The sequence below is a fragment of the Trachurus trachurus genome (genome assembly GCF_905171665.1).
Source record: "Trachurus trachurus genome assembly, chromosome: 18".
NCBI classification, from domain to species: Eukaryota; Metazoa; Chordata; class Actinopteri; order Carangiformes; family Carangidae; genus Trachurus; species Trachurus trachurus.
The window spans coordinates 11,199,712-11,472,627 of NC_139909.1; the positions used below are offsets into that span (position 1 = coordinate 11,199,712).

The following is a 272,916-nucleotide window of genomic DNA, read 5'->3' on the forward strand; positions in this document are numbered from 1 at the left end:
CCCCCTCCAGGTGAGGAAGAAGATGATGAAGGAGGAGGAGGAGGAAGATGAAGAGGGAGGACGTTTTCTGAGATTGTGGTGTTCACTGTGTTTTACAGGATGTGTTCATCAAAAAGAAACAATAGCTATATCAACAATTTTCTCAATATTTTCTTCTCTGTGTCCCTAAAAAAAAGTGGTCAAATGTGAGAATATTTGAAGAAGCTCATTCGAGGCGTCTCTGAGATATTGAGCGAGGCCTCCTATTGGCTCCTTGACAGTGTAGGTGATTGATCCGACAACAAGAAGTTCATCTGGATCGATGCACTGTTTGATGACTCTGTGATGACTTTGAACACTTCCCATCAATAACCCTGTAAACTGGGGCAGAATCACACACAGCAGCTCCGAGCTGGAGGCATCAACAGAAACCATCTCCTCCACTGGTCCTGAGCTATAACAGAATACAGCCGTTAGCATTATTATGCAATATGATAACACCATATTTAAAGGGATAATTCAACGTTTTGGCAAATTGGCCCATTGCCATAATCCCTATAGTCATAGCAGTATACGTTACCTACGTTACCTTTAATTGTCGGTGCAAGCTATTTTTAGAACGGCGGAGCAGAGCCGCGAGCTGCTCAGAGCTACGCTATGGAGGCTAATGGGATTTCTTGGTTTCCCTCATCAAACTCATCAAATACACAATCCAACAACTCCAAAACGCTCTGGTGGACAAGTTGTGACCAGCACATTCACCACGCTATGAGATAATAACAGAACGTTACCTGACAGAGTTGTTTTAGAGGCAAATTCATGCAAAACCGCTGAGGCGCGTTGCCATTGGGGGCAGTTTTTCATCAAGCAGTCTCTATATTTACCTCTAAAACCACTCTGTCTGGTAACATTCTGTTATTATCTCATAGCGTGGTGAATGTGCAGGTCACAACTTGTCCACCAGAGCGTTTTGGAGTTGTTGGATTGTGTATTTGATGAGTTTGATGAGGGAAACCAAGAAATCCCATGAGCCTCCGTAGCGTAGCTCTGAGCAGCTCGCGGCTCTGCTCCACCGTTCTAAAAACAGCTTGCACCGACAATTAAAGGTAACGTAGGTAACGTATACTGCTATGACTATAGGGATTATGGCAATGGGCCAATTTGCCAAAACGTTGAACTATCCCTTTAAATATGGTGTTATCATATTGCATAATAATGCTAACGGCTGTATTCTGTTATAGCTCAGGACCAGTGGAGGAGATGGTTTCTGTTGATGCCTCCAGCTCGGAGCTGCTGTGTGTGATTCTGCCCCAGTTTACAGGGTTATTGATGGGAAGTGTTCAAAGTCATCACAGAGTCATCAAACAGTGCATCGATCCAGATGAACTTCTTGTTGTCGGATCAATCACCCACACTGTCAAGGAGCCAATAGGAGAAAATAATCAATCATAATCTGTGTGTTTGTATTGATCATCTCCCGTCTGAGTTTCATTATTTCCTCCCTTTGCAAACACACTGTATGAATACTCACTCCAACCGCGTTACATGTACCTTTAAAGTCCATTTTAACAGTGATCGTGTAAATCCACAAGTATCATTCATTTAGTGCTGGTTGTTTATGTCTGAGCTACTTGGTTCCAGTTAGTCCTTGCACTATAATTCAGTGACATGCTGGTTTAACTCTATTGATTATGCAGCAGCAGGTGTGTTTGAAGAGAAAGATCTGACCCTGCAGTAACACCAGAGGGCGCCTGGAACTTAATTTAGAGCGAGGACACAGTTTGGGGGACCAGATGCTTGAGCTGGTAGTTTTCTTCGTTAGTTGAATATCTTCATTACATTCATCTCATTTATTCAAGTAGCATAGGTATTTGTCTGCAGAGTCTTGATCTGGAGAAGGTAAACCCTTTAGATACACTGAACTTACTTTCCAAAGAGCCTCATACAGCCAAATTCATAGTGAGATGTGCATAAAAAACCTATAAAGACATTATTTTCATTCTCTTTAATGAGATTTTTCATTTTAACGTGTTTGTTGTTGTAATTCTGAGACGTCTGTAAACTTTAGCATCCAGTGAAAATGTGGACAAAACCCTGGCGTTAACCAATATTGAATGTACTTTGTATCCCTCAGTGTAAACCAGCTCTGCTCATTGATCCTCTCTCTGTTAATAGAAAAATACTCTAATGCTCAACAACGGCCATCTGCATCTTGAAACGAGAAGCTCTGTCTCATCGCACTGCTGTTGTTGGTAAACACAGAGAAGCTGTGTGCAGAGTCTCTGATGGCTTATGAGTGATCTTTTCTGACATCTCTATTACGGCGAAGCCCCTCCACCCCCCCATACGCTGAGATCGATTGGTTTGGTCAGACCAATTGAACCTCGGCGAGCCTGAGTGCCGCGCTTTACTCCTCAGCATTAACATTTACATGAGACACGATATGGAGCAAGCTTTTACGTCAATTTTAGTTAGATTGTCTTCACTGGAAGAGGTAATTGAGGAGAAAGCCACACAGTGTGTACGTGTATATGTGTGTGTGTGTGTGTGTGTCTGAAGAAGCAGATAGTGAGCCAGAACAGCTTCTGTCCTCCCTCTTCTCCATACTAATGTGTTTGCTCTGCTAATACCAATGAAAGTTCAAGGCTCTCTATATGCTGATTTTTTCATAATAAAACCTGTCCTCCAGCCAAGAGAGGTAAATCTGGGAACAATGTACACACACACACATGCACACACACACTCAGAGGTAATTAATATATTTGAACCACATTTCAATAGGCTATATTTCTTTAGAGTCAGAGTGTAGGTGTTGAATGTGCACATGGTGAAGTGTCATATTTGCAAGTAAAACCTGTTAATTACATTACCCTGTTATTTAGATTATTGATATTATATGTGCTTCAACAGTTTTTATTTCGTTTTTAAGTGCTGACCCTGAGCGACTGCAAAGTTTGTTGTATTTACATTTCAATAAATCTTCTATTGGCTATTGTATTGTATAAATAAAGTTAACGGTAGTTGATATTGACAGAAATAAGGTATATTGACTAGGTTTCAACTGTTTTTATTTCGTTTTTAAGCACTGACCATGAGCGACTGCAAAGTTTGTTGTATTTAATACATTGTATACGAGTAAAATTTAAATAAATCTTCTATTGTAACGTAGTCTATTGTATAAATAAAGTAGTTGATATTTTCAGATAGCTATGTGTTGTTTGCACAGAAATAAGGTATACTGACTGTATCAGCTACTTCAAGCATCTCATTATGACTCGTAGTCACGTTTTGTTTCTAGGTGACATCTAGTGGTCGTTATCATTATGACAGGGGCAAAGGGAAAAGACGTAAAGATAGATAGATGGATAGATAGATAGATAGATAGATAGATAGATAGATAGATAGATAGATAGATAGATAGATAGATAGATAGATAGATAGATAGATAGATAGATAGATAGATAGATAGATAGATAGATACTTTATTGTCCCCCTGGGGGAAATTTGGCTTGGGCACAATGCCGCCAGACCCATCATCCACATACAAAAATACACATAAAAACATAAAAAATGCCAGAGAGCGCACAATAAGATTTACAAGGAACACAATGGATCATAAAAAATCCTAAAAAAATGTAGCTATTTTAAGTTTTAAGTAAGTTAAAGGGACAGTATGTGAGATTTACCCCCATCTAGCGGTGCGGTTGTATGTCGGCACGTATTCTTGCTGTTGCGTTTACGTAAACTCGGGCAGAAGTCAGAAAAACAACACACGCTGCATGTATCAGGATAAACAAGCCTCTATGTAAACAAACGGTCCGCCAGCACGAGGCAAAACAATACAGGCGTGACAATATGTTGTCATGGTGATGTCGTATTGTTTACCTGACCCACGTTTTACCGGCTTTCTCTCGTCGAGTAAAATAACATCCAGTTGGTTTGCCGACGGCGTCACTCACGGCGTCATTCAGGTGTCTGACTGCACCTGAAGGCAACACCAGTGCCTCCGTCCTTCCTCACACTAGCTACGCGGTGGTGACAGTTTTAACAGGCGCTGTCTGGAAAACTTTCTCCCCGAGCCGAGAAGCTCCGGCGGCCCGAGTTTGAGGTTACTTACAGCCACGGTGACACTGAACGTAAAACATGGCGATTCAACATGGCAGAGAAGGTTCGGTGAACCCCCCCCCTGTATGTTTGTAACGACTTGTAACATCTCATTCTAAGGTACGAGAAAGCGCTCGTTTGTATGCGGGCGCGATTCCACTTCAGTGAAATACGTATTTATGAAAGCGATATTTGATTTTTGTCAATAAAAAGCCAATAAAGTCCCATACTGTCCCTTTAAGTAAGTTTTAAGTATTTAAGTTGTTAAAGAGGGCGAGATTGCTGCTGGTTGTTGGACGAATGTGACACAGGAGAGCCGCGTTTGATTCCCGTGTACATTTTCTTTACGTCGTCAACCACGTTTTTTATTGTAACAACACAAATCTCCAATCACCGAGCTGTGACTGGGTATTATATTGTAGCTAACCATCAAAATGCAAAAGGTAGATCCGCCACTTGCTCACCAACCATTCACCCAGTCCAGAAGAGCCCCAGTGTTTGCAATTGTAACCATGGCGACTGCCTGCGACACATGTTGCCCTCGGGCGGCTATTTCAAGAGACTCTCTTTTGTGTGCGCTGCAAAACCATCAACTCTGTCCTTTAAGCCTGGAAACTGTAACATTTGCAGGCAGGAGGGTCGTTTATCGCTCTGATTCATTTCTCCACCAAAGTCATGAAGTGCAGGTCTGTTCCTCTGCAGGTTTTTAATGGTAAAAACATGAAGCTGAGCATCATAATAACCTCACAAATTTATAATATAGAGCCACTTACATGTTCCTGGATCAGCCGGGCAGTGAAAGCACCATGACCTGCAGTGAAGGGCACTCACCTGTTGTTACAGAGCTCCAGAGAGGAGATGTAAGGCCCAATTCCCTTAAATTTTGCGTGTTCATGTGAGGGGTAGTGGTGTCCCAATTCTACTTCTGGTCAAGAGCTAGGGCTAAGGGGAAGGGCCGCATAGCCCTAGAAATCAAGATTATCTGGGAGCTCACTTAAAACAAAGGGGTACAACGGATTTCCCATAATATGCCTCGTTCACCAGCAAGATGACGGAACAGAAGGAGTTGTAAAACTAATGTGGCATTATTGATTTTAGAGTCACGACACTCTTGTTTTTTTCCTCTAGATATTAATATTAGCCTAGTAATGTCCGTTTTCTTCTTAAAAGTGCAAGTGGTTATCATACCGTAACAATGTTAACTTAAAGCAGAAGTGAGTGATATATTTGTGTTAATATAAGTCTTAAATAGTTATATCTTCCGACAGCAATCACTTACATAGAGTGTTTGGACTGAAACACGGGTCTCTCAGTCCCTCTGCTCTGCTCTGAGCCGAGGAGAAAACATTTATCGTATCCTACAGTTTTTATCCAATGAGGAGAGAGAACGGCATGCAGGGCTGTGTGTGCAGCCAAGGAACGCCGTGAATGTGGTGACGTAGCGACGAGGACTGTTATGGTGCGTTCAAGGAAACTCGTATTTTTCCGACCGTGAAGTGGTACCAGTTCGATCTGGTACGATTTCACGGGTCAGAAGTTACGAGTGGCCGTTATAGTGACTTTCACCGGTAAAACAGGTCGGAAAAACACGAGTGGGTTGCCTGGAACGCTACAAAGTCGTAAGTTGTGACTTGAAGCTGTAATTTACGATTTCAAAAGCCTGCCTGGAACGCAGCATTAGCGAAAACGACCGGATCGCTTACTTCTGCTTTAACAAAACTGATCGGTTCATTGTAAATCGTTGATTTATTTATGTAAATGTGGTGATATCTGTAAATACGTAGCCCGAGGCAGCGCTGCTCTTCTGTCCAGCAATATGCACCTGAAGCTTCACTTTTCATTCAAACAAACTAATGTGACTGCCACAGTTGTTAGATTTCATCAATGAGATAATCTCCTAAAATGAGTTTAACCAGCATCTCGTTTCCTAGGGGAATGTTTTCACCCCTTCCCCTTGTCACTAAAAACCGAGGGCCAAGGAGAAGGGGTAGATGAAGGGGTAGGGCTAAGGGGGAGAATTGGGATTGGGCCTAAGACTACACTGGGATGATTGTTTGGTTCTCAAAAACCACGAATAGATGGGTCAACACTTCAAATAAAACACAGGGCAGAAGAAGAACAAAGTCAAGAAGTAGAAAAATGCTTCAAATGACATTTCATCAACAACTCAATGACTGTTTTCCCCCCCAAAAATCGAAACAAACACTTGTAGCCAGTGCGAGTCTGATTCTATTTCATACCGACAGATTTTTAATATCTATTAGTTTTTCTGATTTCATTTCCTTCAAAGACGATAGCACTCACATATCTAATAATTACACCGACTGAGCCCATCTGCTTCAGAGGCGGAGGCATTTCAGAGGTTTTGTACAGTCGGTTGGCTCCGTTCCACCGCGGCCTCGTACGATAATGAGGTGTTTTTATCTTGGTGGAGTGCGGCTCTCCAACACACAATGACCCCCTGCCACAAATACCGAGCATGAAATGCAATTATTGTACAGCAGGAGCAGAATACAAGGTGGTTATCATCCCTTCACTGTTCTTAATTAACTTATCCACTCTGCAAAAGAATTCTGGCCCATGGGGAAATTTCTAAATTGGCTGAGGGAGGCTCGCCTCCTCTCGAGATGTGATAATCCAAATAAACATCTCTCTCACCAGGATACCTCAGAATAACTCTGCCTTTTCCCGTGCTCCGCGGCGGAGAAAAGAGCGAGCAGGGGGAGCTTTGTTCTCCTGTTTTAGCAGAGGAGGGGTAAACTTTTAGGCAGAGTTTTCTGTCATTTGGGGATCCAGCTAAGCCCTGATTGATAAAACTGGGCCTGTGTTGTGAGAAGTGTGTCACGCTCCCCAGACAGGTCTGCTAATAACATTAGCGGAGACGGAAGGAAACGTTTGACTCTGACTCTTCAGAGGCAACAAAGCAAACACACATAACACTGAAAACCATATGGCACGTATGAATAAGTTATCTGCCGGAGAGACGGCGGCGCCTTGTTTTTTTTTCTCCGGGGCTACGTTCAGCTATAACAGCCTCGTGTTTGCGGTTTTGAACTCGCAACCCCCCGTGACGAGATGGTGAGGACAGATTAACACCCAGTGTTCGGATGTTTTCCATCTGCTGTCAGAAACACTCTCCTTGTAAACAACAACAAACAACAACACTGTTGTCCCGATTGCTGATTCACTGATAGCGGTACGATATGAATCCTCTTGTTTTATTAAAGGAACAGCTCAATATTTGGGGAAAATGTGATTTGTCTGTAAGAATAAGGCTGGGGTCATGCTGCAGTTAGCCTAGCCTAGCTTAGCTTAGCTTAGCCTAAAGACTGGAAACGAGAAAACTGCGGTAACACTTTATTTGACGCCTATCTCTATACCGCATTATAACCATACTTATAATGAGTTATAATGCAGTTATAGCACTGCAACTATAGTTATAAACACTCATAGATGATCAATGGTTTATAACAACAATCATAACACACTACAAAGCATTTTATCTTGACTTATAAGGTCACGTATAATAATACATTATAATTGTTAGTAACTCGCTGACAATGCCCACATCAATAATGCATTATAAATATAGTTATAATGTGTTATAATTGGCTTATAAACGTGTATAATTATCATTGTAAACACTCATAAATTACCATCAGGCTTTCTAACAATACGCATAACACATTATAGAGCATTATAACTCTATTATAATACTTGACCGTATAAGCCATTATAAAATGCTCTATGATGTGTTTTGCTTATTGTTATAAAGCCTGATGATAATTTATGAGTGTTTATAATGATAGTTATACACATTTATAATGTATTATTGATGTGGGCATTGCCAGCAAGTTGCTAACAATTATAATACCTGACCTTATAAGTCATGATACAGTGATTTATAGTTATGATTGTTGCTATAAAGCATTATGATCATTTATGAGTGTTTATAACTATAGTTATACAGTGCTATAACTGCATTATACCTTATTATAAGTGTGGTTATAATGTTTTATAGAGATAGGCGTCAAATAAAGTGTTACCCAAACGGCTAACTTCAAGCCTTAAAGGGGTAGTTTTGTTGGGGTTGTGTGAGGTAGATAAGGTACATTTAAGAACGTTTTAAACATTCAAAAACAGCACCAAAATAATCCGATGTGTACTAGCCTACATTGTTTACAACACTTTCCTTTAGCAAACTGAACCACTGTATTCCTACGCACCTATTTACTGCACAAACCTGAGGCTGTGGTATAATACAGTGTTTTCTCTGGGTTGGCTTGTATGTTAATTACTGTGCACAGCAACACCTGGTTGTGCCACTCTGCTGGCGCTCTCTCTCTCTCTGTTGGCTTCCCTCATTATAATCTACTGCAGGTAACGAACCGTCTATATTTGACGCCCATAAAAACACAAACCACCCTTAAATAAGATATAAACAGGTGAGTTGTATAAACAGGAGGAAATTAGACGTAGAGAACAAAACTGTCTTTGCACCAGGCTGTAAACATGTTAATTCCTGCTCTATTGGAGTCTATTGGGATTAACTTCCTGTTTGAGACACACTCTAGTGGCCGTGAGAGGAACTGCAGCATTGTGTCACTTCAGTGCAGTCTTCATGGTCGATGCCTGGCTGCTGCTAAATGTAGAACGAGTCATGATTAATAGTTAATAGAAGCATTTGGAGGCTTTTCCTAGAGCATTTCGAGCTGACCTTGTTGGACAAGGTTTGGAAAAAAAACAGGAAACCAAACCCCGAGCTATGCCATTAGCTTCTCGGACAAACAACTGAGTGAACTCTAAAACTCTACAGTATATTTTAGAATAAGATAGAGGAGAATGAACGAACTGGTGGTGAACTGAATGACCCCACTGTCTTTCAGTTTCAGCCCAAACACTAAACACTTACTCATTATAAAGTATTGTAGTTCTGGAGGCCGCTCGTTGCTAATGGTATCTGTTCTTTGGCTTGACCTCTTACCCTCGCAGCTTCAACAGGCTTTGTCTGCAAAATATTGTTAGAAAAGTAAAAAATTACAATCTTTTCTCTCCATAGGTTTTTTTTTTTTTTCAACTTTAAAGCCCATTTTACTCTTAAAAAGAACAAACTGCAAAGGAAAGCCCGAAGCTCTTCATCAAACTGAATATAACACAAGAAGTCCACAGAAACATAACGAACACAACGGCCGCAGTAACACAAAGGAAACAAAAGCACTGTGAAGAAGAAGAAGAAAAAAACAAAACAGGCCCAGCTATTTATTTGCTCTTGAGAAAAAAATGTGCATATATTTTATGAAGCCAAATACTCGTCGTCTTCAAAAGGGGACAGGAATGGATGGAATAGAGCCAGTTTCATTAGAAGGTTGTGGTACAGCACGGTGAGGAGGATGAAGCTGTCAGGAGGCCTGTGGGGTAAATAAACACCCTGTCATTACAGACGCTGCTGCTCTGAGCCGGGCTTGTTTGACACAAGATAAGTAGCATCTGTTTCACTGGGAATCCTGGAGCTGTTTACCACAGGGCTCCACCGAACTGCATTCACACCCAGTTATAGCAGCAGACTGGTGGGAAAACAGTTAGAGACGGTCCGGGGTGCTGACTTCACATGCTGGGGATGCGATGTCTTGTCCACCAGCGGCCAACACAACTGTAGACCAGCCAAACTGAAGGTACACATCCTTTAGTTTCCTTTAGTTTCAGTGTCAGTACATGTAATTATAACACCCAACTATTATTATTAGCATCAAATCAGATGAATCCAATCCAATCCAATCCAATCCAATCCAATTTATTTATAGAGCACATTTAAAAACAACCAAGTTGACCAAAGTGCTTTACACAAAAAACAGTGAACAAATCAACATTCAGTAAGAAAGCACAACAGATAAAAAACAGCAAAACCAATAAATAATAAGAATCAAAGTCTTCATAAGCTCTGAATGCTGACCATGTATTACACATTAAATGTTCATACTTGTTTCAGAGCTTGAGGTGTTTTTACATCACTGAGACTTATAAAACTTCAAAATTTGACTGTTGCTGTCTTGTTTTACATTTGCTGCTGTGGGTGAGATTCGAATGTTTTTGCTTTCGTGTCAAGTCTTCAGGGGGTGAAGTGTCACAGCAGAGTCACACCCTCATTTTTCAGACTTTTCAGACTCTCTCCAGTCTTACTGTTTCTCACAATCTCACAATACTTGTCATATTTGAACAAAAATAAAATAAAAAAATGATCTTTGAAGATCATGAAGCTATTTTACTTGTTTAAAGGGACAACAAGGAGTTTGTATTTGGTTATAAAAAAGTCTCATTAATGTGGATGAATCTACGTTACCAACACTTGTTAATGGCTCCATTTTCGATAAATATATCGTTTTGTCTCTATCGTTATTTTGTTATTTTAATTAATGGTGGAAATGCTGGGCGAGCCGACCAGCTTTCTTTACTTTCGGTTTTGTGGACGCTGTGTATGAAAACACTACTACAACGAGGAAGCTCAGACACACAGTCAGCTGTCCAATGGTGTAACTCCGTCACTAAGTCAGCCTCAGGGATGCCCCGCCCCCACCCATCCATATTGGTGCATTTTAAACTCTCTTACCTCCAGTGAAGACACGTGGCAGTGCATTGCTGTTACAAATGCATTTAAAGAATGGCCCCCCTGCTTGTGATGTGTTCAAAGCACATCTGTAAATTGCAGTGTCAATCTGTGGTATGCACATGGTGGTGGAGGGAGGGTCTGTCCCTGATAGACCTCTTTGCCTGGGGGCCACAGCTGAGTCACTCCCACATGGATATTTTCATTCATAGGGCCCCACTGCTATGGTTCAGTCAATAAAGACGTAGTCGGCAGAATGATGAAGCCTTCAAGTTCATATCTGACAATAGCAGCATAAAAGACTCCTGGAGCAACTGAAATATGAAAGGTAACTCAAGGTGAATCACATTTCTTCTTGCCAGTGTTGAAACACAAAGATGGCCACGAACTGTTCCATCACAAATTGGTGAAACATATTCAGTTCTCATAAATGTCGCTGCAGGGGAAAAACACTTTAGCCACATAGCCTATATATATATAATAAAAAAGAAAACATTGCTGTGATCTTCCAAGCAGCAGGATGCTCTCAAAGACAAATACATGCAAAAACTGCAGGAGTGGGGGCTTTCTTTTAATCCTCTGACTCTCACCACCTGTGCAACCAAAAGCCAAGTGAAGCGTGACACGAGGAAGACAGAGTGCCTCCTTCTGCATGTCCTCATTATCCACATGGGGAAAGCAGAGGAGGAAACTCCTCATCTCCAGTAATCCCCCTGTGAACGATCAATTCAACAGGCTTCATAATATTACTGCAACAATTATCTGTGTACAGAAACAAACACCTGAGGAGAGCAGAGGTAATGAAAGCACCACGGCGCTATAAACACGAGAGGACCTGGTGGCCGAGGAACGAAGAGGTGACTAAGTGATTAGTGATTAGAGCGTCTGCTCAAGTGGATTTGAGCAAAAACACTGATCAAGAGGTGGCATGACTGATCTGCAAGGTTTTTTATCCAACGCTTCATTAAGTCGTTATGTTAATCACATTGTGACCCAAACAAGCCCAGCACTGTGAAGCTTGACAGCCTCTTCATCACCAGGTTCAAGCACACACTATTGAAGATATAGCCAAAGCCTTGGAGCTCATTAAAGACGGATTCTGGACGATTTTGTCAAGAATTTGGACGATACAAGAAATACGAAAACATCTTTGTCTTCTTGTATACCAAATCTATGTGTACCAAAACAAATCAAAGACCAAAGATATCCGATCTTTTGTGTCACCATCTTATAGCTTCCCCTGTCTGTACCATAGCATCACAAACTAGCTCACCAGAGGCCTGTGCACCTCTCTAGGGCTGGTTCAGGTAGCTCTGAACCATTTTATAGCTACGCTGCTATAGACTTAGACTGCTGGGGGACACATCTGGTTACATGGAGCCCTCTCCATTCCTCTCCTCTCCTCTCCTCTCCTCTCCTCTCCTCTCCTCTCCTCTCCTCTCCTCTCTGCACATTTTGAACTGTCATTATCCTTTTCTGTTGTTTCCACAGATCCACCGGAGCTCCATCTCTCTGCACCAACCGCCGCCTGCATCGCCCCCCCTCCCACCCTTTCCCCTGCTGTTAGACCATCCTCCCCTCCCTTCCCATGGACCGGTCTGCCACCCAGTCCTCCCATCGAGCTGGCCACCTCTCCCTGCCTCCCCTTGCCTACCAGAAGCTTCCTCCTTCAGCTGCTGTTAACATTTCCATGTTTCTCACATTCTCTGTTGTAAACTGTTTTCTTGTCTGTAACAACATCTATTGCACGTCTGTCCGTCCTGGGTGAGGGATCCCTCCTCTGTTGCTCACCCTGAGGTTTCTCCGATTTTTCCCTGTTAAAAGGGTTTTCTATGGAGTTTTTCCTCAGTCGATGTGAGGGTCTAAGGACAGAGGATGTTGTTATGATGTCATGTGAAGCCCTTTGAGACAAACTGTTTGTAAAAACGGGCTATACAAATAAAATTGCCTTGCCTTGCCTTGGGTAGCCTCACAACGCAACACAAAACTTCAGTTTTTACGATCCTTTGACTTTTACCAAATTTTACGGCCTCATTCTGGCGTGCAATGAATCTTGGCCGTTAAGGATCCAACAGATGGGTGCTGATCACCTCCACACCTGCAAGTCGGCAGCTCATCAAGCCACCTACTCTGTCACCAGCTTTAAAGGGATAGTTCAACATTTTTGAAAATTGGCCCATCGCCATGATCCCCCTAGTAATAGCAGTAGGTTCGTTACCTTTAATTGTTGGTCCAAGCTGCTTTTAGATCGGGGGAGAAGAATACCGAGCGGCGCAGCTACACTACGGAGGCTAATGGAATTTCTTGGTTTTGCTCATCAAACTCAGCAAATACACAACCAAAAAACTCAAAAACGCTGTGGTGGACAAGTTGTGACCTGCACATTTACCACGCTATGAGATAATAGCGGAAAGTTAAGAGAAGTGAAGCAAATACTCGGAACTACTTTCTTCAGTGAACCACTGGTCGGAGGGACACAGTGTGCGCACCTCAGCCAGTGCCGTAGTATACGGACGTATCTGCAGTAAACAGGCGCTTTTGAAATCACTCCGCCGAGCAGCCGTCTAGAGTGTAAAGTCCGACTTTGCCTCTAAAACAACTCCATCTCGCAACTTTCCGCTATTATCTCATAGCGTGGTGAATGTGCAGGTCACAACTTGTCCACCACAGCGTTTTTGAGTTTTTTGGTTGTGTATTTGCTGAGTTTGATGAGCAAAACCAAGAAATTCCATTAGCCTCCATAGTGTAGCTGCGCCGCTCGGTATTCTTCTCCCCCGATCTAAAAGCAGCTTGGACCAACAATTAAAGGTAATGAACCTACTGCTATTACTAGGGGGATCATGGCGATGGGCCAATTTTCAAAAATGTTGAACTATCCCTTTAAGCAGCAGCAGCTCTTCCAGATCGTCCGTTACCAGATCGTCCGTTACCGACCCGTGGTGGTAAACCGTCAGACTCGCTGTGGTTCTTGTGTTAATGCTTCATCGGTTTGGTACTAATCCTCTCTCTCCATGTGCAGATCGTTGGGAAAAGATTACCTTCCAGCCAAGAATCCCCAGACCTACTGAGTTACTTACCTGAAAAACTGTCCCCCAAACGCTCTGCTCTGGAAACCTCAGATCCCCATAACTCTGATCCATCAGAACCCCGACTAAAGACTCTCAAAGAAAGACACACATCCAGTTTTTTTTCAGTAAACCTCTTGTTTCAACTAACCTTACCTAGCCCCTGTAGGATTGAGACATAGGTCATATCTGGGGTGCCATTAAGGACTCACATGACCCAGTAGGTCAATGACTCCTCAACAACCCTTAGGGTGCTCAAGAATCCACAAGGGGTTTAATTCCTTGAACTCCTTTTTGTTTCGCAGGGTGATATTTTTCACTGCAGTGGAGGGCAGGTTATCTTACCTAACAGATAATATGCTGGTGCAAATCTACTTAATGTTCACATTTTTTAAAATGTCTTGAGAAAACATCATCACTTGTCATCTAAATTGTTTTCAAGCCCCTCTGCGTTTCAGACAATAACCAAGGTTGTTGGGAATAGATAGACCTTACTCAATGACCTCCATTTTTTATGTTGAGACAATGAAGTAGCTTTATTATTTATCATTATGGTGACAAATTCCTCAGACATATAATACCGGTATTGATCTTTCTTTCCTATGGAAAACCTCTGAAACTGCCCAGGGTTTCCTCCACTTTGAGTTCCACAGCGTCTTTATCTCTGGGTGACCTGGTGGTCTGAGACCGGCTTTGTCGGACGTCTTTCCCTTCCTGTCCGTCTCTGCTGTCGTCTTTCCAACAAAATGCCAAAATAATGAAAAGCTGCCGTATCTGTGTAAATTCTAAATGCCTAATTCTCTCAACTACATTTATGACTCCGTGTTAATCAATAAAAGTCATCATATTATACGGACAGTAATGCCTTCTGCCAACAACGGTCAGGCCAGAATAAATGAGGATGTGTCTCAAGTCAATAGCCCCTCTGTAAAGCCCCCGAGGCAGAATCATAACAAATATTTAAAGCTGCACTAATCAATATTTTCTGATATTAGCAATGGATCAAATGACTCTGTGTAATGAGAAAGGTGACAAACGGACTCTGCAGCTCCCTCCCCAGATCTTATATGTTTGCCTCCTGCCCTGTTTTCATACAGTAGTATTGCTTTTTCTGTGTTTGTGACAGAGTGAGTACAGTTTTTAGCTGCCCGACCTTTAGTGTCCCCGCTGGATTCACGGACCGGACCGAGGAGGAGCTGCTGCTTGGTTTTCCTGCATTTCAAACGCCTGCTTCTCCTGTGCTCCCGGGGCAGATCTTGCAGGATCATCTCGGTTCAGTCTCCGGCCTCCAAACAGCATGTGCTTTGTACATATCACTGAAGCTGTGGTGAACAGCTGTTTTCTTTTTCTAACTGTTTTCTCCTGTTTTGCTGTATCTCAGGGAACCAGGCTTATAAACTCTGTCTGTTCTTTCATTTCTGTTCACCATGGGTTAGGCAGCAGATTCTTTCTTTTGTTTATTATTTTGGCCTCGATTCAACCTGAACATACAGTTTTTAATACTTGGTTAATTTTTCGATAATAAAAAAGTTCCTAACTAAATTAAATTCAATCTTGCACTTATGCACTCGTCACTTTATCAAACAGCACTTTAGCACATAGCACTTTAAAGGTGTACAGAAAAGAAAATTGAATTTGAGCCCACTCTGAATCATAAAATTAATGTGATAACTCATCTTTCAGACGATGTAGGTCAAACTTTGTGCAAAATTCTATTTTTGAGTAAATCCGGGATGAAAGTGTGTATTTTTTTTTTCGCATTGGATAATGCAGGCGCACGGATTATACGTCAGCCTGTACACGATTCACCAGCCACTGATATTGGATCCGTCATCCGTCATTCAAACGTCTGAGACACGCACACACACACACGGAGCTCGGGCTCGCCCCAAGCTTTGAATATCCCGCCCGCTCGATAACGACCAATCAAATTAAATTCGTTTTCCTTACTCGGGTAAACTCGTGTTGCAGCTCGTGACAACTCGGCGCGACAAACAGGACAAACGGCCATTTCTGTACACCTTTAACTAGCACTGTAGCACTTTATCTTTTGGTCCCCTTACCCACTCTTTTAACCGTCTTTGGTCAGTTAAAGCAGAAGTGAGTGATATATTTGTGTTAATATAAGTCTTAAATAGTTATATCTTCCGACAGCAATCACTTACATAGAGTGTTTGGACTGAAACACGGGTCTGTCAGTCCCTCTGCTCTGCTCTGAGCCGAGGAGAAAACATTTATCGTATCCTACAGTTTTTATCCAATGAGGAGAGAGAACGGCATGAAGGGCTGTGTGTGCAGCCAAGGGACGCCGTGAATGTGGTGACGTAGGGACGAGGACTGTTATGGTGCGTTCAAGGAAACTCGTAACTCGTGTTTTTCCGACCTGTGAAGTCGTACCAGTTCAATCTGGTACGAGTTCACCGGTCGGAAGTTACGAGTGGCCGTTATAGCGACTTTCACCGGTAAAACAGGTCGGAAAAACACGAGTGGGTTGCCTGAAACGCTACAAAGTCGTAAGTTGTGACTTGAAGCTGTAATTTACGGTTTCAAAAGCCTGCCTGGAACGCAGCATTAGCGAAAACGACCGGACCACTTACTTCTGCTTTAACTGGTGGTTTATGTATGTTGTTCATATATGTTTCGTGTAAGATGTCAAGGTGTTTTATTAGATTAATTATGTTCATTTTGTCTTCTCAAATATATTAGTTATATTTTTCTTGTGTTCAGACAATTGAAATCAAGAGTGATGTTACCTGCTTGACAGTTTCGACTGTGACTCCAGTCTTCCTCAGAAGCGTCATCCGACGTGTTACTGACGTGTCATTTATCAGCTGGTCGGTACGGCGGACCTGTCAGAGTCCGCCGTACCGACCGGATGACGCTTCTGAGGAAGACTGGAGTCACAGTCGAAACTGTCAAGCAGGTAACATCACTCTTGATTTCAATTGTCTGAACACAAGAAAAATATAACTAATATAAGGTGTTTTATTGTCCTAGTCCTGCCTCTTGTACTTTTTATCGTCATTGTTTTTTTTATGTCTAACATCAACCTGCCAATGGGACTGGGGATGGAAATTAGCCACTTGGCTACAATCCCACATATTTACATGTCAATGTCCATCAATATGTACTGTTCCCATTTGTAAAAAAAAAAAAAAAATCTGAAATCTGACATCTGCATTTCAGTGTTTTGAATGTGTTGCTTTTATACTAACCTCCCAAAGGCATGAACCATAACAATCACATCAGTGGTCCACCAATCAGAAGAAGGTCAGTGGATCTGGGTTACATGAGTGTCCTTGGGTAACAACGTGATGTCTCTTCCATCACTGTCAGCGTGTGTATACAAATGTGTGTGTGAATGGGTGAATGCTTTACAAATTGAGTGTTCAATACATCAAGGAAAGTGCTACGTAAGCCCATTAACCATTTACCAGCCTCTGTTCCTCTAAATAAAGGAAGTCTACTACGAGGATAATGACCCTTAACACCTTAAAATCCATACCGGACCACCTTAAGAGGCGGAAGCGGCATGTTTTTACCGAGGCCTTCACATGAACATCATCATAAATTAGCCGAAGTGCACAGTATGCAGGATTCCTGGACTACTAAAAGCATTTAGTAAGGACGAACGGGTTAGAGGTTGACTGCTACAAGAAGTCTTTACAAGCTGTGATACGAGCCAAAGGAGTGGCCACGCAGGAGGTCAACACTTTTACTTACGTTTCCTTTCATTTTGTCTAAAAAGCAAAGTTGTTTTGAATATATATGGGACTTGTTAGCCAATTATAGACCTCAGTGTTTGCTTAGAACGGTGGGTGGTACACTCTGCTTTTCTTTCTCTAAACCACTTTGTAGCTTTGAAAAGAAAAGTTAATCATTCAGTATCATTACTATCATTATTGCTGTTAGAAATCTTAAAGAAATGTCTTCGACTCACTCAATAGGAGTTCCTGAAACAGTCCCAAACTTTGATTTAAAATTAAGATTAAGATACTAAAGTTTACCTCTTCCTCATATTTCTCTGTGTTATTTGCCTGCTGCTGTAACAGTCATTTCCCAGCCTGAGATCAATGAAGTAGAAACACAATTGTGAATAGCCTAACAAATACAATGTAAAGAAATTGTATGGAAAAGAATAGGGAGCAGTATGTACAATAAAGGGGCAGTACTGTATGTGCCGTGAATGAAAATGAAGCGAATCATATACTGTGACCTTCACAGTCACAAGATCTCATCTTATGAACGTCAATGGGAGATGTTCATACATAAGGGAGTATCTGTATCTGTAGGATGCAGCAGCGATGTTCATGCTCCAGTAGAGTTTGGAGCGTCGGTGACAAGCAGCAGTGAGGCTGAATCCTCCTCAGACACTTCATATTGTTTTGTGTGTGTTTATACTGTATAGAAGGAACACAAAACAATACAAGTAGGAGGAGTGTATAGTCTAAAAGGCTGATGGCCGTTAAAGGGATAGTTCAACATTTTGGCAAATTGGCCCATTGCCATAATCCCTATAGTCATAGCAGTAGGTTCGTTACCTTTAATTGTCGGTGCAAGCTATTTTTAGAATGGCGGAGCAGAGTCGTGAGCTGCTCAGAGCTACGCTACGGAGGCTCATGGGATTTCTTGGTTTCCCTCATCAAACTCATCAAATACACAATCCAAAAACTCCAAAACGCTCTGGTGGACAAGTTGTGACCTGCACATTCACCACGCTATGAGAGAATAACAGAACGTTACCAGACAGAGTTGTTTTAGAGGGAAATTCATGCAAAACCGCTGATGCGCGTTGCGTTCAGGGACAGTTTTTCTGCAAGCAGACTCTGTATTTACCTCTAAAACAACTCTGTCTGGTAACGTTCTGTTATTATCTCATAGCGTGGTGAATGTGCAGGTCACAACTGGTCCACCAGAGCGTTTTGGAGTTGTTGGATTGTGTATTTGATGAGTTTGATGAGGGAAACCAAGAAATCCCATTCGTAGCTCTGAGCAGCTCGCGGCTCTGCTCCGCCGTTCTAAAAATAGCTTGCACCGACAATTAAAGGTAACAAATCTACTCCTAAAACTATAGGGATTATGGCAATGGGCCAATTTGCCAAAATGTTGAACTATCCCTTTAAAGGCCTGATGCCTTTGGCTGGCACCACGCTTCCTCTCTCTGGGCCGTGTGAATGGGATGATCGATTTGAACATGTCAAGATCTAAAATGTTGACCTTTCAGTTTAAGTGGTGGAGACAGTTCCCTCCCTAACGAAAAAAAAACAAAAATCCAAAGCTGAGCAGCAACAACAACTACAACTACACCAAAAAAACAAGTGATTTTGTGGCATGGCTCAGCGAATGAGCACAGCGTCCACTCACTCTCCCACGGGCGGGATAAAGAGTCAGTGAAGTGGTCAAACGGCAGAGGAGACATTTTCCAGATGAGGTGAAATAAATCCGTCTCATCCCACAGCCCCTCACCCCCCCTCCCCTCCTCTCCTCTCCTGCCGGCTGAGTCTAAATCCTCCCTATAATTCCAAAGTCAAAGAGAGCGAGCATGACACCGGCACGCCGCTGCATGTAGCAGAGGAGAGGGGGGAGAGGAGGAGAGGATAGAGACAATGACTTTGTGGCTTCATCCCGGGCCCCTGCCAGCAGCACGCTCCGAGTGTCGCACGTCCACACGCGCTACAGAGCAGAGCAGCTCGCCAGCACATGATCTGAGTCCTCTGGAGGACGCAGATACTAGCTCCCCTCTCTCTGTCTGTCTCTCTCTGTGTCTCTCTGTCTCTCTGCAGCAGACCGGGGCCGGATGTCATTTTGTCCAGGGCCAGATAGAGCAGAGCAGAGCAGAGCAGAGGGCGCCGCGCAGGAGTGAAGCTGCTCAGATTGTTTGATTTCAAGCACAAAGCTGAGGGAAGGAGAGGGCAGAGGGGATAAAAAAAAAAAACAACAAAAAAAAAACATATACCACCAGGAGAAGGAAGATAAAACTGAAGTGGCAAGAAAATGTTTATATTCAGTGTGGCTACAGGCGTAAAGCTCCTTCTCTTTGAATTAATATTGAATAGATGATCGAAAACAGGCAAAACATAACTGAGAGGTAGTCGCACACCTTCCAACAAAGAAGCTCATAAACAGACAAAAGTGTCCAAATATGAAGCTGCAGAGAAGAAATGAGTTTGAAGCCTCAAATTAAATGTTGTGCCAAACTATTATCTTGTCCGTGAGAGCGACTTTTTTCCTTGTTTGCACAAATTACTCGCACAAGTTATCACCTTTTTCAAAGAAGTCATTATTTTGCTTGTTAGTTTAACACGAAAAAAAAACTGATTTATTTGTTTTCGGGGGAACAGAAGAAATGAATACGTTGGACGTCAAAGTGACTGATTTTAAACATGCAAAGCGTCTTTTTTTCTCTTTACACAGAGCTGTTCCTGTTTCAATAAAGTTCCCTCGGTCCTATAACCTAAATATTTAATGGGATCTTTGAATGAGAGTAAATGGCGTCTGAATTGAAGACGGAGATGGAAGCGGTTCCCAGAGATGCATTATTCATCCCGTCTCATTTTCCTAACTTTATGCAAACTGATAAGCAATAATTTATAGACATTAGAGCAGAGGGAGGCAGCGTATACCACCATCATCATCATCATCATCATCGTCGTGGTGATCGTTATCGTACCGTCTCTCCCCAACGCGCCGACCACGGGAGTCCTGATGACGGGTTTGAGATTTGTATGATTGGAATCACAGCAAAGCTGCAGCTGCTTTTGTGAATCAAGCTACAGACTGAGATGTGGTCGTCGGGCTGTTTGGTAGCTAGTCAAGGTTTTTGGAGGATGATTGTGAAACATCTGAGCTGCAGCTGAAAATACACTTTATATTTCAAATGCATCAATGTGAAGAAGCTTTTCTCTGCAGAATCATTGAGAACAGATTCTGGTTTGGTCCCTCAACAAAAAAAAAACCTACATGCTAAATCCACAAATTGGCGCTTCAACACATCTGTTTATATAAATCTAAGTCCTGCTGCAAAAAAAACGTTTTTATTTCCTCCTCTTTCTTCTTCTTCTTCTGTCCAACCATAGCTACATGGTGTAATATCAGGCCAGCAGGGGGCGCCTCTATCAAATGATTGTACAATGTATGAACATTATCTCTGCAGTGGTTGATTCTGATAAAGTGAAGCAGTACAAAATTATTGAGATTTTACTACAAAATATTCAGGCAAGCTCTCCAAAATGTCCATTTTTGGCACAGCTTAGAACCACCTGCCACTATAAACCATTGTTTAATCTTTATTTCCACACAATTTGCATAAACTAACTGAAAAAGAATCAACTGGGACTAAATAACAACTAGGCCTACAACTTCTACTAACTTCTAGGCCCTCTGTGTCCTTCTGCGTAAAGCTGCCCTTACGCCTGGCTCTATCTCTGCATTGCGTGAGTTTAGAATTATAAGGTTCTATCTCCGTTTTGGGTAGTTCCGAGATATTGAGCATCAAAGTTCCAACTCGGCTTGTGTTTTGGTTGATAGAACCTTTTTATTTTATGAATAACTAATTAAAAAATGTTGAAAATTTAAAAATAACCACACAGGCATTAACAGACCACTAATGGATGATATTATGCAAAAAACTTTTTGAAAAAAATGGAGATAGAACCTTATAATTCTAAGCTCACGATTGGTTGATTCGAGTGATTGACAGCTCATTCGAACCGTCAGAGCCAATAGAATGAGGCTATACCCACGTTGATGTGATTGCACACTAAAAAATGTTGGGTTATCTCTGTAACCCAATTTCTGAGTTATTGGTGTTAAGTTAAATTTTTGGGTTATTTTTCCAGAGTGTAACCCATTTTCAGGGTTATAGGGCTATGAATTGAACCCAATTCCTGGGTTGTTCAAGTTATTGGGTTATTTTTCAGTGAGTAACCCATTCATTGTGTAAAGGGTTTGATAATTCTGTGACTTAACCGGCCGATTAATTTGAAAAATGCTGTCCGCGCACTGTCTGTCTCCGCCCGCCACCACAGCTACCTGTGAATATCCGTTATTTACTCTTTTTTTTATCTATCACAACCGGAAAGCTGCTCTGTTGTTGGAGACAGACCCTCACGCTCTGTCATATCGCCCCCAGCCGGAGAGGACATCAGAGCAAGGTGGATTAATTAATCGAGCAAGCGCTTTATACATGACCCAATAGTTGGGTTAAAATTAACCCAACGTTGTAGTTAGTATAACCCAACTCTGAATATTCAACCCAAAGGTTGGGTCAAAAAAAAAACAAACCCAAAAAAGGGGTTCGTCCTTATTTGAACCAGCAGTTGGGTTAAAATTGGGTTATTTTTTAACCCAACTGTTTTTAGTGTGTGACAGAAGGCTACTGGCAGCCAATCAGAATCAGCAGAATCCTGAAATGTGTGACGCGCAGGGCGCATGCAGGCTGTTGTGTGCGGCGCTCCTAAAGCCCGTCCGGACCGATTTAGATGTAACACCGGTCAAAGTTCAAACTGGAAATATTGTGGATTAACCGGGATTTACCCATAAAACTAACTTTTCACGGGAAAACAGCAAAGGTAAGAGGAAATTTACAACCCAACCATGTTTTGGCCAAGCAGTGTGTTTGCTCGACTTTGCTCGTTGTTGGCTTCTCTCTCTGCCGTGCTACTGCTAGCTTCTGTGTTAGCTGCGGTTGCTACGTAACGTCCATAGTAACGTCCCAATGTTTGTAGCTCTTTCAGATGAGTGGTAGCTGATGTGTTTTTGCATAATGTAAAGTAGTATACAAGCCAGAAATGTGGCGACTGGGTCCACACAGAGGTGCTTCATGAAGTTTGATGTTTAGTTGTTTATTTGAGTAGTGTTTGGGCTGTGTTTGGGTCATATAAACATGGTTTTTACACGTTGTAGGTCAGCTGCTGTTTAATTTGATGTAAAATATGACTATAGGCTATTCTTTCCTAATTAGTGCTGTAGAGGCTCTGTGGTTGTTCTGTATGTCTGCCAGTCCCCCATTTGGGGTATAGCAGGTTGCGATAACAGCGTTGCTTTGAAGAACCAAGATAATGTAAAGTGTTCATCAGTGAACCATGCTATCTGTTTCCCCCTACTTCCAGTCTTTAAGCTAAGCTAGGCTAACAGCACCCTGTCTCCAACACAAATCTTATCACCTTGAGGCCATATTATCCAACAAAATGATTTGGCAAACAAATTATTTCCAGCAGTATTACCTTCATCAGTTTAAAACTAAATCTACATAATGAACAGTTTCAGGTCACAGTTTATGCTGCTTATGAAAATGTAATGCTTTTTAAATTTGACTAATCATCAATCATTATTAAACATAAAAAAGCCATCCTTTTCGAATGAATTGTTAAAGCTCACACTTTCTGAGACTTTATCGTCTCTAAAATGAACATAACTGTGAGGACAGTGCTTGTGCAGAAGGAATTGTGAAGCATCATCAGCCAAATCCATGAAATCCATGCCTGGATTTATGGAGCGCAAAACTGTGTCAAGTTAAACCCAGTCACAAAATGACCCGACGGCAATTGTTTTAGATTTCAGAGTAAAAGTCCAAACTGTCCTCCACACAATTTAGATTGCTCAGAGAAATCTTGTGTGTGTGAATAAAACATTAGTGTGAAAGCAGAAATTGAAGCATTTAGTTGGCAGTGATGCAAAATTAAGTTATTTAGGACAAATTACATGTTTCTACAATATTTGGCTTTTGAGAAAGGAGTAAACCATGTTCACGTCACTCAGTCTAGTGGTCTTAATGTGTGTGAACATCTCAGGGTTTATTTTAATAATACCACAGGGTAACTTATCAAAGTTTTAAATGGCAACTTGAACTAAAGAGGTGAAGTTGAAGGCGACTGGACTTCCTTTCAGTGAAGACATTTCACCTCTGATCCTAAAGACATGTGTGTATCAGGTATTAACCTTTGATGGGGTCAATCATAGTAACTGATCCTAATGACTCACATGAGGGCAGTGTGGGACGACGACGGCTCAGTGACCCTGACGATCCACAGTATGATGGGTAGGTTATATTCAATTCAGTTCAGCTTTATTTTATAGTGACTCTCGGGACCAAACCTATGTCAACCCTCTACCAATAGCCTATAGGTTAAATACCTGGGACTCAGAACTGGAGAAAACTTTAGGGTCAGAGCTGAAACGTCTAATGGCCTTTGATTTTGATTTTTTCCCTTCTATTTCTATTTATTTATTGTATGATTAATTGTGTTTTAACTGTTCCCTTATTTAACTGTGTTTTTAATGAAATATGTATTCATACATATGGATGTATGAAAAGACAATTTTCCACGATGGTGGACAATGAAGTTTTATTGTAATGTATTGTATTTTGGCACTTGATGACGACTATTTCCTTGATGACTGACCTACATAGATGAAGAAATAACATTGTATGATCCCCAATAACCCAATGAAAAGACAAGGAGAACATGCAAACTCCACACAGTAAAGACCCCCCCCAATGCTGACCACCCCTGAGGTGCTTTTATTTTGGTGGTGCAGACAGGAAGTGTGGGTTTCTGCTGCCTGTGGTTTGACGCTCGGAGGAGACGGAGAGGGAGGCAGAGTTGAACAACGGCGAGGAAAGGGAGGACGGTCGGCGGTAACCGAGGGTCACAGGGATGTACAGTAAACACAGGCAGAAAAATGCCCAAATATCACCGGCAAAATGTGGACGTCTGCTCCTTTTTCTGTATTTTCTCTTGCTGAACGAGACTCTGGAAAGAGCCAGCGGAGACACCGGAGAAGAAGGTAGGAAAAAAGAAAAAAAAGAGAGACAGAGAGACACACAGAGAGAGAGAGACAGACCAACACGATGTTCAACTTCTTTTTTAGTATCTACCAGTTGCGTGTAGAAAACCCTGCAGCTCGGCAGATAAAGCGGTGTGCCGGACGGATTAAAGAGTGTCAGTCGGTGTGGTTTGGTTCAGGTCGAGAGGGAAATGCGGTGCTGTGATAGAAAGCAAACTTTTTTCTCAGAGTAATGATCCATTAGTCCATCTGAGCCGAACTCTCTGGTCCAGAAACCAGGCTAAACACTACACGCGCCCTAACGAACCGGTCGTTTGGTGCAAAAGGTAAAATTATTACCCAGAATACCTGTGGAGATGAGCCCGAGTTTATCCTAAATGATCCAACATCACATCCACACATGGTTATTGAGAAAAACCCGAAATTTCCACGGCGTGTCAACCCCTCTCCTCCACATCTGGACTCTCATCACATTGAGGGTCGGTCGGTTTGAAATAAGGCGAAAACTCTCCTAAAAGTCGACGTTATTGAGTTGTTTTAATGACGCCGAAATCAAAAGCAGGTGTTATAGTTTCTATAACAACAAAGGTTTTTTTGTGTTTCTATAGTTTTATTCCGCTGTGTGAACGGAAACAGTGAATATTTGTGTTTTTCTAACGTGGTTCAGGGAGCGCCTCTTTTCATGTTCTCTTCACTGTTTGTTTTCTAATTGAAGTTTGTAGGCTACACTTTGATAAAGCGTTTAAAATGTATCCAGGCTAATTATCTGCTGTAATTACACATGTTATAGGTTCATTCTTCCACAGGAAAGCTCAGTGTGAGAGTGTGAGCCTCTGCTCTCTTTGTGCTCCTTCCATAAAAGGCAGACTCCAGAAAAAATGCTGGAAAGTACAGTAACAGTGGAGTGGCCCAGATTTCAGCCAATTATGTCACAAAGTGTGTTTTTATGGACTTTTTTTCTTTTCTTTTCTTTTCTTTTCCTTTTTCCTTTTTTTTTTTTTTGGGTGAAACCGCTGCAATGTAAATCCCAGACTGGGTTTCACTCTTCTTGGCTCTCAGGGGAGGACGGTGTTGGCTCGGAGCCTCTGGCATCAGCGAGCGTATAGGCTATGAAATCAAACTCTGCAAAGCAAACTTTATTTGAATGTTCAGCACCTTGGGTCAGAGTGAGAGGAGCTGCAGCTCTGTGGTATGAAGAAGATGCATCAGCCCCCGTCCGTCCCTCCGTCCGGTCATGTGGCCTCAGATGCTCCAGGGCGAATCGACACACAGACAATGAGCCCTATTCAAAAAGCATGTTTCAGGTTAATGTAGTTAACCAGCCAATATGTGTGTGTGTGTCTCTCTGTGTGTGTGTGTGGGTGTGTGTGTGTGAGGCTTCAGCACAGCCTTCCTCACACTGCTGAGTGTTGAGTGAGTGAACACACGTGTCATTAAAATCTCCAGCAATGTGAACAGTTGTGTTGACAGCTGGAGGCCGACACAGCAGCAGCTCTGCAGAGTCAGTCCCACCTTATTGTGTGCAGTATTTTAAGGTGGAATTAGCAGTTCCTTAGTTTTTATTATGAAATGGCTTTTTTTTTAAGCTTCTGGGTTCGATTCTAGCTGGAGTTTGTATGTTCTCCCTGTGTCGACTCTTGGTTTTAGAGACTCTGGCGATGTGTTTCAGGGTGTACCCCGCCCTCACCTCTCTTATGTTGGTCCAGATTGGCTCCAGTCCTGCCATCCTGCTTGGTTTAAGGATCTTGAACGGTCTCAACCCAGGATATCATACCAGAATACAGATACATGAGCAATAACACGGTCAGCAGCGTTTCTTAAACTCAGTTTTTCTGTGCTTGAAAACAGTGATTAGTGTGGACGACTGTTCATCACCAGACTCTGTAAAGCCAGTGTTGTATACCGTCCGTGTGACGTCAGTGTTGTTATCGAAGAAGCTCTGGAGCAGACGTCCATGCACCAACCGATTCGTTATGTCAGCGTGAAAACTATTGGACAAAGACATCGACTGTACATGAGCAGGAAAACAAACATGGAGGCTGACTGAGGTTGAGGAGAAGCTGAGTGAGGACGACCACTGATCAACTACAACTTCTTCTTGTAGACATTTTGGATTTGATTGATAGTGTTGAGGTAAATATTGCTGAAGCAGAACGAACCTTAGATTATAATATAAAACATACACCAAACATGAACACGCTTTTAAAGGGATAGTTCAACATTTTGGCAAATTAGCCCATTGCCATAATCCCTATAGTTTTAGCAGTAGGTTCGTTGTTTTCGAGGTAAATTCATGCAAAACCGCTGATGTGCGTTCCCGTCGGGGGCAGTTTTTCATCAAGCAGTATATGCATTTACCTCTAAAACAACTCTGTCTCTTAACCTTACGTTATTATCTCGTAGCGTGGTGAATGTGCAGGTCACAACTTGTCCACCAGAGCGTTTTGGAGTTGTTGGATTGTGTATTTGATGAGTTTGATGAGGGAAACCAAGAAATCCCATTAGCCTCCGTAGCGTAGCTCTGACCAGCTCACGGCTCTGCTCCACCGTTCTAAAAACAGCTTGCACCGACAATTAAAAGTAACGAACCTACTGATAAAACTATAGGGATTATGGCAATGGGCCAATTTGCCAAGATGTTGAACTATCCCTTTAACACACTCCAACATGTTCAGGTAAATCAACAGCCAATGGGCAGCATTGAGATTTAGTATTAAACCAGTTTATTTGCCCGTTGTACAGACAGTATCAGGCCTTAGTCGTGTCTAATACATGATAAGACACCCAACACTTACTGGTCCATTTTTCTCTCTCAGCTTCCCAACCACTCCTCCTCCTCCTCCTCCTCTTCCTCTTCCTCCTCTTTTTCCTCTATTATTGTTATTATTGCTTCATTTTTTTTTTTCCTCTCCGTCACTTTGAGTCAGCGTTGTACAGTGTCAGCCAGTGATGCAGCAGTTAATTGGCTGCAGATCATCATGTTCTGGTGATATCGCGTTCCAACTATCCAAGCGCTTCACAAAGAAAAAAAGAAAAAGAAAAACCCCACAAAAATAACAAAAAAGACAATGGAGGCGTGAGGAAAGTGGTGATTTAGTGCCATTAAGACTGGGGGATAATCTGCAGCAGTCAGCAGAAGCACAGTCACCAACCATCACATCATCCATCACATCATCCATCTGCCGTCAACAGCGGGTTTGTCAGTGCACACTCAGATCGTCTGAAGACACTGAGGAAACTGTCACTATTAATAGTGAACTGTTGTGAACTAGATAAAATAAGAACTTCCTGCGAGTCGACTGCAGCTTCGTTTGACATAAACTGACAACACATCAGCTACTCCCGCTCCTCGGCAGTGTTACCTGATCAATAGTGACCTTTGTCTTGTCAGAACTGTACCCGAACACATCAATATTTGTTTATTAATCACATAATGAACAGTGTTATACTGAATATCCGTCCGATAAACAGTTTACTTCAGGGTTCTCTCAGAAAATCTGATATTTAAACACTTTAAATCACCTCTTTCAAACACACTGTGGTTGGTATTTGTCTGCAGAGCCCCACAGCGTGAGCGCGTGCAACTAAAAATAGACGTGTGCTAACTTTGTAATGTATGTAGGAGCAGCGTGTGTGAAGAAAAAAAGTGCAGAGTTGCCGACACACACACACAACTCCATTGAGCTTCATTGTTGGTGTGGAAAACATCCAGCTGCAGACAGCTGTTACAACAGCTTAAATCCTCATAATTGTCCATAATTAATGTAAACCCCCGTCGAGACTTGACGACAGGTCTAAATTGAGCTCGGCTGTTGTCGGTTTTGCGCTCGCTACATGTCGCTGTTAGCGGTAACCAGAGATAGTTGGTGAAGGAAGACGCTCCACGGTGCGACCGCAAACGACGTCCTCTTTGCCCTCAGCTGTCAGATCACATCAACATCACTGTGTCTGTCATGATTATTTAATGAATACAGGAAGAAATGATTAAAATGAAACTCTAATTAGGAGAAAAAAAAGTTTGTATCTCTAAATTCCTGCTGCTTATAGATCACCAATTAATTAGTTCACCGGTTTATTGGTTGGGCTCTAGAGCCTAATCTTTCTATGTAGTAGAAATAGTCAGGGGGCAGGGGCCCAGAATTCTTAGCAACGGCCCTGGTGACAACATCCAAAGGTTTCAGGATTGAAGTTAACAGGATACTTATACGATCTCAGATAAATGTTACATTTAAGATGTAGTCTTCAAAGGAAAAGTTCAACATTTTGGCAAATTGGCCCATTGCCATAATCCTTATAGTCATAGCAGTAGGTTCGTTACCTTTAATTGTCGGTGCAAGCTATTTTTAGAACGGCGGAGCAGAGCCGCGAGCTACTCAGAGCTACGCTACGGAGGCTAATGGGATTTCTTGGTTTCCTTAATCAAACTCATCAAATACACAATCCAACAACTCCAAAACGCTCTGGTGGACAAGTTGTGAGCTGCACATTCACCACGCTATGAGATAATAACAGAACGTTACCAGACAGAGTTGTTTTAGAGGGAAATTCATGCAAAACCGCTGGTGCGCGTTCCCGTCGGGGGCAGTTTTTCAGCAATTAGTCTCTGAATTTGCCTCGAAAACACCTACTGCTATGACTATAGGGATTATGGCAATGGGTCAATTTGCCAAAATGTTGAACTATCCCTTTAACTCTTCTACATTATAATGTCTAGAAACAACTGGACCTTTTGTATATGAGCTCTACCTACATACAGGAAATGAAAGAAAAACGACAGTGAATACAGATGTTGCCCTGCAGCAGTCCAGTCATGTTTAATAAGGACTTCCTTCAGCTCTGGTATTCTTTACCATGAGTCCGCGCCGGGAGCGGAGAGGAAGAGCGACTCAAGGACTCTTCTCTCACACATCATGATTCAGTTTTGTTCCTCTCTCTCTCTTTAGGCTTCGGCTAATGCATTTTAAAACCTCTAACTTCATGATATTATCACCAGGCAGCTCAGAGTGAGACTCTCTCCAGAAACTGAACCCAAGACAAAGTCCCACTGATCCACTTCACTGTCGTCAGTCGCCGCACATCTTCTCTGTGTTTCTGTTTCTGTGATCGGCTGCTGCCCGTGCCCCCGCCCACACACACACACACACACACACATACAAAGTGACTGATACGCTCTCCTGAAAAAATATGTTTTACAGCGGTGTTGTTTTGCTTTGCCGTGATGTAAACACAGCGTGTTTTATACCGTGTCGGAGCCGAGTCTTAATTCGCTTTAAAGTGTTTGTCTTGGCCCAGTTAGACGGATGTGGGGGCAGTTTGCACGGCAACATGATGAGTTTCATTCAGGTTCAGTTTGAGTTCTGCTCTCGGTCTGTCACAGAGGCAGCTCGGAGCGGTTCACACCTTTCTCCCTTCCTTCTTTCCACAATCCCTTTTCCTTTCCTTTCCATCCTTCCTTCCTTCGTCCGTACTTCTTCCTAACTTTTTGACCCAATGGACTCTGTTCCCTCCCTCCATCTTTCTTTTCTTCCTTTTCCCCTAACTTCCTTCCTTCCTTCCCTTCTTCTTTCCCTTCTTCCTTCCTTGAATGAATCTGTTCCCTCCCTCCATCTTTCTTTACTTCCCTTTTCCCTTTCTTCTTTCCACCATCCTTCTTTCCTTCTTTCCTTCCTTCCTTCCTTCCTTCCTTCCTTCCTTCCTTCCTTCCTTCCTTCCTTCCTTCCTTCCTTCCTTCCTTCCTTCGTCCTTACTTCTTCCTTCCTTCCTTCCTTCGTCCTTACTTCTTCCTTCCTTTTTGACCCAATTGACTCTGTTCCCTCCCTCCATCTATCTTTCCTTCCCTTTTCCCTTCCTTCTTTCCACAATCCTTTTCCCCTTCCTTCCTTCCTTCCTTCCTTCCTTCCTTCCTTCCTTCCTTCTTCTTTCCTTCTTCCTTCCTTGAATGAATCTGTTACCTCCCTCCATCTTTCTTTTCTTCCTTTTCCCCTTCCTTCTTTCCACCATCCTTTTCCCTTCCTTCCTTCCTTCCTTCCTTCCTTCCTTCCTTCCTTCCTTCCTTCCTTCCTTCCTTCCTTCCTTCCTTCCTTCCTTCCCTTCGTCCTTACTTCTTCCTTCCTTTTTGACCCAATTGACTCTGTTCCCTCCCTCCATCTATCTTTCTTTCCTTTTCCCCTTCCTTCTTTCCTCCCATCTTTCCCTTTGTCCTTCCTTCCTTCTTTCCCTTCGTCCTTCCTTCCTGCCTTCCTTCCTTCCTACCTTTCTTCCTTCTTTCCACAATCCCTTTTCCCTTCCTTCCTTCCTTCCTTCCTTCCTTCCTTCCTTCCTTCCTTCCTTCCTTCCTTCCTTCCTTCCTTCCTTCCTTCCTTCCTTCCTTTCATCCTTCCTTCTTTGACCCAGCAGGACAACAGGAGGGTTTTAACAACCTCATCATCCTGTCGTCCACATGTTTGCACATCAGTCTGATAAACTCCCAATGTTTCCTCCCGTCGTCATCGACATGCTCTTCACGCCTCCTGGTCGCTCTCCTCTCCTCTCCTCTCCTCTCCTCTCCTCTCCTCTCCTCTCCTCTCCTCTCCTCTCACCCTCTCATCTGCTACGTGTCATCAGGAGGTTAAAAAGCCTCCAAACTTCTAATGTGCTTCTTCTGCTGCGCCAGGATTCAAATAAACTCTCTGCTCAGCACTTTTCCTCTACAATATCTTCTCTTCTCGCTGCACGGCCCATTTACCATGCGCAGAGCGACGCCCGCCCCGCCGCCCGCCCTGGGCCTCGCGCTGCCGCTCGCTCCACATGCTTTTGCAATGTAAGTCCTGTTGTCGGAGCCCAGAGGAATCTGTGCGGGAAGATTTCGAGAGCTCTTGAAAGCGTGGGCTGTTATTTCCAGGGGGGGCAGGAGCAGGGAAGTGGCTGCTCACTCTGCAGAGCTGCCGTGGCTCGTTTTTAGTTAGTTTATATTTATTAGTTTATTTAAATTAGTTTATTTCTTTATTTCATTCATTTATCGAGCATAAAAACAAAACAAAAAACTCATAAAAAAATGACAATACAGTAACTCTTGAATGAAAGGGGGCAGAAAGAAGCGAACTTATATTGTCTACCTCTTGTTACAAAGAATTAATTCACATATTAGATAATATACATCCAAGCAAAGAAGAAATGGAAGTAGAGGAGAAAAAAAAACATCAACAAACTACAACGTCTACAACAAAAAGTGGCATAAAATAAGTTGAAGTAACGGCTGCAGCCCAGCCATCTACTCATCATCTTAGTAAATTTCTAGGTATGAAGCGTTGACATGCTAAATGCAGTATACACTAGAGCTGCAAGAATTAATCAATTAATCGAACAATAATCGATTATTAAATTAATCGTCAACTATTTTGATAATCGAATAATCGGTTTAAGTAGTTTTTTTTAGAAGAAAAAAAGTCAAAATTCTCTGATTTCAGCTTCTTAAATGTGAATATTTCTGGTTTCTTTGTTCCTTTATGACAATAAATTGAGTCTCTCTTTGGTTTGTGGACAAAACAAGACATTTGAGGACGTCGTCTGGTGGTTTGGGAAACACTGATTGATATTTTTCAACATTTTTCAACATTTTATTGATCAAACAACTAATCGATTAATCGTTTAAATAATCGACAGATTAATCGATAATGAAAATAATCGTTAGTTGCAGCCCTTGTATACACACAGTCACATATATAAATTTACCATAACATGCGCACATATACACATATAAATACATAAACACCTGTATCTGTATCTAAACCCATACAAACAGACACATTTTTAACAGTTTTTTGTTTGATCTTGCTGCTTTGGTTTCATTTCAGCAGGCAACACGTTTTCCTTCCCAGACATCGCTCGCCTCACGTTTCCGCGCCGCCTCGCTCTCCCTCCACCCGTCCGGCGTGACGGAGAGGTCGCAACCCTGAAGAATATTTTGTTTGAAACCTAACAGGCGTGCGCGGGGCTTGTTATCTGTAACGCCCACAGACACAGCGTGCGAGGTCCTCTCTGGTCTGCTGTGTGTGGGCTTCTTGTTTTCATTATTCATTTTCCAAGTGTTATGTTTTTGTGCGTTTGCGGGGGTCTGCGGTGTGTAGGTGACGGGTGCCGCCGGAGCACGCCGAGCCGCGGAGAAGAGCTTCCCTGTTCCAGTCTAATTCCATCAGTGTCGGTGCCAGGGTGAGGTGTAATGTAGCTCTTCAACAACATGTGAAGTTTGTAACCCCTTTTATGAAGCGCCGAGGAAAGAGCCTCTCTTATACAACAGATAACTGAGCTGCCTCTTCTCTCAGAGCGAGTGGCAGACGCCGTTTAAACGATTACGCAACACGAAGGAGGAAATAAAAACCGTCCAGTTTTATCTAAACGTATCTGGAAATGTTTCAGCGGTGGATGTAACACATGATGCAGCGTGGTTGTGGAGAATTTCATCCTCTTTCTTTAGGTCTGGGTTGAATTTACTCTAGTCTCTTAGGGCCTGTCACCACGGAGACTGGTTTAGGAAAAGTTTTTGTTATTGTTTCGGCGTTTCATTCACCTTGAAACGAGCCCTACAAGTATTTTTTGAAAACGTGTCCCAGAGAGAATACATCTCAAAAGCGCTGCCCCAGTGTTTTTGTGTCAACAACCAAAACGCGTCTTTTGTGAAACGATGAAGTCATAGCCCGTCCTCTCTAAACCTGTAACCTGAGCCACGCAGCTAAATGTAACGTAATGTAACGACAACTGTTGGGGCCCTCGGATACTACACCTGAAAAACGTCTGTTAAATAGGCTTATCTGAACTGACATGACTCCTAGTCGTTAACATCCCTGTGTTTAGTCGACTTATAATGTTTGAAGTTTTTTTTTTCCATATTTCCTTCTCCATTTTTAGTGTGGCAGTGTTATAGCGCCACATGCAGGCCTGGCATATGTACTACAGCATTTAGAGTCGTCCAGTGGTTTCGTCTGTACCCAGACATTTCTTGAAACAATGCCGTGTTTATGGAAAACTTTTTAAAGGGATAGTTCAACATTTTGGCAAATTGGCCCATTGCCATAATCACTATAGTCTTAGCAGTAGGTTCGTTACCTTTAATTGTCGGTGCAAGCTATTTTTAGAACGGCAGAGCAGAGCCGTGAGCTGCTTTGGAGTTGTTGGATTGTGTATTTGATGAGTTTGATGAGAGAAACCAAGAAATCCCATTAGCCTCCGTAGCGTAGCTCTGAGCAGCTAGCGGCTCTGCTCCGCCGTTCTAAAAACAGCTTGCACCAACAATTAAAGGTAACGAACCTACTGCTATGACTATAGGGATTATGGTAATGGGCCAATTTGAAAAAGACAGTTTAGGGAAAGCTCTGTTTCTGTGTGGATAAGACACATTAAATTACAAGGCTGCAGCCACAATACTCTTGTAACTCTTGGACATCTTGAACATGTCGAATTGAAATCACTTCAAGCGTCAGATGAGGCCTCGACCTTCTGTCCTGATGTTTGGTCTGACAGTCAGGGCTGTAGAACAGACCGGGACCTCGGGCTCCGCTGGCGCTCGGTGCTGGAAACCAAACGTTCATTTGCCTGAGGGTGGAAACTGTCAGCTGCGAACAGGAACTGAGGGGAGTCGGGGTCATGTGCAGGTACATGTGGTTTTATCCCGGTAGAGACTTTGATTCCTCTCGTCACTGTCAGGATCAGTCAGCAATCAGGATCAACTCTTGACTTTTACGCTTGATGATGGAAGCTCCAGGGATCTGAACTGAACAGGATGTTCATTAAAGACTGAAACAAAGGCAGGAGATGTTAAACTCATATTCCACCAACAAGCTGCTTCCAGACCTTTTGATAAATGGACTGTATTTATACATAACCTTTCTAGCTTTGAAAGCCCTTTTCGCTACTGTTTTACTCTGTTTCCCTGAAGACTGAGCTATATTCTTGACAGTCCATTGATGAGGTTGGTTCAAAGGTCTGCAAAACAAGCTAGTAAGAGAAGCTTGAGTCCCTTGCAAAGTAATATCTAGTGTTTTATTGAGCTAGTCTTTGAAAATAGTCAGAAAAAGACACGTTTCTGAAGACTAACACTGACGGGGTACACTCTGGACACAGTGTGAACGGTTTAATACAATTTATTTTGGGGGTGATGAAAACAAAAGTAGACATTTAAGATGTTTTTCATACTTTATTCACCGCACGCACCCCCATTCACTTCCATTTAGACGATCTGACCCGTAGTATTTGCTTTTTGCTTTATCCGTCTTGTATATCCGCTCCTGATTTGTTCATTGTTATGCAGCAAAACACCGAGGTAAATCACTTACTTGTAAAAATCCTACTCGGTAATAAACCTTGTTCTCATTCCAATTCTGATGATGTTTTGTTTTTGCGGGCTGATGGAGAGATGATGAATATTAAAGATGTTCAGTTAGAGAACTGGAGGCCTCGAAGATTTGACGTGTTTGCTCATTTCGGATTCTAGACTTTTAATATATCACAGAAATCATTGGTGGAGTTGGGTTTGGTTAACAGATACTGGCACTTGTTTGGTAAAAGGCTCTGATGTTGTTTTTTTTTATTATTAGCATAGAGGAGTGGGGCAAATTACTTTTCAGCACTGCTGCCTGATGTGAAGTCTGTAACATCTGGAGTAAAACCTCATCTCTGCTGCTGTTCACTTCATCTTTATGTTGTTGCTGCTCAGACGTACACAAACCACTAAAATGTGTTTATTATTGTTTCCCTCCTTTTCAATGAAAACGTAATGAACAGGAGAAACTTCATTTTAAGGAAAACACCCTCTTTTTTTTTTGCCCCCCAGCACCAGGAAGCAGCTTGTCTACAATAGGTGTTTAGGATGTCGGCTGCATCGCATCGCTCAGGCAAAGATGAGCAGAACCTGGAGTTATTTATATGTAAATGTTGCTGCTTTTCAGGACTTGCAAGGAATAATGCCCCGACGTCTCATTTGATCTGGTTATTATTCTGTTTCACACACGTCGTAAAGGTGGCTCTCATTCTGCCAGGTGTGAGGGGAAACGTGAGCGGAGCATCCCATATTCCCATAATCATCAGTACAGAGATAGATAGGGAAGCACTTTCCTCCCCCCCTTTTGGAGAAGCTCTCCGAAGGCCGATACATCCCCGTGATTTCAGTCCTGTGGAAAACTGAGAATGAAACGAGGGGAAGAGAAGTTTTTCCGCTGAGACTCTCATCATTCAGACGAGCTCAGGGATTCTCCGAACTGGGAGAAGTGATAAAGACTGAGGTTAGGAGATGAAGTCTGTGGGGATTTAGTCTATAGGAAATATACGAGTAAGCTGTTTATAGGACGAATGGGCTGAGCTGTGGAGTCATGGAAACTGCCCCACATCTGCCACACAGACTCTTGGGAGTTCTCATACCTGATGTCCTTTAAATGAGGCCGTAGAAGTAGGGCAGGGTATCGCCTCTGATCTGAAAATGAATTGAATATCGATTCGGTATATGAGACATTTCAGGTACAGTACCCATTTTCCTCGGATCTCAATGAGACTGTTGGAGATCTATTGCTGTAAATTCTTCCTCTAACCTTCGTGGTGCATTATTAAAACGGTGTTTACGTCAAGAAATCCACCCTAAAGCGGTCTCTGTTCAACATGATGCACATAAATGCTCAATAAATAATACGAGTGCAACCTAACTGCATTGTTAATGCACCTCTCACTCTTTGGCTCGTTTTTCTGTCAGCTTGTTGTTCCATATCTTGCATACAGCTTCATGTTTCTTTGTGTTTTTAAAATCTGAAATGCAACCACACATCATGTAGAGATGGCCCTAAGGAGGTCACCTCCAGATGAAGAGGGTAGCAGCTTCGCATGTCAACAGGTAAAGAATCACTGACTGCTAAATATTGATACTGGAATGTTATTAGATCATTCAAACGAATATTAGTTTAAATCAAGGAATCAATTTCAATTTCAATTTTTCAATCAATTTTTTCCTCCCCAAATATCTTTATTTGAGTTTTAAGCAACATAAAGAAATAGGCTACAGTCTTTGACATTCCTGCAACATATCATACACCATGTGTTAGCTGCCTTATTATGTTCAGAACACAACATAGAACAAAAAATCACATAGAGAACACAAAACTACATGCTTCTTTTGTTATTTAAACAGATGATATATGCCACTTAATGGAGTCCTATTGAATAATACAATGAAAACCTATGGGTATCTGATAGAAAAACAGAAAAGAAAAAGGACAATAATGAAAATAAAAGATATTAATAATCACAATCTTGGAAACTGCTTTATCCACAGCAATTAGTCATTGACTTGATTGTCTGATTAAGTCTGATTCCTTGACATATTCAATGAAGGGCCTCCATATACATTCAAATATGTGTTGTTTAGCCTAGGAATCCAATTTTTGCAGTTTTGCAATTCTCACATTGACACATTGACATAGTTAAATGACCTTCTTGGATCAAACCCCCTGTGTCCTTAATTCTTAAAAGGTATATGTCCTCTACTTGTCCTTTATGTAGGAGATGCTTCCCATTTAAAAGCAGCAATGGACCAGTATTTGTAGGTAGTCTCATCTTTGCGTGGCCTGTATTGATTGGTCTGGTTGGCGAACCTTCTGACCAATGTGCTCCAGTTGTTTTTAGTTCGGTACTTTGTAGGGGTGAGACCATACAGTTCAGTCTAAAGTAATTAAGAATCATCATATCAATCCTTAACACTTTCAAGTCGGTACTTCAGGTAGCCAGACTTTGGACAGCTCATTTGGTTAATCAAGATGTCTACAAGGGCGTCTCATTACTTCCTGGCATCGTCATTGACTGCTGCATCATAGATCCACACCTTTAACCTTCAAGTTTTGACTTGTTTCTCTACATTCTCTTAACAGTGGAGCTCCCGATGAATTTCCACAGATGTAGGTGTGATGATACATCCGTGGTACAATGAGACTGCCAACAAAAATGAATGTATTGCTTAATTGAATGTGCATTATTGGCATTTTCCAAAATAACAAAAACAAAAAAGCATGATTTTGACAGCAGTATTTGCAGATTTAGTAGAACTCAGTGGTAGCCTTTAGTGGGTGGATGAAGGGTACTAATTTTCTCTCTTAAAACATTTCAAATTAAATTATATATTAGAAGCTTTTTGCAAACCCGTCTTACCAACTGTGTCATCCCACCACCATCGACCTGTTATAAATGTGTCTAAATGTCTCTTCAATACAAGTTTCTCATTGTACTGACACGCCCCCTCTAAAGTACATTTGTAAATTGTTTTGTTTGTTCCCTTACACAGAGAACATTGTACTCTTTATCATGAATTTTTTATGATGAAATCACACAGACACAGACAGAGTGCATATTTACTTACGTGCCCAGCAAAGTGAATGAAAGTGCATCACTCTATGGAATAGTTAAACAGCCATCTTGCTTTTTAAATGATAAATGGTGCTTTGGGAAACAGCCATAAGAGCAGCAACAGCAGCATATTCCTGAGATATTACTTACATATGTTGAAAGCTTAAGTGATGTATTAAGAAAACCATTGATTTGTATGGTGCTTTGATAGTTTCATGCCGGCTCTACTGGCCTGAAGAGGTGGATATAATGTCATTGTATGTCCTACCCCAGTCCATACAAAGAGTAAAACCATAAAATAATGGACCCAATTATGTAAATGAGCTGGCATGTGCAAAGTAGAGATTATGGAAAACCTGGATCAAAGTTGGGACAGGTTTTATGTCCTCCAGAAGTTTGAAGCACCGTAGTTGGATTAGGAAACAGAGACATTGATAATAACAGTTGCAAATGTATTCAAGCATCTATTTTCTTTAAGAGGGGTCGCCAGTTGGTCTCCCTAAAGACAGGACTGGCATGAATAAAACCTCTACGGGGAAACTCTGGTGTTATACAACAGTGTTATAAAAGACTTGGACAGCGTCTGACTCAATAGGACAACAGAGTTGGACGGCCGGTTCTCAGTGTGACAGCCCATCGACTCGTGCTTCATAAGACAAAACTGAGTTCCTACTTTGTGTTAGATCTTTGCTGTGACCGTGACAGTGAGGACAGCCCTATCATCATGGATCTGACTGACGGACTGACTGATTGATGGAGTGATTGAGTGACTTCCACCGACTTCTACGCAGTCGACTCTACATATCAAACAGAGGGAGTTAGACATAATAATCTAATAAAAGGCTCTTACCGTCTGGAGTTGCAGTAGATAAAAGGTAAAGTGTTGTTAGGTGACCTTGTAGAAGGCACTTAGGGCAAGGGGGGAGTTGTAGGTTCTACAAGTGAAGACCACTTCCGCGTCCGGCCTCTGGGGGCTGGTGCCAGAAGTGAGCAACTCTCCATTGACCGCCATGTTAAAATAGCCGACTTTACAGCTTAAAAAAACATATTTACAGCCTAGTGCCTTTTATTTTTTTGGTCTCTACCGATAGTTTCCACCTCCGTGAACACTGTGGGGGGCGGTGAATTTTTTTGTACCACAACCGTTTTAGTGTTGTTTAGGCTTCGTAAATGGGGGGATGGTTATGTTGAGTGACAGGTTTGCAGACAGTTTACCGGCCGTTAATTGGTTGCTTCAAGTTCAGTGGGCGGGTTCTTGGCCGGCAAACCGCCGCACCTCTCCAAATATGGAAAGTAGACTCCCACTAAAATCCAAGATGGCGCAGTTCAAATGCCCGCGGTAGAGGCACAAAACAGACTCCCCCAAACCAATGGGTGATGTCACGGGTGCTACGTCCATTCTTTTTACAGTCTATGGCTTAGGGTTTAGTCTTTGGTCTGGGTTTGAGTCTGGCTCTCTAAGTCCCTTTCCAAGTTTTCTGTCCCTTTCTCGGTGTAACTAAAAAAAAGGCTCAAAGCCTGAAAAAGAACAATAAAGAAACACAGTCCATCTGTCTAGTAGATCACAGCTCAGTCTTTAATCAGTTTGGTAATCACAGTTATGAAGTCCAGGTTTGACAATAAGCGGTTCAGCTACAAACCGGGGTTTTACCAGTTGTCCTCAATTTGCACTTTGGTTGTTGACATGAAAATACCACTTTAGGGCTCCCAACCCAAAATGCCAGTTCCATGTGGACGAAATGCGATACGATACAAAACTTTTGCGGATTCTCTTAAACCCGTTTCCGTGTGGGCGGGCCCTAATGTGTCCTCAGTCACTGCTGGGCCACGCTACCGCCCACTTTAAGTGCTTTATGTCTGTACTCCAGGACTTGAAAGGGTTTGTCAATGTACCGTCTCCGTCTGGCTTTTTCTTTGTGTTGCTGCCTTACAAACTTTCCACCATCACACCCAGACCCACAAAAAGTCCTCAAAGTGGGTTAAAGAAAAAGAAAAAGAAGAAAAAGAAGAAGAATAAAAAACAACAAACAAAAGAAACATTATCCATCCACATTCGGTCTGGATGGCAGGGAAAGCGTATGCTGAGCCATTTCATTTCTCTGTAGCTCAACACTGACTGGGCATTAACCCCAAGGGAGAGAGGAAGAAGAAGAAAAAGAAAAAGAAAGAGGGGATTCAGCTCTGGAGTAGGATTGGGCATGCATGATATGGAGCAGCAGCAGTGTAAACAGACCAGCGCTGTCATTCAGCACGAGGATAGATGGTAACGGGCCAGAGAGAGGTCGGTTTGAGCCCGATAACATAACGCAGCTGATTGCCCTCTCGCCATTGAAATTACCCACTTTATCTCTTCCCTTTTTTGTCTCTCTGGAGAACCCTCTCTACTTCCTTTACAAAGTGAATCCACACAGTCATTCCTCCAGAAGATAAATTATTTGCTGTGTATTATTCCTTCTCTCTCTCCCTGCCCACCCCTCTTCCCCGTCCTCCCTCCCTCTCTCCGTCTCTCCTTCTATCTTGGAGCCGCTGGAGTAGCTGTCAGATATAGATCACACCTCTCATTGTTTTTCCCCAGCACCCTGCAGCGATAGCGCGGCAGGCGAACGCGGGTGTGAGCGCGGATCCTCTGGCTTCCTCTCTTGATGTCGGCTGAAAGTCCCTCAGGGTCGGCAGAGTAAAACAGAAAGTAAATAAAGAAATGTGTAAGATGAATACAAGAGGTGTGTGTATGCTGAATGACTAAACAAAAGAGTGAGTGCTTGGACACGATGAGCTGTTTCCCACAGAACGAGATGCCGTTAGTCATGCTAGCTCACTGTGGGGGTGGGTTTCTAAACGATTAGATAATACCATATCTGCTTTTGAGTTTTCCACCGAGCTACATTCCCCAAAGTGCATTTTGAAAGTACTTTGTTTTCCTAGCGTAGCCTGTTAGCATGTGCCCTGACTTCTGCCTACACTGATTGGATCTTAATGCAGAAGGATAATAGAGTACTTGAAGTGACAATACAATTCAGCATGAATTAAAATTATTAAAGGGATAGTTCAACATTTTAGCAAATTGGCCCATTGCCATAATCTGAGGTAAATTCATGCAAAACCGCTAATGCGCATTCACGTCGGGGGCAGTTTTTCGGCAATCAGTCTCTGCATTTACCTCGAAAACAACTCCGTCTCGTAACGTTACATTATTATCTCATATCGTGGTGAATGTGCAGGTCACAACTTGCCCCCGGGGCGTTTTGGAGTTGTTGGATTGTGTATTTGATGAGTTTGATGAGGGAAACCAAGAAATCCCATTAGCCTCCCTAGCATAGCTCTGAGCAGCTCACGGCTCTGCTCCGCCGTTCTAAAAATAGCTTGCACCGACAATTAAAGGTAACGAACCTACTGCTATGACTATAGGGATTATGGCAATGGGCCAATTTAAATGAAATAATAGGACCGAGAACTTTATCTTTGATAAAACAGATGTTGAGAAAGTTTTTCTCACAGAACATACGTTGCAGCTGCAGTAAGGTATTTACAGTATGTCATTGCGGTACTCTGGATTTCACAAAATGTTTACAATCTCAATATTATCGTGTTGTGATTTATGTATATTGTGAGTCCCACTCTTGAAGGAACATGGACTTAGTTTTGAAAACACATGTTTCTGTGTCTGTGTGTGTGTGTGTGTGTGTTCTTTTCTTATTTTTCAATAGTATATAATTGATATTTATGTCATGTTGCTTAGGCAGAAATCTCATGGCTGGATACCGGTAGAAGTTTTACTGCCAGACTGATACATCCGTGGACTTCCAGCGTGAGAGAGAAGTTTTAAGAGGGGCTGTCAGAGCCGAGCGGTCCAGGCGGCAGCAGCTGCTCTGTCAGCCCATTTCATGCTTCCTGAAACTAGACGTTACACGGAACAGTTGGCAGCTGGCACCCACAGCCAGGTCCATTCAGTCAGTACGAGGCGATGATGGGGAGCGTTTTCCTCCGGGAGAGATGTCTGCTTCCAATGAAGGCTGTTCACTACAACCCAAATTATTTATGCCATTTATGGTCATTTTGTTTACTCGCCTTTCTAGCTCTAGTGCTGCAGGAAATTGCTTTTTTACTAACTCAAACTGTGAGTACTCTGACTACAGCTTGTGTATTTGGTGGATTTATCGCAAATCTATGGCTACTCTTAGTCTACTGGTGAACATGAAAGGCCTAGAAGCAGCTGTTTTTAGTTTCTTATGCATCTAAATATAATCACAGGGAAGAAGCACCAAGGCTAAAAAATGACAAACATGACAGTGGGTTGATTTTTTTCTATAACTATTAAAGGTCCAGTGTGTAAAATGTGGGTAAAACCGTGATATCTGTAGCGTTCAGATTCTAGTTTGCAATTGTATATATAAAACAAGAATTATAAGGCTACGAAAACCAAACAAATTTTATTTTGTAGCGATAATACACTTATAGAAATATATTCATGGGTAGTATATTCAAATTTTGCCTATAAACCTTGCCAATTATTACACACTGGACCTTTAAGGTTTGATTTAAGAATAATTGAAGTGTGTAGCATCTGTGGATTTACAGAGTGTCCTTGCAACAGGCATGTTTTGTCCCTCCTCTTTGAGTTCTGGCGATGGCAGATCATCTCACTCTGAAATTCAAAACCACTCTTCAGAAACCTGGATTTGACGTCCGTCTTTATTTCCAGTCTATGGGGCTAAATATGAGGCAGAAAAACCAGCTCCAGAGAATGTGAAACCTTCAGTAAAGAAACAAAGGCAGAGAACTGTAGCCTAAAGAAAGCCGGGCTTTGTCTGCACAGCATTAAAAGCACATTTCTCACCTGTCCTGGCCCTTCATTTTATCTGTGCTGTGCACTTGCTGGTGTTCCTATATGTTCTATTATAATTACCTGTCTTCACTTATCTACATGCTATTCTTTCCCTGCAGCAACAACCCACTTTGCTCATGGGGATCATTAGTGTTTAAAAAATGCTTAAGCAGACAAAAGGCAAAACGCATTACACCCAGGTGATACATAGTTCCACTTTTTTTCTTTTGGGTTCATTTATTAAAATAAGCAGATTTTTTCCCTTGGCGACAAATGACTGTACAAAAGAGTTTGTGTTATCTCACCTTGCTGGCGGCAGCCATTGTATGATGAGGTAGGTTTCTTCTAAATTGTCACAAATGTGCACATGAACATCACAAAATACATTTTTCACCATAACTTTAACTATCTTTGGTCTGCAAAACACTTTTTTAACAATGTAAATCAGGAAATCCAGACAAGTTAGTGGAGGACATGACCCTGAGCTGCCGAATGTAGTTGTCCTTGTTTTGCCTTTGGATGTCGTTGCAAGACACATTGAACAAACTATCCTGTTTCGGTCCACAGCCTCATCTTAAGGCCTTTTTTATTGTCCAGTCTGTATCATCGGCTTCCCGGGCTGAGATGACCCCGGTCCACGATGACATCTTCTGATCCGTGGCCACATCACAGCAGGAGTCTTGGTGCTAGTTGTGACCAGTGATCTCTGGGAAGTGTAGAAGCGGTTCCTAACGACAGTTTACCTCTTAGAGGAGCCGTAACATAGCAGAGTTTCTGCCCAATTACTGACACACTTTCCTTAATTACTCCCTAAAGTCAACATAAATTAAATCATGTAGTACAGTCTCTCTGAGCCCTCTGGCTCTCTGGTTCTGTCAATGTTTTGACTTTAAACTAGAGTTGTGCTCCATTGAAATGAGGATCTTGTGTAGGGGAGCTGCTGTTTCTTTGGGGGAAACTCTTAACCCTTTTTCCACCCAGAGATTGTCATGAAGCCACCAACTTACAGAGAAGCTAAAAAAAACCATAATATGCAGTGTAGCACCTTCTTAGACATAAATCGATTTGCTTTGGCCCCAGGGGACGTGTTGAACCACTTCTCTCAAACTTTTCTCCAAGTCGTCGCTCTCCTTCAGAGTGGTGGTGGTGGAGGTCGGACTGAGGACAGCCAGATGTTGGATCTATCCAGTGGTGTTAACGGAGCTGTAATGGGAGACTAGACAGAGGGGAGGGTGAGGAACACGACTCGAGAAGACATAAAAAGAAGCATTTAAAGGATCATTTACCATAGAGAGGTCTATCTCTGCCTCTTGACTGTGAACGGATGCCCTGAGGTTTGCGTTTGAGCGGGCGGATAAGATGGTGTATCCAAAGAGCTCGCTGCTAAACTGGGGGATGATGTTCACGATCTTGGTTTAGAGGAGCGGCCCCTCTCATCCTTTTTTTTTTTTGGTCTTTCTTCATCCTCTTCCATCCATGCAGTCATCAATCTGTCCATCCACCTCGTTGGGGTGGAGAGATTGGCTTCCCCAGCACCACACTGCGGTTTTTGTAATTGAAAAGCTTCACCACAGACTTTGTGAGCGTCGCTGCCAGAGGAATTGATCGGATCAACCTGTTGTTCATTAAACACCCACAGCCCTGTCCAGCTCCAGTTGTGTAGTTGGACCGATCCTTTCCAAACTCTCTAATGCTTCTGCTGAAGCTATCAGCCGGTCCTACTGTACTAAAGAGAAGATGCCATGAAGCCAGACTCTAGAGCAGTTTGTCATTGTTTGATTTAGCGCTGAATCAATACAGATGTTGAAGGTTTCCGAGCCACCTTTTAGCCTCATGACTCGATTTAAAAAACAGAACTAGAGACAAAATGAGATGTTCTGAAGCTTGGAAAGTCTCTAAAGATGTGTTTGGACTATTTCCACGACCAGGCACTGAATCCTTCCCATTACATCTATGCCTCCCCTTTTTTTTTTTAGCTGTAGATCAATACTATGTCAACCATTAAAGGACTTGTATAAGTGCGTAGTGAACACTGCAATAACCATCATTTCCCCTGTAATCTGGAGTGGTCGTTGAGCCGTATGCAGAGGTGGGGAGCTTGGAGGAGGATTGCATTGTGGGAGAAGAGTGGGACTCTGCTAGAGATAAGTACGTTTACAAATGTTAAATTTCCATGGTGTTGTTATATCTGCGTGGTGCTGCGCTGTCAGCAACCAGGAGATCAGAGCTTATCCATGTGTGGAGAACTCACAGTGTTTCCATACGGCGAGAAAACAGCAGGAAAGGAGCTTCTTCTTACCATGAAGATATGTTGATGTTGTAAAAAAGTTTTTCCTCTAGTTCCTGCAAGGGTTTAATTTCCCATTGCACTGCAGAGTAATGATGAACTTGTAGTGCAAATCTTGTTTAAACTTGAGCCAGAGATTTCTTTTGTGAGCTTTTATTCTATAAGTTGTGACGGGAAGTTCCAGGATCTGATTGACGGAGCTGAAATGGCAAATATGCAAGGTGTGGTATGGAAAACATACCAAGTTCAATCAATCAGTCAAACCTAGAACATGTGGACCTGAGCTCCAATCACAACAAGGCTGTCACTTAATGGACAGAAATGTAAGTTTGGCTTGAGGCCAGACTAACGTGCCGAGGCCTGACCAAGACCATCCAGAGTTCAGCAGAAATGAGGAGCTCAGACTTGTTTTGCTTTTCAAACATGTGGATGTCGGGTCGACACATCCAGCAAAGTACCTACCCTTAAGTTCAGTTCAGTTCAGTTCAGTTCAGTTCAAATGACTTTATTTGTCCCAGAGGGCTATTCAAAAGTAAATTGCACAATGTTACACCAGTCATTTTGGTTAAGAAATAAAAAAGACAGTGATTTAAAAGGACATTCATTACAACACATGCTCTTATTTAAAACGGCTACAGTCAGCATTTAGCAGCTTGATAGAAGAAGGAATAAAAAGAACAAGAGTAGATTTGTTTTCCTCGAAGGTGCTTTGTAGCGCCGTCCTGAGGGCGTTAAAGTGAACTCGTACTTCTTCCTGCTTTGAACATCATCATCATATCGACCTTTAAAAACCCACCATCAGTCGACCTGTAGTTAAAACCGTCCCCTTGTGTGTTGATCTGTGGCGATCGGCTTCCTCCTGCCTCAAATAGATAGTAGTTTAATGAGTTTTAGATTGATTTCCTTCTTAAGGCTGCCGGAGGTTCCGGTCCACTTTAATCCCTGTTAGTAATATAATGCATCAGTGGGATCCAAAGATCTTCAATGATATATTAGTCTAAATTGATCAAACTGATTACTCAGCGTTTTCTTTTCTTTTTTTTTGTTTGGTTAAATGATTTTATTATGAATGTAAAACAGAGTACAGCTCAGGACGGGAGACAGATTTCAGAAAACGCTTTGACAAGGCTGTCAAATCAAATCAAAGCCATTCAAATCAAAACAAAAGACAAAATCTCTCCTTTCAATCAACTGAGGGATTAAACGGCCGATGGCTTCAGCTCCTGATTTGACAACAAGTTCAGGGTTTCCCGCAGCGCTTTCCTGTTAAGGCGGCCGCCTTAACAACAAAGAGCTGCCGCCTAAACTAACATCTTAAAAAAAAAAAAAAAAGTAGCGATATTCGCCGCCGCCGCCGCCCACCCCCCCCCCCCGTGGCCGCATCCTCCCACACACATACACAGCACAGAGAAGCGCGCATGCGTAACAGCAGCGCGTGTTGAAAGCGAAACTTAATACGGCGCGGTGCGTCCCCCCCCCCCCCGCGACGATCGATCCGCTCCACACCCCCCCCCCCCCCCCCGTCGACAGGTCAGACACCACCTTAACTGACAAATTTTCTGGGGGAAACACTGAAGTTTCATTAGAAAGATGTAGAAACTGATTATTGTACCAAAGTTGGACGAAATCCTAGAACCGAAAAAGCTACCGAGGCTCTGGTACGCCTGTAGAATCTGTAGGTATGCTCTCTGATGTTTGCTGATAAAATAAGTATTTTTTATTGATGAGCCAATAGTCAAGACCTTCGGCTTCATGACAGATCTTCTCAAGATGATTGTGAAGCAGTAAAAGGGAGTTGTTGGGTTTGTAGAGTGGTGCTGTTGCTGTTGTTGAAGTGGTCGTAGAGATGCCACTGGAAGCACAGTTGGTTGGTTGGTTGGTTGTTTTCAAACACAGCGTGGTTGAAGTTGTATCAGAGCTGGAGTTTGGCCTCACACTGACCCATGATGAGGTGCACAGCACGTCACACCATGGCCATCGTGTGCAACACCAGGCCGCAGGGGTAAAATAGGATGGAGAAAACAGGACCTAAATCTCAGGCAACCGCAGACATTCACGTATTTCCATCCCACTCTGCTCAGCTCATTATTTCTCCTTCCCCCCCTTTTTTTCTGAAATCCTCAAATGTCACAGAAATGTTTCCCCCTCCCCGTCTGTAGCAATTCCAGGCCAAGTGCTGCTGACATTTTATGGATTCCTTTCAGTGTTATCAGCGATTAATGGTGACCTTTGCTTCGGGGGATAAAGCATTTGATCTTCCCCAAGTTGAGGAATCGAGGCTGCAAGCGTTTGATTTCAGAAGAGGAATCCACCTCGGGTTACTGTTTTTGATATCGAGCACAGACCACAGCAGATTGGGAGGCTTACCCCGCTCCCAGCGCCGAGCCTTTGTGGAGGTGTTATTTAGCTATGCAGATTGCACAATACACAAAGCGTGCTCGACAATGACACAGCTTAATGGATTACTGTACAGACAGAGAGAGTGACGAGCGCCTTTCAGGGCCTCTGTGGGATCCCCGGCGCTCTATAGGACCCTAGGTGACGGAGACATGGCGGAGACGTGGCAGAGGCCTGTGGTGACTTGTTACGGCAGTGTGATGGACTTTCCCAGTGGGCTCTTCGCCCGGTTAGACGCTCGCTGAAAGGGTAAATGGCTGCAGAGCGCTTTCACTCAGCAGGGAGTTGGGTTGCATGTTCTCAGATTCGCCAACATCGACGTTCAGAGCCACTTAATCCCGTCCGTTATGGACAGATTCACCCGACACTGTTTCTGAGCATTTGTGGAAGACTTGTCTGGAACTAATGTATCGTACCGTCGAAAGTCTGGAAGTCGGAAGTGAAAGTCGGCCTTTACTGTCGATTTCTGCTATGTGTAAGACATACAGAGGGTCCAACTGTGTTTCTGTCCAACCCCAAGGTGCAACAGCATTGTAGTTTGGTTTTCTAACTGCTTGTTTAATCCTCCTGTTGTTCTCCTGGGTCAAAGAAGGAAGGACGAAGGGAAAGAAGGAAGGAAGGAAGGAAGGACGAAGGGAAAAAAGGAAGGAAGGAAGGAAGGCAGGCAGGAAGGATGAAGGGAAAGAAGAAAGGAAGGAAGGAAGGCAGGAAGCACGAAGGAAGGAAGGGAAAAAGGATTGTGGAAGAAGGAAGGGAAAAGGAAGGAGAGAAAGATGGAGGGAGGCAACAGATTGGGCCAATTAGATCAAAATAGGAAGGAAGAAGAAGTAAAGACGAAGGGAACGAAGGAAGGAAGGACGGAAGGAAGGGAAAAAGGAAGAAAAGAAAAATGGAGGGAAGGAACAGATTAGGTGAAGGAAGGAAGCAGAAGGATGGGCGAAGGGAAGGAAGGAAGGAAGGAATGGAAAGATGATTGTGGAAAGAAGGAAGGGAGAAAGGAAGGAAAGAAGGTAGGATGGAGGAAGGGAACATATTGGGTCAATTTGACCCAGAAGGACAACAGGAGGGTTAACTTTATTTCCACTAACATATGAAGGTGGTGTCATAATCACTTATTGACTTACTGATACATCAAGACTGGATGTCATTACCAGTCAATTTTCCCCAAAAAATGTCTAGAAAAATGATCGCAGTATAAATAAAACAAAATGTTGTACGCACAAATAAATACAGTTTATTTTGATGCATTCAAACCCAGAACAGTTGCACATGTACATCTTTAACATGATAGTACCAGTTTTTTTTATGCAAACAAAGGAATTGCTATTGGATTGATACAGTATCATGTTATTAAATATCTCAATATTTTAGTGTATTGATATTTTCATACACCCCCGATGTGATCACTACAGTCCAGTATGTAAACACATGGCACTACACCTCAACATACAGGCTGCAAACGCCTGGCTGAAGGATTTAATTGTCATAAAAATATACTATTTATCTAATGAAATCAGTTTTTGGTGGCTCCACCTACGACATCAGTTCCTGTGTGATGCTGTCGGCCCCTCCCAACGGCCGAGACTTCACAGCTAAATTTACCCTTGGTGTGATGAGGGTGGAGGTGGTTTCCATGGCTCTGTGTGTGGCTCCTGCTGTGGATGGGAGGATCCCATGTTCCAGGGAGGAATAATAAAGACAGATCATACGGAGCACATGTTAGCACTGCAGCTGTCCGCCTGACGACTGACTGCTTAATAACCATGTTATGTGTGCTTCCTGGCTGATTACTGGAACTCAGTTTGTTTCTACTTTTCCTGTTGGCTGCTTCTTTAGAAAACCTCCTCCATTATTCACTTTGTAAAGATGAAAAGACTGTTTCACTCTCTTTCTTTTCCTTTTTCCCTCCGCTGTGTGTGTTCCTGTGTGTGTGTGTGTTTGATTGAGATGATTGATAAACGGCAGACTGAGGTCTTTATGAGCCCATTACACTCCAGCCTTACATCATGTCTCGTTCTGTCTTCCTGATCATTTCGGGTAAATGTTCCCCAGAGCTGAAATGAAAGTTCAGAGAAACTCCTCTGTCTGTTCGCTTCATCGCTAAAATAAAAACGGTGACACCTTTAGCACAGAGTTATCTGTATAGCGGCTAAGCTGATGTGTAGGGATTCAATTTGAAGTGAACCCATGGCTCATCTGAAATAATCCAATCGCCCTGTTCAGATTCTTGCTCAGTGGAAATAGGAGCCGTTATCAGACTGAGCTGAGCTGGTGCATTGACTCAGAAAGTATGTATGTATGCATGCCATTGTTTTGGTATGAATCATACTGACTGTTCAGACATGTCATGTCATGATACCATGTTTTTACTATAAAACAAAGTTACAACACACATGATGGTGATTCATGCTAACTGTAGCCTGTTCATTGACTACCTACTCATTTATTTTAAAGGTCCCATACAGTATAAAGGTAGATGTTTATAACTCCATACAGTATAAAGGTAAATGTTTGTATTAAAGCTCCATACGGTATAAAGGTAGATGTTTGTGTTAAAGCTCCTTCAAAATAAAGGTAGATGTTTGTGTTAAAGCTCCTTCAAAATAAAGGTAGATGTCTGTATTAAAGGTCCATACAGTATAAAGGTAGATGTTTGTGTTAAAGCTCCATACAGTATAAAGGTAGATGTCCATGTGTAGTGTGATTATAAAGCAGCTCTAGGTTCTATATTAATACTGTGAAAGTATCAAAGCCTCAGTCCTCAGAGAAATGCTCACAGCCTGTATTCAGAAACTGAGCCTTAAAACGAGCCGTCAGGACTTCCTGTCACTTTGTGATGTCACAACAACAGCAGTCACTCAAAGCCCCGCCCCCTCACCAGCTGGACCCACCATCCATCCAACACTTTGCAGGCTTTTGTTTCTTTGAGTCTTTTAACCTGAAATCTGCTCTATTTTTATTGGATCACTCAGAAAACAGTCAGCCAATCATAAGAGAGCCTGAGAGTTTCCTCTCTTCTGATTGGCGGACACCGACCTGTTGTTACTAGAGCTCCCTGTAGGAGATCTAAAATTACACTGAGATGGTTTTTGGCTCTTAAAATCTTCTTCGGGATCAACACCTTAAATAAAACGGACAAAAAGAAAAAATCGTAGCTTTCACGTCTTTCTATTTCAACCTTTTATTGCCTTTTTTTTTTTTTACCAGTGTAGTTGACTCTGTTGACATCCCTGCTCTTGTATCTGCGTTGACCCGCCTCACACGTCTTTGTAAGCCAGTCCAACGTCCCATTAATCTCCCTCTTTCTTTCGTCTCCTCCAGGGCCGAGGACGGGAAGGACGGTGACGGCGCAGTGGCTGTCTCAAGACCGGATCAAGAGGGAGGCCGAGACCCCGACACAGGTCAGATTTCCCATCAACCTTCATCTGACCTCTCTCTCTTTTTTTTTTCTTTTTTTTTTACTCCTTCCACTCACACTGAGCTCATCCAAAGCAGCTAAACACTCCGACCGCTTTGCCTCTGGCCGCTGGGTTAACTGTTATGATTGGAGTGCGATATAAAAGTGTGTGTGTGTTTGTGTGTGTGTGTGTGTGAGGACCTGTGGGCCTGCAGCGCTGATTATAGCTAACAAGATTAAAGTGTTGTACAAACCCAACCACACACAGTCACTTTTCTGTTGCAGCGGTCCGATGGGATGTGAAGGTCACGGGGGCGCGGCGGGAATCACGTGTTTTTCTTCTTATGAGCATATATACACACATTTCTAATTAAACCATCTCTTACACAACCGCGATGGCTCTGCTAGCTTAAATATTTAATCGCTGCACATGACCCCGTGTTGTTGGAGGCTTGTTTTCCACCCGGCTCCTGCCACAGTGTGTGTGTGTGTGTTTATGGTTGGATGGAGGATTGTGTTGCTGTTGTATCCTGAGGGGGCTCTTCACTCTGTGGTTTCAGTTGTTGATACGGAGGCTTTTTTTTTTTTACTGCCTCGTTTTTAAAGTCAACGTTCAGTTACACAACCTCCGCAACCTACACAACACACTGTACATAGTGTACGTACTTGTGCACACTGGTGGGAGGATGAGCACATTTAAAGACTGTGTGTGTGCCCTTTTAGAAAAGGTGTTCTTGATCACTGTAGATAATTCACTTGCAGTTTTAACCTAACGCAGCACATTTAGAAAATATCAAGGATTAGTTTATAGACCCATTGAAACCAGAGTTGACCCAAAATTTATGGCAATGTGTGATATATTTTTTTTAAATATCACAACAATTGGGCAGTAGCCAATTAGAATGACTATCGTTAATTGAAGAAATAATTGCTGATTTGTTTTTTCTGCGTTGCGGATTTTAAAATCTAAAGAACTGTCGCTTTTTGACCACAAGTTGTTCACTATGTATATATGTATCTAAGGAACTGGAAAGCATTGGGCTCTGTCACTGTTTTTAAATCAGATGTTGCACCTCCTTCAATCTATCCCTGATAATTTCATTTTTATTTATTGAACTATTGTTATTTATTTGTATTACTACTTGTAATTGTAATTTTGCTGCCTCTTGGCCAGGTCGCTTTTGAAAAAGAGATTCTACATCTCAATAAGCTTTACCTGGTTAAATAAAGGTTAGAAATATATATTAAAGGCAAGGCAAGGCAAGGCAAGGCATCTTTATTTATATAGCGCACCAAGGCAACTCAATGTGCTTTACATAAAGACAAAACATTAAAAAAAGAAGCATAAGACAGAATAAAAACAAACAAAACACTAAAAACAGAGTTAAAAGCAAGAGCAAATAAAAGTAAAATAAAAGAAAATAGATAAAGTTTTAAGTTCTCAGCTATAAGCACGTGAAAAGAGAAAAAGGGAATATCTGATTAAAGTAATTGTAATTGTACTTTAACTGCATGCCTTATTCCTTCCAAAAAAAAATTGCATTGTGTAAGTGTTGTTGCTGTTCTTATGCCTCACAAGATATTTTCTATATAAAATGTTGTTAGTTGTTAGCTTCTCTATTTGTAGAGAAAAACGACACCATTGTAAATAATTCTTTACACTTTTATTTTGGTAGATGATTGAAACCTCCCTTCCGTGTTTGGCCCTAAAAATAAACTAATTGTAAGCAAAACTGTAGAGAAATGAGTGGTAGCCTATGTCGATGGTCTGCTGAGCTTCATGTGTGTTGTGTTGGAGGCTGAGAGGCGACGAGTGCTGCAGGTGTTCAGGACGCTCTGATCAGTGGGAGTGTGTCTGAGGAGGTGAGCAGGGAGCCACCGCTGTGTTTCCTTTGAGAGCGCTGCCATGTGTGAGGTCAAGGAGAAGACCTCTGTGATCTGCCCACCACCACCACCACCAACACACTCTACCCACTCTACCCACCAGGAGCCGTTCCCAGAGTGCTGCTAACAATGATCAATGGTGTGTGGTCAGCGTGTGTCTCCTCTTCATGTTCACCACACACATCCCAGGAGGGAAGACGCTCCCTGAACTCACCAGAGACAAACTGAGATCTATTGAAGTCCTAATGTGGAAGAGCTGAGTGTTGTTTTGCTCTCTGGCTCCCCCATCAGGTGTGGAGCGGTACTACTTTTTATAGAACTGTCATGAATACGACACATTTGTTGACATGTTGAAGCCAGCGTAACCTTTAAAAGGGATAGTTCTACATTTTGGCAAATTGGCCCATTGCCATACTCCCTATAGTCATAGAAGTTACCTTTGTTCGTTACCTTTAATTGTTCGTTACCTTTAACTGTCGGTGCAAGCTATTTTTAGAACAACAGAGCAGAGTGGCGAGCTGCTCACAGCTACGCTACGGAGGCTAATGGAATTTCTTGGTTTCCCTCATCAAACTCATCAAATACACAATCCAACAACTCCACAACGCTCTGGTGGACAAGTTGTGACCTGCACATTCACCACGCTATGAGATAATAACAGAACGTTACCTGACAGAGTTGTTTTAGGGATAAATGCAGAGACTGATTGCTGAAATACTGTCCCTGAAGGCAACGCGCATCAGCAGTTTTGCATGAATTTACCTCTAAAACAACTCTGTCTGGTAACGTTCTGTTATTATCTCATAGCGTGGTGAATGTGCAGGTCACAACTTGTCCACCAGAGCGTTTTGGAGTTGTTGGATTGTGTGTTTGATGAGTTTGATGAGGGAAACCAAGAAATCCCATTAGCCTCCATAGCGTAGCTCTGAGCAGCTCACGGCTCTGCTCCGCCGTTCTAAAAATAGCTTGCACCGACAATTAAAGGTAACAAACCTGCCCCTATGACTATAGGGATTATGGCAATGGGCCAATTTGCCAAAATTGTTGAACTATCCCTTTAAACACATCACTTCCTGGTCCAGAAACAAGATGGCGTCGGTCTTCCCTCCTGTCTTTTCTCTGAGCTCTCACCAACCAGTAAAATCCAATGAGCCAATGAGACGTGAAATCACATTAGTTTATAGGGAAAGGTTGTTAGCATTGATGTTGAGCAACTGTGGCTTTACATCAGTGACTTCTGTTGTTGTTGTTGTTGGTGTTGACGTGGAGCTGGACGGACCCGTCCTTCTGAACGGGGGGGACCTGTGGCACGATGCCTCGATGTACAGATGTCCCTGCTTGGCCCTAATGGCTGCCTTGGCAGGAGAGGGACACTTTGTAGGGGGTGAGAGGAAAAACAAGATTCTGGCCAAACCTCGAGGCGAGACACTCAGAGAGAGCAGCCGTGAGTTTCAGCCAACAAGAAACACAAGAAATGAAATATTCAGTTCTTCAAAAATTATGATTAATGGATCGTTTTCACCACAGGTCATAGTGAGATCCTTCTGTCAGAAGCTGTTTCATTTGATTTAAGAGACCAAATGTACCAAATCCTTATCTTGTTACGTAACTGTTATTGTTATAAATTCTTATGAGAAGACAAGGAGCAGTGTCTAAATATAACAATTTAGTCACTGTGGTCAGAGCGAACCATGTGCTGTAGAACTGGGAGAACTGGGACTTTTCCCAGTGGCCTGAGGGTTGTTTGGTCCCAATGTTTCAGTTTGAGTTCATCCCTGAAACATCCAATACAAGAGTTTCTTATATTTTTGTTCAACCAAAGATATCAGTAATACTGGTTAATGGGGTAATTTTAAGCATTTTCCAATTATTGGTTGCTCCACCAGTCACAGAAAGTCAAGAAACTGCAGCACATTATTAATGTACCGTCAATGAAAAGACATTTAACTGAAGTATAGTGTTCAAATATTCAAAGTAAGTCAGTAAAAATGCCTGAGTAGATTTAACAAGTTACTTTTTAAAAGGGAAGGGGCAGAACATCTTTTATGGTAATGATGATAATAATAATAATATACGACCAAACTATTAAATAAAAGAGCGTCTTTTAGCTGCAGGTGCATTATTTCCCAGGTGAGAGCAGCGTTAAATTCAACCTATTAAAACCAATAGAGCTGATGATTACTGATACAAACTGAGTGGTCAATACGGCAGCAGTCAAAAACAACAGTCCTGCAGTAAATCCTCCTTTGTCAGTGGTGTTCAATTTGCAATAAAATGGTTTTGGACAGTTGTTGATTAAACTTTATGATCAGTGTGGACTATGTAGACATGGAATATGGTGTATAAACTAATCATTTATTATTATGTCGGTTTTAAATATCAGTTATTGATCTCTTTCATTTCTAATAACTGGTATCAGTACCTTTAAAAACCAATATAGGCCCATCCCTAATGGATAATCAACACAGAACTCAGCTTGGCTCATATTTTACATTGTGAAGCAGATTTGCTGTCTCTCCAGAACACATTTCATAAAGTGAGCCGATGCGAGTTGGTAAAACTAATAAAACTAGATCCGGGTTTTAAAAACTCAAATCGTCCCCGGGGAACGGAAATTAATAAATTCTTCCTTTCTGAAATTAAAGTTTACCTTTCTTTTTTTTTTAATTTCATCATGTAATTTGTTGGGCCTGACTCAGGAAGGACAGTGAAATGACTTGAGGTTTGGGAAGTCAGACCTGAAAGTGTCTAAGTATAGCAGCATGTCAGGCCTTTGTCAGCTTATCCTCATTTTCCCCCGTTGATGATTTGCTGCCAGGCTCAGGCCAGCTCCCCCGACGGGCACCATGTAATTGACAGTGATCACTGGAGGCGTCTGGCTGCCTCTTGTGCATCTTAATGCTTTACAATAATGGGAAAGTGGATCCTTGCTGAGAAACATAACCATGCAGAATAATTCAGGCCCGTATATTCATCTGCATACCGGATTCCTGACGCTAAGCGGCATGCTAACGAGTAGATATTGATGCTTGAATGGCCGGTGGCAGCATTAGAGGAAATGAAGAGGGTTAGTGTGGGAGATCAATGGGATTAAAAAGCAATGAGAAAGCAAGGTTGAGGATTAAAGAGGTTGGTGGCACATTTCTAAGACCTCTCCTTAACACGATGAGAGTGTTGACAACTGCAAAACAGTCGGATGTCTCGCCTTCCCTCTTTTGTCGGAGATCAGTCATGGAGGTCCAGGCTTAAAGCCCTTTCTCAGGTGAGACCACAGGTGTACACACAAAGAAATAAGAGAATGGACAGGCCGTCCAAAAAACAAAAACCCACAAACCTCAGACTTACCTTGGTCCAGTAGGAGAATCCTCGTACTTCAGCTTTGGGACGACCTTGGTCCAGCTCCAGTTGTCCTCGATGACTGTTTTCGGCCGTCGCTTGTCCAATCCTTTACTGGGGTCAGATGGACACTTTATACCCCCTCAGCCTGTGCAAGGACCATGTCCAGTCCACTTCAAGGCTTTCATGCCCTGCAAACACTTCATACCAACAACATAAGTTGCCTTTCCTACTCCTCAAACAAGGAGTTGGAAAGGATTGACAATCCCCAACTATCATTCAGATCTCCACCATGAAGGTTGAAGGATTCATTATAGTCGGAACAAACATGTTCTCTAAAGCCAACAGTGTTTCTGTTTGTTCTGATGGTCCTTAATAAGGTACAACTACACATTGTGAAGTGGATCTGATTGTCTGATGAGTTTAATGATGAGACAAGTCAAACTCCTGGTAGATCATCCAATGTGAATGGTCGTTCTCCAAGAAGATCTTGGTTGTGCAATGCCGAGTCATTATGTTATGACCTCCATTGTTGTAATCAAGCCTTTTATAAATGGATCCATAAGTTAAACCAGTTTTCAATGTTGTATTTAACAGTACCTTGAACAAAACACTGCTGGTCCTGGTCTTAAAGCCATCACAGATATTGGGTCCCAGTCTCTCAGGGTTTGCACAAACCAGGCTTTACCAGGACAACATTTGTTGTAGAAACAGCTGTCAGCAGTATAGATTTAGCCTTTAATCATGCAAATCACAGTCACATGGATGATACATGGATTCATAAGAAGGTTTTAGAACAACTTTGCAAAGCAGCTGGGTTTCTCAGCAGTTTTTTGCTCTGAACAACGTACTTATACTTATCGCTAACAAGATGGTGGCTCCCAGTAGTCCTCAGTGTGGAGTTATATCAGAGCTAGAGAGAGTTTTTCCCCACGGAAGGAAGAGCAGAGAGTGACACTGAGGCTTCTCTCGATGGAGAAGATGTTTTCACTCTTCTCCCACCGGGCTTCAGCAAAGACTTTGATTTACCAACTGGCTCGGCTGGAAGTGAAAACAGAACTTTTTGAAAGTGCCCTCCCTCTTCCAGAGAGTTTCCAACAAAGCCTTCCCAGATGGCGCTTTGTAAGAAACTATTAGGTTAATCATTGAATGTAAAAGGCTGTCCATTCAAAGGCAGCAAAGTAAAACTTATGAAAGAGATGATTTGCTTTGACTCAGTTAAAGCCAAAGGAGTCCATTAGACAACCCGGTTAGTATTGATTGGTTCGTGGCTGAAATATGTCAGCAGTTAGTGTTATTATATTTCCCTGGATTGTAGCTGAGGACTGACACACTGAATGTGCGCGAACACGGCGACTGAATCCACCACAGTGATGCTGGACCATGCCAAGTTTGCTTTTTTTTTTCCTGTTTGATTGTCTCATAAAATAGACCTGAAGACTATTATTGATTTTTTTTTCCTTTTAAATAATGCTTCAGAAAACGTTTTCTCTGCAACTGCGGGTCCAATCCTTCAAGCAGTTATAAGGGAATTTCTAAGACACTTTGAGCTGTCAAATGAAGTCTTCAGTGGAAAAAAGACCCGGGGCCAGAGAAGGAGAGTGTCAAAGGAGGTGGCAGCAGCCGTGTGTGTGTTGCATTTCTGTGTGGTAAATATTAATTTCAGTAAACAAGTCTTGTACAAACACTCTCTCACTGTTGTATTTATGTAGGAAGGTCGACTGACCTTTACTCAACATTTACTGCAGCTTCCCGTCCCTGCAGGAAAACACACATTCATTTTGCTGTTTATGAAGTTGTTTTTAGCCTCAGTCCATCAGAGTAGTAATAGGATTTATTTTTGCCTCATATAGAATAAAATGTATTTTATTCTGTTGTGTTACTGTTCCCTCTGTTGTAGTAAGTTGATTGATTGTGATTGTTGATTGTGAGGGAAAGGTGATGATTTAGGATAATTGTTGATGTTAACTTTGGATGATATTGATTCTTATTCTTCTTAGTAGTGCAAGTGTATTATTACTATTATTTAAAAAGTGAGACCATTTATGATCATGTTAGGTGCTAAAGTTGAAGGCGATTGGACTTCCTTTCTGTTCTTTAAGATGTTTCACCTGTGATCTGAAAGTCTTCTTCAGTTTTTAAAATTGACATTGGAGTCCTAGGTATTTGACCTTTGGTGGAAACGACACTTTTGGGGGTCGTCCTGAGAATTATTAACACCCCCAAGGTGTCATCTTCACCAAAGGTTAAATACCTGACACTCCCACAGTGGTTCTTGAGAACTGAAGAAGTCTTTAGGATCAGAGGTGAAACGTCTTCAGGAAGAGACAGGAAGTCCAATTGCCTTCAACTTTAGCTCTGAACTCCTGAACACCCACTGGCCCGTTAAGTAGAAGCAACATGACCCATCCAGTTGAGTGCAAAGACTTGTTGGACTCAGCAGAACCACAGAAGAACCGGTCCACTCTCAGCTTATCTGTGTTGTTACTCCTCAGAAAGCAGCAGCTGCAGGGATCTCTGCAGATAAAAATTCAATTTAGCCTGTTATCAAGTTACTCCTTGAATTAACATCTATTAATGACTCCTGATATTATCTGTCTTATATAATGATAATTAGAGATTGAGCTCAGTGGATTAATGAGTTGTTGAACTGAAAGTTGAAAATAATTTCTCAGAATTTTGAGTTTGATTTTCCAGTCTGACACAGTAGAGAATAGAAACACCAGATAAAGGAAAGGTTGGATCTTTTAAGCTTTTACATGAACCTTAAAAACGAGTCTTCTGATTGGCCGACTGCTTCCTCTGTGATCTCTTTGTGAATAGAGCAGATTTAGGAATAAAACAGTCAGAGAAACCAAATCCTGCAAAGTTGTTGTTGGTGGGTCCAGGTGGTGGGGGGCGGGGCTCGGTGACTGCTGTTGTTGTGACATCACAAAGTGACAGGAAGTCCTGACGGTGTGCATTTCTCTGTGGACTGAGGCTTTGATACTTTCACAGTATTAATATAGAACCTAGAGCTGCTTTATAATCACACTACACATGGACATCTACCTTTATACTGTACGGAGCTTTAACACAAACATCTACCTTTATACTGTATGGAGCTTTAATAGAGACATCTACCTTTATGCTGTATGGATCGACCTTTAAAACAAATTTGATATTATAAACTTTTTATGACTTGGAATTGCCTGTTTTGAAGATTATCTTCGCTCTTTTGTCGACTTGGCCTCAGAGCTTCAGACAAAACCTGTGAAAACACTTTAATCTTCCCGGCGTGGAAAAACATGCGGGTGTGGAAACGGCAGCAGCCAAACATCAGTATTCAGACAGAAGCAGACGACGTGTTTGCTGCCTGTTCATCGCATTGTCCTGCTCTGTCGCTGACAGGAAAGAGCCAGGCTGTTCATTGTTGCCGCGTCTTCCTTTTGTGTACATCTGGCAGTCGTACGCTCTCCTGCTCTCCTGTGTGTTCATATGTGAGTGTGTTGAGCACAGTCAGCAATAAGCTGCAATCTGTATCTGTATCAACTGCCAAGCCCACCTGCAGCAAGCCGCCGCCGTTTGGGTTCCAGCTCAGAGCAGCGTGCGACTCGATTCTCAGCGCTGATAAATTTAAACACTTGAGATGGACACAAACCTGATTCGGTCCAGAATGTGTGTGTGTGTGTGTGAGAGCGTTTGTGTGTGTGTTGGTGGTGCTGCTGTCTGCTGTCCAAGATCCCCACACCCCCCTACTGCAATTAGATTTCTGCAAGTTTTAATTAAACAAAAGGAAATTCTTCCAGTCTTTTTCAGGATTTCCAACAGATGAAAGAATTCTTTTTAATTAGTCAATTGTTGAAACATGAAACAAATGATTAACACTTTATTTCCCGCTTCAATTTGATAGGAATGTAACTCAGGTGGAGAACATTTAAATCCTTTTTTAAAGGTATATTGTGTAAGAATTACTCCCATCTAGCGTTGCGGTTGTATATCGCAGGCAACTCAATCGTATTTTTCATGCTGCATTCACGTGAAATTGGGCGGACAGCAGCCGCTGCATGTAACGGCATAAACAAGCCTCTATGTAAACAAGTGGCCCGTCAGCACGAGGCAAAACAATACACGTGACAATATGTTGTCATGGCGATGTTGTATTGTTTACCTGACCCACGTTTTACCGGCTTTCTCTGGACTTCTGTGACTAAAATGACATCTGGTTTGTTAGCGACGGCCGTCTGCCCGACTGCAGGTGAATGCAGCATCAGTGTAACGCTCCATTCCTGCTCACTGCGTTACCGCGGTGACTTTTCACAGACGCCACCTCAACCTGAGCCGACAGCTCCGGTGTCTCCGCTGAGTTTCCGTGGTTTCCTACCGTCACGCTGCCACTGAACGTAAAAACATGGAGACACGACAACATGGCAGCCAGCACCGAGCTTACCCGCTCCATGGAGATATGAATGATATGAACGGCTCATTCAGAGCTGAAAGGAACACTTCACTTTGTTGATGGGGGGATTAGGCTACTGATTAATGAAAAAGAGACTTTTGAACCAAATAATCGATTTTCGTGAATAGATAACAGGAGAAGTTACACACTGTTCCTTTAAAGAATCAACATTATATTCATCTGTATGTGTAGGATATGAACTTCCTCAGTGTTAGTGATGTTGGGGAAGTCCCAGGACAAATACTGACCCGACCTCAGTGACCTCGGTCCCTCTGGTGGATGTCGTTCCTCCCAACGTTCACATCTGCACATTCAGCAGAAACGATCCGCTACTTCCTCTTATTTCCTCATAAGCAGCTTCTCCAGTTCTGTTTATATTGTAACACATTAATGAGTCAACTTCACGCAAATGATGTTTTTCTGCCTCCGCTGCAACACAGTGGAGCTGAATTATTAGCTCACTTATGGTATAAAACCAGAGGCTGACTGCAAATATTTGGGCCACACTGAAACACTTTCTACTCCACTTCGTCAGTTTTCACGATGACATTTAGAAACGTGAAATTGCATCATTTCATGGCTCCAGTGTCTCATATGTGAAGATGTGCTGTTTTCTCTGTTTTATACAAGAGTCAAATAATTATTTGTTGGTTTTTGTATTTTTATTTGAGCTAAAAAAAACCTAATGAAAGAGGACGCCGTGGGCTATTTTTCTTTTTTTTTTCTCCCTCCTTCTTCTTTTTAACCATTTTCCTACTGATTGGCTCCATTCATTGATTTTGCTTTGGTTTCTTTTGCTCATGCAGAAAATCCTCTGATCGGCGTACGTCTGGCCCGGTGCCACAGGGACACGATGTGGTTGTAGTGTTGTATGTGATGTGATGTGATGCGGAGGATGTTTTATTTTGAAAATATGCTGAAATGCTCTGTGTTCGGCTGCCCAACAATCAGAGTGTGTAAACCCCAACCTTAACAAACCCATACACATCGGTTAAGCTGCAGTATCAACAGTATATGTGTGTGTGTGTGTCTTACAGTGTGTGTTTGTTTTCCCATAAACCACAGAAATGGTCCCGACCGACACACCAGACCAAACTGCAAATGTCATTTTTATGTGTGTGCGAGTCCCAGCTGTCAGTCTTGATTTGAAACATTGCAGCACAATGATGTCGGCCGTGTGTGTGTGTGTGTGTGTGTGTGTGTGTGGGTGGGTGGGAGAGCTCTGGAAAATATTCAGGGGGAGGAATTACATTTTTTAGACAATAATAATATAAAAAAAAGTCTGCAGCACTTCAAAGCTGCAGATTGTGTTGTACAAATCTAAATTCACTCGCGGCTCAGAGTGGACTGTTGTCTGATTCTCGGCGGCTTCACGCTCTTGAAGAACCTCGGACAACAATGGAGGAGGAGGAGGAGGAGGAGGAGGAGAAAATTTAAAAAGCAGGCAGCAGCCCTGATAGGAAGGACTCAGGCTTCTGGTTGAAAAACCCCCGACAGATAATTGATTAGTGTGTATCTATTCATGCTATATGAAAGTCTCCAACGTAGCTTGAGGAAATGTCAAGATTATATTACCATCTGATTATGGAAACGTGGTGCAGCCACAACTCTGCAATAAAAAAAGGTAAATTAGAATTGTGGATTTATTAAATATTAACTCCCCTGACATATCCAATTTAAAATGCAGCCCTGAAAGTTGCATTTTTTTTTTCATTTTCTATATCGCTGAGCTACACACCCGGGATTATGGTACAGTCTTAGTGGTAGTAATGACCTGGGGGGGGACGGAGGGGGAGTGCAGAGTGCGAGGAGCAAATGCTAATTGTCGACACTGATTCATAGCAGGAGCTGTAATTTAGGCCAAACCCTCCAGATCCGGTTTCAGTGAGAAAACTAGATTAAGTTTTTCACCAGCTGCATCCGAGTGATGTGATGAGCCAACATCCAAACACCAGACCTCGGCAGTTTGGTTTCCAAAGTCGTTTTTCTTCTGCTTGTTGAAGCAGCTTAGTGTCTTTTAAGCGTAAACAGAAACGCAAGACCCGAGTTCAAGACCCTGGTTGAGAATAAGATCTGAAAACCTGAGGGTGGTTCATGGCTGGAGGGCGCGGAGCCTGATTTTTTGTTTGATTCTCATTGGTTGTTAGATTCACATGCAGCGCTTCAATGGAAACAAACTTTTTTATCCCAGAACCAGGCGTTGGGTCAATAATTGATGGTATTGAATGTGTCTATTGTGGTAAAACATTTTCAATACTCAAAACTCGACCCAAGTCGACAAAGAAGCCTTAAATCTTTTAACCTCTCATTGAAATACTTAGAAATTGAAATTGAAATTTTTTTTTTTCTTTTTTCAAAATTTTTCTTTTTTTTGGTTGCAAATCAAGGTCAATGAAGTTACCATATATGTTTCTTAACCCGTTGTAGGTAAAAAGAAAGCCCCTTTATGCCATTCTCTCTCCTCATTGGATAAAGGTTGTAGGATACAAGGAAAGTTTTCTCCTTGGCTTACAGCAGAGCAGCACCAAACACTCTATATAAGTGATTGCTGTCGGAAGATATAACTATTTAAGACTTATATTAACACAAACATTCCGCTTACTACTTTTTCTAAACTTGAGTACTTTGCCTAAATTTAAATAACTCAACATTTAACACAGATACGTAATTGGATTTTGTTACTTGCTCGATAAAGGGTTAAATCAGAGTAGACTGTATCAGACAGACTTTATTAATTATTAGCATTAGCATCACTGCCATGTGCCGTGTTGCTGCTTTTGCTGCCGCCACATGAATCAAACTGTCCTCCGTCAGATCAGAAGGATCTATTTAGGGGACAGATTCAACAAAGCAAAGTGAGTTAGTGACAAAAAACAAGCTCAAAGAGCAGATGAAAGGCAGCAGACTTCACAGCTCCGCTCCGCTCTCTGATTGGCAGCAGATCAAAATACGTTCCTACTTTTTCACCCCAGTCTGATCACAGCGTCGACTGTCACCGGGACTAACACACAAATATTTCTATGGCTGTGTGTGGACACATTGGGCTAAATGAATTGAAATGGACTTGACCTCCAGTGTTTTCCCTCCAGCTGCTGGAGACACAGACGGCGCGATGTTGAGCAATGCCGGGGCGGCTCATCCCTCATGTACATCTGGTTGCTTCCCCCCCCATGTGACCGTTCGTTGTTGTTGAAAAATGAATTGGCAAACTCCATCTCCACTAAAACCTCCATCTGGACCCAAACACATGACACCAGCGGCCAGATGTACAAACCATCCTACGATGATAAAACCTGACAGTTTGCTCTTCAGCTCAGGTCCAGAGTGTTTATGAAGCCCCTCGTGGTGTTTTGTCCTCAGGAAGAAAAGCAGCGGGGTAATTAGACACACAAAGGCTTTTATGGTTCACTCCTTTGGTAGGATGAATGTGATAATGAGTCTATTAGATATTGATATTTCTTTGTAAGAGAAGGGTGTTTTGTTCTGACACTGACACTAAAGAAAAGATGTGTGGAAATCAGTGGATTCGGTCTGTGGGGAGGAATTATTTTCTATACAACTCAACTGCAGCTGCAAATTATAGTTTTTTTCTGGAAGAAACTGAGGAGGACAGTGCAGCACAAGCACTTTCTTTGGTTAAAGGTAGAGAAAGATGGTGGTTAGTTGGATTAAATGGAAGTAAACAGGTAAATGGAAAGCATTTTTTCATTTTTTTTGGGAAAGCCATTGGATTGGATTGGATGTTTCCATAGATTTGTGCAACGCTGATAAAACTTTGTGGAATAATCTGGGTATAATTAACATTTTAGGCGCCCTGTAACTTCCATTGATACCACTTCCTGATCCGGTATGTTAAAAAGGACCTATGCAAGATTTTTACCTTAAAGGTACCATCCCAGGTGGCTCATTTTTGGCAAAATTATAAAAATCTGAGTATATCTGGTAAGTATTATACAGTGATCAATTACATAAGTGATTTGACATATCAATGACGAAATTTGGTCATCTGTGTAAAGAGCAGGGGCCAAAATTTAGCCTACCAATCAAATTAGTCTCAGAAAACTTTGGTTGGGTGGCCCATCTGTCAGTCAAACTGCTAAATCATGCAACCACCATCTAGGTTTACGAGAATGGAAGCTCTCTGCCTTCCACCTAGCGCCTCTTGGACGAAAACCAACCTTGCAAGATCGGCGCCTCCGACCCGGTGCCCTAGCACTTGTCTTGGTGGCACCACGACATAAACACGCCCCGTAATCCGTCATGTCTTGTTTAAGACCGATAATACCACACAAATAAACACATCGTAAACCATATATGATATATATAGGAGAGAGGAGGGTTAGTAAAATAAGAGACCAGACTTACATAGTTCCCTTCAGATGGTACTTTGGATTTTGTAAGTGGAAAAAACCCAACATTGCTTTATTTGACGCCTCCTACTTTTCATCGTCAACCAATGTTCGCACAATGCAACCAACGATGGTTGAACCTGCCACACTCCCTGTTCCGGCGCCAGAATCCAGATGTTATAATCCTCTATTCATGTGATGACCTGGAACTTCTGATCCGACAAACCTTTTATCTCTACACTTGTCTGGATACAGAGTGGTACAGTCTAGTTTGTTGTCGACTTTCGTTGACTTCCCAAATCGCTAAACAGATTTCCACCCCCAAACAACCAAAGGACTGTTTTCACTGTGATCCAGCTTCAAAGATTCCTTATACCACCAGATAAAGCAACAGTGGAAAAAACTTGTTGTCCTCCAACGGCACATAATAAAGATTTAATTCACTCCGATCCCCCTGTGGTCTGGTCATGAGTTGAGGAACAACACAGCTGCTTTTCTTGCAGGGGTCCAATTACAAACCGAGTGTTTGTGTCTGATGTTCTTGTAAACACTCGGATCATATCCTCACGTTCGCCCCGCGGGAGGCTCAGCCGACGGGTTTGATTCTCAGCAGAGATGTTGTCAAAGAGATCAGTGATTTTGAAGAAATTGGGTTCAGAGGGTCCAGAGGAGAGGAAACAATCTGATGAGTGGATTCATTCAGCTCTAAATGAATTCTCCATATGAAGATCCACATCCCTGTAGAGGATTTACACCGTCCTTTGGGGATCGCCCTCTGTTCAATTCAATCTTTTTATCCAACAATCTGCTCCATAAAATAAACGTCCAGGTTTTTGAAACTCTGCTGATAAAAGACGATTGACCTCTTTTCAGTCGAGTTTGTCTTTTTGTTGCACTAACAGAGCAAACACTGAGAGACTCGGGTAAACACGTCTGTCAGGTTTCATCTCCAGGTTAGTGCAGGTGTTGAAAAAAGTAAAAAAAGAAAAAAACCTCAGTGTGAGACGCTTTGATTATTGATTGGAACTGACTGAACCGGCGCTAACACCCCTGGCCACCGCGGAGTCGCTGTGAATGCTGATTAAACCTGTTCTTTTGACAAGAGGAAAAGGTGTTTTTGATCAGATTAGATCATTTTGTGATTTCTTGACACATTGTTGTGATTTAATTTCTCCACATTTGGAGAATATGACTAAAAAGACCAACTCTTTCTCGTGTTCAGTGCCAACAACACACAACAACATTGTGACACATTTTACCTTTGAGTTGTTGTTGTTGACACCATCAGTCCAACTAGTTGTTCTGGCACTAATAGTGTCAAGTACTTAGTTCTAGTTCTGCTCCGATTGAGAAAAAACAAATGTGGAAAACTATAGATATATTAATTTAGTTCAGGTTTTTTAATTCAGGTATTAATGACATGAGGATGATCATGACATCCAAAGGTCAAGGTATAGATGACCTTACACCACACGTTTTTGGCCATAAATTCATACACTAATTGTAACACAATTATTTCCAATGTCAATAGGGATAAAAATTAAGTTATATTCTAGTTTTATTTGGTTCTTGAGATATAAAAAAGATACAACAGCACAAAGTCACCAGTCTTTGAACTTTAAGCTTCCCCATTGTCTTCATCTCACAAATTACTAAGTGGACCTTGAGTAAAGCTTATTCTCAATTATCAAGCATCCTCAAAAGTCCAAAATTGAGCGAAATTGGATTGTTGATTCATCTGGTCTGATCTGATGCGACCACAATGGTTGATGGAAGAAAAAAAAATACTTGAAAGCAGTAAGTAATACAAGTTGTTCCATTACATAACATTAAAGTTGTAGCTAAATATACCTAACAAGCCGTCTGTCGGATCAAACCACAGATATATAATAGAAACATCTAGGTACAATGAAAACCTTCAAACGCGGCCTGAGCTTTTAAGAAAACAAATCTATTTATTTAGATGCTGCTCCTGTTCCTGTCATTCCCATCAGAAATTGAAGCAGCCCGCGCAGAGGATAAAAGGATTTTACAATTTATATAGGCTACATAATGAAGTGTTGGTGGGAGAGAGACATTAACAGATGCAGCGTGGCAGGGAGAGCGAGCATGGACGGATCCGCTGGGAGTGTTGTTTTGATCGCAGCGGGGTCGGTCTACAGCTGCGCCCGTCCAATCGTCTCTTTTGATCAGACTCTACAGAGACGTCGTCGACAATGAGTGGGGATATGTCAGTCTGTCGGGGTTTAGGGATATTTCAAGGAGCACAAATGGGATATGACTTGTTTTCAAAGGAAATTTTTAGTTTGAATAGTGAGCAGTGAGGGGTTTTTTCTCTTTAAGCAGATGCCAACTCACTCAAACACACACATACACACACAACATTGACTCATAAAACACACACACAGAGACATTTGGAGAGTGGCAAACAAAAAAAAGGCGATGTCTTTGTTGTCAGAGTCGACATGACAACCAGCGGAAATCTGATCCTCTTGTGGAGATAAGCACCTTGTGAACAGTGGATCTGGTCGGTGGCAGATGAAGGTTCAGGCGGCTCCTCAACGTTAAAACGCTGTCACATTCATAATGAACGCCCTCTTGTTTCATCCCACCTCTTCATATCCGTCCTCTCTCCCCATGGATCACGTTTCATGTCCTGCTCCCCAACGTGAAACGATGGTTTAGAATAAGACATAAAGCAAAAAATGATATCTACACTTCCTACTTAAAGTGTTTTTAATGCACTTTTACTGTTTTGGTATCAATGATTTAAAGGATAATTTCCGTTTTTTACAACCTGGACCTTATTTCTAGCATAAAATACAATCATTTTACTCACCCAGAAACTTTGGTGTCATTTGGAGTTGTTTTGACGAAATTAGCCCCAGTGGAGCGGCGCGTATATCCGTATAATGCGAGAGCACGGGGCACCCAATGCAGCCTCTAAATATCACATTATCCGCCGCAAAACTCGTTCATTTCGCCAATATTTTGTTATGATACACTAGTGATATTCCCCTCCGAGCCCGTGGTGGCATGTTATCAACATGCTGCGCCTGTAGGTTGACCTACTAACCTCTGACCTGGATGATGTCATCTCCGACCGCTGCCCGGCTCATTCTGATAATAATCATTCTGCTTCGGTATTCGGGTCCATTTTTAGCTCAACTAGCCGGAGCTTTAGTGAGTCCAGGTGGAGGAGAGGAAGCCTGTGGAAGCTGAACTTCATCCAGCTGCTCATTTTGTTCTGACAAGTCAGAAACACGCAGAAACGAACCATAGCATTAGCGGTAGCAAGTTAGCCGCGCCGGGCAGCGGTCGGAGATGACATCATCCAGGTCGGAGGTTAGTAGTCAACCTACAGGCGCAGCATGTTGATAACATGCCACCACGGGCTCGGAGGGGAATATCACTAGTGTATCATAACAAAATATTGGCGAAATGAACGAGTTTTGCAGCGGATAATGTGTTATTTAGAGGCTGCATTGCGTGCCCCGTGTTCTCGCATTATACGGATATACGCGCCGCTCCACTGGGGCTAATTTCGTCAAAACAACTCCAAATGACACCAAAGTTGTCTGGGTGAGTAGAATGATCTTATTTTATGCTAGAAATAAGGTCCAGGTTGTAAAAAACGGAAATTATCCTTTAACTTGCACTTAAGCATTTCTTGAACTAAGAGCTTCATCCTTTGGGACAATTTTAATCGGCGGCTAAAAACGCACCTGTTTTAGCAGGTGTTTCCCAAACACTATTTGACGTAATTGTATTGTATTCAATCTTTATTGTATTTTGCTGTATTTTTCTTTGTTTTAACGATGTTTTACTTGTTTGTGTTAAGTGCTATACAAATAGAATATACTTATTTACCAAGTTAAGTATTTGAATTCCTGACATTTAAGGAGAACTATGCAAGTCAGGTCGCTTTTCCACTGTTTTGCTAACCCTCCTCTCGCCCATGTGCATTTGTTTACAACGAAGCCGGCGAAAAATCAACAAACGGAGCGGTGGATAATGTTATATAACATACGATGTTACGGCGTGTGTTTGTGTAGTCTTAACTGTCATAAACAAAAGATTGCGGGTTACGGAGCACGTTCTACATTATATACAGGTGCTAGGTACGGCTAATGCTAATTGCAAAAAAAAGGAGAAAAAAAAAGGTTCACTCATTGACGTGTGTGCAGCTCTGTACAGAATCAACAACTCCAGTGTATAAACCAATGCATAAAGCTACGACTCAACAGTCTAGCTAAAGTATTTGTTCTTGCTTCCACCTCTGACTTTAACGTATCCTGACAAGTTGTATCAAGACTCGACACCGAGTGCCAGTGTAGTTCATTCTCAGAACAATTGGATTTCCCCCCTGAACACATTAGTATAGGGATTTGATTTGCAGTAGGTGACGAGAGGATCAGCAGTGTGTGTTGTTGACGTCCACAGTTGGAGCGGTGTTAACAGTCTGAGCTGAGCAGAGCGAGTTCCCAGGACCTGAAGGGAGATCTCCCTTTACTCCCTCATCGAGACGTCGGCCAACTTCCACAGAGCCGAGTCTCTACAGTCGCTTTAACATTTGGAGCGCACATGGATGTGAACTTGCAGATCGGTTCCGGCCTGATAATCCTGTCATGTCGCATATGGGCTCGGTTATACTGACCCGACCCGGGGTTGGAGATGTAGAAACACAGATGTAAAATTGAAGTATGTCTTGTTAGCAGTTTTTTTTTCATGCGCTGATTTCCTCCACACCCACACGGTCCGTCCGCTGCTACATCTTAATTTTTTTTTTTCTTTAAGCGCCGCTGTTTGAAAATGAAAGAGGAGCCCAGAGGTCTTTTGTATGATAGGAAATTGATTGCCATTGGTATTGTGTGGCTGGTATTCAGCCTCAGAACGCAGAATTGAAGGAAAAGAGAGAGAAAGGTAAAGGAAGAGTGATGCGGGTGCCGCCTCTTGTAAGAACAAACTAAGGTGGAGGTAATTACAATCTGCCTCTTTCTGCAGAATGGATTAGATAAAGATTGATACTGTAATAGTGCTTTCATTTCAATTTCATTACAGCAGTGTGTGTGTGTGTGTGTGGGGTGTATGAGTTGTTTGATGTGGGGATTGGGCGTATGCATATGGAGGAGCGTGGATCAGTAAATGGCTTCACGGTGAAGCTCGCTGAAAAGGAAGCAACAGAAAAATCCATCATCAACGACGACAACGAGTGGAGTGGAGGTGAGAGGAGAGAGGGAAGCGGCGCATTAGAGCCGAGAGTCTGTGAGAAAAAAGGAATAATGCTGTATTTAATTCTGGGGACGGTGCTCCGTCAAAGTCTGAGTCACTGACAGAAAGTTGGATGCCGGGCGAGCGCTCGCCGTATTCACACGGGGGTGGGGGGTTGGAGGAGGGGGGCTCGTGGAGTTGAGGTCGACCACTGGCCCGTAGTGAGCTATGAAGCTGTAGCTCATCACTGACATGGGCTGTAAATATTCAGACTCGCACTGTGTCTGTTTTTAATATGTGGACATCATGCTCATGCACAATCTACTGACCTCCCAATGCAAGATGCTCAATTTCCAATAGTTCTTTGGCTGTGTGTGTTGGTGTGTTTGCATCCTTGCTGCCAAAAAATGCAAGTTTCAAGGGGATAGTTTTGGGATTGTTGATTGTTTTAAAGAGTGTCTAAATCTTTTTTTTTTTTTCCTGACGTCCTAGTGCACAGTAACACACAGCTCTGGTGCTCCAGGTTGGCTGTACTAACAATATATTTGACTATTTGACACATCGTCTACGTTAATAAACCCAAGCAACCTGTTGAACCATTGGTAACTTGAACGTAGCCTCACAGGTTTAGAGCCTCAGACTGAGCTGCTGCACCATTAGCCTACCAGATGCTAACTCCTAGCTAATCCATAAAATAGACAAAGAAGTGTCTATTTTTATATTTATATTTATTTATAATTCTATTCTATGGTATTCAATTTAAGAGACCTAAACTTTTTTTTTACCAGGTTCTAAGCATGTTTATTTCTGCTGGAAAGATCTAATTTTAACATGGCAGTCTATGGAGATCGACTTCCTGTTGGAGACTCCCTCTAGTGGTCAATAGAGGAACTGCAGGTATTTTCTGCATTAGTGCCGGCTTCATTTATAGGGATGAACTCCTCCCTGTACTTCTTTCTCTTCCATAAAACAAATACCTGAAGCTCCATTTATAGATATCTCCACCCACCAGAACCTCCTCTTCACCTCCTTCACCATTTACACAGTATAAATAGTTCCTCCAGGAGAATTAGTCATGTGGATACTCAAGATAGAAAGGTTTGCTGAGCTTTATGTCCACTACTCATGGAACAGTCAAGTACAAACTTGGTTATACAACTCCCATAAAAGCTACTTTTAGAAGGAATGTGCAAATATTATTTTTAAGATAGATAGATGAAAGATAGATAGATAAATACTTCCATCTATCTTAAAAAATACATGAAAGGCTTAAGGACAGTCAAAACCAATCCCCTGACCTGTTTCAATGTTTTCAAACCAAAACATAGGTTGGACCTAATCAGTCATGGGTCTGGCATTTCTTCCCAGGAGATAGGATGTCATATTTAGCTGCATGCCCTCCCGAAAATGTTCAAATATCAAGCTCCAACATGTTCTGATAGAACTCACATTATTTACCAGTGTAGAAGGGGTCTCAGTTGGAGCTGATATGATCGTCTGTAGCAGAGACGCAGGGTGAAAACATCTCCTATCACTATCAGTCACTGCTCCATATCTTCCTTTATCAACCTGGAGAAGTCCAAACTTATTTTTTATTAGCAAAGTCCATGTGTGGTTGATGACACGGATCTGAACTCCAGGATGTGAAGACGGTCTTTCATTGCCTTCAAGGTCAGCGTTTCAAGGCGAGAGGTGCCACATGAAATTTTTAAAGGGCTGCGAGGTGCTATCTGCCCGGCTCCTCAATATATATATATATACCACCAGAAAAGCTGCTGAATCTGAAAAAGGCTGGAGATGAAAGGATCCTGCAAGGAGACATAAAAAGAAGAAAAAAAAACTCACAAAGTGAAGGAGCTGAGAGATCTTGGATGGGCGAAAAAGGTATGGCCCGACACATCCGTCCCCTCCACCTCCACCTGCCTCGGTTCACAGGAGAACCTTTCCACTTTCATTTCTAAATGACTTGCCACAGGGATGTGAAGAGGGATTGAGAGGAGAGGCTGAAGCCCCCCCTTAGGGATTTGATGTAGCATGAGGTAATGAGCACTGGCGTGGATAAGGAGTCGGCTGGAGCCTTATCGGAAAGTGGCAGGCTCAATTCCCAGGTGCTGACACCGTGGCACGTCGAGGCGAAGGACCCCGGCTCGCTGATTGCTTCTGGGATCAGGAGGAAGTCCATCTCCAGCTCCAGCTCCGGCTCCAGCTCCAGATCCAGCTCCGCCCCGCTTACTTTGTTACCACACGTCCAGATGGATGGCACATAGCTTCACCCGGCGCTCGCTAATTGTGCTCGACGTCCAACAGGCACCGACCAGCAATTATCCACCCTGTGCACCCGGAATAAAACACAGGTGGTGCACGAAGGAAAATGGATTCAGTCTTTCAGTTTAGACACAAACCGTTGGTAATGAAGGAGCTGCTGCATGGCAGCCCTAATGGGGAAAAAGGTAATTATTAGCATTAAAGGAAATCTGTGAAACCAATCAAATTCAACGAGGATTTAAATATAACGTCGCAGAACAAACAAAATCAATTAATCGTTGTGTAGGAGTCACTGTTTGAACACTAGAGGTATGTTCTGCTCTCCACTCTGATGCTTCACGTCCATATTGTCTGAAACAGACACTGAGCGTGTACCAGAATAACTTCTTCAGGCTGCTGTGAGTAATGTCTTCACATCGGGTCCAAAAACTGTCTAAAGGACTTTGGTATTCTTTGCAAGCAAATGTAAGAGCATAATTTTATTTATTCATTTTTTGTAAATGTGCATAACAAATAAGGGCGACTCAGGATTAAATTGAAGCTGAAGATAAAGTGAGCAAGACCGAATGAATGCAAAGTTGGTAAGAGGTCATGATGGGTTCAGAAGAGTCAGAACCATAATCCCATGACAGACCACGAACTGGTTGTTGAGATGTTTTAGTAAGAATTGGAAATCTTAGTAGGTTCTTATGTTCAGGCTATGGTTTCTTGGTCGTACCTTGGTCATACCTAGACAGGTTATACCTTGGTCATACCTTGGGTCGTACCTTGGTCGTACTTTGGTCGTACCTAGACAGGTTATACCTTGGTCATACGTTGATCGTATCTTCTTCGTACCTTGGCCATACCTTGGCTGTACCTTGGTCGTACCTTGACAGATACCTTGACAGATACCTTGACGGATTCGACAGCCAGAACCGTCATGGTATCTGTCAAGGTACGACCAAGAAAACAAAAGCCTGAACATAAAATCCTTCAAAGATAAGTATAAAGACGACTATAAATGTATTTGGACCAAGAACCAGAAATGCCAACCATGTGGTGATGTAAGAGGAAATGTCATGTGACATGTGAGTCAGTGCATCTGACATTATATGTACTGTATGTGTGTTTGCCTTTGTCGTACAGCTGGGAGACTGCAGGCTACACAAATGTTTCACCTCTGTACTGAAGTGGACGTTGATCATTTTTAAACTGAAGCTCAGGGGAAATAAGCAGCAGATTAAATGATAATAATAAAACTTAATCATGAATAATCTGACCTTTGATTAGAAATGATCATTACTCCTCTACGCCGAGCTCCTTCCTCTGCCCGATTCTCACTGTGACTGAGCACAAAGACTTATTCATCTCCACACACACACACACACACACACACACACACACACACACACACACACACACACATAGAGAGAGAGAAAGGGAGGGTAAACACTTAACTTATGGACACCATCTCCGAGGTTCATTACACATGTTGTCAGTGACATCGCTTCGTCTCTGTTCTGGGTTTAATAGACGTTCATGTTTCAGCCTGAAACACCAGAACCAGCGTTTACACTGCGCTCACACACACACACGCACGCACACATGTGCACACACACACATATACAAACAAAAGAGAGGAAAAAAAGACAGAAAGTGTGTTTTTGTGCTTTTGTTGCCCCTCCCCCACCCTGCTCTGTCTGCACACTGCATGCATCACTCTCTAATGTTAATAGCCTGTTTGGTTATTCTGCGTCTGCCAGGACCTTAGAGGACGTCAAGCCGAGCCTCAGATTGTTACAGCCATGTTTTTTTTCATTTTTATTTTTTTATTTTCTTCTTATTATTATGATTATTATTTGCCTGTGCTCCATCTTGCTTTCTGCTTGTCACGTTATTATTCGAGGCGTATGGAGGCGGGAGGGGACCACATTGTTGCCGCTTTCATTATTTCACTGTTTTGTATAGATTTTTTTTTTCTTTTGCAACCGAGGCTGAAAAAGAAAAAAAGAAAAAAAGAAAGTAGGTCAGGGAACTTTATTATTCATGTTAATAGTAAATCCCGTTCTGTAGCCAGCCGGGGATGGCGAGGAGCTGGTACGTCAGCCGGCAGGTGAAAAAAGTTAAAGACTTGAGAAGAGTGATAACATGATGTACAGTGTGTGTGTTTTTTTTGTTTGTTTTTTTCTCATATTCCTGCACTGTAACCTGAACGTCTCACGGCTGTAACTTTTATACATGAACTCCGAAAGAGAGGAGGAGGAGGAGGAGGAGGAGGAAGAAAACTGTAAGGGTGAAAGTGGAGATGTATAGAGAGAGAAAGAGAAAGAGAGGGATAAGAGAAAGCAAGAGAAAGAGAGAGAGAGAGGACATTTCTTGGCTCGCACTCCTCCTCCTCGTGTGCAGGCCATTTTAATGAGAGCCACATTTAGGTCAGCGGTGGTTGGCTTTCCTTTTCTCCCTCGTTTTTTTTCTCTTTCTCCCCGTCTTTCTTTCTTTGCTCCTCCTCCTCCTCTTCTTCTTTTTCTCCCACCTCCCCTCCCCCCTCTTCCCCCCTGAGAGGATGATAAAAACCAGCACTGTGGCACCGGTTTGGCTATGAAATTACAGCGATTTGACACAAGTAACAGATAAAGAATAGAGGAGGAAGAAGAAGGAGTGATGTGTTGAGTGCCGGCTGAAAGTGGGTTTTTTGGTGGTTTTAATGGTGCTGCTGGAGTTTGCGTGTGTTCATGTGTTCGTGTGCGTGTGTATTGAGGGTCAAAATCACTATCATCCCTCTCCATAGAAACCGCACTGTTGTAGTGGTTGTTTCCTCCAAAGCTCAACCTATAGTTAGAGAAGAAAAAGACCAAGAAACCAGAAGAAAGAAAACGATCCTCCTGCATCATCACATTTTTCTTTAATGTTGTGGACTGGTAGTAAAAAAAAAAGAAAAAAAAAAAACTCCAAGAAAACAACATTTTCCACTGTGGAGCCATCTTTCAAAGAGAAGATGCCGTGAGCAGAGGAAATGGGTATTTGCCCATGAATGTACCCTCGGAGGTGAAGGCTGGGCAGAATGGGCACATCCATCCTGCCGCTGGTGCCGTCGCTGTAGCTACTAATAATAGATGAGCAGCGGCGTGGATGGGAAGGGAAACATGTGGAGAGGCTCCTGATTGGAGTATAGTGCGCTGTGTAGAGGTAGTTTTCAGAAGAGAGGTAGAAAGTACAACGAGGAGTTCATACAGAGCAGAGAGGGAGACAAAAAAAAAACGGGGGAGGAATTGAATTCGCAGCATGTTCCTGGAAGTTTGTTGGTTTCTTCTTTTGTTCGGCTACTTCTTTCAGAAATAAACCAGTGTCGGAGCAACTGGCTGCAAAGTACCAGCGGCCACTACACTACAACAGCTGTGTGTTTGTAATAATGGGTTTTTTTCCCCATAGAGCCTCACAGGGAAGCAGAGAGGTCATTATATTAGAGTGAATGGTTATTTCTTACTGCTGATTTTCACAATAAAAGTACATCATTTTTACTCCACTATGTTTTTTTGTTGTTGCGTTATTTGACTGGGCAGTTAGAGCGACAGGAAATGGGGACACAGAAAGAAGGGGAATAACATGCAGCAAAGGGCCGCTGGGGGGTTCGAACCAGGGCCGCTGCAGTGAGGACTATAGTCGCTGTCTAGTGAGCTATATTTATTCTATTTTAAAGTCTGTTTTTTTAATCTAAAAACGAGCCGAAGACCAGCAGGCGGATCAGCACAGTTAGCGTAGTTAGCATCTTTTATTTGTTGACGCTGTTCGTTAGCTAGAAGGCGCCAGGCCCATTTTGTGCGACAATGTTTTCTTTTGTAGTTAGTAAAACTACAAAATGAATTAGGAAAGGAAGAGTAGTGCTCTTTTTTGTATGCTTTTAGTTTGAAGTTTGGTTCTGTTAGCAGTTTTAGACAGCACTTTGTTTTAGCCGGGTCGTTACACTGGCAGTTCCTGACACAGTGTTAGCAGTTGTGCTAATGCTAGCTCTCGCTCTCTGTCCACAAGTTGACAGGATTTGTTCCTCAGATTTGAGACATAAGAAACTCTGCATTTCTGAATCTGTGTTTTAAAAAAGACTCTTTATTGGTCAAGATGGAAAACGTTCAGTCATGATGTTGACGGATGATTTCACTGTCTTGTTATCTCTGGTGTTTGTGTGGAGTCGGTCCAGTATGGCTGTTTGTCAGAACAGTGTCTCATTAGTGGAGAAGATGCAGATGTAACACGACACCGGAGACACGGCGTCCATTTGTACTTGGAAAGAAAAAGAAGAATCATTAAAAACCATCGCTATAACGATTTTAACCACAACATCTCACACATGTTCATCATAAAGAGGACGAAGACAACAACACACCTCTTTCAAGGATTACATGTTGTCAGGGCCTTGCAAGTGTAGTAAATCAACCACACACACACACACTGTCATGACTCATCCCTTTTATCCCTTGTGTTAACACAGTCAGGCCTATTTGACATGTTCAGGGCCAAAGCGCTGCAGCCAAACACCGATTTGAGTTTCCCTCATTTAGCCGCTCGACAAAGGCCGGGCCTGTGTGAGTGTGTACCAGGGACGGTCGTGTGTGTTTAATTAGCACACAACACCTGCCTCCATTACAAGGCAATTAGACTCCACATCACATCCACACACATTACCGGTGAATGTATGTGTGTGTGTGTGTGTGTGTTTGTGTACTCCATGTAGCTGTGTGTGGGCTGTGCTGTATTGATGCCAGTAGTAGGCTACGTTCTGTTTATTTCAGACCTTTTCACTCGTTTCAATATTTCCATTTTCTCCTTTCACTGCCCGTTCACCTTCAGCTTTCTAAGCTTTTCTACATCTTCACGTCTCAGCTTCTGCAGCGTCAAGACCTTGGCTTAAGTTTGGGGGAAAAAGAGGAAGTGATTACACACTGGGCTCAAACACTGAAGGATCTTAAAGACTCCATGAAATGAAAAATGTATTTTTCCAGATTAAATCACTGTATTCTCATGCTAATTATTAATAGCTTTCTGTGAATTTACTGGAAACACGTAAACAGGCCGCTTTAGGACGTTTTAATAGCTACTAATGGTTCTTTTCCTCTTGCGCGACTTTTTTTTTTGCTTTTCCATTCGAGATAATACTTGGTACCAGCCGAACGGCAACCGAGTGCCAGCCATTGGCCAGAGACTGGACGAGTCTGACACAAGAATCAAACCGACTATTTGTAAAAACACACCGGTAACAGCGACGACTGCTTTCTACTGCGACTGTTGTTGTTCTTTCAATGGAGTTAAATGGAAAACCACACCATTGGTCCCTCGTTGAGGTGCAGTCGAGTGTGTTTAGCGACTTTTGAGAGCATTGAAAAAAGAGAGCTAGATGTAGTAGATCTAGAAATAGTGTGACCGATATGTAACTGTGTATTGGAAAGGACCATTATAGTAAAGAGATATACGTCCTTCATTCCTGTAGGATTCAGTTTCTCCGGTACGAGACAGAACATACAGACAAACATTTCTGCTGACGAATCTCCTTGAGAGTGTGTGAGTGGACGTTATAAAAGGTTATGGACAATAAATGACGGTTCATTAGTTGTCGGCTTATTTCATAAACCATTCTCCAACTCACTTGGGATTTTACTGATCCATTGTGCTTTCTGCAGGAGAACTAATCATGGTGGTTATTAAATATGTAAAATCTCATTAACCTTCAGCCAACATGATTGACAAAAACTTGGTGGGGTGGAGGCGATTAGCACAGAAAAACACTCATCGTACACTTTATAAAAGGGCGGACACAGCTGGAAACCGTCTGATTTCAGTTTGGCCTTTGCAGACTACGAATTGGCACATCGCTAGAAGTTGTTTCGTAACCAACCGCCCAATCAAACAAGAGTTTTGTCAGATTGGGTAGGTCCTTATTGGGTAATGTCTTGATTTCCTTTATTCTAGTTTATAAACTGTTGCGCCACATAAACCAAACACCACTTTGGTCCTTAAAACCCTTTAATCCTGTGTACATCTGCCGAACTAATGGCAATTTCACATTAGAATAATGTTTCTGACAATTATTCCCTCTTTGCACCATCAAGAATAAGCTGCCTTGAAGTGAAGCCACACTCCACTGGCAGCTCCACTCATTAATTGATGTGTTGGCTGTGAACAGTGTTTTAGTAATAATTACTCAACAACCCAATAAAAGGAAACAAAAACGCTACAAATGCATGTTGTTGTAATCTTCCATGAACTGAGCTGAATCACTGTTTTTGTACTTTTTCAGCACTCATTTTTTACCCACTATGTCGACCGAGTCCCCTTCAGGCACATTAACGACTGTGAGAAAAAAAAAAAAAAATAGTGTCTCGCACTCCAAAATACAGTTGTGTAGTTTTATTGCCAACCAAAGCAAAGTATTTACAGGCCTGCCTTAGACTGTGGCAGGGCATTAATCACAGAGCAGCACTGGGGCTGCTGGGGGTTACAAAGAGGGGTGTGAAAGATTCAGGTTTCACTGGTCCACATGACAATGCAAGATGGAAATATCTGCAAACGAGTCCAGTGGTCTGCAGGTCCATCTGTAGCCGAGACTACGTGGAGTAAATGTGGCAGCAATTAAACAGTGTAATGTAATTAAGAATAAAAGCAAACAAGACCCTTGGGTTGCATTTGTGTCCTGCCAATTTTTTGCTTGTTAATATAATTACTGCAGCCTGGAGATCCAGATTTTATTCAGGCTATTGACTGTAATGGGGTCACATGTTTTTTGTTTTTTTTGTAAGCGTCAGGTTTCTAAGTGTGTATTAATCACAGTTAATCTCAGGGATGAATAAAAGTGCCAGACACCATCAACTGTGGTGGAAACTTATGATTAATCAAAACACATCATTTCTCTGGGTCGTTCTAAAAAGCAAAAGTGGTTCAAAAGAGAAATTGGATATTGATGGTTATGACTTAAAAGTTACATATGGAGACGTTCCTGATTTATCCTCCAATATAGAAAGTGAAGGTTTGGACCAGGTTGCAAATCTGAACTAGCAATGGTTTTAAACTTGGACGGTCACAATCAATTAAAACATTTAATTGTGATTAAAATTTTCCAAATGATTAAATGCTCAAAATGTACCTGAAAGGAATATCTTTCAATTCATTATTATATATAATAGTCCAATATGCTGTATACTAATCACTATACTAGTCACTTGCCAAGTGGTCATTGACCTCTTGGCGAAACGGTTAGCATCGTCGTCCACGGTGCGGGAGACCCGAGTTCGAAACCCACTCAGGGCAGGCCAGAACAACATCGGACACACTAATGTAACTTTATTGTTCATAAAACAAAAACAAAGACAAAAACCAAAGGTCTTACAGCTCACGGTGCTAACTGTTAGCACACGCTGCTAAGCGACCATAGAGGCCAAGATAACAGAACGTGCATCGATCATACGTAAAAAAAAACAAACATAACTTAACAGTGGTGTTAAACGGAAGTTGTGTTAACATGTTAATTATTGCATCAACTGATGATTTACTGAGAAGATGCTATAAAGCTCCACTATGGCGTCTATGTGATGGTTTAGGAATGCTACAACTTGTTTAGGCGAGTTAGCCAATGAGTTATGGTGAAAGATGACGGCAGGACGACTGGGGTCCATCATGCAGGTCGGTGGTCCTTCAAAGCTTTGCTATGGTTTGCTGCATTTGATTTAGTTGGACGTCTGTGCACCACATGGAAACCAGCTCTTAGTTTTCCAACTTGTGTCGAGTGCAGCGATCTCTGGCTGCTCGCTCTCACCTGCAGGGCTGTTGGGTAAATGTGAAGCTGATCTCTGTTTATGGTCTAGTAGCAGCAGGTTGTGCAGTTCACACTAATGATCAGTGAGTGTGTTCAAGCTATGCAGAATCATTCAGTTGTCAGGATAAAGTAAAGAAGCAGCGGAGATACTTTGATATCATCCCGGCTGCAGAGTGACAATAGCTTACACTTAGCTTCCCCCTACTAGACGCTTTTATTTTGAAATGACTCTGGAAGAGCGCTGTTTACGGCGCCCGGCTCCAGGTGAATATTAAGAAGGTAAACACAGGGGCTTTTTTTTGCAGCAGCAGAGATAAAGTACCAAAGTTGCAAACGAGAGCCCTCGATTCCTCACATCAGCATTCATCCAGCCACCCACATCCTTTTAGAAAGACATTTCATGCTGCTGGAGAGTGAGGCAAGATGCTGAGCACTACGAGCAGGAGAGCAGCTCACTTCTTGACTAATAAATTATCCCTACGGAGTGCATCTAAACTTCTTTTTTTTTTTTTTGCATGGTGCTCAGGTGGATCAAGTTCACAAACACAAGCAAGTCCTTGTATATGAGAGGATGCACCTGAGCAGGATGAATAAATGAAGATTTGTGGCCATGACATGAAAACGAGGAGAGCTGGGCCTTCAGTCTTCAGGCAGCTCTGTCTGGGTGTAGGTGTCACTCTTTTTTTTGAAGGTGGAAGTGTTTCTTCACAGCCATTAGTGGTGAAAAGAGACAATTTCATTTTCCGTAAATGAGGTTTCACACAGTGTGAATTTGCCCGCAACAAAATCCAATGTGCTGAGCCACAGATAGAATGAAGAAGTGTGTGTTTTTGCCTCTTTTTTTTTTTGTTTTGCCTCCAATGGATTTGATTTATATGGAAATGATTTTGTCTGAAATTATCCCCCCGATTGAGGCCTGAACTCGATGGTAAACTGACTTCACAACGAAGCCGCAAAAAGAATCACAGATCCGGTCACAGCGCCAGTCAGTGAATTGTCCTTTTTCTTGTAAACAATGTTAGATAATATGCTAATTACGAGCCGAGATCGGGCTTTCATCTCCGTCCTTTTGTGGAACTCGGGGACAAACAAGCGCCTTGACTTCTAGATTTATGTTTTTTTTTCTTTTCTGTCTTTTGCCGCCGACAAACAACGGCTGAAAGCCCCGAGATCTTCGTGTGATGGAGTTCACACCGATGCCTTGGCAGGGAGAAGCGTCAGAAATGAAGCGTCTGATGGCAGATTAGTTTGGAGAGGAAATCTGTTGGTATTCCATTTGGAAAATCTGATTTGATGTATTGTTGAATATGCAGACGTCAGCCAGGAGCTGCTGCGAAAAAGAAAATGTGGTGAGAATAATCCTGACAGTCACAAGAGAGAGAGAGAAAGAGAAATTATTCAAAAGCCTGATTCTGTTTTTTTTTCTTTTCTTTTTTTGAGAAGTGATAGAGATGGTGAGTTAATTCCCTAAACCAATCAGGGAAGATGACTGTTTTCTTGCAACAGATGAGGACAGGTGAAGAGGTAAACATCATCTGCTTTCATGGTGATGAGTAAATCCTCCATTATGCTCTGAAGGAATAAAGAGACAAAGAATTAACTTTGTACATCTGTTGTAGATGGTTCTGATTGGCCGACTGTTTTTCCTGAGTGATGCTGTAAGAATAGAGCACATTTCAGGTAAAAAAAAAAAAAACTGGTCCATCAAATTGTTGGATGGTGGGAGCAGGTGGTGGGCGGGGCTTGTTTGACTGCTTTGTTGTGACATCACAAAGTGACAGGAAGTGCTGACGGCCGGTTTTAAGGCTCAGTTTCTGAATACAGGCCGTGTGCATTTCTCTGTGGACTGAGGTGGACAGTATTAATATAGAACCTAGAGCTGCTTTATAATCACACTACACATGGACATCTACCTTTATACTGTATGGAGCTTTAATACAAACATCTACCTTTATACTGTATGGAGCTTTAATACAAACATCTACCTTTATACTGTATGGAGCTTTAATACAAACATGTACCGTTATTTTGAAGGAGCTTTAACACAAACATCTACCTTTATACCGTATGGAGCTTTAATACAAACATCTACCTTTATACCGTATGGAGCTTTAATACAAACATCTACCTTTATACAGTATGGAGCTTTAATACAAACATCTACCTTTATACCGTATGGAGCTTTAACACAAACATCTACCTTTATACTGTATGGAGCTTTAATACAAACATCTACCTTTATACTGTATGGAGCTTTAATACAAACATCTACCTTTATACTGTATGGAGCTTTAATAGAAACATCTACCTTTATACTGTATGGAGCTTTAATACAAACATCTACCTTTATACTGTATGGAGCTTTAATAGAAACATCTACCTTTCAACTACCCGCTGCGATAATTAGTAATGATCCCTTTCTCTACTCCTTCCTCGTGGTTCGTCATTAGGGAGGTAAACGACATCGATAAAGGGACGAGTTCGAACCAGTTCTCCACTAGAATCGGATTCAAATTCCTGTCCCTTAGTTGTCTCTGTGACAGAAAGAAGCACAGACTCAGGGCGTTGCATGTTTTTTTTTTTTTTTTTTTTTTACAGCAGTGGCCAAATTAATATTCATTACAAATGTTGTAAAGTTTTCATTGGGAATAATTACGACTGTAAAGCCCAATTCGTGTTGGCAGCACAATCAAACAGAGAATCCTCTGAAGACGCAGCTCTGCCCGCGCTGTAATAAGGAAGACTCTGCTTCCTGGATCTTTGTGTTGGTCCCAAACATCCAACTGTGCAATCACAATAACATACTTTTTCTGGATTCCTCCTCAGACGGCAGCAATTAGGCCGGCCATTAGCTTTTGTTGTTGTTTGTCGCATGGGGAAATTCTTCGATGCGAGTTTCGTCGACGATATCGGGGAGCTGTGATGCATGTGATTAGCGTGGATACCATGGATACCGTGTCTGTCACAGCGGGAGGCAATATCAGAGCCAAACATCGACACCATCACAAACACAAGCTGCAGCCGCTGACTGATGCCTGTTTGATCACTGAGCTCAAATTCTCCTCTGTCTGAGGCCCTTTAAACGACGGCCAGCATCAGCCTACCTGATGTAAACACAGGGGGCCGTTAGTAGCAGTCAAACATGATTCATTTCAACTTAGGTACAACAGTTTTGATTAAACAGTGCGGTTATAGAATATAACTGAAATGCTGTAAATTTCTCAAATTTACTGATTAATCAAAAATGTCTATATAAATGTGAGTGTAATGATACATCCATCTACATCAATACATCAATTCAGTGATAAATGAGTCAATAGCATTGATACAAAATGTAAACATTGATCCGACATTGATACATATCATTATTTGAACAATGCGCCTTTATTTTGAAATCCGCCTGGCAGAGCAGAGTGAATCACTGCTATAATTTCATATTTCATGTTTCAGGGAGTGTAGCTAATCACTATGATTGAAAAAAGTTTAGTTTAGGACTCTAAACAGGAGAAAGTTCCAGGCTTAAGTCCTGATTTAATGTAAACAAACAGGACTTTAATATTTTTTCAATTTTCTTTCATAAAGGGGTGAAAATTATATGGCTCAATAAATCAGAATGGGAACAAGAGGCTGATTTTATATTAAGAATATATTGTTTCTTCTCAGAAAAACATAAAATAATAATAACTTAGTTGCTTTTTGAGTCTTGTGTTCATATCATCAGATAATATCGTCCCATATCGATCACTGATATGTGAATCTAATTTAATCTAAATTGTATCATGACAGACTTTGTGATATCAGCGAAATCTATATAAAATCATATGGTAGTAAAACTTTTGATTTACTAATACACTGATATGTAATGAATACAAATATCACTTTTATGTCCAGAAAAACAAGCGGAGGGACGACACCGTTACATCTTATTATCATTACATGAGTATCTCTATGATACTGCTGTAGTTCAGTTGATTCCTTCCTCTCATCACTTTCCGTCCTGACAGATCAGTCGACGCTCCAATTTGGCTCAGTGGGGGTTTGAAGGGAGCGGTAATAATTACCTCGTCGTACCTCCACCTCTGCCTGCTCCTCTCCTCAGCCCCTCAGCGGGAGGCTTGTTTAATATTAGCACCTTTGACGTACATTTGACACAGATTAATTATAGAGGCTCTTTATGTCGTTTAGCGGAGACGCGCCGCAGAGGAAGAAACGATTACTCAGTGAACCTGCAGCAGCACCTCCTCTTCCTCCGCTCCGCCCGTCGCTCTCCGAACCCTCTAGGGTCGCGAATGTGATTGACCTTCTTCCTGTGAAAAGCTCCATCCACCACCTCACACCTTTTCCCGGGCTGGGCCGCTTCTCTCCACGCTGCTTGACTGATTGGGAGAAATTGCAGCGGCGTCTGCGTCGGCGGCTCTTTCAACGATTTCATGGCCCAGTTTCGCTCAGATAAGAAAAAAAAAAAACAGGCAGCAAGAGGTGAATGGTCCAGTCAGTCAATCAGTTGAGCTCCATCCTGGGACCTTCTTTTCTTATATTTACTTTCCAATTTACGGCTGTTTGCAGATAAGTGATTGAACGTTTGCTTTTCTCAGTAGATGCAGCGGTGAGGAAACCTGAGTGTGTTTCAGGGTCAGGACGACTGACGATGTCTGAGGTTCCCTTTTGACAGACAGAAACTGCACGTGGCTCGGATATGAAAGTGTTGGAACTTAAAGGAAGCTCTGCTTTTATTTTGAAGGTTATTCCAATCAAATTTCACCACTCCAGCTGATTACATGTCACCAGGAGCAGAGGGAAAAGTCACAGGGCTCTATTCTAACAGCATGTGGTACAAGTGTGTTAAGGTGTGAGTCTATAAGATTTATTCCGTTCCCTTTTAAGTTAAAGCAGAGTTTAGGTGTGTCGCATGTCCGGCTATGTAGGTGTAATCTGGATAATGCAGCTTCAAATTAACATGGCACTAACTTTAAACCAGGTTTCTGCAGGTTAAGCGTACAGTCAATTTCAGAAATGCCTCTAATCCTGCTTGAAATCTGGGTGATTCATCTCTGCTGCTCTAAAACAGCAGTTGCATAGTGCAACTTGCAATGACACCAATCGTCCCACATCAGTAACATGGTTTTTCAGTTGCTTGGTAAGGTTTGGAAAGGTAAGTTAAGTTAAAGTAAGGTAAGGTAAGGTTTGGAAAGGTAAAGTAAGGTAAGATTTGGAAAGGTAAGGTAAGGAATAGTAAGGTCAGGTTTGGAAAGGTAAAGTAAGGTAAGGCTTGGAAAGGTAAGGTAACGTAGAGTAAGGTGATTTGGAAAGGTAAGGAAAGGTACAGTAAGGTAAGATTTTGTAAGGTAAGGTAAGGTTTGGAAAGGTAAAGTAAGGTAAGGCTTGGAAAGGTAAGGTAAAGTAAGGTGATATGGAAAGGAAAGGTTAAGTAAGGTAAGATTTGGTAAGGTAAGGAACGATAAAGTAAGGTAAGATTTGGAAAGGTAAGGTAAGGGAAAGTAAGGTTTGGAAAGGTAAAGTAAGGTAAGACTCGGAAAGGTATGGTAAAGTAAGGTAAGATTTGGAAAGGTAAGGTAACGTTAAATAAGGTGGTTTGGAAAGGAAAGAAAAGGTGAGGAAATGAAGGGAAAGGCAAGGAAAGTTAAAGAAAGGTAAGATAAGGTAATCCTTTATTCGTCCCCTGATGGGGAAATTTACAGCGTTGCAGCAGCAGACAACGGTGAAAGAAATGAAGAACACAAGATAATAAATATAAAGAATTGAAAAGAGCAATGTTTGTTAGAAAATATGTAAGAAAAATATGTACATTCTAGCTGTCAGGTTTGGGATCCATACACTGTATTGGCTGATACATGAGCTCAGGTGATGTGCACTGGCCTGCTGGGCTGTGGGCGGACCAATGGGTGTCAAGGGGTTAATAGTAACATTTCAGCTCAATGACCGATTTAGATCTCATATAATCTAGATAAACTGTCCAATAATTTCCTGCCTCATCGTCACCTTGTCTCCAGAGCTAACGACCCAACAAATGAAAATAAAACCCAAGTAATGCAATTAAACAAAATTATCCAAGGTCTCATGGTGCCATTTTTTTTTAAAAAGTGTGTTTTCTCGTGTCATAATATATTATCTGTCACTGCTTTGTGTAATTCATGAGATGGGCTATAATGGAGCGCACTTATTGTCACAGTAGCAGCCCACAGTCACATCAAAGATCTGAGGCGCGTACATCATCACATCTCTGCATGTGTTTACCGTTCATAACCCTGTATGATAATCAGCGCCTCTCAGGAGGAAAGGCAGGATTGTCAGGGCCCTCTCATCATATTCTTAGCATGTAGATTAGACGAGCTTTGATCCGCCTAATAAGCCCTTCGTCAGGCACAGTGTGTGTTAGCGCTGCTTCACTAGAGCACAGACAGGGAGCTCCATCTGATGCATGGACGCCGCCATCCTCATCTTGTCTGTCTCCGAAGCCCCCAGCGAACAACTACCGAGTCCACCACCAGTCCTGCTCTTTTCTTGTTCCCTGTTGTTTCCCCACCATCGATTTGTCTTTTCCTGTTTCTCTGTTGTCTCGCCCCTCTGTGTCTCTTTTCATCAACTCGGGCCTCTCGAACATTTCCAACTTCTTTTCTAAACTTCTTAGCAAGTTAACTTCTCCATCCCCCTCTTAATTTCACTCTCACTCCTCCAGGATGTGTTTGCGCTAAAAGAAATCCAAATTGACTGACGGTGAAACATGATCAAACATGTCACTACGCAGTTTAAGATGCGCGAGAGCTTGATGTGGCTTTACATTATACATTTGCTGTTTAATCCAGTGGAGGTTGCAGTAGTGGTGGTGGTGGGGAGGGTGGGTGAAGATTAAAGCTGTGTAACCTTGAGAGATCAGGAGAGGCAGCTTCGAACTCTGCCATGAACCACCGACGAGCAGGACGGAGGAAGCGCGAGGACGCGGAGGAGCCGTTTGATCAGGGAATGTGCAGATATCCTCCCGACAAACTCAATAAGCTGTAAGAGCCTCTCAGAGGTGACCCGGAGATGATCCCCCCGCAGATATGAAGAAAGGCAGTGGAGTGGAAGAGAAATTGAGATGCCTTTTCACAAGCCAAAGGAAAAAACTGGTCATTTGATATTTTCAGTCCATAAACCTGTTGTTTCTTAACCTTGAAACCTTCCACAATGAGACTGAGTAACTTCTGCAAAGGGGGGTCTCTCAATGAGATGATGAATGGGGTCATGGGTGTTCGTGTCCTCAACACCTTTGCTGTTCATTTGGATTCCCTCAGTGTCTGTGGTGTTTAATAGAGTTGTTTACCTTTCCTCAAAGGAGGTCAGGGCTGGTTTTAGGAGATTAAAACCAGTAGAAACGCTGAATAAAGCAGTTATACTCTGGACGTCTCCAACTGTCCAACATCTACTCACCTTGTTTCTTCGATATCGTCACATCCAGACGTCCGACGGCTAAAATCCTTCATCTGAAAACCAACAAGAGGCTTAAAACTTGATAAGTCAATGTTGAGCTAACACACTGACACATGATCGTACCTGATATGACGTCATTGACGGACGATCAATGAAACGCACACAACCATGTTTAAAATCACAAATGTCTCTGGTTTGAGAGTTGCTGGAAACTTTTGGGAAAACAACCCAACAACAGCTAGAGGTCCAACTTTTCCACATTAAAATGTAACTTTAAATGCTCACTCTGCCTCAACCGGCTGACTCATATGACAGTCGCGCGACCGCCGGGAGCTAAAAGCGATTAAGTGAAGAGCTTATGGCCGACCTTGAAGGCAGGGTGAGGAGCATAGTGCGTCTGAGGACAGGAAGTCAATTGGATTTGAGAGGAGGCTTTGACAGCTGGATTTGAACCCATTTTCAAGGTTGGCTGTATGAACACATCTGCCTACAGATGTGGACAACACACACACATACGTCCCACGTCAGTACTGTGGTTTTTCAGTTGTTTGGTAAGGTTTGGAAAGGTAAGGAAAGGAAAGGCAAGGTAAGGTAAGGTAAGGTTTGGAAAGGTAAGTTAAAGTAAAGTAAGGTAAGGTTTGGTAAGGTAAGGTAACGTAGAGTAAGGTGATTTGGAAAGGTAAGGAAAAGTAAAGTAAGGTAAGATTCTGTAAGGTAAGGTTTGTAAGGTAAGGTAATTTGGAAAGGTAAAGTAAGGTAAGGTTTTAGAAAGGTAAGGTTAGGTAAGGTAAGGTTAGGAAAGGTGAGTACCTGAAGACAAATGAAAAGTCTCTCCTTGGTTGGATGTTGCAAGGGACAGAATTAGATGAAATCTTCAAAATGAATGTTTTAGGAGGCCATTGTTAGATCTTTCCTCTGAGATGTATTGATTGTACTTTGGAAGTTGACAAAAAAAATATTAACAGCTTCCTCTTATTCTGAAAGGACACAGTATTTACTTAGTTTTGAAGCTCACTCAGACCTTTAAGACATCCTCTCGTCCAATTCTTTTCCGTCTTGGCTGTTCACACTTCCTGCTTTTCTTAACTAATTTAACTCTTACTCTCCTACAACAGATCCTACCCTCTTCTCACCTCTCTTTCCTTTTCACACTCCCCTCCCCTCCCCTTCTCTTCACCCACTCAGACCTTACCGTGACCAATTGGGGTCTTTTCAGCCGGAGCTGGGCAAAACTTGGCAACCAAAGCAGCTGAAAATGAAGCAAAAAAGATGTTGAAGTGTGTCCGCGGGGTTAGTCGCACAACTGTCACTCGGAGCTGGAGTAGATACGTTCGACAATGTGGCTTTGAAAAGCGTTGAATGGGTTGATTTTTTGTTGAGACAGAGATTCAGATTCAGATTCAGATGTGATAATAACTAGAAAACTAATTAAAATGAGATTCATAGCCTGGAAGCAGAAGAAATGAGAGAGTTGGAGTGGTGGTTTGGGGAATGGAGTTGCTCTGACCCGAGGGTATTACAGTCAATGAACACGCTCTGATTGGCTTCATTTTGTCTGGTGGGCCACCTGTTGCTGCCACAAGTGTCTTCGCTGGACTCCAATTACCTCTGCACCAACTTTCACAACAACATGGGGCGATAGTTGATTGTTAATTGTGCCCATTAACCCCTTAACCACCCACTGGCCCGCGCAGGTTCAGCATTAATTAAAAACAAACATACTCATGTGGAAGAAGAGTCCTGTTAGAGAAACTGGGACTGAAAAAGCCTCAATGTTGGTCGATCATGAAGGCATCAACAACTCTGATCTCCTGGCATGTTGCAGGGCTGTATGTAGGACTTCAGAACATTGTGTCTGAGACTCAACAGCTGCTGGTTTTCTCCCTCTCAGGTCTTTGGTGAAGGATTTCCTCAGTTTGAGACAAGTGTAATGATTTCGCAGCGCTTGTAAAAGAGTTTACGGTGTTTGAGACTCTTGTCAAGCTGCAGTGCGGTAGTTTTCCTTGAAGCAAAAACTCAGGATGCAACACAGACCGACTGCGGGTTTGCACGGATCTACTTTCACCTGGGGATGTCTAATTTTACTTTTCTTCATGCAAAAACACAAAAGGCTTCTGAGTGCAAAGCCTTCAACCTCTACAACCCCTCGCTCTGCTGCCGGTGGGATTTCACAACAATCTCTGCGATATATTGCAGAAGTGCTGTTCCTCAACCAGAAACAAAAACAAAACTCAGCAGAATTCGCATTGGATTTCATCATTTGAATATGATTTCCTCAACTTTCTGAAGTTTATGTCCATGTTACACAACTTTCACCACTCTGTCCGCAAAAGGATTGTTGTAGTATCGTATTGTATCTTATCAAACTTCTTCATTTTCCTGAAGGAGTTGTTTTCTGCACAGTTAACTGAACAATTCTTTACAACTTGTCTTGTCTATGAATGTCTTCATATCCATGCTGCTGTTTACAACTGACTGATGTCGGCTCGTTGTTTGCAGCTTGATTTGTTTTCACGACCTCACTCCCTCGTTGACTTGTGAGGCCTCAGGTTGTTTCTAGAGAGAGAAAGAACTGAGTTTGTTCATGGAAATGAAAAACAAATGGTCTTAGAAATGTTTCTCATAATTGAAATCATAAGGACAAGTTAAGATGTTTTATTTTCACATCTCAACACATTAAAGACCAAAACCAATATTTTTCTTTTATTAAAGCAGATATCAGCTTCACGGCCGTTTCGGCTAATGCTGCGTTCAAGGCAGGCTTTTGAAACCGTAAGTTACAGCTTCAAGTCACAACTACGACTTGGTAGCGTTCCAGGTAACCCGTAGCTCGTGTTTTTACCATCCTGTTGTCTGTGAAAGTTCCCTATAACGGCCACTCGTAACTTCCGACCCGTGAACTCGTACCAGATCGAACTGGTATGACTTCACAGGAAGGAAAAACACAAAGTACGAGTTTCTTTGAACGCACCATGAGTTAGCAGCCCCCGCCCTTGTCAGGCATCAATTGGTCCTCGTGCTACGTCACCACATTCACGCGCATCCCTTGGCTGCACACACAGCCCTTCATGCCGTTCTCTCTCCTCATTGGATAACACTTGTATCCCACAAGGAAAATTTTCTCCTCGGGTTACAGCAGAGCAGAGTGACGGAGAGACTCGTGTTTAGGCTGAAATACTTCATGTAAGTGATTGCTGACGGAAAATAGGACTATTTAGGACTTATATTAACAAAAACATTCCACTGATATCTGCTTTAAATGAATGTAGCTACTTGGTTGGTGAACTTTGGTTTTGTCAGTGAGTTTTCACGCTCCTCAGAGGATGAATACTAATCATTTTTGATCTCTCATGTTTTCAACTTTTGTAAAATCTTCATGTTCGTCATTTCTAAACAGATTTGTTTGGGGTTCACAAATATATATATGAACACATTCATCCATGCACAACACTTTTCTCTACGTTTTTTCATCTCATTTACTGTGTTTAGAATGTGTCCTTTCTGTTTATATTCCTATACATGTAAACATTTCATTACATATTTGCATCACTGTAATATATTTACATTTTTTCCCACTTTGTTCTATATATCTAATTGTTCTATATGTTTAAACTATCTTTCCTGCAGCACTTACTGTGTTCGCTCTTTATATTTGTCTTCATACTGTGTTTTATTGTAATGAACCAAACCATTGAAGCTAATTTTTGAGTATTGCAAAATTGTACACCGTTGTGCAGCATTATGCATCATTCTGCACCGTGGTGAGTGTGTTACCTTCAGGATGAGGACTGAACTAAATGCACTGTAATGACCGGATGTCTCCTCTCGACCCCACAGGCAGAGCACGCGGTCAGAGGGGAGATCCTGCTTTCATCCACTGACCTCAACCTGGTGCTACAAGTGGAGCGTAATCAGTGAGTACCCCTCCTCCTCCTCCTCCTCCTCCTCCTTCTTCCTTTTCTCTGCTGTCATTACAGCCTCCTCTGTGCTGCCCCTGAGGATTGTGGGATTAACTGTGAGACAGAGGATGTGGAGCGAAGTGATATTAGAGGAAAAAGATTTTGCTCAGTCCACTTCAAGGTTACTAAACGTCCCCACACCTTCAGCATGTATTCATCACCGAAGAGACTGAATGGCCTTGTGAATGGGCTTTTATTTTGAAGAGGTCAGTGTGTTTCAGCTCTATTATGTGATGTTTCACGGACGGACAATGGCATTTGAATCTTTGTCGTATTCACCTGAAGAGAAAGTAAACACGACGCGTTCATGAGTCACAGCGTGAGCTTGTTATTCGCTGCTTCGGGGCCGATCACAGTGAGCGAGCGCCGGGCTCCAGGGAGGGAGTTTAACACGGTTCAAGGCCGGCGGAGGCGCTGGTGGTCCTGTGGCAACACCACGGGCAGTTCCACCCGCGACTCACAGCCGCAGACGTGCACGGACTCACAAGGTGAACCCTCGTTGTTGTTGTTGTTAGTGTGACGTGGAGTGAATAATAGTGAACACCTGCTCATCACTGCAGGTACAAAGATAAATCCCAACTTAGTGTTGACGTGTGAGTTCACAGCTTCATTATCTGAGTCAAAGTCGTTCAGTCGGACGTTCACTTGAGTTATAAAGTCCCAGAGTGTTTTAGATTTTTAAAATACTGAAGTATTCAAGAGTACGTTTGACTCTGAAACAACCTCCTGAATCACAGATCGACCTTCAGTGTCCACTCTGCCTCTGGGCGACTGAAATCCACTTAGTGTGAGGGGAGCAAAACCCATGGGTACGACTTTACTATGAGACTACACCTATGGAGTATTATGGACTGTAATTTATAACCTAATCAATAATAAGGTAAGGGTTAGACAGCTTTAACCAGATTTTATAATTAGGTTTTTTTAACTCATAAATAGGCCCACTATTAGGCCTGGGACGATAATAAATTTTGCTGGACGATATATTGTCCCACAAATTATTGACGATAAACGATATTATTGACACATTTTTTTGAGAACAAATTAACCACTAATATAATAATAATATTTCATAATAATGCAAGTAGACCCTTTTAAATGCGATAAACTTTTATTTCTCATGAGTATTTTTTTTTTAACCATTGTAATTGGAATGACAAGAACTTATATAGCTACTATCCTAAATAAATAAAATAAACAAAAAATAATAAACAGTGCAGTGCAGCTCTTCTGTCCAATAACATTATACACCTGAAGCTCCACTTTTCATTCAAACAAACTAATATGACTTCCACGGATGTAAGATTTCATCAATGAGACTAGCATTTATCTCCTATAAAGTATTAAACCAGCCGGCGGTAAACCTCTAAAAACCTGCTGATAAGTTTTCTTAGTCGTTTTCTCCCCCAATGACGGAGGTTGACCGGCCCGTGAGCTGCTGCAGACGGCTGCAGGCTGTGGGAAGCCCCGCTCCTCCTGCTCGCTGCTACCACATTAGCTCAAAAAACGTTGGAGGAAATCTCCTAACAGGCGATATGTGGATAAACTGACCACAGACTGGGATCTAAACTGTGACTTTCTCACATGAAAAAATATTAAAACTTTAAAAAGTGATGTGTTAACAGCGCCGCAGCAAGAATTACAGTAAAATAGCTTCTAGCTGCTTAGCTTTACAGCTAGCGCTGCCGGTTGCTGCCAAATGCATTCTGGGAAACAAAGATCCTGGATGACTGAAAAGAGGGTTCACTCCGTTCATTCTGCAAAACAAACGGCCCAGGTGCTGAGACCGATGCACAGAGTGAAGCCTCTTGTCATCCAGCCTGGTTGGAGGAAGAGACCAGGAAAACAAATACGTGCATGCACATGGCGATTTATCGAGGCCGGAAAAACTATCGAGTTCATTTTCATTTATCGTGCGATTAATTGATTTATTGATTATCGTCCCAGGCCTACCCACTATCTGGCAGGATCAAAAAATCAAGTGCATACTTACTACTCTTTGAACTTATTGAAGTTACTATCATTTATAACTAGTAAAATGATCCTTATGACAATAATGATAAACCATGATGGGTGTTATATTTTACATTAATCAGGATATTTGATATGTAATTTGACCATTAAGATTCTGATGTTGATTAATTGTAGTAACTCATTTGCATCGAAAACAACTCTATCTCGTAACGGTACATTATTATCTCATAGCGTGGTGAATGTGCAGGTCACAACTTGTCCACCAGAGCGTTTTGGAGTTGTTGGATTGTGTATTTGTTGAGTTTGAAACCAAGAAATCCCATTAGCCTCCGTAGCGTAGCTCTGAGTAGCTCATGGCTCTGCTCCGCCGTTCTAAAAATAGCTTGCACCGACAATTAAAGGTAACGAACCTACTGCTAAAACTATAGGGATTATGGCAGTGGGCCAATTTGCCAAAATGTTGAACTATCCCTTTAATGAATAGGTTTTGTGACGAAGCAAACAGGTAGAAATGCTGGTTGAGAAACAAAGAGATAAATGTGGGATCACTATTTGGCAACAGGTCCACGACCCTTTACCTTTTTCACTAGAGAAAAAAATAAATAATTAATCATAATTTCTATTCAGTTGTGATCTGGGCGCTCAGGTGTGAACTTTCCATCCATCTGAAGGTCGGTGGTTCGATCCCCGGCGCCTTTTGTCTGCATGTGTTGCAGCAGGTGTGTGACTTCAGTGTAGATGAGCACGTTACACGCCGAGTCACGTCTCAGACAGCGTGCACACACACATGCACACACACACACACACACACACAGTGGACACAGAGGACTCCAGTTGCTTGGAAACAGATTGATGACTTGGAGTGAGAAGAGACAGAACAGCAAGACGCCCTGAGACAATGGTGGCAGACAAGACGAAGTGGTGACGCTGCGCCGAGTCTGGGCCGGGGGTTCGGCCTCTTTCAGTGTGTGTGTGTGTGTGTGTGTGTGTGTGTGTGTGTGTGTGTGTGTGTGTGTGTGTGTGTGTGTGTGTGTGTGTGTGTGTGTGTGATGCAGGACAGAGCGCTGGCACCGTCCGTGTGTTTATTTTAAACCAGCAGAGTCCCACAAGTTTGGTCTGGACCGGAGAATGTAGGTCAGAGAAAGAGGGGCACAGTCTGTCGAAGGGAAGGAGGAGTTACTGGGAATGTTACTGGAAACGGAGTTTATTTTATCTAGTGGGCCTCTTCCACTGGGACCGGACTGGAGACGGTCCAGCACTCAGCACATCAGCACTTCTACACTTCGAACACTGATGAAAGAAGAAGAAGGAGGAGGAGGAGGAAACGTTATCTGGTGTAAATGATACAAGGATCAGTTTATGGCAACAAAATACCCACATCGTTCGGAAACTCTCTGTGTGTCTGTTCATCAAGTCTGAGCCCATTTGAGGGTTAAAGGTCAGAGAAATGTCAGGGCAGACAGTTTGAACTCCGTCCAAAGTTTTCACTTCATACACTTGAATCAAGAGATGCACGATAACTATCGGTACAGATAATTATCGGCCCGATATTGGCCAATAATTATCGGCAAAATACACAGATAAGTCAGATAATTACATTTTTTTGCCAATTGCTTATCATAAAGCCAATATTGCCTTGATGTTGCTCATTTTTAGTCTGTTGATTTTTGAAGAGTCATAACTGTTCTTGTTTTTGTTATGATTACAGCAGTGATGCTGGTCATATTATTTTATTAAGTCGGAGGCAGAGCTGTAATGTTAAATTCATCTTGTGCATATGTTATTGGTTATTGGTATCGGTGGGAAAAAAACAGTTATCATGCGTCCCTACTTGAAGTTCAGTTCAGTGGTATTTAAAAGCAGTGACTGTACAAATATTTCACCAGAAAAGGATTATGGAAGTTGAAGTTACTGTGGCCTTTATTTTGTAGTAAAAAGTAATGAAGCTGCACAGGGCAAATGGATGACAGTAAAGGTTCACAGTTTGTTTAGGAAATGTGGCGGAGTGGAAGTGAAAGTCAAATAAATAACAAAATAAAGTACAGATATCTGTAATGAAGTATGTACAAGACCATGTAATTAAACAGCTACTAAATGGATCTTGTGGTTGAGCATTTTCTCAGCTGCTGTTTCCACGGCCAAGAAACAACCTAGAATTTTTTCTCCTCAAAAAACAAAACAAAAAAAAAAACCCTCTTTGTTACCATTTTCATAACTTTCATCCAGATCTCATGGTCTTCATGTGACGCGGTGGTGTGTGTGGAGTTTGCGGTAGGTGCTGAAACTCCCGTGTGCTTGTGTGTTGAGCACTTATCACAAGCAAGTGAGGAGAATGAAGGGAACATGTACCTTATTAAAACGGGCTAATCATCATTCATTAAATATTAAAAGCATCCAAACAATCGTCCGTATCATTCAATTAGTTTTTCCCGTGGCTGCTGGAGCGGCGGCGGTGCCGGCGGCGGTGGTTATCTCCTCGCCTTCAGTGTATCTCACACTCTCGGCTCGGGATGTTGGCATCGCACTTCCAGTAAGACGCCGCGTTTTAATTTAAATTGCAAATTCCCAGTAGGTAGAATAGGGGCTGCTGTGCTGGATGAGGCCTAAGCTCTCGTTATGTTAATGAAAGCCTTGATTACCCTGCCACCCCAGGATCGTAGCGAAACCAAACGGGCAGAACGTGCCACCCATTGTTCACGGACCCCGGGAAACGTGTCTCTAGCCGGGGTAATTGTATTGCGGTACTCAAGACGGGAGGACCTGACGAGGTGTTAATTAGGACTCAAACCCGTGGAGAGTCTCACTCGGGAAGGAGTTTGGAGGCACTTTCTAATCTCTCTCCTCTTATTACCTCGGTTTTCCTCCATCGATTTTTCTTTTTTTTTCTTCTTTTTTTTCTCTTTTTCCCAAGGAACTAGTTTGTTTGAACTTGGCCGCAGCCCCGCGGTGTCTTCCACTTTAACAGTGATTAACATCAATAATGAGCTTTGTTCTGTTAATCTGCTCTAATCCGGCTCGGGATGTCAACTGCAACACGATGAGTGGCAGCTCCAAAGCCAGCTGTGCCTGACGAAGGAAAATCCCAAGAAAACCCACTCCGAGCTGGAGCCGCGTCAGCTGGCAGGATGAAGGGATGAAAGAGCGGAGGAGGAGGAGGAGGAGGGAGTTGTGACGCTGCAGAGGCTCACAGGGAAACAGAGTAAACCCTCAGTGAAAGTTAGTCCAGCTTAGACCGACTCGGAGAACAACAGGTGGTGTTTTTTGTTTTGGTGCGGATGGTGACGTGATCCCGGACTTCTCCGGAGCTGCTGCCCGGCGGACTGGAGCGTTTCCTGTTTGGCCCGAGCAGAGGAAGTCCTGTCAGAGCAGCTGTGCAGCCTTGAAATATTATACATTTACCACACATTTCTGCATGGCTACGTATAGCCATCACACACACACACACGGACAAACGGACACACATGTGGTGGTCTGACATCTGATCTGTGGACGCTATACGTCATTCCCGTTCACCGTTTGTGTTTGTGTCCTTAAAGACGGCGCAGCCTCATCCGTCAGCGGCCGACCTTCTGAGGCCTCGGTCCTGCAGGACTCTGCTGCTGCTGCTTCTCTCATTTCATTTCACACCTGAACTCCACCATGACTGATGGCCGACGCATATCGCTTAACAAACCTCCTTCGCTTTCCTCAAGACAGCAAATCCATAACCACACAACAGAACGCACAGTCGAGGAGTTTTTGATCTTTATCCAAAAATGTTTCAGATGTCTAAAATGTTTTAATTACTCCAAAGCACAAGGTGAAATTAATGATTTTATCCTTCAGTGAGTTTCCCAAGATCAATTTTCTTTATTTAATCCGTTTACTGAGAGGGTTTTAGCTAATACGCACCCAGCATTTTAAGCTAGCTGTTGGCATAAAAAAGACAAAGAGTCTAATTGGAGCTGAAATTCGTTGCACTTCTTTATTAACCTTGTTTTATTTGATATAACCAAGACCTGACCCCTGCACTCAGACTTCAAAGGAAGGGGGTAGTTCTTGGTGGGTTTTTTTTTCTGTTTTCCCATCCCTCTTCTCCTTTTCTGTTATTTCCTCTCCATATCCAGTTAGTAACACATATCTCCAATTCCAACCTGTTGCTGTGCTGCTCAGAATCTCCAACATTTTGGACTCTGTTTTGGAGTCCCCTTTTGGTCAGTGCAAATTGTACAGATGCTGCGAAACTCAACAGATTTCCAATTCAAAGGCTTCATTACAGAAAGTTTTAGAAGAAAATGATGCGATAAGTCATGGCGTTAATGGTGCAGAGCTACAGTAAAAAAAAAAAAAAAACAGATTAAAGATTGTCTCCACCCCTGGCCTTAACATGCACAACATTGGACCAAAATTTGTCCCCGGAAAGGCAAACGATCTTTACTTGAAGCTTCCACTCAGGGGACCGTTTTGTTGAAGGGTCGTTATGTTGAGGCCATTGAAGATGTTCCATACAGTGACATCTGATGTGGACCAAGTGCTCGTCAAGTCAACCAGAACAATCACCATCTTTGAGTGGATACAACAAATAACGAGAGTCGTGAAGTTTAAAAGACCAATGATGTACATTTTTGTAGATGTTACTTAACTCTACTTTGCTTACATCATCATTTGGGATGGGTAAACAAAATTTGAGTTAAACTGATTTGAATTAAGTTAGCTGGCATAAGCTGCAACTGCTATAGCATTAACATTTACGTTAATGTTATGACGTAAATGTTAGGCTAATGTAGCGTAAGATAGGAAAGCAGTAAAACTCTGGATAGTCAACGCACACCCGAGATACATTTCACGTTATTCGAGCCTGGAAGATGCTATCGAGCTTGGATTTGTAGATGATATCAGATGTTGTGGTGAACACCGGAACGTTAAATAGCTCAACGGTGATGACATATGCAAAGATGGCAACGCTGTGAATATGGCTAATACTACGTCACTGCACTTTTCATATCGCCCTTGTCATAATCATCACAACCACTAGATGTCGCCCAGCAACATAATTCATCCAGTGGGCGTGTAGTTTAAGACTTGTTGCAGTCAATCTGGAGCTGCTGTCCTTTAAAGGTCTTATATAATAAAAGTAATCGGACGGAGACTCAGAAATGTCAGGTCTCCTGGGGGCCGGGTTCATCCTCACAACCCCCTCCTCAAGGCGGACTCTCCAGAAGAGGCCAGATGTCACAGGCCAGTGGTGTTTGTTTTATGATAAATTCCCCCAAGGAGACGGAACATCATTTGTTTATCTCTGATGAATTTAGCTGGAAATGAGAGCAAGGACTCCAACAGAAATAAGAACGTGCTGAACAGATGAAAACAACAAGAAGGGTGATAAAGTCTCTGTGAACTTAAAGATCTCATGTTTCTTTAAACAGCCTGTGAATCAGTGGGAGAATCAGTCAGAGGGAGGGGGATAGAGCTATCTAGGGTAAAGTGTCTCTGTTCAGTCTGTCCAACACTGAAGTAAGGTTCCTTCTCCTTATTTTAAAGCCATCCTCCTGATCGTCTTCACCATGTAGGTTCAAAGAGAGTTGTAAAGTTCAACCAGCGTTCAAAGCAGGTTGGTAGCCCCCTCCATAGTGTGGTCCTCCAGGGCCTTCAGCAGCTCTTTGTTAATCTGGCTCTATCTCTACTTCCTCCAGAAGGTCTTTGATTGTGTTTAAATGAGAACACCAGATCCTGTTTGGTAGGAAACCTGCTCCGAGCTTCAGTCGGCCTCACAACTGATCTAACAGCTTCGGGAAAAGTCAGTTAAAGGTGAATGTTTGGGGTCGGATTGGATTGCATTGTTTATATCACATTGACTCAGCATCTTCACCTTGAGTCAATCTCTTGTGGTGATGTGTGAGCATCTGTTGAACCAAACGTTTTCTCATATTGCCTCTTCACATGGTCCTTCACTTAGCATAAAGCGTTCACTTGTGTGGATCAAAGGTTGTGACAATTACATTTACCCTCAGAAAGCTCTCATCTGTATGAATGGCCGCCCTCAGCTGTTTCAAACTGATTACAGGATTTCCGCTAAAAGATGGAGATGAAGTTGAAGCTCAGAACTTCTAGCTTCAAGCTTCTTTACCTCAAGCAGCACATCCAAAGTGCAAAAGTTATACAAGAGTAAAATGTACCAAAATTACCCATAACATCAGATGTATAATGTGCGTATTTACAGTAGACACATTTAGAAGCCTTTATTCTCCAAACAGAAACCAAGAAACCAACAGAAACTTCCCAAATGAACCAAACAATGCAAACAAACAAACACTTTCTCATAGACTTTTAAAAGCTCTTGAGCTTCTCAGGATGTCCCATTTCACATAAGAAATTACAAATATTTTAATAATGATTTTTTATACATTTTCTATATATGTGTGAATAAAATGATTGATTGATTGATTGATTGATTGATTGATTGATTGATTGATTGATTGATTGATTGATTGATTGATTGATTGATTGATTGATTGATTGATTGATTGATTGATTGATTGATTGACTATTACCAGTCGAATGCTAACTCTCACTTTAAACAACTTCAACTCCAACAGTAAACAGCTTAGATATCACAAATAAGAACATTTTATTTAGCTCAGTCTTTACTGTTCTGGTGTCTGTGAAGCTATGGTAGTAGTTGGGGATTAATTTATATACATAATGTGATTGGATAGTCAGGGTAATTTGCAGTCAGATGTGGTACATAACATAACACTCTTTAAAACAGGCCTCATGGAAGTCGGTGCACCAAGTTCCTGCACCACCTTGAATTCAACACAAGCTATGATTAATGTGGAAGTTGGCATCAACATTGAGGGACAAAAAGGTTCAACGGTGCAAACACAGAGTCGCCCTGGTTCCTTTTTGTTTTCCCATTAACCTTGATCCAGCGACAGGGTGCGGGTGGAGGTGACGGCACGCTTCACAGATGGGTGACGGGCCATGAAGTGGCATTGGGGGAGGGGGGGGGGGGCGGCCAATTAGAGCTGGTGTGACAAACACGGAGGCTGCCGACCGTCGTAGCTGAAGAATGTGACCCACGGTGCGTTGTCAGGTGGAGGTTATAGCTGTCAGGTTGTTCCCCTTCAGCCCGTTCGCGAGGAGCTGCAGCGTTGTAGCTCAGTGGATTTCACCCAGCGATGCATGAACAGCTCCGTCCTTAAGGAACCGTTGTTGCATCAAAGTGACGTGTTTTCAAGTATCAAATCCCTCTCGAGGTTTGGGTAAGAACTGGTTATCTAACGTCAAAACTCCTCATTCGATATCTGAGGATAGTCCAGAGCCCAGATCCTTCAGAAAAGTATGAGCTGACCACATTGAGGGACTAAATACTGTATGGACTTTTCTATTAGACTGGGTTGAAACACAGTGTTTATCTGTAGAGACAGAGACACTTTAAAGCTGAACTGACCAGTGTTGTTCCAGTTCACACTTAAAAATGGAACTAGTTCAGGTCATGCAGATGAAAATGAACTAGTTTATGGTCAAAGATGATTAAAAATAATGTTTATAGAAGTTCACAGTTCCAAAAATGAACTAGTTCAGGTTTGTTTGTTCCATTTTCTTTTCTGAATAAACAGACTCTTCTTTTTCAATCGAACCTCATTCTACCTCCATCACCGCTGCCAAACTAAATGAGTTATTGTACCCACTTAAAGTATGTGTCATATTCTGCTGAAAGTGGAAACAAAAAAACAAAAAAAAACGAGATGTAGTGTATATGAAAATACCTGTCGGGCACAATTTGTATAAAGAAATTTGTTTTGTTTTTTTCATCCGTCTTCATTAGCTCGGTCATAAAACTGCTTCAAACAAGATGAGTTGAGTCTGTACCGCAACGACATGCTAATGATGCAAGTGGGGTTTCCATGGAGACGTCATGCACGGTACCAAAAAAATATGCGATTATATTCAATGAATGCTGCTCATTGAGTAGATTCATGCACAACACACAGGACCTGGGGCAGACCACCACCAGTTAATACCAGTTCTGCTGTTTTGCTGGTTGATGATCATATTTTTAGCTCAGTGCTTCAACTTTTTTTTTTTGTTTCCATCCATCAGATCTGAGCCCACGAGAGAAAACAAAACCTGATCAATTTATTTTTCTTTCGCCAAGATCTGACTTTACACACCGTACGTCCAACGGAGCAGTCGATACCTTACGGCTCTTGGATGTTCACCTTTGTTCGCCGGCCGGTCGCCAGCTGTGTCTGCTGTTTGCCGCCTAAACAAGTGTAAATAAAAAGGATTGATTAATGCAGCTATAATGAAAACCAGTGTTTGTGTGTTGTGTCCGTCATGTGCTTCATTGATGATGGACTCGGCTCGTCTGCTGTGGTGTGTAGTCGTCGTGTTTTTCCAGAGGCCTTTGAGAAAAAAAAAAAAAAAAAAATCAGCAGCAGTAATTACATTAACTGCAACTCCGCCATTGATTTCTTTTCCTTCTCTTTCTCCCTCCAGATGCCATTAACTAACTTTAACTCGAGCTCGGGCCGTGGAAACTGTAATTACGGCTCAAGTATTTTATTCTCTGCACACGGTCCCCAGATGAAACGGTCGTGTTTTTCATGTTTGCTGCAGGAAGCGGCACCTGAAACCCCCCCCCGACCGCTACCGCTACCGCTACCTCTACCGTTTCTCTGGTGATGAACGTCCTCTCCCACCCTCACCCTCCCTTTTATCACAAATGCACAAATCTCCAATTGTACACTGCAAAAACCCCAAATCTTTCCAAGAATATTTGTCTTATTTCTTGTCAAAATGTCTCATTTCTACTCAATACTAATCTCTTTCCACTTAAAATAAGACTCATCACTTAAAAATTATCTTGTTTTTAGATAATTTTCACTTGTTTCAAACAAATTTTCACTTAATAAATAAGTAGAAATATCTGCCAGTGAAAGCAAGTTTTTTGTGCAAGTTTTTTGTGCTTGTAATATGAAAGAAAAACTTGCTCCACTATCAGATTTTTCTACTTATTTCAAGTGAAAATCTGCTTGAAAGAAGTAAAAAGTGTCTAAAAAATAAGCTACTTTTAACGTGATGTGTCTTATTTTAAGTATAATGAGATTGTTTTGACTAGAAATAAGACAAATGTTCTTGGTAAGAGTTTGAGTTTTTGCAGTGCAGGTTCCTTTTCTCTGTTTGGTTGGGAGCCAGGTCTCTTTATGATGAGGACGTTCATAGCAGTTAATAGTCGGCCTTAGTTTCATTGAAGTCGTGGGTTGAGTCATCTGTTGTGAGGTCCGTACCCCTGGTTTGGTCCCGGAATGTGTTTGTGCTGAAAAAATGACTAACCAACATATGGCAAGACTTGCCATGTGAGGAAGTGTGTGTGTGTGCTCAACCGTTGTGTGTTTCCTCGTGTCTCTGTCAGTAGGGCAATGGGTCACAGCTCCCCTCCCCCCTCCCCCCTCTCCCTCTTCCTGTCCCTGTCTCTCTGCCAGCTCTTGGCACTGGTTCATTTGTAGACTAACAGCTGTGTGGCTCTCAGGCCTGTTGTGTCGCCTCAGACAGGCAACACACACTCAGACGCGTTGAAGACGGAGACTCTGAACTCTGTCAGAGTTTGGCGTTCAGCATGAAGTTAAAGTGTTGGTTGTTTCTCTCCTTTATTGCCGGAACAGAGCTGCTCTGTTACGTATTTACTAACCCCACTGCAAAAACTCAAAATCTTTTCAAGAATATTTGTGTTATTTCTTGTCAAAATGTCTCATTTTGAGTCAAAACTAATCTCTTTCCACTTAAAAGACTCATCACCTAAAACTTAACTTGTTTTTAGATAATTTTCACTAGTTTCAATTACATTTTCACTTGAAATAAGTAGAAACATCTGCCAGTGAAAGCAGGTTTTTTGTGCTTGTAATAAGAAAGAAAAACTCCACTATCAGATTTTTCTACTTATTTCAAGTGAAAATATGCTTGAAAGAAGTAAAAATTGTCTAAAAACAAGCTACTTTTTATGTAATGAGTCTTATTTTAAGTATAATGAGATTTGTTTTGACTAGAAATGACATTTTGACTTAAAATAAGACAAATATTATTGGTAAGATTTTGAGTGTTGTTTTTGCAGTGCCCATAAAGGAGGAGAAAGCTCTTATTTTTATTCCAACTTCCTGTCTCTGAGGATGTGTCATGTTGTGTAGATTGACATCTGCAAAATATCAAACTGTCAGTAACATCCAGCTTGCCGTAGGGGAGTCTGTTCACCCTCCATCGGTCAGGCTACATCGGATCTCCACACAGAAGTGAAATGCACCTGATGCACCTGAAGTGAACATGGTGTCAGGTCTGTCCGGGCCGTGTGAACCAATCAGAACCCAGATGTGCGATGTATAGTTTTAATGTAGGGCAGTCAGACTAGAGATTTAAAACAAAGATCTGAGCGTTGACATATTTAAACTTCACATTTAAAGATGCGAAAACAGTAAAATGATCTGTGGACAGTGGAAAAGCCTCAGATAGAAACCTCTGTACGTGTATAAACGGTTGTTTACCTCGACTTGTTGACAGCAACGTGCCCCTCTCTCTCTGCTCTTAAACACCATAAATATTAAGATCATGATTTACCGCTTCCTGTTCTCCAAAGTCGAGGTGAGGAAGAGATTTGCAGAAGTGAAGACAGACGACCAAAATAAGTGTCATCGTCAAAGAAGTGGCCCGAGAGCCTCTTCTCATAAGTCAGAGTGAAAAAATACAGAGGAGGAAGCCAGAGGAGAAGTGGTTTGACCGAAGACGCTGTCAGAGCGAAAACCTGCTGCACAGATAAACACATACACACTGCAGAGGCCTGTGCATTAAATATACATATATTAATATACATAATACTCATATATAGGGGTTTAGGTGTCAGGCTCTCACTGTAGGGAACCGCGCAACAAAATCTGTCCTCACTGGAGCAGACTGCAGAGACTGTGAACCCTGAAGAAGAAAGACGGACAAGAAAAAGCTGCGATTTCACCATTGAAGAAAGAAATTGGACAAATTCTACACAAGCTCCTTTTTGTCGGGGTTTTTACAGAGAGACGTTCAAGGCTGAGCATCAGCAGAAGAAAAGATGTTACCTCAGTCGGTTCAATATAGTCGAGATCTTTTCTTGAACTCGTCATAATGAAGACAATGAGGTTTGCATAGTGTAGTGTAACTTTTTAAGGACTTTCTTGAGGTGAATCAAGAGAGAACCTGAGCTAGAAAGGAGTTGAGGGTTCAAAACTGTTGATTGAGAGGATCTGAGCCTTTGATTGGCTGACTGTTTTCTGAGTGAGCCAATAAAAAAACTCTCTGAAACTAAATCTAGAACATGGACATGGACGTCTACACTACCTTCATACCGTATGGAGCTTTGCATTGCGGCCTGAACAGTATCAATGTTTTTACACCAAATCCTCCATATTTTTTTTTGCCTTTTGCAATATTAATATTGCTCATGTTCGTACTTAGATATGGATTTGGTAATGACACATGGTTCAGCTCTACAATTTACCACAAGGAAGATAAAAAGGGAGCCAAATTATCCTGACAAAAAAATCGCTCTCCGAGGCTAATGGGCTATGTCACTGTTGCCAGAAACTCAAGACGCTGCAGGGGCTTAATAATATTGTGTCTGATGTGTTGACCCTAATGGGCTCCAGAATTAGTTTTAGGTTGTAAGGGAGAAACATTTCAGCAAATATGGATTCATCTGAAGAAACCAGAGCGGTACCTTTCCCTTCCCCTGCAATCCCTAAGGCCCAAACAAAGGACACAGCAGGAGAAGACGAACTGTCCTCTCCCCACAACTGTAATCTGCAGCTCCAAAGCTCACCATAAAATCCTGTCAGCCGCCATCACGACTTAAAGTGTTGTGAAACCTCAGCTGCACTGAGAAGTACAGGATCACTTCTAAAACTGAGGAAGAAGGGGGAAAAAAATAAAACACAGACATGAAGAGGAAGAGCTGGAGAAGCTCTTGTCCTTCTCCTCCGTCCCCCCCCTCAGACACGACCTCGGCCGCTTAAACAAGGATCTGTTTTTGTTCCCAGCAAGATATGAATCTATTATTATTACGAGGTCACCCTGGAGTGACAGCCGCAGACATGTTACCTTGACCAGACCTTGATTCGTCCTATTTTCATTGTAAAGGTGGTTTTTGAAAAAATAAAACTGCTGCTTCCCGGACCTGACGGGGCTCCATCTGTTTGCTTTTGCAATTATTAGACTTAAGAAGAGCACATTAACATTTTCAGGGTGATGACTTTAGAGATGCAGATCACAGCCCTGCAGAGAACAGCACAGTCGTTAAACAACCGTTATGAAAAAACACAAAGAAAAGATGATGATTGTTGGTGTTTGTGCTACATTTGCACCAGTACCAGTTGATGTCAATTGAGCAGACTCTTCGGTCCAGACTAAAATATCTCAGTTACCATTGGAAAGACTGTCAACGAAGTCTCTCCTTGTCCCCCAGAGTCTTTAGTAGGTTGCTAACACATTAAATCCCAATCGATCCTGTGAGATATTTCAACATCTACCCAATGGATTAGCATCTGAAGAGACTTTGATGATCAACCACCAAATAACCTATTTGAGAAACTTAATAACCTTTGGCTTCAGTTGCAGTTTGTGTTTAATGCTAATAATATTAGCAAGATATTAGCATGCTAACATGTAGCCTATACCTAATGCATTAACATTCAGTTTCATATTGATATTCATGGTGCCCTGCAGATACATCCTGACGAGACTTTGATGACATTCAACCACCAAACACCTGAGGAGCTAATGACTTTCCCATTGGCTTCGTTTGCATTTAATATATTAGCATGATAGTAAGATATTAGCATGCTAACATCAATGTACATCAATGTATCCTGATCAGACTTTGAGGAAGTTCAACTACCAAATAGCCTACCAGAAAAGCTAATGATGTAATATTAGCATGATTGCAAGATATTAGCATGCAAAAAATGCTAAAGTAAGATATCAAACATTACACCAGTTTGTGATACCAGTTCAGTCCATTGTTGGCAGTGAACATCTAAAACTAATGTAGTCTAATACAAGAATAATCACGTGAAGCCTCTAATGCTGAAACTTTGGTGGCTGCAGAACTGTATTGTGTTGCACTGATGATTGTATCTATGTGAACACACACTGCAGCTTCCAAAAGAAAACACATACACAGTTAGCCATAGGCTACACAGTTGTTGTGTGCACTTCGTTTTGCATTGTAGGCTACAACATTTCACATGAACCCATCAGTTTTGAAACGTTGCTCCGTCTCTGACATTTATGAAAAGCTTTAACTGAATCAATGTAAACGTACACTCCGCCGCTGTTTATTTGCAGGTTATTTCAAATCTAGTTTCCCTTCTTAATGAATCATATTGGTTTTTCATAGCAGAGGTGTTTTCTGCCTTGATGGACTGTATTGAAATCCACTCTGCTCTCCGCTTCTTGCTGTGTGTGCACAAACACAGCGGAGCATTAATAACTGCCTGGGCCTGTGGTTTACAGTCAATTTGATAACAGATAAAACTTGAATAAAGTCTCTACGAGCGAGTCTGTTGTCGCTTGTTATATTAATGAAATTTGAAGTTTGAAGAAAAGAAAGCTCCGTACATGAATACACCGACTCATACGCAGAAATATAAGCGGAGATTTTCTGTTTGAGATGATCGGGAGGTTACATATTAAGTTGGTTTCAGAACGCGTGTCAAGGTTTCTGGTAAAAACCACATCCCTGCTGAGGTGTCACCCAGAGTGACACGGCTGCAGCTTTTTCAGAGAAGTGAGGCCTCACGTTCAGAAAAGAACTGATACTGAGGATGTTGTTTCTTGCAATGCAGCAGGATAGAGAGCGTTGATACTTCAAAGATAACAGAAGCCGTGAAAACGGTGCGAGATTGGGGGGAAACGGGAGCGACGCCCTTTCAGTGCTCGATTCTCACTTTGTGCCTGAGCAGCTCGATTTCATGGTTCACTGGAAACATCAGTTCCCGTTCTAGACTTCTCTTCTGAATCTGAATCTGATCTCAGAAATAAATCTGACGAGACGCACTTCATCACTTCTAATGGACTCAGTTTTTTTTTTTTTTTTTTTGCATTGAATAGGAGCTTAGGGCTAGTAGTCGGTGAAACTCTCTGACTCAGACCGTCGGCGGGTGTTTGAAGTGGTGCAGTGGTCACTGGTTAACCAACTGTGTGGCCTCGACGCCAGTCTGTACTTCCTTATATGAGCTGCCAATATTCTGATTTCTGACTCTGATAACCAATGAAAACACTAAAACTAAAGATGGATGGAGGATTAAAAATAGCTGGAGCACTGATGAATAGCAAAGATAATAGATAGAAGGCGGCAAAATGAAGACTAGTGAGAGAAGTCTTGATCAACATTTGCACATTTTCCTTCTTTATTGTGAAAATATTAAGATCTGTGTGTGAATACAGAGCTGCTGTTAGCTTAGCTTAGCATTAAGACTGTGTATAAAGACTTGCCTTGTTGGATGGAGATGAACAGAACAGCCTATTTAACTGACCGCAGTTGATTAGACTTGAGTCATTAATCAGTAACATTGAATATCGGTGCATTTTGCATAGTATTTGTTATGGTATTATATTCTAAACAGTGCTGGGCCACTGGGTGTTAAGGGGTTAACATGTCACGAATTGAACTGATTTGAACCCACTGGATGCATCACTTACACTTGACACAAAAAATAAAATAGTGTTTTTGCAAACATGACTGACATAAAATTCTGTATAACTTTGTAAAAAATAACCATAATACGAGAATACTGTAGCTACATTAAGCCGGTGCATATTCTCATTTGCCCAGGTCATAGTATTTCAAAGGAGGTTAAATCGAAAGCAAGCTGGACTAAGTCCAGTTGCTTTCGATTTAACCTCCTTTGAAATGTAGCTACATTGTATATTATTTGGGACACACTGTATCAGGATATTAAATTATCCAAACCTACAGTTTATTTCTGCACAACAATATGTCAACACATTGAAAAATGTAAAATATGTTACACTGTCACTCATTTCTACATTTTGATCTATGGATGAAGCCATGCTTGCAGTTTCTAGTCTTTATGCTAAGCTAAGCTAACATAACCACTGCCTGACTGTTGTTTTATCAAATAAAGTGTGGCAGGTGTCAGAAAATAATGAGCATTTAGAAGGATTTATTTATTTATTTTTTACAGTACAGCAGTGATGAAGAGTCGCAGTGACAATAGATGCAGATTTATTTCCTGAAGGTGTCTTTCAGTCGATGCTTCAGTGTGATGTGATTCCTTTTCCTTTACTTTGTGTTGGACTTTGTTTGGCAGTTGTCTCCTCCGATTGTCTGTAACCTTTTCCCTGATTGAGATGAACCGCTCTGCATTGATTAGGCGGAGAGTCAGAGCCCGCTCTGCCCCGCCGGCTCTTTATTAACCTGCAGTTTGCCTTTCCTCAGTTTCCACAGAAAAATCAAATGTCTGTCATTCCACCGAGTGTGTTTGCATCGGTTCATCTAAAAAACGTTAACGCCCGAGGAATGTGAAAGTGCTAACACCTGCATGTTGAGACAAACAAGCCACTTTTTTCTAATGATTTATAACTAACACAAGCACACACATCTCTCATGATACATGTTTGTCTGATTTTACACTAAAAAATGTAAAAAAAAAAAAAAAAAAAAAAACACTAAATAAAGAGGCAGGTGATCAGAAACAGTCATAAGCAGCTTCCTTTATCAAGATCAGAGGTCAGGTGGTTAACAACATGGCAATCTCACGTAGATTTAACCTTCATAACAGGAAGTGCATGAACAAACAAACCTCACATGCACTGTGCACAGAAGTATATGTGCATTAGCTCAAAATAACTACTTACTGGCATTTTCTGAGCCTTTCAGCAACATCTCATGGTCTTCATCAGTGTGTGATGGAGTGACGTGTGATTAAAGCTGAGAAAGAAGCAATTTCCCCCCCCAAAATTTAATAGATATTAAATCATATTATATTGAACATGCATGCATTTTAAACCCTCATTAAACTCCTTCCATCACACACCCACTCTGCAATATATTACACCACTGACATTATTCACTCGGCTTTCAAAAGTCAATAACACCAGGAAAGCTTCATTAGCACCGTTAAATTTAGTTTGGATATGAATTGATTGCCAAACAGCTCTGCTCATAACTGTCGAGACCCCCCGACACCTTTTCATAAGAAAAAAAAAGAGAGCCTTTAAATTTGAAAATCTCCCCTATGCTGCTTTTGCACACTTCCTGTTGCATGAACGAAAAACAAAGAAGAGAAACCCTACGATAAAGAGGAACCAAAGAAGTGGTCATTTATCACTCACGTTTGATGGGTCATTCCATCACTAAAATATCTGTTTGTTTGTTTTTATTATTAATATACTTCTTTTTACTGTTTAAAGACATTGTTCTTCACCTCCTCCATCCTTCTCTTTCTGTTCATCTAAAGTCTTTTCTCCTCTGCTGCCTCCTTCTCCTGTCCTATGTTGACATTCAACAGGAAGTACGTTCCCTCCACAGTAATAGTGCAAATGTCAGGAATGTCGGGTCTGTGTGCTCTTCATGCGATTATTGACCCCGACTCTTTCGGTGTGTGTTGCCACAGAGGTGATCTTTCTAAAGGTCTGGTTGCTCTGCTCCTTCACCTGTTGGTGAGCGTCGGTCCGGCTTTGCTCAGGTGTGTTGCAGATATTCAACAGAGATCGCTGTGGTTTGTACTGCAGATGGACTGAGGACTTTTTTATTTTATGTGCTACAGATTTGATGGGTATCTCAGTTGCCTAGCAATGCATTTTACATCCATCATTATCATGTCTCCATGCCGGCGACACTCAAGGCCAGAGGCGTTGTGTTTTCAGTTTGTCCATTAGTAACACGCTCTTAAAGTTTGAGCTCAGTACAGTAAGTGTGACTGAAAGTTGGGTACGACAAAATAACTTAATACATAATTAAAGCAGGAGAAAACAATCAGTGTAAACGTAACCAGGTTGTTAATGCATTAGACTTCAAGCAGCACCGGTTTGTTTTAAAGGTCCAGTTCACAATGGATCCTGATGCTTCACTAGTGTTTTCATATGTTTCGTGTGAGATAATGTTAGTACTTCTCTGTTTTTTTGAGGATTTTGGAGGCTGTTGATTTTGGATTCTATTATAATGTCAAAGTTCAATCATGAAATAAAAAAATATTCAACAAACCCAGTGATTGTTGGTAGTTGAATTTTCCTTATTTTATGAGGATTGTTTAGAAACCTGATGTGTCACAGAGCTCAACTCTACAACCTGGATATTCTGTATCTGGTTGGTGTTGTTAGGGCTTTTACTAATTAAATCCTCAATTAAAATAATACAAAAACATACTTCTTTAGTAAATTTACACACACAGGGGCTTCATTTCTACTCAAACATGTAAAAAAAACCCAACCTATAATTTCAATAAAGCCAGAAATACTCCCTCATGGAGACAAATCCACATCCACTCTCAGCTCCTGAGCAGCGTCCGTCCAAGAACCAGAAGTTTCTTTTTTCTTTTTACCTGACAGCACTGATAATTGATGCTCCCCAGAGACTGTGATCTCTTTTGTCAGCCGTGAATGTTTAACTTATCTTCGTGTACATTTATCAGTGAACCGGAAAATGCGGCCTGATCCCTCGATATCACCATGGATACTATCAAAGAGATATCCTCCTTCCTCCGGCCTTTAAAATCCATTCTCTATGCAGCTATGAAGAGTGCATCAGTGTGCAGCCGTACAGATAAGGCGGCAAGAAGTTGTGTCTCCGTCCTGGACAAAGGAAGCTTTCAGTCGACGGTAGAAACTGTTACAGCTTTAAAGCGGCGACTCTATTGTTAGTCGCCGTCCAGAAAGCTTCATTTGAGAGCTACTGCACCTCAAGCATTTACTGTATTTCATTTCCAGCTTGTGATTCAGCCGGCTCAGTACAATAATGACAATGGAGTCATTCAATGACTCTGGTATTCCCTGTTTTCGCTATTAGTCCCAGCGGCTGTCTGGCAATGCCTGTTGAGTAAGACCTCCTCAGACAGCAGGATACTCCAGTCACTACTCACTTCCTGTCATTTTCATGTGACGTTTTCATTCGGGCCATTCATTGACTGACTGCATGTGGCCGTGTTTTCTCATGGAGTCATGGAGATTTGGTGGCAATGGCCTGATTGTATCAGGTGACTGTGACTGTGTCTCTGTGGCGTGGTGTTGTTGTTGACATTTTGCATTCCACCCATTATCCTGTCAGTTCCTAATGAGAACACCCACAGGCAATGACTTTTAATAGAGTGAGTCATTCTGGGTCCATGGGAAGTCCGAAAGGTCAAGAGTTTCTGAAGTTTAAAAAACTTTAAACACCTAAGCAAGACATATCTAGAAACACCACCTTCAACTAAACCAATTGAAGACTGAACTTATGGACATCCAAAACAATCAGTATCTCCATGATATCAACATCAAAACTGGCTCTTCCAACTCTTACCCCAACCAAGGTCACAAGAAGCGTCATGTTTGTTGACATCCATCTGCAGGTCTTACTTGACTCAGCTCTTGGTCCAGACTATGGTTATCTCACCTCAATGCTCTTCTTCCTGAGGTTGGGTCACCCTGGCAGCAGCTCAAGCCAAGAATCAAGACATCGCTCTTTCCCCAGAAACCTCATCCAGTTGTTTCTGGACAATCCTTAAGGCCTTACCACAGGAGATGAGATCTGAAATCCCTCCAATGTGTTTTAGCGATGTACCTGGACAACCTTGATTGGGAGTCGCCTCAGGAGGAGGCATCTGAACAAGATACCCGACCCTCCTCAACTAGATCCTTTAAACATAAAGTCACAGCCGCTCTTATCTGAGCTCTCCTCGCCTCTCTCTTCAAGGCTGAGGGTAGATACTCCAGAGAGGAAACTCATTTCAGCTGCTTTTTATCTCCGATCTCGTTCTCTTGGCAATTAACCAGAACTCATGACCGGAGATAAGGATCAGGATCTAGATGGACCTCGACTCTCCTCACCACAACAGTAGTACAGTACACCACGTGCTTTATACCACTGACTCTGCACCGATCCACCTCATTGCTAATGAAGCATCCTTGGATTTGGACATCCGACCTTTACCGCAGACTTCTGTAGTGGTTGTTTTTCCAGGAGAACACACAACATATGATCTTCATGTGTTCCCGCAGCAGCATCTTTGTAGTGTGACAACACAGGAACATCGCTCCTTCCTCTCATCATACCTCTATCGCTTGTATTTCCCATGTGGTTTCTCCTATAGCTTGTTTAAACAGGATATAGGAGTTTTTTTGGCCAACCACAAACAGGAAGGAGAAAAAGATCATGGGTATAGAAAACACCCTACCTCCACACATACATACACACAAAGCTGTGTCCGGCTAGTTATCCTCTCAGCCTGCTCATTAGAGCAAATTATATCAACACAGCAAAGGCGGCTGCCTCGCTGCTTTTTCTTTACTTTTATTCTTGGAAGTGGAGCAGCAGTTTGACCCCAGATAGACTGTGGCTTCGCAGCTGATGCTCTGAGGGAGAGAAAAAAAAGATGGGTGTGTTTCTGCAATTATTCAGTATTAGGGCTGCTGATGAGCTGTTCCACATCCACTGGCACTTTTTTAATGAGTGTTCGCGATAAGACGATCGTGCTCAGTGCAGGAGTGAGGTCTGCCCCTGACAAAGGCTCCGAATCGAGAAGAAAAAACAAAGGAATAGATCGAATCACATTTTCTGGAGCACGCTCACTTCATTTTACACCAACGACAAATGGCCTGTTTGTCATGAGCTGGTGTTGACACTTGTTATCACCTGATGTTTGTCACATTCCTGTTTGTTGACCGGCCTCTAGAGAACATAGAGGACATAGGTTTGTTTGTGTCTTCATGGAGCTTCTTTTCTGCTGGAAGCCACTTGTTTGTTGACATCATTAGCGAACTAGGTGTCTGACATAACTTTTGCCACTTGTGTACAGTGTTCGAAGCAATGAAAAGAGTCGACTCAGGAACAAATGCATAAACCTCACAGTCCTTTTTTACAACTTACACTCTTGTACACTCTCACACTGGTGAGAAATGGTCCCTAAATTGTATACATTTCAGAGACTGGCCATATCTTCTCCATTTACGCCCATTCACAATTTTGCTATGTAAGGAACAGTTATTAGAAACATTTCAAGTTTCATTCATGTCTAAATAAAGTGCCGGTTCCTTTTGATGAATTGATGGTTTGTGATCTTCTGGTACTTTGCTGTATCTCTCTGTAAGTCCACACGGTCACTTTTCTTAATATACATGAATATGTCTTGCCCTTTCCCCAGCATAGGTCATCCTTGACTAGATTTGAACAATACCTTCTAAGTTTATACTTTCCTTATACCAAAAGGACCTTCATACCCTCGCAATGCATCGTAGCAGTGTCTGCATGTAGCCATAAGCTGCAGGTTGTTTACGACCTTAACTCCTGGGGTTCAAGAAAATAAATAGACACTGGTGTGAGTAAAAATCTCTTTCACAGTAAACCCCCAAAAAACTCAACTGAACCACGAAAATAAACTCTAAGCTGTTTTCCCTCCAAAACATTGATAATCGATCAAGCATGAATGAGCCAATAATCACACAAATGAACCGAGGCCAACCAGACCGATAAGTCTTTACCAGACAATTGCCTTCCAGGAGAGAGGAAGCAGGTCAATTGGTGGTGGGTCAAAAAGTCTATTTCCCATTTAATTGTGTAGTTCACTTGGAAAGATAGGGAGTGGCTGGATGTTTATCATATACTTTAAGAAATATAAGACTCCCAAAGACTGAAATAATTTGGTTCCATCTTGAACTTCAGTAACGTAAGTCTAATAAACTTAAGAGATTCAGACTCGTAGGGTTTGACAGATAAACCTTAAAACCTTGTCAGTACAAAGAAAGGGAGCAACCATTAACACATAAACAGATGTTAACTCCTTCTAGCTCTGCTGGTCTTAGTTTCCTGTACCTGAGCCCAACCTACAGTCCTGAAACCAACCCTGATGTCTTCAGTCCAGCTCGGCCGCCTGAGTTATAGACCAGTGTTGTTTTGCCTCAGCACTCAGGTCATTTATCATACGAGCAGTGATCACTGTGGGTGCACATTTCCTCTAGTGTTTGCCAAGTTTCAAGGTTTTTTACAGCAGACTTCATCTCGCTCGCTCTTTTTGCAAGGTTTTTTAATTAAGCCGTAGGAAGCATTTGACTGTGATCTTTGTTTCTGCACCGTCCTGACAGCTTGAAAGACAGTGACCCACCATGAAAAGCAATCAGCTTTTTCTTCCCTCTGCCTTTGATGAAAATGCTGTGTAAATACTGCCCGGACTCAGATGGAGTTGAGTTTCACTCACTGCTGCGTTGTGGACCAGCTTCAATCAAATTAACTGTAGAGGACTGACGGTCTTTTTATATATAGCAGAGCAAATTGTCTGGAGTAAAAGGGGCGAGAAAGCTGGATTATGTTCCATTACGATCCCCCTCAATGAATAATACAATAGGGCCCCCGGGACCAAATGGAGATTGGGCTCATCTTTTTTACGTCCGTCTCTCTTTTCGCCCATTTGTGCTCTGGGATGTGTTTCTCCGGCACTACGGTCACTAATTCAGCCGAGCGAGGCCGAACGTCCTCGTGCTGCCGATCCAAACATCTGTAACACTCCAGTGTTTGTCCTGACGACGTCTTGGCATTTGATGGCCAGCTTCTTCATTCCCCAGACATGACAAATGTCACCGTCGTCTCCTGCAGGCTAAAATGGAGCGGGTGTTTTGTTTTTTTTGTGTGTGTGTGTGAGTTGTCAGGTGACCTTTTGAAGAGACATCAGACAATAATCTCTTTTCTTTATCTTTAGCAACTTCTCAAACTGCAGACTCTCTCCTCTCCTCCAGCAGAGCAGCCACAGAAGCGCCGTTAAAGGCCGGATCAGAATTTGCATCACATTCAGCACAATCTCAATGAAGGCATTTGGATATTTTTTATTTTTTTCCCCCTTCTTTTTCTTTGTCGCTTTTTGTCATCAACATCAAAGACTCTCGGGTCCCGCTGATACAACATTTAATTTGAAGAAGATTAGGCTTTTTTTTCCCTCTCTCTCTTTTTTTGTGTAATCAAGCCCGGCAATGTTAGAGAATGATCCACGGGACATCAGCAAAGTAAAGAAGGAGGCCATGAATGTTTTTATAAAGCCGTGTGTTGTGTGAATTCACACTTTCTTCAAAGAGCAGAGATTCAGGATAAGCGAGGGCGAGGTCTCGCACATCTGGCGGTTATGTCGTTACTGTGTGTGTGTGTGTGTGTGGTTATGATGAACGCTCTCTAACATGTTTCCTGTTTATATCGTGGTTAGGGTTTGGTTAGGGTTCAGTCTCTATCTCAAAGGTTTCAACCAACGGCTCATAACTCTGAATGGATTTACTAAAACCCACTGTACATAATATAAGACACTGTCTCTAATATCAGTTTTTAATATTGCACCTCTATAAAGTTGACCGTAAAAATTATATATTAGCCTTCAACTTTGAAATACTGGTATATTACATCATATACTTGAAATAATGCCCCAGTTTAACTTTGTTCTAACTCACTTAAGTTATACAACACACTGTTGAGCACTGAAAATTAAGCCACTTGTCCTTGACTGCTGGAGATCTGCACATGAAGCAGCTCAGGAAATGTTTGTCATTGCTAAGCAACCGCACACTCGTCTCCTGTCAGTCACTTAACCAGTCAAGCTAATGGCATCTGCTAATGTCATTAGCCGAGGAGAGGAGGGAAGAAAAAAAAAAAAAGAAGCTCCTCCAGCCTGATTATAGCAGGAGATAACTTTGCCTCCGTGGTCTGTGTTTGGTTCTGGAGGATGTGACAGCACTTTGACCCACATGGACACAAAAGGGAAGATGCTCTGATTGGACGATGACAGGTCCCTTGAAATGATTTGTCAAAGAAAACTGTGATAAAATGAGTTCAGTTCTACCTGGATTCCTCTGGTGTCATTAAAGTAAAAATCTTATCTCACCACCTTTTTCTTTTTCTCTTGTTCTTTTGCAGCGAGCTTTTAGGTCCAGACTTCACAGAGACCTACTACACCGAGGATGGACAGCCGGTGACTGTGACCAATCACAATTATAGTGTAAGTACAAGTCTGCCCAGCTTTAAGATGGTTTCCATCCTGTTAGTGCTCTTTCTTACGAGGACGTTCATTGACTTTAACTTCACCTAAACTCAATTCAAGTTCTAATTTTAACCCCACTTCAAAACCAAAACTATCATAGTCACTACACATATAATACACAGTATAAACAGAACCAAGGTCGCACTATTGAGAGTACACTGTGAGCATGGCAACAGGTGGTGACTACTATTTCTGTAGAATCAAAATTACCACACACACACACACACACACACACATACTAGTTATTATTTCAGTTGTACAACTCAACAATTTAGCTGTTGCACTAAGAGCTTGCTTCATACAACTGTTATACTGATTATTTTTGATGTGCACACTGTAAAACAACTGGTTAAAATAATAATAATATAAGTTGATTTAATATTGAAAATTCATGTACATTACACACTACCAGACAAATTGAGAAAAACTCAATTTAAAACATGACTAACAAAGTTACTGGCAGACTATAGGGGCCACTGGTTGTCTGAGGGGCCACACTTCGAGAGAGGCTGGTGGTAAGGACTCAAATTGAGGTGACGTGCTCTCCAGAGTAAACGCACTGTCAACCCCAAGAGGCAGAAAAACCTGCATAAAGCAGTCGGCAGCACTTGCAGATGGAGTATGAAACACTTAAATAGGCGGATGCACAGCGGCAGAGAGGAATGGAAGTGATTCAGCTCAAGGCTTTTCTTCACTTTCTGTGACTGTAATTAAACAGCAGCCAGAGACCTGCAGCTGTAAAACACAAACGTCTTCGCTGTGTTTGTGTAACCCTGTTTGTTCGTAATTATGTAAAACACCAAATATACCCTACAGTTCAACTAGACAATAATTTAATCACTGTAAGATGACACAGTTTCGCAGAGTCATTGAACACATCAGTGATACCGCACAGGGGTGTTTCTAAACATAACCCTGTTTTTATCTTTATGCTGCCTGTGCACATTCATCTGTCCCATTATAATGAACGCAACAGTAATGATACCATACCATACCATACCATACCATACCATACCATACCATACCATAATATACCATACCATACCATACCATACCATAACATACCATACCATGCTTCCACCACAATGTTGAGAGGTCATTTCATTACATGTGTCACAAACATCAAGTTGGACTCAAGGATGAACTAAGTACAATATTGAGGTCAAAGGTCAAGGTCACGGCCTAAATGTCTTAATTATGCATCTACACCAACAACAGGATCTAAGAAAAACATCTAGATACAAAAATTTTCTTAGACTGAACTGATTAGGTGAACTGATTAGAATTTACAGTCAAAGGTCAAGGGAAAGGTTTTTGGCAATAACTTGAAAATTTAGCTAATTCCTACACTTTTTTGTCATTTAAGTATTTATTTATTTTTCAACAAATAATAAAATACATACAAAAGACAACAGCAAACAGATAGAGAAAAAAAAATGTATATATATAAAAAAAAAAAAAAAAAAAAAAAAAAAAAAAAAAACAGGCAGTCAAAACAAAAGGACAACACCCCTCTGTACCTTTATATGTTTGTGATTATATCAATTGTGATGTGATTCAACATATGCTTATTGTGACAAGTCCTTGATGTATCGAAAGAAATAGTCCCATACTACATGGAACTTCCCTTTAACATTGTTCTTCCTGGCAATCAGATATTCGAAAGATGCAGTCTCTGTCATCAGTTGAGTCCAATTTGCAAGCCCCGGTGTACACGTACTCTTCCAATTCCTCAGTATCAGCCTTGCTGCAGTAATGAGGCCTGCTGTTATTAGCGCATGCTGTCCTTTGTTGACTCCTCGTGGCAAAAGTGTGCTATCTCCCAGGAGACAAAACAGTGGTGATTCCGGTAAGTTTTGTCCCAACCACTCTCCCAATTTCTTTAATACTTCTTTCCAGAAAGGTACTACCACCGGACATTCCCAAAAGGCATGCAAAAATGTACCATATTCTCCTTTACACTTCCAACATCTTTTGTCTTCCACTAAACCCATTCTAAAGAGCTTCATAGGAGTATAGTAATATCTATGTATGATTTTGTAATGGGTAAATTTGCTCCTAATATCCCTAGTGGCCCACCCAACCTTGGAAACTATATTATGCCATTTCTCCCTACTTATTTCACATTCTAAATCTCTTTGCCATATTAATCTAAGATTCTCAGTGTTCACACTTTGTAGTTCCATTATGTTTTTGTAAAATATTGAGGCACTATGCATTGTACTTGGCAAGTCAAAAAGTTTTTGTAACATGTTAGGTTCTTCTATATTTCTGTTGAGTGGGAACACACTCCGCACACTGCTCCTTAGTTGTAAATATTTCCAAAATTCACCCCTTCCCTCCAGGAGAAATTGATCCACTAGTTCCTGATATGACTTAAAAACTGCATCCTTATACAGATCATCAATCACACATATACCGTTCCTCTGCCAAGGATCCCAGCAAAATGACCGTTTACCTATCATGATGCGTGGATTATCCCATATGGACGAATAACCTTGTTTGTATTTTGATTTCCCCATCAACCTATGCACCTCAGACCACACCCAGTGAGAGTGTTTCAAAATAGGACTTTTTCCCCCCTCTACCACTTTGATCTGAGAAAGAGCCTGTATTGGTCTTGAGGGAGCCACCATGGCCATTTCTATCTTTACCCAATCTGGTTGAGAATCATAGTTAGCCCAATGCCTCACCAGTTTAGCCAGTTCAAAAGCCAAATTATATATCTCTACATTTGGAAGGGCCAGGCCCCCATTTTCCCTAGTAGTACATAACTTTTTAATATTAATCCTAGGCTTTTTTCCATTCCACAAATATTCTTTAACCATTTGATTATATTGTTTGTATATGCCACTAGGAATGATTAATGGAAGCATCATTGATATATAATTAAATTGTGGTGCTATCACCATCTTAATAGTATTAATTTTGCCCCACAGAGTGAGATTAATTATCTTCCATCTTTCCAACTTATTTTTCATCTTTTGAAGTAATGGCATTAGATTCATTTCTATTATATCAGATAAATCAGCTGTCAACTTTAATCCTAGGTATTTCATTCCTACCGGGATCCATCTAAACTGAAAATTAGAGATCTCCGATTGAGAGAAAAACCTAGATATAGGCATCACCTCGGATTTCTGCCAGTTAATTTTATATCCGGATATTCGAGAAAATGATTCAATCTTATTAAGGATTATGGGAATAGAACTAGCTGGGTCTGAGATAAGTAGCAAAATATCGTCTGCGTACAAAAACAGCTTATGTTCTGTCCCACCACCCCACACCCCTTTAATACCCGTATCTGCTCTTAGAGCTATAGCTAATGGTTCTAGAAATATGGTAAAAAGCAGTGGACTTAACGGATCCCCCTGTTTCTGGCCCCTCGTGAGACCAAAAAAGGGAGATTTCAGACCATTAGTTAAAACAGATGCCTTAGGGGACAGGTAAATAATCTTTATCCATTTAATGAAACCCTCTCCAAATCCAAACACTCTCAAGGTATAAAAAAGGTAAGCCAGTTCCACCCTGTCATACGCTTTTTCTGCGTCCAATGAAAATGCTGCGGTGGGTGTGTCTGCATCACGGCTTGACCACATAAGATGCAATAACCGCCTAACATTATCTGATGAGGAGCGCCCTTTAACAAACCCCACTTGGTCTGCATGCACTATATGTGGCATAGATCTTTCTATTCTTGTGGCAAGCACTTTAGTAAGAATTTTGCCATCGACATCTATTAAACTGATGGGTCTATAGCTCCCCGGGTCTGTAGGTTCTCTGTCTTTCTTTAGTATCAAGGTAATTAACGCCTCATTAAATGTATCTGGTAATCGCCCCCTATCGAATGACTCTTCATATACTTTTGTTAATATAGGTGCCAATATGTCAATATATCTCTTATAATATTCAACTGGCAACCCATCCAACCCCGGTGACTTTCCTATTTTTAGTGATGATATTGCATCTCTAACTTCTCCTTCAGTAATAATTCCCTCCATCTGTGCAACTTGTCCTTCTGACAGTTTTGGGATATTTATATTGGTGAAGAAGGCTTCAAATTGTTCTTCTGATGGATCTACTTCTGATTTATAAAGCTTCACATAAAAGTCTTTGAACACTTCATTAATGTCCTTTGCACCTGTTACCAGTTCCCCGTTTATGTTTTTAATTGCAGGTATTATAAAGCTAGCATCTTGTTTTTTTAATTGTCTAGCCAATAATTTACTGGCCTTTTCCCCACTTTCATAGAAGTTGCTTTTCATTCTAAACATAGCATATTCTACCTTTTTACTGTATAACTCATTTAACTGGAATTTTAATTCACAAACTTTTCTCAGACGGTCCTCTGTATGATTATCCGCCAATTCCTTTTCTGCATCCTTCAACTGGGATTCTAATCCCAACATTTGTTTTATACCATCTTTTTTCTTCTTACTCGAGTGAGCTATTATTTTACCTCTTACATACGCCTTAGAGGCCTCCCACACTGAACCTAATCTCTCAGTTGAACCTATATTAATGTCAAAAAACATTCTAAGATCTTCCCCTAATGTATTGGCAAAGGTTTCATCCTGAAGCAATGATACATTCATCCTCCATCTATTAGACTTACTAACGTCTGACCCCAATTTGACCCCCCATTGCACAGTAGCATGGTCCGTTAGTGCAATAGGCCCAATTGTACAGTCTACTGTTCCTTCTACCAGGTCTTTGGATACCAGAAAATAATCTAAGCGACTGTGACTTTTATGTACATTTGAATAAAATGTGTATTCTCTATCTCTGGGGTGTACTAACCTCCAAATATCAACCAGGCCCAGGTCTTTCATCATTAAATGTATAGCTCTTCTGTCTCTCGGCACACTATTTGTGAAGGCCGTTTTATCCAAAACCCCATCTTGTACCTGGTTGTAATCACCAGAAATTATAGTGTGACCGTCTTCTATTTCCCCCATCATTTTATTAACATTATGAAAAAAGGCCGGCTCTTCCTTATTTGGGGCATATATATTGCATATATTAACCTTGACATCATTTATTTTTGCCTCAACACATATTATTCTCCCTTCATTGTCCTTATGTTGTTTCAACATGACAAAATTTAGTTTTTTATGTATAAGTATTGCAACCCCACATTTCTTACTATTATAAGAGCTGTGATATACCTGTCCTACCCACCCTGTCTTAAATTTATTTATCTCTGTGTCCACCAGATGTGTCTCCTGTAGCAGGGCCACATCCACTTGTTGAGACCTAAGATAAGACAGGCATTTTTTCCTTTTAGCAGGGTTATGTGATCCATTTATATTCCAGCTAATAAACCTTACCAAATTAACCATATCTTAAGATCCTTTGTATTCCAGCACATTGAGTTATCCAAAACCTACTGTACATTACACAATCAGTCACATCATTTAATACTGACCATTTAGGGTGTTGTCCAACTGCCATCCTTACCAAACAAAAAAAGAACAAAGACATGTGTTGTGCCCTGTATTTGACACTCATGGCACTCTGCCACAGAACCAAACAAACCAAAAAGACATCCATGGGTGGGAAAAACAACATCCACCTAAAACCCATAGATGCAAACACCTTAACTCCTACCCCCTTACTCTCCCAAAGAGAAATAGAAAATAGAAATAAAAAAAAGATCTACCCCAACTGGTCCGTGAGTCGTGTGTAATGACCAGCCCAAAGAACCCCCACCAACCCTTCGCCCCGTTATTCAAAACTACTATCCTTATTATCAGTGCTTTCCATGCTTTCCAACATGTGGCATCGGACTGCCACTGCCAGCCCCGCTTGATAAAACAGGGTGCCGTCCTCATTTATCATAAACAAGTTTAACCCTCCCAAGTAGAACATGTACATTTCCTATTTTCTGTTTCTCATATGTCATTAAGAACCTATTGACTTAAAATAAAATAAAATAAGAAAAACTTAAATCGGAGATTCTTCTCATACAATAATCAAAACAAAAATCCAGGTGTATAGGTAAAGCATCACTCTACCAGAAACCACATGTCTGGTTCTACTTACCCCTGGTACCATCAGGGAGAGAAAATATATGTTTTTCAGGCCATAGTATATAAATGAATAAATAAAAGAAAGAGGGGAGAAACTTGCCTCCAATGACCAGTGCAGCGTTTATGAAACAAAAACTTTTCCTCCTTCATTGATACTGGTCTTTCATACTATAATACGTCCTTTTTTAAATGCCTCAGGCAAAAAACAAAACCAGGTATCCTATGTCCATCATCAGGCAGCCTGCAGGCAGTCCGTCATTCTCTTGGCATTTATTCTAGGTCTTCTCCATCGTGCGCGTCTGCGTCACCGGTGCTGGAGGCTCCAGCAGCTTCTTTATTCAGAAATGCAAGTGCTTTGCGGTGATCATCAAATCTCATCCTCTTTCCTTTCCAGGTGAAGCGCATTTGTGCCGGTGGTGCCACAGTAAACCTCACATCCAGAGAGTGCAACTTTTCCCTCACCTCCGAAAACTTTTTCCTCTTCTCTGCCCACTCCCGTGGCAGGTCCTGGAAAAAAGAGAGCTTACATCCTTTCCACACAACTCCCTGACCTTCCCTATATTTTCGTTTCGCGGCAGCGAACACTTTCTCCTTCTCCAAGAAGCACAGGAAGCGGATGACAATAGGACGCGGTGATCGATTCTCATCCACCACTGGTCCGCCGGGGACCCGATGCACTCTCTGTAGCTGCGCTTGATCCACGGTTATGCCCAGAGCCTCGACAATGATGTTCCTCACACATATCTCCGGTTTGCCCTCTTCCAACTTCTCTTTCAAACCAACCAGGACCAGGTTCTGGCGCCTGTCCCGATAGTTGGCATCCTGTTGGGCCGCCTCAAGCCCTGCGCACTTCTTGACATTTCCTTCCACTATGTGCCGGAGGCCAACGTTTTCGTCTTCTAAATCAGATATCCTACTTTCAGCTTCCTCCAGACGCTGTATGACGCCATCAACATCCGTGCGGAGCCCCGCATTGTCTTTTTTAACTGTGTCAATATCAGCTTGCAACACCATTATTAACTTACTAACATGCCCAAGCTCATCCATAGCTTTTCCGAGTGATTTTTGCATAGCCGACAGGACGTTCGTATCCACGTGTCGTTTGTCGCCACCTGGATCACCCACTTCTTCTTGTTTGTCGTCATCCTGTATGTCCGCCATGATGCTAGCGTTACTCCGCAGCGTTCTTGGGGGCCGTTGACTTTGCCCTGTTGCCATTTAACACTTAGATTTGTTGCACCGTGCCCAAAGGAAAGTTCTCACTCACACTTTTATCACTTTAGAGTAAACTCTATCTATCGCATTTCGAGGTTTCGGGTTGTTCAATTGGGAGCTCCGTTTTAGGCGGCCATGTTCCTCAGCGTGCTCACGTGACTCCCTAGCTAATTCCTACACTAATTATGGCCTTTAAGTCTAAAAAACTTAAAAAGATGAAGTCGTAATATCTTAATTTTTTTATTGGCAGCCATAGACATCCTGACACTTTATGGTAACTGGTGTCTGACACACTGCTGCTTAGTGACAGAATATAAATGTGTGTGTTTGGGTAAGACGACAGATCAAATGTGAAACCAGACTTGCTGTAGCGCTCCTCTTAGTCATTCCCTGTGTTCCTGCATCTGATATCAGGATGAGTTACACCATACATCAATGTCTTTTTGTTTTATGTGAGACAAATGTATCGGCCAACAGCTTGTGTTAATGCATCAGGACAGTGCAAGGTGCCCCAGCTCAGTTTGTTCTTTACAGCCAGTTGAGATGACAGAGATTTTATTTTATTTTTTAAAGGATTAAGAGGAGAACATTTCACCTGCGGTTCATTTCATCTGTGCCAAAATAAAGAAATAAGACACAGTTTTTTTTTTCTCCCGCTATTTTAATTCCTCTGACTCGTTACAAATCACAAAGTGAAATCTTCCCAGCAGTACATCACAAGCTAACTAGGCTACAGATTGAAATCCAGCGCTGGAACATGGTGGATTTTTCTTTGATTATATTTCAGTCAGAGACACTCAGGTCTCTGAAGTGATCTTTTATAGCTAATGGCTCCACAGTTTGGCAGAACAGGCTCTGCTGTGTGACGCTGCTGCTGCTGCTGCTGCTGCTGAGAGAACTAATCCACATTAGTGAACAAACGTGGACCTTAGTTTTAATAACAGCATGAACTGCCACATACAGACGAGCTGCAGCAGCAAACAGTGAGGGAAATTTGAGATAAATTATATCTAGGAGGTTCTCCTGAAGGAACATGATTGGATGTTACTAACTATCAATGAGCCAATCATCATGAAATATACAAGAAATCCCAAAAGAAAGAAAGAAAGAAAGAGTACATGCAACTTTTGCTAACAGTGCTAAAAAGTGCAGTTCCTCCAATGACCACTAGAGTCTGGCTCCATTAGTGAGTCCAAGGGAGCACCAGTACTTCTTCTGGTCTAACTGGTCAGAAACCAGTGGCTCAGGGTTGCGTCCATCTAAGTGTAAATTAGCTGTAAAACACAGATAGACACAATTACCAACGAACAGGCGCATATCGATGTACTGTAAATACATACAAAGAAGCAGAACAGCAGTACATATTGTAGATTACTGTCACTGGGAATATGAGAAACTCCAGTTTGCCTTTAGGTCACATTTGAATGAGCTTTATTGAAAGATGGAAGCTTTACAGAACAGAAACAGAAACCCCTTAGAGCCAAATAATTAAATTCAGTTTATTTTAAATGATTAAAAACGGATATGAATCTGGGCACAGGAACAAATTAAGTAATAATTAAAATATTGGAATGGTTTTTAGGCTATTATACTTACAATACAGTCGAACAATGTAAACAATTAGTATCCATCCATTGTCTACAGTATGAACCACTTATCCATTATAGGGTGAGGTATAGTTGGGTTCTCCAGTCTATCACAATGCCCACAACCAGTATCATGATCTTGAATCAGAATAAATACCCAAATATTAAGGGATTCATTTTGTTTCCTCTTGGTTTGTTGAGATCACAAAAGCCTTCTTGCTGTTTGGTTCTTTGCTCTTTCATCAACAATGTTTAGCAAAGCCACCCTCCTCTTCATCCATCGTCCACTGAACTTGTTTTGATTTCAATCTTTAGAGTCTCAGATTATTGGGCGATCTCACAGGCTCAAGAGGTTTTTTATGATCAGAGGTGGTTTGATGCACTGATTGGCCCTTTGATCAACTTCGCTGTTAAGTGCTACATCAGAGGAACAAATCATCCATTTGTCCCCCGCAGACTCTTGGCTGCAGCTCTGGGTGTCCAATTATGTTTGCTCCAGCTTTGTTAAGTGATTAATGGCTTTGTCAAACTAAAGTAGAAGTTGAAAATGAAGCTTTGTTTCATTCCAGAGCGGCTGCTGTTTGTTCTCACTTTCTCATTTCGAGGTCATTCGAGTGGTTTTAGGCGTGGGAGCTCACCCACTGTGCACAACCGTCACTTGGTTTAGAAGTAGCGTTGTAGAAGTTGTACCAACACAGATCTGATATGAGTACAAACTAAACAAAAACTTGTTGGTTTGCGAAGCCTACTGACTATGCTCATTTATGTCGACGATACACCGTTGTCCGTCACACACAAGTTTGAGGATCGACCTCAAGAACAAACCTTTTTATTGCTGCTGAAGTCCTGAGTTTGGATTGACAATGGACAGCTGCACAGCTGGAGAGGAGATGATCAAAACATCTGCATTAACAAGAAGCAAAACAGGAGATTTATAGAGGAAAAGTTGGACTCGGACAGTTACATCTGCTGCTGGAGTGTTCCATTAGACGAAAACAGCAGCAATTCCTTCGACATTAGGCGGCTTGAATGGAGGCCAGTCCAGTGTTACAGTGATCAGCTATCTTCAATCATCTGGACCAGGTCCTGTTTCTGCTTCGTTCTGGATCGCCAGCTGCACCGGATAGTCTCTGTTAGGTATGCAAAGACGTGGGATAACCAGTGCTAACACTCCTAGCCATTACACCAAATGTACCACAAGCTTGAAAGAGTTGTCTTTATTGTGTGTTGGCGACTTCAGTACAAAAGGCTTGTGGCCCTCACCTACGTAAGTCAGAGGACCCGATGCAGTCCTTCGAAAGCAGAAGTAGCATTAACAGTGTTGTTGTTCTTCCCCTCCGGCCAATTAGTTGCAAATCCAGCTGGGAACAGATCCCGCCCCCACAACCAACCCATGGCACAAACAGGACTTAAAGCTAAAAGAGTTTGTACAGAGGAAGCTGAGGACAGACTGGACTTTACCCAGCAGCGCCCACTCACATAGTCTCTCTGCATCCACACAGCAAGGGTTAGGGGGGTGGTGGTTGGGAACTAGATGTTTAGAGTTCATCATGACTATAGATTCTTTGTCCAGAGATTCAGAGCTATAGTCGATCAACATTTCTGACTAAAGTGTTGAAGCCCTGAAACATATTTCCAATGAAAACTGTTGAAAAGTGTCAGGACAAATTAAGCTCATCAACCTGTCTGAATCAGCTGTACTCAGGGTGTCATGTTGATTTTGAGGTGTTGAGTTGATTGAGTCAAAGTCAAAGACCATAACTCCAACTGCCTAAAGCTTAACATTGGTAGAGAGTGAAGACAATGTGTGAAACTGAATGTAGGAGTTTAAAAATGTATTTCTGTTTTGTCTCTAAACCATCCTGATCTTGATTTATTTTATATTCTATGAAGCTGTTGAGATGTCACAGCTGTCACTCAGAGGCTCATGTAGCTAAATGTTTATGGCTGTTTGCTGCAATAGTCAAATTGACAAGTTAATCAAATGTCATCCCTTCTGGCCTGTCAATATCAATATTCAAGAGGCCTTTTTTGTCTGACATAATAAATTTAGAAGCTTCAGTTTTTCCAAAACATTGTTGATCACTTGTTTTTTTGGATCTCACATCCTGTGTTATAATGCACATAATGAAGTCTGGGCGGTTGTTGTTTCCAGGAATAAGGAAGGAACATATTGACATCAATATTCAGAGTATGAGCAAAGTCGTTTTAGTGCTGAGAAATGAGTCACTTTTTGTGAATATAAAGCTCCATTACACACTATAGGAGAGGGGAAAAACGCAGAAAACATAATAGGTCCCTTTAAGTCACTTTAATTCTTTGGGAAAATTGCAGACAAGGTATTAAATATAACGACAGTTTCTTTGACAAAGACCGGAAGAATAACAATAAAGATTTTTGGCTTCCATCAATAACCAGAGACACATCTTCACCGTGTCTGTGCTGCAGTTTTACCCACAATAAGCTCATATCAGTTGATAGATTATATGGGTCCACGCATATTAATCAGCCTCTAAGAAGAAATGTCTGTATCTTTATGGAAATACTTTCACTGATTAATGATTAAAAACACTCATACACACACACACAAACACACTCGGTTATTCCAAAAGGCAGTTCAACAAGCTTTTAAAGCTGTTTTATTTTAAAAGTTTGGTAGATAAAGCGTTTTCATTATTCCGCTGCAGTACAGAGGGATAATCCTCCTGGAAGTTGATCAGACAACAGCTTCAAAGAGCTCTGATTGAACGAACGCTCTCTCATTCAGTCACATGGAGCCTATTGTATTGTTTAGAAAAGAACCAGAGACCTCTTCACCTTTTTATTCAGGTAACATCACCACAATGCAGAGTGATACGATACAATAGGTGGTAAATCAATCGCAGATACGGTTAATAAGGTTCAGAGGTTCCACTTTCGATGTCAGCATCCACATCTAGAGTCTGTTTCAACCCTCAGGTGACATCGTTAAGTTGAATGAAAAAACTTATTGTAGATCGTTCCAGGTTGTGGTCACTTGAGTTTAAAGGAATAGTTCATCAAAAAATGAAATTCAGTCATTATTGACTCACCCTCATGCTGATGAATACTCCGGAGTTGTTTATTCCTCAAGTGCATCTGGAGACCTGGGAGGCCGGTTCGTAGTCCAACGAGAACTTTATATACTTAATAAATGACGTTGTTTCCAGTAAACTCTGGACTATATCCCTTCAGGACACTTGGATTGCAATGGGCGAGCAGTGTGGAGGAATATTAAATGTTTTTTGTCTAGTTTTATGGACCTTTTTGTGTCAGGTGCTATTACTTTCATATAAAGTTTTCGTTGGACTACGTTGGACTAAAAGGTGAAGAGGTCTCTGGTTCTTTTATAAGCAATAAAATAGGCTCCATGTGACTGAATGAGAGAGAACTTTATATGAAAGTAATAACACCTGACACAAAAAGGTCCATAAAACTACACAAAAACCATTTAATATTCCTCCATACTGCTCGTCCTCTGCAATCCAAGTGTCCTGAAGGGTTATAGTCCAGAGTTTACTCGAAACTACATCATTTATAAAGTATATAGAGTTCTCGTTGGACTACGAACCCCCATCCCAGGTCTCCAGATGCACTTTGAGGAATAAAAAACTACTCCAGAGTATTCATCAGCATGAGTGTGAATCACCAATGACTGAAATTCATTTTTTGGTGAACTATTCCTTTAAGTGGTGATGTCATCTTTGGATACCTTGTAGTTTTCTTGCTCTGGACCAGTGAACCCCTTTAGTTTGTTCAGACTCTCTCCACTTTCGATCCATCAGGTGTGACCCAGGTGTCCAACATGGTTGAGTGTGGTTTTTATCCCACCAAGGGTAAAGTCATTAGGTTCGGCGTGACGTCTAATCCACCTCTAATCCCGATGATTACCTGTTTGATTTGTCATTTGGGCACTTTTCTACGCTGGTGCCTCTGTAAGAAATCTCTGACACAGAACATTGAGAGCTCTGTCCTTTTTTCACTATAATGCTACACTAATCCCTTCGTGTTTGGTTTGGAGTCTCTTCTGCCGTCTCACTTCGCATAAACCAGCTCGTTCTTCAAGAGGTCTTTTGTCGGGAGAGGAAACGCTCAGAGTTCAAACCTGAGGTCAACCCCGGTGAGGTGAACTCAGAGAACTTCAGATAAAAGGACGACTCACGCTGCTCGGTTTGCAAATGAAACAACAGGATTCTCCTCGAAAACCAAACACCAAAAAAAGAATAATGTTTTTTAAGCATCCATGTTTTTTCTCCCCCCGATCTCCCTAAAACCACATTAAACACTTCAAACCCACCGGCCTCTTGGAGGGTAACAACGATATACTGTACATCAGCAGCTACAGATTTTATCCAAACAATAAAACAATTCAATATCAGACATCAAAGTGTACAAAGTCCCTGCTGCTGTACAACTGCCCAATGAATTCATCACCACAACCTTGAACCAGAATAAAGAGGCAGATTTTGACTTTTTCCTCCAAAAAGAATTAGAGTTTGCAGAGCAGAGAAATTAACCATGTTTAGTCTTAACGCACCGAAAACTCACCTCATTTCATGTTTCCTGTTGGTGGTCCAATGATCAGATCTTGAAAATATTTGCAATTAAATTTAATCAAATCTTCTCAAATCTTCAAATCTGAGTCTCACAGGAGCTATGATTCACAAAGAGATCTTAATAATTATTTAGAGGCTGGAAACTGAAGCCAAGAAATGTCTGAGGTGCAAAATTACAGAAATACATTGGATACTCTGCAAGTAATTAAAAGATAGAACTTACATATATCTTATATTGACACTATCTCAGTAGATGAGAGATACAGGAACATTGCGCAAAGAGAGTAAAACAAAAAATTACATGTGGAAATGGAAACAACTGGAGGAGAATCTGCAAAATCAGTTGGAGATTGTCGATGGGATTGAGAAAAAGATGGAAAATCAGTCACGGAGCAGTAATTTCATCAGCGACGGTGTCCCTGGGTAACAAACTGGGCCTGAATGTGATGAATATTGAAACAGAACAAGTGCTGTGAAAGTTTGATGAAAGTAGGCCGGGAGACAGATTACTGTAAAAGTGTAAAACTCACCGCAGTGCAAGGACAAGCAGGTGATCCCATCACAGGCCCCAGAAAGTGAAAGTGAACATAGATTTTTTTTTTTTTTTTTTTTCCCCATTGGCACAGATGACTCTTAACCTTATCGAGGAAGAAAAAAAAAGCAAAAGGCAGAGACGGCGGAGAGAGATTGCGTGTTGCTGAGATACGACAGGTTGATCGTCCAAAAAAAGCCCAGAGAGACGTGTGACTTTATGACCGGTGAAGCTCTAATCTCAGATAACGACACTGAGCCGCTTTAAGCTCCTGACAAAGGTTTTGGTTTCAGCTCGTGTGAACATCTGTAGCATCTGGAACAAGATACACGACTTAGAGAAACTAGGAGAATCTGCTGTTTGTGGATTTCCATTAGTGATATCACTCATAACATCTACACTCATCTGCTCCTGGTCCTTCTGTGTGTGGTGATACATGTGCAAATATATTTGAATATGAATTTGCAAGAAGAAGAAAATATTGATCAGGTCGTTCTTCCAACACTCGTATCTCAGTTTGAAGCCTCCACATGGTTCCTCTCCAATAAAAAAAAGGCTAAAATTAAAGAGAAAGGTAAAATATTTGGAGGTTTTAGTCTGTACAGTGGCCCTGAGAGCTCAAATCCCCACTATTTAAGAAACCACATGCAAATTTGACACCACGTGAGTTGATAATGGTGTAGTGATTTCTGTATCTTCTCCCTGTGTCTGCAAATACACACAACTACATCAAATGTGCTGCAAAGTATCAACAAGGGTGTTTCCAGTGGGGCAGTAAAAACCTGGCTGGAACACACTCGAATGGCTTCGTCATGATCTGTGTGTGTGTGTGTGTGTGTGTGTATGTGTTTGTTTTTTAATTTCAAAAATCATAAAGCGCTGAACGACTGCGTCCGAATGAGATTCATCACTTTTTAGTGTCCCACCCGGAAACAGTTGTGTCACATTGTGGAGTGTTTGCAGCACCACGTGTGTTTTTCTGAAGCTGCAGTGAATTGAGCTCTCAGGGCCACCGTACCTCCCTGTTGTAATGAATATGACTTATATGGTGATCGTAAAAAAAGACATGAACCTATGAAAAGTTCACAGCTAAAACAAACATTTATTTATGTTTCATTTGGTAGAATGAAGGGATGAAGCTAAAACGATGGAAAACTGATTGAAAAATGCAAAACTCAGAAACACTGCTCAGCTTGAAGTCCATAAAAACACCAGTTTAGTCTAATCACATGGATCCTGGTGGAGTCAAACAAACCGTGTTCACCTTCCACTGTTATATCAACTTGTTCAAACATCAACTCCAGTTTATTCCACCTGAAACCAGCTCTTCTGCATCACATATACATGGGATGGGACTAATTCTTCCTCCCTCCCTCCCTGACAGTTGATCCTGATGTCGGCTCCAACGCGACGCTCACTGTTGAAATCAAAGAGCTCATTTCACGCTCCGACGAGCTGACGGAGACTTTTCAATTGTCAAAAGCCGAAGCGGAGGCATAATGTCTACACCTCATGTTGATAGATCTCCTTTCAACAGCCTCCTGTAGGCGCCTGAACACACCGTGTATGAGCGTCACATGTGATGCGTACAGTACTACCTGTGTTACTTATCCTGTACCTTGAAAAAGGCTTGAACGCTGTTGAAAGTGTGAATTTCTTAACGCCTTTTGTCTTTTTTTTCTCTTTCTTTTTTCCCTCTTGTACAGCAGTAGACTGTAGTGAGTGAGTCAGCTGCTCTGACAGCTTGTCTGCTTTCTGTAGGGTTTTAAAAAATAATTCCCTCATCATCCACTCCTTGTTTCCCATTGTACTCCCAGGGAGATTCACTGCTGCCTGCTACCTCATTGTAACTTACACCCAACCTCAGTGTTTTAGGCACAACTACATTTTCAGTAACAAATTGAAAAGTCACTGTATTTAAAAAATGTAAATTTTGATCTGTCGCACTAATTACAAAAACACTGTGTAATCCTGCCATCCAAATCTCAATAATCCTCCATAGCAAAAAAAAAAACAAAGCAAAAACTAGCATATTAAAGGAGACATATTCTGCCCTTTTTCCATAAATTAAACTAGTTCCCAGGTGTCTTAAAGACATGTCTGTGACATGCTTCGGTCAAAATACCCCAAGGATCAAACATTATAGCTCTTTTTTCATCCGTTCAAAACAGCCCGGTTCAGAACGGCTGGTTTCAGTGCCTGTCCCTTTAAATGCAAATGAAGCACTGCTTGCCCCGCCCCTTCTACTGGTCCCAGGTAGAGGTGGTATTATGCAAATTCGAAAACTAGTCACATCATTGCCAGACAACCGAGGAGCAGCTCGTAAAACCACATGGATTTCAACCAAGGGAGCCTGAAAAATACATTTCCATGATATGTCCCCTTTAATAAAAGTATATGTAAGCGGATTATATCTGTAATTAGCTCTGATTATAATTTAACTGAGTTAAGTGAGTAATGTCTGGACGAATGCTGCTGCTGCTGTTGTTGAAGGGAAGTGGCTAATTCCTGGGCTGCCTGCAGGTTTTGCACGATTGAAACAAATCCAGTGTGAAAAGCTGAGCTGCATCAGACCGACAGACCGACCGACCGAAAATGAAAGTCAGGCTTGAGCATTAAAACAGACACGTCCTGTCCACAAATGTGTTATCAATCACTACCAGTTTTTTAATCCAAGCCAGTCCAGTTGTAAACCTTGTATGGCTGCTGCGCCTCTTATTATGGGCAGCCACCCAGATGTTCTGGTTTTCCAGCTGTTCCTGAGCTGCCAGGAAGCAGAGGAGGAATAACTTAACAAACAGACACACAGACAGAGAGAAAGAGAGAAAGAGAGCTTATCGATCCATCACACTTGTTACAGATACAGTGAACTGTAAAAATAAATAAATATCATAGTATCGATGTTTATTTTATTGCTGTTGTTTTTTCAGGATCACTGCTTCTACCACGGCCATGTGAGTGGACATCCAGAGTCCTGGGTGGCTCTCAGCACCTGCTCAGGAGTCAGGTACAGTCTCCACACACACACACACACACACACACACACACACACACACACACACACACACACACACACACACACACACACACACACACACACACACACACACACACACACACACACACACACACACTCTGCTCACACCGACTGATCACAGCAGGATCCAGTTCCCTGAGGACGTTCACACAACTCGCTGTGTTTTACTCTCATTGTGGCCGCGGTCGTCCTGATGAGGGTGTGTGTGATGAATGTGAATCCACACATTTTGATTAATGCCTCACCCTGCGAGGTAACACACAGCAGAGCAGAGCTACCGAGGAACAACGTCCCCTTGGATCTGTTCTGAGATGCACAATTATTTAACTTATAACACGACTAAAGGAAAAACTAATGTAATGAAATGAGTTGTATTAAATATCCAGGAAGTAACAGGTCACGTGTGATAGATACACATTTAATATGTTGAGACTTCTGCTGTAAAGCTTCTGTTACATGATGAAGATACAAACTACACTCTCTACCTCTGATTATACCAATAACAGTTATTGGTTAATTAAGCCTAGGGATGGTAGATTGATCAAAAGATCACAGCATCCATGAATCATGAGTCTCTTCCCACAGATTTACTCAATCTAATTTGCATATTGTTGCCTGGATACAAAGGGCGTCACATCAATTTAAAGGCTGAAAGCTCAACTCTTGCTTTTATTTTGAAAGTCGGTTGTGATTCTGTAGTTAAATCATGTAATCTGTGCGATTCTTTTGAGAAGAACATTTATATCTTTATATTTATAAATCAGATTGTATTCCATGCCGGGGCGGCAGTGGCTCAGGCCGGGGCGGCAGTGGCTCAGGTGGTAGAGCGGCTCGTCCAATGATCAGAGGGTTGGCGGTTCGAATCCCGCTCTGTCCCGGTTGCTGCCGTAGTGTCCTTGGGCAAGACACCTTACCCACCTTGCTCCTGATGGGTCGTGGTTCGCGCCTTGCATGGCAGCTTCCGGCATCAGTGTGTGAATGTGTGTGTGAATGGGTGAATGTGATGTACTGTAAAGCGCTTTGGGTATCGTTGAGATGGAAAAGCGCTATATAAATACAAGACCATTTACCATTTCTATAACATTTTTACATTTTCTCATCACGTAGTTGTATAACCTTTTGATCTATCAAATGATAATATACTTTCAAGGTGCAAATTCAAGTTCAGTCTTGTCATAATAAACCTGGAACCACGGTTATATTCTCATTTAGACATCAGTGGTTTATGGTCTGAGCTGATTTCTCTGAAGCTTCGATTCTATAAAAAAAACGACATGAGGTGAAAAACCAGCGGCGACTTTTATAGAGAGTGTGTGAGAAGAATTCACCCTGGACAGAACAGCTGTAAATACTCAGTGGTTTTTCTCCTTCACTGGATCTTTGTGTGATAAATTCCTGTAGATCTGAGCTTCACACTGACACGATTCACAATATTATCTCGCTGAACAGACTCAGACTGGATTCCTGTTGACTCCTGCCTACGGCTCTTTCTCTGAAACTGGGCTCTGAGTTACTGCTGATAGTCGCCCAACTATTATTTAGATTTTTTTGGGGCCGGGGATTTTAAATTCTTTTCTTTTCAGACACTGATTTTCATGATTATTATTTAGTTTTTTTTGTGTAAACGGTTTAAAGATTCAAACATAAACTGTAGGTGGGCGGACGGAGCCATGGGACAAAGTGAACGTAGGTTTGGGAGATGACAGCCAAACAGAACCATGGTGGGCCGGGGAGCCGGCGCCAAAAACTCCTGACCTGATCTCAACAACAACAACTCCAGACACAGAATAATGTGCAAACCACATATTAAGCAATGTTGAGAAGAAGAAGAAGAAATAAAAGGATTTTGATTGGCTGTGCCAAGGTGCAGACGGGCACACCCATAGCTTTGCTGCTTTAAGACAAACTGTGTGTTTTTAAAACTTATTTCAGGGCCGTAGCTCACTCTTTCATTACCGAACAGAGTGTAGCTGTGTGTTTCTGGTTTAACAGCAGGTGTGTTTATGGTGCTACAGGAAAAAAGGGAAACATTATCATGTAGACGTGGGTTTTTGACGGATAAATTCTCATTTCACTTGGATCAAGCGTGAATGCTGATTTATCTCTCTTTATACGGTGGCCATTCAACGAATGAACATGAAGTGAAATTTGGGCTAGCGAATGTTAACTGTAATTATTATGTGACTGTGAGGGATGAGCCATGTTCTTCATTGTCTACATAGTACATATTTGTGTACTGTGCCATCTACCATTAGGAGTTAGAGATAATGAAGGTAGTTGTGCAGTGATGTCAGCATTAACGCTAGCTCCTTTAGCTAACTTAAAGCAGAAGTAAGCGATATTTTTGTGTTAATATAAGTCTTAAATAGTTATATCTACCGACAGCAATCACTTACATACCGTAGAGTGTTTGGACCGAAACACGGGTCTGTCAGTCACTCTGCTCTGCTCTGAGCCGAGGAGAAAACTTTTCTCGTATCCTACAAGTTTTATCCGATGAGGAGAGAGAACGGCATGCAGGGCTGTGTGTGCAGCCAAGGGATGCGCCTGAATGTGGTGACGTAGGGACGAGGACCAATAGATCAATGACGAGGGCGGGGGCTGCTAACTCCATCGGCTGACAAGACGTTATGGTGCGTTCAAGGAAACTCGTAACTCGTGTTTTTCCGACCTGTGAAGTCGTACCAGTTAGATCTGGTACGAGTTCACGGGTCGGAAGTTACGAGTGGCCGTTATAGTGACTTTCACAGGTAAAACAGGTCGGAAAAACACGAGTGGGTTGCCTGGAACGCTACTAAGTCGTGACTTGAAGCTGTAATTTACGGTTTCAAAAGCCTGCCTGGAACGTAGCATTAGCCAAAACGACCGGATCGCTTACTTCTGCTTTAACTATAATGATTGTGTAACTGTGAGGGATGACCCATGTTCTTCATTGTCTACATAGTTACATATTTGTGTACTGTGCCATCTCACATTAGGTTAATGAAGGTAGTTGTGCAGTGACGTCAGCGTTAACGCTAGCTCCTTTAGCTAACTTAAGTCAATTAATGGAGACGATGAACAACATAGTTAGCTAGCGAAAATTCCACTTTGCGCTATTTCCTTCAACTTAATTGAATCCCCTCATCCCTTCAAACATTGTCAACACCCATTTTCATTCCCTTCTTTGTGATTTTTTCCTTTGTGCTGAGGTTTTTGCATTCATGTTTTTTGGTAATACTTTTTTTTTTTATACGGCTCTGCCAATGTACTTTACTATTGCTGACAGAAGCCCAGTCTTGGTGCTCATTTTTATCCACATCAGACGTTTTAAAGGCCGGTCAAACCTGGATTGATCTTTCTTTTACTGCTTTAACTTGGTAATTGTGCCATCAACCTGTTTTAGTGCTCCATATGTAGGACTGGCTAATGCTGTTTAGCTAATGTTAGCGAAGGTTACTCTCCAGCTGGCCCACCTAGATTCAGATCTGTAGACACAAGGATTAAATTGCAATAAAAGTGTTGTTTGCTACTGAGCTTTGAGTCTGTCCTCAACACATTTTTAACAAAGTTTAATCCAAACACAGAAAGTTAGATTTGTTCTGTCAGAACTCTTCCCTCTTTGATTTTCGGAGGGGGGAGAGAGATGGTCATGAAAATGACTCATTTGATCCTCTTTGGGGATCCAGGCTGCAGTTTTAAAAAGTCTTAAGTGTTCACAGCCTCAGACAGATTTTAATGTGGAGCACACTGAAAAACTCAGATTGAAGCTTTCTCCTGGCAAAGATGCAGCGTGTCCTCAGGATGTGTGTCCCCCCCAAAAAAAATATATTCATGAATTTGATCCAATAAAAGAGACGTCAAATTACAGCTCAGTGGGGCTTTAGGAGGAATTAATTCAAAAGCCTGTTCAGTAAATCAGAATGGATACGAGTCTGAGGAAATTTTTCATTACGCTATAAAGAAAATCTTTCATTTTTCTTTCTGACGGCGGCCGGTTCTGCGCTGACACGTCCGTCAGCGCTGCTCAGTCCCACCGTCCTGATCTGGGAAGGTAGCCAGATGCTGCTTGTTGACAGCAGCTTTGATGAGAACAGAGCAGACATGGGGGGAGAATAGAGATCCGTGAGCCAGCAGAATGTAAATGCTTCAGAAAGCGTTCAGTCATTCGCACTCGTACCAAAAATGTGGTGGGCTGAAGGATACGACTTTGTTCCCGAGCTCGAGCTGAGATATTAAGACATGACGTTTCTGTTGCTGATGAACATTAATGAGTACAAACATATTTTTCTAAGAAATAAATGAAAGGAGAATTTGTCAAATAACCAACATTTTCATCACATACGGTTGTGTTTGCAGGAATAACATGAAGTTATTCAAAGAGAAACCTTCACGGAAAATCGTTTGCATGATAAACACAACACAACTGGCATTGAGACAACTACTGATGTGCATGTATAACTAAATTCCAAAAATTACAGAATTATTAAGATACTAGCTCTGAAAATTCACCTTTGTTGCCTTTAATTTTCACATTTGCAAACATATTTTAATGATAAATCCCACAAGAGGCTGCATTACCAATACCAAAATACAAATTGCAGATGGGGAGTTAAGAGTAATCCCTCATTAAGATAGGGGAGACGGTAAAATTACATTTAAATCCACCATTAGCAACACTGCATGAAACTATGAAGGACGCTGTGTCGTCCTTCTTACACTGAACAGATCCTCCTCACTCAGCTTTCAATACAAACTATCTATTCTGTCTCATGAATGATGAACAGAGTCATTTTAAAGCACCTTTGTATTCCTTGTAAGTTTTGATGAGCGTAGAATCAAAGCTGACTCCACTATTATCCTCTTTACAAATGACTCCGAGACAAAAGCTTTAAAAAAAAAAAAACTGAATCTCAGAAAAAAAAAGTTATTTTAGGAGGCCAGAATAATGAACATGAAGTGATAATGTCAGGAAACAAGTAAAATCAGCAGAGACGACAGAGTTAAAGTGGGTAAGATTGTGATGCTTGTTGGTCTGGGAGCCTTAATGGAAGTGTCCACTTTGAACATTTGCTTTGCTAGGCAACCGTGTTATCACAAACGGCAAATCAACTCAAATCATCTGTCTTTAGGAAAAACAAGTCACCCTTCAGTCTCATTACAGCATCATGATTACAGAACAGTGTTTCCAGGGTTTTAACAAGGAGTTGACGAAATGATCTGGTTTTCTCATATTATTCCTAGTTAAACTTTAAGAACGTCCTCAGATCCCTTCATTCAGGTCCTTATTATGACAAGAGGTTCTCAGTCATTCATTTCGTCTTAATCATTAAAGCAGAAGTAAGCGATCCGGTCGTTTTGGCTAATGCTGCGTTCCAGGTAGGCTTTTGAAACCGTAAATTACAGCATCAAGTCACAACTTACGACTTTGTAGCGTTTCAGGCAACCCACTCGTGTTTTTCCGACCTGTTTTACCTGTGAAAGTCACTATAACGGCCACTCGTAACTTCCGACCCGTGAATTCGTACCAGATTGAACTGGTATGACTTCACAGGTCGGAAAAACACGAGTTACGAGTTTCCTTGAACGCACCATAACAGTCCTCGTCCCTACGTCGCCACATTCACGGCGTCCCTTGGCTGCACACACAGCCCTGCATGCCGTTCTCTCTCCTCATTGGATAAAAACTGTAGGATACGAGAAAAGTTTTCTCCTTGGCTCAGAGCAGAGCAGAGTGACTGACAGACCCGTGTTTCGGTCCAAACACTGTATGTAAGTGATTGCTGTCGGAAGATATAACTATTTAAGACTTATATTAACACAAATATATCACTTACTTCTGCTTTAAGTGCTGAAATTGAAGGCAACTGGACTTCTTTTGGTTCTTGACAAACGTTTCCCCATTTGTCCAAAAGGCTTCTTCAGTTCTAAAAGCTGGGTTGGGATTGGCTGGTGTGAGAGTCCCCAGTTTTTAACCCTATAGGTGGAGACAACACCTTCGTCCTGAAGGTCGTCAAGAAACGCCTTCAATTTCTGCATTTCATGACATAATGAAGAAACAAAAAAAGCTGTTCTGCAAATTTATTAGAAAGGAAAAACTGAAATCTTACATCATGTATTTGAACACTTAACTTCGGAAGGCCTTTTGCAGAGGTTAAAGTCTTTAGTCTTATTGAGTCCGTCTCTACAACCAGTTCACATCTAGATTTGGGCACGTTCTTCTCTACAGTTCTTCTCAGCCTCTTTCAGGTTTGATGGGGACGTTGGTGGACAGATATTTTCAGGTCTCTGCAGAGACGGGGTTCAAGCCTTGTCGGTGTGACAACCTTTGGTCCAATCTGAAGTCTTGAACTCCAGAGCAGGTCATCATTAAGGATCATGATGTTGTTGCCTCCACCCTGTTCCACTGTTGGGATGTGGTTGCTCTGGTGTCTGGTTTCATCCAGAACCGAAACCAAAACGGTTCAGTCTTGGTTTCATCAGACCAGAGAAATGAGTTTCTCTCGGTCTCAGACGCCTTTAGCCGCTTCTTTACAAACTGTCACTGAGCAGAAGCTTCGTCTTCTGGACACTCAGGCGCCATGAAGCTCAGATCAGCGGAGTGAGGCAGAGGTTGTTTCAAAACTTTCTAAACTGTCAATCATGTGAAAGTCCCATGGGACCTCGAGCAGAAACTGAGGAGACTTTTCGTTGGACATTACAACATCAGAAACCTTTTCAACAAAGAGCGATCAGCTACCTCGTCTCTTGTCCCTCTAGTTTTTTTTCATGTCTGTGTCACATTGAGGTTCAGCCAAGATTTAGACATCTACAGAGGTATCTGGTCCAAAATGAAAATCTATATCTGTGTATCTATATCATAGGTCAGACGTGTCGAGATTCAAATAATCTTTGGCCTATCAAACAGTGGTTGGAGTGGATGAATCTCAGATCTGAGTAATCCCTCTAAGAACAAACAGGACTGCTAAACAGCTCCAGTGAACAAATTGATCTGTTATTTAGCAGCAAACCAAAAAGAATACCTAAAAGATACGGCTCACACTGACTCATCAGATCATAACTCAACCCCAGGTGTGAGAAAACCGACTAGATTTAGAAATAGGCTACAGCGAAAGAACACAGATCCTTAAAAAAGAATTTGACAGTGGAACAGGATGATGATTTAATGTAAGTTCAGATAAAATATATTAAAAGAAAAATAATTAAGCCTGGTTTGATGAAAAGTCTGTGGAAGCTGATGAAATGTTGATGAAAGCAGGCCATTAAAACTAGGAGACACTGACAGAAGCCACAATTAGCAAAATCTCATTATTATATATTGAAGACAACAAAAGGCAACAGTTAATTGATCTGGAAAGATATTGATAATCTCATGAGGAAGGACTCAAAATTAAGCTCGAAGCACAGAGGAAGTCAATTAAAGTTCAAGGGAAAAGCAATTTGTAGAAAGGGAACATCGTATTTTATTATAGGTGCTCCAGGCTACAGGAGAACATCATGAACCTGCCAATGGGTTGAAGATATTATCTGGTTCACTTCATCAAATGGCAGAGGTGGATAGTAACGAAGTAGATGTACTTCATTACATTGCTTAAGTCGTTTTTTTGAGGATCTGTCTTTTTAAATCAGGACTTTTACTTTACTTTTACTCTATTTAAAAGTTAAAAAATATACTTTTACTCTGTTACTTTGATGTAAATGGCAAATACAGAGACTGCTTGCCGAAAAACTGCCCTTGACAGGAATGCACATCAGCTGTTTTGCATGAATTTCCCTCTAAAACAACTCTGTCTGGTAACGTTCTGTTATTATCTCATAGCGTGGTGAATGTGCAGGTCACAACTTGTCCACCAGAGCGTTTTGGAGTTGTTGGATTGTGTATTTGATGAGTTTGATGAGAGAAACCAAGAAATCCCATGAGCCTCCGTAGCGTAGCTCTGAGCAGCTCGCGGCTCTGCTCCGCCGTTCTACAAATAGCTTGCACCGACAATTAAAGGTAACGAACCTACTGCTATGACTATAGGGATTATGGCAATGGGCCCATTTGACAAAATGTTGGAACTATCCCTTCCTACATTTAATGTGAGCTACTGTTAGATCTTCTCGGTGTCCTTCTTCAACCCTCTGAGCTCCACTGGCAGCTCCTCGGTGTTTACTCTTGATTTGCATTGTCAGCTGTGAGACCTTATATAAGCTGTGTCCCAGTTTGGGGGGTGGTGGGGGCAAATCCTTCAGACCGATTGCGTCACAGCGTCACAACAAAGTGTCTCCTCCTCCTCCTTCGTCTCCTGGGCAACCACGGTGGCCCATTCACTGGATTACACTTCTAACGGCATAACGGATGTATACAGCTAAATGTGTAACTGTTGACACCATGGGGCCTGAACGAACGCCTCAGGCTTTAGGAAAGAGGGGGGGGGGAAAAAAAAAGTTATGTGTTGTCAAGGCAACAGGAGCCACGCTCAGTGACACAACACTATAAGAGCAGGGACACTGGCTGGTGACGCAAAACCAAAATCCTCTGTAGAGCCGTCGTCATCGTCACCGACTCCTCTGAAGGACACGACCCCCGAATGAAGATGCTCAGGAGCAACCTGAGCTAAATTACATATTTAATTTCTGACCGGGTGTTTATATCAATGTGAAATTTCAGCTTTTACTGTTTTATCCATTTTGCGAAATTGGTCAAATGCAGTTTTTTTTTTAGGTTGCAACATGAGAGCATGTGAAATATGTCGTATATGCATAAAGGTGTTATGAAAGCACTTCAGAAAGACTTTTTATTGTGTAGTGGTGTTTAACGAAAACCACTCTCTCTGTTGATTTTGTCCTTATAGCAACTTTTGTGCAATAACAAGGTGTTTTGTATTGACTCAGGATGAATTGCATGGTTTTAGTGGATATTGTTAAACAGCCTTGGACGTATAATTACTCAAAAAGAAGAAGAAAAAAAACAGTTTACACACAATAATGCATGTCTCGGAGCTCAGCTTTTCCCATATTGTCATATAGTGTGGATGAGCAGAATAACTCCTTTCACAAAAAGCAATTTGATTCTCTTTGTGCCCATTGTGTTTCGCTGTGAAATAAATAGCAGCTCTGACAAAATGTTCACAGACAAGGTGAAATAGTTTTCATACAAACTTCAAATGCATATTGAACCGGTGCAAGCGGAGCCTGGATGGATGAATCATTATTTCTCAATGTCAGAGCAGAGATGGATGGACGGATTTCTAACTATTAATTTTCCTCTCCTCTTGTGAATATGAACATAAACTGCAAATCATTTTTAAATGTGAAAAAACAAACAAACAAACACTTATTTATTTATTTAGCGGCTGTAAAAATGTCCTTGGCATGTAGATCCTTAATTTGTTTTTGAATGTTCAACGAGTAAAAAGTTAAAGAATTTAAAGATTTTTATACTGATCATAAGCTCAAAAGTTCAAAATGTGACTCTTCAGTATGGAGACAAAACACATGAACCTAGCATTTTTTTCTTTTTGAAATTCTCTTTTTATTCAGAAAGGCAGACCTCCATCACATACACCACTTCACACATACTTAAACTCAGGATACAATGATGTTGTACATACATACTGCCCTTCTGGAACTTTCTCCCACGGACCCAAACCATTCCAGGTGGAAGCAATAACACAAAAATAACAAAACCGGGGAGCGCACCCCTACATGTAATCAATACACCACACACAAAAAAATAAAAATAAAAGAGGGTAGGTTCACACAAAGCACAAGTATAGTCAGATAAAATCAGATCTGATTGGTTTCACATACTCAGTCCATTTGGTCCAGATCCTATAAAAATTTTCTTTCTCAACTTTGAGGGAAAAAGAAATTTTCTCCATAACATAAATCTCATAAACAATTTCAATCCATTCGTCGATGGTGGGAGGTTCCACTTTTAACCATTTCCTAGTGACACATTTCTTACTAGCTGCCATGGTGTATGCACTGCAAAAACTCTAAATCTTTCCAAGAATATTTGTCTTATTTCTTGTCAAAATGTCTCATTTCTAGTCAAAACTAAACTCTATAAGACTCATCACCTAAAAATTAACTTGTTTTTAGATCATTTTCACTTGTTTCGAACTAATTTTCACTTGAAATAAGTAGAAAAATCTGCCAGTGAAAGCAAGTTTTTTGTGCTTGTAATAAGAAAGAAAAACTTGCTCCACTATCAGATTTTTCTACTTATTTCAAGTGGAAATCTGCTTGAAAGAAGTAAAAAGTGTCTAAAAACAAGCTACTTTTTATGTGATGAGTCTTATTTTAAGTAGAATGAGACATTTTGACTAGAAATAAGACAAATATTCTTGTAAAGATTTAGAGTTTTTGCAGTATGGTCGAACCTAGCATATTTAATACTGTCTTTAATTAAAGTTTTTAACGAAGCATTTACAAAAGCCAGTGAGCTTCTCTTGTTAGCTTCTCTGTGACACATTGGGCCTGTAAAACCAAACTAAGCAATCCCAGTTGGCTAGGGGATGTAACGAGCTCTCTGATTGGCTGGAAAAAAAAGATATAAAAGACATCCAAACATCAAATTAGAAGAATGAAGACTTAGTGAGGAAATGTACTGAGTAGCAGAACCTTATAAACCTTATAAGCCTACAACTGTTTCAGAGTCAGTCTGGGAACAAAACAAGAAGCTCCATGTCTTCTCCAGAACACACACACACACACACACACACACACCCTCTGCTCAGTCTCTGCTGCGAAATGACTCTCTTTGCTTTAAATTGCCTTTTTACTGTTGTGTGTTGTCGAGGACAACAAGTCTTCAGGCTCCACAGTTCATCATCATCACCGTGGCTTCTCTGAGGCTGAACCCCTCCTCCTCCTCCTCCTGCTCCTGCTCGCCACGTTTTATTAATCTACTCAGTATTTACATGGGATCTTTCAAACAACACAACACCAAGTTTGATTGTGTAGTTTAACTCTGATTCAGCTCTTTTCAGTATTTTTTCCTTCTCAAAGCCTTCTGAACACACACAGACGTGCGGCACATATTTTTTTTTAGATCTTGTGTGATTTACACCTCCCCAGGATATCAGTACATCCGATGTCCGTTGTGAATAAACGTCTTTAAATCTGCTTAGGAATCATTTTATGAGATTTTTCTCCTATAGCCCCAGATCCTGCTGGAGGATACTGAGGATAATCACATTTTAAAGTTCCCCGCTGTACCAAACTAACCCAGTGGCACAGGGACAGGGACCGCTCATAGCTAATTCATCATGTTTTAATGGTTGACAATTTGCCAAGATGTAAATAAATATAAACTAAAACACGTGACTCCTCAACTTTACAGTAACATAATACATCCTGTTCAGGTGTCAGTCAAAAAGTTAGTATTATAATAGAGTTATAATGTTCTATAATGTGTTATGCTTATTGTTATAAAGTCTTATGTGATTTATGAGTATTTATAATGATAGTTATACACGATTATAAGACAATTATAACACATTATAATAATATTAATAATGCATTATGGATGTGGTCATTGTCAGTGAGTTACTAGAAATTGTAATGTATAAAACCTGACCTTATAAGTCATGATAAAATGCTTTATAGTGTGTTATGCTTATTGTTACAGTATAAAGCATTATGATAATTTATGAGTGTTTATAATTATAGTTATACAGTGCTATAACTGCATTATAACTCATTATAAGTATGGTTATAATGTGTTATAGAGATAGGCGTCAAGTAAAGTGTTACCAAAAGTTGAATAATGACTGAAACCCGAAGACCAATGCACTTTGACCAAGTATTAATTGTATTGTATTACTTTAGGTTCTTGTTATCTCAGTTCTGTCAAACAATTTTGTCAATAAAACCAATGTAGGATACTTGTGGGAATTGCTATGAAGTAGGGCTCATGTGAAATCTTTAGGGTATTTTCAGTAGCCTTGCAAACTAGACTTAGCCAATGATCTGTCACAGATAAATCTGCTGCCATAAACTGCAGATAGTAGCAAATCTGACCAGCCATTGGGTGCCAATGTTAGATTATCTATTTCCCAAAGTTACAAAAATGTGTTCTGCCAATTCCAACAACTGCGATTTCAGGGTTTCAGAAGCTGTTCAACTTTCCAGCAAACTTAACAAGAAGGTTATTTAAGCCAGTAGAGAGCTTTCGTAGTCGTACAGTATTTGTTAGGCTATATATTATGCAATTCACCATTGTGTCACAGAGCTCTTCTATGTGGTTCAGATAAATTGACAGTATACAATTCATAGTCCATGAAAGGGTTTGTCGCACAATGTCACAAATCACATCACCTACTCACAAAAACTATTTTCCCATGAGTTCAAGGAAAGGTGTAAAGAAGAATTGAAAAGGACTAAAAAGGACAAAACCATCTTTGCTCCTCAGATACATCACATAATCTGGTGACAGATGTTACTGACGTGGAACGACATGCACTGATTTAAATGTTGAATTCAGTGTACCCCGCGCTGAAAGGGAATAAGAAAAAAGAAGTAAATGGTAAATGGACTTATACTTACTGTATATAGTGCTTTTCTAGTCACTTGGACCACTCAAAGCACTTTACACTGTATTGTCACATTCACCCGTTCCCACACACATTCATACAGCTCTGTGTGCAGACGGGCTTGGAGGCCAATCATTCACACACATTCATACTGTACATCCAATGATGTGATGATCGGAGGGCAAGTGTGGGTTCAGTCAGTACGTTTACATGCAGAGCTTAATCGAGCTATGCTCAAAATTTGATTTTGGCGTCAAGTCGGACTTCTGTCCTTGTCTCAGTTTACATGCAACTGAGAAAATCGAATAACTGACGAGGTCCGCCCCCTCATGCGGCGTCACCCGTTGTTTCAGCAGGTTAATTAATACGCCGCCTGTCCTGTTGACTTTTCTGTCACCTCGTAAAAAAACGAATATAAACAACTTAGTAAGCTTAATAATAAATTCTCAACTGCAGTTCCCGACCAGTCTGGGCCGGATTCGCGCTGAGAGTAGAATACGGGCTTCCTTTTTTCCTCTCTCTCTCTCTCTCTTTTTTTTTTTTTTTTAATAAAATACTCTTGCTGGTTGCGCTGTGTGAAATGCATTGAATCGGCGCTGGCATTGTCCAGCTTCAGTCCGACTAAAAAAGTCCGGAGAAAATCAAATTCCAATCGCATTATCTGGGTGTCTTAATCGGAGTTCTCCAACTCCGATTTCAGTCGGACTAAGGTGTTTACATGCACTTCAGTTGTCCAGTTATAGTCGGATTAAGGCAATAATTCGGTTTTGTAAACGTACTGAGTGTCTTTCCCAAGGACACTTCGACACCCGGACTTGGGGAGCCGGGAATCTAAGTGTCCGACTCCTTATTTAGAAAACTCTACTATGTCCTTTCATGGCAGCCTCTTAAACACTACCCTGACATTTTACTCAGTTAGGAACCTTTATGAATGGAAAAAAAATACTTTTCAATTGCAGCCTCCTTTCTAAGTATCAGTTGCATTCAAGGTGATCGTTTTCGCATTCTGGTTAAATTGGACTTTGCTTTCTAAAAGGTTGCGTGTTCTTGGGCCAAAGTGGCCAGGGACAAAAATGAAAAATGTCCTTTTAAAAACCCATCGTTGTGTGTCTTCCACAAGCCTACATACCAACAACACCTTTTTTTTCTTGTCTTTCTCACCACAGGGGCCTGATATCCTTGAATTCTAGCGACACCTACTACCTGGAACCAATCGTTGGTGGTGTGGATCCTCTTCACCACTCACTGCTGAGTGCCGAGGAACTGCCTATTAAAGCTGGAAACTGTGGCCACAGCCATCACACTGCACAATCCAACCACATGTCTGACCTGCTCAGACCATTTCATCTAAGGGTGAGTCCTCCCCCCCAACACACACACACACAAAACACCTATTTGCTAGAAAATAAATGAGAAACCTTTGATTTCAATATTACTTTTTTTTGCTATCTTACACGGATACAGATAAGGAAATCAATAACAGTTTCATCTCTGTATGTCAAAAGATGAAATACGCTCTGAAAACATCTGAAAAATGATTACAACCAGAATACCACAGCAAAATGTACCTAACCGCAGATAAATCAGACAGTCTTGTACTAGTTTCTTTCCCTCTGAAAGGTTTTGATGTTATTTAAAAGCAAAGAAAATGCATAACCTTCCCTCCTAATGCCAGTTCTGGTGGACTATCCACCATTTAATAATTGGATTATTATGTAGCATTGGAAGATACTACTTAACATCTTCAGGAATGTCAATTCGAAAAACCTCAGTGCAGCTTTAAAATGTTTTTTTTTTACTTTCAGTGCAGGCACCTATTATCCATTTTACAGAAAGGATGGAAGTGAATATGAATGTTAGGAAATGTGTTAAATGAAAAACATTGAATATTGGCAAAAAAAAAGAAATATATATTGTAGGTCCAAGTCACGTCCTGAGTCTGAGTTTCTAGACTTTAAAAGTGATTCCAAGCCAAGTCTGAGAGGAGCAACACTACATTTCAAATGCATTGGGACAGAAATCCCGGAGAGCAGAAGTCCAACTCAAGTCTCAAGTGTTTACAGAGCAAATGTCAACTCACTTTCCTACTGAATTCAGCCTGCAATATGTAAAGGTTATTCACATTGTGGCGGCATCTGGCCGTCTTTTAGCTGCTGTCATTTGTTTCAGAGGTTCAGCCGCGGTCTCGACCCGCTCTCTTGTACAGTTAGCAACAACTCCGGTCCGTGTCGGTCAAGCACAGCAAATTTATTGAACACAAACTTAAACTTTCATGTTGAATACAAAATAACAAGCTTGTGATCAGAGCCGGCCCAAGGCATAAGCGAAGTAGGCACTTGCTTGGGGCCCCATGACTATTGGGGGGGCCCCAAAAGGCAAGTAACTTTTTAAAATTGTAGTGCGTAACTTTTGTCGATCCTTAGAGAAACACTGCGTTATTACAAAAACCTTAAATTATTGTTGCATTTCAAATTGTTGTTGCACTTTTCTGTTGCAGTATATTTAAAACCAAAAATTTTAAAAAGCAGATGATGTGTTTACAGTAAATGCATTGTCTGTTGGTTTATTTTTTTTTTTTTACTTTCAGTCGACCTACCTAGGTGACATTCAGTATCCCAGTACTACATCAATTTGAAGATTAAATGTAAATCAATCCAGTGCCATTTCAGAATAAAAACTATAGATGGGTAAAAAAAAAAACTGCCAGAATATGATCATTCCTAATGACAGAGTAAAAAATGAAATAGTATTATTGGCAGTAATAGAGGGCACCATAATAAAGGTTTTGCTTAGGGCCCCATGGAGGCTTGGGCCACCCCTGCTTGTGATTGAAAAAAATAAATAACAGTACGACTCCCTCAGTCACTGTCTCATCAGGGCAACTTGTCCCTTTGCTCACAGTTTATGACTTCATTTCAGGAGGAAAAGTATATCTAAACAGTTAAATCAAATCAAATAAGCCATTATTTGTTGTGCTTGGGAGAAAATCCATCATTCAAATCGTCCAATAATAATTAACAAATAGAAAAACAACTCTTCTCCACAACTCTTCTACTTGGTTTCTTCTTGGAACTTGTTGCTATTAGCGATTCCACAAACGTCGGGAAAAGTCTAAGGTCAGAAAACAACACAAGAGCAAAAGACTTTCAAGCTGGTTGAGGGAAACAACTGGAGTCGGTGGTGACACATTGAAATGACTTCATTAAATCTCTGGAACTGATCCAGAGCAACGAGGCCTCTTCACCGCCGTCCACCTGTTGGCTCTGATTGCATTTTCCTGTGAAGTGCACGGGGCCGTGTGCCGCGATCATCGCTCACTGGGAGTTTCTTGGCAGAGGTTTTCAGAGCATGGCACCGAGCGGCGCTATCAGACGCAAGGCAACACTCTGCATTCACATGTCGACAACACGATGACAGCTGAAATATTGTGTTCCCCGCAGTTTAACGGCATGTTCGGGATAAAAACTGAAATGTTCCCTTTATCAGCAGCTCGTAGATGCAGATACTCAGAGAGACTAGTGGAAATCAGAGTCTGGAGGGTCCTTGGCAAAAAAAAAAAAAAAAAAATCTTCAAAGCCTATTGTGTTGTTTTTAACCCCTTAACACCCACAGGCCTGTGCCACTGACGTTCACAGTCACTGCATTGAAAGAGACAGAAAAACACAGGGTAACACTTTACAGTAAGGGTCCCTTAATTAACGTTAGTTAGTACATTATTAAGCATTAATATATAAACTATTGTGTTAATTAATGCTGAGTAATGCATACATAATGATAACTAATTACATTATTCTTATAACTTTTATTATTACTTAACTAACTTTGAGCAGTAAACATTAATTAAAGCAGAAGTGAGTGATCCGGTCGTTTTCGCTAATGCTGCGTTTCAGGCAGGCTTTTGAAATCGTAAATTACAGCTTCAAGTCACAACTTACGACTTTGTAGCGTTCCAGGCAACCCACTCGTGTTTTTCCGACCTGTTTTACCGGTGAAAGTCACTATAACGGCCACTCGTAACTTCCGACCGGTGAACTCGTACCAGATCGAACTGGTACCACTTCACGGTCGGAAAAATACGAGTTTCCTTGAACGCACCATAACAGTCCTCGTCGCTACGTCACCACATTCACGGTGTTCCTTGGCTGCACACACAGCCCTGCATGCCGTTCTCTCTCCTCATTGGATAAAAACTGTAGGATACGATAAATGTTTTCTCTTCGGCTCAGAGCAGAGCAGAGGGACTGAGAGACCCGTGTTTCAGTCCAAACACTCTATGTAAGTGATTGCTGTCGGAAGATATAACTATTTAAGACTTATATTAACACAAATATATCACTCACTTCTGCTTTAACTGCTTACAAATAGGCTACATTAATTAATGTGTTTCCTAATCCTACGTAATACATAATAATGATTGTTAATATATCTGTAAACAGTTAATTAATGCTTAATAATGTACTAACTAACATTAATTAAGGGACCCTTATTGTAAAGGGTTACCAAACACTGAATCTACTTCCTGTGATGTGATGGACTGAGTCACCATTCTGTTTTGGTTCATTTATTTATAACTGAATCAAATCGCCAAACACACACGAGGACGTTTGTCTCTGCAGGGAAAGAGGTTTTGTCATATGCAAGCACAATACTTAACAGGCTAATAGGTGTCATTTCAAAGTATTAAATTGCTCCCGTACTGCACTGGAAATTATGTAAATCAGGGCTTTGCCTCGGCTTCTGGGCTCGGTCAGGGTCGTGACTATATGAGTCAATGTCTTGTGGCTTTAGAGAGAAGAAGCTAAACACCGGTGCAGTTTGCTCATCTCCGTCTCCAACTCCGGGACAAACAAGTCAATCTTTGGTTCGGGGTTTATATTCATTTCTTTATTTATCACTATTTTTTTTCTTCCCATTTTCGTTTTTTTTTTTCAATTACGTTAAACTGTTCTCATCTTTCTCCGCTCCTCGTGTGCTAAAGCGGCGTTGTCCTTTCCCCCCTGTTTCTTTATCTGGCTGCCTCCTGCATCAGACCCCCTTGGCTCTCCCAATTCCCTCCACAGACGCCCATTAATCCTGGGCTGTTATGCAGAAATGCCAGCCACAGCAGACCCCAGACTGTCCCAAGGCCTCTGCTACTATTTGCTTCTCAAATGAATAATGTGATGTGTGAATGCATTACTGTGGAAATGTGTGTGTGTCTGCTGTGTGTGTGTGTTGAGCTCCAAAGGCTGTCATTACTGCAGTATTGGTGTTAAGTCCAGACCAAGCCACGGTAGCAGCCCCCCCCCACCTCCACCCCTTCCCCCTCCCCTCTATAATGACTGCTGCACTTCAATTTAAATTTGCACTTTTGGAAAATTGGGGCACCACCTTCAATTGAAGGAAAATAGACGGAACAAATTAAGTCGTATAAGCCGAGGTATTAAATTCTCAATTCGGGGATCTCTGTTTCTGTGAAGGAATACATAGGATCACGACTTGGCAATAAATGAGGATTTATTTATTTGTGTCTACGAGCAGCTGAATAAATGAGGTGTTGATAGTGAACACATGAACACAGAGTTGGAATCAAAGAGATGAATAAAGAGCCTGGTCACTATTTGATATTAAAGGGATAGTAGCATTTTTTTTTAAAAGTGGGGTTGTATGATCTACATTTAGCCCCTAAGTACTTTAATTGCAGTAGAAGACTCTCTACACTCCTCCCGTTAGCAACGCCAGCCCATATAGTCTACTTGCCAAAAATGAGTACCCGGAAATGTTGAGTACCCCAAAGTTTTATGTTAGAAATATATAGTATGGGTCTCCAGTATTCAGAAACTGCCGGATGCTAACTTATATATATTGGGCAATTAGCACAATTGACATAATTAGCATAAATTAGCATAGTTTCCTATATGGGCAATATTTCAGCAAAATTGACTTGGCTGATCTGGGCAATATTGGAGTGGTTTTAGGGGTTATTGATGATGCTGAATCCATTTCTGACATTTTCAAAATTCAAAATGGCTGTCTAAACCGGAAGGGACCAGATTGAAATCCATCAAAATCGGCCCACTGGCGGTTTAAATCTGGTCACTACCGGTTTAGACAGCCATTTTGAATTTTGAAAATGTCAGAAATGGATTCAGCATCATCAATAATCCCTAAAACCACTCCAATATTGCCCAGATCAGCCAAGTCAATTTTGCTGAAATATTGCCCATATAGGAAACTATGCTAATTTATGCTAATTATGTCAATTGTGCTAATTGCCCAATATATATAAATTAGCATCCGGCAGTTTCTGAATACTGGGGACCCATACTATATATTTCTAACATAAAACTTTGGGGTACTCAACATTTCCGGGTTCACAATGGGGCCCTATGGGCTGGCAAGTAGAATAGCCCTGCCCAGAGATTTACAACATACAGTGTTGTGAATGGACCCAAAGAAACATTTTCGCGGCCTAAAAGAGGTTTTACCTGAAAAAAAAAATACACAGTTCCATTGTTCGCTATAATATAATTTTTTCCAGCCCCTCAAAGTGCAGGAAAAACACAGTCTTTATTTGGACCTAACCAACTGCTGATCGGCGGGCGCTAACCCTGAGCGGAGGGATATGTGAGTTGGTTAGGTCCAAATAAAAACTGTGTTTTTCCTGCACTTTGAAGGGCTGGAAAAATTATATTACAGCGAACAATGGAACTGCGTTTTTTTTTTTTTCAGGTAAAACCTCTTTTAGGCCGTGAAAATAGGCCGTTTCTTTGGGTCTGTTCACAACAATGTATGTTGTAAATCTCTGGGCAGGGCTATGGGCTGGTGTCGCTAACGGGAGGAGTGCAGAGAGTCTTCTACTGCAATTAAACTACTTAGTGGCTATTTGTAGATCATACAACCCCACTTTTTTAAAAAAATGCTATTATCCCTTTAAAATTCAGTGTGTTGTTTGGAGCTACCACAAGAATTCAGAGAACTACTCTTCTGCAGAGCTCAACTCCTTTCACTTGTGTTGGTGCTGAACTCTCTCGGGGTGACGCTCCAGGGTCAGGCGGCTCAGCCTCTCGGCTGGTCTGGAGATCTGGGCACGGGATTGGTGAAGAGCAGAGTCGAGGGTGATGATGATGATGATGATGATGATCCTTGCAAGGAGGCAGAAGTTTTATAGACTAGATGGTGTCTCCTCTGACTTCTCTGTTTGTTTTTAGTGGTTTTACACCCACTTTCCTTCAAATTTTGTTGGCTGCCAAAACATCCCCAAGCCAGACTTGGCGAAGCAGAAAAATGAAGTAAAATGATCAGAGAAAAGGTTTGTTGAACATCTTGAAGGACAAAAAAAAAAGGACTAACGAAGACAGATCCTTTTCTATCACTGGCCTTCTCGCCTCCAAATTGTAATTGGCTTTCTTGATGAATATTCACTACTTTTTTTTTTACACGGAAGATGAAGGAATTGGTCTGGAAACTTTGAAAATCACCTCTTTTGAAAAACATGCACTGTCTCCTCCTGGAGATTCAGATGAAAAAAGCTGTACCAGAGCGGTGGCTGAAGCCTCTGAGCTCTGTCTTTAAGAGCTGCTGCAGAGCTGCATGAGGTCCTCAAACCTTCTGGATACGTTTTGATGCTGCTTCCCGACTCCTGTCCTCTGATCAGACCATATGTAGCCGTGCTGAGGGGAAAGAGATGATGTGACTGTGATATTGATATGGTACGATACAGTACAGATTTGAATTGTACAGTCGGTGGTCATTCGGATCTGGTATTTATGTTGAAAATATGATCAAATTTATTCCTTTTTCCTCTCAGCTGAAAGGGAAGTTAGCTCAGGTGCTGGATTTGAAATTCAATATCCAACTCCACCAAAGAAGCCACAGCTCCATCTCCCTCCCTCTCTCTCTCTCTCTCTCCTAGCCTGAGGTGTTCTTAAGAAAACCTCTCCACACCGGGGAGTGTGAGGAGGTTATCAGCAATCACACAAAGACCAGGGACACAGGAGAGAGAGAGAGGCCGTGCTCAACAGGGTAATTCATAGCGCTAAGTCCAGGAATTTAATTATAAAAAGCTCCTCCTTTCCTTTCGCTTGCGGAGAGAGACACGTGCAGCGAACACACACTCACCTCCTGTCGGTCGTTGCCTTAGCTCCATCATCGTTAGGACGGGTTGTTTTTGTGGCTGGTTTCTCTGTATTTCCTTTCTCACCAATGTCGATTCAGACGCTTTTACTATTGGAGGTAATATATAAGAAGGCCGTAGATCCTGAGTGAAGTAGTGGAGTGGAGTTTGTCCTCATGACACCCCATGTGTAAATAAATGGGATTTAATTACAGCAGAGCTTTTCGCTAATGGCGGTAATCAAATGTTAGGAGGGAGGAGGCTTAATGATGGAGGGACTGTGGCTGTGAGGCCACCTATACATTCACACTATTGGGGGTTTCTAAGGTCGTACAATCAGTCATGGCTCCTTCAGTCCATGTTTTTCCTCTTTGATTTTGCAGTCTCATACTGGTCCCTGTGTCTACATATCTGCCTCAGCTTTGTGATTCTCCGTTTATTCAAATAAATACAGTAGAAATAGTTTATGATTGTAATAATAAAGAGAAGAAGAGATGTTATTAGTTTACAGTTTACAATTGCTTATATTTGATTTTGTCTATATATTACATCATGTGTTGTTATTACTAAATATGATTTAAGACTGTGTTCAGTAAAAACACAAAGGAAACATTGTCTCTTTCTTATTGGCTTTATTAAACTCATATTTGAACAGATTTACTTGCGGAACACAAGGGGTCGGGTTTGATAAAAATCTGCCCGATTGGTTGGGGACAAATGTTTGGGAGTTTGGTGGTCCGCTGCCTCAAAAAAAGACACTTCTCACCCCGGTCACTCCCTGTTTGAACTGCTTCCATCAGGCAGACGGTATACGGAGCAACCAGGACAAGGACAAACAGAATTAAAAACAGTTTCTACCCCACAGCGGTATCCACACTCAGAAAACACCAAAAACCTAATCACAGTGCAATATGGGATTGTGCAAAACTGCAAACTGTGTTTGTTTTGTTCATTTTTGTTTCATTTCATTATTAACATTATTTATTCTAGCTTTTCTCTTCTCTTCTTATGCTAATTTTACAGTCTCTTTTATCTATTGTTGCGCCGTCTGGTTTGTCATGTGTACAACGAAAATTCAAAGACAATAAAGGACATTCTATTCCATTCTATTCCATTCTATTCTATTCTATTCTATTCTATTCTATTCTATTCTATTCTATTCTATTCCATTCCATTCCATTCCATTCTATTCTATTCTATTCCATTCTATTATTTTCTATTCTGTTCCATTCTATTATATGAGTTAAAACACTGAAACTGATGGAGATCAATCACAAAGGGTTGGTTTTAAGATTCAAAGTACATATGAATATTAATGTGACTCCCAATCGACATGAATGGAACCAGCTGATTCCACATTGATAACCATGTTCCCATTGATCTCTGTCATCAGGTTAAGAGGAACGCCGGGGGTACAACCAAGTACATGGAGCTGTACATCGTGGCTGACAACACACTGGTAAGCCGACAACAACAACCCTCTCCATCCATGATGCAACTGCAGAATATTCCTTCTTACGGTGCATCACCATCATCGTGAGCGCCACATTTATCCATTTACATCAGACGGGCCTTCAAATGGCTCACACACGGGGTCCGCATCTTCTTCGACAATTATCTCATTCCGGCTAATGGATCTCTGTCATGCTGAGAGGTCTGAGCTAACATTACAGTCACAGCGAGGGAAAAAAAAGCATGCGGAGACGAGGCGGAAGGACGTGTCGGCTTAACGAGGGAGTGTATTTAGGTGACATGTAAAGGTGGAGGGGCTTTTAAACACGCCAGACACTAAGCTGCAGTGATGAGATCCCTATGTCTCCATAAAAGTCCTGGCTGCTGCGTTTTAATGCGATCGTAACAGCACATCATGGTGACCAGTATGAAGAGTCTGGTCTGTTCTTTGTGTAATTGCTGTAATTATAATGATGATGGAGGACGATAGAAGTGGTGACGCAAGGCCGGTTGGACCATGCTGCTGTGTCCAGAGTCACAATCAGAAAAAAAAATTAATAACAGGAAAGTGCTTTGGTACAAACAGCAGTTAACAAACAGGAAGTCCAGTCCAGTCCACAGGATTTTTAGATGCTACTTCCACATCTTGACTAAAGCCCTATGATTTCCACGATCACGGAATCGCAGAATTGGCCAATTAAAACAGAATCTATTTTTAATGCGGAATATCACGAAATTTGACTGAAATTATGTTTTCGTGCAGAAGAGGAACATACTGTATGTCTGGGGAAAATTGCAAAGAGGGAAGCAAATCTGGGTGGCACAAACCCCCTGTCGTTGTTTCACATGCCCCCTCCAACCTTCAAAACAATCTACAGGTGAAGCTCCACTACAGGCTGCTACACGATGATATCGCCGAATGCTGCATTGCTCACATTGGGTCGCACAGTCAGATATCTCAGTGTGCTTACCGCAGCAAAGGTACATTATAATCTCAGTTTAAAATTTTTTTTTTTAAACTAATATAATTTATTTTACTGGTAACAGTTTAAAGCACATAAGCATTAATATTTTGTTGGTACTTGAAGTACTTATTTGTTCTCAAGGTATGGAGGAAAAGTGGTGTTTGTTTGTTACCTCAATACATTTAAAGTAATTTCTATTCATCTGTGTACATTTTAGTCATTAACAGTAAAAACACACTCTTTTTGGTAGCAAGTAAAAGGAGTGAGTAAAAGGTAAAAAACTGAATTACCAAAAGTTAAAATGGAAAAAACGGAATTTGAGAAAAAATAAAACAGATTTTATTTGACCCTACTTGACCAGTTCCTGGCTGTCAGTCAACAATGTAGGATAACAGCTGTAATCAGCCCAGATGTGGAAGTATACAATCCAGATTCAGACCGAGGATCTAGACGTACAGGGTTTGGGTTGGTGCTACAGACACTGATGACTCCGTTGACAACTGCTGGACCATCTCCAATGTATCTCCACCAATGATGGACTCTTAATGTGAATTAATGTGAATTAGGACCTATTTTTTTGTGTAAAACTGTGTTTTATCTATTTGTATACTGGTATATTGGTTTGTATGTTATGACTTGCCTTCGCATGTGAATTAGCAACTATGCTAACTCCGGCATATTTACATTGATGCTCTGGCTGACATGTTGATTATTATGCAATGTCCTAATCAAATAAATAAATAAATAAAAATAAATGACAAGAGGAGCAGGGGGGGTCTGGATGTCCTCAAGCGCACAACCACAAGATCCTTTGGTTTCCTGATGTTTGGCTGCAGGTGGTGCAGCTCTGTGGAGCTCGTTTGGATGTTTGGTTTAAAGTCTTTGATCCTGGATGGTGGTGAAGGGGTTTGGATGAGTAAATCAAAGGGCATTGATGGCTCTGGCTGCCGTCCCGGGCTCGTGTTGTCGGGTCGGTGGGTGAACTGGAGGGAGTCCAATGCAATGAAGACCTGGAGATCAGGATCAGTCGTGATGTGAGAGGTCAACAGTCCTGTGGTTGCAGGAGACACTTGGACGACGGACTGAGAAAAAATGGTCAATATCGAACCCACTGGCATAGTTTGGAATTTGAGAAAATCTTGAAAAACAAGAAATAAGACGGAGCAAGATAAAAAAAAAAACACAATCACGGTCCATTAGCTAAGAGATTGTCTCTAACACTTAATCTATTTTTCTGACTGCAGATCTCCTTCGTGCCACTAACGCTCTGTGTCCTCTGTCCTGCAGTTTAAGCGGCAGAATAAGGACTATGAAAAGACCAAGACCAGGATAATGGAAATTGCCAATTACGTGGATAAGGTAACGCTGATGCTCTCTCCTGCTGCTGCTGAGTGCACAAACAGCCCCACACTGTCCTACACTCATCACATATCTCGCTGTCATCTATTACTCATCTGCTCTGTTTGTGTCCAAATAAATGATTCACGGATAAGAAAAATGCACACTGATATCGGCCTCATCAGGAGCCAATCGATGGCATCCTCACATTGTGTTACTGGAGCTTATGACGTTTGTGTTGTGTTGTGTTTTGTGTGTGTGTGTGTTCAGTTCTACAGGGCTCTGAACATCCGAGTGCCTCTGATCGGTCTGGAGGTCTGGACCGACAGGGACCAGTGCATCGTCACCGAGGAGCCCAACGCCACGCTGTGGTCCTTCCTACAGTGGAGGCAGAAGCTGAAATCCCGCAAGAAGCACGACAACGCCCAGCTGCTCACGTAAGACACACAAACAAACACACAAACACAAAATCTGGGTTCCCACTTTCTGTATCTGGAAAACCTGCAAACAAGTTGATGAACTAAATATGGTGGTTGGGAGTCACCAGGTTATTCCAGGGTTACTGTTTCTTTACATTTTATTTATTTAATATCCGTTCCTTTAAAGGGATAGCTCAACATTTTGGCAAATTGGCCCATTGCCATAATATATAGTCATAGCTACAGAGGCTCATTGTATTTCTTGGTTTCCCTCATCAAACTCATCAAATACACAATCCAACAACTCCGAAACGCTCTGGTGGACAAGTTGTGACCTGCACATTCACCACGCTATGAGATAATAACACAACGTTACGAGATGGAGTTGTTTTAGAGGTAAATTCATGCAAAACCGCTGATGCGCGTTCCCGTCGGGGACAGTTTTTTGGCAAGCAGTCTCTGCATTTACCTCTAAAACAACTCTGTCTCGTAACGTTCTGTTATTATCTCATAGCGTGGTGAATGTGCAGGTCACAACTTGTCCACCAGAGCGTTGTGGAGTTGTTGGATTGTGTATTTGATGAGTTTGATGAGGGAAACCGAGAAATCCCATTAGCCTCCGTAGCGTAGCTCTGAGCAGCTCACGGTTCTGCTCCGCCGTTCTAAAAATAGCTTGCATCGACAATTAAAGGTAACAAACCTACTGCTATGACTATAGGGATTATGGCAATGGGCCAATTTGCCAAAATGTTGAACTATCCCTTTAAGCTTATCTCATTCCTCTTTGCAAATATTTGCGGAAGTTAAATTGGGTACGAGGGAGCTAACAAACAATTAGATTATTATCAATCCATCATTTTGTGGAAAGAGGGAGGAATTAAAGATGTTATTTTCTTGTTGGAAAAGTGTTTGACAGCTCATTTGCTTTGTGCTTTTCATAGTGTAATTATAATTATGAGGGTCATTATCTCCTGTCTGTCACCTTTTCTTCACAATACATAATCAAAATAAACATAAAGTTATATCGCATAACATCATAAATCATTATTGTACCTCAGCTAACACACACACACACACACACTGCCGTCCCCTCATGTGTCGACATATAAACTCCAGCTTTGCGTCACATGATTTCATACTTCACGTTTTAAATTGACAAATCATTAGATTGTATTAAACCGGATCTCTCGCCGCGCTCGGCTGTAATTGGGCCGAGCAGCAGCAGCGGCGCTACAGCTTAAACTGCTGGCACACACACATACGCACAGTGACATACACACACACATTTGTAGATTTATCCATAAGCAGTAAATTGTTGGCCCCTGTTGCTCTATAATTAGTTATGCTGATACTACCACAGGGCCCGTTTTGTTTTGATTCAGCAGACAGGGCTTGATTTTGTTTTTGGAAGCTAAAGTGACGGCTGCCAAGAGACCACATGGCGGATTTCGGTTCCTCGGCTCGCACGCCCTCTCCCACATCTGACAGGCTTATCAAGTCGAGGCCGCCGCGCTCTGCTGCTGCATCTGCAATCAATGTGAATCCACCGTGGAGCCCATAAGTGAGCTGAAGGGAGATTGAGGTTAAGTGATTTTTTTCTCTTTTTTTTGATATGTGTGTGTGTGTGTGTGTGTTTTCTGTGATAGGGGAGTGATTTTCAAGGGGACGACTATCGGGATGGCGCCGCTGGAGGGGATGTGCAGCCTGGAAAACTCTGGAGGCATCAATGTGGTACGTGGGAAAACATTTTCTCTGTCACCTATCTTTTCTTTTTACCCTCAATCTTTTCTCCCAGTTGGAGTCCGGCTGTTATTGAATGTCTATTTCTTGGTGCAGAACGACCTCCAAATTAAATCAGTCCGGTCGTCACCTCTACATGCTCGGTTTTTTCCTTTAGTGCCCCAGATTAAATACAGGATTTTGTGGGGGATTGTTTGGTGCGGCGCTGTGGTGCAGTGGTTAATGTTTGTGTTTGTGAGGAGATTTGAATTTACAACCGGTTAATTTGTCTTTAATGAGTTTAATTTGTTTGTTTTCTGGTTTTTAATCTTATAACACTTTCTTGACCCAAAGTGATTAAAACTTTGTGAGAAAAAATTAAAAGAGGATGAAAATCGATCAACCAGAGACCATTAAAAGCATAAAAAACGAGCAGAATTAGCAGCCTTTGGTTAGTTTTGGGCTTATAAAGAGAAAATGGTTGGGTTTAGGTAGAGGAACCTATGGAGATTTACTTTACTTTATTTGTTTATTTGGGTGGGACAGTGCACATCAATGAACATATAAAAACATGTAAATGTGCCGGATTATAGCAGCAATGCTAATTTCCATCCAGAGTCCCAAAACATAAAAACAGTACAGTGACAGAAAAACATAGTATTATAAACAACATAACAATGCAGACTACAAGGACATAACAAAACAACTATAACGAGATAAAACATTGACATTTTTACAACACTTCCATGGGTAGTGGGACCTAAAGAGTTTCTGAGAGATAAAGTGCAAGGTGCAAAAGTGACAAGTGCTAGAGTGCAGGAGTGCATGGGTACCAAGTTGTATTGCACGGTGCCCTAAAGTGCACATCAGTTTAAAGTGCCAGGTGTATTGCAGATGGGTTTAGTTACGATTACTGTTTGTGTAAAGAACATAATGGAGGAGTTAAAATGGAAGTATATTCTAAAAAGGAGTGATCAAACATGTGAGCAAGAGAAAAGAGAGGATGTAGTTAAAATAAAGTCAAGGTTTGGGTTTCTGTTTGGTTAACAGGTGTGGATGGTCTGAACTCTGAGGTCCTTCTAGGTCATGTGACGTTGTTGGACCTCTGACCCGGTTCAGATTCACCCCCCATTGATTAGACAAACCCTGGACTCCTGTCTGATGCCTGAGCGTCTGTGGGAGGATAAACTCTAAAACCGGTCTGAATCTGAGTCTGAATCCTAAACTAACAAAAATAATCTCCGACCAGGTGTTTGTGAAATCCGTGTAAAAACCTCACAGTTGCGCTGAAATCGATGCCATACTGTTACTGTGATTTACTCGAGTTAAATCTAATTCATTTCTAGTGTAATCTAATGCAGATGGTGTATGAGAAAAACTTTTATTTTGAGAAAAGAATTAAACAGTTTAACGTAGTTTCTTTGACTTTCTTTCTTCCACCAGTTTGAATAGTTTGGTTTTTATGTGGAGGGTTGAACCCACTCAGGACTCGGTGCTCTAGCTGCTCCCCTCCTGGTACTTTTTAAGGTGTTAACATTCAGACCTCGCCTGGTTTCCTACAGCTCTAAAAAGCGTCCACTCTGTCCATTTGCTCGGCCTGTGGAGTGGAGCTGTACGGCTTCATATACGTGCGGCTGTGTGGTGGTGGACTGAATGGACGTGGGGCCGCGGAGATCGATAGCTTCTCCATGCTTGATTTGCTTCTAATAGGCTGTCAGCTCTCCCCTGTGGACCGACTGTGGCCGGTGGAATCCAAATGTCCTGTTGGCCCCCACGGAGCCACCGTCACCGCTACCGCCACCGCCGCTCAACACCACCACGGGGCCAGCACAGCTAGCGCACGCTTTTATTATACCTCTGAAGTTTGGCTTTCAGAGAATGAAATGACACGGGAGGGATTTCAGAGCAGAACATCAGCATTTCCAGACAGTTAACACATCCCTGCTTTATACAGTATGCATAATTCAGAGGCAGAGCTAAGAGTGAGTGACAGCTTTCAGCAGATCAAAGAGGAGCTAAACACGTCTGAATACTGCTGCCGCCACCTGTGTGTGTGCTCTTCTACCTTTGCATCTAGGACACTGTGTGTGTGTTTCTTCCTTCAGAGCATTATTTAACACGTGCTGATTGTGTTTCTACCACTTTTGCACCTATTTACCATTTAATAAAAGCTTGAAGGTTCTGCAAACATGAGCATTTGTTGACAAGCTGAAGTCAACGTAACTAGCAAAGATTAGCGACCACTCTGTCAATGAAATGCCATAATGATTGAAACAACAATTTTAAAGTAAAAATGATGATGTGTTGCTTCAAATATTAACACTGTTTAGCATGAGCATGTACAGTATTAGTGTCATCACTGTTTCACTGCGACCATCCTCCAGTCTCCGGCGCCGCTGCTATTCTATATTTAACATGCTATTTGCTAATTAGCTCTAACCACAAGGTACATCTTAGAGATTCTGCAAACATGAGCATTAGTTGACAAGTTGAAGTCAACGTAACTAGCAAAGTTACTGACCGTTCTGTCCAGAAACAAGATGGCGTCGGCCTTTGATCCTGCCTTTTCTCTGAGCTCTCACCTCACTTTATTCTTATTATGGACGCAGACGAAGATGCGCAAAAACATCGACAAATAACTTTTGTTTCAATTCCATTCTTACCATTAATGATGAAGGTTGGCATGTTTCATTGCTGCCACTGACGTCAAGTTGGAAAATGGGAGCTCTGAGATCATACCGAATTTCCCACCTGTAATTTCCAAGCTAATTTTTTCACGCAAAGAACAGTAAGCTAGCTAGCTATAGGGAGCGCCTTGTCAATGACAGGAGACGTTATCCCTGTTACAGTCAATAAAACGCCATAATGATTTAGAAACAATCATTTTATAGTAAAAAATTAGGTTGTGTTGCTTTAAATATGAACACCGTTTAGAATGAGCATGTGCAGGACGAGCGTCACTGTTTCATTGCAATAATCCTCCAGTCTCCCCTACTATTCTATATTAGCATGCTAACTAGCTCTAACCGCATGGTAGGCTACATCTGGACTGATGGCACGTTAGCAATTGCGTCGACGTAATGGTAGTTGTTGAAATACATCAGTCCGCCAGTTACCCAGCCAGCAGGGGGCGCTGTGTCAGTTAATGAGGTGTCAACTAGAAACAATCATTTTAAGGTAGAATTGTTACATAAAGTTGCTTTAACACAGATTGTGTTACACAGGTTGTTTGTAGCTGTTGTTAAATTTCTACTTTTGTACCTGGTTGAGTTTTTATATGTGAAGTGTAGTTCAAAATAGTCACTTAATTTGCACAACACAGTAAAAATACATACTGAAATACACTGATGGTGAAGAGGAGATGACATGAACAAAACAATTAGCCAAAAATGATCTGTCAACAACAGCTCAACAAACACACAAAAACAAGTTAATACAGTACAATTAAACTGACATGGTGGAAGCAGATCAGCTCCAGAGAGAAGTCTGTGTTATTTTTTCCATCATAGTTATTTTTCTTTTTAAGCAAACTGACTGGCTCCTCTCTAGATGTTTCCGTGATGTCAGTCTTCCTTATAAAACAGTGTAAATCCCAGCAGCCCTGTGCCTCCCTCGGAGAGGTTCGGGGAAACTGATTGTCTCAAATTGCCTGACCTCGGGGGGAACACATAATCAGCATCTGTCAGCGGGCTATCACCTATTATTTCAACGATCCTCCCTTTCAATCCCTATGCAACAACAACAAAAAACGCTTGGCAAATGAAAAACGTCCCAGAATGACCCGCAGACTGTGTGTGTGGCTCTGGAGCATCTGTGTGAAAAATGAAAATGTGTTTAGGTTTGACTTTATTAGACTCCCACGGGGTTTAGAAATGTATCAAGAGCAGAGAAAAAGAGAGAAACAACAGATACACAACAACAGTGGAGCCCAGAGGCTGCAGGTTAAACTGTGTGGCAGTTATTATGGTAATTAGTTTAATTATGAATTTGTTTTATAACAAACACTGCGCAGAAGGAGGATGTAAACAGAAATAAAAAAAAAAAGGAGAGAGGACTTCAGGTGAGAAAGTCTTAAGCTTTCTATTTATTTCTATTTCGTGACTGCAGGATCACTCCGAGCTGTCGATCGGCGCCGCGGCGACCATGGCCCACGAGATCGGCCACAACTTCGGGATGAGCCACGACCACGAGGGCTGCTGCGTGGAGGCCACGGCCGAGCAGGGGGGCTGCGTCATGGCCGCCGCCACCGGGTGAGCCTGAGGCGCCACGACGGGCTTCAATCAGCACGAACCTGTTCACACTGACACTGATGTTACATTACCATGTGAAAAACAGCTGCATCAGCTAAAAGGACAAACATTTAACTGGATAACGTACAAACAGAAGCCTTGAAAGAGGAGAGAAGTTTTTTATTTTACATTTTCAGGATCATTTTTGTATGTTTTATCATTTTTAAGAGAAATAAGTAAAATTTAAAAAAAAAAACCCTTCTACAGGACTCAGTTTGACTAAAAAAGATGTGACTGGAGGCTCAGACCATGAGCATCCACATTAATAGATATATAGAAATGATAAGGTAAGAAATAATAGTAAAACTGACAAATCAAACGTCCAGCATCAGATTCATAATTTCCTGTCTACGATGACACCATAAATTAAACTTTGGTTCATATTAACACATTTATTTATCTATTTACCCCTATTTTTATTGAAATCAGCGTATTTCTTTGTCTTTGCATTTGTATTTTATTGTTTTCATTGTTTAACTCATATTAATATTTATTTTCTTCTGAGGATTTAAAAAAAAAGTTGTATTTATCCATCTAAAACCCCAAAAATGTGAGATTATGAAAAGGAATATGAGAAAAAGAGGACATTTAAAAAACCTGATGGACTTATATTATCCATCTTTCCCAAAATTGCATAAAAAAAGTAATAAATAGTGAAAATGTTTCTGCTTTTAAACACCTTGTAGAAACATATTTCCTGTGGACGTTCAACATCTTCCATACACATCAATGTCACGTTCAGCAGCTAGAGGATTTGGTGACTCTTTACACCAAAATATTTTTCATTCAGTCTTTCTTCCCAGATAAAAGGAAGGTTGGAAGGTTATTTAAAAAAAAAAACACTTCACCTTCCTTTCAGGGCTTCTGTAGTTTTCATTATGATTCTCACAGATTTTTAATTCCCCTCGTCGTCCTTCAAATTAGAGTGTTATTGTGCTGAAAGCCTTTTGTCCTACGGCACCTCAAAGCACCACAAAAGAAACTCAAAAGAAGTAAAGAAATTCACAGAATAACAATGTTGTCATCTACCTCTCCGTCCAAAGGCATCCGTTCCCCAAGGTGTTCAGCCGCTGCAGCAAACGCGACCTGGACAGCTACTTCCAGAAGGGAGGGGGCATGTGCCTGTACAACATGCCCAACATGAAGGACCTGGTCGGGGGGAAGAAGTGCGGGAACGGCTTCGTGGAGGACGGAGAGGAGTGCGACTGTGGAGAACCGGACGTGAGTTTTCCCATTGGTTGTGATGTGTTCACAGGTTCACGGCGGGGCGGAGCTACTGTGTTGGTTAGCCAGTAGGTTCTGGGTTCGATTCCTGCATGGGCCTTGTGAGGTGGAGTTGAAGTTTCAAACTGTTAACCACAATGTGTCTTATTCATTTATTATCCAACATGCTGCAGTTTACAAAGTAGAAGAACGTTAAGAAGAAGAAAAAACGAACTGGGCAGGCTTGGCAACCTGGGCTCTTCAAAATAAAAGCATCTACATTTGCTTCAAATTACTATAAAATTACCATTAATTGGTGATTTTACAAAGAATAATGAAACAAAAGGGACCTAACCTGGCTTAGCATCTTTAAGCTCACAGAAAACTACTCAAGAGTCTCTTCAAAATAAAAGCATCGGCCATTATCTCAAGTACACAATCAAATTACCATTAATCGGTTCATAGATTCTCTCTTATACACTGTAAATAGAGTATTTTAAAACTGTTTTAAACCAAACAACAGCAGCTAAGTAATTTTAACATTAGCTTCAAAGGAACAATACCTTGTGCCTGTGTGGGTTCTCCAGCTTCCTTATACAGTCTAAAAACCTTAGGCATGTGATATAAATAAAAGAAATTGCAGTTCTGAATGTAATAACAATGCTTCTGACAATGCATATCCTAAATAAGTGATTAACAATTAAGAAAATAAGAAAATGAATAAAAAGAAACTATTATTTTGCATGAGATGCAGTACAATTGCAGCTGTAACCATAAGACACCATAAGAGACAACCAGCTGATTACACATCATGCAGTACATGTGTATCATGGGGCTTTTAACCCACACACATCCACTTGATGGGACTATTTCCTGACAGCTCCTCAGTGTGGATTCAGCTGCGTGATACAGAGCTGATCAGAGGTTTTCGTGGGAACCAAACCTGACAAGTCAACGTAAACATCCCTTAAACTTCACCGATTGTCACACTGGCGCAGCTTCGTAGGAGGAGGTGTCACGTTTGTAGACAAGAGTGTCGCTGGAGAGTAAAGTCAGCGTGGTGGCACGTCATGTTTGTGGGAAACCCAGCTAAAAGTAGTTTCCCCCTCCCCTCCCCAGCCCGCCGCCACAAAATCGGGATGAAGTGTTTTTGCGCTTTATAAACTCAGAGAGGTTAAGTAAACTGTCTTTGGTTCACGCAGCCGAGCAAATTGAAAAACAGAGGAAGCAAATTGGTGGCTGACAGGCGGCGAGGGGCCGTTTGTTATGACTCTGAGTCGGAGCCTGAGCTGACAGTTGAGCTCGGGCTGCTGACAAGCCACCTGCTCTTAGCCTTGCAAATGAGACGAGCTACAGAATAATGCTTAAAGGGATAGTGCAACATTTTGGCAAATTGGTCCATTGCCATAATCCCTATAGTTTTAGGAGTAGGTTCGTTACCTTTATTTGTCGGTGCAAGCTATTATTAGAACGGTGGAGCAGAGCTGCGAGCTGCTCAGAGCTACGCTACGGAGGCTCATGGGATTTCTTGGTTTCCCTCATCAAACTCATCAAATACACAATCCAACAACTCTAAATCGCTCCAAAACTGAGTTGTTTTCGAAGTAAATACAGAGACTGCTTGCCGAAAAAACTGTCCTCGACAGGAACGCACATCAGCGGTTTTGCATGAATTTCCCTCTAAAACAACTCTGTCTCGTAACGTTCTGTTATTATCTCATAGCGTGGTGAATGTGCAGGTCACAACTTGTCCACCAGAGCGTTTTGGAGTTGTTGGATTGTGTATTTGATGAGTTTGATGAGGGAAACCAAAAAATCCCATGAGCCTCCGTAGCGTAGCTCTGAGCAGCTCACGGCTCTGCTCCGCCGCTCTAAAAATAGGTTGCACCGACAATTAAAGGCGACGAACCTACTGCTAAAACTATAGGGATTATGGCAATGGGCCAATTTGCCAAAACGTTGGAACTATTCCTTTAACTGCCTCGTCTATGAACCGGAAAACAACGAGGCCCCAGATTGTAAACCGGTGAATCTACGACAGCTCTTTTTATTCTGAATGGAGGAACGGCAGCGTTGCACAGGAAGTCACACAGAGAGACCTTTTATTTCCGTTTTAGGATCCGAGCTCGTCGTCACACTACAAACAAGTCAGAGCTCCTTTTTTTTGTTGTTGTTGTTGTTGTTATTGTTGTTGTGCTCCGGCATAATCCCCTCTCTGTTCTCTCCTGCCGCTATAATTGGCTTTTTTTTTCCCTTTTCTTTCTTTTTTCTTCCTCCTCTTGCTCGAGTCAACTCCCACATCTGTTTTGACCGTAACCGTGGCTCGGAGTAGGGCGCCATGGCAACAGGAGATGTTGTCTTTTGTGTACACTGCGTGTGACAGTGGGCGCACAGTCACATTTCTGGATTCAGATGTTTTATGTGTGTTATTTATTTATTTATTTTATTTTTTCTTCGTGTGAGGAGTGTGTGTATTTATCATCAAGACGCCTCTGATGGACGGTTTGACCTCTGACCTTTTAGGCTGTTATTGTTATTGCTGATTTTAGGAAGATGCACATACACATCGAGTTAAATTTTCATTTCTTTTGTCATTAAAAATGTTTGTACTTCTTCTTTACAAGTTTTTCAAATCATCCCAAATTCCTGTGTTTCAGTCGAAGCTCAGGTTGAGTCTCATTAATATTCGTGACTGTGTTTAACTGCAGATGAGTCACCAAATAATGCTGATGTCATAGTAGAAAGTGAGAAACCTTAAACATTATAAGATTGAAATGAACTTTTAGTTAAATGGAGTTTCTTAAAACATCCAAACTTGTGTTCTAGATGTTTTTGAGTTGTTAAACTCTAAAATGTTTCTATTACATTTTTAATCTGTCTGTGAGTGTCCTCTTTATGGCTTTTAAATATAAATGTTTTGTTTTTTAAATTCTCATGTGTTTTCTGTGCTGTATTCCCTGTATGTTAGTCACTGTGCAGCACTCTGGTAAACTTTTATGTTTTTTAAAATGTGCTGTATAAATAAAGTGGATTAGATTGGATTCAAATTCTCAAACCAGAGAAATTAGAGACTTTGATCAATCGTGGTATCAATACGTTTCATGGGTTGCCTGTCGATGATGTCATATCCTCTAAGAATCATATCGTTAGCCTCATAGCATAATTGCCTAAGTCATATTTGAACATTTTCGGGAAAAAAAAAGAAAAAACACAATTTCTAGCAAGCAAAGTCAAAAAGATGACTTAGAACACTTTTTAGAGTCCAAAATCACTATCTGCCTGATTGGTTGAGGACATAGCCAATAAGGCAAGGTGATGCAGCAGTGGTAGGAGAGGAAAGTTAGGCAGATATCTCAATTTGGCCAAAAAATGACGTAGACAATTATGCTATGAGACTAACGATATCTGACATTTTCATTATCATTTTAGTCACAAGATTCCCTTTTATTTGTGTTTATCTCTCTTTGTATTGTAACTCTATGAAGGATTTTTAGTAATCAGACGTTAACCCCTCAACAGTTAAAGGCTAAAGTAAAATAAAAAGCGTTGGAGAAACATGAAACTGCTGTTTGATCAGTTTGTTATGGAGAGGAGGATGATTCAGCTCCGGTTTAAAAAAAAACCTGCTGAACATCTGCTTCATGAATTATAAGAGAAACAATCACAACAAAGCTCAGCAGCAACCTCGAATCCCATGATCCCTCACTGTTACCACCAAACACAGTATCAGTATCGATTGAGACTTTTCAAGGTAGATGAGCAGATGTTACAGTCTGTGATGATAGAAAATTAACAAGTGCATTCATTAATAACGAGTGTGTGTCTAATTTTCCAGGAATGCACCAACGACTGCTGCAACGCCAACAACTGCACCTTGAAGGAGGAGGCTCAGTGTGCACATGGAGTGTGCTGCGAGGGCTGCAAGGTAACACACACACACACACACACACACACACAGAGGCAGAGCTGCAGAGGAAGGGGGAAGCTCACCTTGTTTGCAGTAGTATCTCAGTATCATTAGTTCACTGTCAGTCATCGTGTCAGTGTGTTGGCATACTGTACCCAGAGCGCTTCCAGTCAGCTCCCGTCACAGCGGCCCTCGCCGTCTTCACATCCCAGCAGCACGTTTCATCTCCGCTCTCATCTTCGCTGTTCAAATGCAAATCCTGACGTCCCGTTGTAACACACACAGCACAGCAGTGAGACCCCCCCCCTCCCCTCCTCCGCTCCCACCACTCAAAACTCCACTGAGCTTTAAGCCTGACAGCAGAGACAAACAGAGAGAGAAGCAATAACCTGCCCGCCGCCGTCTGCAGGAAGAGGAGCTACAACTCCTCTTTGTTTGTTTTTAGGCGTCACAATATTGTTCACATCTTTTTCCGGACAGAGTTTTACCTCTTAGACTTTTTACATTGCTACCAAAAGCAGCAGGTGTAGAGGAAACATGGTGGAGCCGGTGGAGAGCAAACATGGAGCTGAAACAGGGACGGTCATGACTCCAAATGAGAGATAACGTGGCTTAATGTGAGAGGGGTGAAATTCAAAAATAGGCCAGATTGTCCTCTGCTCAAAACATCTGTTATTCAGCTTTAATAACAGAGTGCACCGTTCCCTCAAATGAAAATACACTCGACAAATGTGTTGTATCTTCTCAAACTGAAGAACTTTATTGCAATCTAAAGGTCCCATAGACCAGTGGTTCTCAAACTGTTTTACATCAAGGAACAAAAAAAGGAACAGAAATACACAAATATTTGTTCTGAGACTGAAGAACATTACAGTACTTACATTACTTAAGTCAATGTACGTTCAAATTGGGGCCAATGGCGTGATTTTTTTGGAAATAGAGAAATCTCTATTTCTATTTGAAAAAATTGGTAAAAATTCTCAAACAAAAAAAGTTTAAAAAGAAATTGTACAAAAAGTGGTAAAATTTCTTTAAAAATATAAAAGTAAAAAAAAAATTCTAGAAAAAAGTGTTTAAATTTCTCAAAAACAATTCTAGAAAAAGTGGTAACATTTCTCAAAAAAGAGAAAAAATTCTCAAAAACAAATAAAACTTTAAAAATTGTAGAAAAAAGTGGTAAGATTTCAAGATAAGGTTGGGGACCCACTTGAACCCTCTCACGGCCCCCTGGAGCATAAAGTAAAATGGGGTGTGACAGCTTTGTTATGACATCATAATGTCACAGTGTTAAAGGTCCCGTATAATCTGATCAAATCAAATCAAACCAAACACACCTGCTCTGTTTTGTGTCTTTTAACGTCAAGCTCCACTGCAGATGATTGTGTTCTGCTCTCTGGCTCCCCCTACAGTTGTGGAGTGTAGTTCCCTTTAACAGTATCGTTGTAAATATAAAATTACAGAGGTACAGACGTAGCTACACAAGCATTACTTACTGGTCAAACAACGAGATGGCGAGTTTGGCGTCAGTCTTCTATCCTGTCTTTTTTCCTCTCTTCTTGTTTGTCTTATTCTCTTCCTCTGTCAATGTCATCTTTGGTCCCTTCTTTACACCTGCAAGGCTAAAAATGCATCAATATCCCCACAGATATATTCTTTTACAGCTACTGTCTTGTAAAAAAAAAAAAAAAAAAAGGATTCCTCCTGTGTCTTGTCTCACACGTCTTCCTCCCTTTTCATTGTTTCCTCTCTCCCTCTCCCTCTCTCTCCCTCTCTCTGTCTCTCTGTGCCAGTTGAAGCAGGCCGGTACCATGTGCCGGGGCCCGGCGGGGGCCTGTGACCTGCCAGAATACTGCACCGGGGCCTCTCCGTACTGTCCGTCCAACGTCTACCTGCTGGACGGCTCCTCCTGTCAGTACGGCGTGGCCTACTGCTACAACGGCATGTGCCTCACCCACGAGCAGCAGTGTCTGCAGCTCTGGGGCTACGGTAATGACCACAGCCACACACACACACACACACACATACACACACACACACACCATACACTGCACCAAAACCAAACAAAACCCTCAGAACAGTGTGAGGCCCTTTGTTTAAACACTGTACAATGAACGGTGTAGAATTACTCAGGGATTTATGTCCAATAATAACGGTGTTTAGAGACTGCAGAGGAGTAACTGTGGAGCTGTACTGTGTGTCAGAGTTAATGCACCATGAAAACCATGAGCTGAGACTGTCAAAGTAAACTCTCATCAAACACACGATCTGCTTCCTTTTCTCTCTCAGATGTGAAAGCTGCTATTTTTAACATTAGCACATTAGATGAAAAAAAAAAACAACACAGTGACTTTTTCATTATATTTCTTCATTGTTTTGATTTTTTTTTTTTTTTTTTTGTTCTGACACAGTTTTGAGAACTGGAGCTAATTTTCGCAACTCTTGCCCTGAGATCAAAAGTTTGTCTTCATGTTTGTCTTGATGTGAAACGATGTGGTGTCATTTTGCACAGTTGCAGAGAAGCTAATTGTTAGCTTCACCCACAGATCCTATGTGGTCTATATATTTAAGTTTCAAAATGTAATTTTTCCTCCTTAAAGAGGAACAATGCAAGATTTTTTTTTTTACCTTAATTAAACAGCTTTGGAGTAACAGATTGCCTTCTTGCCAGCTTCGTTGAAAACAAATGCACATGGAGGGAGGAGGGTTAGCAGTGAGTTTTTACCATAGACTGTAAAAAGAATGGACGTAGCATCCGTGACGTCACCCATTGGTTTTGGGGAGTCGTTTTTGTGACTCAAATGTGGCGGCCTGAACAGCGCCATGTTGGATTGGCCGGCCAAGAACCTGCCCACTGGCCTCGAAGCAGCTGTCCACAGACCGCTCCGGACCTATCACTAAACGTTTCCGCGCCCTAATTGGCCAGAGTTTTAACCTAATAACAGTAAAATGGTAGAGTTTTAAAAAAAATTCACCCCCCTCAGAGTGTGTGCGGGGGTAGAAACTATCGATTGAGACCAAAAAACATGCTGACACCAGGCTTTGATCATGTTTATTGAGGATGTAAAGTCGGCGATTTTAACATGGGGGTCTATGGGGAATGCTCCCTTCTTACACCAGCCCCCAGAGGAAGCCGGGGGGACTGCAGTTTTTTGAACGCGGAAGTGAGCTTCACTTCTCAGACCGACAACTGCCCCCTTGGTTTTTACAACAGTGAAAATATTCACTCCGATCCTGTAGGGGGAGCTCCATAGAGAAAAAAGTAGCCTAACCGAAACAGAGAAAAAGCGACCAGACTTGCGTAGTTCCCCTTTAAGGTTTGGTCGGGTCCGATCAGCAGCTACTGGTTTCAGATTGTTGGTGTCCATTTAGTCCAGGGGTTCACTCTCTTTTTCTTGTATGTGTTTAGCTTAGCTTAGCTTAGCTTAGCTTATCTTAGCTTAGCTTAGTTTAGTTTAGCTTAGCTTAGCCTGACCAAACACTGAGTTCTTCTGTCCTCATCATGAGGTCACCATGTTGTAGCTTTGCTGAAACTCCACTGTGAGGAACACTGAGCTGATATCGATCTGTTTCTGGTCTTAACACCACACAAACGTGTTTCCTGAGATGTCTTGACATTTCCTAAAACCCGTCCCTCGGGGGTCTCTGAGCTGAGCGAGGGTCGACACCGTGGTGGTCGGTCGCCCCTCGTCCTCTCTGCAGTAGTATAGACTGGCAGGTGGCTAAGACCTGGCTTAAGCTGTGTTTGTGTGTCTGTTGCCAAGAGCTTTGTGATGTTAAGACGCTGCCATTTGTTGTGTGTGTAGAGGAGGATCATTACTGACATTGTTAGCAACCGCAGCACAAGAGCAAGCGCACAGAGCCTGAGACCACGGGGCTGATGGGAGATGCGTTGTGTTTGCAGGAGCTCGACCGGCCCATGACGCCTGCTTCCAAGACGTCAATGCAGCAGGAAACGCCTTCGGGAACTGTGGGAAAGACGAGCACGGAAACTACATGAAGTGTCTGAAAAGGTATGAGCTGCTGCTGGTGACGTGACTGTTGTCCAGGTGAAAATAAGGATTTCTGTCAGAATCCATGAGATGAGTGAGTAACTGGTAAAACATGATGAAATCCGCCAGGGGAAAGAAATACTACATGAAACATGACTCATACTAAAACTAAAAAAAAACCCCAATGTGGCAGATTCATTAGGCACCAAGTCACGTTTGAATGTCATAATTGTGCCTTATAATTACAACAATTTGTCTTATCGCTGTTACATTTCCAGCATTTTCTTGCTTCCAACTACATACAGTAACAACATCTCAAAAAAACACTTTAACACTTTTATCTGTCTCTGAATGAAGAGTGAAAAGTGCAAACACATAATTACAAACTTGGAAAACCAGCAAAAATCTGGATTAACAAATATAAATCTTTATTGGGTAATTTTCATGATTTATTTACAACTATTTACCAACTGAAAGAAAGTATTCACATTTGGCAAAAACTGCAGAAACTGATCAGCTGTGGTCTGAAATGATAAGAAAACTCCAGCTTTGTTGGAACTATCTTTAAAAAAAACATGCACACAGACAATAAATGTGTTGGATATTCAACAGTTCATAAAGACAAGATCTTAGTTGATATAGCCTAGTGGAAGTCATAAAGGACCTGATCTAAAATAGTCTGAGACAAGAAATGTGTCTCATGGGTGTAAAAAAAATATAAAACTGAACAACTTTTCAAAGGAAATGTAGAAGTTGGCGATTAAACCCCGGCCTAAAGCCTCACCAAGGCCGATTATCATCATCTCCCAGGTGTTTACAACCGAGGACTGAAAGAAGCTTGGAAAAAAAAGTTAAAACACCTCTTGGCAGCGGCGCTCTCTCTCGCTCATCTGACCATGACTATGTGGCTGAGATTGTCAAGAAGAACCGCAGGGAGTACAATGTAACCGAGAAAACTCTAAAGTGAAGAGAGGATAGTGTGTTTTCAAACACCTTACACAAGACTGGAGGTCCACAGGGACACCGGGGCCTGAACATCCAGCAGCACAGAGGAGGAACGACGACGACAGCTACAGAGGAGGGTGGATGAAGGAGCCCTGAGGAGTCCCGGAGGAATAAGGCTGAGTTAAAGAGGATGAGGAGCCACGAGTCCCACTCCAGCTATTAAGGGAGTGTTCGTTTAAAATGTTTGAACTTGATGTTTGATTAATGTCTCGGCCTCAACGGTTCATCATTTCATTTCATGTCTGGGTGAAGTGATGTCACCCAGCGTAATAGACACCTTGGACTCATATAGGATGGAAATAGTTCCTCTCTCAGAGTTAATAACCATCTCATCTCTCCTCATGAGAGGCTTTGAATCTAAGGGGATTGAAAACAGTTGTAAAGAATATTATAAAAATCACATAAACAATGGATAAAGATAACATTTTCTTGTTAGAGCTGTTGGAGGAATCGCTAAACAACAAATTGACCGCCCCAATTACAAAAGAGGAATTGGATAGAGCTATCAGTAAATTAAAAAAAGCAATAGGTAGTGAAGGTTTTGTTGGAGTTTTAAAGAAGACCTTACACCTGTGTTGTTGAAATCTCTAAATTGGACTCTTAGAAATGCTAAAGTACCTGACGCATGGAAAGAAGTGGAGTTATATGAATCATATCAGCCAATCTCCACTCTGAATGAATTAAAATTATACAAATCCATCATTTTTTGGACTGGAACACTTTCTTCCTGACCTGATAAACTAAGACCAGGGTTCATAAATGGTCGACATTCAACAATATCTATGGCAGCTGGGTTTGTCTGTGTAAAATACTGGAAAGATTGGGCTTTAATAATCGTATTAAATAATAATAATTCATCAGGTGGATACAAGCTCTACATAGTGACACAACCAACATATTGTTATGACCAATGGCTGCCTGACAGGCAGTGACTTGAAAGTAGGGATGACTGATAATATCGGCCCTATATTAGCCTAAATAAGTAATATCTGTCCACATTGTTATCAGTTTTTCTGCCAATAATGAAAACCTGATAACATAATGCCTGGATTTCGTAGTGATTTAGTGGCGAACTGTCGCTAATTATTGCCACCGCTGCTTCAGACGAACAATAATGGCGACATGCAGCTGTTGATTGGCTGTTCACCTGTCACTTGTAGCGTCCAGTGATATGATAGGCTGTTTGAATGAGCCAAGCGACAGTTAAAGGAGCATTATTGCAAATACAGCAGTAAACGAGGCTGCTCTGACAGCTGCCCACTTGTTTATATCTGATATGCTCCGCCTGGCTCCATCTAGTGGCCGAATTAAGAATTTGGATTTGCGATAATGATCCTTTAACAACTAATATGACCTTTCCTGTCATTCAGATTTGGCCTCTATGAGTCAGACAATACTTTTGCGAGGTAGAGAGAAAGAGAGGGGATTAAAAGCTGTTTGTGTGCTCACTAAGGGAAAAGCTGTTAAAACGATTGAAAAAAAAAAAAACTTGCCAAATAGAGATCTATGTTGATATTCACAGCTCAGACACTTTTATGATAAAGAGATTAAAAAAGATTTAGCCGTGGAAAGATAGTGAAGTGATTAAGATTCTGAGTGGTGCATACAAACAAAACAAAATCCTTATTTCTAAATTGTACAACAAAAATGACAGAAATGCAACGGCAGGAATACATTATATGTCGAAATGGGAAGCAGAAGTGAATATTAAACTGTCAGAGGGTGACTTAATGTGCAATACTCAACATCTTGGAAAGGTTGGTAAAAGGTATTGGAAAATGATTATTTTCAACCAAACCTCATAAAATGTCAACAATATTAAAAACTGCAGCAATGGAGGAAACTTTAAAAGAGTTGTGTACCTGGGATTAATACCTAGTGATGGACACTTGTTCCTTTTAAGATCCTGATCATCTTGATACTTGTAAAATATGTCATTGTATTGATTGAATTGGTTGAAATCGGAGGCCCATATAGCAGCTAAAAATCATCTTTTCAAGAGGTGGTGGAGACCAAAACAAAGCTAAATGTGGATACAGGCTCTACATAGTGACCCAACCAGCAGACAGTTATGATTTATGGCTGTTTGACAGGGAATTAATTAAAAGGGATCACTACAGCAAAACGGATAGTAATCCTCTTTGCAGACAATGCGATCATTTACTTTCAAAACCCAAAACTCAACATTTCCTAAACTATTTTTGGAAAATTTGGGACAGATGTTAAGTTACTACTTGAACATCACCAAACACCAAATACTGGATTTAGATTCAGCAGGTAGACCCAAGCAGGACTTTATATCAATGCTGATTCATACATTGTGTCTCCTGGATGTTTGTTAGAAAAAGATGAGATGATAGTAAACGTCCTGGTTCCTCAGTTTATGTAGTCGTCATATAATATAAATGCACACACAGACACAGAGCCAAGTCCTCTGTGAACCATCAACACAAGTCAGAGGCAGCTTCCATGGAAGAGCGCCAGAGCTAATTAATGGAGCCAAATTAGCGATTTAGCCATGTAAATGAGGCTGTGGATTAAGGTGGCTAACGGCTGCCTGGTACAGTATGATCCACCACTGTCCAAATCCATTATGAAGTCCCGCAGGAGTCATTAGAGTGTTTTCTGGCCGCACAGAGTCACAGAGCTGATTAGAGGATATGTAAATGCACTATCTGGCTGTTATTAAGATGTGAATAATCTACACACAGCTGCTATCTGCCCATCACTCTGTAATCTGCTTCACTTGTTTTCCTCATGATACTCTGTGTGTCTGTGTGTGTGTTTTCTTTCCCCAGTTTGAATCTGCATTTTAATCAAGAAGAACTAGATGCCAACAAAAAAAAAGGAGAAAAAAAAATCAAACATGTCTTTCTCTTTCTTCAAATGTTGCTGTGGAGGCACCGACAGTGTTCAAAGGTCTCACAGCTATCTCTACAACATGGATATTCAGATTATAAACTCCAGGCATTGTCTTATTTGTGGATGTAAATCATATATTCTTTTTGTCCGTTCTTATCAAACCGACTATAATTAGTACATCATAATAGTGGAATTAATAATTGAGCTAGTTAGGTTAAAGAACAAAATAAAAACTCCTTAACACCCACTGGCCTGTGGGTGGTGTTGCTTCTGGTATATGCTGGGCCCTGTATGGGAGAAGGAGTGAAGGGGTTTATCAATCAGGGCTAGTGTTGTTTTTGCCATTATAAACCCATCAAAACAAACAAATGAAACTTACAAATGACAAATTAACCAGATGTAAATGATCTCACATAGCACTTCCTAAGCCAACAACACAAGCACCAACCACTGTATCACTGAACAATCTCCATCAATCCTCTATTTAATTAGGGACAGTAAATGAAAACTGAACATGTAGAGGTGACGACCAGACGATCAATAATTCAAAACAAAAATCACTTTGATACTAATTAACAAGAAACGTTTTAAACACAATAGAAATAGGACTAGGGTTGCAAAATTCCGGGAATTTTCAAAGTTGGAAACTTTCCATGGGAATTAACGGGAATATATGGGAATAAATCCAAAATTTACAAAATTGATTGGTGAGGGTGAGTAATATTTTACTCAACATTCATGTTTTTTGTGGTCCAGTAAAAGAATTGATTGTTCATACAAGAATTACAACCTCCATAAATAAATCTGTTGAAATGTCATGTTTTTTTAATTGTATTATTTTGCATGGATGTCTGCTTATGACAAAACTAAATATTTACATTTATGTTTGGATATGATACAGTTTGTTTAAATTAATTACCCCCAATTTCCAGTTAATTCCCATAAATTCCCAATAATTCCCATACATTTCCATAATTCGCATAAATTCCCATATTTCCCATGGAAAGTTTCCAATTTGGAATATTTCCAAAATTCCCCAGCTTAACTTCCCATGGAAGGTTTCTGGAAATTTTCCGGAAATTTACTGGAAATTTTCCACCCCTTTGTAACCCTAAATAGGACAAGATGTATAATAATGATAATACTAATATTAATTAATTATGACAGTAATAATGCTCTGAGACACATTACAGTAGGAAAAACGACAGTCATCCATTCACCTGTTGTGAACGTCATTGGCTTTTCTTTTCCATTCATGATGTTTAACTGTGGTCAAGGAGGCGGTCAGCCGTCTCGATGATTGTATTCAAAAAAAGGACGGTCGATAAAAGCCTCTAATTGTTCGTTAGTGATGTATGTGGGAAAACAGTTGAGAGAAGCAAAAGGCTTGTTGGCAGAATAACAAGGCACCGGGAGGAGAGTCTCAGATGTTTTGTAATGTTAATTTATTTCTGGTTGAAAGGATCAAACTGCGCCGGGGCCTCCTGAATATCTTTGAAAACGGACACCGGGGGCAGATTTTTAGAAAATTCACAACTTCATGGCACCTTCTCCACGGAGAGCTTTTCTTAACAGAGATAAACCTTCACCTTTTGTTGGTGCGGTGGCATCAAGAACAGGTTGTTTTTAGACATTTTAGTCGCATCTCAAAGTTCACCGTTTAAAAAAACCCTGAGAGGGCGGAGTGGGAGAGAGAAAAAAGCTTAAATAAATGTTACATCACTGGTGTTTTCAGTGATGTACCATTTTGTGATCGCCTCTTTTTCAACAAAACACACTTTCAGAGATGGATTTAGTCCAGATTGTGGGTTTTATCACATGCTGAGTCAGTCATCACAACACAGTTCTTCAGTGGACATTAAAAGCCACCGACAATAACGACCCAGTCAAAGTCAGCACAGATTAGAGACAGTACTTCAGCAGAGTGGACTGTAGATATTTAGGATCACAGCTATAGAAGAGAGGAGGATGAGATCCCCTCTATCTCCTTTGTTATGCACTTCCAGCTTCACACATTTGAAGTTGAAGCGAGGGGTCGACTCGATAAGAGCAGCTGCTGCACTTTTATCTCGGTCCAAACAAGTTTCGTTTTAAAAAACACCAGATCAGGGTTGTGTGGGATAATTAAATCATTGATTAACAATGTTTCTCCTGCCAAAGAACTTGGTGTTTTAATCAGATTTAACGCTTTAAAAGCATCATCTGTCCAGAGACTGTCAGCGATGACGAGGGATGAATGTTGAATATGATGCTGCAGACGGACTGGTTGTTGTTTTCTATGAATGTTTCAAGACGGGAATCGAGGAAGTTTCCGGCAGACTGGGTCCAGAGTGGCCCCGGACTCAAAGCACACCAGTTCTAAGACCCAAACAACTGAGAGTGCTGTGCTGTGCTGTGGTGTGGTGATTGTGTCAAAAGTGGTGAAAGTGGACAGGGATGTCAGGAGAGCAATCAGGGGGGAGAAAATGGGAGTAGGGTGGACAGGAAGTTGGGTCCTTAAGTCCGAGGAGGAGGAGGAGGAGGAGGTCGATGTGGGGATGTCAACAGGCTAAGAGCCTCCACTTTGTCCCATGTCGTCAAAAACAGACACGAAACCTTTAGTAACTTTTGTTGTAAACGTTGTTTGTTGATGTTTTTCTTCTTCTACTTACATTTTTTCTTTGCTTGGATGTAGGTACTATCTAATTTGTGAATTAAAGCAGAAGTGAGTGATATATTTGTGTTAATATAAGTCTTAAATAGTTATATCTTCCGACAGCAATCACTTACATAGAGTGTTTGGGCTGAAACACGGGTCTCTCAGTCCCTCTGCTCTGCTCTGAGCCGAGGAGAAAACATTTATCGTATCCTACAGTTTTTATCCAATGAGGAGAGAGAACGGCATGCAGGGCTGTGTGTGCAGCCAAGGAACGCCGTGAATGTGGCGACGTAGGGACGAGGACTGTTATGGTGCGTTCAAGGAAACTCGTATTTTTCCGACCGTGAAGTGGTACCAGTTCGATCTGGTACGAGTTCACCGGTCGGAAGTTACGAGTGGCCGTTATAGTGACTTTCACCGGTAAAACAGGTTGGAAAAACACGAGTGGGTTGCCTGGAACGCTACAAAGTCGTAAGTTGTGACTTGAAGCTGTAATTTACGATTTCAAAAGCCTGCCTGGAACGCAGCATTAGCGAAAACGACCGGACCACTTACTTCTGCTTTAATTCTTTGTAACAAGGGGTAGACAATATAAGTTCGCTTCTTTCTGCCCCCTTTCATTCAAGAGTTACAGTATTGTCATTGTTTATTTTATTTTTTGTTTTTATGCTCGATAAATGAATGAAATAAATAAATAAACTAAACTAAACTAAACTAGACCTTTACAACTTTTACAACTCGAAAAATTTCTACTTTTGTATCTTTTCTCTCCAGTGACGCCAAATGTGGGAAGATCCAGTGCCACAGCGCCGCCAAGAAGCCCAAAGGCACCAACGCCGTGTCCATCGACACCACCATCAAGACGGACGGCATCGAGGTCAAGTGCCGCGGCACCTACGTCTACAGCACCCAGGACGGCCAGGGCGACCTGCCCGACCCCGGCCTCGTCATGACCGGCACCAAGTGCGGAGAGGGAAAGGTCAGTTGGTCCACTGCAGGCTGGGCTTTAAAGGGATAGTTCAACATTTTTGGCAAATTGGCCCATTGCCATAATCCCACACTGCAAAAACTCAAAATCTTACCAGAATTTTTGTCTTATTTCTAGTCAAAATGTCATTTCTAGGCAAAACAAATCTCATTATACTTAAAATAAGACTCATCACATTAAAAAGTAGCTTGTTTTTAGACACTTTTTACTTCTTTCAAGCATATTTTCACTTGAAATAAGTAGAAAAATCTGATAGTGGAGCAAGTTTTTCTTTCTTATTACAAGCACAAAAACTTGCTTTCACTGGCAGATTTTTCTACTTATTTCTAGTGAAAATTTGTTTGAAACAAGTGAAAATTATCTAAAAACAAGTTCATTTTTAGGTGATGAGTCTTATTTTAAGTGGAAAGAGATTAGTTTTGACTAGAAATTAGATATTTTAACAAGAAATAAGACAAATATTCTTGGAAAGAATTTGAGTTATTGCAGTGCAATAGTTTTAGGAGTAGGTTCGTTACCTTTAATTGTCGGTGCAAGCTGTTTTTAGAACGGTGGAGCAGAGCCGCGAGCTGCTCAGAGCTACGCTACGGAGGCTCATGGGATTTCTTGGTTTCCCTCATCAAACTCATCAAATACACAATCCAACAACTCCAAAACGCTCCAGTTGTTTTCGAGGCAAATGCAGAGAGTTGTTGGATTGTGACGTTCTAAAAACAGCTTGCACCGACAATTAAAGGTAACGGACCTACTCCTAAAACTATAGGTATTATGGCAATGGGCCAATTTGCCTAAATGTTGAACTATCCCTTTAAAGGGGGATGGAGCAAGTTTTAACTTGGCTGTCCAGTATGTCCTGTTTCCTTGTATCTGACGGCGGACTGTCCTTAAGGTTAACAGGAGTTTGAACAGAACAGGGAGCCGGGAGGAGGGAAGTCGCTGCACTGACTTCACAAAGAGTTTAAAGCTTTGTTCCGCAGAGTTTCTCCTCCGTTATCTGAACACGGCTGTCGTACATCTTCACCTCTACTGTGGTTCTGGTTGTGTAGGTCCCCTATAGCTCAGGGCCGGAGAGACAACCAAACAAAGGTTTCTGCTGAAGTCGGGTGTTTCCCTGCGCTGTGTTAACACTCCGACATGTGTAGCTGTAGCCGGGGCCAACGGCAACGTCTGGGTCCAAGTGCTAATTAATCATTGATTGATTCTTTTGTCTGCAGCACACAAAAAACGCTCAGGCATCTCGTTCGTAGCCAGAACTGACGGACATCAACGGCAACACATTAGCTCATCTCATCTAAATGTCCCCATTATCAGACCAGAGTCCAACAAAGACCTGAGGCTGGGATAGTTTTCCACTCTTCACTGCAGGTCTGATTCAACAAACTGTACAATTACAAGTCTACGAATACTGCTTGATCCCATCACTCTGTCATAATCCTTATATTTATAGGTGTCACTATTTCTTTAACAAACAACAGCCAAAGTTTTGTAGCCAACATATGAAACTAACTCTGCTAGGTGGTTAGCTAAGAGGGCAAACTCACTTTGACCTTTGGCCTTTGACCACCAGTAGAGGTGAAAGTGAAAGTGAAAGTTTATACCTAATTCAAAGAAGGTGTTGTATGATACGTTATTGGTCCACAACATTGGGACGGATGGACGAAGACGATGTATCTCCAACTCTTTAATATTATTTTCGATTTCACTTTCTTAAAGCAGAAGTAAGTGATATATTTGTGTTAATATAAGTCTTAAATAGTTATATCTTCCGACAGCAATCACTTCTATAGAGTGTTTGGACTGAAACACGGGTCTGTCAGTCCCTCTGCTCTGCTCTGAGCCGAAGAGAAAACATTTATCGTATCCTACAGTTTTTATCCAATGAGGAGAGAGAACGGCATGCAGGGCTGTGTGTGCAGCCAAGGGACGCCGTGAATGTGGCGACGTAGCGGAGTAGCGACGAGGACTGTTATGGTGCGTTCAAGGAAACTCGTATTTTTCCGACCGTGAAGTGGTACCAGTTCGATCTGGTACGAGTTCACCGGTCGGAAGTTACGAGTGGCCGTTATAGTGACTTTCACCGGTAAAACAGGTCGGAAAAACACGAGTGGGTTGCCTGAAACGCTAAAGTCGTAAGTTGTGACTTGAAGCTGTAATTTACGATTTCAAAAGCCTGCCTGGAACGCAGCATTAGCGAAAACGACCGGACCACTTACTTCTGCTTTAATGACCTAAGAAACCTACTTTGATTTACCTAGATTAAAAAGGAAGAAAAATGAAGTTGGATGCCTCAGCAGACTCATATGTTCATAACTCAAACTTGATAGCAACGTCTACCTCCCTCATTGATATTTCCAGACCAGGCGCATGATGTCTGTCCGACTTCCTATTTCTCTTTTACTTTACTTTACTTTATTGTTTTATTGTACGTGGACAGTCCAAATTAATCAACTGCATTAAATACAGTAAAAAGGGAAGCTTTAAATTAACCAGCATGGCTAATATCCTGCTGTAGTCCCTGGCCAGATGACAATGGGCATCCTAAAAACAACAACAATTTATTACAACCAACCATACATTACTATATTTTTGCGTCCATTAGTCCGACCTCCCATTTCTCCGACTTAAGTAACCCTAACCTAAACCTAAACCTAAACCTAACCATAACCCTCTAGAATAAATCAGATTAATGGGTAGTCGGAGAAATGAGCGGTTGGACTGACGTATTCTCCCCGTTGACTGTGAGCTAACAGAACAAACCTAAAGATCTCATCTAAAGACAGCGACCAGTCGACTCAACGGTTTGTCACTATATCACCATATCCAGCTGAACACTTTGGAGGAGTCTGTCCTGTTTCTCATTGGGGCTTTGATTCAGAAAACAATCCCACCTCCAAAAACGCACAAGCCTCTTCAAAATAAGAGCTGAATTATGCATGTGAAATACATACATATAAAAGAAGCCCGCACAAACACAGGGAGCTGCTGCATCTCCTTTCGTTCCTCCGGTAAATTCTATTTCTCCATCCATCTCTATCGCTTCCCCCTCCGCAGCTCATTCCAGCCTTTTGAATCCCATCCCAGCTATTGTGCGGGCCGCGCTGAAAAGACTGAATAGTGCTTGCATGAGTAATATATTATAAATAGGCAGCAGAGAATATTGTCTGCCATCCAGCTCTGATGAATTTTGAGTCATCACACCGAACTGGCCTTTTCTCAGCAGCAATATGTGCACACGTGGCACAAAGCTGCTGCTGCTGCTTCGTATAATCACACAGTCACACGTTCACCTACGCTAAATTGATTGCCCCTGCTAACAATAGTGAGGCAGCAAAAGCATGCAAATGCTAACATTAGCACTAATACAGCTCAGTGATTACATAAAAAAACTGCTCAAGTGAAACCGCCAACACCTAAAGAGACACGTTTCACTGCTCTACTGCCCAGTGTGAGCTTGTTTATCAAACATAAATAACATGTAAATTAAACACAGATATTATCCATGCATCTAGCATTAGCCGTACTATAGTCAGTCCGGTGTTTTTAATCCTTAACTTAAAGACTATTCTGTTTTTTTTTTTATTTAAAGATGATTTTCTAATAATATAGTAACTTTAAAAACAAACAAATTAACAAAATGCTTGGTCAGCAAAGCAAAACCTACAGTTCCAACAGGCCAGAGGTTTTTTGGAGGCAACGAAAAACAACAGGCAGACAGTGAGAGCAGACAACAGGACAGAAATGAGGTTAAGTTAAAGGGGAGAGGACAAACAATATATTTCAATATATATTAAAAACAACTGGAGAGAGCAGACGCCGTAAAAAAAAAAAAAGGCAATAAAAAAACAATAAAAAAGACGACATCACATAAAAGCCTAAAGCATAAAAGTCTATAAAAATGGGTTTTAAGAAGTAATTTAAAAGAAGTGAGTCAGAGCTCATCTCCTCCTCAGGTTGTTCCACAGTCAGGGGTCGAGACTGTGGATTGAAGTCTCGAATTTAAAGGTCGAACCCGAGGATTTAAGGCTGAGAGGTGGCTCATGTGAGGTTAATAATTCTGTTATGATCGGTAAACTCCTAAAATCGATTCTAACACACTGAGAGCCGATGAAGAAAAACTTTAGATTTTGTGGCCTGATGTTAAAAAAAAAAATACTGAACTGAAAAGTAAACCCAGGAACAACTCCAAGTGGACCGACGGGACTTGAACTCATCATTCTGTTGTAACTGCGGCCTTCAATTAGAAGCAAGGCGTTTTCTGGGTCCGTGTGTTATTAACTACAGAGCTGGAGTGTGTTGTGGTTAGCGTAGCTTTGCATTAAGGCTTGACTCAGGGGAACGGCTACTGTAGAGAGGCTAAAAATACAGCTACTGACTCTAATGAACATGTTCATTTGCACAGAGAAGTGGAGCTCGACAGTTTCTCAGTGTGAGATTAAAACTTTACATTCATGAAACACAATCACCATCATCATCCAGGCTCGGATCAAAGCTTCAAAACTCAACAGGAAGTGAGGTTAGCCACTTCTCAGTGATTGACTATATGAGTCAGGGCAACGTGGGTAATTAGTTTTTTAAATAATGAAGATATTAGCTAAGCATCTAGCATTAGCGCCTTTGCTAATTAACGTATGTGTCTTCATCTGTTTGCGAGTTTGGAGTTTTTTAAATAATGAAGATATTAGCTAAGCATCTAGCATTAGCGCCTTTGCTAATTAACGTATGTGTCTTCATCTGTTTGCGAGTTTGGAGTTTTTTAAATAATGAAGATATTAGCTAAGCATCTAGCATTAGCGCCTTTGCTAATTAACGTATGTGTCTTCATCTGTTTGCGAGTTTGGAGTTTTTTAAATAATGAAGATATTAGCTAAGCATCTAGCATTAGCGCCTTTGCTAATTAACATATGTGTCTTCATCTGTTTGCGAGTTTGGATCAGATTGATGAGAAAAGTTCAGCAGCTTGGTGTTTTTTTTGTGTTTTTTTTTAAACTCCTCCATGTTGCCTCCTCCACTCGCAGATGAAATGCAAAACAAGCTTCTTTACCTGATCAGAGTCACTGGTCCCAGACGAGTGTCGGTGACTCAGCCTCCTCACCACTGACTCCTCACTCCTCTCCCACCCACATCTCCAAACTGCCTGTCCTCACGTCTGTCCTCGCGCCGTTAGGATAGATGAAGGTAGATGACTCAACGGAGCTCCGGGAGGAAGCGATTCATCACTCCGGCATTAATGTAAATGGTTATGAAAATGAGTATTAAAGTGGCAGCGGAGACCAAATGTGTTTTGGGTAAAAGCAGCTCAATAAAACATTGTTACAAGCTGTAAAAAGCTGCTCTGGAGCGCAGTGATTTAAAACGGGATGCTGCTGATGCTGGTGCTGGTGCTGGTGCTCGGCCCGTCTCCCCAGGCAGCCAGGTTCTTCCAAACTAAGCCCCAAGGGCACTGGCAAAAGGCCGATCAAAGTCTTGACTGTTGCTGTGTGTATGTGTGTGTATGTGTGTGTGTCAGAGAGATGGAAAGAGAGAGAGCACAGTAATCTTCAACACAGTATGTGATCATTCTGCTTGTGTTGCCACAGGTGTGCAGAGACCGCCGATGCCAAAATGCCTCTTTTACCGAGCTGGAGACCTGCATCGTACGCTGTCACGGCAATGGGGTATATACACACACACACACATACATACCTACAAACACATGCACACACAAACTCAAGAGCATCCATACCACAGACTCGACTCACTTAGCTTCTGGGCACCGCTCCCTAATCTTATTGTCACAGTGTGTCCTTGGGCGAAGGTAGCGCCTTGCAGAGCTGTCACCAGGTCTGTCGTACGGAGGCAGGAAAATAGATGGCTGGAATACAACGGCAACTCAAGTGATGAACTATTTATTGGAGCAGTACAAGCAAGCCTGAGGCAGATAAGGGAGAAAAAAATCATACATAGTTTATGAGTCAGTAACCAAGCTCTGGAGTGAAGTGCTCAGGGTTTAAACACTTGTTACTTAAAGAGGAGATCGCATGAAGACGGCTCTGAAACTGAAAGACGGTGCGTATTGATCAGGTATTGAGCCTGTCAATGACCTTAAAGGAAATTCGGAACCTGAAACATACTGTAGTTATAAAAATACCACTGATTTACCACCAGAATGTGAGTTGTTATCAGCTGTAAGCAAAAAAAAAACTTGCAGGATAAAGAAATGAAAAACATGAGGGTGAATGTATGAGTAGATGCCAAAAAAATCAAGTGCACACATCATTGTGAAGAGGATCACACCTTAGTTGCCAAAATCAGAATTCAAAAACTGCAAACTGCAAAGAACAATCCAAAAGCTTGTGCAAAAGGAGACAAACAGTAATAAATAATGGTGTCATCTGCATAGAAAATGGTATTAAGTGCATTTTCTCACAGGTTATTGATATATTTGGTGAAAAGCGTGGGTCCTAGGACAGATCCCTGGGCCACACCCAAGAGGAGGTTCATCCTGCCACCTGAAGACATAATGTCCTTGTTGATAGATAGATAGTTTGTAAACCAGGAAGCAGCTTTAACATGGTGAAGGACGTTTCCTCTTAGGTTTCTCTTTCTGGAGCTTTAGTAACAACCGTTTTCTGAGTGATCCAATAAAATGATAGCAGATGTCAGGTAAAAACAAAATCCAAATCTGGGGGGTACGGGTGGGTGTGGCTTGGTGACTGCTTTCTTATGACATGAAGGAAGTCCTGACTGCTTGTTCAAGGGTCTACTTTTGTACTGTATGCAGCTTTAAAATCGTGTTTTTTTTAAAAGGGACATATTAAGGAAATATCACTTATTGAAGGCTCTTTAACATATATTTGGGTCTTTGTCTTGTCTTCCGGGCCCCAAAATGTGAGAATTGACAAAAAAAATCTGTAATTTTCAGGCTCCCTAGGTTGAAATCCACGTGGTTTTACAAGCTGTTCCCTCAGTTGTCTTCCAGTGATGTAACTAGGATTCAAATTTACATAATACGACCCCTACCTTGGACCAGTGGAAGTGGCTCATTTGCATTTAAAGGGACAGGCACTGAAACCAGCCGTTCTGAACTGGGTTGTTCTGAGAGGATGAAAAGAGCTGTGATGTTTGATCCTTGGGGTATTTTGACCAAAGCGTGTCACAGGCATGTCTTTAAGAACTATTTTAATTTGGGTTAGGGTTTGGAAAAGGGGCATAATATGTCTCATTTAAATTGCAATGAATCCCACAATAGAATCTACATTAATTTTCATCAGAAACCCAGTTTGCTGCACAAGCCTGAAAACAACACAACCACCTTAAAGAGGCTCTTCAAAACTTTTAATTACAGTCTTAACCTTGTCCTCAGTCAGTCAGACAACAAATCAAGTCTCTTTTCAAGTCGTACTTTTGTCCATGACAACGTGGTGGGCTCTTTTCAACTACACCTTGGATGCATCTCGATCACTGAGCACCTGAACATGTGTCCTTCACACAAGAGCAGCTTTTCTGTTGTGCACTACAGAATAAAATGAAATCCATTCAGAGACAGAAAATGCTTTGCAGAGAAACAATCAAACCGCAGACGGTGACTTGACAAGCTTATCGTAGCTCCATCAAGGCCACAGCCACAGGTGGGAAAGTTCATTTTTATTTTAAGACTTGAATTAACTCACTTACATCATTATGGCAGTAAATACTCCAAACTACTGCAATAAAAAAAAAAAACCTTTTGTCTGCTGTGAACTTTATGAATCTGCCCTCAGGTGTGTCAAACCGGAGATAAAAAAGCTGTAAAGAGATATAGAGTTCCCAGGTTTAATAGGAACACACCGTTTAGAGACCACATTGAAGGCAGATCAGAGAACTGTGATTTATTTCCTGCTTCTCCTCGATGTCTGCACCAGACTCAGGGAAAGTTACAGCAGCATAATACAATATGGCAGCTGCCATCACCGTTCCACCACTATGGCTTTTTAATAGGTGAGGGGTTCCAGACTGTAACTGCTGACAGCTGATATTTTGTCTGCAGTGTAATATTTGTCAAGCCACGGGAAAATGAAACCTGCATTTTTCCCCCTTTTAAAAAAAACAGTTGACAGTTTTCCCCTCGGAGCGGCCAGGCTTTTTTTTTTTTTTTTTCCCACAGGCGAGCCAACGTTGAGTCATGTTGTTTCACGGCTTTACTACAAACCTTAAATCATCAGTTTATTAGTTGGCAGATGGGTAAAGTGAAACTGAAACATCATCAGGGGAGAAGTTGTCTCTTTTTTTTTTTTTTTTTTTTTTTTTACAGTTAGTGATAAACAGCCAAGCTGGTGGGCTGGATGCGTTTGACAGGTGAATTGGACAGGACAGTATTTTTGTTTCAAGAGTAACTTAGCATCTAAACTAACTGCAGGTAGGCTTTCAAGCTACAGCTGTGCAGCCAATCAGCCTTGTAGCCTGCAAACCGATGTTAGAAATGCAGATCGAGATGTGTGTCCATGACTGTAGCAGGAGACAGAGACATTTGCTAGAAATGTTCAAAGTTGCTGTCATTTTTACACAGTATCACAAAGACACGGGATGCTGTCATCAAACCAGAGATTACAAAAAAAAAACTGGATTACCAAATATGGTAACACTTTATTTTAAGGGGTCCTTGTTCCTGTGTATCTACCTAATTAATTACAGTGTAATTACCTATGTAACCGTATGTAATAACATGTACTTACATTCTAAATACATAGTGTATTTTGGTGTACTTACAGGTCCTTGTTACACTTGTAATAAGAAATGCCAAAGTGGCCTCTCTCTTTGCACAAGCATTTCTTATTACAAGTGTAACAAGGACCTGTAAGTACACCAAAATACACTATGTAATTACAATGTAAGTACATGTTATTACATACGGTTACATAGGTAATTACACTGTAATTAATTAGGTAGATACACAGGAACAAGGACCCCTTAAAATAAAGTGTTACCTAAAATATACATTAAGTCCTTTTTGCATTGAGCTGATCATTTGAAGCGCAGATGTAGTTTCTGGGTTTCTCCACGTGCTGAAGCTGTGTTCATAGAAACTCAGTCTGGAGCTGCAGACTGTGGAATAGTTGGGCCTTTTTAAAAAACTGTAAACACAGCAGCAGAAGTTATTTCTTCTAATAAAAACCTGTAAAAGTTGGATCTCTAATAATGGCGAGGGGCTCGGTCGGCACAAACTAATAAACTCCTGTAGTGTAATGTACTTTCCACTTCAACTTGATTTACATTTCTTTTGTTTTATTTTAATAAATATCCTATTAAATATAATGAAGCTATTTTGGGGTTTTCCAGACTCTGAAACCAGTTATTTCCAAATGTAGCACAACAATAACCTAGGACTACTTCCAAAATCAAATATCTGTTTGTAATTTTAGTTCTACATAAGCACATAAACCCAGTGTTGACACATAGAGAACAATGTATATGAGCCTAACCCGTGTTGGCTTGGCCTGGTTTGTTTTAAAGCTTCCTCTGAGTCTTTGAAGAAATTTCACACCTTATAAGACTCAGTCTGTTTACCCCATCTACTGCAGGAGGAACAGACACACCACCGCTCAGTCATTGCTATTTGATTAGGATTTGAAATATTATGAGCAAGAAGAAAAACAGCAGACACATCCTCGCCTCCTTTAATCCACCCCTCTCCTTCTCTTTTCTCTCCTCACTTTGTTGTTTTATGCCGTTTGTCCCTTTTGTGTTCCCTCCTCTCAGTGTAACTGTAGATGGATAATGGAAATGGCTTTGAGTCAGGATTATTCTAAATAGACAGTTTCCCCCCCTTCCTCCCAGCTCCCTCTGTGTTAGGATGTGTCTTTTTTAATTTAACATCATCATTTGATTCATTCACTCACTGATCCTCGGGCTTTTGGGGAAGAAAAAAAAACATAGCTGTTGATGCAAATAAACAGGAATAATAAGCAGAGGAAGTATCAGTCACTTCTGAGTCGGCAGATACGGAGGAGAATGAAGCTTAAAACACATTACAGACCCTGGAGACGTAGCCGGGTGAAGGATACGTTACATATCAATGATGGTGTGTTTAAATCCAGGTCATAGCATTTTCATATCACACAGCTTTTCCCCCCTTCTTATCTTTTTATGATGTAGAACTATCTCTTAAATATGCTCCTCACAAGAAAAGAAACCGCAGCCAGGCTCCCTGAATGTGCCATAAAGGGAGCGATAAGAATTAGCAAACATCTGAGCGCCCTTCATGTCGACCGAGTGCTAATGGGGTAAATAGGCATGCTAATCACCAATAGGATAATTACATCTCAATGTAATTGGAGCATAGCAGTATTTTTTCTCCTCCATTTAGAGGTGGTGAACTACACAAGACGACTGCAGATATTCATCAAGTTTAAATGCTAATCTCCAGATAAAAGTTATTTCTTGCACAACTTTAAGACAAGTCAATTAAAAACTCTCGGAGGTAATTAACTGCTAAATGTAGTGGAAAAAAAGGGTGATTTTCTACCCGTTCGGGTCACACTCGGTCTCAGAGGTTGTGTGTTTGGGTCGAAATAGGTTATAGTCGTTTTTATGCTGAGTCACTGGATGAAAATTAACTGTACGTCAAAGCAGAGCCCTCACCAGGGTGAAAGTTTTTTCCTCAGTTTCTGGAAAATCCTGCTCTTTTCATCGCAGTATAGGGTCTAAATACAACAACATTGCAATCACTGAAGTCATCACCATGGGGAAGAGGCCAGTCAGCGAATTCAGAGCCCAAAACACAACAAAATAGTTACCAATGGTGACCAATGGTGGTCTTTGGGGCTGCAGGAAAAGACACTACAGAAACCTCATTACCACCAGATCCAGATATTGACCAAAACTACAAAGTACGGATGTTCCCTAAATGCTTCATGAGCAGGTAGAATCGAGCTACAGCTGACGTCATCAGGAGGCCTCAGTCATTGGGGTTTGTTGAGCTGTATAGTGGCTTTATGGGGTTTCTAGACCAGGACCTGATCGACCTGTTGGGGCCTTTTCAAATGGTTTTAACCAACTGGATTAAAAGCAAATTAATCATGGAGCAAACACAGTGAAATAATAATGGTACAGTGGTTTTATGGTATAGGCATTAGTGCATTTCAGCAACAACTAACACCCTGACCCTGGGCTCTTTGATGGTTCAAAGCCTGGAGGCAGTTAGCTTAAAACAAATCACGGTCGCAATCAAAAGTCCATTATAGCACAGATAATGGAAATTGCATTTCAGGCAGTGTCAGGCTGTAGAAAACAGAAAATCACATCAGTGCCTCTAATGTGACTGGCACACCTTAGGAAAGTGAGGTCCAACCCAACAGAAAACCACATTATAACCAGTGTCTTGTTCATGTGTGTGTGCAGGTGTGTAACAGCAATGGGAACTGCCACTGTAATCGAGGCTGGGCTCCGCCCTTCTGTGAGAAGCCAGGACTCGGTGGCAGCGTGGACAGTGGACCTATCCAGTATGACAGTGAGTACATGACGGGACACCACCTGGATGTTAGTTTAGCACTTTGAGTTCCAGTAGTTTTATAATTCATATTCTCAATTGAATCATTACTGTATGTAAATAAAAAGAGAGTGAGCTGTACTGTAACCTTCATCTGGTATTAGTCAGATAGGACATCTGCAGAACATCTGTAAAAGATCTGTAGAGCTTTAGAGGGACATCTGAAGATGTCCTTAAAGGGATAGTTCAACATTTTGGCAAATTGTCCCATTGCCATAATCCCTATAGTCATAGCAGTAGGTTCGTTACCTTTAATTGTTGGTGCAAGCTATTTTTAGAACGGTGGAGCAGAGCCGTGAGCTGCTCAGAGCTACGCTACGGAGGCTAATGGGATTTCTTGGTTTCCCTCATCAAACTCATCAAATACACAATCCAACAACTCCAAAACACTCCAAAACTGAGTTGTTTTCGAGGCAAATGCAGTGACTGCTTGCCGAAAAACTGCCCCCGATGGGAACGAGCATCAATGGTTTTGCATGAATTTCCCTCTAAAACAACTCTGTCTGGCAACGTTCTGTTATTATCTCATAGCGTGGTGAATGTGCAGCTCACAACTTGTCCACCAGAGCGTTGTGGAGTTGTTGGATTGTGTATTTGATGAGTTTGATGAGGGAAACCAAGAAATCCCATTAGCCTCCGTAGCGTAGCTTTGAGCAGCTCACGGCTCTGCTCCGCCATTCTAAAAATAGCTTGCACCGACAAATAAAGTTAACGAACCTACTCCTAAAACTATACACAGAGAAAAGTAGAAGTACGGAAATGTACTCAATAGGGTACAAACCCTTGTCGCTCCAGGCATACCTTTTTTAGAGACAATTTTGTACCCATTGGAACATTTGTGCCTTTTTACCCCCAAAAGGTACACATAGGTACTCTAGAGTACAATAATTGCCCCTATAGGCTACAGTAGGACAGAACTGTACCTTTAAGTACAGAAATGTCCCCCTTCTGTACCTCTATTTTAAGATGTTAGTGTGTTAACAAAACAATCAATCTGAACATTTTAGGCCAATCTGTAATTATATGACTGTGTGTGTGTCCACAGGTCAGACGGGGCTGGTGGTGGGGCTGCTGTTTGCCTTCCTGGTCATTCTGCCTGGAGTGCTGCTGATCTTCTACTGCTACAGGATAAAGACGTCCTATTACCACAAGTGGCTTTCTCAGAGAGAGAAGAACAAGAAGAACAAGATCAAAAAGTACTGTCTTTCTATCTTTGACCTTTGTGCATTCATTGTCACTGGTTCCTGGTTCTGTTATGTGTAGATTTTTGTCCTATTTCTTATCATAAACAGAAGTAAATCCAGGATTTAGAAAACTATTTGTTTGAAGACATGTACTTGAATGTGATGGACCAGGAGAGATAGATCCCACCCCCCTACATCCAGCATTTACAGCTTTATTTTAGGCCTCACCTCCATCAGGACTAAACACAATCCATGTCCTCATAAACCCTTATATCTTCCTTTATGAGCGCTGCCACACACCTCAGCCTAAGAGACAGCCTCGTCCTAGCGCTCGACTCTGGAAACAGTCGGGTCGTCCCCTGTGATTTACACAACACAAATGTGTCGGGAAACGATCCAACACTTTTAAAGACCTCGACCCTCCACATGCTAGATAGAGAAAAAAAAAAGGCTGGTGATACTGGGTCAGCAGGATTTTACAGGAAGCGGTGGCTAAATGAAGGCGACCAAATGAACGGTGACGATATGATTCAGAGGACTGAGCAGCTCCGGTGATTAAAAAAGACTCTTTAACGCTTTTTGGGTTTGGTGCTTGGCCAGGAGAGTTCATGTACAGTTCAACAGCAAGGCGGCAGACACAGCTAGTCCAGCTGAAGCCTGGAAAGTGAATGTAAAGATAAAGAAATACATATATTGTAGAAAGCTCAGCATGACCAAATAACTGGGGTTGCATTATTTTGGATAAAAGTTACATCTTTCATGTCGGACCGTAATTGAACATTGCATTTTCTGCAGTGACGCCGCAGATCACAACTCCTAAAATTTTGAAGATGTTGTAATCACTTTTATATTTTTTCACTGTGACACAATTTTCAGCTATTGTTCAGCTTTCTATTCTAATAATAATAGTATTGTTTTTCTTTAATAACTTTATATCATTAATGAAACTGTTACACCACTATAAAAACCACAAATATTTCTTCTTATGGACAAATGACATCAAAGTAAAACACAGGAGTTGACCATAAGGGCTTCCAATGCTAAGCTAAACTGCAACCCAGAGATAACAAGCTAACACACACAAGAGCAACTATGTGACAAGCTAAAACACACAGCAACAAGTTAAGAGTGTTAACTTGTTGTTGTGTGTTAGTGTTAACTTGCTGTTGTGTGTTTTAGCTTGTCACATGTTGCTTTTGTGTGTGTTAGCTTGTTGTTACTTAAGTGAAAACACGTAACAACAAGCTAACAGACACAAGAGCGTGTGTGTAAATTGTTGACTGTTAGGACAAGGCTGTCTCTCAGGCTGAGGTGTATGGCAGCGCTCATAAAGGAAGATATTTAAGGTTAAATGAGGGCATGATTGTGTTTAGTCCTGGTGGAGACAGACCCAATGCGACAAGCTAACACAAACAACAAAATAACGACAAGCTAACACAAACAACAACCTAATACACACACTGTTCAGCCTTCTATTCTAATAATAATAATATTTTTAAATCACTTGTATCTTCAGTAACATTATTACACGTAGACCAACCTTTTCAATATGAAACACAGGACTTGAGTATGGGCGCTTTAATGCTATGAGCTAGCCTGCAGACTGAAGAGGCCTCAGCAGGAAAATAATAAACACCAGGTTCACTTACATCCGTGTGAAGAGCTGTTGAGGGACTAGTCCAATTCAATCCAATTGAATCCAGTTTTTATTTGTGTAGCGCTCCTTTATAGTGAGGTCAGGACCTGACAGTATTATACAGGGAGACCCAGCGGCTCACACACTGAGCAGCGCTTTGTGGCGGCGGCGGAGGAGAAGTGGAGGAGAAAACCGAGTATGACAGCCTCGTCCTCTCGTTCCTCCTTCACCTCCTCATTTCCTCTCACATCAGGCTCAATGACAAACTTCATGTTGACTCCTCTTCCCTCTTTTTCCCCACCTTGGGCCACATAAAAAATAAAATGTCAAAAAAAAAAAATCAATGTCAGATGGAGAGGAGTGATGAAGCCGGACAGCTTTCGGGTATTTTATGTTTTTTTGTTTTTTTCTTTCTCTCTCTCTCTCTGTCTGTCTCTTTGCTCAGGACGGAGGCGTTGGTGGAGAAAGGGAAGAACGGCCATCTGAATCCTGCCTTTCACCTGAAGGTGGTCGCACCCATCAACAAAGCCAGCAGCAGCCACAAGGGGGTGAGTGAGGGGAAGTGTGTGTGTGTGGTCGAGAAAGGAAGGAAGGGAGGAAAGTAAGGGAAGGAAACAAGGAGGGTGGTAACTGTTTCTCCTGCTGTGCTCTGGTTTTTTTTTATTAGAGAGAATAATACACCATCCATTAGCCTGACCTTGGTATTAAATCACCTCTTTTTTTCTTTCCTTTTTTCTTTTTTATAGCAGCTTGTTATAGTGTGTGACCAACACATCCACAACACTCAGCATCATTCCATCATGTCGTTATCTAATTTTACTGCTTTTATTTAATTGTCTGGGGTTACAGGCTCGGCGTTGGGGCACATTTAAGGACACTGGGGGAAGAAGAAGTGACTAATTATAGTGAATTATTATCACAGCATCTGTCAAACACAATGAAGATCAGTGTTATTTATATCAAGAGTAACAGCTGGGATTTGATAATGAGAGAAGTGTATCAAAAGAGGAAAAAAAAGCAGAGCCTAATATACATACGGTACATAATATTAAAGGTTCTGTAAGCAACCGTCACGGCCACTAGGTGTCACTGTTGCCACACCTCCGCCTCCTTCCCTCAGAGGAAGTGCCAACTAAACACACAACAAGAAGCTCAACTGTATAAAACACATACAATCACACCCATTATAAGCCATAATAATATAACATTGCAGAGATAAATGCTAAGAAAACATTTGTATTACTGTAAGGCCTAGCTAATTTATGATGGGTAGATGAGCAAACATTATCCTCTAACATAATAAACCATTAAGAAAGTTCAGTTGTAGCTGTTTTCTGATGTGTTATTGCTTAAAATCTTGTTTACAGAAACTTAAAGATCCTTCACTTCTTTCTATGTCACACTAATTTAGGGAAACAAATATCTGAATGTTAAGTCCTCATCAGTGAAATGATCCATGATCTGAATATTGAGATTGAAGCAATAAGAAATGAAATATATGACTATAAATCCTTTATTTTACTTTACTTTATTTGTTTATTTGAATGGGACAGTGCACATTAATGGACAAAAACATGTAAATGTGCCAAATTATAGCAAGATGCTATATGCTATTTCCATCCGGAGTCCCATAAACATAAAAACAGTTCAATAACAGTACACATTGCACATAATAATGTGGACAACACAAAAAGACAAATAGGCAACTATGACGATGAAGAAAATATTGACAAGCATATCCTTTGTAGCAATTTTAAAAGTATGTGTGATGATTAATTATGGCTAGATTTAAAAAATAATACAAAGGAAACTGCTTTTCGATTGGTGTGTCATTTTGAGTTGTTCTATGATTTCACTTCATCTCGTCTTTTTTGGTTGTTTGTTTGTTTGCAGCTTCCTCACACCAGCAAAGAGGTGCTGCCTCTCAGACCCGGCCTGGCGTCCAACGGCACGCAGCCGGTCAACATTGTGCGTCCTCTGAGACCGGCCCAGTCTCCTCAGGTCCGCCCGCCGCTGCCCGCTGGAAAACCCCCAGCGGCTCCACCCAAATCCCCCCAGACCCCTCAGAGACTCACTCCACCCAAGAAACCTCTGCCCCTCAACCCCACGCGCTCTCCACTGGTGAGTTTTGACATTTTTTGATGCAGTGATGTTAAAAAAACACACACACACACACAAACAGATGCTCAGTTGTCGCTCCTTTAATACAAATGTACCGAAATATAAACAAATATACCATAAAAACATGAGTCACTGAATCCAGGCAGCATCAAACCCACCGTGTTGCTGTGGTGGGCGGGTGTTGACGTGACTGCAGCTAATTTCATAATTTGTTTGTGTAATTTCCAAACACACGGAGCTAATGAGAAACCTGCCGGACTCACCAGTCGGGGATTTCTCCTCAACCCTGAAGGAAAACTTTAAAAAAAAAAGCGCAGTATGATTGCTTTCTATTGATCAGTCCAGTGCTCTCATCAGTGCCCCTCTATGAAGTGTTAAAAAAAAGAAGAAAAAAAGCCTTTAAATTAGATAAACTCCTAAATGCTGCACTGCTTTTTCTCATCTGAGGCAAATATCCGATATTTAACGGGAGTTTTACTTCATGATCTGATCTCGGAGCTGTGCTGCTGCTGCGGTGGTAATTTTTTAATCTGTTACCTGCGTGAAGTGGGAGAGAAGATCCCTCTTATCAACACATTCAGGAGGCGTCCTGGATGCCGTCCAGACGGAGACTGGACTCGAGTCCCGGTCCCCGCTGCGCCCATGTGCCAGGGAATTAACGCTGATCCGTGTTGGTACCGATCCCAAAAAACAAAGATGTTTTCTCAATTTCTCCTTCTGCATCTCCCACACTTCTCAGATTTAGGGATTCTGGGGTATCTAAACGTCTAAACGCAGTGGTGGACAGTAACAGAGTAAATTTACTTGAGTACTGTACTACATATCCAGAGGATTTGTACTTTACTTTGAGTATTAGATTTCTTTGGTACCTATTACTCTTACTTGAATACATTTCCAAGACAAATATCTCCATTTTTACTTGAGTTAATTTCTAGAAAGGCTGAAAAGTACTCGTTACTTTCAGGTCTGCCCTTTTTTTTTTTTTTTTTTTTTCTAAAATCCTATTGGACACAAGCTGTGTTTGTCAGAGAAGGAAACCCTAACCCCTGAAAGCAGCACAACATCAGTGAGTTAATTCTCAGAAACAAGAGTTAAAAGGTCCTTAAATTCATTTAGAAAAAAATATAGTAATTCAGTGATGTGAAAAATAAGAAATTTACTCTTACTCTTACTTTTACTTGAAGTAAATTTAAAAGCATGTACTTTTGGGTACTTAAAGGGACAACAAGGAGTTTTGGAAAAGCGAAGCATTTTCACACTACAATTCCCATGAGCCTCCGCGCGCACCGTGAAATTCTTTGACCGGCGCAAGACGGACTCATGTTTTCATTCATCAAGAATTAAAGTCAGAGGTTCAAAGAGGTTCACATACCGTCGTAGTTCCGACCATAAACGGCGATTTGGCTGTGTTATTCTCATGACTCGCCACAAAATCGAAAGTAAAGAAATGCTGGTCGGCTCGACCAGCATTTCCACCACCACTAATAATAACAAAATAACGATAGAGACAAAACGATATATTTATCGAAAATGGGCCCATTAACAAGTGTGGGTAACGTAGATTCATCCATTAATATTACATTAATACATCCATCATACATTAACGTGAGACTTTTAAATAACCAAATAGAAACTCCTCGTTGTCCCTTTAAGTACCTTTAAAAGCAAGTACTTTTTTACTCTTACTCGAGTAACAGTCGACTGAGCTACTTTTACTTGTAACAGAGTAAATTTTGACCAGTAGTATTTGTACTCTTACTCAAGTACTGAGGTCAAGTACTCTGTCCATCTCTGTCTAAACGTGTGTGTTTGTTGTGTTGTGTTGTGTTGTGTTGTAGTTGGTGTCTGAGCTGCAGCCCCGGTCGTCGCCCTTCGCTCCTCAGCGGCCGCTCCCCCTCAGCCCGGCCAGAGGCGCGGCCTTACCCGCCGTCTCCAAACCGGCTACAGGTCTGCTGGTCATGATGCCTCCAGCGGTGGGACCCAAACCTGTGGGCAAAGTCTCAGCCATCCCTCCTCTCAGAGCTCTCAGGTATGTATGCACACACACACACACACACACAAAAGACTTAAAGGGATAGTTCAACTTTTTTGGCAAATCCTCCTATCACCATAATCCCTACAGTCATAGCAGTAGGTTCATTATATTTAAAGCAGAAGTAAGCGATCCGGTTGTTTTGGCTAACTTCCTGTCAGCAGATGGAGTTAGCAGTCCCCGCCCTCGTCCCTACGTCACCACATTCACGCGCATCCCTTGGCTGCACACACAGAGAGGACCGCCCCTTTATGCCGTTCTCTCTCCTCATTGGATAAAGGTTGTAGGATACAAGGAAAGTTTTCTCCTCGGCTTACAGCAGAGCAGAGTGACTGACAGACCCGTGTTTCAGACCAAACACTCTATGTAAGAGATTGCTGTCGGAAGATATGACTATTTAAGACTTATATTAACACAAATATTCCGCTTACTTCTTCTTTAATTATCGGTGCATGTTGTTTTGAGATCGGCGGGGCAGAGACGTGAGCTGCTCAGTGAACACAGTGGCAGTGCACAGTACACTTTCGCCTTTCCCTCGTCAAACTCATCAAATACACAATCCAACAACTCCAAAACGCTCTGGTGGACAAGTTGTGACCTGCACATTCACCACGCTATGAGATAATCATGTAACGTTACGAGACAGAGTTGTTTTAGAAGCAAATGCAGCTGGAGCTAGAGGAGGGATTTCAAATGAAAGTAGTTGAGAGTATTTGCTTCATGTGTTGTAAAGCTACATAATTATACGTTATTATTTCATAATGTGGCGAATGAGCTTTCAGTTGCATCGAGGATAAATCAGGATCTGCCGGTTTCCCATCATCCTTTGGGTGAACCCTGTTTCAAACCGTGGCCCCGTTGTCCCACGGATCATTAGCTACGGTCGTGTAGAACTAGTTCTCAGACTCTCCACTTCTCCTGATCCTTTATTTTCAACACGCACACACTTGGCTGGTAACACTGTGTTTGTTAGACGTGAAAGCCACAACACAACTCCGACGACCTCACGCTGAACTGGGATCAACCCAAACATCAATCCTCCAAAATGTCTGGTCATCCCACATCTGGTCTGGAGACCTGCAGCACATCTGGATCACACAGAGACCGAAGCTATAGAGCAGATTAATTCACCGATAACAGCTGTCAGTTGTCATGGTTTCAGTCGTATATCAAGGCAAACAGGCTTAACAGACCCTGAACACATCACATCTGACCCCACTAGTGGCCTGTGGGTCGTGTTGCTTTTAATGTCCTGTATTAACCTCGAGTTTGAATCTCTTCTTCTTCTTCCTCTCCTTCTTCTCTCTGTCTGTTTTCAGACCGGTCCCAGGTGCCAAACCAAACACAGCCTCACTTCCACCAAGAAAATGACCTTCTCCTCCTCCCTCCCTCCCTCCTCCCCCCTCCACCCCTCTCTGAGGAGGAGGAGGAGGAGGAGGAGGAAGAGGCGGCAGCTGACAGCCTATTTGCACTAAAGAGACTTTGGCTGGTGAACCACAGAGCTGTCGCACACACACGAACACACACACACACACACCGGAGGATGAACACAAAGTTTTAAAAACCAGAGAACAAACAAGGACCCGGACCGGTTTAGACTAAAAAAAAAAAAAATTTCCCCACCCCATCGCCTCCTCCTCCCTCCTCCTCCTCCTCCCCCCTCCCCTCCCTGCTCCTCCCAGCGCGCTAACATTAGCCACAACGACGCGGTTTTGCACGGACGCCTTGCAGACTGAGACAAGTGTTATCGCTGGGGGACGGTCACATTTGCCAAATCAGTTTTTTTGTTTTTTTTGTTTTTTTAAAAGAAAGATTGTCTGTTTTTTGTTTTTTTTTATCTGTTGATGCCGTCTCTGTGTGTATATATATACGTATAAAAAAAATGCATTTTGTAATGACTGCCGTTTTGTTTACAGTTTGTGTTTTGTGCCAAAGAGGTCTCTTCATACCTGGGGTGTGTCCCCCAACGCTTGAAAAATCTCCTCATGTTAAGTTTACCACACGTCGTCGACTCCTCCATCTTTGTAGGTTTTTTTTTTTATTTTATTTTTATTTATTGTGTGTAAGTCTGAGGAAACGTCTCGTGCAGCGCGGCGGCGGCGGTGGAGGACGAAGCAGAGCCTGCAGCAGCTTCTCACAACACTGTTTACATGGTGGAGGACGGGACGGACGGACGGACACTCCCTCGGGGGCAGGAGGGGCTCGCAGGACACACCCCAGCCCGCTCATGTTGGGTTGAATGTCTTTTGCTGTGTGTTATTACTTTTAAATTGTTACATAAAATATTTTTACAAAATGATCAACGAGTTTCTCTCTCTCTGTTTGTGTTTTTCTTTTTTTTCTTTTTATGACATCTTCCTGAAGCCAAAAATGTTTCAGCAAAGTCTGGATAATAAACTGTGAGCATGTGCTGGACTGAAATAAAAATGTTTTTAGCTTTATTATGGGGGACATGTACGGTCTCGATCCAGCAGAGCAGGTTTGATTTGTTGGCTCGATTCTCTGTGGTTGGACTTTTTTTTATTATCTTTAATTACAACGATTTCCTCTCACAGGTTTGTTGTTGCTTGTCCTTGTTTTAAAGCTCCTCCCGTATCTCAGTGCTTCAGTGTGGCTTTGAGATAAAACACAAAAAAGGGGACAAATAAAACAAAGACGATAATGTGTCACTGCAACACGAGTTCAACTAGAATCGCCGCCGCCTCCGGCTTGTTTCAGGGGTTACAGCGCTGGATAAAATGACCAGCAAGTGTTTCTGCAGAACATTATGATGTCATAATGAAGCTGACCTGATCACTTCATTTTAACTTCATCACCATTTACGCCAAATTAAAGGTCCAGTGTGTAAAATTGGGGGAAAACTTTGATATCTAGCGTTCAGATTCTAGATAATAGCACTCGCTCAACCTCACCCCTCCCGTCACTTCTCAGAGGACAAAAAAACGTTGTTTACCACGACTAGGAGTATTTCAGGAGCATGGTGAAGTGATGAAGTGAAGATCTAAACCATTTTACGATATGTCTGCTGTTTCCTTCTGCTTTTTTCTTCTTTGGTTTGTTTTTGATCGCAAAACTTGCGAAACGTGTTCTCTGGTTGGATTTTCCATTCGGGCTGACGTCCAAACATGGTGCCGCAAGATGGTGACACTCTCTAAAACAAGACTCTTGCTATATGTAGATATAAAAGAATGATTAAAAGCCTACGAAAACCAAAGACATTTTATTTTATAACAGGTATACAAATATATTCATGGATAGTATATTCAGATTTTGCCAATAAACCTTGACAATTACAGTATTACGCACTGAACCTTTAAGTTATGGCAAAAAAAACAAACATGTTTTGTGATGTCACATCAACCTTTGACCACCAAAATACAATCAGCTCATCTTCGAATCAAAGTGGATGTTGGTGGCAAATTAGTGCCCTCAGGTTTCCACTGAGATGACACCAGGAGAAAGACATTGCATTTGAGTTGCATTGTGGGTAGTGTAGGCATCAGGTTCTGCTGCAGCCACGTTATGACTGTTTTTAACTGCTGATTGTGACTGAAATCGTATTTCCTGAGCTTTCAGCTGCTACAGCCTGAACCTCAGAGTCCAGCCTGAGGAGCTGTAGCCTCAACATCTTGCTCAACGGCTCCTCGGTCGTATCACAGTTGGACTGAAGGCTCCTTTAACTCAGAGCTTCCTTCAGTCTCTGCTAATGTCGCTCTGTCAGACTCATTAGTCCCATTGTTGTTATGACGATCTCACAGTTCCTGTCTGATGCACTTCTTCACTCTCACCTGCTGTTAATGGATCCCACTCTGTTGGAAATGAGACATCTATGAGACGTCTAATGCATTTCTAGAGTCCACGGTTCGAGTGTTTTAAGGAACGGCCTCCTCACGGGAGGGAGATATATACAGTAGATATTGATGTAGACGTTTTCCTCGCCCATTACCCTGGTGCCCGGCGTCCCAAACAAACCTGTGGGTGGATTCTGGAGAAGTGATCTACATGAAGAGAGATGACTTTGTTTTTGTTTTTTGTTTTTTTCCAGGACCACTGTCTATAAATCAAACTTTGGGGAAAATAAAGTGAAGGGTTTATGAAAACAACAGCCAGATTCAGTCAACAAATTGATGCTATTCTGTATAAATGTTGGGGTAAGACTGACATAAATGGAGAAACATTTCCACCTCCAGAAATATTAAGTGTAAACTTGGCCTGATTCAATATATTCACAAGCAGCTTCAGTGCTGGAAAGGTCACAGAGTGGACGGTTGTATCCTCTGAGGAGCATGCATCTGTAAAGGCCATGAAAATATAGAGAGAAAAGAAAAAGGCCAAAGATCAGCAGCAACTGTCATCATTGAATATCCACACAGCACATCCCACAGAAATGTGGCCTGCAAATGTCAAGAATAAGCAGAGGGACTTCCTGTCAGGCAGTTTTTGTAAAAAGAAAAAAAAAAAAAGATATAATCTTAATCTCAGGGACATATATCCCTGTGTGGGTGAAGTGCATCTACCTGATGTAACTAATGTTATAGGCTACATGAGATGCTGAGGCAATAAAAACAATCTTATATTAATTATGTTAATTAATATGTTGGTTGATGGTTTCAAATAACTACCTACGCCTGCATCGCCCTGTCCAATCAACAAGTTAAATATTTTTCTATGAACTTCGGAGTTTAAGCCAATATACGTTGTAATAGGCCTACTGTAATGTTGCTGTACATTGTTGTTAAATGAAATAGCCTGTATAAATCAACGGCCCCTTTCCTCCAAAAATGTCTACATGATTTTATTTTTTTAAGTTCTTTGCGTGCACTCCCTGTCCCGAGCGGCCTGACACTGGAGGTCTGCAGGGTGTGGCCCGTCACTTCCTCTTGAAATCGAAAGTTAAAGTTTAACACCGTTACAGGGATCTGGTTCAGTTCGGTTATCGCCGTCCTTCACTCCATGGAGAAACGGCTTTAGCGGGTCTGTGGTTTTTCGAGGAGATGAAGATGTTTGTGGTGTTTGTGACGCTGCTGTACGGTGAGAAAACGTCATCTATCTTAATTTAAATAAACTAACGGAGTTCGGTAAAGTTGGAAAATCACAGATTCGAACTTCCCGGATAAGTCTGAGGTGGCTATGCACAGCTCCAGCACTTCCTGAATTTATGGCAGGTCCTTCATTTCCTGTTGTACATTATTGGACACACTGATTAATCCAGGTGTGTCCGACCGGACTACTCAGACACACCTGGATTAATCAGTGTGTCCAATAATGTAAAACAGGAAATGAAGGACCTGCCATAAATTCAGGAAGTGCTGGAGCTGTGCATAGAGCCCATAACACAGACTACTAGCGACAAGAATCTAAACCTGATTTATAACAAAAACAAGCCGTCCTCTGAGCTGGACGGATAACTTTGATCTGGCAGCCGGAGGAGTGCTCAGGCACCGTCTGCAAATTGCAATAGAGATTGCCAGCGTGTCGTCATCATGACGTATTCCCGGCGGGGAACGCAAAGCATTGTGGGAATCTATGGCACAAACAAACGCGCCAGACTTTGAATTTGTGGAGGCAAGAACGCCAGTTTCAAATATCTACTGCTCTGGTTTGAAGATGCCGTCAACCTGCTGTGTTGTGAATTGCAACAGTCGTTCGCACGATAGACAGGGCAAAAAGATCCGCAATGGACTTTCGTTTTTTTGTTTACCAGCATGGAAAGTTGGGCAGCAGGTTAATGTCAGCGGACCACACCTTATGTTCATAGGGATCCAGCCCTTTGATTGTCTTTATTTTGTCCTCGTATCGTTTCTTTGCGGCTGGATTTAGTTTTAGGCGGTATGGTTCTTTGTTGTTTCCCTTTGCCCGCTGCATTGTGCCAGTTAATTCTGTTTTTTTATTGTACTTTTGTTATTATTTAGGGGAGCGCCGGGTCGATTGATACACTTTTCATTTAGACGTCTTTTTCAAAGATGACGTTATGTACACAAACATTTTTATCATGTGATCAACAACTCACATGTGTATTCTCTTAATTACAAGTGTAATTTAACACATATGTTGGATGATCGCGCTGTTTTATAACTTTGAACGTAAGTTGACATTTGTCTCAAACGCCCCACCTATGCGGGTCGTTTGAGACACAGAGGAGGGACGGTTGAAACAGCATGTTTTAAACAGAAACTACTGACATTACTCTCGTTTTTATGCAGCATATCAGACAACATACTAGTGTACTAGTTATTGCCAAAATGTCACATAATTTCTCACAATATAAATAGGTCAAATAAATATTTTTGTCCCGTGCGTAATTGTCAAGATCCGCATTTCGATTAAACTCGCCTTTCTTCTTTTGTACGAGTTGTTGGACAACTGCATTTTCATTTCATTTACTTATTTCCCTGTCCTGAGTCATGTTTATGGATACACAGTTGAACATATTGTCATTTTACCCTCGGCATTTTCCCCTCATTTGCTGAATATCTGTTGATTCACGTCATAAACACGAACATTAAAAATATGTGGTGTTTATTAAAAATACATGTTGTTCATTAAAATCGGTTGTTGTTCATTGCAAAACAGTTAGGGTATTAATTTGGTGATTTATATACAGATATTGATCGCGCAATGTGACCACAATCACTACGCACGGTGGCGTGAGGGACATTTGAAACAGCTGTATCAATCGTCCCTGCAGCGACTACTGACACTTCAACCTGTTTTGCCTCTAAACTTCAAAACTATGACATTGCATACATGAGGACCTGTTTATGTACGAATTCATAAGTTGTTAGGTCATATTATCATTGCATGAAACACACAATACAACTTTTGATCACAAAAAAACTACAGCACCTAACATTTTACTTTCCGTAGTCAAAAACAGGTTCGCGCTAATAACTTTTGAATGGCGTGACGTAATTTCACAAGCTTTCCCAGGATTGGTCGGTGTTGAGTGCTGAACATAGTGACAAAATCTGACGGTTCAAGCTTGTGTGGTTTTCGAGGAAATCGCTGTGTATCAATCGTCCCGTGTCTAGCGCGCTATGTAGATCGGGGGAAATTGGCCAAAGATACCCACAATCCTTTGCGTTTCTGATGACGTTGCCGCCCAGTTGGTCACGTGTCTTGGCAATCTCTATACGAGAAAGACGCTGTAAACAAAAATCAATAACTCCACTGTTGTAGCTACAGTACAGGCGCGTAGGCAGGAGTGGGCCTGGCCGGGCCAGTGCCGCCCACACGAATCACTGGCCCGCCCGTCCATGTTTCATAAGAAGAAAATTTTAATTGATTAAATTAAATTAACTGCAGTTAATCGTTCGTTTTCAATGGGGTTGTTCTGTGAAATATAAACAAACAAAGCCAACAGACATGTAGCGGATCTCTGTTTAAAACGTTGGTGCAGCGCACTGAGCACACAAGGGAGAGAGAGGAGGTGAAAAGAGACAATGTTACCTGTTGTTGTACTGGACACAGCCATGTAGCACAATCGTTAAAACACCGAGACCAGTGAGTAGGCTATAATGAGTCAAAAAGCTGCAGACACTGATAACTGATCATTGCCTGACAGAAGAGTTTGAAAGTAGCCTCTAACTTCATGAACGCAGCTCAAACAGACCTAGTGCTTCAGCACAGTGACGCTTTGATAAACAGCGGATCCGCGCTGGTTTACAGTAGCCTATCAGCCGGTCGCTACCGGAGCTTAATTTTTTTTTAAAAAGGAAAAAAAAAGGGGAAAAAAAGCGCTCCTCGCGGTGGAGCGGAGTTTCCTCTAGCCTACTACAGCTGATCAGCTGACATGTGGTCAAGACGTCTACCTCACAGTCACAGGTGCATTTCATTTTTATAGGACTTCAGAGCTGTCTGTCCTCAGACTGTCCTGACCTGTCCCTGAACATCACACAGGGACAACATGGAGCTGCCTGTGTGATTGGTTACTGAGTTTTACTGTTTACATAGGTACAGTTAAATACAGTTTATCATCATAGTGGCAGGAAAGATCATTTTATCTGTATGTATCAAATATTAGTGTTGGTCAAGAGCAAGTTACAAAAAAAGAAAAGAAAAAAGTTGTGCAATAAAATGGTTAACAGTGATGTGCGCTAGATGAAATGCACTGTCCTGAGAATAGATGGCCCATCCAATTTTGTACTGGCCCACCAAAAATTAAAATTCTGCCTACGCCACTGGTACAGAGACTCTAAAAATCACTACACACATCAAGGGTCTCCTCGTGGTCATACTATAACAGCTGAAACTAGAAAATTTCCTCTGGGGAAATTTTGAATGGGCCACGGGGCTACTGCCGGTTTTGCCATCTCTGTCAACATGGGAATCAAACCCACGATCTTAAGGTCAAGACAGAGCTGATCAGACAGACACATGATCATCTTTCTATAAGCACTGATATGGAGGAGCTGTAATCACATTAGGTTAACTGTGTGTGTGTGTGTGTGTGTGTGTGTGTGTGTGTGTGTGTGTGTGTGTGTGTGTGTGTGTGTGTGTGTGTGTGTGTGTGTGTGTGTGTGTATAATCACATGAAGTTACCTGTGTGTGTTAGAGTGTGGGAGAGGAGTGCGCGCATTTGTATGTTACCTGTGTGTTTTGATGTGTGTGTGTGTCTGTAACTGTAATCACATGAAGCTGTGTCAGTCTGATTTAGCTGTGTCTGTGTTTATAAACATTTAAACGAGCGCCAGGTGGATTGTTTATGAAGTTAACGAGCTCTGGCCTGAGGATCAGAGGTTACCACGGCGATAGGGGCCCCCCCAGGCTGAGACAGACAGAAACGTGGAGAAAAAGAGTGATTTTATGCCTCTGCACCGGTCTCACATTTAGGCTTACTGTGACAAAACGGTAACTCCTATCAGAACAAAACACAAATCACATTGCTCTAAGGACTTCCTGAAAAATTTGGTACGATTTGGTGTTTCTACAGTAAATATTTTGGAGAGGATGGCAGTTTTAAAACATCAGTCCGTTCTGCTTCTCTCAGAAAATATTTGTATTGGAATCAATGAGGAGCAGAGACAGACGTGGCCGCACTCAGAGGCTTATTCTGTAAATTCTGTAAGTCTCTCTGATATTTTGAGCACATGATATGAGAGATAACAAGTTTGTCTTACAAATTCTGAAAAAATTATGTGTGTAGAGTGTAAATTGTGGCCGGGCCGAGTGTGGAAAGAGAAAAAATCTGGAGTTTTTCTGGCATCTCTCCCACTCTAACTGATGATGTCACGCGCTCTGACACGAACATTCCGTGCAATACACAACCATTATAATCTCATAATTTCTCCAAAAATGATCATGGTCATTGATCATGGATTGATCAAAAACTATATGACCTATCAAAACGTGGAGTAATACGACAATACACAAGACTTGTGTCTACTGTTTAAAGTTTAAATGGAGTCTCTAGGTGAAAGTATGCCTGAGCAGTAGACGTTTGTTTAACTCCAATGATTGGTCTTTTTCGCTCTTTTTTTTTCGCCCGTCCCATTGACTTCAATGCAAAATTTTGCACAGTTTTTCGCGACTTACATCGCGAAAAATTCGTAAACTGTTGAGAAAAGTAATCCACACCGATCCCGATCAAGACGCACGTTTTGATATATAATTTGACTAAACTAGTAGTGAATCGAAAATAGTCCGGAAGAGGACGAAGAATAAGAAAAAATCCACACAATAACAGTAGTGCCCGGGCTTCGCCCCTGGGCACTGGTCCCTGCAGCTATTTCATAGCTGTTGGACCAGTGCCCGGTGCGATGGCCCGTGGCCCTGAATCTCCATGGTCCAAATGCTAATTTTGACAAAACAGGTGTGTTTGATTTTTTTTTTTTTAGGAGTGAATGTTAGAGAGAGAGATTAGAGAGAAATGAATCTCCATGGTCCAAATGCTATGCAGCTCCAGGTCAAACACTGGATCTTCATCAGAGTCTGATTATCTTCTGGTTTCTGGCTCACCTCTGTCTGTGTCCTCAGTTTCCCAGCATGCCTCAGCTCTGGAGACACAAGAGGGAGTGGAGTCTGTCCTGCTGCACTGTGACTTTCCTACGTTTGACCTGGACGAGCCTTCAGTGGTGTGGAGTCGCTCCGACCTCCGTCCTTCAACCGTCCACCAGCGTCAGCCGGACGGAGACGAACTCAGAGACCAGAACCAGGACTACAGAGGACGGACGTCCATGAGGACTGACGCTCTGAGGACCGGAGACCTCAGCCTCACTCTGAGGAGACCCACCACCAGAGACAGTGGCAGCTACACCTGCATCCTCAGAGGGAGGGGGGGAGAGGAGAGGCAGAGTCAAGTACCACTGAAGGTCAAAGGTCAGAGGACATGGACTCATCAGAAATGTGTTTTAATGTTTCACATTAATGTTTATAGTAGGGTGTAACGGTACACAAAAGTCACGGTTCGGTATGTACCTCAGTTCAGGGGTCACGGTTCGGTACGGTTTCGGTACAACAGACACTAATTGAATGTAAAACTAAAATCTGTCTTGTGTTGTAAAAGTAAAAAAAAAATAGAATATAAAATAAAACAAGTGCATTAGGAGTGTTATAATGCCATTCATTAATTCTAGAGGAAAAAAACTTGCACTTGACAACTGGCAACTATTATAAAACAAAACAATAAACTAACATCAATGTTGGTTTACACAGTTAATTTAGACTAGGTGCCAGTTGCTTTGCTGATGTTTCTGGTCCTGTCTGTGTTCATAAAACAGAGGCAGCTACACGCACATCCCAAAAAAACTGAAGACTAGGTGCTGGACCACCAAGAAAGACACAGGTAAGGAAAAAAGGAGACCGCACACTAGTTAAAAGCTCCCGTGACAGTTTAATATCACTCACACATGTGACGTTTCGGGCGTTAGCCCTTCATCAGACAATAGTGTGCAGTCTGCTTTTTTCCTCACCTGTCTGTGTTCATGTCAAGAGAATTAAATGCAGCGGGATAAGTTGTTACACACAACTGGTCTTTTTCCTTGCACCATGATTGACGTATCGGGTTGAACATGCGCTACGTGTTTGATGCGTTTCTAGCGACGCGGCGCGCATCCGTGAAATAGCGCCGAAAGACTTTGTCCGGTGGTCCAGTCGCGAGCTACTTCACACACAGTATGGTCGCAACACACAGTATGGCCGCCGCCGCCGCCGCCGCCGTAGTGTTTCATTGAGAAGCCACACGGTGACAAATGAAGCAGCAACTTCACACTCTCATCACTTCTCTTCTTCATCTGCTATGACGGTTGCAGGCAGCTTCGAGGCTCATTACCGCCACTTAGATTGGAGTGAGGACTCGACTTTCTTTTTTTTTTTATATATATATATTCACTCAGACGTATTCGTTGTGTGACTGTGTGCACCGAACCGTGACCCCCGTACCGTGACGGCACGGGACAAATACATATACCGTTACACCCCTAGTTTATAGTGATGTTTTCATCTCATGTTGTTGTTTGTGTCGACCTACAGAACGTCCTGTAGACTGGGGCTACACTGTCATTGGTGTCAGTTGCCTCCTGCTCTCACTGGTTTTTGCTTACAAAATGTATAAATTGAAGAAGGACAAAGGAGGTAGGTGTGTGTGTGTGTGTGTGTGTGTGACACATTTTGTGGGAACATTGAATTATCCAGGAAATTGATGTAAGTCAATGTGATGTCAGAGCTGTAGACTGAGGTCAGAGTTCAAAGTTTAACTCTGTAGTGAATTGATCAGAAATGCTGTTTTGATGTTTCATTGTTTATTAATATTTGAATCTGATGTTGTTGTTTGCGTCGACTACAGGACGTCATCGAGTTTTGGAGATGGTTTCCATGGTTCTACTGGTTCTGATGTTTCTAGTTTCTGTTGTTGTCGGCAGTTTCTATCTTCATAAAGGGATTGTGGACCCAGTGGGTATGTAATGTGTGTGTGTGTGTGTGTGTGTGTGTGTGTGTGTGTGTGTGTGTGTGTGTGTGTGTGTGTGTGTGTGTGTGTGTGTGTGTGTGTGTGTGTGTGTGTGTGTGTGTGTGTGTGTGTGTGTGTGTTGCTGCTGTGATGACACACGTGACCAAGGCTTTTGAGTCTCTGTTTGTTCTGGATCATTCAAGTCACTTCACTGTCGACTGACAACAACACTAACATCTGATCTCATGTTGTTTGTATCAATTACAGAACCTAGTCCAGCCTGGGCCATTGTTCTAGTGGTTCTGCTTTTGTTCCTGATGTTCCTGGGTTTTCTTGGTACCAAAGTGTATGAAGACATAAAGAACACAGAGGGTTAGTATATACAGTATATATATATGTGTGTGTGTGTGTGTGTGTCGGTAGTGATTGGATCAAAAATGTTGTTTTATTGTTTATTAGTGTTTCTATCTCATGTTGTTGTTTGTGTCGACTATAGGACATCATCAAGGCCGGGTCAAGGTTCTCAAGGTTCTCCTGGTTCTCCTGGTTCTCCTGTCTGCTGCTGCTGTTGTTGTTTCCAGTGTCCTTTTTTACAAAGGGATTAAGACCAGAGAAGGTGTGTTTGTGTCCGTCCAGGCGACTTCAGTTCTGTGCAGGATCGTTGTTTTGCTTCTCCAGTGTCTGGTCTGGCTCCTGTGGTGGAGACCACAGTGATGGAGCAGTAGTAAAGCTGCAGGTGGAGGACCAGACTCCTGTGTGAACCCACCAGGTGTCAGCAGAGACTCTGCTCATCAGCACACTGACCTTCTTCAGAGAGAGGAAGCTCCTCCTGCTTCATCTTCTCCTCTGGTTTCCACCTCCAGCTGCTCTTTCACTCTGATTGGCTGCAGCTCCTCTGCATTAACTCATTATGAGTCAATGGTCCAGACAGTTCAGTTAGTGATGCAACATTTAAATCACAATCACCTCTTTTGTCCTCAGACGTCTCCTGTAGAAAACACCATGACAACACAGGAAGTTCAGCTGTAGAGAGCTGCACCTCAGTTTATTCAGTGTTTAGTATCAGAGCCCTGTTTAAATATAAATGACCTCAGGTTCACGAAGTGTTATCTTCATCTTCTGTGTTGATCTGCTGCAGTAAGATGATGTGACTGTGTCTCTACTTCACTCTGTGGACATGTGGACGTCACTGATCCATGTTCCTGTCTCTGTTCTCAGCGTCCTGGCATGGAGACACTGTGGAGGTCTACAGTGGGTGGTTGGTCCTGTTGCCCTGTGAGGACTCTCGTTTACCCGGAAACCCCACAGTGACGTGGAGACGCCACGACCTCCGTCCTCCAACCGTCCACCAGAGAAACCAGCTGGGTGATGACCTCAGAGACCAGAACCAGGCTTACAGGGGCAGAACGTCCATGAAGACTGACGCTCTGACCACTGGAGACCTCAGTCTCACTCTGAGGTACCTCCACCTCGCTCACAGCGGAAACTACACCTGCATCATCTCAGCGTTTGGAAATAAACGAACATTGAGAAACATACAGCTGAAGGTCAAAGGTCAGAAACACACACTCACACCTACAGTACAGGATACAGGTCAGAGGTCAAAGGTCTATGGAGTTATTTTTGTCTCATAAATACCTGTAAACACACAGAGGGTGATCTACAAATGGCAAGGCAAGGCAAGGCAATTTTATTTGTATAGCCCATTTTTACAAACAGTTTGTCTCAAAGGGCTTCACATGGCATCGTAACAACATCCTCTGTCCTTAGACCCTCACATCGACTGAGGAAAAACTCCACGGAAAACCCTTTTAACAGGGAAAAATCGGAGAAACCTCAGGGTGAGCAACAGAGGAGGGATCCCTCACCCAGGACGGACAGACGTGCAATAGATGTTGTTACAGACAAGAAAACAGTTTACAACACAGAATGTGAGAAACATGGAAATGTTAGCAGGAGTTGATGAAGGCAGTCTCTGCTGGGGGGGGGGGGGGCAGGGGGAGCCGGCCAGCTCGATGGGAGGACTGGGTGGTAGACTGGTCCATGGGAAGGGAGGGGAGGCCGGTCTAACAGCAGGGGAAGGGATGGGAGGGGCGATGCAAGCGGCGGCTGGTGCAGAGAGATGGAGCTCCGGTGGATCTGCGGAAACACAGAGAGAGTGCGAGACACCAAGGCCAAACTACGAAGTGCAGCAGAAAATGACAGTTCAAAAATATACTGAGGAGAGGAGAGGAGAATAGAGGAGAGGAGAGGAGAGGAGAGGAGAGGAGAGGAGAGGAGAGGAGAGGAGAGGAGAGGAGGGGAGAGGGGAGGAGAGGAGGGGAGAGGAGAGGGCTCTGTGTAACCAGATGTGTCCCCAGCAATCTAAGCCTATAGCAGCGTAGCTATAAAATGGTTCAGAGCTACCTGAACCAGCCCTAACTAAAAGCTCTGTAATAAAGGAAGGTCTTAAGTCTAGACTTAAATGTAGTTAGAGTGTCTGCCTCTTTGACCCATGGAGAGAGCTGGTTCCACAGTAAAGGAGCCCGGTAACTGAAGGCTCTACCTCCCAGTTTGTTTTTAGAGATACTGGGAGTCACTAACAGACCTGCCAAATGTTCCTTGGTTTGCACACGTGTTTTGCTATCCACAAATACAAATTTCTAATTTGTAACTTGTATTTTGGTTTTTACAAATAAATGTGTATTTGTAAATATATTGGGTATTTGTAAATGTATAATTTTCCATTTGTAAAAACAAAAAAATCATTTGTAAAACCGAAAATTCTGTTTGTTAAGTGTGACTCTGCATTTGTGGATCACCAATCACACACACGCATCTCTTTCCTCAATGACGTATTTCTGAGACATTCCTGTCAAGATCCACACAGATCCACAAACACACAGCTGCTGATTCACAAAGGGCCGCTCTCCTCACCAGGAGGGGCAGTGTTGGCGAGTAGCTGAATTAAAACAAATGAAGAAGACTGCTACTGGATTATCTCTAGAAATTATTTTAACTCCCACTGTTAATGCGTCACTTTATTAAAGGAGCATTATCGCAAATACATCAGTAATAGCATAAAATAAGCTGAAATATGCAAAAGATAGGTCGGGGGGAGCCATAACTAAATTTACAAAAAAAATAGACAACAGTGTAGTGTCCGTGGGGCAAATGCAGAATTTGTCTTTGTTATGATACAAGCCGGTCCGGCGCTTGCTGCGTTCGATTGCACTCGGAACTCGCAAAATCCGACCTCCGAATCGGAAAAATGCAATAGTAAATTGTAATGTAGCAGTGAGGCTGCTTACAATCACTGAATCACTCGGTAGAACACTTTGTCTCCACGTCCCTGTGTCTTTCTTCAACTGTCCTCTCAGCGTTATTAACGCGTTAAAGCAAAATGATTTTAACAGCACATTAACCGCGAGAGGCTGCTTCTCTCCAGACGTGATCACACAGACGTGTGTGTGTGTGTGTCTGCAGCTGCATGATCCGGTCTGAGACATGAAACTCGTGGACTGAGGAGTCGTCCCACTGCGATCTGCACGTCACACCAACGATGTAGGAGTTGCTGTTGTTGCCGTTGTTGTGGTTGTTCGTGACGTAGAGCTGCCGCTTCCACTAGCGAGTGTTCTTTTTCCTTTCCCCAATCGCACGTTCATTCAGCCTGGTGAGGGAGGAGGGGGGGGGGGGGACTTGTTTTTCTTATCACCAAATGAGGCTGCTCTCTCTCTCTGATAGCTGCCCACTTATTAGTGTGAATGCTGAAAGCATTCACACTAATAAGTGGGCAGCATTCACACCCCCAATTCCAATCCACCCCCTAAAGACTCAGGCCCTGAACCCTCACTGACTAAAGTGACGTCAGCTGTAAGTGACAGAGTGTGAGAGTCTGTGAGGGTCCAGATGCTGTAAATATGAATGGAACAGCACTTACACACTGTCACAACACGTTACCTTGACAACAAAATGTTGTTGACTCCGGTCTTGGACCGATAATTTACGTACTTTCAACGCGCACAAGGTGTGTGAGGTGGACGGACTCATAACAAAAATGTTCCCGGATCAGATCTGATCAAATCATCATCAATAATCACAAACTGCACATGTTAATACTGACAGTAAACTTCTTCTTTTCTTTTTCTTTCTTTCTTTTTTTTGGTTGTTGCTCTTGTCCATTAACAATAAAGAGAGCGGCGGAGCTCTCTCTGTCCACGTGTGTTAATTTACTTTTTTTTTTTTAACACTTGCGTTCCGACGGCATCTAATGTGTTTGACTTCACAACGCTATGAACTGTGGGTAATTCCCCTACCCAAAGTCAGCATCGGTGCTGACTTACGGTAAGGGGGCAGTAAGGGCTCATTCACTGACTCACTGACTTGGTGATCTGACAACGGAGCAGCCCTCACACACTCACGGACTTCCCGTGAACACGCCTCTAAGTCAGTGAGTCCGTGAGGGGTCGGATTGGAATTGGGCCACACTATTGTTCTTCTGTTCGGCCATTTTCTTCCGCCTTTTTACGGTCTTCTTCTAGTCCTTCATACTTTGTGCTATTTCAACAATTCATATATCAAAACATGCAGCTTTTTCTGGACTTTATCGGATGTATTCAAATTTTTCATACTTTTTATACTTTTTCAAATATTTAACTTTTTCTGATTTTTTTCAGCTTTATAATGGGTGTGTGTTGCATCTAATGAGCAGAGCTAGAGTGGTGCCAGAGTGGAGAGAGGCAAAAAAACATTCTAGAGTTTTTCTGGCTAAACTGTCAGCACGGCCACAAATTAAACTCTAGACACATTATTTTTCTCCAGTTTTGTAGCCACACTTGTCTTCTGTGATGATCCGCTCATCCAGAGGCAGCAACTGGGTTGGGGCTTGGTTTCTCCCCAGGAATGACGCCGCGGCTTAGCTGACCGAACACCACAACAGCCCGGCTGTAGCCTCTGTGATAGACCGCTCGTCCGGTGGTAGCCTAGTTAGCTACTCCACAGGTGGAGCTTAACTGCTCCGCAAACGGCGGAGCAAGCTTCCAAACAGGCGTCATTTGGATAAACTAACCGCATATTGGGGATCTAAACAGTTACTTTATCGCATGAAAAATTATTAAAACTTCATAAAGTGACGCATTAAAGCAGAAGTAAGCGATCCGGTCGTTTTGGCTAACTTCTTGTCAGCCGATGGAGTTAGCAGTCCCCGCCCTCGTCCCTACGTCACCACATTCACGCGCATCCCTTGGCTGCACACACAGAGAGGACCGCCCCTTTATGCCGTTCTCTCTCCTCATTGGATAAAGGTTGTAGGATACAAGGAAAGTTTTCTCCTCGGCTTACAGCAGAGCAGAGTGACTGACAGACCCGTGTTTCAGACCAAACACTCGATATAAGTGATTGCCGTCGGAAGATATAACTATTTAAGACTTATATTAACACAAACATTCCGCTTACTTCTGCTTTAACAGTGGGAATTAAAATAATTTCTCGAGATAATCCAGTAGCAGTCTTCTTCATTTGTTTTAATTCAGCTACTCGCCAACACTGCCCCTCCTGGTGAGGAGAGCGGCCCTTTGTGAATCAGCAGCTGTGTGTTTGTGGATCTGTGTGGATCTTGACAGGAATGTCTCAGAAATACGTCATTGAGGAAAGAGATGCGTGTGTGTGATTGGTGATCCAATGCAGAGTCACACTTGACAAACAGAATTTTCGGTTTTACAAATGGCTTTTTTGTTTTTACAAATGGAAAATTATACATTTACAAATACCCAATATATTTACAAATACACATTTATTTGTAAAAACCAAAATACAAGTTAAAAATTAGAAATTTGTATTTGTGGATAGCAAAACAAGTGTGCAAACCAAGGAACATTTGTAGATCACCCTCTATGCGTTTACAGGTATTTATGAGACAAAAATAACCCCATAAAGGTCAGAGCTGTAGATACAGGTCTGAGGTCAGATCTGGTTGGAATTTGGACCAGGGTCACAGAGGTCGCGTAAAGGTCATGTTGCTGTTTATGTTCATCTCATCCACAGAAATGTTCTCTGTCGATGTTGAAGTCTCCATTTTCTTTGGTCTCCTGATTCCACTGGGTGTCACCTGGTGCCTTGTGTCTGTCGCCCGGTGCCTTGTAAAAGGTAGGATGTTTGTATTGAGTGTGTTTCTGCCATCAGTCTTGGAGAATTAACCCTGAGGATCACTCACTGAATCCAGATACTACAGAGCTTTTATTGTGAAAATCTTCCATTATTTGTTGAGAGGACAGAGACAAGGAACAGCTGCACACATTCATTCAGTTGAACTCTGGGTAAAATGGTGTCCAACAATGTCTCAGTCTGCTGTTCACAGTGAGGACTTCCTGTCCAGCTGTCTCTGCTGTGGCGTCCACTGTGTCCATCTGTCCCTCTGATAGAACCAAACACTGATCCTGATCAATAGTGATCAACACTGATCAATATCAGCAGCACCGTCCCAGACTTTTACTTTGACAAGATCAACTTTATTGATCCAAAGAAGTGTTGACAGATTCACAGACTGAGACACTTTGATGTGATGGACGTTTGTGTGTCAGTGTTTTGTTCTGAGGTTGGACATGAGTGTGAGACTCTGAGGACGGACACAGGAGAAGTCTTCTTCTCTTCAGTGGACAGTTTTCATCCACATGTCAACATGACAGAGAAAAGACAGAGAAGAGACAAAACTAAACTCTGATCATGTCCAACACCTTCAACATCTGGTCTGACTTCCTCCATGTGTCCACTGTCCCTCTGGTCTGGTTCTGTCCTTCAGGTTCCTCTACAGCTCTGTGATGCTTCAGTGAAGAGATTAAAACCTGCTGCTGCTGCTGTCTGATGACATCATCGTGTGGTTTGTTGTCTCTCAGTCCAACAGGTCATGAAGGTGGAGGAGGGGACGGAGTCTGTCCAGCTGCCCTTCAAGACCACAGCTGGTCTGTCTGAAGACATCAGAGTGAAGTGGACGGACATATATGACAAGAAGGTCCATGTGTATGAGAACAGTTCTGATCAGCCTGAAGAACAGGACCAGGTTTACAGAGGCCGAACAGAGATGAATGAAGACCTGCTGAGGACTGGAGACCTCAGTCTGACCCTGAAACACCCCACAGTGAGAGACAGAGGACTGTACACCTGCAGAGTCTACAACAAGAAGAGAAAATTACTGAGAGAGACATTTGTGTTTCTCTGGGTCAAAGGTCAGAGTTGTTTGTTTGTCTCTGGTTGTTTGTCTCTGGTTGTTTGTCTTTGTCTCACTGTCTTCTGTCTCGTCTACAGAGAGAACTCAGGTTGAAGCTGAAACAGTCGACATGAAGGACAGAAGCAGCTCCACTGATCCAACTCCTCTGGTGGCTGATCAATCAGTCTGATTGGTCTGTTGATCAGTTTGTGATTATTGAAAGGATCTGACTGTGTGAACCAGAGAGAAGATGGAGGTGAAGGAGCTGATGGAGGATGGATGAAGACAGGAGGACGCTACTGAATCTACTGACTCACAGTCTGCAGACTCAATATTCATGAGTATTGATCAGAATTGATCAGTACCACACATGAAAAACAAGAGAAAAGCTAAAATATAATTGAAAAAATACTTCTTCATTCTCCCGCTGAGAGACAAAGTTGCGTCATGGTGACGGCCAGTTCATGGACCACAGTGATGTTGACGTGGTAGCTAGCTTGTTCAGCCTGCAGCTAAAGGCTGAAGGTTGAGCTTCAGCTCTGGTGGAGCAAAAGTTTCAGATGTGAGTTGGTTCATAGAGTTCAGCTCAGATGTGTCCTGTAGAAACTCTGACTGAAGGACACAGATTGGTTCATTTCAGCGCGACGACGTCAGTGACTGTGGAGGATTTTAACCAGTGATGTTTAGTTTCCAGAAACTGAAGCATGATCAGTTTAATTTTGCTTTTAGGGCGAAGTTACAAAGATAAGTATTTAAAGTGAAAACATTCCTACAAAGTGATGTTAGTTCATTTAAAATATATAATGTAAGGAGGCTGAAAAAAAGGGGGGGGGCAATATCTGACAGTGCAGCAGGATGTGCTCCCCCGACCCCACTCTGTGGCCCCGTCCAGACGAATACGCGGCTTCACCGAATCCGATCTTTTTCTTAATAGTTTTGAAAAAAATCTCCTAAACACGGCATCGTTTTCAGAAATATCTGCGTCCACACAGATCACCTGAAAACAACCCAAAACGCTGTAGTACCTACATACTGCAGGCGTGTGTGTAGTGGAGTGTGTGTGGCGCTGCAGCGCTGCCACACATAAACACTTAAGACAGCTGAAGAAGACGGGGTCCCCGCTGTAATTCAATAGAAGAAGTCCCCCGCTGTATTCAAATTCAAACATGGGATTAAATGTTGACAGGGAGTCGTGTCAGAGTAAATATGATGATCAGTGATGATTAAACAGGAGCGATTCAGCCGCAGCTTCTGAGCGACCTGACGGTAGTCGGCCGAGACTGTCAGTGTACAGCTGCTGCTGCAGCGGTGTGTGTGTGTGTGTGTCTCAGGTTACAGGTAGAGCGGCGGGGGGCATGACATCATCGTTTCAGAAAAAGTCCGTATTGGCCGTCCAGACGAAAACGCTGGGGCGGCGTTTTCAAATTTTCCCACTCTGGGACCCGTTTTCAAAAAATACCGCTTTCACCCCCTGAAAACGCCGGATTCGTGTGGACGCGAGGCCAATCCGATAACACCTTAAAGGGTGTGATATTTTTTGTTATTCAATTTCAATCCTGTATTGTTTCATAATGTGATGATCGCATGTTTTGTTTCTGTCAGGAGTTGGACATGTCGCGTACCAGACCGGATCTTTTTAACTTTCAGCTACTTAAATACTTGATGTTCCTCCCCTCTGGCTTCTCTGTCAAACAGCTCTTTGTCTTATAATTGATTGAAATCTTTGAAATCCTTCTACTTGACGTGAGTGAAGCCGGTTGCTTTTATTTTTTTCATTTCAGCACAGCGCTCCCATGTACAAAGACCTAGTTCTGCAAAGGGATCAGTTCTTGACTGGTCCAAAGTAAAAGCTTTTTTCCTTCAAGCTTTATAGCAGCTCTACCTGTAGTCTCACTGTAGGACCTGCTGCTTCATGGTGTTTCTGTTATTGTCAGCCTGACAGCCTGATAGTGAGGGAGGGTGAGGGATCCCTCCTCTGTTGCTCACCCTGAAGTTTCTCAGATTTTTCCCTGTTAAAAGGGTTTTCCATGGAGTTTTTCCTCAGTCGATGTGAGGGTCTAAGGACAGAGGATGTTGTTATGATGTCATGTGAAGCCCTTTGAGACAAACTGTTTGTAAAAACGGGCTATACAAATAAAATTGCCTTGCCTTGCCTTGCCTTAGAGGATGTAACAGTGAGTCTAAAATGTCTTCAGGGTGGTGATTGACACACTGGAGGAGCTCAAAGTGTGTTTGTATATGTATTTTTGCATGTTGTTTCTGATTATTTGACCTTTCTGGGTGGTGGCAGGAGTTTGGACAAAGAGAGTTTGTTGTTATGGTCAATCACATTGGGTATAACTTGATGTTTTTGTGCAACAGTTGCTTGTCTTTCCTTTTTTTTAAATTAATTTTTGCTTCAATAAACAGAATTAAACTGCATCTGGACTTCAGTACTGATTCATGTGGATATGTCACAGATACAGTATAAGTTCCTACAGCTTTAAAATACTTAGTATTTGTATTGTCTATTGAAGACACAGTTGTAGTAACTTCTGCCTCTAGATGTTTAACAACATGTGGGTGACAACACCAACTGGCCTGTGGGTCGTTTTGCTTCTAATTAATGTTGGGCTGTGGGTGTCTTAGTTTATATTCCCCTCAGCGTCCACAGTTTCCTTCCTTTATCTGTAACTCCCTCCTGACTATAGACAGTTCATCCTCCGTCCTCTTATAGTTAAAGACAGACACTTAAAACAGCATAAGACCACGAGCACAAACACAACCTCATTATCTTCCAATGTTTCATCCTCACCTGACTCATCTCATGAGGTAGGCAGGTAGAGGTGGAAGTGGAGGAGAGAAGTCTGTCTGAAGTCAGACTGTTTTTCACATGTGATGTCAGTAACTGGCCCAACAGATCTGACACAGATTCAAACTTTCAGGATCAATACATTTTAACAAGGAGCTAAAAAAAAACGAGGAGCTAAAAACCTGATTTCACAAAACCAGCTGGACAGATCACTAAAAAGTCAGATCAACACCAATGGTCTCCTCGTGGATGTACTGTACAACACTTTGTTTGTAAAAATGTGCTTTTGATAGCCTGACAAGCCAGACTATATCATTAAAATGTATAGTCTGGCAACGACCGGTAGACCTCGGCTCAATCCAGGGGGCGGGATGAAGGCTGTCTTTCAAACTGCCTCTGCACGCAATAGGGTAGCGCTACGACCAATCAGAGCAAAGAGCAGGATGACGTTAGCCTGACAAGCCAATTGAAATGTATGTCGTCATCGCGTTAAGCCCGCCCAACGCCTCTCTAAACAGATAGAGCGCTGTGATTGGTGAACACAAACGGTGTTCGAGACTCAAAAAGTTCCTATGGCTCGTTTCTAGACCCACCTACGGAGCAAATATTTTTGCTGCTAGATTTCTAGGCTATGCTTTTGATTGATTTTGGAGGAATCTTTAATGAGAAAGAAATTCAACAACTCCACTATTATACAGTGAAGTGTCAGTTTGGGGGAAAGACATTTATTTTGGGGTCACTACACTGTATAATAGTACAATGATTCGATATATATCCCAAAATAAATTCCCCTAAATTATGCAAAAGTAAGTGTTGTCCTACAACCAACAGGAGACCATTGATGTGTGGAGTCATTTGGGAACATTTATGTAACTGTGTAACAGTGAAGTTATTGAATTGTAAGGTTTTTAGGACGGTATTGACTTACAACCAGGATCGAGATGTCAAATGGGGAACTCCGCTTTTATTTTATTTTTATTTTTTTCTTCATCTTTACATAAACTTTACACCAAGTTTTTGGACAAAAAGTAAAAGGATTCCACAAACAGCAGTTCTGTCAGTAGAGTTGACCTTTAACTTGATCACTTAACGACGTATTGAACCCGGAAGTTCAAATCTTTCCAACTTAAACCAAACTGTCCGACAGGTGGTTTGTGCAGTACATGTGTAATAAGTCACAGTTTTTTTTAACTTAAAACATAAAATGATGTGGAACTGACTGGACGAGAGACGTTTCTGGTCTTCCCCTGTACATTAGTACATGTCATTTACTCAACAGCTTTGTGAGTATTTTTGTCATTTTGTCAATGTTGATTTCATGTTTTGTATTTTCTTTTGTATAAATTTTTGTGTCAAGTATTTCTATCACATAATTTCTATATATTGTTGGAGATTATTTAGACACAGGAACCTGATGATAGTGTTTTGTTGACCCAGCAGAATATGAATTAGTTTTTGGGCAGTGCCACACTTCTCTGTCAGCTGACCTCTGTGGGTGTCTTTCCGTCTTCACTTCTCTTAATGTTGGAATTGAAAGTAAATGTTTGTCGCTACTGAGCCCCTGTTCAGTCTGGTTCTGGTCGTCACTCAGTCCAAGAAGAAGTGGCCTTAACTGGACTGTGTTTTTACAGAAGATGAAGATGTTTGTGGTGTTTGTGACGCTGCTGTACGGTGAGAAAAACTCCATCCAACTCTATTTTAACTACACAGACTCTGGTTGTGAACCATGTTTGAGAGGACAGGTGAGCTGATACTGTTATTTAAATGGATCGACTGTAGGTGTGAAGCTCAGCTGTTTCTCTGTTCTGCCTCTGAACCACATGTTGATCTTTAATGTGGAGGAGATTGTGTTAGTTAGAAACAAATCTTTTCATCACCGAAGCATTCTGGGTAATTGGGTCTATACAAGAGAACAAATACAAAATCATTACAATCCAGCAGGTTCAGCTCCAGTAGAAAGAAAAGTAAAGAAGCTGCCATCAATAATTATTATCACCATGACACCATGTCAGTCTAAGTTATATAAACTGGATAAAGCTTCATGGTGACAGAGGAAGTGAAAACAGGTTTCATCATGTGACAGGAAACCACTGGTCAGGTCAGCTGATCAACTGTTCAAGTTGTCTGTGCTGACCCGACTGTTTGCGTCACTGTAGATCACATTACTACTTTTAGCATTTTGTCAGAGTGGTTAGCATAGTTAGAATAGTGTATGCAGCTTCGCCTCCGTTCCCACAGGTGGACTGGATTGGTTCCTCAGGTCTGTGGTGTGTGAGTCTGTGTCGATTCATCTGATTATCTTCTGGTTTCTGTCTCACCTCTGTCTGTGTCCTCAGTTTCCCAGCATGCCTCAGCTGTGGAGACATATGAGGGGGAGGGGTCTGTCCTGCTGCCCTGTGGCTTTCCTACGTTTGACCTGGACGAGCCTTCAGTGGTGTGGAGCCGCTCCGATCTCCGTCCTTCAACCGTCCACCAGCGTCAGCCGGACGGAGACGAACTCAGAGACCAGAACCAGGACTACAGAGGACGGACGTCCATGAGGACTGACGCTCTGAGGACCGGAGACCTCAGCCTCACTCTGAGGAGACCCACCACCAGAGACAGTGGCAACTACAGCTGCATCCTCAGAGGGAGGGGGGGAGAGGAGAGGCAGAGTCAAGTTACACTGAAGGTCAAAGGTCAGAGGACATGGACTCATCAGAAATGTGTTTTAATGTTTCACATTATTGTTTATAGTGATGTTTTAATCTCATGTTGTTTTGTTGTTGTTTGTGTCGACTGCAGAACGTCCTGTAAACTGGGGCTTCATTGTCTTTGGTGTCTGTTATCTCCTGCTCTCACTGACTGCTGCTGCTCTGCTGATTTGTATCGTGTATAAATGGAAGAGGAACAAAAGAGGTAGGGTGTGTGTGTGTGTGTGTGTGTGTGTGTGTGTGTGTGTGTGCGTGTGCGTGCGTGCGTGCGTGTGTGTGTGTGTGTGTGTGTGTGTGTGTGTGTGTGTGTGCGTGTGCGTGCGTGCGTGCGTGTGTGTGTGTGTGACTCATTTTGTGGGAACACTGAATTATAAATAATTGTAAGTCAGTGTGATGTCAGAGCTGTAGACTGAGGTCAGAGTTCAACTCAACTTTGTTTTATTGTTTATTAATATTTGTTTGTGTCGTCTACAGGATGTCCTCCAGTTTGGAAGATGGTTCTCGTGGTTGCCATGGTTCTCGTGTGTGCAGCTGTTGCTGCTGCTTTCTTTGTCTTTCGTTATGAAGTGGTTGAACCACTGGGTATGTAGTGTGTGTGTGTGTGTGTGTGTGTGTGTGTGTGTGTGTGTGTGCGTGCGTGCGTGCGTGTGTGTGTGTGTGTGTGTGTGTGTGTGTGTGTGTGTGTGTGTGTGCTGCTGTGATGAGACATGTGACCAAGGCTTTTGAGTCTCTATTTGTTCTGGATCATTCAAGTCACTTCACTGTCGACTGACAACAACACTAACATCTGATCTCATGTTGTTTGTGTCAATTACAGAACCTCTTCCAGTCTGGGTCAATGTTCTACTGCATCTACTGAGTCTCCTGAGTCTCATGGGTTTTGTTGGTTTCGTTGGTCTCAGAATATATAAAGAAATGAGGAACAGAGGAGGTTTGTATAAATGTTTGTGAGTCACAGGTCAAAATATAATTGAACTCTGTTGTGAATTAATCAATAATGTTGTTTTATTGTTTATTATTTCTGTAATTGTGGCTCCGTCTCTTTTTACTTTTTAAACACACAGCCTACTAAAAATATGGAGCGCGAGCATGTAGTTGACGCGTCTTAAGCCACAAAAACTCCACAGTTCTTCTTTCTCACGAGGGTTTATTGAAACCTTTCTTCAAGTTACAACAAAACGAATTTTTAAAAACTGTGCAGCAATCCAAAATTAGGCAATAATCATGATCACGGTCAAAAACTAGTGTGCTCTCCTCGCCTCCATAGTCATAACTGAACCAAAGTACGCACACATCACGTTATGCATGTCACCAATAAGAAGAGAGCAGTTGTTATTAACTAAGAGGCACTCGTATAACCTCAAATATACAAAATTAGGATAAATCCAACAAATCACCTCATGTGTAATATACAAAATGGCTCTAACAGATTCAATCTCATGTTGTTGTTGATTGTGTCGACTACAGGACGTCATCAAGGCCGGGTCAAGGTTCTCCTTGTTCTCCTGGTTCTCCTGTCTGCTGCTGTTTTCAGTGTCTTTCTTTATAAAGGGACTAAGAACAGAGAAGGTAAGTTTGTGTCCGTCCGTCCCTCTCTCCCTTCACTGATGTGGAGGCGACTTCAGTTCTGTGCAGGAACGTTGTTCTGCTTCTCCAGTGTCTGGTCTGGCTCCTGTGGTGGAGACCACAGTGATGGAGCAGTAGTAAAGCTGCAGGTGGAGGACCAGACTCCTGTGTGAACCCACCAGGTGTCAGCAGAGACTCTGCTCATCAGCACACTGACCTTCTTCAGAGAGAGGAAGCTCCTCCTGCTTCATCTTCTCCTCTGGTTTCCAACTCCAGCTGCTCTTTCACTCTGATTGGCTGCAGCTCCTCACTTCCTCCTCCTCAGTGGCTCCGTCCTGGACTGACGTCCTCGTGGTCTCGGTCCAGGACGTCTTGTGCACTTCACATTGGAGGTGGACTGATAGTGGATTTTTAAAAGCTGATGTAGTAACAATAGTTTGGAGCAGGAAAAAGCCGACAGCTCATTAATCAGCTGATATGAAAGAATTGACAAGTTTCTCACTGTCAATCAAGTAGCAGCCACACACCCAGACCCACTCTGCTTTATCATCTGTTTGGTTTAAATAGGAGCAACATTTGAAAAATGAACATTTTGTTGTATTGAGGAAAACTTCAAACAAGAAATTAAGACCAAAAACTGATCAGGAAACATTAGAGTGATATTCTAATAGACTTCTATACAAACTGACTTCTTCATGAAACCGAAGGAGTCATCCCCTAATGATCATTTAAGAGAAAACAGGTTTAAGGCACTTTTGCATTGGCTTCAATTATAAAACACAGAGTCTATGGTCACGTTAGTGATGCAATATTTAAATCACAATCATCTCTTTTGTCCTCAGACGTCTCCTGTAGAAAACACCATGACAACACAGGAAGTTCAGCTGTAGAGAGCTGCACCTCAGTTTATTCAGTGTTTAGTATCAGAGCCCTGTTTGAATATAAATGACCTCAGGTTCACAGTGGTGTTGTCTTCATCTTCTGTGTTGATCTGCTGCAGTAAGATGATGTGACCTGACTGAGTGACTGGAGGAAGGCGAACAGACATTAGACTCTATCAGCTGATGCTCCTGCCAATAACCAGTTTATAATAAATCCTGTCTGTGTCTCTACTTCACTCTGTGGACATGAGGACGTCACTGATCCATGTTCCTGTCTCTGTCCTCAGCGTCCTGGTATGGAGACACTGTGGAGGTCTACAGTGAGTGGTATGTCCTGCTGCCCTGTGAGGACTCTCATTTACCCGGAAACCCCACAGTGACGTGGAGTCGCCACGACCTCCGTCCTCCAACCGTCCACCAGAGAAACGAGCTGGGTGACGACCTCAGAGACCAGAACCAGGCTTACAGGGGCAGAACGTCCATGAAGACTGACGCTCTGACCACTGGAGACCTGAGTCTCACTCTGAGGAACCTCCACCTCTCTGACAGAGGAAACTACACCTGCAGCATCTCAGCGTTTGGAAATAAACGAACACTGAGAAACATACAGCTGAAGGTCAAAGGTCAGAAACACACACCAACACCTACAGTACAGGATACAGGTCAGAGGTCAAAGGTCAGAGCTGTAGATACAGGTCTGAGGTCAGATCTGGTTGGAGTTTGGACCAGGGTCACAGAGGTCACGTAAAGGTCATGTTGTTGTTTATGTTCATCTCATCCACAGAAAAGTTCTCTGTCATAGTTGAAGCCATCGTTTTCTTTGGTCTCCTGATTCTACTGATGGTTGTTCTTGGTGTCGCCTGGTGCTTTGTAAAAGGTAGGATGTTTGTGTGTGTGTGTGTGTGTGTGTGTGTGTGTGTGTGTGACACTACAGAGCTTTTCTTGTGAAAATCTAGCATTATTTGTTGAGAGGACTGCAACCAGGAACAGCTGCACACAGTCATCCACTTGTTTATTTTAACTTCCTGTTTCCTGTAGAGTCGAACTCTGGGTAAAATGAGTGAGGACTTCCTGTCCAACTGTCTCTGCTGTGATGTCCACTGTGTCCATCTGTCCCTCTGACCAAACCAAACACTGATCCTGAACAATAGTGATCAATACTGATCAATATCATCAGCACCGTCCCAGACTTTTACTTTGACATGATCAACTTTATTGATCCAAAGCAGCGTTGACAGATTCACAGACTGAGACACTTTGATGTGATGGACGTTTGTGTGTCAGTGTTTTGTTCTGAGGTTGGACATGAGTGTGAGACACTGAGGACGGACACAGGAGAAGTCTTCTTCTCTTCAGTGGACAGTTTTCATCCACATGTAACATGACAGTGAAAAGACTGAGAGGAGACAAAACTAAACTCTGATCATGTCCAACACCTTCAACTCCTGGTTTGACTTCCTCCGTGTGTCCACTGTCCCTCTGGTCTGGTTCTGTCCTTCAGGTTCCTCTACGGCTCTGTGATCCTTCAGTAAAGAGATTAAAACCTGCTGCTGCTGCTGTCTGATGACATCATCATGTGGTTTGTTGTCTCTCAGTCCAACAGGTGGAGAAGGGGGCGGAGTCTGTCCAGCTGCCCTTCAAGATCACAGCTGGTCTGTCTGAAGACGTCAGAGTGGAGTGGACGGACAGAAACAACAGGAAGGTCCATGTGTATGAGAACGGTCCTAAACGACAGCACCAGGTTTACAGAGGACGAACAGAGATGAATGAAGACCTGCTGAGGACTGGAGACCTCAGTCTGACCCTGAAACACCCCACAAGGAGAGATGGAGGAGAATACACCTGCAGTGTCTACAATAAGAAGGGAAAATTATTGAGAGAGACATCCGTGTTTCTCTGGGTCAAAGGTCAGAGTTGTTTCTTTGTCTCTAGTTGTTTGTTTGTCTCTGATTGTCTTCCTCCTTCCTAGTTTGACTTCCTCCATGTGTCCACTGTCCCTCTGGTCTGGTTCTGTCCTTCAGGTTCCTCTACGGCTCTGTGATCCTTCAGTAAAGAGATTAAAACCTGCTGCTGCTCTCTGATGACACCATCACGTGGTTTGCTGTCTCTCAGTCCAACAGGTGAAGGTGGAGGAGGTGGAGGTGGAGGAGGGGGCGGAGTCTGTCCAGCTGCCCTTCAAGACCACAGCTGGTCTGTCTGAAGACGTCAGAGTGGAGTGGACGGACAGAGACGACAGGAAGGTCCATGTGTATGAGAACGGTTCTGAAGAACAGGACCTGGTTTACAGAGGACGAACAGAGATGAATGAAGACCTGCTGAGGACTGGAGACCTCAGTCTGACCCTGAAACATCCCACAGGGGGAGACAGAGGAGGATACACCTGCAGAGTCTACAACAAGGACGGAGACTTACTGAGAGAGACAGAAGTGTTGCTCAGGGTCAAAGGTCAGAGTTGTTTGTTTTTCTCTATTTGTTTGTTTGTCTCTGGTTGTTTTGTCTCTGTCTCACTGTCTTCTGTCTCGTCTACAGAGAGAACTCAGGTCGGACCTGAAACAGTCGTCATGAAGAACAGAAGGAGCATTGATTTACCTCCTCTGATGGCTGATCAATCAGTCTGATTGATCTGTTGATCAATTCATGATTATTGAAAGGATCTGAGTTTGGACCAGAGAGAAGATGGAGATGAAGGAGCTGATAGACGATGGGTGAAGACAGGAGGATGTTACTGAATCTACTGACTCACAGTCTGCAGACTCAATATTGATGAGTATTGATTAGAGTTTATCAGTACCACACATGAAAGACAAGAGAAAAGTTAAAATATAATTGAAAAAAAACTTCTTCATTCTCCTGCTGAGGGACAAAGTTGTGTCATGGTGACGGCCAGTTCATGGACCACAGTAATGTTGACGTGGTAGCTAGCTTCAGCCTGCAGCTAAAGGCTGAAGGTTGAGCTTCAGCTCTGGTGGAGCAAAAGTTTCAGATGTGAGTTGGTTCATAGAATTCAGCTCAGATGTGTCCTGTAGAAACTCTGACTGAAGGACACAGATCGGTTTGTTTCAGCGCGATGACATCAGAGACTGTAGAGGATTTTAACCAGTGACGTTTAGTTCCCAGAAACTGAATCATTGTCAGTTTAATTTTGCTTTCATGGTGAATTTACAAAATAAGTCTTTAATGTCAAAGTGAAAACATTCCTACAAAGTGATGTCAACTCATTAAATATATAATGTAAAATCACAAATATTCACCCTAGAGATCACCTTTGACCTTTGAAAGGAGGCTGAAAAAAAGGGTTGCAATATCTGACAGTACAGGAGGATGTGCTCCCCTTACCCCACTCTGTATCTCCTTGTTCCACAGGCTGGTAAGCATCGTCCTGCAGAGTTCAGGTGTGAAACCTTTGTTAACGTTTTATGCCATCAACAAGTTAAACTGTGTGATATTTTTTGTGTTTTTCTATTTCAATCCTGTATCATTTCATAATGTGATGATTGTACTGGTATGTCTTGTTTCTGTCAGGAGTTGGACATGACGTATAAGGGCGTCAGTTTACTTTGAGAAGTGGTGGGGACAATGACCATATGTCCAAAAGACTTTGTCCTGTCGTCACGACGTGAGTGAGGAAGGATCGGATGGGGGCTCAGGTTTAGTGATGAGGAACTGTCACTGTAAGCAGCTGCTCCAAACAGACACGTTACTAAGTTTATTTTGAAGGGACAGATTAGATGTTGATTTCGTTAACAGTGACTTTGCACCCAAACATTAAGCATATCGGGTGCTGTCTCATCCGGTACAATCAACCCCGCGTGGAGGCTCGCGCGCTGCCACGCTTCAGTTCGGCGTCTGTTCTATTTTTCACGTGAACCGTGAGCGCCGTTGTCAAGCTGGATAGACGGATCGACCAGACAGGAAGTCTGGCACAGAAAAGGCAAGAGAATCCGGTCAATTTTCAAAATAAAATGATGATTACCGGTAACCGTCCGATTACCGTCTATTTGTCAGTTGCGTCTGCACACGAGACACACACATCCATACATACAGAGCTAGAGACAGACCTGTGTGTGTGGAAAACCGAGTACAGACGAGTGGAGTCGGTGTTTTACCGGCGCGGAGAGAGCATGAAGCAGCTCCCTGTGCCACCAGCCAAGCGCCTGCGAGGACGCGCTCCGGGCTGTGAAAATCGAAGCTACATTGTTGCGAGTTGGCTCCGGCAGAAGCTTTGCGCCGTGCACACTGCTTCGGCTGCCTATTTTGTCATAGTTTATCAACGTTTTTTCGTCATTCTTAATCAGGATAATGTTAAGTTAATTTTGTGGTGGGGACAAAATTGTTCTTGACAAAAAGTGGTGGGGACATGTCCCCAGCGTAAATGACACCTATGATGACGTGTACCAGACCGGATCTTTTTAACTGTCAGCGACTTAAACACTTGATGTTCCTCCCTTCTGGCTTCTCTTTCAAACAGCTCTTTTTTTTATAATTGATTGAAATCTTTGAGGTTTTGTCCTTCTACTTGACGTGAGTGAAGCCTGTTGCTTATATTCTTTCATTTCAGTGCAGCACTCCCATGTAAAAGTTTTTTTCCTTCAAGCTTTAAAGCAGCTCTAGTCCCACTGTAGGACCTGCTGCTTCATTCATTCTGTTATTGTCAGTCTGACTGCCATTCCTCACTCTGTCTTTATCAACTGCAAATAAATTGCTTCCAGAGAAAAAGCTGCCAGATTATAGGATGTAACAGTGTTTTGAAATCTCTTCAGGGTGGTGATCGACACAAGAGGAGCTCAAAATGTATATTTGTTACATATATAAACAGCGGCCAGGCACATGTTCTGGTGGATTTCACCCGACATTAGCGCTTATGTATTAAATATGGCAACCATTTCTGGTGATGCTGAACATTTGTCTTTTTTCTTTTTTCTACACCAAACAAGGCTCAAATGTCCCATGAATGGGTGGACTGAAGGACAAGTTCCCAGCTCCATTAGTTTTTTTTTTTTTTTTAAAGGAAGTTTTTGTAAAAAAAAAAAAAAAAAAAAATCACACATTTTTGACAATTTTTCATAGGGTCCTCCATGATACCTTTTTTTCATTTTGTGAAACATTGTATAGTGGGAAATAAAGGAAGAATACTTCAATTTCCCATGTATTGTTGTATTTTAATAAATTTTGATGAGAAATTGATATGTGTTAACAGCCTTGTGAGTCTTTTGGTCAGTAGAATTCAATGTTGATTTTATATTTTGTCCCGCATCTTCAACAAATTCTAAGTATTTTTTAACACTGAATTTTTAATCATCGGTGGAAATTATTTACACTTCGTGACAGGGACCTGATGATGGTATTATCATTCATATTATCATTGACTCAATAACAGGAAATATATTAGTTGCTGGGCAACCCCAGTCTTCTTGACATTCTGTGGAAGTCGGTCTGTCTCCACTTCCTGTTGAAATGGGAAGTAAGTGTTTGTCGCTGCAGTGTTCTGGTTCAGTCTGGTTTATCATTCACTCCAGGAAGATGCTTGTGGTGTTTGTGATACTGCTGTACGGTGAGAAAAACTTCCATCTAACTCCATTTAAATAAATTTCTAGGGCTGTCAATCGATTTGAAAAGTTAACTAATTAATTGGACAATTTTCTAAATCGCAATAATTTTATCAATGAATTTTATCAATGAACACTTAAGACTGAAACTTATAATTTATTTATGTACAATCATCAAATTAACGTAGAATATACGTTGCTAAAATTGACCGTGCTCCAGCATCCTTTCCGTGCTTTGAGTGGCAGAATTTCTGAAAATGTGCTCATTTAAAGGTGTACAGAAATGGCCGTTTGTCCTGTTTGTCGCGCCGAGTTGTCACGAGCTGCAACTCGAGTTTACCCAAGTAAGGAAAACGAATTTGATTGGTCGTTATCGAGCGGGCGGGATATTCAAAGCTTGGGGCGAGCCCGAGCTCTGTGTGTGTGTCTCAGACGTTTGAATGACGGATTACGGATCCAATATCAGTGGCTGGTGAATCGTCTACAGGCTGACGTATAATCCGTGCGCCTGCATTATCCAATGCGAAAAAAAAAAAACACACTTTCATCCCGGATTTACTCAAAAATAGAATTTTGCACAAAGTTTGGCCTACATCGTCTGAAAGATGAGTTATAACATTAATTTTATGATCCAGAGTGGGCTTGAATTCAATTTTCTTTTCTGTACACCTTTAAAGTGATGAAGGCATTTTGTGAATATTTATAATATACAACATTTCTATTAAGGGGTGCTGAATCCGAATCTATGAAGCTATGAGGTCCCTAAATGCCTTAATATTGAGAAATCCAACATGGCCACCACCGCCAGGCTGAAATCTATTTACAGATTTTGCCAACTGCTTACACCCAAAAATTGAATGCTTAGACCAAAGCTTCAAAACCAAAACTTCTTGTAACAATAGCTAAAACACGTTGTGACAATACCTTAAACACATTTTCTGCTTTGCACTTTGCTTGCAAATCTTCAACACAGTTGTTGCAGAACGTTACACACAGTTTCCTACATTACACTAAAAAATGAAAATACCTTATCATTGGGAAGACACATTTATTTAAAATGTAAAACACATCTGGTAATTGGAAACACTTCTGCACACACCTGAAAACACTAACACAGAATACTCGACACCAATCAGTAGGGCTGGGTATACCTTTCAGGTATTGACCGAAACAAACAAATTCCAAGTAGTATCGAAACTGTGCCTGTCAAACGATACCTGCAATCGGTTCTTTTCGTACCCAGATCAAGAAAAAATTGTCATCTTATGTTGCAGATGAGCCATTCTGTGAGAGGTGTGAAAATGCAAAAAGCGGAAAGCGTGCTTGTGTAGGGGTGGAAGTGGTTTGTGGGTTGGTGAGGGTTGGTTGGGGTGGGTGATACTGGGGATGGCAAAGATTCCATTACAGCACATTTGACACATTTGTAAGGTGCGGATATAGGAGGATTTGAAGTTGCAGGTAAAAAAAAATATGTATTTATTATTTATTTATTTAATTCTAAAATCAGGGGAAAGGGTAGGGGAAAAGAGTTCTGTGTGGTGAGAGTGGCTTTCTCCCAGTGGTGTCCATAGTGCTGAAGGTGACAGGTTACTGTAATATGACACTCAAACTGCAACAACATTTGACCTTAAAATAAAATACACTGTCAGTAAAAGTAGCCTGATTTCAGCCTGGCGCCTGTGACCATGTTGGATTTCTCAATTTTGAGGCATTTAGGGACATTTTTGTGTTTCATATACAGCAGATTTGGGTTTAGCACCCCTTACAGTAATACCCCTAGAAATGTTTATTATAAATAGTATTCACAAAATGCCTTCGGGGTTGTGATTTTGTGAAAATTGTCCCCGTCTAAAACCATCAGGTATGCGTAAACACACGGCAGCTTAATTGTAGACTCATCACGTTTTTTGCCTTTAATCAATAGGACAGTTGAGAGAGACAGGAAATGGGGAGGAAGAGAGAGGGGGAATGCACCAGATGCAAAACATTGTCATCTGGGACAATGAGTCGTTCCACCGCTCTGGACCAGAGCAGAACACGATCCACAGTTTACAATAGTATGATACACCATGTTGGGTTGTGTGTTCTCATGTATTCTTATTCTGTGCTTTTATTTTGAAGCTGTACGCTCAGTGCAGGTCACGCGAGCCTCTTGCGCCAATGAGAGTTACTGTATTAGCACGTTTTTTGTTTTGTTATGTGGTGCCATATTGCCATGTGAGTGCCTGGGACTGTGGCTGGTGTTGAGAGATGTAAATAATGTAAAAGAATGAAAGAAGAAGAAATGGTGTGAGTTTTTTAAAAATTTTTATTGTTGTCTAATATTTGCTTAGCTTACACTGGTATGTACTCTACTGTTAGTAGTGTAACAGTGGTGGTCCTGTCACTATGCCTCCAATTGATCATGGGCCCTGGCTACTTGGCCACAGGGATATCCCTTTAGGTGATTGGTTTGCGCACATGACTATAAACCTTTTTTGTTGACATGTTGACTGATTTGGGTCTATGGAGAGAAATAAATTATATTTTCATCAGTCTGCAGCATTGGTCTTACAGAATGTAGTGTTTGGCGAGTATATTGTATATTTGCAGTTTATCTGTGTACTTCACTTACAGTGCTCTCATCACTGACAAGTAATCGCTACAGTGTTTAAGGTTAAGCACAACAGTGTATAACTGGTTCAACCTGAATTACAGTAAGTCAAATGTGTTTCCATATTATGAAGTAGTGTATAGGTTTTTACAAGAGTGTTTCATTTTGCAAAGGATCTGAGTTGTTCTGCTAATTGTGTGTAGTATTTTGACAAACCAGGCCCAGTTTTCAAAATCATGTTTAAGCAATTGGAAAAAAAAAAAAAGTGATTATCTTCTGGTTTCTGGCCCACCTCTGTCTGTGTCCTCAGTTTCCCAGCATGCCTCAGCTGTGGAGACATATGAGGGGGAGGAGTCTGTCCTGCTGCCCTGTGACTTTAGTACGTTCTACCTGGTCGAGCCTTCAGTGGTGTGGAGCCGCTCCGACCTCGGTCCTTCAACCGTCCACCAGCGTCAGCCGGACGGAGACGAACTCAGAGACCAGAACCAGGACTACAGAGGACGGACGTCCATGAGGACTGACGCTCTGAGGACCGGAGACCTCAGCCTCACTCTGAGGAGACCCACCACCAGAGACAGTGGCAGCTACACCTGCATCGTCAGAGAGAGGGGGGGAGAGGAGAGGCAGAGTCAAGTACCACTAAAGGTCAAAGGTCAGAGGACATGGACTCATCAGAAATGTGTTTTAATGTTTCACATTATTGTTTATAATGATGTTTTAATCTCATGTTGTTGTTTGTGTCGACTACAGAACGTCCTGCAAATGGGGGCAACATCGTCTTTGTTGTCTTTGGTCTTGTGATCTCACTGTTTGCTGTTGTGCTGATTTACAATATGTATAAATGGAAGAAGACCGTAGTAGGTAGGGTATGTGTGTGTGTACCCCCATGTGCGTGTGTAATTTGTGTTTTTGGGTCATTGAAATGTCCAGAAGATTATTTTATTTATTATTATTTGAATCTTATGTTGATGTTTGTGTCGACTACAGGACGTATTCCATTCTGGGAGATGGTTTTCGTGCTTCTTCTGTTTGCTGGTGCTGTTGCTGTTGTCGGTTTAATTCTTCATAAAGCGATTAAGGACCCATTGGGTATGTACTGCAGTGTGTGTGTGTGTGTGGTGTTGGGGTGGAGACCAATGCTCTGAGTTTCTGTTTGGTCTTGATCATTCATGCTGATGGATGTACTCACTTCACCGTTGACTGACAACAATACTAACATCTAATCTCATGTTGTTTGTGTCAATTACAGAACCTCTTCCAGACTGGATCTTTGGACTCATGGTTCTGCTGGTTCTCCTGATGTTCCTGGGTAATGGTGTTCTTGTTGGTCTCAGAATATGTGAAGAAAAGAAGAGGAGAGGAGGTTTGTGTGTGTGTGTGTGTGTGTGTCACAGGTCAGAGATCAGAGTAGAATTGAACTTGAATTTATCAAAAATCGTTGTTGTTTGTGTCGACTACAGGACGTCTTCCAGTCTGGGTCAAGGTTGTCCTGGTTCTTGTGGTTCTTCTGTCTGCTGCTGCTGCTGCTGCTGCTGTTCTTCTTTGCAGAGTCATTAGGATTGAGAACACAAAGGGTATGTAGTGTGTCTCTGTGTGTAGATTGTCTCTTGTCTGGGACTCACTGGGACGTGGAGTTTCACTGATGTGGTGAAAAGACGTTAGACTCTATCAGCTGTTGCTCCTGCCAATAGAGGGTATGCGTTTACGTCACGTCGCCCTTGGCAACACCCCGTTCGATCGGACTGAGTGGCAAAACAAACCTCCCTTAACGAGCGGTGGACTCAAAAAATGGATAAAATATCGTATATCAAAACAAATTGATGTCAAAAGGAATCGACAACCAGCTCCCCAAAAGCATCTGCTCCACGGACACTAACATTCCTGTAACACACAGAGTGACTGCGGTACCTGCAGAGTGACAGACAGGCTCACTGTGCAGAGGGACGAGATTGCAGCTGTTACTGTTGTCCTGACACTGACTACCGACACTTTAACCCGAGTAGCTTTTATTCTGAATAACTCTAACAAGTCAAACTGTAGGATGTGTTAGAGGACTAATTTATCTGTCTAACCATCTTAACTATGACACCTGAAACTGTAAACACAGCTGATCGATCGAAAAAAATTACCGCTCCAGTGAATTTACTTTCCGTCACTGAGAACAGGTTCTTCAATGTCACTCGGTCAAAGTGAGACATATCTTCAAGATCTTTAGCAGCTCTGTTAGGTCATACATGCTTTACATGCTGGCAAAGCTAGACATGTTAGACTTGTATGGGCTCAAAGAAAATCGCTTTGTTAGTGCGTCGTTTTTAAACACACCCTAACACCTACAGTACAGGTCAAAGGTCAGAGCTGTAGATACAGGTCTGAGGTCCGATCTGGTTGGAATGTAAAGGTGATGTTGTTTATGTTCATCTCATCCACAGAAAGGTTCTCTACCTATTTTGAAGTCATTTTTTCTATTGGTGGTCTCCAGCTTCCCATGGGTGTTCTTTTTTGTGTCGTCTGGTGGCTTGAAAAAGGTAGGTACGTGTGTGTGTGTGTGTGTGTGTGTGTGTGTGTGTGTGTGTGTGTGTACCTGCTGTGACCTCCTCACAGGTAGCATGTTATCTCTGTCCATCTGTTCCTCTGATTAAACCAACCACTGCCCCTGATATTAACACGGATCAATCCTGATCAATAGTTGGTGTGAAAACTGATTCTCTAAAATTTTACTACTGTCCCAGACTTTCACTTTGACAGATCCACTTTATTGATCCAAAACACTTTGATGTGATGGACGTTTGTGTGTCAGTGTTTTGTTCTGAGGTTGGACATGAGTGTGAGACACTGAGGACGGACACAGGAGAAGTCTTCTTCTCTTCAGTGGACAGTTTTCATCCACATGTCAACATGACAGTGAAAAGACTGAGAGGAGACAAAACTAAACTCTGATCATGTCCAACACCTTCAACACCTGGTTTGACTTCCTCCATGTGTCCACTGTCCCTCTTGTCTGGTTCTGTCCTTCAGGTTCCTCTACAGCTCTGTGATGCTTCAGTAAAGAGATTAAAACCTGCTGTCTGATGACATCATCATGTGGTTTGTTGTCTCTCAGAGCAACAGGTGGAGGAGGGGGCGGAGTCTGTCCAGCTGCCCTTCAAGACCACAGCTGGTCTGCCTGAAGACGTCAGAGTGGAGTGGTGGTACGGATTCAACAAGAAGATGAAGGTCCATGTGTATGAGAACAGTTCTGATCAGCCTGAAGAACAGGACCAGGTTTACAGAGGCCGAACAGAGATGAATGAAGACCTGCTGAGGACTGGAGACCTCAGTCTGACCCTGAAACACCCCACAGTGAGAGACACAGGATACTACATCTGCATACTCAACAGCACGAGGGGAACATTTGCGTGGTGGACATTTGTGTCTCTCAAGGTCAAAGGTCAGAGCTGTTTGTTTGTCTCTGGTTGTTTATTTGTCTCTGGTTGTTTGTCTCTGTCTCACTGTCTTCTGTCTCGTCTACAGGGAGAACTCAGGTTGCAGCTGAAACAGTCGACATGAGGAACAGAAGCAGCTCCACTGATCCAACTCCTCTGGTGGCTGATCAATCAGACGGATTGGTCTGTTGATCAATTTGTGATTATCGATAGTATCTGACTTTGGACCAGAGAGAAGATTGAGGCGAAGGAGCTAATGGACGATGGATGAAGACAGGAGGATGCTACTCTATTTCAATCCTGTATTGTTTCATGATGTGATGATCGTATGTTTCGTTTCTGTCAGGAGTTGGACATGTCGTGTACTCTTTTTTAACTCTCAGCTACTTAAATACTTGATGTTTCTCCCTTCTGGCTTCTCTGTCAAACAGCTCTTTGTCTTATATTGATTGAAATCTCTGAGGTTTTTTCCTTCTACTTGATGCGTGTGAAGCCTGTTGCTTTTTTTTTTTTCATTTCACCACAGCACTCCCAATGTACAAAGACCTAGTTCTGCTGCTACAAAGCGATCAGTTCTTGACTCTGCCTCCACTCTGGTCCAAAGTAAAAGTTTTTTTCCTTCAAGCTTTAAAGCAACTCTACCTGTAGTCCCACTAGGACCTGCTGCTTCGTGGTGTTTCTGTTATTGTCAGTTTGGCTTACATTCCTCACTCTGTCTTTATCAACTGCAAATAAATTGCTTCCAGAGAAAAACTGCCAAAGTATAGGATGTCAGTGTTTTTAAATCTCTTCAGGGTGGTGATCGACACAAGACAAGCTCAAAATGTATATTTATTTGTATATAAACAGCTGCCATGTTTCCGAGCCATACAGGAAGACTGAGATGACAGAGGCACTGTACACTCTTAGCTTCATCTCCCTGGATATGTGCCACTGACAGGACATTTTATTGGTGGAAGTATTCATTTTGGTAACCCTTCAATTTACAGGCCGCTAATTACGTGATAAATAGCCAAAAAATAACAAGTAATTGTGTAGTAATGTCAAGAAATAGCCAAGTAATAACGGTCAATTTCATAGTAATGTCATGTTTTTCATAAAGGCTAAAGATTACAAATGCTTTTCATGCTTTGAATTTTTTGGAGAAAGGCCAGAATTTTTCTCCATGAAGTCCTTGCAATTGTCAATTACAATCAACTATTTCTGGGCTATTTCTAGGCAATCAATCGTTATTTCTTGGAAATATTTCTCAACATTACTATGAAATTAACCGTTATTTCTAGGCTATTTCTAGACATTATGCAGTTACTTGTTATTTCTTGGCTATTTCTTGACATTGTCACGTAATTAGCGGCCTGTAAATTAAAGGGTTACCTTCATTTTTACGTTACCATACTCAACAGGAAGAGGGTGCCATCACCTGGGTACAGCCATCCACTGCCCTGCAGGTTATAGGCTGATTTAAATTTGTGTACACCAGTCCAGAGATTTTTTAATATGCAACGTTTACGTTTGGATTAATAAATGCAGAACCTCACAGCCTCGTGAGTCTTTTGTCCAGTAGAATTCAATGGTGATTTTACATTTTGTTCCACATCCTCAACAAATTAATTCAAATTATTTTTTAACACTAAATTTATAATGATGGGTGGAGATTATTTACACTGCGTGACAGGGACCTGATGAAAGTATGTCATTGACTCAACAGGAAATAAATTAGTTGCTGGGCAACACCAGTCTTCTCTGTCAGTTGATGCTCTGTGAAAGTCGGTCTGTCTCCACTTCCTGTTAAATTCAGAAATAAACGTTTGTCGCTACAGTGTTCTGGTCCAGTCTGGTTTTAACTGTCACTCCCTCCAGGAAGAAGCAGCTTTAACGGGACTTTGGTTTATAGAGAAGATGAAGATGTTTGTGGTGTTTGTGACGCTGCTATACGGTGAGAAAAACTTCCATCCTATTTAATTTCAATAAATTACACACAGACTCGGGCTGTGAGCGCCATGTTTGAGAGGTGGTGACCTGATACTGTGATCGATCGAGGTAAACTAAAGCTCAGCTGTGTATCTGTCCTGCTTCTGAACCACATGTTGCTCTTTAATGTGGATGAAATTGATAGTTAGAAACAAACCTTTTCATCACTTAAGCATTCTGGGTAATTAGGTCTAGAGAAACGAAGGAGGAGAACCTCCGCGCTTCAGCTGACCGACTAAATTGCAGACCGGTGTGTCTCAGTGCAGGAGATGAATAGTAGCAGGGAAAGGATGCTGGAGCACATGATCAATTTTAGCAAATTATCGAGGTGATGTTTCGACGTTGACTCTTCTTCAGAGCAAACAGACTTCTGGGAAAAACCAAGCTCTACGAGTGAGCGCTTCAGAGCCAGAGGTTTTTCTCATTCATCTTTAGAGGAACATTATCAAAAGGGATCCCTCTTTAAAAGGCATCTCTACACAGCCTCCACTTATCACCTTTAGACGTGTACATAATCTCAAGGATGGCCTTGTCCATACTGACAGCCGCGCACCCCCTGGCTCCCACCTCCACCTGGATGTTTCAACCGCTGCAGTCACTGTACACACTGCTCCAACTCCTCAGACATAAAATCATTCACACACCCGTGCACGGGCATTACCTTTAAAGGAGCTGTATGTTAGACTGCAGGCAAAGCTGTTGCTGCAGTCAAATTCAAAACACTGCAGCGCGTTGTTTCCCCTCCCCTGCCCCCAGACTCGAGGTTGCCAGATAACCACACGCTAACCTCTGCCCTGCTCCAGTTTTGTGGCTATGATGCCCAGAGACTCACTCAGTCTCTACAGTTTCAAAGTAAAGATGATCATGCCTATCTAAAACATGTTAGACTGCATTAGTTACTACCTGCAGTCAGTGGGATGAAGCAGCAGTAGGCTACAGCTATATCTTTTATCATAGTAAAATATCTAATGTGTTCGCATTTCTGTAGTTTGAGCAGGTTGTTGATGAATATTTGGCTTTTTACTCTGACTGTCTATTGTTCTGACTCACAGAGCGGAGTTCACGTCAACACAGGTGATCTACAGGTTTCACTATCACTCTCCCGTGTGATATCAAGGAGATATGACCATAGCTGGTAATCGAAATCTATCAAAAGCAATCTCAATTGGAGGTCGTTTTCGGTACTTTTTGTGTGTATGTGTGGTTTATTTGCGTCAGGCAGACATCCCATAGACTGTATCCACTCTTGATGAAGCACACGACACAAAGGTGCATTCAGGTACCGAAGTGTGGTACTGTTTGCCTTCACGTGAATCGAAACTCAGTACTTTGGTGGGAAATCGGTTGGTACCAATAAAAGTACAGAATTCAGTACCCATTTCTACCTGGAAGCCAGAATCGCTGAACATAAAAATGCCATTCGCACCAAGAACCTTATATGCAATGGCAAAGCAATACAATCAGGCCAAACACGGCTCTGTAGCAACTTTGAAATTCCGGGGGATCAAAAGAATTCCCCCGCAATCATGAACACCATTGAACCTTTTGGTCTCAGTGAAGATATTAACTTGTGTTGTTTTTTATAACTGGTGCCTTATACGTGGCTTTTGCTTGCTCTGTACGTTATTTTGTATTGTATTATCTCTACATTGTAATCTATTTGTAACATTTGCATTGGACTGTTATTTTAATTGTGCTTTGTGGTATCACATTAGCTGTTTTTGATGACGTGGCTCTCCTGCTCCTCCAAACAGATAGGCACCCTGTTTAAAGTTGTCATTCATAAAAATGCCCTGTTTGCTCTGAAGAAGACTCAATGTCAACGTCACCAACCACACCTCAATAATTTGCAAAAATTAACATGTGCTCCAGCATCCTTTCTGTGCTTCTATACAAGAGGACTTTTTGAGTGGTATTTGATTAACACTTGACATTTGACAAAGCTCCCCAAGTGGGCGTGACTTCAGTGCCTGCAGCAGACACGCCCCCAGCTTCCAGAGCTGAGAGAACTGCTTGATTTTTTCATGATTTTAAAACCTAAATTTGCACACTAGCTTAATTTTTCTAGCATTCAAATTTGGCAGGATGATTAATAAGACATATGTCTGCAATGGGACTAACTCAGAAAAAAATATATATAGTTTCACTTTATACAGACTTTACTTTTTTTTTGATTGGATAAACACTAAAATCAAAAGTATTACACAATTATCAAAACCTTACACTCGAGCAAAACATCGGCCCAGATTTGCACCACTATCAGCACAATTTCAGCCTCACACAACAGGGTTTCTGCTACATGCATTCGTGGCGGCCCACCACGACTAAATTATTGCCGCCACTGCTTCAGTAATTGGGGCAGACGCACAATAATAACCTACCAGTTACTATTACATTGGAACCTTTTCCACTACACAGTTCTACTCAACTCTGTTTAGGTGCTTTTCCATCACACCTGGTTCCTTCATAGTTCTGTCATATCACGGCGGCTACAGCTGCATCGTCTCACTCTCTTTTTTCGATCCTCTCGTCAGCTCCAAACTCACTCGTCTGCACTTCGATACAGACCACAGCGTGGTTTTCCACACAGCAGTCATTTAACTCAGGTAACTCATCACAGAATAACAACAGTCTCAGTACAAATCAGTGGGCGCCAGAGGTGTAACGATACATGTATTGAACCATGTCGGTACGGGACATTCGGTTCGCTACAGAGCTGTGCACATGTTAGTTCCTGAAACGTAAGTTGTGTGTGTTTATTGTCTGCCTGCAGCTAAATGTTCAGCCGGTTTAGTCACCCCTAGTGGGCGCTGTTGTCAGTGTGTTTTTAAAATTAGCGGGTTTTGATTCTCGTGTCGGACGTCACGCTTGAGTGCTAGTGGAAAAGCAAAAAGAAGAGGGGCCATAAATAACAACCCCCTAAAGCAGGGCTGGGCAATTATTTTTTCCAGAGGGCCACACTGACTCCGATAAAGTGAGCGAAGGGCCACACAATTCGAAATCGAATTGAAACATTTGATATTTATTGCTGAATTATATTAAACTACTGTACATATTTTGGTGGGCATATTGCTTTATAATAGGCTATTTGACAGACCACAATCGATATAACTGCATTTTCAACCTATATCCAGCACAGATCACTGAAGAAACATACTGTATTATGATATAAATATGGACTCAAGGCAGATTGTTTTACTATCATCAAAACTTACTGAGCATTAAGTAAATGACTGCATCAATGAATAATATTCACGGACACCTTATCAAATCCTTTTCAGTTCTGATTCAGTGAGACTGTTCTATTTCTGTAAATAACTAAAACTTTAACAGACCTGCATCACTTAATGAAGAAAATATTAGGCTGATATGTTTTATTTATGAAGAAACACACAACTCCTTTGCTGCTGCTGCTTTACTGTAACTAACAGCACCAACATGAAAATGATTCCAACTGTGAAAAATAACTGATTTGATTACAAGCATTACCATTGGTGGATGGAGGCTTCAGACGCACGTGGCTACAATCAGTCACGGTTGCACGGATCACGTCAGAATGACATCGCCAGCGATCTCGTTCATCTCTGTCCTGCAGGAGATAGTCTACCTGGAGGAGGTTTCTGTCTGCGATGCGTAGGTTACTGCTCCGCGGGGCCGTCACTGTTTCAAACAGCTGATTAACGCGCATCAATAAACGCATCTTTTCTTTTCTTTTTTTCTTTTTTCTTTGGGCACGTCGCGGGCCGGATTGAGATGGTCCACGGGCCGGGTCTGGCCCGCGGGCCGTAAAATGCCCAGGTCTGCCCTAAAGTGTCTCAGTCCGCTGGGCAACAACATTGACGATATTATTGTAGCCCAGTTTTTAATGTTGCAATCGCAGGAGGGGGGGTCTTGATGTCACTTCCTTGCAATGCCAAAGCACTGACTGTCAAATTACCACACCCATGAGCCAATTGGTAAGACACAACCATCAGGTACGTAAACACGCAATAGCTTAATTGTAGACACACTGATAAGGTTTAAAGGTGTACAGAAATCGGCCGTTTGTCCTGTTTGTTGCGCCGAGTTGTGACGAGCTGCAACACGAGTTTACCCGAGTAAGGAAAACGAATTTGATTGGTCGTTATCGAGCGGGCGGGATATTCAAAGCTTGGGGCGAGCCCGAGCTCCGTGTGTGTTTGTGTGTCTCAGACGTTTGAATGACGGATTGCGGATCCAATATCAGTGGCTGATGAATCGTGAGCAGGCTGACGTATAATCCGTGCGCCTGCATTATCCAATGCGGAAAAAAAAAACACACTTTCATCCCGGATTTACTGAAAAATAGAATTTTGCACAAAGTTTGGCCTACATCGTCTGATAGATGAGTTATTAAACTAATTTTATGACCCAGAGTGGGCTTAAATTCAATTTTCTTTTCTGTACACCTTTAAGCACTATAAAAATGCAGCAGGTGAGTTCACCTGTGTTCAACAAAAATGAAAGGAGTCGGAAATGCACCAGATGCAAAACATTGTCCTTTGGGACAATGAGTCATTCCACCGCTCTGCTCTGGCCCAGAGCTGGTGTCAACACCATCCATAGTTTACAATACAGTATACACCATACACTCCGTTTCTAAACCAATCAAAGAGTTTTTCTCTGTATGGTAGTGGAGGGTTTCAGTCTCTGGCCCCAGGCTCAGGTTCCCTTCATTCAGGCCATGGAGGCCTGTGACTAGGATTCGACATTCAAGACTTCACATGCTGTCTTGCCAATGAGGATATCAGCTAAAATTCTCTGGCCTGATCCTGTGAGGTGAAGAGAGAATGTCTAGTATTTTCTGTACTGTATTTTCAATGGGTTTTTTTTCCCTCAGATTCTTTTCTTTTCTTTTCTGTTGTCTAATATTTGCTGAGCTTACACTGGTACTGTAGTAGCATGAAAACTGGAACATTTTTTGTTGACATGTTGACTGATTTGGGTCTATGAAGAAAAAAAAATTATATTTTCATCAGTCTGCAGCATTGGTCTTGTGTAGTGTTTGGTGAGTATATTGTATATTTTATCTCTGTGTACTTCACTTACAGTGCTCTAATCACTGACAAATAGAATTGCTAAAAGTTTTTTAGGTTACGCACAACAGTGTGTAACTGGTTCAAACTGAATTAAGTCATATGTATTTCCATATTATAAAGTAGTGTATAGTTTTTACAAGAGTGTTTCATTTAGCTCATTCTGCTAATTGTGTGTAGTATTTTGACAAACCAGGCCCAGTTTTCAAAATAATGCTTAAGCAATCGGGGAAAAAAACTGTAACTCTTACTAACAAGGTGTCAGGTGTATGTAGCTCCACCTCCGTCTCCACAGGATTGGTTCCTTAGGTCTGTGGTGTGTGAGTCTGTGTTGATGAGGCTGTCGGTGATTTACTGCAGCTCCAGGTCAAACACTGGATCTTTATCAGAGTCTGATTATCTTCTGGTTTCTGGCTCACATCTGTCTGTGTCCTCAGTTTCCCAGCATGCCTCAGCTATGGAGACATATGAGGGGGTGGGGTCTGTCCTGCTGCTTTGTGACTTTCCTAAGTTTGACCTGGACGAGCCTTCAGTGGTGTGGAGCCGCTCCGACCTCCGTCCTTCAACCGTCCACCAGCGTCAGCCGGACGGAGACGAACTCAGAGACCAGAACCAGGACTACAGAGAACGGACGTCCATGAGGACTAACGCTCTGAGGACCGGAGACCTCAGCCTCACTCTGAAGAGACCCACCATCAGAGACAGTGGCAGCTACAGCTGCATCCTCAGAGGGAGGGGGGGAGGGGAGAGGCAGAGTCAAGTTACACTGAAGGTCAAAGGTCAGAGGACATGGACTCATCAGAAATGTGTTTTAATGTTTCACATTGTTTATAGTGTTTTAATCTCATGTTGTTGTTTGTGTCGACTACAGCACGTCCTGCAAACGAGGGCAACATCGTCTTTGCTGTCTTTGGTCTTGTGCTCTCACTGGCTGCTGCTGTGCTGACTTACACAATGTATAAATGGAAGAAGACCGTAGTAGGTAGGGTATGTGTGTGTGTACCCCCATGTGCGTGTGTAATTTGTGTTTTTGGGTCATTGAATTGTCCAGAAAATGAATGTAAGTCAGCGTGATGTCAGAGCTGTAGCTGTTTATTATTATTTGAATCGTATGTTGATGTTTGTGTCGACTACAGGACGTACTCCAGTCTGGGAGATGGTTTTCGTGGTTCTCCTGACTGCAGGTGCTGTTGCTGTTGTCGGTTTAATTCTTCATGAAGCGATTAAGGACCCATTGGGTATGTACTGTAGTGTGTGTGTGTGTGTGTGTGTGTGTGTGTGTGTGTGTGTGTGTGTGTGTGTGTGTGTGTGTGTGTGTGTGTGTGTGTGTGTGTGTGTGTGTGTGTGTGTTTGTGTGTGTGGTGTTGGGGTGGAGACCAATGCTCTGAGTCTCTGTTTGGTCTTGATCATTCATGCTGATGGATGTACTCACTTCACCGTTGACTGACAACAACACTAACATCTAATCTCATGTTGTTTGTGTCAATTACAGAACCTCTTCCAGACTGGATCTTTGGTCTTGTGGTTCTGCTGATTCTCCTGATGTTCCTGGGTAATGCTGTTCTTGTTGGTCTCAGAATATGTGAAGAAAAGAAGAAGAGAGGAGGTTTGTGTTTGTTTGTGTGTCACACGTCAGAGGACAGAGTAGAATTGAACTCTATAGTGAACTGATCAAAATTGTTGTTTGTGTCGACTACAGAACGTCTTCCAGTCAGGGTCAAGGTTGTCCTGGTTCTTGTGGTTCTCCTGTTTGCTGCTGCTGCTGTTACTCGTTGCAGTGTCATTATTTATAAAGGGATTAAGAACACAGCAGGTATGTAGTGTGTCTCTGTTTGTAGGTTATTCAGTATAGATTGTCTCTTGTCTGTGACTCAATGGGACGTGGAGTTTCACTGATGTGGTGAACAGACATTAGACATGATCAGCTGATGCTCCTGCCAATAGCCACAGTTTATAATAAATCCTATCACGTTAATCCACCTGTCTCTACTTCACTCTGTGGACGTGAGGATGTCACTGATCCATGTTCCTGTCTCTGTCCTCAGTGTCCTGGCATGGAGACACTGTGGAGGTCTACAGTGGGAGGTCTGTCCTGTTGCCCTGTGAGAACTCTTCTTTACCCTTCAACCCCACAGTGACGTGGAGCCGCCACGACCTCCGTCCTCCAACCATCCACCAGAGACACCAGCTGGGTGACGACCTCAGAGACCAGAACCAGGTTTACAGCAACAGAACGTCCATGAAGACTGACGCTCTGATCACTGGAGACCTCAGTCTCACTCTGAGGAACCTCCACCTCTATGACAGCGGAAACTACACCTGCATCATCTCAGCGTTTGGAAATAAACGAACACTGAGAAACATACAGCTGGAGGTCAAAGGTCAGCAACACACACCAACACCTACAGTAGAGGTCAAAGGTCAGAGCTGTAGATACAGGTCTGAGGTCCGATCTGGTTGGAATGTAAAGGTGATGTTGTTTATGTTCATCTCATCCACAGAAAAGTTCTCTACCTATGTTGAAGTCTTCATTTTTTTTAATGGTCTCACGCTTCTCATGGGTGTTCTTTTTTGTGTCATCGGGTGGCTTGAAATAGGTAGGTGCATGTGTGTGTGTGACTGTGTGTGTACCTGCTGTGACCTCCTCACAGGCAGCATGTTATCTCTGTCCTCTGTCCATCTGTTCCTCTGATTAAACCAACCACTGCCCCTGATATTAACACGGATCAATACTGATCAATTGGTGTGAAAACTGATTCTCTAAAATTTTACTACTGTCCCAGACTTTTACTTTGACAGATCCACTTTATTGATCCAAAACACTTTGATGTGATGGACGTTTGTGTGTCAGTGTTTTGTTCTGAGGTTGGACATGAGTGTGAGACACTGAGGACGGACACAGGAGAAGTCTTCTTCTCTTCAATGGACAGTTTTCACGTGAGAGAGAAAAGACTGAGAGGAGACAAATCAAAACTCTGATCATGTCCAACACCTTCAACACCTGGTTTGACTTCCTCCGTGTGTCCACTGTCCCTCTGGTCTGGTTCTGTCCTTCAGGTTCCTCTACGGCTCTGTGATCCTTCAGTAAAGAGATTAAAACCTGCTGCTACTGCTGTCTAATGACATCATGATGTGGTTTGTTGTCTCTCAGTCCAACAGGTGGAGGAGGGGGCGGAGTCTGTCCAGCTGCCCTTCAAGATCACAGCTGGTCTGTCTGAAGACGTCAGAGTGGTGTGGACGGACAGAAACAACAGGAAGGTCCATGTGTATGAGAACGGTCCTAAACGACAGCACCAGGTTTACAGAGGACGAACAGAGATGAATGAAGACTTGCTGAGGACTGGAGACCTCAGTCTGACCCTGAAACACCCCACATGGAGAGATGAAGGAGAATACACCTGCAGAGTCTACAACAAGAAGGGAAAATTATTGAGAGAGGCATCCGTGTTTCTCTGGGTCAAAGGTCAGAGTTGTTTCTTTGTCTCTAGTTGTTTGTTTGTCTCTGATTGTCTTCCTCCTTCCTAGTTTGACTTCCTCCATGTGTCTACTGTCCCTCTGGTCTGGTTCTGTCCTTCACGTTCATCTACAGCTCTGTGATCCTTCAGTGAAGAGATTAAAACCTGCTGCTGCTGTCTGATGACATCATCATGGTTTGTTGTCTCTCAGGCCAACAGGTGAAGGTGGAGGAGGGGGTGGAGTCTGTCCAGCTGCCCTTCAAGACCACAGCTGGTCTGTCTGAAGACGTCAGAGTGGAGTGGACGGATGGAGATGACAGGAAGGTCCATGTGTATGAGAACGGTTCTGAAGAACAGGACCAGGTTTACAGAGGACGAACAGAGATGAATGAAGACCTGCTGAGGACTGGAGACCTCAGTCTGACCCTGAAACACCTCACAGGAAGAGACAGAGGATACTACACCTGCAGAGTCGATAACAAGGACGGAGACTTACTGAGAGAGACAGGAGTGTCTCTCAAGGTCAAAGGTCAGAGCTGTTTGTTTGTCTTTGGTTGTTTATTTATCTCTGGTTGTTTGTCTCTGTCTCACTGTCTTCTGTCTCGTCTACAGAGAGAACTCAGGTCAGAGCTGAAACAGTCGACATGAGGAACAGAAGCAGCTCCACTGATCCAACTCCTCTGATGCCTGATCAATCAGTCTGATTGGTTTGTTGATCAATTTGTGATTATTGAAAGAATCCGACTTTGGACAAGAGAGGAAATGGAGGTGAAGCAGCTGATGGGCGATGGGTGAAGACAGGAGGACGCTACTGAATCTACTGACTCACAGTCTGCAGACTCACTATTGATCTCCACACATGAAAAACAAGAGAAACATTGAAATATCGTGGCAAAAATACCTATTCTTTCTCCTGCTATGGGACAAAGTCATGGTGACGGCTAGTTTACCATGGACCACTGTGCCGTCTTTTTATTATTATATTTAGTTAGACTTTTAATATTTATAGTTGACAGTACGTAAGCAAAAGACAAACAGAACAAACCACACAGCGACAATAACAACAACAAAACATTGACATATTTCACAACAATATCACATAGCGGGGGAATATACTGTACATTGACAAAAAAGCAAAAAGAACATAGAAATCTTTATCCACTTTTTAAGTCATTCAAAACAACATTTGCGATCCGCACCTGATTCCAAATATCCCCGGTCCTGAACCCAGTGCCGTTCAGCACATCTGCCACCCGCTCAATACCCAAGAGGTTCAAAAATTCAGAGACCCACTCCTCCAACGAAAAACACCTTAGTTTATGAATTTGGACCACAGTGATGTTGACGTGCTAGCTAGCTTGTTCAGCCTGCAGCTAAAGGCTGAAGTTTGAAATGTGAGTTGGTTCATTGAGTTCAGATCATGTGCGTCCTGGAGAAACGACTCGGATTGAAGTCAAACTCTGAAGGACACAGCTTGTTTTTTTTTCACGGCAGTGGTGTCATTCAATCACCAATCATCACAATACAACAGTCTAGTCTAAATCCTCTTCCTGGTGTAAATCTATTTTCATTTAGAATGGCTTTCAAAACTTTGCATGTCAGCCTACCTTCATATGAGTGACAGCAGGGGGCTGCAAAGTCCTGCCAGTTGATTTCCCCCCCCAGACAACAAGAAGAGGGACTGCAAAGTAAATCACCAGATTAACATGCTGTGCAGGACACACAAGCGTAAAATATGACAACATATTTTAATATTGTTGGTATGGTTTTGTATGTTGTTAAAACATTAATAAAAGGAAAAATGTTTGGTGTTTTTACCTTTCTCAAATGTAAAAATGGGTCATATTGGACCCTCAACATTATTTAAGGCTTAAACAGACTGCTACTTAAACATTTTTCATTGTGCTCCTAAAGTAAACAAACAAATCTTAGTGTAGAGCCCTGTATGTATGTAATCTTCAGCTTTTTATACTGAGGGAAATATAGGTTCACTGCTCATCAATACCCCCACCCCAGGGCCTTTGCCACCCCGGTCTAAAAAAAAACCCAGGCAAAATCATATCGGACCTGTAATCAGATCTGATACAGAGCTTTAATGCAGTCCTTCCAGACACGTGATGACATGCACACAGCGCAAAACTAATATACTATTTTCTCACATATTTGCATTGTTTGTCTTTCCTGATTTTTGTTAAGGCAACGAGCCAGTTGTAACATTAAAAATTAGTCTACAGGGTTATGATTATAGGCTAAATAAGTACTTTATTTGTTTGAAAATGACATTTTCACCAAAACTGCTTAATTTTTATTGTGCTACTAAAAAATCTTGTGTGCTACTAAATTTTTCAGCATAGTAGCACAGTGCTACTTGGAAAAAAGCTTAGCGTCAAGCCCTGGACTGTAAACCCAGAACTTTAGTACAATGTACAATATTCAAACAAAATACTCACCTTTATGGTAATAACAGTCCACGTGGGAGAGATGCAGCACAGGGCAGAAGACCCCTGCCAACTTACAAGTCAATTGTTCAGTGAGCCAAAAACCTAGAAAAACTTTGAACGAGTTGAACGAGACGTCTTCTGTGAGGGTGAATAAGGGGGGGATAAAGTTGTGATTTTTCTCTTTCTCGCCCAGTACTCCCAGATCTTTCACTCTTACACACACAGACACACGTTCCCTTTGTCCAGTCATATACATTATCCTCTATAAGACCACTTTTTTTTACGCATTTGAGTCAATCGTCTAATCAATACAGTTCAGAGATGGTTGCGCCTTTAGCTTCTATTTCATTTCATGTTTAGCAGAAAGACAGTCTGATAAAATAACCTTAGCGTAGCCATGAGTGTGTTACTGTTGATAAATAAGTATGAAAGTCAGGCTACTGCATATGGTTGTAGCGAGAAAAGTTATTATACAACGTAAGTAGTAAGTATAAGAAGTTCCGACCAAGCAATCTGATTGGTCAACAAGACATTTAGAACGTGCTCAAATCAGCATGACAGCACGCCTGACTCATCACTAAAAATATTACTCGGCCATGCCATGCTGTTGTATCCATTTCCATGGTAACCATCCATGGATTCTTATTTCTATTTTTATTTTAAACGTTATGTTACTCGTGAAAATAGATCACAAACTAAATCAACCTCCTTTAGGGTGTTCCTGTCAGATGCCAAACTCAAATTTTATAACAATTAAATAACCATGTTTAGTTAAATATGCTGCAAACTGCCCCGTTTAAGCCGAGACGCTGTTCCATTCCGTATGTGTACAGTCAGAGAGACACTAGTTGTGAAACGGTGAAAATAAAACATGGCCTGGAGCTGAATATTTCGCTGGATAAAACGAAAGATAATAGGCTACATCTGTGTTTTTCTGTCTGTCTCTCTTTTTTTGGCACTTGAGTGATGCTTGCAGACTTCACCGCAAGCACCTCGGTCCTGACCACATCACTGTGGTGCTCAAATGACGTTAAAGCACACGCTCTTGGGTAATATTGCTTAATTCTACTTATGTTGAAGTCAGATAACGTGCCAACATACTATGTTATGTGGAAAAGAGAGCTGATTAATGTGTTGCACTTATCCTGGCATTGTGTTGCAAGGACATGGTTCTCTAGCCAGGACAAAACACAAACGTTTAACAGAAGGAAGGCATAACTGTGTATTCTCTATCGCTGTGTACTTTATTTTATTTTATTGAAATTAGACTATCCTATGTTTTTTTCTTTTTTGAATCTGTGAAGACCGATGACTCAAGGCTGAGCTGTTTATGAAATGTACTGCATGTTTGTTTAAATTGAAAATCCAAAATACTGGTAAATGTTTAGAAAAATGAATAAATTACCTTAGCTTGTATGCTTACCTTGTAGGCTATTTCTGGATGAGTTGTCCGTAGAGGTCGCTTCAAGTTGGAGGTGTTTTTCCTTGCGATCCACATGGTTTACAGAGGGTCCTGAGCATTGTCCTTGTTGTCAAATGTGAAGTGTGACGAAGATGTCAATTCTTCTTTTTCATCCTAAACCTAGCGCTTACATTTCTGTGTTGTTCATGAAACATGCTGTCGCAGTCGGACCGGGTGCACCGCAGGATGTTGCTACTAACGAATGAAGACAGTTTTGTTTTGAAACTTTTAAATTGGATCTCTTCTCCATTCATCCCTCCTTAACATTTTCGTCTCATTTTTATTTCTTTACTAAAGTGTTAAAGGGATAGTTCACCCAAAATTCTAATTGTCCCTCTTGTATTGAAGCCCCGACATGAGAAATTGTTCCGAAAAAAATTAAATAAGTCTATATTTTAAGCTTGTTTGTAGCGAAAGCTCCCAGTGTCTCGGTTCACTGCTCTTCCTGTGTCAGTGCAAATCTCGGCTGATTTGCACTGACCGGCAGAACAATTTCTCATGTCGGGGCTTCAATACAAGAGGGACATTACAGATGAGCACTATGGAGGTATTTGGAAGTTTTTTGGTGTGTCTTTTTGGACGAAGAAAAGTGGGCCCCATTCACAACCATTATATGGACAAATACTGCTGCGCGGACCCCCCCCGTAATTCCGAGAAGGCACGGAGGACTCTGAAAATTCTCACAGCTCTTAGTCAACATGAGGGTGAGTAGATAGTGAATGAAATTTGAATTTTGGGTGAACTATCCCTTTAATGATAGTGATATTTTGTCATTGTCTTCGTCATCATAGCTGACTTTTTATTTAGTTTTTGTACAGGAAAAAAGGTTTGTTGATGAATATTTTTCATCACAGTCTTTGTCAACTAAATAAACAGTGGCTGAGTGTGAGTGTTTGCAGCGACTGGCCTACCACAACACCCAGGGCAGAGGGAGAGGGATGAGTTCAACAGCCACGACATCTTCTTGTGATTCTGTCTTTCTCTTTAGCTCCAGGTGTTAAGCCTCGCCATCAGCATCACTGAACATTCAAATCACAGGGACCATGACAAGAAAATAGACAGAAGAAAGGAACAAAAAAAAGAAAACCAGTCAGAGGAATAGCATCACTATCACAAATCTACCTGTTCTATTAGCATTATTATGAACTGCATTGACCATGAAACAAACAAACAATAGTTAATTTGCTTTATACTCTGTCTTATCAGCTCTGTTGCACAGTAAATTCAGCAACATAACATGTAGGCTACATGAGTTCAAATTGTGTAATTCCACAAAATGACTACTTAATACTCATTCATTTAATTTCCACCACATGAAAATTAAACACAAAGCTAAGTAATGATTTTTCAACATATAGCCCAAAGAGCTGCACATATAAAAATGAATGAATGAATGAAATGAACTACCTTGTTCTCCCCAGCAGCACAGCAGAGAAACACACACACATGAAAGATAGCTACCACGTGGAAGCTAACAGTAACTAGCTGAAGCTATTAGCAGCTGGCTAGCGATTGCTAACAAACGTTTTCTAAACAGCATTTTACTGCCATCTGGATATATTCAGAGCAGAATTCAACAAAATATTGTTTAGACATTAATCTTGTCGGGTTTCAGCGACTTTTTAACTGTTTACCGTCTCTGTTGAAGTTTTCTCCGATGCAGCATCTCTCTTTCTCCCCCGGGGTCTCCCCTCACTGACCGGAAGAGGCTCACACACGCTCCGCAGTTACATAGCAACAGGAAGGCGGGACTTACTATCGCCAGATCGCCTCTGATTGGTCAGAGCGGACCTGCTGTTCTGCTCCTAAAGAGCCAATGGGACATCAAACATACAGTTCAGTGTCATTAATGATTCTCTGTTGATGAGGGAAATCACTCAACTGTATCACTACAGTTCACTCTGTCGTTTTATATGTGAGATTAGTGGGTTCCTAGGGCGGTCTGAAGCAAGTCACCACTCTTTTCCTGTTGTTCCTATCCTGTTATAACTACGACCACTAGATGGCGCCTCCCAAATAGGAAAACACTGAAAATGATCATTCAAACTACCAGAACAATCCACATATAACTTCCAAAGTGTGGCAACAGGGTAGTCAAAAACTGGGCTCTGGAGTGTGTGTGAAGTTTCACTGTTGTATCTAAGACTTAGTCACAGTGTGTCTCCGTGAAACTGGTCCCAGGCCTGTGGTGGAGACGTCCGATTACCTCGGCTTTGAAAATATCCACCAGTTCATAACAAATGCCTCATCCACTGCCTCCTTTAGTTTTAGACGTTCCTTTTGTGCTCCTCCTCTTCTACTTTTTTCGGATCCATTGCTCCTCCTCTGTGAGTCCGGCTCTCTGCTGCACCTCTTTAACTGACATTTTGACCAGCACCTTTTCTCTGTGGATGGGTCCCAGTGCCAGGCAGGCCAATCAGCTGCACCAATGTAGTGCACTGTGATATTTATAGAATAAAATTATTATTATCTATTTTTATTTTATTTTTGACAGGCAGGCCACTTAGAGCCCAAGGCTCCGGGAATTGTCCTGCCCTTCCTGTTGGTGGATGTGGAATGCTTGGACTTGATGACCAGGACTTGATGATAGTATTTCGTTGACCCAACAGTACATATATTAGTTTCTGTACAGTTTCTGTCGTATCTTCACTTTGCAGAAACAAACGTTTACTTATCAGCACAGAGTCTGGGTTCAGTCTGGTTCTGACCGTCACTCCAGGAAGAAGCGGCTTTAACTGGACTGTGGTTTTTAGAGAAGATGAAGACATTCGTGGTTTTTGTGACACTGCTCTACGGTGAGAAAAACTTTCATAAATGAACTACACACAGACTCTGGTTGTGTGAACCATGTTTGAGAGGACAGGTGACCTGACACCAGGGCCTTGTTAAAATGAAACAAACTTAATTTGTGTGCACTTGAGAGAAGTGTTAAGTTTGGTTGCTTAAATCAGTAAAAATGCATACAGGTACATACCGTATCAACAGCTTTGTGAGTCTTTGTGTCATTAGAGTTCAATGTTGATTTAATGTTTTGTTGTATTTTCAATTTTTCTTTTCTTTGTATATATAGAATAGAATAGAATAGAATAGAATAGAAACTTTATTGTCACTGTATCAGATACAACGAGATTGGAGATGCTACTCCTAGTGGTGCATAAACACAATGTATATACATAAATATAATTAATTAATAAAAAAAAAAGCAGCTGTCATCTCATTCACACATCACACCAGGGTTCTAAATTAACTTTTTAGATCACCAGCCAATTTGGCTGGTAACTTTCTAAAGTTACCAGCCAATCAGAATTTCCACTAGCCAAATTTTTTCCGGTGAAAATAAGAGAGATTCTTTACGTTCATACTGTGTTTCCCATGAAAACAGCATGTTTTTAGCCTAGCTATCATACTGACAACTGAAATAATTACTTTCAGGTATTGTGCCTCCTCTATTACAGCTTTTCTCCATTGGTTTGGCTCATTTTTCAAAACAGAAATCATATTCTCAAAACAACATGGACAAACCTCCAAACCACTTGGCAAATGTTCACAAAAGAATTGTATTTCTCATTAATTTCATCACATAGCCTAAATGTCTTTGTACATCTTTGCAAATGATTAAGTACAGATAATGTGTGATGTCAAACCTTATAAGCTACTCTTACCCTAAAATCCTGTTTTTATTATTTTATTTTATCATTTATTTATTCAGTTTTACACACAACTGTATTCTGTTAGCTAGACAAAAAAAAGAAAATAGTCCAGTAACTATTGTCAATGAAGGACTGGGCTAAGACTGAGAGGTGGACATGAGGGATATTTCAGTGTTTCTCTTCTATAAAACACATTCTACATCTGGGGGCATAGCTCTGGGAAACAGGGGAGAACCAGCTGGACAGGGAACCAGGATTTGACACAACACGACAAGCACTGAGAGCCAGGTAGTATGCGCTGCAGGTGAGGCAGGTCCGTGCAGCTGATCGATTCACATTACATGCAGTTTGCTTGCTGCCTCCCAAAAAGTTGAGCTTTTTCATCTGTGCACCGCACGAAAAAACAAACAAACCGCGACGCATCGTCTGCCGCCGCTACGGCTTCACCTGTTGTGAGCGGGCATGTGGCGCGTCTACACGGTGCATCTGAACGGTCCCATGCACGCACACACGCTTCACCCAAGCGGGCCGGTGTGAGTCGCGAGCATAGGTCGCGAGCGACGTGTTGGAGTCTCCTCTCTGCTGTAGCGTGAAACACCGGCCTGCGCGCAGCCAATGGGCGTCTGATACGTCATCACGTAGCATGCAGTGTTCATGGGAAATGTAGTAAGTGCTGCCAGGGGGACAAATGACTGAGAACAGTAGAGCGGCTCTGGCCGTGATGATTGCCTTGTGCATCACCGGCCAAACTGGCTAGTAAGTATTTATTAACACCCGCCAAAATGATTTTTTACCCGCATTTGGCGGGTTGGCGGGTGTTAATTTAGAACCCTGCATCACACATATATAAAACAATCATAGTCCACAGTGCAATTGGCATCAGCTGCCATACTACAGTGTATATTGTATTATGTTTCACAAAACAAATTTATTTAAAGCATTTTTCTCACTGAATTTATCTTTATAGGTTATTTAGAATTTATGACAGGAATGTGTCTGATGATAGTATTTAATTGAACCAACAGGAAATAAATGAGTTGCTGGGCGTTGTTCTGTCTTCACATCCTGTGGAAATTGAAAGTAAACATTTGTCGCTGCAGACTCCATTTCAGTACGGTTATATGTTAGGAGGAAATGGCTTTAGTGGGACTGTTGTTTTTAGAGAAGATGAAGATGTTTGTGGTGTTTGTGACGCTGCTGTACGGTGAGAAAAACTTCCATCTAACTCCATTAACCAACATTAATTAACTCCATGAACTACACACAGACTCTGGCTGTGAGCGCCATGTTGAGGATTGGTTATTATTATCACCATGACACCATGTCAGTTATATAAACTGTGTCAGTTGTTGTGCTAATGCTAACTCTGTAATTCTTGCTGACAAGCTGTCAGGTGGACAGGATAGGTTCCTCAGGTCTGTGGTGTACGAGCAGGGGCGCCGACAAAAATAACATTGGGCCCCCCCTGCACAGCTGTTATCACAACATCTGTAGGACCTAACTGACCTATTAAAAGCTTTTCATAGCTCCAGCTTTGAAGGCTTGCAAATGCCTTGCTTCTTGTAGTTCAATACTGTACCACCAGTACAATATATTGCTGCTAGTGAGTTGTTCATGCAACAGTCTGCAAATCACTATTTCATAACTACAAATTCAGGAGTAAAAAAGGTGACAAACTAAACCTCTGTGGGGGTGAGTCTGGGGGAATTACCCCCTTTAGAAAAATGTTGTGACTTTAATATGTAAATGAAGTATTCTGGTGTACTCTGAGAAAAACATAAAGGGAAAAGACAACATTTGCTTCACTTAAAAAAGCACATTACCCTAGTATTGAATGAGGTTCCTATCATTGTAATGAAACTTAAAGGTTGACTATAGATAATCAATCAATCAATCAATTTGTTTATTTCTGCCATGTCAATTAAAATCATCATCATCATCACACTTCATCTTAGTTCAAATAATACAATACACATGGCCGAAAGGGAAAGCGGGAGAAGCAAAAGCTTATCTAGTCCCCCCCCCCCCCCCCCCCTCAGAATGTTAATTAAAAGCTATATTTTTTCTAAATAATCCATCCATGGGGCATTTGGGGTGCACAATACAGGTATTGCTTTCCATAAAAAAATATTAGTCTGAATTAACTAATTTAAGAAATTTTGATGGGTTCGACAATGACTTCCTGTTTACATCGTACCAGCCAAGTTACTTCTCCCCTGTTTTGCTAAGCCTAGTCCCGGTCGTGTGCATTTGTTTTCAACAAAGCCTTTCATAATCAATCGGTGGATATACAATGCGTGTATTTGTTTACTCTTATCTGTCAAAAATTCAAGATTAAGGTTTACAGGGCATGTTTGTGTTGTGGACTAGTGGTGCCACAGAGACGAGAGCTGTGACACCGGGTCAGAGGCTCTGATCATGCAGGTTTGATTTACAGCCACAATGTGGAAGTCGTTTATCTAACATCACAATTAGTCCAAAGCTGTTTAATGAAGTTAAAGATTAAACATAAGGTAAATATCCTGCATAGTTCTTCTCTGTGCTCCTCTGATCAGAGCGGCGTCCCTAACAGGTGTGTTTGGTATACTTAGCAACAGTCTGGCAACCGACTGCTGGATTTACTTTTTCTGTTGTTTTCTATCTTGATCAATAGACGGTGGTATTCTGCTCATTCTCCATATTCAACCTTTAAACTTAACTCAAAACTGGTTTGGTGGTGAGCTGTGGCTGTTGGGCAAAAAGAAAACTATTGTTTTTTATATTTTGGCCTGGACCAACCTTTCCCTAGACAGTCTGATTATCTTCTGGTTTCTGTCTCACCTCTGTCTGTGTCCTCAGTTTCCCAGCATGCCTCAGCTCTGGAGACACATGAGGGGGTGGAGTCTGTCCTGCTGCCCTGTGACTTTCCTATGTTTGGCCTGGACGAGCCTTCAGTGGTGTGGAGCCGCTCCGACCTCCGTCCTTCAACCGTCCACCAGCGTCAGCCGGACGGAGACGAACTCAGAGACCAGAACCAGGACTACAGAGGACGGACGTCCATGAGGACTGACGCTCTGAGGACCGGAGACCTCAGCCTCACTCTGAGGAGACCCACCACCAGAGACAGTGGCAGCTACACCTGCATCGTCAGAGAGAGGGGGCAAGAGGAGAGGCAGAGTCAAGTACCACTGCAGATCAAAGGTCAGAGGACATGGACTCATCATAAATGTCTTTTAATGTTTCACATTGTTGTTTATAGTGATGTTTTAATCTCATGTTGTTTGTGTCGACTACAGAACGTCCTGTAGACTGGACCTACATTGTTGGTGGTGTAACTGGTCTCCTGGTCTCGCTGCCTGCAGCTGTTGTTGTGCTGATTTCCAAAATGTATAAATGGAACAATGAAGGTAGGGTGCGTGTGTTGTTTGGACATTGAATAATCCAGGAAATTAATGTAAATCAATGTGATGTCAGAGCTATAGACTGAGGTCAGAGTAGAGTTGAACTCTACTTTGAATTTATCAGAAATGTTGTTTTAATATTTTATTGTCTATTAATCTTTGAATCTCATGTTGTTGTTTGTGTCGACTACAGGACGTCCTCCAGTCTGGAAGATGGTTCTGCTGGTTTTCCTGGTTTTGCTGTTTGCAGTTGTTGTTGTCGTTAGCATTTTCATTCTTCATAAAGGGATAAAGGATGCAGTGGGTATGTGTCAGAGTCAGAGTCATCTATCTATCCGTTGTGACTGGATTCAGCTCAGCAGTTCATCGATTTTGTTTGGAAGTGACTGCATGTTTGCCAGACAGAGAGGGGTTACATGCTGTCATTCCGACATCCCACCATTTAGACATACCACCATTCCGACATACAGCTATTCCGACATGCGAACGTCCCACCATTCCAACAAGGCTTTCAATATAAGGAAACAGTTGACTCCCTCCTACTTACGTATCTGGAGTCTGTACTTCTGGACTTTCTCTACCTATCCGGCCTGTCTAGCTTAGTTGTGACACTAGCTGTGCGTGTTTTGAACGTTGTTTCAAACTCTGTGGTTTGGTTGAACATCTTGATGCTTATATTGCCGCTTAATATATTGCTTTACTCCTCTTTCTATATGCCATTTTTTTTACTGTAGGGCAGGCTAGGACACCGTTTGTTTACTATGGTCACTTCCGCCCCTCCCACCCACTGTTTTTCGGTCAGTTGTTGAAATTTGAGTCCTTTGTGTGTTACTACCTTAGGAACTCTAAAGTAACTTTTTTGATTTTCCCGGTTTGAACAGCTGTAGACAGCGCAGACCGTAGGCATTTTCCTATTCTTTTCCTGCTGGCAAAACACTTCCTGCCCTCCATCTGCAGTCGTGACGTTCCGCATGACGTCACCTGAAAACCACCTATAGCCTACAATGAACATTTGAGGAGCTACAACAGTGTGCGGACTTAGCCTAACCCTTTTTCAATAAGTCCAGAGGTCAATCCTGTCCCTTCTCCTCCTCCTCTTTGAGTAGCTGTGGTGGATACTTCTCCTGAACACTCCAGGGTTGGAGGAGACTTTAAAGGTAGGGTTAGAGATCCTGGAAAAATGATTCTAGCATGCCACATTTTGAAAATTAGAGAGAGACTGAAAGGGCAGCTTGACTGACACATCAAGATCCAATCATCATGAATGTCGCGTTCAACATGATTGGATGATTTTTTTTCCAGGCTTGTTCTTTCCACATGTGACTGACTTTTTCATTTTTGTGAAAAAGCATTAAAATACTTGGTTGCAATCGGACTGTTAACTCATTGAGTGCCACGCTCCTTTCCAAAGTTTTAGTCAAGTGGGCCGGCAATTTAGACCATTTTTGACGGTTTTTGTAGAGCCACAGTGTATTCTATATTATTGCCACCAGCACATGTGGCTCATTTTAAAGGTGAAACTTTGTTCCTGAGAAAACTCAAGCTAAACATGGCCGGTTTTTATCAAAATCCCTGCTTTATTTCTAGAAAAGAAGATACAGCGTCTTTTATGAAAGGTGCTCTGTTTGTGCCTGTCTGTGCTCTTCTGACACTTGCATTTCTGGATCAAAGGGATCGTGTAAGATAAATATATACAATACAGATGCACCGTGCCGTGTCACAGCCTCTCGCCGCGGAATGTGATGGTCTCTCGGCCAAAAGCAGGTTGGGAACACCGGCCCCACCAGTGGTCACGGTTCTTCTGTGGTACGGGCCGGTGGTGCCGGCCTGCTTGGGCCGAGAGACCATCACATTCTACCACGGGAGGACACGGTGTGATGTGATGAAGACCAGGCGGGACTGTCGGCTGAGAGCTTCCTGTTTCAGGTCCGAGCTGCTGGAGCCTCGCGGGTGATAGCAGAGCAGCTGCTGCATCCACATGCAGAACTCCGTTTGCAAAAGCAGAGTTATGATAAAAACTTCCAGATCGTGAGCTGTCATGAGTTTTTGATCGTCATCTTTTTCAGTTCTGCTCGTCGTAGAGTCCCCACATTTACACATAAGGTGTGTTAAAGTGTCTATTTTCACAATTTAAAAAAAAGAAAAAAAGGTAAAATTACGTTTTTGGCACATGGTTTGCACTCAATGAGTAAAGAGGATTTCAAGCATTTCAGTCCAGTCAGTCCAGAGGAGCTGTCAGAGTCAGTGTGTAGTGAACCTGTGGTACGTGTGCAGAGTGATGAGAGCTTCACAGTGATTAGTTCATGTGCTGCTACTGTAGCTGTTATTCAACTGTCACTGAGTGATGAGCCTCAACATCTGACACATGACCAAGACTTTGAGTCTCTGTTTGGTCTGGGTAATTCAAGTCACTTCACTGTTGACTGACAACAACACTAACATCTAATCTGTTGTTGTTTGTTTCAATTACAGAACCTGTCCCTGGCTGGGTTACTGGTCTACTGGTTATGCTGCTTCTCCTGATTGTCCTGGGCTGTGGTGTTTTTGTTGATGTCATAATATATAAAGAAATGAAGAACACTAGGGGTTTGTATCAGTGTGTGTGTGTGTGTGTGTGTGTGTGTGTGTGTGTGTGTGTGTCACAGGTCAGAGGTCAAAATAGAAATGAACTATGTTGTGAATTGATCAAAAAAGTTTTTGGGATATTTATTGTTTATTAATATTTCAATTTCATGTTGTTGTTTATGTTGACTACAGGACGTCTTCCAGTCCGGGTGAAGGTTCTCCAGGTTCTGTTCGTTCTGCTGGTTCTGCTGTGTGTCGCTGCTGCTGCTCTTTTTAGTGTCATTCTTTACAAAGTGATTAAGAATACAGACGGTGAGTAGTGTGTTTGTGTGCCCCTCTCCCCTCCACACAGCTCCACTCTGTTTTATCGTCTGTTTTGTTGTAAATGGGAGCACTGGAACGGTATGTGCTACCCCGCAATCATGAACAGCGGCCGCTAGCGCTAAGCAAACGGTTCGGTATTTTACCGAGTGCCATTGCATCCTTATGTTGAAGTGATAAGAACTAGCAACTAAGACCATAAACTAGGTATGGACTTGATACCGTGCTCAAGGTACAGATGTTACTGGTTCAAAATTGCGGGGTTTTTCCTGCACTGCAGGATCGCGTGATCGCGTGACTTTTCACCACAACTGTTTTCCTCTAGGTGGCAGCACCGTACTAAATACTGCTCAGACGTTTTGGGGACAATGCTGACAGCCTGATAGCCGCGATTAGGAGTGGCGCTGTTCATGATACAGAATACAAGAGGATGAAAGGAGAACTAGCTGCAGACAGTAAATAATATAGTAGCCTCGTTTTTCAATGACAAAATGTAACGACGGCAGCTACAGTAGACTATAGCCCACGTCTCACTCTCTTTTTTCGGTCATCTGTCTCGTCATCTCCAAAATGTGTTTTTAAAATGAGCCAACTACAGTACTGTGCAGTAGTGCCGCAGATTTCTCACTCCGCACCTTGTTTGAGAGTGCAGCTGGATGATTTCTTGTGAATGAACGGGTCTGTGTCACTTTGGGGCTGGGCGATAAAACATAGGATAAATAACTTTCCCTCGATAGAAGACGCGGCCGATACAAAGTCGTTTCATTCATCCATTTTTTGACAGACAACACAAACAGCCAGTGATAATGAGAGTGGTGACACCGTCAGCCATGCAGCCGGCCTGGACTTTTTATTTTTAATTATGAAGGATCATCTGCGCAAGGCAAAGATGATAGCATCAACAAAACACGTCGTAACACACGCAGCTGTATGGGACAGGCTTTTATTTAATTCAGAACAAACCGCTTAGCAAAAATGGAAAATATAGTCTATAATAATTAATTGATCTGTTGTTTGGCCACTGTTTGAAAATAACCCGAATTATGAGCAAATAATCTGATCCAGAGCAGCAGTCATAATCAGACTTCTTCTAAATAAACCTAAACATTCATTCTTTTTTCTCTTCTTCTTCACAGGAGAAAATGAGGTGCGCTGCGCTCACGGACGCGTTGATGTTTTGTGATTTATCTGCTGCCTTGACTCTGCCCTTTATACATGTGCGTTCAGATTAACAATAAGACAAGCCATGGTTGAGTTTATTGAGTTAATAATCAGCATCTTAGTACCTCTGATCCGGAGCGATAGTGTTATGAAAATTGCTACAGTTGAACTGGTCTGGTTTTTAGCTGCTCAATCTCATTGTTTCAAAGAAAAGGGATTGATTTTTATAACGAAATGAAACGAAAACAATATTATATTGATACATTGTTGTAAAAAAAAATCCAAAAGAAACGAAAATGAACTAAAGAAAATAACTTTCACACACACACATTAAAACAGTGCGATTGGTTGAAAGCTGATAATTAGCCATGTGCTTATAAGCTGATTGGCCGAAACCAAGAACAAAGCCGCGTGAATGGCCAATCGCCATACGGCCGACATGTAAATCAGCTGTTTCGATGGGCGTTATATGAATAGAGATACATCTGTCATACTCAGACTTCTTCTAAATAAACCGCTCTAAATAACTTACTCTTCTTCTAAATAACCCTAAACCGCTCTGAGGCGAAACCAACTAACAGGGAGGAGTTGGAAGCAGCGATCCAGACATTTTGGATGGAGAAGCTGACCATCAGCGTCTGTAATAAGTACATCGATCATCTGGACAGTGTCATTGAGAAAGTTATAGAACTGAAGGGAGGAGCGACTGGCATGTGACCGTAATCGATATCCTGTCCTGGGGATGCTGTTTGTGTGCCTGCTGGTGACTGTAGCCTAATATAAAGCTGCTGTATATTTTAAATAAAGCTAGAGAAAAAAAATCTGGCATGAGTCAGTTCTTTGTTCTAAAGTTGTGGGAAATATACTAGAGACAAAAGAAGGGACACGCACATTAGGGCAGGTGACGTTATGTAAACAAACATTTTTATCATGTGATCAACAACTCACATGTCTATTCTCTTAGTTACATAGGCTATAATTTAACACATATGTTGGATGATCGCGCTGTTTTATAACTTTAAACGTATGTTGTTATTTGTCTCAAACGTCCCACCTATGCGGGTCGTTTGAGACACAGAGGAGGGGCGGTTGAAACAGCATGTTTTAAACAGAAACTACTGACATTAGGCTACTCCCGTTATGAAGCTTATCTGTGAAACGTGCGCTGCTCAGAGACTGGGCAGAACGGTCCCACTTGCTTTCTCCCCGGCTACGTTGGTGGAGATCTCCCACACAGTAAAAGATTTAGGCAACACATTCTTCCAGCTGGCTGTTTTTCTTCCAGTTACAGAAAGTAGCCTATGTGCAAAGTACCACATTAACATCTCTATTCATATAACGCCCATCGAAACAGCTGATTTACATGTCGGCCGTATGGCGATTGGCCATTCACGCGGCTTTGTTCTTGGTTTCGGCCAATCAGCTTATAAGCACATGGCTAATTATCAGCTTTCAACCAATCGCACTGTTTTAATGTGTGTGTGAAAGTTATTTTCTTTAGTTCATTTTCGTTTCTTTTGGATTTTTTTTACAACAATGTATCAATATAATATTGTTTTCGTTTCATTTCGTTACAAAAATCAATCCCTTTTCTTTGAAACAATGAGATTGAGCAGCTAAAAACCAGACCAGTTCAACTGTAGCGATTTTCATAACACTATCGCTCCGGATCAGAGGTACTAAGATGCTGATTATTAACTCAATAAACTCAACCATGGCTTGTCTTATTGTTAATCTGAACGCACATGTATAAAGGGCAGAGTCAAGGCAGCAGATAAATCACAAAACATCAACGCGTCCGTGAGCGCAGCGCACCTCATTTTCTCCTGTGAAGAAGAAGAGAAAAAAGAATGAATGTTTAGGTTTATTTAGAAGAAGTCTGATTATGACTGCTGCTCTGGATCAGATTATTTGCTCATAATTCGGGTTATTTTCAAACAGTGGCCAAACAACAGATCAATTAATTATTATAGACTATATTTTCCATTTTTGCTAAGCGGTTTGTTCTGAATTAAATAAAATCAGCAAACCTGGCGTGCTCAACTCAAGGTATGAACGGGTGAATCGGGTGCCAGTCCAAAAAAATTCAAAGTCAAAAAACGCTGAGGACGGCTGATTGCCGAAACGCGTCCGTTTCTCGCTGCCGAGCAGTTTTTATGAATTAAAAAGTGTTTAACTTAAAGTGAGTGCTGAATTAAATAAAAGCCTGTCCCATACAGCCGCGTGTGTTACGACGTGTTTTGTTGATGCTATCATCTTTGCCTTGCGCAGATGATCCTTCATAATTTGTGATACATAATCATCAAGTCATAAAGCAAGACAGGCTTTATCATATTACAATAAAATGTGATTTAGGCAGGGTATACAGTAGTTAGTTCTAGTTTAATAGCCTAGAGTTTAAGCTGTGGATTACTGCACAGATCACTGAGTCATCCGCCTGTCGTCCTCCGTTCTCACAGATGCCACCTGGCGGTTGTTTTGGCACATTGAGGCTTTTCATTAAAACCTCTTGTCTCGCCAAAGAAAGAAAATGCCTGAGTCTTGTGCCGTCTCGCGTGGACCACGCGTGAAGTCCGCAATTTTGAACCAGTAACATCTGTATACCATGGTATGAAAAAGTCACAGTTTCAAAACCACTAAAATTTTCCATCATAGTGTTCCTGCAGTTAAGAGCTGTTTTTTTTTTTTTGTGATCAAATGTTTATTTAAAGAATACAAGTTACAACCAAGAAACATGACTCATTAATGACAATAGAGACAGTACAAAAATTGACTGTAACAACTAAATCAAAAAAATAATAATAGTGATAGTGTAACCTTGCACTTCAATAAGGTGCAAGAAAAACCAAAACAAATGTGCATAAAAATTATTAAAAAAAAAAAAAAGAGGAAAAGATAGAAAGAAAAAAAAAGAGAAAAAAAGGAAAAGGAAAAGGAAAATGGGCAAAGAGCTGTTTTTTATGTCTGGTCAAAGAGAGAAAGTGCAGGTCAGAAATCCCTCAGGTCATGTGCAGCTTCACGTGTGGCGCTGAAACGCTGCCACAAAAAACAAACAAAAAAAAGCAGGAGCTGTAGGCGTATCCAAACTCCAAACATTACAGACTAAATGTCGACTGGGAGCTGGCCAGTTGAAATATGCCGATTGGACGCATTTCAGGACCGTCAGGACCTGACGTATACTGTACAAATATTAATAAACAGAGGTGTTATATTCATTTTATATGTGATGATCTCCTCTGATGTGAGGACGTCACTGATCCATGTTTTTATTTTTTTATTTTATCATTTGCACTAACAGACATACAATCATTAGAAAGATCAGTAAACGACAGTTAAAAACAAAATTTGCAGGAAAGATCATAAAGCCCAATGGGTTATAAGCGACCTCCCCTTCTTAACCTATGAATAATAAAATGTTCCTGTCTCTGTCCTCAGTGTCCTGGCATGGAGACACTGTGGAGGTCTACAGTGGGTGGTTGGTTCTGCTGCCCTGTGAGGACTCTCCTTTACCCGGAAACCCCACAGTGACATGGAGCCGCCACGACCTCCGTCCTCCAACCGTCCACCAGAGACACCTGCTGGGTGACGACCTCAAAGACCAGAACCAGGTTTACAGCAACAGAACATCCATGAAGACTGACGCTCTGACCACTGGAGACCTCAGTCTAACTCTGAGGAACCTCCACCTCTATGACAGCGGAAACTACACCTGCATCATCTCAGCGTTTGGAAATGAACGAACAGTGAGAGACATACAGCTGAAGGTCAAAGGTCAGCAACACACCCTAACACCTACAGTACAGGAGACAGGTCAGAGGTCACATAAAGGTCATGTTGTTGTTGTTTATGTTCATCTCATCCACAGAAGAGTTCTCTGTCACTGTTGAAGTCTCCATTTTGTGTGGTCTCCTGGTTCTACTAGTTCTACTGTGTGTTGTTCTTGGTGTCACCTGGTTCTTGGCAAAAGGTAGGTGCGTGTATGTGCCTGCTGTGACGTCCTCACAGGCAGCATGTTGTCTCTGTCCTCCGTGCCCATCTGTCCCTCTGATAAAACCAACCATTGCTCCTGATCAATACTGATCTGATCAACGAGTGGTCGAATGTTCGTCATTGACAATACCCAATGCAGTGATCACTGGATCATTTCCTGTGCCAATCTGTACTGCGTGTCATTCCCCCAGTCTCTCTCCTCCTGTCAATTAAAGGCAAAAATGTCCCAAAATATCTTAAATGAATACTGATCAATGCTGATCAATAGTTGAAGTGAAACACCAACTAATTCTTTAGCATTTCATCAGCACCATCCCAGATTTTTCAACTTTATTGATCCAAAGCAGCGTTCACCGATTTGCAGACTGAGACACTTTGATGTGATGGACATTTGTGTGTCAGTGTCAGAGACAAAACTAAACTCTGATCATGTCCAACACCTTCAACTCCTGGTTTGACTTCCTCCATGTGTCCACTGTCCCTCTGGTCTGGTTCTGTCCTTCAGGTTCCTCTACAGCTCTGTGATGCTTCAGTAAAGAGATTAAAACCTGCTGCTGCTGTCTGATGACATCATGATGTGGTTTGTTGTCTCTCAGTCCAACAGGTGGAGGACGGGGCGGAGTCTGTCCAACTGCCCTTCATGACCACACCTGGCCTGTCGGAAAACATCAGTGTGGAGTGGACAGATAAAGACAACAGGAAGGTCCATGTGTATGAGAACCGTTCTCACCGGCTTGAAGAACAGGACGAGGTTTATAAAGACCGAACAGAGATGAATGAAGACCTGCTGAGGACTGGAGACCTCAGTCTGACCCTGAGACACCCCACAAGGAGAGACAGAGGAGACTACACCTGCAGAGTCTACAACAAGGACGGAGACTTAGTGAGATGGACAGTAGTGTTGCTCTGGGTCAAAGGTCAGAGTTGTTTCTTTGTCTCAAAAGTGTTTTAACTGTAGTACACCCATGCTGCCTTGTGGGCGATTTTAGTCTCGCTCTGCAAGTTGCATGTTGTCCTAGATCTTTCTCCCATTGTAAATTGATGGATAAATATCTTCATTACCGTGGAACAAATATTTATGCACTCTAGCAACCATGCCTTTACCATTAGCTGCCTTTCTCAATTCCTTGCCAACAGAATCTTTATGACTTCAGGTATTCCCCTTATTCATAAAGTGTTTAAGTATAATTTTAAGATGATAATATTGAAAAAAAGTAACTTAGATTATATTGACATTTTGATTGTGGCTAGTTCCTTTCACAGCCTCCACATGAACTGTACTGCTGTGCAGAGTCGGTCTTGAAAAGTGATAGCTCAAGACATTATATTTCACAAGTTCATGGTGATGAAACAAGATCCCCCCTCCCCCCTTCACCTGTCTGCCAAAGCTCATCATAGTGCTCCAGCTTTTTGGTAAATTTCAGTGAGAGTCAGACTGATGGGGGTGGGGGGTATGATAAATTATGTGCAGAGACTAACGGAGTCAATCAATCAGCCACTGCAGGGAGGAAAGTCAACATTAACCGTGACAGAACCAAAAAACTAAAGCAGCAGCTCCATCCTGTCCTGATACATGTCGCTGCTGCAGAGGAGGAGGAAACACAACAACTGTGCATCAATCACTACGTGCACAGATGTGTGATGACAGACTCAATGTGAATCAAGTGAGAGCTCTTTTTCCTTCTGTGATGAACCTCCAGTCATTCCGTGTGTTAGTTTACTTGGTAATTGACACCAAAAAAAGAAAAAAAGAAGTGTTTGTCAACATCAGCAAACAAGTGTGGCAAGTGGAAAAGTGTTGAGTTTAGTCAGTGTCTTCCTGTCAGGTCTTGTGTCTTTTTCTGTCTTCCTTCCCTCACATCGGTGTTTGTCCCGTATAAACTGTAGATAAAGATGGACGTAGCATCCGTGAAGTCATCGCAGAGCTTCTGGAGAGCGGCTGTGAAGCTCAGAACAGACACTGATTAATGGGCTATCGGCCTTTTCCTTCTCCAAAGTCGTCGTTACATTGACGGCCCAGCGTGAACCTCCTTTGCTGCCAGGTGTCCCTTATCCATGTGGACTCTGACCATCACTGCTGCTTTGGCAAAAAGATCAAGGCCGGATTCTTGGTGTCTGAAGTGAGAATCCTCCTGCAGGTTTCCACTCTAATCAAACACCACAGTGGCTGATTACACTCATTAGATCAACTTCATCTGGAGAACAGGGACGTCAGCAGCTGCGAGTCAGAACTGTGGGATTATACAAGAGCTGCAGAGCTTCTGAAGAGCTCCCGAAACTTTCTGTCACATTCTCACGTTGGCTCGTAGCGGTGTTTGATCTTTATCTGAGAGACTCATTAGGATGCGTTTGTTAGCAACTTTCTCACAGAACTGTGGGGTTTTGAGGTGCTGAGTTTCTAATCCGTCGTGATGGAAACATTGATGCTTTGTATGCCAGACACATTCATACAAAATACAAATCACAGTGTGTTGTGCTAATCAGCAAACTGAAGAGAGGCTGAAAAAAACACTGTTGTGTGTCCTGACAAACAGATGAGAACAGGACTACCTAACCCAAACCTCTGTCTCGACACTCAGACAATTTCAAAATAATGTCAACCAGCAAACTGTCTGAAATATTAATCATGAAATCAAATGCCTATTTATTTTAGTGTATAAAATATCACTTTATATACAGTATTTACCTGTGTTGTCTGCAGAGGCGATTTTAGCGTCTGCTGGCGCCCGAAGCAAAAATCCTCAGGGGCCCTTCCAACCAGTGTTTATAACTAGTTAGTTAGCTGGTGACATGTCATCTTCATGATGGGCAGGTTTTGCTGTCTCTCGAGGTGGATGCTGAACTGATAGGACAAAAAAAACAAAAAAAAACACAGTTTTATTGATAACATATGCCATGCCCTCTAAAGATTCTTTATGACAATATAGGCCTACACTTACAGTTTTCATTGTCAGCACTTCGAGGGGGTACTTTAGCCTTTTGTTTTGCTGCTGTCAGAAACCTACAGTAAATAATAATCCTGAGGAGAGATAAGAGAGTGATTTTTAAATGTTTTCCTTGGGCATGGCTTTCATAGCACCAATAGCTTGTTAACTCTTACACTTTCATATTATTATAATAATAATACTCACTTCAATACTGTAACATAGCTTATTTATGTCACCCTGCTAGCTAACAAGTTAATAGTGTTACTTGCTGCCAAAGAGGCCAGCAGATAACGTTAAAGGGATAGTTCAACATTTTGGCAAATTGGCCCATTGCCATAATCGCTATAGTCATAGCAGTAGGTTCGTTACCTTTAATTGTTGGTGCAAGCTATTTTTAGAACGGCGGAGCGGAGCAGCAGGCTGCTCAGCGCTACGCTATGGAGGCTAACTTCTTGGTTTCCCTCATCAAACTCATCAAATACACAACCCAACAACTCCAAAACGCTGTCGTGGACAAGTTGTGACCTGCACATTCACCACGCTATGACATAATAACAGAACCTTACAAGACGGAGCTGTTTTAGAGGTAAATTCATGCAAAACCGCTGATACGCGTTGCGTTCAGGGACAGTTTTTCAGCAAGCAGACTCTGTATTTACCCTGTATTTACCTCGAAAACGGCTCCGTTTCGTAACGTTCCATTATTATCTCATAGCGTGGTGATTGTGCACGTCACAACTTGTCCACGAAAGCATTTTGGAGTTTTGGGATTTTGTATTTGATGAGTTTGATGAGGGAATCCAAGAAATCCCATTAGCCTCCATAGCGTAGCTCTGATCAGCCTGCTGCTCCGCTCCTCCGTTCTAAAAATAGCTTACACCGACAAATAAAGGTAACGAACCTACTGCTATGACTATAGCGATTATGGCAATGGGCCAATTTGCCAAAATGTTGAACTATCCCTTTAAGTTAACCTTGCTCTCACCACTGATCTGAAGCTAGCATTAGCTGCCATTCAAGTGTCTCCCTGTTTGACTATTAGCGATTGCTCAATAACAGCAGTTATTTACTGTTCACGTTATACTCGATCATCATTCAGCTCCACTTACCACCACTGTCTTGTCTTGTCTTGTCTGTCAGACGGACTCTTCTTTTTCCTTCGGCTTCATTTGAAACTTCCAAATTGAAAACGTAGGTGCATCATACAGGTTAACGTTAGATGGGATCAGGAGAATGACATGGGCCAGACTTATGGGGGTTTCATACTGACATGTCATTGCAAATCGGCGATATACGACGATACGGGGAGTGGGATGTGGTCACTGCGGGTAGTGCATTTTGAGATATTTTTGTAGATAAAACAGGCCTCGGGCCCCAAGAAGTTTGGCTTCAAATTTGGTTCAAACTTTCACTTTTTGGGGGTCAAAGGTCACAATAGCACAGGGATGGGACAGTTGTTGCATCTCTGGTTGAGGCAAAGGTTGAACTATAATAGTTCAAATTTTGTTTGGCAGACAACTGTGAGGCAATGGTACTGCTCTGTCAACCCTTTCCTGGGTCATATTGTCTCAGAGAGGTTTCAGGTGACTCCACCAACACATTGTAGGTTTATTTAGAATAGAGGCTCCAATCTGTGAATGATGATAAAATGCTTGATGCCATTTATTCAAAGACTTCTGGCTCTAAAGTCCCCCAATGGTGTTCACACACAGAAGCTAAAACAAGACTATATGCATTTTCATATTTATATGAAGGTATATTTCTGAACGCACTGCTGTTGCATAACTACACAGTTTCCTGTTAAGTCCTTATAATCCCTGTGCCCGCTGTTCTCCTTCAAGCTTTTTCTCTTTTTTTATACGTTTCTTGGCTGTGTGCTCAGCAATCAAAAGTGTCTGCCCACTCGGCAGGGCCCATTGATTGCATCAGTACAGTAATCAGGCCTCATTCAGAAGAGCCTTCACCTGTTGGCCAGTTCTCAATAGCTAATAAAGAGGCCTTTGAGAGCTGTGAAACCCTCCTGCCCACCTTTAATCAGCCCGAGAGAATAATCACCATCAGTCACGATCTGCCTTCTCAGCTACTGTTTGTGATTCATCTGACTTTTAGCACAATCACTTTGTGTTTGACTTTTACAGGGACTCTGGTTCAGTCAACAATTGACAATATATCTTTTATTAATGTTATTTATCACTCTTATTTTTAATAAATCCTTCAGCCTATTATTAAATAGTTTTATTTTCATATTGTTGTTCAATAAGCACTCTAAAGTAACTATACTTTCTAACCTTTAAGTTACAGGAAACTAAAAAGGGGTTTATAAAGAGCGATTAGAAATAAACAGAAATAATAGGCTACCCATTTTCAATAGTGCTCAATCACTGAGATTTATAGAATTAAAAAAAATGACCACACCCATTCTCTGGCTGGGGTGCGTCGGAGCCTAAAACCAAATGGCTGCTTTACTTGTAAACAAGCAATAATCAAAAGGCACGTGCAATTTATATC

The 272,916-nt window shown here is 41.9% G+C and overlaps 2 protein-coding genes across 2 annotated transcripts; both read left to right on the forward strand.

Annotated features, from left to right (window-relative positions):
• The first annotated feature begins 24,354 nt into the window (after positions 1 to 24,354).
• adam19a (ADAM metallopeptidase domain 19a) lies at positions 24,355 to 201,023 on the forward strand. The gene is made up of 23 exons (XM_083993431.1): positions 24,355 to 24,537; positions 50,718 to 50,797; positions 91,322 to 91,398; positions 116,528 to 116,609; positions 133,521 to 133,597; positions 147,297 to 147,483; positions 155,619 to 155,684; positions 157,930 to 158,001; positions 158,251 to 158,417; positions 160,046 to 160,130; positions 164,226 to 164,368; positions 165,451 to 165,628; positions 169,446 to 169,535; positions 171,308 to 171,503; positions 173,419 to 173,527; positions 180,786 to 180,990; positions 186,576 to 186,653; positions 192,355 to 192,463; positions 193,548 to 193,698; positions 195,768 to 195,870; positions 197,216 to 197,443; positions 199,282 to 199,472; positions 200,795 to 201,023. The coding sequence occupies exons 1-23, from the start codon at positions 24,408 to 24,410 to the stop codon at positions 200,844 to 200,846; spliced, it is 2,856 nt and encodes a 951-aa protein (XP_083849557.1). The 5' UTR covers positions 24,355 to 24,407; the 3' UTR covers positions 200,847 to 201,023.
• A 3,370-nt stretch (positions 201,024 to 204,393) lies between these two features.
• On the forward strand, positions 204,394 to 219,191 carry LOC311002175 (uncharacterized protein). The gene is made up of 10 exons (XM_083993439.1): positions 204,394 to 204,506; positions 209,451 to 209,792; positions 210,945 to 211,046; positions 211,258 to 211,368; positions 211,627 to 211,731; positions 211,856 to 211,975; positions 212,578 to 212,913; positions 217,381 to 217,482; positions 218,229 to 218,558; positions 218,638 to 219,191. The coding sequence occupies exons 1-10, from the start codon at positions 204,470 to 204,472 to the stop codon at positions 218,727 to 218,729; spliced, it is 1,677 nt and encodes a 558-aa protein (XP_083849565.1). The 5' UTR covers positions 204,394 to 204,469; the 3' UTR covers positions 218,730 to 219,191.
• Positions 219,192 to 272,916: the final 53,725 nt, after the last annotated feature.

What these genes read in the sequence shown, in the direction of transcription:
- adam19a (XM_083993431.1), top strand. Translation starts at nt 24,408, where the DNA reads ATGTACAGTAAACACAGGCAGAAAAATGCCCAAATATCACCGGCAAAA. An exon ending in GCGACTGTGGAGAACCGGAC is followed by an intron (nt 165,629 to 169,445) that starts GTGAGTTTTCCC and finishes CTAATTTTCCAG; the next exon opens with GAATGCACCAACGACTGCTG. An exon ending in TACATGAAGTGTCTGAAAAG is followed by an intron (nt 173,528 to 180,785) that starts GTATGAGCTGCT and finishes TTTTCTCTCCAG; the next exon opens with TGACGCCAAATGTGGGAAGA.
- LOC311002175 (XM_083993439.1), top strand. Translation starts at nt 204,470, where the DNA reads ATGAAGATGTTTGTGGTGTTTGTGACGCTGCTGTACG. An exon ending in ATTGAAGAAGGACAAAGGAG is followed by an intron (nt 211,047 to 211,257) that starts GTAGGTGTGTGT and finishes CGTCGACTACAG; the next exon opens with GACGTCATCGAGTTTTGGAG. An exon ending in AGGGATTAAGACCAGAGAAG is followed by an intron (nt 211,976 to 212,577) that starts GTGTGTTTGTGT and finishes CTCTGTTCTCAG; the next exon opens with CGTCCTGGCATGGAGACACT.